This window comes from Serinus canaria, chromosome 1 (assembly GCF_022539315.1).
Source record: "Serinus canaria isolate serCan28SL12 chromosome 1, serCan2020, whole genome shotgun sequence".
In the NCBI taxonomy this organism is placed as follows: Eukaryota; Metazoa; Chordata; class Aves; order Passeriformes; family Fringillidae; genus Serinus; species Serinus canaria.
In genome coordinates, this window is record NC_066313.1 from 84,869,348 (window position 1) to 85,157,705 (window position 288,358).

The window sequence follows — 288,358 nt, forward strand, 5'->3', positions numbered from 1 at the left end:
GAACTTGAAAAGGAAAATAAAAAATAAAAATCCTTCCCTCACACCCACCAAACTGAAGTCCTGGAGCAACATATTATTAACTTTTCCATGTGAAAAGTTAAAAAAATTGGGTCACGGTGTAAGAGTCCTGTTGGACAAAGGCAAATATCCCAATCTGAGAAATCAAATGTCATTACATTTTATGTACTGTGTCAGTACATTTTATTAGTTTGGCTTTTGTTTGTTTGTTTGTGGTTTTTTTATCTCTACTAGTTGGCCTACCAGGGACAAAATTACATCAGTGTAAAAGTTTGCTCATTTTCCCCTCCTTTGAGATCTGAATAATGCCAATGATCAGGCACTACCTAAATGTGATCAGTTGACTATGAACAGAGATCTTCAGTCATAGTTACCTTCTAAACTTTAGTTTGAAATAGATCACTTGAAAGAATCAAACAAATCCAATGCTTTAGCATTACAGAACACTGTGTCCTTCACAAGCCACACACTTGGACATGAATGCACATGAGGAACAGGAAGGCTCCTCTCCCAAGTGCCTCTAGCATGTGAATTCTTGTATGTATGAAAATCCAATTCAGTCAAGCATGTCAGCATGTTTGTAAGACCGCTTCATTTCATCAAAGCATTTAAGAATGTGCTTAAATTTAAATATGTACTTAGCTGAATCGTTCTGCTGAGTGGGGATTGATGGCTGAATTGAGGCATTAAGCATTAATGAGGGAGCTGGGAACACAAAATAATATGTAAATTGGGATGTGTCCTGTCATGACTAGAATAAACTGATTCAAACAATGCAATCATTGCATGACTAAGGTCTCTTGAAAGATGTGAAACCATTAGAAATACTTAAGACCTGGTGACTTGAGATGGGACACAATCACTGACAATCACTCAGTCCTTCTTCACTCATCTCAGATCACCTGGTTTTGGAGTGTCTGGTGGAGAGGATGGGTAAAAATCTCTTCCACACAGTACCTGAAACACTTAACTGACTGTTGCCCCATCGCTAATTCCAGGTGCTGCCCAGGACAGTGTCACCTACTGATCTTCTTTCAACTAAGATGAACGATGACTTCTTTGGCTGCTTTTGGTCCAGCCACAACTGGTATCAGGGTCTGTCTGAGCAGCTCTGTCCCTCATGTCTGGAGAGGCTCTGGTGTGGGTCCTGCTGGTCCCCCTTCGTGCTCCTGGACGGGGCAGTGCCTCTCGGAAGGTGACTGTGGAGCTGAGCACTGTGCTTTCCACTGTGCGCTGACTCCTGCTCTTTGTACTTCTTGCTCTTTAGTCCAGCTTAGGGCAGCCAAACAGTTTATACAGTGACTCATGAAGATGGAGATATGGATAAAAGCCTATCTGTCCAGAAGAGGCTGAGGTAATGCTTGCAGGAGAAAGCAACTGCTTCATTTCTGCTTGACAGAAGATGCAGCGCTTGCTCCTCCAAGTAGAAATAGCATTTTATGATGCTTCCCTGATACATTATTTCTGTTGTTTTGTTTTGTTTTCTACATTTTGGATGCATACTGGAGTCAACTTTCTGTTTAATAGGACAATCTATTATAAACAGCTGTGCTATAAACTCTGAAACAGTGATGCTAGGTTTGCATGTTAGAGTAGTTTGAACAGAAAAAAATTCTCTACAGTAAAAGCAGTGGTGAGTCATGCAGAAAAGCCCCATCTATCTCAGAGGCTAGAAACAGCAGCTCTTACATTAGCTCCTCTGCCTGGTTTGCAGATGACATGCAAAAGACCCTTGATTGTATTTGTGTGTCAGGAATGTTTACACAATGAATCAATTAGTTCTGAAGTAAGGAATGGCATTAAGGGCAGCTTTCAAATGTATTCACGGTAAAGTCCAACTACAAAAGTTTTGAAAAGAGAGAAAAAACATCACCCTCCTCCACAAAAATAAATACAGACGTTACTGTGAAAAGAGGTGCTTTCTTTCCTTCTTCTTAATTAAAACAAAAGGTAAAAATGTTTCACTTAAATAGCTACATTAACCAATAATTTTCTTGAAAGTACTTGTTGAAAGATTCAGCATAGTGTTTGAGATAATTAAATGACAATGCAGTTAACAGCTAACTCCTCTGAAGTGGAATTTTATTGAAACAAATGCAAATCCTGCCGCAGTAGTTTTTGAGGGTAAAGCATATGTTGCAGGAGTGATGTAGTTTTATCTTCTCACCTTTTGAATATCTTAGGCCAAATGGTACATCAGAGAAACATTATATGCATGTAGTGTCAGGGGTGATATGATTAAAACTGCATACAGTTCTGCATTCCTATTATTCTTTTACAAATCTTGTTTTATCCTTCAGACTAGAAAATATAGCAGTAGATAGTGTGATTTATGCCTTGCTTATAGTTACATAACTGACATTTTCAGATAATATTTTATCTCAGATTACCAATAAATTCAAGAGAGAGAAAAACCACCCTAACAGACTTAATAAGCCTAACCACTGTAGGAACAATGAAACCTGAAGTACCAAGACCCATCTGAACTGTTCAGGACCCCTCTTTGATCAGGGAGGTGAATTAGATAACATTCAGATATCCCTGACCACCTCATTTATTCCATGATTGTTGCATGGTCTTTTCCTTAATTGCATCTGAAGCATTTGTGACTTGTCTATGCTTGGCTTTTGTCCAAATAAGTAGAACATTCATTTATGTTGCTGGCAGTAGTGTTGCTCTAGCTGCAGCAGAGTACAGACACAGCCAAGGCAAACTTTGTAAAGAGAAATCTTTCACTTGGGCCAGTTCATACAGCTAGACTAGATACACATACTGTATGCCCACACAGATTGTGCTGGACCTGAAGCTAGCAGCAAACACATAGCTGATAAAGGTTGGAAACAAATGTTCTGGTAGAATGAGAGTGTTTCTTTTTCCCAATTTAGTGAATTAGATTAGACTGATATGGTTTAGGACGACAAGATGTCTGCCATACCAATTGATATTCTCTGCTTTCATTGGAATAAATTACAAAATCAACCTTTGTGAAAAAATTGGATTTGAAATTCCCCTTTGAGGAGCTTGTGAGCTCCGGCCCCTTTGCACTGATATGAAGGAGCTCTGGGGTGATTGGACTGTGGTCAGCCGTGGGGGGCTCTGGACCGATCACCATCCTTCATTCATGGTCCTGATCTGTGATCCTGATCTTGAACTACTCCATCATTTCTGACCCTTACAAATACTTTCCTTACTGCTAAGTGCTCCTCAGATGGCTTACATAAAACGTTTCCACTTCTGCAGGCTTCTTATTTCGACTGTGTGCTGTTTGTGAAAGGGCCCTCTGGTTGATAAAGTTGGAGTTTTGCGTGAGCAAAGACTAGAGCAGACTGAGCACATATCCTAAATATCCATTTGCATTCAAAAGAGAGCTCCCATGGAACTGGGGCTGTAATCCTTTTAGGTTTGTTTTCTGTGAAAATGCAATCATGTGAGCTTTGCTAGCAGAGTACTTCTCTGTGAGAATGCCCATGTGACTTACTCATGGGAGGAAAACATTTCATTCAAATGTTGCACTTCCAAAAGGAGGTTCAGAATTTTCTATTGACTTTGTTTTGATTACTTATTCAAACTAAATGCTAGGATCCTTGAGGATAAAGCAAAGCACACCTAGGCAATATTATAGTCAGTGGGACAACAAGCTTTCACACTCAGCTTGTTAATTTAAAAAAATGGTATCAACATAAGCCAAAAGATATATGGGGCTTAAATTCATTTTTATTGATTTATTGTGGAAGATATATTCCCAACTGAAAATTTTTATGTGGATTACAATGTTCATCAATTGGATGATCTGCAGACCTACAGTTATTCTCTGAGGTATTTAATTCACGATTTTATAACAAGCACATTTCAGACTTGTACTGCAGATCTACAATTGATTCAATGTAAACTTTGCCAAAGCAAATCCTCTGGTAAGATCAAAATGTGTGAGTTAGAGATGCAGGATGTGGTTGCTGGGTTACTAAGCAGGAGTCTACCTGAAAATCACAGAGAGTGTGGAGGGCATTTCAGAGTATGGAGAAGGGCTTTGCCCTTTACTTTTGACTGACATTTCTGCTGAATGTTAAATGTGGAACCAATTTTAATAAACAGTGACTCCAGTCTGGCAACCTCATTGCTACTGCACACAGTGGTATTGCAAGCATCAGGGAGGATAGAATCACTGGGGAAAATTTAGACCAAAATTTAGTTTTAAGAGGCATTTTAGAGAATGTTCCTTGGATATTTTTCTCTCATATGCCATCCTCAGAAATCACTGAGATTTCTTATCTGTTTTAATATTTTCAATATATCCTTGGATTATTTTTAATAACATTTTTATAACTGTTTAAAATTAAAAAACCTAAATAACCTATAGTATTTAAAATTAGTTTTCCCTTTAATCTGATTCTTGACAGAAACAGTACTTAACAAGACTCTGTGATGTTTCTGCAATTTGCCAAATTTTTTTCAAATATTTATAATGTAGTTTCACCAGTGTCTTGAAAATAATCAAGAAGACAATGGATTATTCCCCTTTCAACTGTGCAACAATAAGTTAGAATCAGAAATGTTTTCCATCATTTGAAGCCTTAATGGCCACAGGGAAAAATATTTTTAAATCAAATCTTTAATGGTTTTCATAATTGAATGAGATGCTAACATATTGTAAGGAATGCACAAAGCTTTTGTTTAAGAAGATATACAATTTTGACTATGAGTGAATCTTGGAAAACAGCATGATTTAATTTGCCATTACAGTCAAGTGATCTATATGAATGATATCAGGCAATCTTATGACATACTTTTTTATGCTTTTGCTGCTGTCATCTTGTCTTTTTCCAATTTTCTTAGCTACAAAACAGATGTCAAACATTTCGTTTGTAGAAGTGACCCTGGAATTATTTTATCTCTCACACAATTTATAGGCATTAGTGTACCGAAAGATGCAGTTAGTTAAGAAATCTCTGCATAAATTGCAAAAATACAGTAAGTATTGTGTAAAGCTATGCACAGTCATTTCTTTACAAATTTTGGAAAGTACAGAACATTTTTCTAGAGTTTGCATCTTAATGGCAGGTTACTGTCACAGCTATGGCTACAGTCCGTATAGAAATGGGATGAGTATTAAAAAAACCATAAATAATATGTAAAGCCTCCCTTACTGTGGCATTACTTGCCTGTGCAATATCTGTTTTTCATAACTAAATGCTAAATGCTGTTTTCCATCCAGTTACCCTTTACCCATGTGGAAATGCATGGAAGGAGCTCCAGCCATGACCAGGCTCTCTGCTGGCACTAGAGCTGCAGGGATGCCTCTGCACCCCCTTGATTCCTTCCTCACTGGGTGGGGAGGCACAGAGGGCCAGGAGCCAGGACCAGGCACTCCAGCAGCTGAACAACTGAGGGAGCACAAAGGACCTGGCAGGTGAGTCCCTGCTTCTCTAGTGGGGCCAATATTCCCTAGTCTTTCTTCTCTGATCTTTGGCTCACTCTCATGGGTTCTTCCACTTCAGTTTTAATTGGAGGCCTTGGTAAAGGGGCATATTCACCCTGCTTTTCCTGAAGGAATCTTCCATCTCTGAAACCCTCAACCATACCTTGCCATCCAAATTAATTTTTACTCCTCTCTCTCCTATTTCATCTTGTGCCTTCCTTCATCTGCCCTCCTTCATTAACAGTTCCTGGTTAATTAAGCCGGTGGATACAAGAAAATCATATCAAGATGAAGCCTCCTTTAATGCAGGCTGCTGAAGACTGGTTGGGAATTAACAAGAACCTCCAGTAAGGGTTCTCCTGAGCAAATCCTATTAACAGCAGGCTATGATGCCAAAAACATCAAAACACTGCATTTAAACACACCAGAAGCCATTGACAAAGTTTTATAGTGTTATTCCTTGTACATCAGCTTCTTAAGTGGGTTAAAAGAGTACAAGCGATGGCCAGAGCAGTGTTGTATTTTAACAGGCAAAACACAAAGCAGCATCTACAGCTCCTACTTCAGGGGAGCAATTTAGCATAGTTTTAGAACTATATAAAAAACAAGTGGTTTCTTTTAAATGTTGTGATTAATTATTATTGAAGTGCTAACTTTTTTTGGGCCAAATTCTATTTCAAAAATGAAGTATAATCAAGAGTTACAGTGCTTAATGTTACTCTGTGCAGGTTTGATTGATTCAGTTTTCTTCTTGCTCTTGCAAAAATGAATGCAATAAGACATGACTCTTAAATTAAAGAGTGGATTATCACCTTCAGGGAGGAGTCAAAGAATTTAGGAAGAACCTCAAATAAGGGATGGATGAGCATATTAATGACAAAGGAGTTAGATTTCACTGTCTGCTAGGTTGAAATAAATTAAGACAATTTGAGCATGTGTATGACAAAATTTTTTCAGTTTCCTGAAACCAAATTTGTTAACTATTAACACATGCTAAAAACCCTTAACCCTTTGATAAAAGGTTGGGAAGTAAGATGTGTGTGTTAAACCCAAAGTAATTTTTCATTATTAGCATTATTATTAAATGTGGTATTTTGTCCTGTTTGTTTTTGTTGGGTAGGTAGTTACTCATGTTCTGCCAGTTAATCCTGTTCTTTTGCCTGTTTTAATTATAAAGCACCTAATAATGTAGTGACTGCTTCTAATAAATTAAAAATACCTGGGCAAATAGAGAGGTGGTGTTGTCTATTAGGCACAATATCCAGGTTTGGTTAAAACCAGGAAAGTCTGCTTGAGCTCTTAAAGTAGCCTCTGCAGCTTGACACAGATCTAGAAGACATGCTCTCAGCTCTAGCAGAAATGCCTGAAGCATAAAGACCTGGGAACTTCTGTTCAAGGACAGAAATAACCAGCACAGACAACATCCAATTTTTTCTGTTCAGCCCTCATAAATAATGTTCCTAATTCTACAAGTGACAGTGAAAAGCATTTTGCAGCCTTGAGAGGTTTTTACATTTTCAGCTTAGTGTGGTTTAACCACAAGCTGTGTAACTCGGAGAAGAACAACCTACTTGTGCATTTCTGCAGAAGCAATGGTCCAAATGCCTGTGAAGCAGAGAGGATACAGTGCCCAGGCTGTGGCCAGTTTCAGTGTGTGCCCCATTGGTGGTGCTGCCAGTCACCCTGCAAAGCCAATGCATTGTGGCTTTTAGTCACAGTGCTTACACTAACTTCTGATATTCTGAATCAGCTGGGACTTGCCATGGGCTTTTAATCAGGCCATTGAAGTCTCCTTCCTGTACAGCAACCCTTAGAGGCTGGGTTTAGCCAGCATTTCCAAGTAAGGTCTCAGCAAAATTTGGATTGTTTCATGCATGAGCCCATAAAGAATCAGAGTTCTTTGAGAACCCTAGTCATCATTATCTAAGTGCAACTTTATCATTCTACAGCAGAAACCTTTCTGGGGACCTCACCATGGGTGAAAACACTGAGCTGAGGAGAAAAAAGGGATCATGAGAAAATGTACTACAGTAACCCCTTATTAGTGAATGAATGCACACTCAAGCATACTTCAGCTATCTGCTTTGATATCCAAATACAATAGAGCTATAGACTAGGCTCAGAATTTGACCTTCAGTATCTTTCTGCCAGGGCATTTATTCCTCAACTGGTTTCTTTAGTCTTAGGCTGTTTTCCTGCTAAGTAGTGAAGAAGTCTGGGTAACCCCTGCAGTGCCAGAGGAGACTGGCCCTGTACAGTGATCATGGTGTAAGACTGACAAACTTGAGCCTGACATGCAGTAACATCTCCTGCCAATCCTTCTTCATCCACAGAACCCAAGCTTTACTAAGCTGCTTAATGATGGCACAATGTTTACTTCCTTCTCAATGTAGGTGTAGAAGGGATCTGAATAAAATTTATCCCTTTTTTGTCATGAAATATTATATGTTGTGAAACACAGTGGTACAGCTGAGAGCATAACAATTTGAGGACAGAACTGCCTCTGGAAAAACCTTTTCAGTTGCTCTTCTACACATTTCTGTCTGCCTTTTATATAGCTGTTTATCTTTGTAATTATAAAGTACATCTTTCTGCATGGTGGTCATAGGTCAAATATTATTTGAAGGGAATGTCTCTTGACATTTTGCTTGCTCAAAGCAAAATGGTGTTCTTGAAATGGAAAGATTTATGGCTTTTTTTTGCTCTGCTTGTCCCTTACCTATGCATATATAGACCATATCTCTATCTCAAACTGGCTGATTAAAGTAACTGGTGCAGAGGAATCCCCATCCAGGAACAGTATCTTTTGCTATATCTGTGGCTCCAGTCAATGCTTGTCTTCTGAGACCTGGAGGAAAAATACACAGTACAAGCACAAAATCAAGGAGCAGGAAGTATTTTCTTTTTTTCTTTGATAAAAAACTTTGCTGACCTACGTTCCTTTGCTACAATAATGAAAGCCCATCCACCTATAGAACATGATTCTACAGCTTTGAGTAGGGAAAAATAATTCAATAAACACAAGGCCCTGATGACTTTATGATCAATTATCAGAATTGCTCATTCCCCTTTAACAGTAGGCTTAATATGAAGATGTATTTTGTGAATCTCCATAGGACTAGGCCAGATACACAGAGTTTTAAAATAGAGAGAAGAACACTTCCCTTTTAGGTAACAATCTAAAACTCTTTTAACATTCCTGAATGGTTTATCCTTCCCGTGCTAAACAATTTTCAGAGTGTGAGTGGTTACCTTTGCTGGTACCTTTTGGTAATATGCATTGACATATGCAGGAACGCGTGGAAAAGGCTTTGTCACCACACCTTAGCATTACAGGTAGTGTGTTTTATTCAGAGCCATGAAAAAAAAAAGTAGAAAAAAGTGAGGCTTAAAGCAGAGGTCTTGCACTTGGCACAAAAGAAGCAGGCCTGTAATGTTCATAGTTTCTAGGGGAGCTCATTGCCCCTAAGATGAGGTATGCCATTATGGGAAGTTACCTGCCAAGTGAAGAGCGAAGCTGGATATCACAGTCTTCACACTTGGGACTCAGACTACTGAGTGCTTTGGAGGCAACAGGCTTGGGCTGGAGTCAGCACTGTAGGAAAACACTAGGAGGGTACTAGTCCTAGTCTGTGTGGGTGAGAAGAACTATTGCAGCCTTCTGCACTTGCTGGAATTTTCTGAGAGCTCATGACTTCTCACTCATGTGCTTGACATTGCTTTGGTCTAGACAAGAGCTGGAAAAAGCTTGTAAAATGGGGAACAGGTCACCATCTGAGTCATTTAATGGTCCCACGACCATTAAATGACATTGATTTCCAGACAGTTATCATAAATAACATTTTCTGTTAAAACACATGACAAAAACCCTATTACATTTTTGCTCTGCTTTGAAAGAAATCCCCTTTTACAATTCCTGGTCAAATCTGGCTAAAAGATTCTGGAACGGGACTTTTGTGATCAGAATTTTCTGTTGTGAATTGAAAAAAAAAGTATCTTCTTTGTCAAGAGGATTTAAAGTTGACACAATCCAAAGTAAAAACATCCATATAATCTAAAATGACCAAGAATATTTGTACAATGTAAAGTTTGATGACAAAAAACCTTCAGAAAAGTTATATTACCAGACAACAGTAATTCAAAAGTGACCACAGAATTTTTTTTCTTTTATTCTAGATGTCAGCATCTCTCATAGATAAACAAATATGTAACTTGACAGATGAATGATCCACATCCTTCATGTTCTGAAAACAGACTGTAACTAAATAAAGATTTTTTTTTTAAAGAAAAGAACAATATTTGACTAACCCTGTGAAATTTACCCCTCTGCTTCAGCCCTCACGTGCACCATCACACTTCAGGTCACTGCCCTTTTGGGGATCACATGTGCTTATTGTGATCAGTGCTCTCAGTGAAATGATCCAATTTAGCCCTCAAATGGTGCAAGCAATTGAGCTGGTGCAGAGGAGAAGGCACTAACCTCTAAGGAAGGGATGAGTGCAAGCCCTGAGCACTGTATAACATGCTAGCCCAGTGCACAATTGAGACCAGCGTTTAGTGGAATTCCCCCTCCTCCTGTATTAATTAATTAGTGATAGAGACTCTCCCAGCTGCTGGCTCCTGGTGATCAACACACCTCATTTGCTGAAAGGTGCTGGCGTGAGGGTTTGGCCCATGGTGGCTAATGCTATTCCAAGGGATTTAGCAGCTGGCACAATCCTCTTCCCAGTAGATACCGTGTTTAAGTTAAGGTGGTTGAATACAACAGACATGGGCTAAACTCCATCTCCTCCAGCCCAACAGGCTGAGAATGATCCTGAATGGTGCTTCTTTGTGAGGATGTCTGTCTACATGCTTATTCATCCATCTTGCCCAAACCACATGATCTGTAAAAGACAAAATTATTACTCACTGTGCCTCTGCAAACTCTCTTCGATCACTCTGCAGAGAACACAAAGTCCTCCAGGAACTGCAGAATTGCAGAATAGTTTAAGATGGAAAAGACCTTTAAGGTCTTCTAGTATAACCCCATCCAATGAGACAGGGCATCTTCAACTAGATCAGGTTGTCCAAAGCCCCATCCAACTTGACCTTGAATATTTCCAATGGTAGGGCTTCTGCTTCCTCTCTAAACAACCTGTTCCAATGTTTCAGCACCTTAATTGTAAAAATTTTCTTCCTTAAATCTAGTCTAAATATATCCCATTTTAGTTTAAGGTCTCGACCTCTTGTCCTACACAACAAGCCTAAAAGATTTGTCCCCATCTGTCTTGTAGGCCCTCTTGAAGTACTGAAAGGCTGTAATAAGGTCTCACTGAAGCTTTCTCTTCTCCAGGCAGCACAACCCCAACTCTCTCTTCATAGGAGAGGTGCTCCAGCCATCTGATCATTTGGTGGCCCTCCTTTGGACCTATTCCAACAGGTCCATGTCCTCCTTGTGCTGGGATCCCAGAGCTGGATGCAGGGTTCCAGGTGGGCTTTCACCAGAGCAGTGCAGAATCCCCTCCCTGGCCCTGCTGCCCACGCTGCTCTGGGTGCAGCCCAGGACATGTCTGGCTTTCTGGGCTGTGAGTGCTCATTGCCAAGTCATGTCCAGCTTTTCATCCAGCAGCACCCACAGTCCTGCTCTGCAGGGTTGCTCTCAAGCCCTTCTCCCCCCAGGCTGTGTTGGTCCCAGGGATTGCCATGACCCAGGTGTGGGACTCTCTCAGAGGAGGGGGCTGAGGGCCCTTGCTAGCCCTCTGTCCCTCTCACCTTGGTGTGTCATCTCCCAGCTTGCCACAGCCAAGCCTGGCATTATCCCACTCTCCCTTCAAGTCTGGTTTAAAGCTCTGCTGACAAGCCCTGCTAACCTATGAGCAAAGACTCCCTCCCCTTAATTATGGGGAGAAAAAATTAAGGTTTAAAGTTGGCCTCTCTTCAACATCAGACTGAATTTGACCCACAGCCACTGAACACCATTGAAAGGAAAGCTGCAAAATAATCAGTTTTGGGGCTGGAAGAAAATTTCTGGGCAATGCTTCTGAATCTTTTTGCTGAAGTACTGTCATCTTTGTTAGCTAATACTTCTTTTAGCAATGAAACCACTTTGATTTGGGTAGAACTCAGAACTTCTCTGCTTTCTTAGAAAAACAAAATTATGCTGATTTGTATCTTTTCCTTGTACAGGCTGCATTTGTTTGCACACAAGATGTGAATAATGAAGGAGTCTACAAAATTCAGCTGGCGAAATTCTATCAGAGTTTGCAAGAAACAAAACAAACACAAAAACAGCCCATCAAGTAAAAATGGCTGATAGATGCAAAAGGCAACACAGATGGAGGTAATGGAGTTTCAAAAGAGGAATTAGAGAAGATCTGAATGGAAGCTCGTAAATCTGCAGCAATTCAGCTTTGCCAAGAATTGCGGTGGGAAATCCTCATGATGGGAGACATTTCCATTCTGTACTCACTGATGAGAGCTTTGCTAGGGCAACCACAGGGAAAGCAGGAGACCCAGCCATCAGCATTCCTGAGCCCTGCCAGCCTGCAGTGCTGACTCACAAGGCAGCCTCGAGTGAGTCACTCACTCATTGCCAGATGCTTCCACCTGACCTTGTCAAGGTGCTGCAAACAAGGAAGCAAAACAGACTCACCTTTGGCAACTCTGGCAAACAAGTTTTATCATGTTGTATTCCAGCTTCCCCCACATCACCAGTAAGCAGTGTGGCCAAGGAAGAAGCTTTAGGCCAGGCCAAGCCATTTTTGGGACTGGGAGCCATTTGCCTGGTGTGGCAAATGCATAAAGGAGTTGTTTGTAACAGAGGAGGACTTGACTGTTGCAAAGGAAACATGACAACTGGTAGAATGTTCTTTCTACACAGAAAGTGGAGAACCTGGTTGGTGGAAAGCTCTTTGTACATGGACTGCAGAGAAGCCAGTGGCTCAGCAGATCCTCTGGGAAAGATCAGTGAACAAGGAGGATGCAGAGTCCCAGGGAGGGAGCCACATAAACATCTGAAATAGCCACCTACCATGCAAGCTCAGCTGAAGGGCTTAGATAGAGCCTGGTCTTGAATCTTCCAGCAAATGGGAAAAATATCACTGCTTCTAACAGTGGGCTAGTGAATCCTGGACGGCTACAAAATCTGGGGATTCTTCTGTTTTATTCCACCAGTTTCTCACCAGAGGGCATGCCACATTGCTAGTCTGGGAGGGACAGTCCTTGGTGTGACAATCTGTCTCAAGTCAATTGCTGTGACATGCTCTTTCTCTTCTGTGGCATCAGATGTGGGCAGCCTGATCTATGTTAGAAAAACGTCATCAAAAGTTTCTGAAACAATTCACTTGGGACTGAGATTCCCTGAGGGTTTTTCTCTGTAGTTCCTCTCTGTAATATCTCTTGTACCATCACCTCCAAACACAAACACTGGGCTGGACTAACATGACTTGCAAAGCCTAAAAAAAGAGCTGAGACCTGAGTGGTGCATGGTGAGACCTGCAAGCTCAGGGGAAAAGGAGCCATAATCACCCCTATCCTTGCCTAATCTTCATCTCCCCTTGCCTCCCAGCACTGGCTCTGGATCAAACTTCCCTGTTTCATGACAGGAGACAATGCCATTAATCACATTGCTGCATCCAGTATTTATACATAGAAAAATCAAGCTGTGTTTCAGGTTATTGAAAATCCCTCCTGAGTGCCAGCAGAGGGTTAGTTTTAGGCTGCAGCTGCCCAGATACCATTACTGGTAAGGACCCTTACTATCAGCTTTAGGAGGAGATTCTTGAGGGGGAGGGGGAGACATGAGAGGCAGCCCTGCAGAGCTGTAATCTGGGGTTTAGAGTTAGCCCACATCTCCTACAGAGTCATATAAAAGTGCCATTAAAGTCAGTGCAGGAACTCTCACTGCAGTAGGCAGCTTAGGCACAAACACAGACAACTGTGCTATGTCCTGAGTGTTCCTCTCCACTTTGCCCATCTTGCCCCAGGCTCTCTGAGGACTGTGAAATGCAGGAGGATTTGGGATGGGTCTCAGCTCTGTTGGGCTGACAAAGATAAACTGATGTGAGTTATATGATTCCTGTTTTCTGGTACTGTGACCCTTCTGTGACACCTGAAAGCTTCAGGAAGTGATTCATAAAAACGCATTTGCAGCAGTTTGGGTGCACTAAGGGAGCTGTAGGAAGAGGTGTCAAGAAACCATCACAGGTATGGGCAAACCCAGCTGTGTATCACCAACAGCACAGAAAAGTGTCCTGGGCTGTTGGTACTGACCCAGCAAGCCAGGCTGTGTTGTAGGAGGTGCACCAGGCTTAGATCCTCCCAGCACTCCAGCAGTCACTCAGGTAAGGGATGGACGTCCCTCTGTGTGAGGTCTCACCCTGACACCACAAATTACTCCACAGAGAGCAAGCCTTTATTCAGAGGCAGAACCTCCATGCAATAAGTGCCTCTCTTGTTTCTGCTCTGTGACTCTGTTAGAAATACTCTTACCAATTTTATTCCCTGGATAGCACAGTGAAGACTTATGTCCTTTGTGCTGCTTCCAGCTACAGCATTAGCTTTGCTAAATATATTAAGTGTTAGAATTTTTGTACTCTTTTGGTAGAAACAGAGAAAAATAATACTTATGCTGGACCTGAACAGATAGTTGTCTTTGAATAGAAACATTTCAAAGTATTAACCAAATATTTTGAAACAATATTCAAATTATGTTTTCTTTGTGAGATATTTTATTTGATGTTTGCAAAATATTTGATGTCTGTAAGCTATTGGCTTTGACTCTCAGCTCATGTTGAGCAGTAAGCAACATGCTTTTTGGCTGCAGGACTAAAGCTTTCCTCCTGACAACTGGTGACTTGCACACCATTGTCTTTCTTTCTTTGCATTTCTGCAGGTAATTTATGCTAAATTAATGAAGCATTTGCAGAATACCTTCTAATCACTAATAGAAAAACCATTATGCTATCTCAGAAGTTGCAGTTAATGAAATTATGTGGTTTTACTTGCAGTACACCTAAATGTTTTATTTGCTCCTTGAAAAGAGGTACAAGCTCTTTTTCTGAAATTCCCTCTTTCTGAAATAAACTCTTTTTCAAATTTTCTCTTTCTGAAACGATTAATGGGCATATTTTCTGTCTGTGTATATTATGTGACCAGCAGTCTTGTTAAATTCCTTGGAGCAAATCATCATTTAGTACTGCAGGTGCAAGTTCTTCTGCAGCCAGTGGGTGTAGCAAGTACCTGTCTGGGATCTGCATTTTCCCTGTTGAATCAAACTGCCCAGATCCTCAGAGGACCAAATGGGACAAGGGAAAAAACGGGAGCCATGAATTGTGGTACCACTAATAGGCTGGGATGCTGGGAGGATATAGAGACATGTGCTTTTTGGACACATAACCACTTTCCAGTGATGAGAAAATCTGGGGAAAGTGGTGACATTTGAGAGGCTGGGAAAGAGATGTAGCAACTGGAGTGGGAGAGCATGACTGTACCCACTGTCAGAGTTTCAGTGCACCAAAGCCAGGGTGCCTCACCCCATAATGACACAGCTAAATGGAAAGATTTTGTTTCTTTTGTGTCTCCACCCAGTTAGATAAAGATATGGCTAATGAAAGCCAGGTCACACCTGTCTACTGGCACCTTTTCCTCTCTCATTACGCGTGTTACCTTCGCAGATAGATTTATCTCGGCATAGAGATAAAGGGGGTTCTTTTTGTTTGTTTTCTGTTTTCTCTTTAATTTTGGAGGAAGTGTTTCATACCTGAAAGGTACAGATTACAGTTGCTTTTGCTTTCTCTAAACTTAACTTCGGTGGAAAAATGGGAGCTGCTGAATCCATTGTGTTTGAGCCACCAGAGGATAAATATGTAAATAAAAAGTTGGGGCTGCACAGATTATAGCCCTCTGACAATAGCTGATTAAAAGCCATGAAGTAAACACAAGGATATCTTAAGCAATTTCATGAAATGAAAAATATTTACGTTTCTGGCTTTAATATTTTCATATATCTTTTTATCTTTTTGCTTATTATGATTTAAAACAATTTTAATTCCCCTCAAAATACTTGTCATTCAATAATAATTATTCAATAATACTTGTTAATTCAAGAAGCACTTCACTGTCTAATATAGCTGGTTCCAGACCTGCATCTTTTATCAATACCTTCTCTGAGGAAATCCTATTTATTTCTAACAGACAACCCAAATCAGGATTAGAGTTTAACCTACAATGAATTAGGAATGCAGACATGGCTCAGCTGAGAAATCACAGGTTTCAGTTAATCGTGGAATTATCTGTCCTGAAGGAAAAACCCTCCTTGAATGTACTGCTCAGATGAGAGAATATTTTTTCAACTTCAACCCTACAGCAGAATAATAAAAGTCCCAGTGTTGAAACTACAGGTGCTTCATGCAACACTGAGTAAATTACTCCAGAGTGAGTTTGGCTGGGGAGAAGTGACAGTCTTTTATTCATTGCACAAGCACCTCAGTCAGTCTGTCTGCTCAGGTTTCTGGAAACCTCTGATCTGATTCACTATTTCCTTACTGTTTGTTTTGGGACTGGGAGTAACTATGCAAACATGACGTTGATGCAATGTTGTAGGGAGTATCTAGGCTAATCCCTGCTTTCAACTTCTCAACATGTTTGTTGGGAGCAATGAGTTGGATTCCTTACTGTCTTCTCTCCTGTGCTAAGCCCATGGAGATATAGGCACCCACAGTTTGTACACTTATTTTCTAACTAAATCACCATATGCGAGCCAGTGAAAGAGAGAACTTCTAGTGTACAGTGGAATGTTCTGACAGTTGGCATAAGGACACAGCTAGCACAAAAAACGTATTTTCACACAAAACCTTTTGGCAAATTTGCAGCTTCTAAGAAATCAGCATTGTCTTCAAAATCATCTGAGGTAGTCAGGCTAACATCTTGGTCTTGGTTTTGGTACTGATGGCTTGGTGCTTTCAGGAAAGAATTAGAATTTCCTTCCCTCCAGATTGGTTTAATGATGTCCAAAGATAAGTATTTCAAGCAGGCCCTGTCTGGTGACTCAGAGTTTAGTTGGAGGGTCAGTCTAGGGGCCAGACACACACTTCTAGAGACCTGTGCCACTTTTTAACATGCATTCCAGGCAGCATCCATCTCAACTAACAGCACCTGTGAGAAACATCTGACCTGTTTTAGAAGTCTGCCTTCTGAAGAAAGGTAGGAAAGCTGCTTCCATAGGTCAGCTGTGAAGGGATCCACTCAGCATCCTCAGATGTAGAAGCCTGCAGCCACTTTGGCCAGCAGACATCCTACCCTTTGCTGCTGAGGAAGAAGCAGGATTCAATACAACAAGTATGTTATTTACAGTAGCAGAAAGTGTAAAGGAAGAAAAGAACAGCAAAGCTTTCAGACCTGCTTTCCAGTTCCTGATTCTCCAGGGAGTGTTGTGTTGGTTTTGGAGACATTTATGAGGAAGGATTTAAAGTTTCCTTTAAGGACTTCCTTTAAGAGTTTCCAAAGGTGGGGTGGATGGTGTTTGCAAGTCTTTTTAGGAAAGAAAAGCTTGATTTGTATCTCTCTGCAGACAGTGCCACTTTCAGTAGTGAAGCAGTGGTATGGAGACCAGAAAGGTTTCCTGTTTAATCTCCCAGCCAAAATTACAAACACATGAATAGTTTTCTATAAAAACACAGCTAAAAGATTGTGCATAACCAGTGCACTTCCTGGCACTGGCTATGGAACATCAAATTATAGGTGGCCATGCTTTGATGTAAAATGCACGTGGCCTGCAGACAGGCAGGACAGGAGTCCGTGGGACTCGGGATGCATCCGAGGGGGCTGAGAGAGACAGCTATGGCTCCCTGCCATCTTTGGAAGGCTGTGCTCATTGGGGAGGGCCTCCAAGGAAGCCTTGCAAATGTCACATCTGATGTGTGAGAAAGGATCCAAGGAACTGCAGGCTGCTTGGCCTAACCATTACAACCATATCTCCTGGAAGCTGTGACTGGACACACGAGGAACAGATAACTGGGAAGAGCCAGCCTGGGCTTAGCAAGGACAGGTCCTGCCTGCCCACCCTGCCTGCCTTCTGTGCTGCAGTGGCAGACTGTGAACAAGGGGAAAGCAATGCTCATCACAAAGCTGTTAAGCTGTACTGGCCCCAGCACTGACCTCTGAGAGGGGCCACTAGCCATGTGCCAGCCCCCCGTGGAACTTTGTACCTCTGACCACAAGTCTTTAGGCTCAGCGATGCAGCCAGCTTTAATGCAGCCAGCTTTCCACCCACCATGCACTCCGCTTATTTGTTTCAGCAGTTTGGCTCCAAGGATACTATGAGAGGCTACAATGAAGGTCAAGATCAAATCAAGAGGCAGCTGGCAGGGTTTGCAACAAAGGCAATCCAAATCAGATAAAAAGAAAACCAAACCTCACTGGGGGGTGGGGGGGTTGATTCTTATTTGGGAACCCCTGTCCTTAGAGATGCTGATAACACAGCTATCCAAGGCCCTGAGCAACATGTTCTGAGACGGCCACATTCCAGTGAAGGGGTGGCCCAGATGGATGGAAGGCACCCAGACAGGTCCTTTCCAAACCGAATTATTCTATGATCTACACTGTATTCTAGTATGTGTTTCTACGTAGGTGTGCAGGAGACTTCCAGCACCATCTCTGGCCTTGTGTGGGAGGCTTAATTCAAAACAGTTGTGTCTGGCTTTCTCCAAGAGAAGAGACAACCTTCTGGAAGCTCATGTTTTTGTTTCCACTTCTGTTAGGGAGATGTCAGAATCATGAAAGTTACCGCTGTGTGCAAGACTAATTACTGCCTCTTTGAGAAAAGGAATATGGGGCTGTATTGCCTTCTTACAAGGTCAGGTGTGGAAGCTGTCTGTGCTCTCCCGCAGAGCAAGACCTGAAGAACAAAGCTGCCAGCCTACTGCTTATCATCCCTAATACACATCTCTGTTTTGTGTGTGAATTGGTATTTGCTCCATGCCTGAGCCTGCTCTAAAATTAAAGATAATAATATTTCAACATGTGCTTACCATGCAGAGATGGCTAAAGAGAATTAACAGCAAGGATAGAGCCATGGGGAACAGCTGTGAGGGGTAATATGTACTTTCTCTGTCCTCTAGACAGGAATCAGGATAACCTTTAAGGGCTCAGCCAAGAAAGATTTTTGTGACATCATCAGTGTTTAATCTAAACAACTAATGTTGATATTACCTCCAATATCATGATAGAGATAATGCCTGTGAATGGATAGGAAGGCTCCACATTGTGGGGCTACATCCGTGTACATTTTATCTCATCTCTGATGACATAAGCACTGCAATCTGGGCTCATTCTGGATCTTAGAGGTACATCTAGAAGGGTGCTTCTGACCCATTTTACAGCAAACCCATCTGCACTGAGATTCCCTCTGTGGTCAGAGGAGGGATATAGGTATTTTCAGGGAGTAATTTCTTTTGATAGCGGATCTTCACAACAGATTATACAACTTCCTGTTTCTTTTCAGCTACTGAAAAGGAAGTGTGGATGACAGGCTCAAATGCAGAAATCTTCATTGTGAACATCCAAAGTGCACATTCATCTCACCCTGATTTTAGGGTGTTAGAGTAATTGCCCTGACTAGCCTCCCACAGCACCCCCAGACCTGTATCCCGTGCCCCCTGTGGCAGGGGCTGTATGTGAGCTCAGGCCCTGGTGCCCAGCCCATGCCCCAGCTATGTTGTAGCTGTCCCTGTCCCCTCTGCCCCATCCCCTGCTGATCCAGACTCACTCCCTGGACTCCCCACATTGACTTCACACCCGACTCCTTGCCTGCTGCTACCTCTGAAGGCTTGATCCAATCACCTCAGCTCTAATGCCATTTGGTGGTGTTGTCTCGCTTAGTGGGGAGCTGATTCTCCACTACTCTCACACAGGTCTGGCACCAGCCCCCAGGGATTTCACAGCAACCCAGGGGCGTCTGAAAAGGTGTCAGACATCAATGGGCAGGCAGCTGGACTGCACCTCAGGTGTCTAAAGCCAAGGTGTCGAGACTCTTGGTACAGGCAGGAAGGATCATAAGACCATTATAATTAGTGGAGTCTGGAGAACAATTTGGCTGACCAAATGTTGGGACCAAACTCAGGAAGAAAGTAGCTTGCTAGGCTCAACCAACTGTAGGGCTTGGTCTTCCTTGTCTACCACTGGAGTTTAAGCTGTATCTCACATTCAGGCACTATAATTTAGGCAAGTTAAATCCCACCCATGGTGAGTAAAAGGAGAAGAAATAAATATTTATGATAAAAATATTAAAATTATCACTCTTTGTGTTAAAAATTCTGATTTTCATCTGAAAGGTATAGAAAGGCAAAAGCTCTGTGGATATTTAAAGTTCAGTCACTGTGTCTGTACATGCAATCACACACTCCAAGAGTATTACATACACTATCACAAAACACATCCTTTGTTTACAGTCGTATGGATTTACAAACACTCCCTGGAAGAACAGGAACGCACTCATTGTATACAATATATTTTTTGCTTCTGTAAACTGTTAATGTGGAATTATAAATAATAATTTGGGATAGATCCCATATGGTTTTCTGCATTCTGTGATTCTATCTCTCCAAGTAAAATATTGGTAAGTGTAAAATAATGATCTCTTTTTGCCCAGTCTCCTCTGCTCAGTTCTACAGTATTGTTACATCCTCCTCTGTTGCCATAGAAATGATTGATATGCCCAACCATCACATTCTTGCCATTCCTTGCCTCTACATATTATGTGTTTTGCCCTCTAAACCAGCCTCTTGGTTGGCTTTTTGATATTTTGGGTTAAGTTCTGCAGAGACAATAACAGTGAAACATACAAACAAAGGAAAGAAAAGAAAAAAGAAAACTGGCTTTGAGAAGACTGAAACTAATTCAAAAATTACCTGTATTAACACTGTGACTATCCATGATTTTATTGTAAACCTTTGACATTTGTTGTTCTTATTAACTCCTAGCTCTGGCAAGGAATGACTTTGGGAGATTCTTAGCATCTTCTCAAGCAAAACAAGTATTTGCAGTGTTTAAAGCTTCCTAGCTATGGAACGGTAAACACAAAAGAAATTTAAAGATCTGCCTTTGGGGGGGGGGGGTGCTGCTGATTTTAGGGAGAATTAATTGTGATTTTTGTAGATTTGGGTTTCCCTCTCAAGAAAGCAGAAGAAAAAAAGAACTAGTCAGGCATGATGACACGATGCAAAGAATAGCAGTCAGAATGATTAATTTAATTTTGCTTCACATGTTTCAGAACTTACTAATGTAAGCTGGCTACTTCCAGACTCAGATGTCCATTCCACAGCATTCTATGACTCTGGGAAATACCCTGGGGCTGCCTGGACTTCCTTTTCACTGACTTCCACTTCCCCCCCAGGAGTGCCTGCAGGGATATGGCACCAGACAGGCTCCCCCTTCCCTAAAACCTTTACCCCCGCCCCAGTCCTTTGCTCAGAGCCCCACGAAGGTCCCTAAACATTCCCCATACATCCTCTACGCAGGAGAGAGGGCTTTCTGTTCATCCAAGGCAATGATGGAGAGAGGGCTTTCAGTACATCCAAGGCAATGATGGAGAGAGGGCTTTCTGTACATGCAAGGCAATGACGGAGAGAGGGCTTTCTGTACATGCAAGGCAATGACGGAGAGAGGGCTTTCTGTACATCCAAGGCAATGATGGAGAGAGGGCTTTCTGTACATGCAAGGCAATGATGGAGAGAGGGCTTTCTGTACATGCAAGGCAATGATGGAGAGAGGGCTTTCTGTTCATCCAAGGCAATGATGCGTGATCCTGTTCATCTTGCAGCACGAGCGCTTTCAGCCCGGAGCAGAGGAAACCAAGGCCGGCCAGGTTTTAGGAGAGGGGGCTGCATGCCTTTGCACCCCTGCTCTTCCTGCTGAGATGCTCAGGGTTTCCTCTGCACCCCAAAGCCGGCCAGGATTTAGGAGAGGGGGCTGCATGCCTTTGCACCCCTGCTCCTCCTGCTGAGATGCTCAGCGTTTGCTCTGCGCCCCAAAGGATGGCACCGCCTGCACCAAAAAGGGCTTTCGGGGCAACTGCGGCAAAGTGAGCGATTCTAAGCTGCTGCTGCATCTCCTTCTCAATCTGCCTTTTTTTGGGACTTCACATCCTCCTGAAGCCGATTTCTGTGAAGTGCCACTAGGTGGCCCGAGATTGAACCTCTGCAGGCAACAGCTTTCAGTGGGATGTGCGTGTGTGGGGGGCAGGAATTTGGGAATTATCCTTGGGCGGTGCGCACCACCCTCATCGCTTCTGAGATTTTTAGATCTTGGTTGCAGATGCTGGAGGAGGGAAAGGGGCATCCCAGCTAACCCTCTGAAATGAGAACGAGCTCATTCTTATTTCTCACGTGAAATGAAACACAAAATTTTCTCTTGAGAATTGGAACTGGTGATAGCCTGGAGCCTAGTAGTACTCCCCGGAATACCAGCCCCGCCGCCGCCCCAAATAAAAATGTGCATTGTTTTTCTCTTTTAAACTTTTTCAAAGGCAATTGTTACCATCATCAGGGGCTTATTTTGACACAGGTTAGCTTTGAGGAGTCACCATGGATGAGACATCCTGGAGGAGAAAAGGGCTTTCTCATGCCCAGTAGATGACAAGGGTGATCCACAGGCATCAGTTTTATGCCGGTCACCCTCCCAACCTCTTTCTCAGAGGTGCCCTGAAGTAATTGATTACTTTCCATTTCTCACTTCTCTCCATACCACACCTCTGTTTTCTGCCCACTCTTGCTCACTCTCATTCCAGGGTGCTCTGTGTCCCTCTGCCTCACTGATACCTATCTGGGCATCAGACCTGCGGTTTGGCAGACACCCCCTGTGGCGGTGGAGGGACATCTCCCACCTGCCTCCCACCCGGAGCTGCCCCAGACCCCTGGGGCAGTGTGAGAGGATGCTGCGGGCAAGAGCCGGGAGGAGCAGGGAAGGTGGCATGCACGGCCCAGCACAGCCTGGAAAACCTCGCCCTGCTCCCTGGGGAGGCCAGGGCTGAGTTTGTCGTGGTGTCAACACCTCAAAGGCAAGGAGGAGGGGGAAAGAGGAGATAGAGACAGCGTTGAGCAAGAAGGTGCAAGTGGGTGCCATCAGCCGGTTGTTTGAACTATAAACAACTGCAGAGATGCTAGGAGCTGTAGCTATGCTAAACAGTTGGCCCATCCACCTCCTGTGTTGTTCCCATTCCACCTTCTCTCATCCACAGTCAATAGGGCTCTAGCCAGCAGTGCTTTCCCTGACATTTTGGATTTGACTGGAAAGCAACTCTATCCTATGACATACAGGCAGGTGAGCACAGCAACCCTGGCAAGTCAAGCATGTGGTCTCACAGACCCTGACAGCAAGTCAAATATATCCCCCCACACCCTTAAGGGCCATAAAAATTCCTCATTTAGGGCCAGAGACAGCAAAGGTGAGCAACACCAAAGTGCTCTCCCAGCTCTTTGGGGGTACAGAGTAGGAAAGTTTCATCTGGCTTCTGCACAGCAGCTACCAGAACTCTTGCCAGCCACTGACAAATTAGAGGCTTGTTTTAAAGTGTAAAAATACATTTATTCTCAACTTTGCTTTTATTGAGAGAAAAGGGATAAAAACCTAACTCATAAGCCCCACCTAAAGCCTCTTCCCCAGTGCTGGCGCTGGCACTGGCACTGGCACTGGCTCTGCCTCAGCCTCCCTCCCTCCCTCCCTTCCTTCCCACAAACATTACCTGCCTTCCCCCCAGAGGGCTCCTCCTGTCTTCCTCGTTTTTAGGGTGGAGGCTAATAAGCTCCCCAGCCCTGGTAAGTCAGTATTAATTAACCTGTAGATCCCTGCAGGCTTCCAACACCTGCTAACTGAGAGAATGCAGCCAGGCTCTCACGGTGGTGGTTTGGTGTTTTTTGGTTTTTTTTTTTTTTTTTTTTTTTTTTTTTTTTTTTTTTTTTTTTTTTTTTGTTTTTTTTTTCCACAGGGCAAGCTTTAGCACCTGGAATAAGGGAAGGTTATAAGCTCTCACTTTGCCTGGTTGGTGTACAGTGAAGTAAAAAAAAAGGGGGGAGAAATAATATTTTGTAGGGTCTGTTTTCTTCCCTTTTTTCTCTCTTCTTCTTTTTTTTTTTTTTTCCTCCCTTTTAATTTAGAACAGCAACCTCTTTTGCATGGGAGGGGCATCTGCAAGGAAGCAGCTCTGCTGCATGCCATTACCACCTTTCTGAGGCGGGGGGGAGGCACTTTTAGCTGAGTTCTGCCTCTCTGCTAATGGGCACCCCTCTCTGCTGGCTGGTGGCTGCCATCTGTGGCAAATGTTGTAGAGCGTGTAGTCAATCACTGTGGGATGCAGTTATGTGGTGCAACAGCTCTCTAGGGACTGATTTAGGGCCACTACAGTAAGGCCAGTTGGAGCTAATTGGATTTTTCTCCCCCCCCAGCCTGGGTCTCCAGATGTGACAGGGCAGCATAGCTTTATTAACCTAACTGTGTTCATCCATGCTCCCTGTTACAGAGAGAGATTTCTTTTTCTTTTTTTTTTTTTTTCTTGGTGTTGAATCATAGCATAGTGGGGGTTGTTTCCTGCCAGTTCCTGAACAAGAGCCAAGTGGCATTCCGTGCCTGCTGGAATTTTACAGCATGCACTGAGCAGAGGTGCCACCCTGCTGAATGCTGGCAATTTTTATTTCAGTGAGCACTTCTTGTTATCTCCACCAATACAGAAGTAATTTTTCAGTGGACCAGGAAAACCAGGAAAAAAAAATATTCCTGGCAACATTCTTCCATGACCCATTCAGGTGGCTAAAGCTTTTGGACACACTGGTAAATAGTCTGTACAGAAGAATGAAGATGGTGTTTTGCTGGGTCACTCCTGCAAGAGAACTGCCACCACCTAGCTCTTCCCTGCCCAGGCTCCATCTTGGTGCCAGCTTTGGTGCTCTCCGGGTCCTCCCCGCAGTCACATCACTATCCCAACTGGATGGAAACACAGAGCTGTGTCCTGTTGGTGTTTGCCCCAAGAACAGCTGAGCTGTGAGGGAGGAGAAATGAGCCCACCTGGTTGGGAAGATGTTTGATCACTGTAGAGCAGCAGCCCCAGTCCATCTGCCAGCACCACTCACCAGCCACATGTTCTTTATCACAGTGCCCTTCTGGAAGAGATGAGAAATGAAGGCCCAAGGAGGGCTTAGATCACCTGCTGGAGGTCATAATGTAACAAACCCAGCTTTTCTCACAAGTTTTGCTTGTGAGTGTTGTACCAAACTATCAAAAAAATTGCTTGTATGCTATATTTGTTTGGATAATCCTGTGCTTTAGATAATGGAAGCTTGGTCCCTTAGGCACCGTGACCCACTTCTAGGGCACAGGAATATGTTTCAGAAAACAGAAATAATGTTCTGCTGTGGCTGTTGATCCTTTACATTCTGCACTTGTTCCCTGAGGATCTCCACAAGAATAAGAGTTCCATTTCTATCTGTCTTGCAGATCTTTAAGAGAGGCTGAAGGTTCCCTAGTACTGTGCACAATGCAATACAACTCCAGAGCCAGAGTGGAGAACACCCTTCAGATCAGCATGGTAAATCTGCATTTTTCACAGTCCAGGCAAGGGTAGTGCTGACTCATTCCAATACAAGTAGCTCCAACAGGATCCTTAAAAGACTGTTTAAAAGGACACTCTATTCACCTTCAGTCATGGCAAAAACTTTAGGAAATGTGGCTCTGGAGCAAGAAAGACCACATGCAATTCCATCTGCATAAATGTCAGAGGTTTCACTCTCTTGGAGATCCTGGATATACTTGCTCATGTCTGGTCACTCCTTTATTTAACCTCTCTTAACCTCTCTTATTTTTTTTTATTAACCTCTCTTATTTTTTTTTATTTTTACCCCATCTGCCAGCAACAGGGCAAAAATTCTTTTGTATGGAGAGCAGCTGCTGCTTCCCTACCACCAACCCATCACCCACAGTGACGGATCTTTTCCATCCTAAATAATTCCATGCTATTATACAGCTCTTCTTTCACTAGCAACAGAAGGCTAGGAATAGTGGTTCTCCCCACAAACTTCCTACCTGCCCTCCCAGACAGTTTCCCTGTGAAGCATCATCCCTAACATCCTGCACTTGGCTTGCCTAAAGGCTACTGCTCTTTAACTGGAAGACAGGCTTCTGGCATTCCTGGGCAGTGAATTACAGTCATGTTGGCAGCTGCCCTCTGCCCCTGTCTATTGCAATACCTCAAGACGATGCCAGCAGGCTGCATTAGGAGGAGGGTCACCAGCAGGTCGAGGGAGGTGATTATTCCCATTCAGTTCAGCACTGGTAGACAGACATGTGAGAGGTTCTGGGTCCAGTTCTCCAGTAGAACACAGACAGGAACTTGCTGCAGCAAGTCAGTGAAGGGCCGTGAAGATGATGAAGGGATGAGATGTTGAGAGAGCTGGGATCGTTCAGCCTGATAAAGAAAAGGCTCAGGGTTTTCTCAAGGGATCTGACCCTTGTGTATGAATACTCAGTGGGGTGACTAAAGAAGATGAAGTCAGACTCCAAGTAGTGTCCAGTTAAAGGACAAGAGGCAATTGGCAGAAATGGAAATACAAGAAATACAATTTCTTCTTTCTTCAATACAACATTAACTGTCCCTTGCCCCTCCTCCACTTCTCTACTAAAAGGGTGAGCACCCAGACAGGCTGTGGAGTCTCCATCCTTGGAAATAGTCAAAATCTGACTGTATCCACTCCTAAGCAACCTGCACTAGCTGACTCTGCTCTGACCAGGTGTCAGACAGTTCTCTGAGACACCTTCCTCCCAGCCTTAACTGTTCTGTGATCCTATTTGCTGATTCTCATGTCTTGCAGTCAATCCCACTATCCTTATCCTGAACCATCTTGATGAAGTGTTGCCCTTAACCATCTTGATGAAGTGTTGTTTGGCATTCCTGGGTGAAGGAGCAAATTAGCTCTTCTGCAGCAGATACTCAGAGACACCTGAGCAGCTGTAAAATGCACAGCTGATATGGGGACTAGATGAGAAAAAAGGTCTTTCCACAAGATACTAACTCCAGGCAAGTGGATGCATCCCATCTAACTCTGGACATTTGCAGTGTCACCATTTATGGCTGAGTAGTGTACCTAGACTCCTTTGGAGTCAACACAGAGAAATTGGCATTTCTAGAGAGTGACTCATGTGACCTATTTCACATGAGATGAATCATGGCCAAGAGCTGCCCTTCTTTCTTTGCTGACTACTATGAGTGAGGAGTGAAGAGGTCAAGTTTGGACTTCTATACTGTAGATATCCTACAACATTTAGGGTGATTCCCACCACTGATACTTGTGCAGAAGTCTGTTATTGCCTAGAGTAAATTTTTACACACCATAAAATGCAGTCAAATTTGATGAATGTCTCTTTGCCTACAGAGATGACTAAACAAACAGACAACTGATAAGGACAGGCAAACCCCAGAGCACTGCAGATTAAAAGTTCATACAAGTGATCCAGGGGATGGAATCCTGGATGGAATCCTATCATTTTATTCCAAGACTGAGTATTTTAGGGGTACAGGTCAAGGGCACTTTGAGTAATGGGACTTCAGCTAGTACATTGGATCAAAGTCAAGGGCCTAATCCTAAACCTAATCCTACAGATTCCTTGTGTGGCTGGGCTCCTTAGAGGAGTCCAGGGCAGTCTATAGAACTGTTTACTTGATCAGTCCATCCTATTGTTTCTGGGATGGACAGAAGAAGGCTGTGGACAAGATGGCTTGGTAATGTCTTAGATAATTTTTTGCAATTTTTGCAGATTTCTTCACATACATCCATCAATAGGATCTTACCAGGGCAGATCTTCCCCTAATCATATTGTTGATTGAATTTTCTTAGTCATGAACTATCCTTGGCCTGCAATGACAAGCAGCAAGGAGGTAATGTGTGTCCTTGGCAGTGACAGGCCCTAGGCTGGGTCAAAGGCTTGAAGGACATGGCAAGAAGACACAACCTGTCTTGTTTTTTCTTTTGAAATATGATGAGGCAACACAGCATAAAACTGTCTTCCCTTTTTGCACTGTCTGGCACACATCTGGACAGCATCTAGACAGAAGACTGATCAGACTTGGCAGAGGTGGTTTGGCTGTGCAGCATGATGCCTCCATGCACAATAGGAAGCCAAATTGCATTAACATGCTTTGGTGGTGCTAAGGGTGCTGGGGTGCCTCAGACAGCCAGTCTAGGAGCTTGACCCTAATGCTGCACCAAGGGCTCTGGGAAAAGGCAGTACAGCTCCAGATTTCATCAGGCACGTGTCTTTGGCAAGATCCCTAGCCCCAGGATTTTTCAAGGGAAGCCACAGCTTCTAGATGGCTGCATCATTTTAGAATGTTAACATTGTAGAAAAAGAAACTGCCAAGAAAAATAACATGCAAAGTGTGAATGAAAATAGTTAATCTCAAATTAGGTACTTCAAATCCCAAATTAACTCCTGGTATAAAAGAACTTGTGGCCTCAAATTTCTCAGAACTTTGATAAAGACAATAATGTGGGGTTTTTTTTCTGAAGTGCTTAGAGATGTCAGACTGCTAAATAAGATTTAAGTGTTATTAAGTGCAGGTATTAGCTGCTGTCCTGTAAAATGCAGTATGCAAACATACTGGAAACTGCTGTAGGATGCAGGGAAAAGGTTGATATTTAAATACAATTCTACATTTGACACTGTAAAATTGCATCATCAAAAAATCATAGTATTTCTGTCTTATGTTATTTTGGTGGTGAGAGGAAAGTGACTAACTATAACAAAATTCTTGAAATACCTGGTGCTAAGGTTAGTGGCCCTTATTTAAAACTCATTAACTTCCCTCATTTTGTATTGCCTTTTCAATAGTATGAAAATACATTTTTTCTTCCAGCCTAGCCCAGTGAACAGCAAGACAGGATCTTTTTTAATTTTCTGCACAGGTGTCCATCTCGGTGGAGATGCATGGTCTCCACCTCTTCTTGCAATGGTGTGATTCCATGTAGGTCAAGGACAGTCCAGCTCCAGAGGTTTTTACCCTCAGTCTTGTCAAAATTTGTGTGCAAGAGAAAACTGTTTTGGTGAACTTACACTAATCCTCAGTGAGCTGACCTTCAGATCCCAACAGCAGTGTACAGACAGCTTTTCTTTCCTGGAGGAAATCAAGGACTTGATCAGGCAGGGAGCTGCAGGCAGGGTTTGAGTACATCTGGCAGTGTTCTGGAGAACTCTGAAAAGCCTCTTGCCAAGTACTTAGGATCTGATCTGTGGGAACGCCCTTATTCAGAAGTGCACATTTGCATGCCACCCTACCACCTGTAGTACCTGAGCTGTCTCCGGAACTGGGACTTCCTCCTGTGGTGTATGCCTCCATCTCATCATTTCTCCTCTGTATTTACAGCTAGTTCAAATAACAGGTCCAGGATGGGCTTGTGAGAGGAGGGAACAACAATGATCAAAGCAGCAGAAAAAGTTTTCAAAGTACTGTTGGGAAATCATGTGTTGTTTTTCTTTGTTTAAATTTTTCAGCTTTTTCCATTTCTTGGTTAATTGAGGCAAATCGCCGATTCACCACGGCCTAACAACATCCTTGTTTCTGATGATGACTGTGTATAGTAACAACAGCAGTCTTAAATGGGAGAAGTTGGTCATCAGAGCTTCCAGGCAGTTTCAGAAGAGCTATCCTAATTCACAGCAGTTAAATATCTGTCCCCCTGACTTCACTTTGCTACTTCAATGAGTAAATAGTTTCCAAAGCATGCATGACTGCATTGAAAATCTTAAAAACTGGCACTGCATGAAAGAGCATTGCCTGGCTACAAGGGATTCATCACACCAGCCTGAGATGTCTCCAGCACAGGCTTCAGCCTCCAAACTAACCATGACTGCTAAAATACCATTTCTCTGTGCCACTTCACTGTTTGTTTCATGATGAGAGGAACCTGAAGGTTCACCTTGGAGGTGCTCACTTCTTCAAATGGACCGGTGAAGCCCACATGTTTTATCTGGAGATAACAGCTCTCTGTAGACCCGCTATATTCAGTGTTTCTGTTATGACCAGAAGACCCTTAAAATGTCCACATTTCAAAAGTTATGACATTGATTAGGCGTTCTTCACTCACAGTTACACCAAGGAACTTTACCAAACTGCTGTATCACAGCAGCCCTGATATTTGGCTTACTTAAAACCAGATCACAGAGGGTAAGAGCCCCCTGTTAAATTAGATCTAGAGATAGACAGAAAATGCCTCTGAAAGCCAAACTGTAGCTAAAATACTTTGCTTCTATCAAAACCCAGCAATGCCCCATAACATTCAATGTTTTACTGTATTTTGATGACAACATTTTGTATAAGAAATACCACCTGGAGGATTATCTTGTGTCAATCAGCAGCCCTTTCCATTTCAGCCATTGATTATGACCAGCGGATGTCTTTTTTTTTCCCACATTATACCCTCTAAGGTGATATCAGCCTAGAGGTTTTGTACCTTCCCTTGGACCTTTCTTTGGTATTTCTATTGACCTGTCAGCAGCAGCCTCATGAGATCTTGACTTTGTTGTTGGAGGTAACCTGGGAAGTTGCCAATGCCATTTCACCATTTCACTTGTGCCACTTTGCTGTCATGGCCTTCTTGGTGGTGTCACTGCCAGGCATCAGAACTGATTCACTCTTTCTGGGGAGTGTTATTTTTCAGATGATGTAGGCTAGGCTTAGCCCAGCAAATCCTTTTTCTGGCAGTAGCAATTGACCATGGAGAGGTGTGAAGCCAGGTACAGGGCACCAGGGAAGGGAGCATACGGAACATTTTAAGTTAGCTTCACTGACAAAGCCAGAGTTTCCTGAAATTATGGCCTCTGTGGACCTCATGCTGCTTAAAATGAAAAGGAAACTTAAACCAATTAAGCCTGCGTATTAATTGAGGAAATACTTACGTGGTTCTAAATTTCCTTTAACAGCAGCGGGGTTTTAATTTTTCATTTGAAAGGATAGTTAATTCTCACCTAAGCTTTTTTTCGCCCTTTCTTTTGCATTTTCGTGCTAATTCACTCTTCATTTTAAAGTTACTTTCCAAACACAACTCTACTCATTGTAAAATATAACACAAAATGAAAATCCCTTCAACATTCAAATAAAAGTGACTTGGAAACTGAAGAAGAAAGCTTTCAAAGGGCAGACCTCTGTAGCTTTAATGTTTGTTTAAAATACATGCTCTACACTTTAATTTCAACTTCTATAATTTACCTCACTAAGTCACGATTCTCAAAGGTGTATGAATTCACAGGGAGCTTGCACAATGCATGAAGTTCAACATGGGGATACATTTTCAGAATTAAAGACGGCTGTACTCAGACCAGGAGAACTGCAGGAATTTCTGCTGTCACAGATTTCTTGCAGAAGTTCACTGTTTGTGGAAGGGCATTAACTTCATTCTGGGGACACAATGACGTCTGTACCAGCTCAGGCCCTGTTAGAAGTTAGTTATTACCAGATATGTAAACTTTTTTGGATCAGCTTGCTCTGCATCAGATGCAGACACATAGCATCATCTTTCCACTCAGCCCAAGTATAGAGAAATATTTCTGTGCTAGCTTTATGCCTTTTTTATCAAGTTTAAGCTGACTTCAGTATCTTCTCTGTTAGATGTTCTGTGACAAAATGACTCCCTCAGAATTTTTTGAACACATTTAAATTGACAGAATAAGTTCATAAAGGTTCAGTGATTTGTATCACGTCGTCATGGCATTTCTGACTCATTATATGGAACATCAAGACTATGTTCAGGGTGATGCCAAAACCAGGCCCAAGTTCTTGAAAAGTGATCCCCACTGATCTGCTCACAAGCCTGGCAGGCTTGCAGACTCAACTTGAACTCTGATAATATAGGCTGAAGGGCTCTGAAAGAATACAACTACCTCCACACTTACTGCCTTTCTGCTTTCACCACACTGTGGACACAACAGAGTTGGATAAAACAAAATAAAATCTGAAAACAGGTGTTATTTCCAACAATTATCTGTTTGATGACATGGCTCTTGTAAGGATGACACAATGACAGGAGCCAGAGAGCAGGAGGAAAAGCACAGGATACGTGCCCATGTGCTTTGTGGGGAGGGGCTGGGAGATCCTTGCACAAGCACTGCCTGTAAATGCCTGCATAGCCACAGCCACTATTGTGTTGGCAAAGCAGCTTTTCTTATTCCAGGGCACAAATGTGGCATAAGCAGGTTGTCTCTCTCCTGAAGACAGATCCCAGAAACTCTGGGTGAGCATCCCCAGGTGCCCTTTTGTGAGATAAAGCGCATCAAGACAAATGTGAGGAGAGACAATGCTCCCTGAGGAGTTCTGACTCAGATGTGGAGGAAAAGAGTTTGCTCACAGCCACTACAGATATGGCTCAGGGCCTGTATAAGAGGTGAAATAAGTGTCACACTTGGGTCATGGGAAGATAGCTACAAGCCAGCTTAGCTACAAGCAGAGATAGCCTGTGACAGCCAGTCACACTCAGTAATTGCGTGCTTTGTGTGACAGATAGCAGACCCAGAAACAGCGAGCTTGTTAAAACCCTAGAGCATGGGCAGTGTACAAAAATATACATGGGATCTTCTCAATTAGCCCAAGCATGCAACAGTGGTTTTTACACCAGGTTTTTGCGTCGTTGCCTGGTTTAAGTCTAGCTGCAGGACTGACAACTGTCCCATATGAAGTACAAGACTCTGGACTGCACTGTGAGTTTAGGCTGGGTAGATCAGTTGGGGATGTGGAGTCAGCAAAAGACTGTGGCAACATGAAATCACCCTTTCTTCTGTGCAGAAGCAGTCTCCTCACAGAGGCTATGGCTCCATGGATGCAAATCCTGTGTGGGCATGTTCAGAGTCAGATTCAAAATGCCCCAGTTAGGTGATGCAAATTTCTGAACTTCACTCTGCTGGTTTAGATTTGTTCTGGAAGCATGTCGTCCCAGCAAACTTCATACCATTTTAGCCATCAGCTTCTCACGTCCTATGACTCTAGATGGACCAGGTACCATGTTTCTTCATCACAACCCCAGCATAAACAAATGACATAAAAATTGTATTATGTTATTTTCATATGTTCATTTGTGATCTGGATTAAGTTAGAACTGCTGGGTGCTCCAGTACTGCACAAGTGTGATATTAATTACTATAGGACTAAGGTTAACTTATCCTCTTAGGCTATACTACAGTGCTATTTGAGGTAACTCTTCCCAAAATTACTTTCAGGACATGGTTTCGTGGTACCTAGATCTCTGTGCAATAACTTGAGAAATTCCCACTCTCACATAACTGCCCACCACTCATTTAAAGCAGGGTGTTAATGGGAGGTAAAGCCGAACTTGCAAAAAAAATAAAGACGGTGTATTCTTTTTTGCTAAGATCAGCCTAGCTATCAAACCACAATACAGGGAAGCCATGCCAGCACAGCTGAAAAAACAGCACAGATGTGGAGCCTGGCAGGGGATGGAGAAAGGTGGGCACCTCCAAAGTGCTGACAGTGCTGACTGTACTGTGTCTTCCCGCATGGTACCGAGCAGCTGTGGAGAGGGCTCTGACTCACTTTGCCATTCTTCCTGCACTAGCGGGACTGCTATATTTAGACAGCCCCTGTGTTTCAGGAGTCCTTTCAATCCAGTCCCCAAAATGCTAACAGACTAAGCCAGCCAGAGTGTGGGCAATGATGGCCTCAAAGAGTACAGCTGGTGGAAAGCTGCTCCTTTTTGGCCCTGTGCAACTTAAGTCACCTACATCATCATCTACATGTGCGTCCCCAAGCTTGGGTCCAGCTATGTGCCTAAGCCTTGGCTCTGTGCTGGAAGGAGGGAAACCCATCAGTGTGGGAGGTAGTGCAGTATCCTGAGGAGAGGGAAGCAGCAGGAAGTCACCAGCAGCAGTGTGTGTGCAACTGGGCAAGCAGAGCTGCAGGAACATGTCCAGCCCATATGGCATTATTAAGATGTAGCATGAGAAAACCTGGGTGTGCCGGCAGTGATCACACAGCAGCTCTCACATAGAGGTGTGACATTGGGGTGGTGGAAACAGCAGAGGAGAAGAGGAGCCGAAGCTGGAGGGAGGCTGATTGTGTGGCATCCTTTTGTAACTGATCTACTCCCAGTATGTGTTGTAATAAATAGCATGAGGAGAACAGTCTCCCAGCCTCCTTCTGCTCCATTTGCAGCAGGAGAGCTGGACTATGCAAAGCCTCACTCAGCCCCACTCACTAGCCTGTCCTCTGTTACTTATCACCCTGTGGGAACTCAGCACATCACTCCTGATGTCCAGAGCTACCGAGAGAACCCCTGGGGGGGGTCGGGGGCCTTGGAATGTTGCCAAAAGCACTTGGTGGCTTGATTTTGATCCATCTAGGGATGTGCCACCGATGTGTGAGGCGATGGAACCTGTGGGAATCACTCGGGTGTGAATGGTGAAGGGGAAACATAGTTATAGGGTAAATTACAGATTTTGGGGTTTTGGTACAGGGGGGTTATGGAGACAAGATGGAGGAAACAAGGCATATCACAAGACTCTTCTTTCTTCTTGTTGTCCATCTTCTGGTGTGGTGTTGGCACTTGGGGATTGGTCTGGGGTGAGAGTGTATCCGATGACGAGAGTGATAGGTATTGGGGATAAAAAGTAAATATGTTATACGTAGTTTTTGTTATAAAAGATGTGCCCGCTTTGGGGGAAGGTCAGAGTGCCTTTGGCTGCCGTGCTAGTCAGACCCCAGTCGGGCAGAGAAGGGACTTTGTAGATAAGATATAATAAACAATTCTGAAGACCAAAAAACCCTGGAGTCCAGACTCATCTTTTGAGGTACAGCCTGCCAGAACCATCCTGGGAGTGTGTGGGAGCAGAGACGAACAGCCGAACTCCATATCACCCTAGTTGAGCCACCCTCAGGGATTTTTTCAGCCAAGGAGAGAACGATTTCCCCACAGTATGATGGGGCACATGTCTAACACTTCATACTATAAAGGAGGTCAAAATCACTCCCATTTTCCACATAGAGAACGGGAGTGGAAGCAGGAAATGAGATGCCCCAAGGCTATGGGATGAATCAGTAGTAGAACAAAATGAAAATTCAGAACTTCCTGTCTCTTTACTCATCTCCTTGAATACTGTTGATGATTAAGCTCATAAAAAGTTAATGCAGTTGATGACCTCTGCATCTCTGGTCAGTGATTAGGGCCCTGGCATATTAAAAGTGGAAAATTATAGAACAAAGACAATTTCAAAGAACTTAAAAAAAAATAGAAGGCAAGGAATTTCTTTTGTGGCTACAACATAAATGTTGGGTTCCCATCATTCCCACAGTGTCTCTTCCAGTAAGGAAGGAAGTTTCTCTAGTTTTACCCCTATGGGTCCACTGAGAGTTGAAATTGGCTTAAACCACAGCCACAACCAAGAGGCAATGCTATGGTTACACTTCCTGCCCTCCACTTAGTTTCTGACCCCTCTGTTTCCCTTTTGTTAACACAACAGCTCAAGGAGACATGTGATGAACCAGCCCAGAGAATTGATCAATAGTAACATTAGAAGTTATTTTCCTTTTGTGGGCTAGCTTTGCTATGAGTCCTGGCTCACTAGACAGCTGTAGGAATGCTCATACCCACACAAGAGATGAGTGTCATTCAATAGGAAAAAAATGGCCAGAGAAAGAGGGGCTCAGTACCCCTCTTTCAGGGATGCTGAAACTGCAGGGGGAGCTGCAACTCCTGTGTTCCCTTCACTGCTATGAGCACTTTGAGCAGGAATGGGTGCAACTGTCTCTGAGGGTGATGGAAAGCAGCACATAGGCTCCAGCCTTCTCCTGCTTTGCTCCTCAATAGATGGAGTGGATTCAGATTTCTTGATGCTTCTACTGAAGTTTGTCATTAGAAACACTGTATGTGCTCTGTAACAATCCACAGGGGTGGTTTTTCCTTTCCTTGCATTTAGTCGTCATTATGATTTTTGATGCCTGTCTCACTCCATCTCATTTCAGGATTGCTGGTTTCACTATCAGGAAGAGTTAAAACAGACTGCTCATCTTCTTTCCAGTGGTTTTAAGTTTGGTATTTCAACCTTTGGACTTTCAAACTGGGTAAGAACACTGAGCTGGTGAAGAGCATGATGAACATGTGAACTGAGTGGTTTTGGCCGCAGCTGAAGAGGCTTCTTCCTCAAAAAAGCAAGCCTTTCATCCCTCCACTTGAGTAGGAAGGAAAAGGAAGGTGAGGCGTCGTGGTGCTTCGCTCTGGGAACTAGCAGGAAGCTCTCTTGTGGCATTTACTGCTTTATGAAAACTATTTTTTCCATAAAGTTAGAGGATGCCTTACTTTTCAAGAATTCACAGTCTTGTTGCTAGCACTTTAGCAGTCTTTAGTATAATACTAAAACACACCAAAGAACTTAACTCACTGTCATGAAACAAAAACTTAAAGCAGAGAGGGGACACTATGGTGGAGCCACATCAGAGGTCTGGTGAAATGATGTATGTTGGTGAAAATATGAATGGTGAAAATGTTTATACAGGCTCAGATCCTCATCTCTAAAATCCTGGGCTGTACTTTTCAGAGGCACAAGCAAGTTGTTACATCCTGGGCTTGGAAAACTTACAGATCAGAGTTTGGGCTTGAAAATCTTTCACCATTCAGAAATACACATCAACAGTCTCTGAGGTACTATTAACAATACAGAAGAGGATTCTGGAGTTATAATAGACATATGACACAGGAATGCCATATTCATACTCAACAACAGTGAAGAAAGGAAGGATCAGGAGTGGGTTGAAGTGAGGACCTCACTATGATGCTGCATGGGGAACCCACCATGAACATGAGATGGAAATCCGTTTACCCATATTAAAAAGGAAGGCATTAGAAGCAGAAATGATTCAATGAAGGGTAAATATGGAATGAGTTCAATTCATGGTATCACTAAAAAGACCAAAACTTGCTAGCTGGCAAAAACCAAGGAGAAAACACAGCAGAAGTCAAAAAAATTAACATAATGAAGAAAATAGGAAATGATTGGTGTCTCTTCCAAAACAAGAACCATCAGGATTTTCTTTGTTCAGTCTAGCAAAAGGTGGTCTCCACACAACCTAGCCCAGCTTTGGAACCCCTGCCAGAGGACACTGTAAGAGCCACAAGCATGTATGAAACCACAAAGTAAATAGCTAATCTAATGGAAGGAAAACATAATCAAAAAATATGAAATGCAGTGACACCAATGCTGCTAAAGAACTCCCTGAGCTGTAGAGAGTTGGTAAGATAAGCCAGGGAAGTATTACTGGATGGTTAAAGTATCCCATTGATCTTCTCTCAGCCTTTACTGCCGGCTGCATCTGGAGATGGACGCACGGACAGACGGCAATGGATCTGACCTACCAAGGCTTCCCTTACACATAAAAAGACTGAGTTAAATAAGCCATGTAATGCAAACTAGGCAAATGATAATAAATCTTTGTGGAAATCCACTTTTCAAAACCTACTGCACCTCTAGACTTGACCTTATCCCTGTGCATGCATTCAGGCAGACACATCATCGAACCCATTTGAAATTATTTGCCTTTTCCCGACTATGGGTTCCTGCACAGAGAACAGTTTCCTGGTTGAGGCTGGAGTTTCCTTTCTTTGTATCTACACTTAAAGTGAAAATGAAGTATGCCATTAAACTGTTATGGTAATTTATCCTTACACTTTCTGCTCAACAGGTTTGCTTTGTTTCAAAAGTATGTTTCTGTGATACTTATAGCTATGTATATGTAATTTTGTGGTTAAATTAGAAGAGAGAGGAAAACCCTGGTTCCCACAGGAAACATAACTCGACCTCTTGCAAGCAGGTAACATTTTTGCCATATCAGTGTGATAAAGAACTTCAATGAGAAACAAATCCTGCCAAGGTTTACACCTGTGTGCAACTGCCTGATGTGTCTTGCTCGAGTGAGGTTAATGAGATTTTTCCACGATTCAGATTCTGCTAGAGGAATCTTCTGGGCGTGAAGGGGGCCTGAGACAGCTCTGTCAGTAAACGATGTATTTACATAGGAGAGATGGATCTGGTTCTGTGGGCCAGGGTTTGGGTCTCCTTCTGTAGAAATCTCTTCACGAGACACTAATGTTTTTCCTGGGGGGCCTGGGGTCTCGGGGCAGGGGGAAATGTGACATTTTGCTGGTCATCTCACCGGGGATGGGAAGAGAAAATATCCCCACCGCACGGTGAATACCAGCCGTGACAGACCCACCCTGTCCGCGCTGCCCCGCAGAAGCGCGCTGGGGGCTGCGGGCCGGTCCTTGCCCCGGGCGCGGGCAGCGGCAGCGTGGGCTGGTCACGGCAGCCGGCGGTGGGGCGGCCGCACGGCCGTGCCGCGGACACGCGTGGGGCTCCCGCCGGCGGGGTCCAGCGTCGGGGGCGGCGGGGAAGGGCCTCCCTGGATCGCCCCCGCCCCGTGGGGCTATTGTTGGGCGGCGGGGCGGGCAGGCTGCACGGCCGGTTCTCTCCCCGCCCGCGCTCGCTGGCTCCCTCCCTCTCTTTTCTCTCTCCCCGCGAGTTTACCCAGCAGTGCTCTGGTGCGGGCGCGTTTCCGCCGGTTTTTCCTGTTGGAGAAGGGAAGGGGGAGCTGTTCTCTCTCTCTCTCCGCTCGCAGTATATTTTTTCTCCTCCTCCTTCTCCTCCTCCTCCTCCTCCTCCTCCCCAGCTATCTTTGTCTGGCTCGCAGCACCCTGCTCCAGCCCCGCGCCCCTGCCCCGCCGCCGCCGGAACGCGCAGCCTCTGCCTGCCGGTGCCCGGCGCCGTTTGATGCGAGGGCAGCGCCGCGGGAAGGGCTCGGAGACGGCGGGGGCTCCGCCGCGGCGCTGGGCGTGAGCCGCCCCCCCATGAGAGAGCGGGGCCGCGGCTGCCACTGCCGGCTCCCGGCGTGAGCGCCGCCGGCCGGGCCGAGCCGTGCCGTGCCATGCCCGGGTGCGGGGCGCATCGTGAGGCTGCCAGAGGCTGCCGGCACCGACGCCGCTCCTGCCGCCGCCGCGGCGACATGGTGTGAGCCCGCTGCCGCCGGGGACGCGCGGGCAGCCACCGACTCACCCGCTCACCCACCGACCGGCCGGCCGGGATCCTCGGGGGGATCCAGTCCCGCACTGCAGCGCGGGGAGACGGACGGACGGACGGACAAACCGCAGCACCCCTTCTCCTTCTTCCTTCCCTTCCTTCACCTCCCTTTCCCTCCTCCTCTTCCCACCATCCATCTATCTATCCATCATCCCCCCCGCCAACCCCTCCCAATGCTGAAGAGTTTCAACCCGGCGGGGCTGGAGTGAAGAAGGGAAGGGCGGAAGGGAGGAGAGGAGTGGAGCTCCGCGCAATTCACAGCTGCTCCAGGGAGGGGGGAGCGGCCTCGCTATTATTTAACAGAGAAGAAAAAATATTTAAAGGAAAAAAAAAAGAAGAGACGGGAAAATGGCGAACGATTCTCCTGCAAAAAGTCTGGTGGATATCGACCTTTCCTCCCTGCGGGTGAGTGCCGGTGCCGGGGGCCGGGGCGGGGGCCCCCCGGGGCTGGCGCGCCCCTTGCCGGGGCTGCGGGGCCGGTGGGGTGGGAGCGGCCGGGCCCGGGCCCGGTGCCGGGGCGCGGGGGGCCGCGGCCGCATGGGGGGAGCCCTCCCGCGGGGGCGGGCGGGGGGACCGCGGCCCTGGGCTGCTTTTCCTTTGTTTGCATGTATTGGCATGTGCGTGGAAAAACAGGGCGCAACAGCTGCACGCCGCCAGCAGCCGGGTTCGCTGGCTGGGCTCTGCCAGCAGCCATCGCCTGAACAAAAATGTAACCCCGCTTCTCTTCTCCCCTTTTCTCCCCCGCCCCTTCTGCCCCTTCCTCCCCCTAGGACCCCGCTGGGATTTTTGAACTGGTGGAAGTGGTTGGCAATGGCACGTACGGGCAAGTCTACAAGGTTTGTGTCAGAATTTCTTCTCCTTTTATTGTTGCCGATTTTCCAGAGGGTACCCGGTGCCTGCGCCGGGCTGAGCACACGGCTGAAGGCGAGCCACCCGCACTGGCAACCGGAACAGTGAGGGGTAGTAGAAGTGTTGCCCTTGTCATTGTTGCTGGCCTTGTCAAGTTTGTCAGCCTCTTGGCTTCTGATTTTTCAGATGGGTACAAATTACTTTCCCGAGTACCCATCCTGTAATGATGAAATACGCCTTTATAGTCCTTATTCTTCCCTGTGCTCCTTCCAGAGAAATGACCAAACCAAGTGGACACTGTCAGAGTGTGGCTCGGTTATACAAACACGTCCACAGGCTTATTCTGCTTTGCTGCTGGAAGTCCTTCTGGAAGTTGCTGCTGCTGCAGTGACTTTAGACAAAGACATTTGCCTTAATTAAAATTGTCACCCGGTTTCTTTGAGAGTGTTGAAGCTGTGGAGTTTGGGGCGAGTGCATCTGATGGGCTGTGCAGAGATGAGGGGTGCAGAATGACAATAATAAGTGACCGAAGCAGAGAAGCTTATTTTGTGGAAATCAGAATTCCCAGAATAACCTGTTTGACAAGTGTATGACTTTAAAAAATAGAAATCAGAGAGTGCCCATGTGGGTGTGAAACTAGCCTACTTTTTCCTTTTTTTCTTTTTTTACCCTTTAGTGTGCAGTCAGTGGAACAAACAAATCTTGAGCTTGCATGACTTTGCAGTGAGTGCTAGCTACCAGGATGACTAATTATTTGCACAGACTTAATACTTGGCTAAAGATTGAAGGCTCTAGCCTTAAACTATAGAAATGAAAGATGCATTTGGAGAGAGAAGGAGAGAGATGAAGATGCTTAGCTGCTTGTTGGGTTTTTTGGTTGCTTTTTTTTTGTTGTTGTTTTGTTTTTCTTTTTGCTTATAAACAAGGGAGTGTAATTGGTCTGAGTTTCCCTGATGGCAAGATACTGCTGCTTGCAGCTCCACCAGTAACTAAATAAAGCGCTTTGCTGCCTCTTCTGCAAATGAAACACATGTCAGTTTGTTTTGAGGGCGTGAACCTCAGGCTTTCTGATGGAGAATTAGTCTGCCTGTGCAGTGTATTCGTTGCTTTTTAAGACTTGAGCTGAATAGCCAGGCTGCCGCTGTTGGTATAAAGCTGGAAAAAAGAATGTGGCTCAAAGGGCCACAGGAGAGGGGGAAGATGAGTAAAAAGGTGCCCTTTGACACAACCTCAACCATTTAATTTTTTTCTGCCATTTCAAAGGACGCAATTTTTTTCTGTAATCATTTGCTCCCAGACCTTGCATCATCTGAACCCTTATTTAAAAAAAAAATAATAGGGTGTGAATGTGGGACTTGAAACTCTCCTGTTAATTATTGCAATTTAGTGCATTGTTTCTCAGTGTACTTGTTAATGCTTTTGAGTTATTGAGCAAAGTCCTCCTTAGTTTAACTGTCTTGACAACAGAAATGTTAAATTTCCTTTTCTTTAAATAAGGTAGAGCTCTCTCAGAATAGTTAGCATTAAACATGAAACTGGGCACGTTTATTGTCTTGGAAGAGTTGAACGAACACCTGATGTCTAAGGGCATCAGTGTCACTGTGATAATGGGGAGCAGCAGGCAGTCTCTTTTCTTGCTGTAGAGCCTGCTAGACAGTAATGAATTGACAGGTGTTTAAGGTGTTTTGGGTTGGCACTGCTTCTTCCTAGGTATTTGCCCACATTTGTGTACATACACTGATAATGTGGACACCTAACAAGGCTGTATGTAAACAAATAATATGAAACCAAAAAACTTCCTTGCTGCGATAGATATCTTTCTTTTTAAACTAATGAAGTTAAGTTAAAAAAAAAACCAAGCAGTTGTTGCAAAGTTGTTGCAAAAAACCCCAACTTTTCTTGGCCACATATTTTGCTAGGAGAAATGCTCCAGGGACACCCAAAGATGAGACTGTATGTGTATGTTATGAGGGCTTTCATAGGAACTGCATAACCGAGGGAAAAACGTGTTTACGCCGTGTTTGCTTGTTGCCTTCCGCTTTCCTTCTACCCAGCAACCTCTTGAAATCCCTCTTCCTGGATGGTTTTATTTCCCTTGTAAGCGGTCCGTCATCCCGAGGGGCTGGGGGTGGCGTGTCAGTTGCTTTTGAGGAGCCGAGCTGCGAGATGCAGTTTGATGTACTTCCACATTCGTGTACAGGCATCAGCGATGATGTCACCCGGGAGCGGGATTGGCTGGCTACCTGCCACTGCGGGGAGGACACGGAGGGAGCCGAGAGGCCATGACGTTATCTCTTTGTCTAGCTCATACACCCGCCGATGATGCCGAAGGTCGTTTGCCCGGCTGGGCAGTCAGCTTTCCAGCAGCGCTGGGAAGGGGACGGCGCCAACCTGTTGAAAAAGCAGAAAATAGCCCTGTTTTCCTCCTCTTTGCCTTAGCTGAGCTAGCTGGAAATAGCTCATCTATCTGGCTGGAGATATTTCTGTAGCTAGTTCTACCTTAGCTATTTATTTAGCTATATGTAGGTGTGTAGATGTTTATACATGTATGAAATGGGAGGGCAGCCCTTGGGTGTTTGGCACCTAAATGCAAGTGGAGTTACTCCCGCATTTTGTGCATTGAATGGGTTGGCTTAGGTGGAGTGTTACTGTGGGTCTGGGACCTCAGGGGTGAGGTGGTAAAAATACTAAGTTTTCTGTTACTGTGCTTGAATTGGGGTAATGGCTTTAAACTGAGAGTAGGTTTAGATTAGGTATTGGGAAGAAATCCTTTACTGTGAGGGTAGTGAAGCACAGGAACAAGTTGCCCAGAGAACTTGTGGATGCCCCATCCCTGCAAGCATTCAAGGCTGGGTTGGATTGGGTTTTGTGCAGCCTGGTCTAGTGGAAGGTGTTTCTGCCTATGACAAAGGGGTTGGAGCTAGATGATCTTTGAGATCACTTTCAACCCAAACAGTTCTGTGATTCTGAAATCTATAGAGTTTATATTATTTTCATCTTCATAACCTTGCTTACACCTCTCCTGTGTGAAGAAGCCTTTTGTGTCAAGAGCAGCTTGTTATGCAGTGTGAATTAATGGGGGGAAAAAAATAGATAAAAAAAAAGGAGGTTCCCCAGCAGAGAGGAAGGGGCCTTGGCTCGTTCATCCTGGGGCCAGGCAGAGCTCTACTGCTGCTCGGAAATCCTGGGGAATGAGAGTTGTTTTGCCTTTCGTAGTTGGTTCGAAAACGGACAACGATGGCGTGGAAGTTGCACCACTTAGGTTAGAGAGAAAGCAAAGGGTTAAACGCTGCCAAGTACGGCCGGCTGCGTTCCCTCCGAGCCGAGGCGGAAAGGACCGGCCGCAGAACCCCCTGGCTGGCTCGTTCTCACACTTTTAAGGAGTCCCAGGCCAGTGCTGGAGTTGGGAGGGAGAAATTTCCCTTGGGTAGGTCGGTATCAGCTGGCGGGAGCCGAGCGGCGTGTGCGGGCCGGCCCGGGCCGCGCCTGTGCCCGCGGCGGGCGGGGAGCCCCGGGCCGCCCCCCGCCCCTGCCCGCGCCGCTGGGCCCGCGGCGGGCTGGGCGGCGGCGCCGGGCTCGGCCCGGCTCGGCTCGGCTCGGCTCGGCCCGGCCCGGCCCGTGGGGGTTCGGCCGCGGCGGGGCTCGCGGTGCCTGCCGCTGGCGTGTGGTGCCGCTGGGATGGCGCACGGATGTGCTGCCCTCTCCTTCCCTCTTGAGTCATCCCGGTCCCGCTGCCGTGTAACTGGGACTCGCAGCCAGCTCACCGAGTGATCGGCTGCCTTAAGGGCTTTTTTTGATCTTTTACAAGTAGTGGGAGAAGCATTTTTGGCATTGCTGCGGTTAGGTTTTAGTTTTTCACATCCAGCAGTAAGCTTAATATGAAGTCTGGCTTGCACCAAATGAGAACACTCCTGCAATTTGTCTCAAGATGAGGTCTGAACTGGGTGTTTGATTCCATTCTGGTTTTTGGTATTTTGGGTTTTTTAGTACAAAAATTACCTGTGACCTAAGGGCAATTGGTTAATACTTTTGAAATTTTAAAACCTCTATCATCTGATCATTCATAGAGGTATAAAACATTGTAATTTTGCTATTGACACTGAACTATGTGAACTTGCTTAGTCACTTTCTCTTTTGTTGTGTATGTGTCTGTTTTTAAAGACATCTAACACTTTGACTATTGTGAGTGTGCTGTTACATCTCACAGACATCGTAATTCTCTTGTGGCAGCAATGACTTGGGTGGAAGGATGTATTCGTGGGAGTCCTGAGGCATGACAGGAGTGCACCAGCAAGATGAGAATTAGAGGTTGATACTCCTAATTGCCCTCAACTCAGGCTGGAGTGACTTTTTCTAAGAGTCTTGTAATAGTTAATTCATAGTGAAGGCTTCTTTTGTTGATCTATGTTGCAGCCTTCCAAAACTGCATGTAAATGATGTGTATTGTCTAACTGCTGGCTCGTAAAAGGAAGTGATGTAAGATGTGATCGTTTAAATGCTGATTTGAAAGTAAATTAAAACTTTGCTAAATGTTTTCCCACGCCAAGGACACCCTATTTTTGTCTTAATGGACTTTCTGTCTTGCAAGGTGACTGTGTTGGGGGGGTAGGAAGATAGGACAGTTCTTGGTATTCTCTAGTAACTCAGTTAAGGGTGTTTTTTCTGTTCTCTCCCCTTTGTTTCTCCCACTGCTAAAGGGACATCATTGTGGATTCAAGTGATTTTGTTAAACATGAATACAATTCCAGTCCTATCACTATAAAGACAAACTGTACTGGGGATCAGTGAGGTCACTGGCTTTCAGGAACTGGTCCTGACCAGCTCTCTTAAGTAGGGATTGCACTTCTTCCCTTACTCCTCTGATTTTTTTGTGGATTGTGTTGCAAAGTGAGACCTTGCTGTTTTAGAAATTGTCAAGGAACAGGCAGTGGCTGGAATTTTGGCATTTTTTGGGTCCTTTAGCTAGATGTGTACTCTCCTGTCCTCCCCTAAACTGGCTGAACTTTTGACCAGTTCTCCATCACCCAAATCCTTCTTAATTAAATACACAAAAGCTAGGCAGGTGGCCAGTGGGGATTACTGATATTTATTTTTATTTAAAAAAAAAAAAAGAAAGAGAATAAAAGAAAGCAATGTGCCAGTTGTGGGTAACCACATGTCCCTCTTGTTCTTCCTCCCCCAGCCCCATCTGTCTGTTTGCAAAATGTAGGGGTTTTGCAAACTGCTGGGGCAGGGACTCCTTGTTCTGAACTAATTAGAAGAGGATCCAGTGGTCTGGGACTTGGGTGTGTGCAGAGCTTTGAGGTGATGGATGTAACAAGATCCAGCCCAGAGTTTTGTGCTGACATCTAGAAATTTTTTTCAGCTTTCTGTCGGAAGATATTTCAAGTGGTGTGGATAAAATTTCAGTTGAAATCATCTGGTACTCTCTCCTTGCTTTTTGCATATGTGGTCTCTCTCCCCCTTGGCAGTGGTGGGGGTAATTTCCCTGGGCTTGTATGGGTGGATGGTTTTCCCTAACAAGGTCTCTTCTTGCAGCTGGCGTGAGGAAGGTGAACTTTATCTGTAAGGCCTGGAGTAGGGGTTTTTAGTCATTTTGGGATAGTGAAGAAAGGAGGAAACCAGGAAAGTACACCTTCCATTCCTTACTTAATTTTTATTCTCTCCTAGCAGTGTCATGTAGTTTGGTGACATGTTGTCAACTTCCAGGAACCAGAGCCTTCCTTGGCTTGATAGTGTGCAGAAATCCTTCTTTTGGTCTCTGTGATGATGGCTGGTCTGCACCTCCCACCCAAGGGAATGATGTAGAGGAATGTCCCCAAAGGCAATGCAGCATTATAAGAGGTGCTCACCCTTTGCATTTCCTTGCCTTCAGCACATACATTTTTTAGTATAAATTTTTTGGACGAGAATGCTAGCTAACTTTTCTCATGTGGTCTAGCATGTGTTTGTATATACACATTATGTTCTAGTCATCTTTTCAAGTGGTACTTGCTGTTGCAAAAGCGATTTTAGCCCGGTACGTTGTATGCCTACCCTCCTGAGATCTGTTTTCTGTGGAGGAAAGTGGTATTTTTGTTTTTTCCATTTTACATTTCTGACGGTACACTCTGGCTCCACCAGGCCTTGGATGACGTTGATATTTAAGCTCAATAGCATTAACTTGCACAATGTGAGCTTGACTGTAGTCAAAGTTACAGTAAGATCCTTATCTGCATCGTTATTTTAGGTCTCAGCCCACAGAAAGTGGTGGAAAGAATTCAGCTTGCTTGAAGGGAGAGGTGGATTTGGGAGGGGATCTCATAGCTTTGCACTAGAGTTCTCTTATCAAATACTTTATGTTTGTAACATTGAGTCCCTTATTATTTCTCTGGTTAGCACAGGCTCAAGAAAAGATACTGTTGGCTCTGAAATCAGAGAGCTATGGGAAGGAGGAGGAAAAAGCCCACCTCTTGGGAACCTTGAGGCAGCTTTGATTGTAGAGAGCTTGGGGATTTTGACATTGCACCTCAATATTATTTCTTAAGTGTATTTTCTGCTTTGGATGTGTTGTGTAACACTTTCACAGAGGCACAAAAAAATATGACACTAGTTAAAAGCTGTGAAGTACTACTGAATGGCCAGTATGCTGCTGTGAAGCTCATGATACCTCCACCTAAGCCTCATTCCTAGTCCCTTGTCATATCCTGAGCAAGGCTTGATGAATCTCCTCCAAGGTGGCCATGGGGCCCTGTAGTCCTAACTCAGGTGGTATCTATTTCAGTCTTAGAAAAAGGACAGAGCAGCTTTTTAAAAGAGGAGCAAATACTGACTAGAGACTTGATAGTATTGCTGGCAAAGCACTGCCCTGTTCTCCCAGGCTTTGCTGTCCTGCAGCAGGGTGAAATCTGCTGTTCTGAGTGTAATTAATAATTACAATTTTACCTCAGTGGTGTTGTTTTTAATTTGCTGCTGATTGGGAAATCTGTGAAAAGCACCACTAAAGAAGGATGAAATCACAGAGGCTGTGGAGTGGAGATGCTCTCCCTTTCAGAGAATTTGCACTTTTGAGGCACATAAGGATCAGATAGAGGTATGGATGGAGTAGGCTTCTCTCCACTTTACTTAGAAATCGGTGCAACTAAGTCCTATCTGTAATGTCCTGTGCAGCTCAACTGGACATAAAGGTTGTTGACAAGGTTCTTCTATGGTCTCTTGCTTGATCTTGTAGTTGCAAGTGAAGGGTGAAATCTATGGGAAGATTTGGAGTTAGGAAGAGATAGTAGGACAATTCAGAGAGAAGTAGTCTACTGAAGGCGAATTTACAGAGAAAATCAGATGAAGCAGAGTATGGCTTAAATGTAGAGAGTGAATTAGGGGACTGTTCATAGTTGTGGGCAAGAAAAAGTAGGGTGGAGTCAGGAAAGTGCTTAATATAAAAAAAAGTAAGGGACACTTTAGTAGAAACATATTAGCACATATCATTTATATTAAAATACATATAATATGAAAGAGATTAGCTTTTAGCCATGGCAGCTCACTAGTCAGCCAGGCTTTGGGCACCAAGGGAATGTTCATTGACACTGTTCTTTGTGCTGATTTCAGCATGGCCCAGGCTGAAGAGATCTCCTTTAGCCCACCTAGCTGTGATGTGACTGTGTGCCAGAATAAGGGATGTCTTTTGGGGGAGGTTGTTTCACACTCCTGGCAGAATGCATCTTTCCCACCGGGCACCTCCCCGCGTCGCTCTGGCACTCTGGCTGTCATTATCACTGTACAAGTAGAACACTGCAAGTGCCAACAGGTCTTGATTGGCCTGTCTAGCAGTGAAACAGCTAACGTGGTAAAACTCCTAACATGGATGCAGTTATACTGGTATTGTAGGGCTTATCTAGTAATGTCTCTGTCACCTCCCTTTGGAGCTGTCCCGTGGCGCATTGATAACAGCTGCTCTCCGTGCAGGGATCGCAGTGACTCATGGCTTTGTACCTGTGGCTGAAGGAGCCACATGAGCTGTAGCCACTCTCTTCCTGGAGCAAGGTAGTGCTACCCCTGGAGAAGGTCTGCTGTGGGCTGTGGTCAGGATGTGGCTGCTGGGGCTGTTGGTGGTGTGCCACGGACGTTTGTCTGCTTCCTCCTGTGCCCCTGTGTGCCTTGAGCACCCCAGTCGCTCTCTGGCTCTGGGGCTGCTGGTGAGGTCCACTTGCTTAGTGCTCTTCTCACCACCCTGGTTAAGAAAGTCCTAAAAGATCCCTCTGGGCACCGTACGTAGGTTTGCAGCTTTGGAGGCGTGGTGCTGCTCCACTCTGTACCTGGCTTTCCTTCTAGTGCCACTCTGCACATGGAAATGCAGGTCCACTCGTCCATCTGTGGCATCCCTCTGCTTCTTCTTTGACTACTTACTCTATGATGTCTTATCCCCCAAAATGGATTTTCCTTTCGGTTTGTCTATATATGGGGTTCCCCTTACTTCACCGGATATTTTAGGGCTCTGAAAGTTGTGCTGGTTTTATGTGTAAATATTTGGGTTACCATCTTCTGATGTTGTACCAATCCATGGTATGGGCTTGTTGGCTGTAGTTCCTGCACTTGGAAACTTCACCAGAGGACAGGTGAAATGGGAAAGTGTTACTTAGGAAGGTAAAAGAATGGCAGCAGCTCAAAATAATAGGTTGAATTAAATCTGTTTTTATTAACTCCCGGTGGACTACCAAGGCAATAGTTTGTTCTTGCTGGTTTACCTCGTACCTGATGCACCTTGGAACTGGCACTGTTAAAAATTACTTGAAGTCTTAAAAATACCACAATTTCAGTTAAGCTCTGGCAGTTTCAAAAGCTTCTTCCCAGGATTGAGAGAGAGTAGCTGTAGGGAATGACAGTGGGCAAGAGTTCATGATTCTAATATAAGCTCAAAACAAAATAAACTTGTCTCAAAACTTGCTCCCTAAACTTTGAGCTATCTAATGGTATTGGGTTGTTTTGTTTTCAAATGCAAAAAAGCTTAAGGTCTATGGCTCTTAATGTGTTACTGTAAAGTATTCTTTGCCCTGATTTGGTTTATGTCAGGGACCCCCAATATTGTTTTGGTTCATTATTTTTCTTTATTTTTGTGATTCCCAAAGAAAAATCAGTAGAAAACTTAAAAGGAAGTGCAGCTGTACTCATCATACAAGGCTGCTTTCAAGGGGGAACACTTGTAACTGAGTTATAAACCTCTACAGATAGGGCTGCAGAACGAAAGTCAGCATGCTGGTTAACCCTTGCTGTATTCCACTACCATGAGCTAGTGCAGTAATCAAAATAATTCTTGGGGGAACTGGTGGAGCAGAAATAATCCTGACTGGAAGTCCTAATTAAGTTTGTTTTGTGCTTCATAAAAAACTGATAGTGCTGTGTATCTCTAGTTATGTTACAGTGGCCTGATGGGTGAAAAATGCATTTTTTAGTGAGAGCTGCTTTTACACCCAGATGCTCAGTAATTTACAGCTTGCTTCTGTGGAGTGGGCCTGAATGGTACTTCTGAAGATGCTTAAGTAGGTGGGCTGCTTAATGCCCTTTTGCTGTCTTATCTGAGCTGTGTGCTCTTGGACTCAGTGGAGAGAAATAGAACATCGAATGGCCTCTGGAGATAACTACCATAGGATGAGATAAATTGCTCTTTACCTGAGTCTTTGTCTATTAGTTAAAATGGGAACTTTTGATGAATGACATTTTGATGAATGTCTCGGTTTTATGTCATCTGAATATCTAAGATTGGACAGGTTGACCCCACTCTGTACCATGCATGTAGCAGCTCTTGCAGTCCATGCTCTTTGTGGGGTATGTAGTAAGAGTGAAGATGCCTTTGTAAGTGAATGCATGAAAGTGAGTGACATGTAAAACCCCACTTGCCCATCATGGGAGGGAAACATCCATGTTCCCAAAAGCTTGTAAGTGACCTGTTTTTGCATGATCCTCTGCACTCTTATATGAAGTATGATAACTTATATGAGACAGTTTTTCTCAATCAGATTCCTCAGAAGTTTTGCAGAAATAAATCTATCTGTGTGAAAAGCAGTCAGTGCCTTGTGTCTCCTCTCTGGGTCGTTCTGTTCAGGTAGATTATACATCTACAGAGAACACATTTAATCTAGGTTACTGTTTGTCAGGTGAGAATTAGAGAGGTACTTCAGTTTTTTGATGATCTTGATAAGGGTTGTAATTAAGTGCCTGACATTCAAACTGTTTTTTCAAATGTGTGTTTCTCTGTAAGGTATCCTTTCCCATCAAACCTGTTATTTATTTATTTATTTATTTTTCCCACCTGTGGTGTTGTAATTGCTTCTTCCTGTCTGTAGGCTCAGCTAGTAGAGTTCAGTCTGGATGTGAATCTTGTGTTTAAATCTCATCCTGTTGTAAATCCAAGTGCCTTTTCTCTGATTAACATTTGGGTTTTTTGAGACAATATCCTGGATATTCCTTCAGCAGTTACAGCAGACATTCCTGAAGCACTTGAAGTTTCAGATTCCACACCATTTGTTAAACTGAACTTTTAGTTGCATGGTAATCTCCTGTATAAACACAGAAGGAAGTGGAACTCTCATGTGCTTCTCTGATACTCAGGTTGTCCACTGTGCTTTACTACAGGGTGAGGAGGTGGGAGGGAACTATGGTAGGGAACTGATGTAGTTTGCTCCCAGCCATCCAGGAAATAAGTGTCAGAGGTACAATCTAAACCTCTGAGCACAGAGTAGTTACGTGCGTTAATCAAAAGAGACTCCTGGGGTCAGTTTTTGTGCTTGCCCATGCCAAAGAGAGGGAAGACTTTGCATGCTGACCCTGTGGTATCATAAAAACTGCCCAGAGAAAGGGTCTAAATGTCTTGGGATGACTGGGTGGGTGGATCTCATAGAACAAATCTCATGGTACCCCTGCTTGTTTTACTTGTATCTGTGGGGGAATTATGTGCTGGCATGCAGTTGGTGAGGTTTCTGCTTAACTGTCTTCTGCAGAAGGGCCTGAACTGAACTGCTCACATGTAACTGTATTGTTGTCTGTAACGGAGGTGAGGAAGGTATTAGATTATTTTACCATGACTAAACAGCAGCTTTAAGACCTTTAAAATTGGTATATTGACATTTATGAGCAGATACCACATTACAGTGATAGCTTCAGGGGCCTTCTGCTGCATATGAGAGCTCTTGGTTACTTTAGAAAGCAAATAAATGAAATTTTAAAGGTACCCTAACACAGCTAAGCATGTTAAATCGAAAATGCAAGGTGATGCTGTGGCCTTAGATTATCCTGTCAACCGCTGCTATTTCAGCAGATGAAGTTAATGATGTACTGTCACAGGAGAAGGAACAAAAGGTACATCATTGAGAGCTGTGGGGGAGCCTGGGATGTGAGAGCTTGTCCTGGGGTCTCTTTGGAGTAGTCCCTGTGCTGCAGAGTTGGGATTTGGCAGAGCTGGCATGACTCCAGGCTCCCTTAACTTCTCGCCTTTGCCTGGGTTTCTGGTGTGGTCTTGTGGGGGAAGAAAGAATGTCAGCCTATTAATAGTGACAGCACAGGATTTCTCATCTTCATCTCTTAAGAATCACTGGAATGCTTTGAATAACAAATAAATGAAAAATCTCATTTTCTTTTTTTTTCTTTTTTGTTTTTAATCCGGGTGTTGTAAAAGGTGTACTTTGCTCTTCTTTTCTTTCCCCCACGTGGAAAACACTGAAATTCTCTGACCTGTCTTGTCCTTGGGGACTATGGATAACACTCTGTAGAGCTCCCCCTGTGCATTTTCACCACAAGTTAAGTTCTGGGGTGATGACAAGTGAATATGGAGAAAATGTTTCAAGTGATGTGAAAGAAATGTTACGTGCTAAATAACTTGAGTGTTAAGAGAAGGAATGGGAAAAGCTTTTCTCTTAGCCTTTTTGCAATCTTATATGGGAAGGAATGAAAATCTTTAATATTGACCTAATTTTATTTGTATTTAAGATCAAAGAGCCTTTGTGAATGAGTTGCTTGTCTTGTCTGTCGGTGGCTTTATTGTCTTGAATGGCTTGAGGCGCTAAATCAGTTCTGAGTAATGTTACCTTTCCTAAGGTTTCCTCTGAGGTAATGGAGGAGTGCTCTAGTTTCTTCTTCAGGAATAAAGATATATTTGTTATTGAGAGGACTTCCTTTGGGCTAATTGCTGAGTTTGGAGGTGCCCCCTCTGGACCAAATGTTGTGGCAGTGCATGTGCTGGGCTTTGGGAAAGGATGAGAGAAATGGGCAGTGAAACCACTGTTGTTGACACTGCTGCTTTGTTCACAGATCAGGTCCTTGGCTTTGCAGTGTCCTCATCTGCTGCTCCTCTGCACCTCTGAGCTCTTTGCTAGCAGAGTGTGTAGTCAGTGCAAGCTGGTGTTGTAAGAAAGTGTTTTCATGTTTTGTATATGCATATGCTCCGGTTGCACTGGGCTATGTGGGAAAGGGGAAGGTTTTTATTTTGTGCTCCCCATCAGAAGGATTTCCCATTGCAGAAAGGAGAAGGGAAGATTAGGCAGACAGATGGAATACCTTGGGTGGGATCTGGTTGCTTTATTCCTGCAGGGAGAGGGATGCTGCTGATTTACATGATTCAGAGCTGTGCTGAAAGTGCTGGGTCTTGGAGATACCTGGGATTGCTGGAGAATCTCTTGACCCAGTAACACCATAATGTGGATTTTAATCTTTCTGTGTAACTCAAGAGAAGATGGGAAAAAGAAATACAAACAGCATTTCAAATCTATAAAGATGGCATCAAAGTAGTTTGTAGATCCTTGTGAGTTTGGAAACAAAGCCATTAGACTTGAGTATTAAAGTGTTTTGTTACTGCTAAAGTCTGTTCACCCTGTAGGATTCCTATGCTTGGGAAAAGAGGAGATTGTTCTTAAGGGAAGAATCCCAAATCCTCTTCTTTCTTTTTTTTAAGAATTCTTTTTGTGGGTGCCATTGTCTCATCTGTTGGCTGTTGTGAAATGGCACATGTGGATGAAAACCCACTGAAGACGGTATGGGTGGTATGGTACTTTTGGGGTGGTAGTTGTGTCTGCTGAGCCTTGTCTGCTTGTGGGTCTCTGTCAGTGGTGGAGGATGCTGCTGACTTGGCAGTGCCTCTTCTCACCTCCTCTGCTCTGAGATGGTGCTCATTTGTGGGAGTGAGAGGTGCCCAATAAACAGGGAATATCACAAAGCCACTTGTGTTGCTGAAATTTATCAAGACCTGTCTTTTTGTCAAGGTTAGCTGAAAAGTTTGGGTTGTATCTTTCTTGCAAGAGCTCTTGGTTTAAAGCTCCATTAATTGTGTGTCAGTTACTGTATGTGTTATGATAATAATCAAGTGCAAAAGACTAGATTTATTTCAGTAAACATTTCACCTAGTAAAATTTAATGGCTTTTTCTTTAAAGGCCGTTCCTTTTTCTCCTGTGCAGATTGTGCACCCAGCAGCAGTACAGTGTTTCCCTGAGAAATGTGTTTATAACCTGACATTGAGATGCTGCTCTTTCCAAGACACGGACAGGGTTGTTCCAAAGATGCTCAGTCCTGAGTGTCTTTGCAAGGCAGAGATTGAGTTTGCCTCTGCTGTACTGGCTTTTGTGGGTTTCTTTTAATAGTGACTATGGACAGCTTTGAAAGATGATAAAAACAACATGCTGAAATGACTAGGGACTGAATCACAGCCGTCAGCAAAACCACCTCATTTCGGGAACGGTTCTGCGTGACGGCAGAAAGTCTTGTGAGCACCCGAGCCAAACTTCTCTTCAACAAGTATGAGATTTCATGGTTTGAATGATTTGAGGGAAATGTTCTGAACATCTTTGCTGTCTTAGGCCAACAGGAATGCACATCTTTAACAGATTATGACACCACCTGTATGCTCATGATTTAAGAGATGTAAATGTCGTTTGAGAGATAACAAAGTGTGGTGCATGATAGAAGCAAATCCCTGTGCAGAGTTGAGGTGTATATTGGTTTAGCTTAGATTACTTTTGTAAAGCTAGAAGTACTTTGACTCTCCAGGAACAGACCCTGTCTGCTGAAGTCAGAGGAACTAAGAACTGAGTGTCAGCCTGGCTCTGGAGCTTGTGGTTAGAGCTGTGTGGGCAAAGGCTGGCACATTTTTGGTTTGAGACAATGTTCACTTGTCAGACTTGTGAGAAAGAAGTATTCTTTCTAGAAAGAACACTTTTTGGAAGTGCCTCAGGTCCTTAACTTCTTGGATTTATTCTTTAATATTTTCTTGTATAATAAATTTTGTAATTTTGCTCTTTCTCTTAGTGATGGCAGGTTTCTTTCTCTTTGTGTGGTTTGTTTTGTCCTTGCTGTCTTCCTTCATATTCATCTGATGTGGGTGAATTCTTCCTGCTAGTCTCCCTTCCTCTAAATTCTATACTCGTCAACTTTTGCATTTCTTTCTCTAGACTTGTCTGAGGCTTTATATTTTTGTCTAAAAGTAACTAACAAATAGAAAGGATATGGTTAAATCCACATGACCTCCCGTATATTGGCTGTAGCTCTGTCAAGATGAATGAGGGATATTTGTTTTTTACATTTGTGTTGCTCCACATGCATTCTGTTCCTTTTTTTTTTTTTTTTTTTTTTTTTTGTGGTCTCTTTTTATCCTGGGTTTCTGAAGGAATGAAGCTTTGCCCACTTCATTTTGTCCTCAACACTTTTTCAACCTCAGGGTGGACTTTACCTGAGTTTTGATTTGGGTTATGGGTCTGAAATCCTTACAAGTTTCATGAAAAAATAGATGAGTAGGTAGATAGATGGGAGTGAGAGAGCCTGTTTTCTCTTCTCCTCCCCCTTGCTTCTCTGTTAAACCCCCTCATTATTGGTCATTGGGATAGTGTGTACCCAGGCTTCAGGTTACCCCTGCTTGCAGATCTGTCTTCTGCTCCAGTGGGGTATTTTTTTTACCCTGGTCTTTCAGAGGAGATGGCTGGTGCCATTTTCTGAATTTTGGGTGTTCCATCCCCCATCAGTCAGAGGAGCTCTGAGGGGAGGGAATGCTCTCTGCTCTCTCTCAGGGCTTTTGTCTCCACTGGGATTGAAGATGAGAGATCTGGATATGCTCACTAAAGTGCATTGAAAGTCTTTGTCTAGACAAGGCATGCTGCCCTTGACACATGCTTAGTTGGTGTGGTTTAAAGCCTCGGGTACTTAGTGTGTGCTAACCTCGGGAGGTAAATCCAGGGCTAGACAAGCCCCCTAAGGAGGTGGTGGACAAGGTGGGGATTTCTTTGCATTTATTGTGACTTCAGCTGGTGCCTGAATGCAAAACTAGTAGTAAACAGTCATAAACCCTGGATGCTTTTTCTCTTGTCAGCTCCTGTCTGAATAGGGGCTTTTTCATGACACATGCTTGTTTGCTCATGTTTCTCTTTTAAGGAAAGCAGTTAAACTAGGCAATAACCACCAGTAATTCAGTGCTCTGTTAAGCATGTAATAAACCAAGCCCCAGATCTCTCTCTGGAGCCATTAGAGACTGCCACCCTTTGTTTCTCTCTTGGTGGGGAGGAGGGAAGAAATGGGGCAAGACCGGCTTTTGGTGTGGGAAGGACAAAAGGGCGCTGAGCAGGGGAGAGGTGTGATTGTGCAGTGCTCCCAGGACAGGCACCACCATCCTGCCCCAAGAGCGCAGGGTCAAACCCCAGCCCCTGCTCTCTGCCTGTGGTGGCAAAACACTGTGAAGTCTGCTTCAAATTTGTTCAAAGAGGAGTTGCAGCCCCTTGTGATTGGTGCCAATTCGATGGGTCTCAGCTCTTCCTTCTGATGCAGGCACCTCTCCTTGACTACAAGGCTTGCTATCAAATTCTGACCTTTGTTTAATCCAAGAGCAGCCCACCTGTGGGCCAGCCAGTAGCTGATTCTATTCTGCTCTGCTTGCAGTCATTGCTAAAATACAGCCTTCTACTGAGTTATTAAGTGGACTTCGTTAGAATTTTTTTTAAAAATAAAACTAGTCCATGCAGGTGTTGGTACAGAGTAGAAACAAAGGAAAGGCTTTTACCAATGTGTGGATACATATTTAGGACACGTGTATTACAGAGTTCTGGGAACCTCTTGCTGTAAAAACTGAAATTGAAGTACCATCTCATCTCTAAACTGCCCCTGTAAGCCTAAATACAGCCTCTGAAAATCAGTTTGCTCTTTAACAAAGAGAATGGCTTCATACTCTTTCTCTATATGATCCTGCAAAAAGCATTTCCAGAGGGTACCTTTCTTATACTTATGCAGAACAAATTTTAGCAAAGCATTTCATTTTCTTCTCTCTTCAGATTTATGAAAATGAGCTCCATCATGACTTTTCAAAGTGTGGGTTTAAGCAAAAATTCTCAAGGCATTTCAGTACTGGTTCCGATGCAGCTGTTAGTTTAAGAAATCTCTTTTCAAGCTGGGGGTGGCTGTTAATTTTATTCAGGAGAGGAAAATGCAGTGTTGAGCTGAATAAACCGTAGTTTAGCTGATACTTATTTTGAGATTGGGTGTGGCAGGTAAAAAGACATTCTGTCAGAAACACGAAAGAAGAAAGACTGGTTTCAATTTTGTTACAACGATTTTTTAACAACCTTTTCCAAAATTTTCTCCTGCAAGGCAAATTACCAGCCCTGCCATCCAGAGAACACTGTCACCCCCTTGACATCCTGCTTTGACTTCTTTGTTGCAACACTTCTGCCTTTTCAAAATGTATTGCGCCGTTCACTGTAGGACATTTGATATACATGAACTTTTGTTTCTTGCTCTTCTAGGTGTAAGGAGGTGCCTAGTGGCTCTGTAACTGCTGAATGGCAGTGTAAAAGACCATAGGTGCTAGGCAATTGGTAAAGAGGAAGTGGGGGAACTGAGGGAGGAAAGCAGGTTGTCTCTGTGGGTCTGCCTTTAGCTTGGCTTGAAGCTTTCACGTGGACCGTCACCACATCCTGTCTCTGGCTCTGTGGGTTAGCCTGTGTGATTGTCCCCCTGAGACTGTGTGGGCATCATGGCCTTAAGAAATGGTCCATTTAATTTGTCTAGATGATAATAACATTTGATGGGGGAAGCTTTAAATGTGGAGTTACTGCCCTGGGAGCCTGGAGCTTAGTCACAGTTTTCCTTGCTGGTTGTGCTTCTCTTCCCCAGATGTGTTTGGCTGATCTACCCCTTGCATAGGAGCAATGCTCTCCCCTTGGGAGCTATCCACCCCTTTGTGTTGATTCAGACCTTGCTCCCCAGGAGCTGCTTTTCCTGCCCTTCCTGGGTGTGGAGTGGATGGGAGAGCAGGGACACACAGCAGGCTTATTATACTGTTTCCCAGCCTGCCAGGTTTATCAGATAAAGTGAAATTTGTTGTCTATTCAGAGTTTTTTCACCTCATGGATGAATGGAGGAGTGTGTCAGGGTGTCTATGGCCTTGTGCCATACAGCGAGCAGTGGTGGATGAAGAAACTGCTGTAGGTCTTATCTCCAGCCTTCCACATGCTGATTGCTCCCATGTCTCCAATTCAATCTTTCCCTGCTGGATAGTAATGCAGTGGTCTTTCTGGTAGCAGCAGGCAACAAATTATAAAGATCAAAACTGTCACTTGGTTATCTGCAGTTTTGCATGTACTTACATAGCCTCTTTTCCCCAGGAAAACCATAATTGCATCTATTTTTTAAGATTCACTCCTCTTTGCCCCCCTTCTCCCCCCCCCACCCCCCCACCCCCAGTCCCCCCTTGATCTCCAAGGAGGTGACAATTGTGGAAGGATTGAACCAAGTCTGGTTTTTTAGGTATTAGGAGGTACTTAGAGCAGTTTCTGCTGAGACTGCCATCTGGACAAAGATTCATTTGCTGAGGAGCTGCGGTGGTTCCAGGGGAGCACTGTTCACATGGGGTGTGTGTGGTACCAGCAGGCTGAAAACCAGTAAGGAAAGATATAGGCTGCTCTATGGTTACTTTAGGACACTGTGTTTCTTGAAGTTTTCACTGAATTAAAAAAAGCAAGTAGTCACTGCAGATGGGCTTGGTGCTGACCAAGTAATGTACTGGGTAGGCAAAGGACTCTAATCGTTGTTAATTGCTCCTTTATGGCAAATTCACTAATAATATTGGTGGTCAGGTACTTAAAAATCACTTTTTCCTTCCAGTCATCTGGTCCTGTACCTGTCCCATACAGGAATTGCTGAAAACAGCTTAGGTTCTTGGGAAGAGTTTAAAATGCAGTGTATTTCCAGCTTGACCCCTTGAAGTGTTTGGCTCTTGCCCTCGGACATGGATCTTGTTAGTCCTGCTCTGCTGAATTTAACTGGCTGTGTTTCATGCTCTCTGTGCTGGAATTGATTAAAGATTAGAGCTGTGTGGACATGCCACACATGTCCCACTCTGGGAGCATTGGACTGGTGGGGCTTCACATTTGGGCACCAGAAGGATTAAAGGGCATGCTTTGGAAAGATACCACTTCATCGTGCTGATAAGAGGCTCTTAGCACACAGGAGGGAGAGGGGGTTAATGCCCTTTTACCCAGGGTCTGTTTAAAGAAAGGCAGTAATTTAACTAAAATATACATCCACGGTTCCTTTCTGTTTAAACTGAAATTACTGAGTAAAGAAATGCATCCTGGGAACAGATGAAGCTGTATGCTGGGAAAGGAGCACATTGCTCTCAAGCTCAATTGACAGCAATACGCTTCAGGGTTTTCTGTATTAAATATTTGATAAATCTCTAGTAGACTTGAACTCTGTGTGGTTTTAATTACTTTTGATTTTTTAAGTCTGTAGGATTCTGACATCTTTTTTTTCATTGTGATCCATCATCATGAAATGAGTACTTGGGTATAATTGTTCATAGCCACATCCTGGTGATGGGCAGAGTGATCCCTGTGGAGCTGGCCATAATGCTACATTTTCAACTTTGGGAGGTCCAGAAAGCTCTGGTCTTGAAATTTGTTGCTTCAGAAATATTTGGTTAAATTTGTTGTATTATCATAAGGTTGGTTTTATTGCTATTTCCTATACTTTATTAAAAATGTATTATTAAAAGTGCAAGCATATGTATTTCCTTATAATGATCCCTTTCTTTTTCTGCTGTTGGCAGCAGTTTACTATAGGATTGTTAGCAGCCAGTGCTTCCAGGCATGGCAAGATGGGGAGCGAGGAGTGGTGTTCCTCTTATTTTTTTTTTAATGTTTTATTTTATCAGAAAATATTTAGGGTTTTTTGTTTGTTTAGTTTGGTTTTGTTTCCTTGTTTGTTTTTTTTTTTTTTTTTTTGAGCTGGAGAGAGATCAATTCTCCCTGTGCATTTTAGAGCAGGAGTCTGGATCTTCCTCTCTTGTTGAGTTATATTTGGGGCTGTTATATTTTTTGCCCATCTATGTGCTGTAAGTAATTAGGTGCCACTGGCCTCTGTGATCATTTGCCTTCTTCCCCCCACTCCCAGCTGGACACAGCCCAGACTTTTCTCCTGCCACCTGCATTGTATTCCCAACCTTTGGATAAACTTGTCTTGTCAGGGAGCCATGGGCACAGGTGATTTCTGCTGAGTAGATGCACCTGCACTGTGTCCCTGTGTAATTTTTATGAGCCAGTGCAGTGGTGTTCTCAAAACACTGAATGGAGAAAAGGGAGGTCAAAGGGAAGAGAACTCAGCAACCCAGCCTTGAGCAGTTGCTTGTAGCAGTTTCAGGCAGCCTTGCTGCTGCTTTATCACATATATGCTTGGGGCCTGCAGATTCTGGACTGCAGAGGATAAGGAAAAAAAATAAATCCACTCCAGAGAACTTGATTTACTTATTCACAGTACAGATATCTTTCCTAGCAAGAGCACAGATTTTTTTTTAAGGGAAAAATGCTGATTCCATATGAGCAATTGTGATATTTTGTTGTGAGTAATGATGAATACATTCCTTTGCAAAGCAGGACTGTTGAAAAATTCTTTCACCCAGCTAGGGGTGCAGGGTGGTGTTTGGTGGTCTTTCCCCATTTCTCCTTATTTTAACCAGGTCTGCAGCTATTTGTCTTTTGAGGGATCCTTTCTGGAGATGTTTGCTGTGAGTTAATTTTCCCCCCTCCCCAATGATATTTTCTTGGTTTCTCAGTTTTTTTTCTGCATTTTCCACCCTTCAGAATATTTAGTGCTTGAGACATTAGTCTTTCTTCAGTCTGTTTTCCATAAGGTTATAGGTATGTAAGAAATGCTGGAGACAGCTAAAAACAAAAGACCTTCCCAGACAAGAAATATAATACAAGCCACCTGAGTACCTTGCTCTTGTCTAGCTGCCTGCTAGCAACCCTCCTTTATTTCCCTCAGTCTCAGGGTCTCCATGAAGCCTCTCCCCATCAGATTTGCCAAGTGCTTGGTTGCCTGTTAATCACTGTAATAAAAAGCATGTTTAAGATCAGGTGGGTGTTGCGGGATTCTTGTCAAGACTCTGTCTCCTCAGTCTGTGCAGCTTTTTCCAGCAATGAGTGTGGATGGAGTGACTCAGACCCCCGAAGTGCAGCTGAGCCAGCAGCTTGCCTGTGGGTACAGGCTTGGCCATTTCCTTCTTACCCCCTCCTTTGCACAGAGACAGGCATCAGGCAGATCCTCATTTTTCAGGAGACATCAGGGAGGTTGTGTTATGTATGGCTGGGTAGAGGATGTTTGGTGTGTGCACAGCACTAGTGAAACTTCTGCAGAAGGGCTGCACCTCACCCAGCTCCTTAATCTGAGACCAGATGTGTTTGTTCTATTGCTATGGGCAGCCATGGAAAGCTGCTCTCAGCTTGGATGTGGGTCATAGGGTCACGGTCACATAGCTGATGAGGGCTGGTCTGTCAGGGCTCCTGTTAGCCATGGATGACCCTCTGGCTGACTGCAGGTTTGAAAGCTTGAGCTCAGGTGGGAGAGCCTGTTGGTGCTGTCTTCATCCATCACCCGCCTCGGCCAGTGCTCGTCTGCACCTTGGTGTTGCCCAATGCCGGTTCAACTCCTTGTCAATTCATCTCTGTTATACAAGTCATTTGCTGACAAAACAAAGATCTGGGTCACTGCTCTTAAAATAGATTCAGCATTAGGCAAATTGCTCAAGCAAGCTCTCCTTTCCTCTGAGAAGGCAATGTCAACTCAACCTCGTAAGGATACCCCTAAGAAGCACAGCATCCTGCCACAGAGGCCCTGTCAATTTAGCTCACTTGCCTAATACCCTTTCAAAATACAATGCCCAGCTGTTTGCTCAACATTTGACTTGTGCCTTAGGGAGTAAGGGTTTTTTTCTTTACATTGATGCAGCTATATGCATCAATATGAATTGTTTTGGGGGTTTTTGTTTGGTTTGGGTTTTTTTGGTTTTGTGGGGATTTTTTTTTTGTGGTGGTCCTTGCAAATAGTTTCTTTCTTTGTGCTTTCGTGCCTGGAAGTGTGATCGGCACATTTAACTTTCATCTGTAACAGCCATAATAAATGATAACTGCATAAGGTGATTGTTGCCTTTGCTTATAGGCAGGGTCTGGTGGTGCCACTTTCATCTTGATAACAGTCATCCTGTAATTGCTTTGGGCATGCTGTGCCAAGTTCACGTGTGGGTGCACAACTGGTCAAGGTTGAATTACTCATGAAATAAATTTTTAAGGTCACAGCCAGGCTTCTGTGGACTGTGATCCTGAGTTTATAGCACAATTTGCTGTACCACATGCCCTGCTCCCAGAATTCTGTGGGCTTCCTGGGCCTGGGCTGCAAAACATGCTGCCTGACAGTTTCTTCTGCTTGTGCAGGGGATTTCTTCCACTTTGAAGACGACTGCTGTTCCTGGGAATAGGACTGGAAAACACAGATCAGAAAAGGGGAACTGGAAAGCAGGATATTGGTTCTTCTTGCTCATCAGAGTTCACCTCTCTGTGTATGTTCACGTTAATGTGGGCATGGAAAGCATAGTAGCCTTTGGTTTGAGGAACTGTGAAGTCTAGGTTGGAATTTCCCAACTGAAGAGCAGTGGTGTGAGTGCTCACCAAATACAGGGAATGCTAACAATTCTGTAGTTTCTTAGCAAGAGCATTTGGCAAGTAGGGAGTTGGGATGCAAGCTCTTCCTTCGAGATGTGATCTCTTATCTTCTTCCCCCTACTCCAGCTGCTGTGATGTAGGAAAGTCTTGGTAGATTTGATCCTGCTCTCTTTCTGAAGTTTTAAAACTTGTGTGAATAAAGTCTGATTGGTTTGGGAAGGAAGTGATACAATGCATATGGCTTTGTGTGATACATCATCATGTGGAGTGTCTCCTCAAAAGTTCCCTGTCTGCACATCTGACAAGGCTGAAGTACTGTTCAGGTGAAGAGAGGATGGTGGGTTGGTTGTTACTGAGGGTTCTTCCACTTGGAAGGGGAGAGGTGGGGATGCTGTTACCTACTTCAGCCCCCTCCCAGCAGTGTACTTTCAGGAAAAGCAGAGTGCCTCAGTACTGCTGAGGGGTAGCAGGGCAGGGCAGGCTACCATGAAGAGTGGCTGTTGGTAGGTACCAGTTTTACCCCCAGTGACGGACTGAGGAACAGAGGGAGTCAAATACTTCTGTAGAAACTGTCCTTGATGGGAGCAGAAAGCTCCCTCCCTTATCAGGTCTGTGGGGCCCAGTGGTTTGTAAATCCAAACTGTCTTTGTTGTGTCCGCTAAGAAAAAAACATTTCTTCTTGCAGATTAGAGGAAAAATCAAGGATCACCATGGTGACTGTTAATTAGGGTTATCTACTTTCCTTGTGTTGAAATGTTACTTTGTTTCTTTTTTCCTTAATGAGGAAGCTGAAATACTAGGCAGTGATTTTTAACAGCCTGCTCCAAATGACATTGCTACTTTAGAAACTAACTTCTTTATTTTGCAGTGTTGCATTGAGGTTAATCCTGACCTGGAGCCTAGCATTTGCCTTTTCATTCTGGATTCTTCCCACTCCCAAATCACAGATCTAATCAACTTAAACAGAAATGAAAGATGGCAAACTGGGAGAAGGCTTTGTAACTGTTTTCCTGGAGAGGCTGGTGCTTGTCCTGGTGGAGCCTTTTTCAGTGGTGCTTTGGGAGCAAAAAATACTTGTTTGCCCCAAATCATTAAGTCAGGAAGATGGACTGAAGTAGGATCAAAAATTGTTTCAGGTTGTTGTCACTCTTTTTATTTCATCTGCTCTCAAGTTCTGTTGTACTGACCCCAGCACTCAAGCTGAGTGATGTTTAGCTGCTGTTATATCTTCATTTGGGAGCTGAGATCTGGGCTTGATTTTTTGCTTAAATGTTTTATTCAGAAAGGTGAGGACTGGAACAGAGAACTGTTTGCTGGCACGTGGGTGTGCTCATGAGATCAGGCCCAGAGTCATTCATGTGATAGTACTGAAGTACTGTGATGCACAGAGGGAAATTTTTCAGCAGGGTGATGCTGGGCTTCTGTACATGTCAAATTCTTACTGTATCTTTAAAAAATAGTTGGTTATCTCTCTATCTCTGTTCAGCAATTTTTTTTACAAAATTGTAGAAATGATCCCAGGAATGGTTGTGTTGTTTTTTATTTTCTTTTTTTCCAAATTCAGATGGGCTAGAAAAATAGCATAAAGCAAATAGAAGCTTGCTGGAATGGTCTTGGGGCTTGTGTTCTGTTTTTAGATATTATTCTCTTTGCTGAAAATGTTGAGCTAAATCTTAACCAGGGTTTCAATGTTGAAATCACATGAGGTGCTAATTTTGGCTCCAGAGGTAAGACAACAAAAGGAAGATAAAGAGAAGCGTGGACATAATGCAGAGATGTTGAATAAGTCTGTTAAAGCCACACACAGAATATTCCTATTCAGGCATTTCAAGCAGCTTCTAAGAGCTCTCACTACCATGTTGTTGCTTGGTCTCCTCTGTGTCATTACCATGAATTTTTCAGTGTATGAGAGAACTGTGTGTGTACTGCACATCAGAATAATATAAATCATGCATGTTAACATACAAAAGGGATAACTCTAACTGCTCTGTCAGGCTGATCGTGTCTTTATAATCAGGACTTCTAAATCAGTGTCCTCCCCTCAAAGTATGGAGCTATGACAGGTGTCCCTTGGACATTCGTCTCTGTGTGTTCATTTTTAGTTCCTGTATCAATCACTAGCTTTATGCAAGGCTTGATCAGGTTGATAAAAGACGAAAAAGGATCCATCTAACACAGCTTACAGTGAAAGTGGCACAGTAAGTTCCTCCTGCATGAACAGCAGTCCCCTGATATATCAAAGAGACCTGGTTATACAACAGGACTAATCAGGTCTGGATGCTGCCATGAATCATGGGTTGGCTTAAGTGCTGTGATACACATTTCTGCCTTAAATTATGTCAGAATCAAAACAGAAAACCAGAGCAGAAAGCCTAAATGTCGACAAGGCTTATCTTCTTTAGGTCTCTATCAGGGTTAAGGAAGAGGTTTCTTAATGTAATTATAACCTGTCTCTTCTATCCAGGCTAGCAAAAATAAACCAAGTTATACTGGAGCTTCACTACATAATGTTACACAACCATGCTTATTTAAACATAGCTATTTTTGTAATATGCATTGTCCCTTCATGGGAGTCATGGGTAAAGTGCATTGACCCACTGAAACAGCTTAATATAGAGGTACGACATTTATGGAAGTTACAGTGAACCCAGTATATTTGCACTTAGGGCAGAAAAAAGGTGGAAAATAATGAATGTGTTAAAAAAAAAAAAATCTGCCTGGTGTTAACGATATGCTTTTTCATTCTATGGAGAGCAAATGAGTTGTTGTTCCTCCCCCCCTTCTTTCTTTGTCTGTTTTCCATTTTTATTTTGCTATTTACAGTGGTGTCATTTTGGCAACTTTTGCATACAGCCTCTCAGTTTTTTTCATAGCTTACCTATTTACTCAGACTTAGTTGCATCTGTGGTTGAGAGATGAATGGGTGCTTGCAGGTGATTCATCTGACCTGTCTTAGACCCTGGCGAAAAGGTGACTAGCTGAAACTAGAAGTTAAGTGCCCTGGATTGGGACAGATGTGTTCCCTCTCTACACCTGCCTGATATCCCCAGCTCAGGTCACTTTGTGAAGAGGATGAAGAGGGTGGCCTTGGTCTATTCCTGGTAATTTCCAAACCAGGTCCACAGCTGTTAGGTGAGTTTTGGGGATAAAGTGTGCTTGGGAGGTCGTGATTCAAACCAAGGGGCTTTAGAGATACAGCATGGTGCTGGCTGTGGAGAACTCAGCTGTTTCTTAGATATGCAAATCCACCCCTTCTGATTTGGCTGGGAGAACTGGGTGTCTGTGTCTCCTCATGATGAGATTGTTTGTTTGTTTATCTGTATGGGATTTTCAACATTATGAATTCTGAGTATAATTATAATAATAGATGGCATGGTTATTTCACAAACATGTGCCCTCTGCTGTGATCAGCTACTGCGTTCAGGAGCCTATGTGCCCATCTACAGCTTCGTACCCTCTTGCCATGTCTGTATTCTGGTTGTTCCGGGTTTCCTGTCCTTGAGAGCAGCAGCAGTTTCCAAGCATTAAGAAAAAAATAACAAAGGAATGATGTGAACATTTTTGGGATTGTCCTGTGCAGAGGCAGGAGTTGGACTCAGTGGTTCTTGTGGGTCATTTCTAACTCAGGATATTCTGTTTCTGTGATTCTAACATGATGTAGGAAGGAGGAAATTGCTAATGGATTGGTAAGAAGCAGCACTCTGTTGCCTTATTTTTTTGTACAAGCTGGGATTAGCGAGGGACGCAGCCCCTGTGACGTGCAAGGTGTGTCTGTGGAGGAAAGCTGGCACCTACCTTGCAAATAATTACAGTCTAAGAGAGCTTGGAAAAGGGGTGGAGTGCAGGGAATAATTCAGTCTGTGAGGGATTTGTTGTACAATGGGGTCGGCTCCTCTTGGTTCTCATTCCATTTTCTTGTGGGGTTTTACCCCCTTGCAGGGTTCAAGTGACAGTGAGGGGATTCTGTTAGTCACATGCTTCTCTTTGGAGGGGACTCTCAATTTAGGATTCCCTAAATTTAAACCTGGATGTTTCTCCAGCATTTCTTTCAGCAGACTTGTCAGCTGGGAGAGCTCAGCCCTTCCCCACCACCATCTCTTTGGCCAGGCTGGTACAGCCCTGGCAGCAGTTGAATTTCAGTCCCTGTCCAGCTGCACAAAGTAGCTCCAGGTGGCGGAGCAGTGGGGAAGGAGGAGGAGGAGGAGGAAAAGGAGGAGGAGGGATGCTGGGCTTGGCTGTGCTGTTGAAACAAGAGCTTGTGGTTGAAGGCTGTCAGTTTGTATAAGCTGGTTTTAGGGCTTTTTAATACTGGATCAGAAGCATTCTCATCAGATCTGAATCTTTGCTGTGCAAACTCAGCTGGTTCAAATCTATTAACATTTATTTATTTATTTAGTTTAAACAGGTTAGCTTCCCGCTGATGGGGCTTTGTGCTGGTTTGGGTATCTTCCTGCAGCCAGTGGAAAGCTGGCAGGGTGTCCAAGCTTTGGCTAGTGCAAGAGTCATGTGGCTGGCTGGCTGCTGGCTTCTTGCTGGCATTTTGGGGTGGGGCTGCATCCTTGCTTGCCCCACGGGTGCCTGCTGGCTGGCACTGGCAGCTGCTGGGGAGAGTCCGGACAGTCCCCAGCTGGCACTGGTGCGCTGGCAAAGCTGTGGCAGTGTGGCGCTTCATGCTCGGCTCGCCTGGCCCAGGGACAGCCACCATGGTGTGTGCCCAGCCAAAAGAGGGTTCCAACCGCCTCTCTGAGTGTGTTGTGGGCACAGTGTGCCCAGCTGGATGCCCTGGCAAGGTGCTCCCTCTGCAGATGAGGTCCCCACCACCCTTGCTGCGGTGCGGTGTCAGCTGGAAACTGTTAGCTTGGAAGTCAGAGCACATGCAAAAACATAAAACAGATTGAGAATGTTGGGCTGGAGCTCTGACAGGAGGTCCCTCAAGTCTCACCTGTGCTTAACCATCCAGGCTTCTTTCCCCAGAGTGCAGCCCAGCCTGAGTAAATGGTTCTTAATAGTGCTGAGAAGGAACACCCCACAGCTTGTCTCCATCGAAAGGGGCCACAGGGCTAGCAGATGCTTTCAGCTTTGTCTTGAGCAGTTTCACCGGTATGCTGCTGATTCTGAGTGAACATCACATGGGGCCTGTTAAAATGACGCAAAATCTTACTTAGTTGCTAGCTTCTCCTGCCCCAAAGAGAGGTAAGAAAACCTGTGCCTTTTCTTGTCCCTCCTCCTCCCAGTCCCTGCGGGGCAGAGGATGTACTGGGCAGTGCAATACCCAGTTCATTCTTTTTGGTTTAGTGTTGTTTCTTGGTGGGAGATTAAATCAAGATGCAAACACAACATCAGAAAATAGAGTGATAGAACATTTAGTTTTACCCAGAAGCTGTAGTAAGGGTGTGCAACTTTCTTGCTAAGTTTTTCCTTGAAATTGTATTTTGGCTGTGCAGCCCTTACATTTGTTTGAACCAAGGGTGCTCCCTCCTTATGTTTACTGCTTTTTCCTTTTGCAAGTCAAACATCCCTCAGGTGTGCAGCTGAGCCAGATTGGGTGGGTGGGACTGAAGGCAAGAGGAGGACAAGCATATGCAGGAAGAGACATATTCTGGATTCCTGCTGTGGAGATGAGTAATCGCTGGTGGTTAAGGCAAAACAGGCAAGTTACAAATAGAGTCTATTCCTTACATCTCTTTTTCCCACTGGAGAGCCTTTTTGTGATGAAGGTCTAAACGCCTAAGCCCCAGGGTTGCAGAAAAAGATAAGGCTATGTTTTCTGTTAGTATTGGACAAAACTTGAGAATTACCTTACTATTTTTCTCTTCTTATTGTGAACTTTGAAAGGATGATCTATAGCTACATGCCAAATACCAGATAATCTGGGAAAGGGATTGTTACACAGGAGGTGCTGGTGTACTGTCTGGGTATGAGGATATAAACAAATCCTAGTTTGTGTTTTTAGGACTAGGTTTGACTGTATAGTACATTGGGGAAGACAAGACAGAACTGGTGCCTAGTGACATAATTGCCCAGCCTGGCAGTTGTAAAGGTTTTGTGTATGAGGCCATAAACAATGGCCTAGAATGTGATGCAATTGATTTTTTTTCCCTGCAGTGTTTCATAAACGCTGTGCAGTTTAACTCGGCTTTTAACCTTGTATGCAGTTTGGAGTGTGAGGCTTCTCTCCCGGTGTCAGATGGCTCACTCAGTGGAAAAAAAGGCAGCCACCCTACAGCTCAAATCCCATCAGTATGTGGAAACATGCCCGTTCTGCTGTCCGATTCCCAGCAAAGCGCCTGGGTGGTGGCAGCACTCCGGGGTGGTCCCTGGGAGGTCTTGCACAGCTCACAGAAAGAAGCATGAGCGCTGTAGGCTCCATACTGCCCCGAGCCTGGAGCCTCAGGCTTCAGTCTTAGATGCCTGTATTTCCTGCCTGGATTGCTATAGCATCTGTTTGGGCCTAGCAGGACTGTGTAGAACAGTGTAACTCTGCTTGCTGAGTTTTATACTGCATGTGGTACTCAGCACTTGCTGTAGAGCACTCTCAAAAGAAATCTTACAGCTAACTCACACTTGTTTTTAACCAGTTACTATTTCACTGAATATTGCATTGCATATTCATTAAAAATTCCCCATAATATAAAACACTACAGTGGGAGAGCTTTATACTTTCTCCATGTTTTTATAACGTTCCTATTTTTCTTCATGTGCAGGTGTCTCATTTACATTCCTAGAAACACAGCCTTCATGTTTCCTTTAAAGTCAAGGTTTCTGATCTGTTGTACTTAGCTTAAGGCATCCTTGGCATCGCTCAGGAACACCTTTGAGAGGGGATTGTTTCACAACACAGTACCTGCAGGTGGTGATGTCATGGCAACACGAGCAAAAGAAAAACCATTAGAAGCATTGCAGTGTGAGTTGGGTTCCTCCTGTGCAGTGTCACCCAAGGATGTGTCTTCTTGTGTGTTGAGTTTGTGTCACGGCACTTGTGCCTCTGTGTTGTGGTATGCCTCTCATACAGCCACCCCTTTGTTCAGGTTATTGTGCAGTTTCAGCTCCAGATTGCACAGATCTGAATTTAGGTAGCATTACGCTGACTTATTTATTGCGTTTCACATGGTGGATCAGTAAATACTGCTGAAAGACATGCTTGATTTGGCAGTATTAGGAGAAAAGCCAAAGCCTATCTTGTCTGTAGGTGGAGTGAATGACTACCCCTCATAAATAAGATGATTAACACCATGCACACACCAGAAAAAAACCCAACCAACCAACTAACCAAAAAAAAAAAAGGCCTTGAAATGTTCACTTTTTCCTTTAGACATCACTCTTGACTTGCTCAGGGCGATGACCCTGTGTCCTGAGTCTCAGGCGGGTGATTCAGAGGGAGTGCTGCTGACAAAACATCTGCTTGGAGTTTCTGGTTATGAGAGGAGATCCCATTTCTGCTGCTCTGTGCCTTGCCTGCTTAGCCATGTGGCAGCTGGAGACGTTGTGTGTGTCTGTATTAGTAAATGCTCTGAAAATGAATTATATGCTGGACAAACACTGGAAATGTCAACATAGTTTTTATTTCCTGGAGTAGCCCTCTTCAAACATAGGTGAAACAGAAAAGGGACTGGAGGCTCTGACAGTTTGTACAGGGAGGGCTTTGCTGGTAGGATCAGCTAAAGGTGAAAAGGTCTGACCCCTAGCTGGTTGAAATAAATGTGTTGGCTAAAGTTAATGGCTGGAGGTTTCCTTTGCTTTTTTGTTAATAAGTTCCCCCAGTGCAGCATTGGAAGTGTTCACATTTTTTTGAAGAAAAGTTTTGGGTTGCTGAATCCTCAACAAATCTTAACTAGAGATATCTCAGGAGAGTATGAATCCAAGTGCTCTGTGTGCGTGGGAAGTTGAGACATGGGATGTGTGTGCTCTGCCACTGGACCCCACATAAAACAAAACTAAAAAGAACCTCACACTGTGCAATTGTGTATTTTTGTGTTTTACACCCTTAAGTTTATACTTCTGCTTAAACTCAAGTTGTCAATGAAAGTATATAATTGCAAGTTTTGCTGAAAGATTTTGATACTGAATGCAGCTTTTAATATTGAACACCTTTGGAAACCAAATTCTGTTATTTTATCATGGAATAATTTTAAACAAGAGCAAATGCTCTGTGTCATTTTTTTTTTTTTGGTGGAGGGGATACTGTTTAAAAAAAAAAATTCTCACTGTGTTAAGTTGATTGCAGCTGTCAGGATCCTGGTATGTCACTCCTGTGCTTCCAGCCAGTGTAGCCATGATGTAGCCATTGCACTTGAATTCTTTTCATTCTGACAGCACTTGCAGTTTAGCTGTTGGGATCTGTTGGAGTGCAGAAATCCCCACGGTGGGAAGGCATGCACATGGGCTCTCTGCTGAGAAGTCATTCGATTGACACCCCCCCTCCCCCCATGGAAAAGTACAAGCATGTGCATGTACTTTTGAAAGCTATTTATTTGCCTTGCAGAGGGTCAACTGTAAAACCCTTTCTGAAAATATGCTCCTTGAAAGCCTCCTAAAGAATGGTGGGCTCAAACCAGAAAGGTCTTGTTTTACAGCCCTGCTGTCATGAAAGAAATCTAAGTGTGGAAAAAAATACAGCTTAAATACCTCAGATATTTATTTTGTCCTTGCCTTAGACAAGCCTTCTCTCCCTCCCTGGGCTGGGAGGTCAGGGCATGTGTGTGTGTGGCTGTGCTTTCAGGGGGAACCCTGCTGCACAGGCACTTGTGGGTCTGCTCTAGCCCTCTTATTGTTTTAATAACTAATCTTTCACCCATTTATAATTCAAAACATGAATAAATACACCCTTCTCTCCCCAAATTCTCAGGAATTTCTGCAGTCTCCTGATTGATTGTGTATCTCCAAGCTTGCACAAATAAGTCCTTCAGTGTTTTTCTGCCAAATGAAACCTTGAAGGCTTGTTTGACCTTGGTTTGTGCAGTGACTGTACCTTACCCACTTGTCCTGAAGACAGAAAAGAATGTTGGCATTCACAATGTGAAAATAAATGTTTGAAGATAGGTTTTGGTCTGTCACCATGAAGAAAAATCCTTCTCTTGTTTGTGTGTTAAGGGTCTGTATTGTAACCTTCACAATACTATGCTGTATAATCTGAAATCCCTTCATAGGAGGCATTTTTAATTGGAAGTTAAAACCAGAAAATAAACTAGAAGTGAAACTCCTGCACTCCTATGATTGCTTGTATTCCTTTCTTCTTCTTAAATGCAGTATGGATTTTTTTTTTCTTTTATGTTTTTGCATATTCTCACAGCAAATGGTATGTTTGCTACCCCACTAGGAAGCTCAAACCGCTGCCTAGCCCTTGCTTTCTTAGGAGGCTTTAATTTGGAAGAAAATTTGAGCATTTCTGTGGGCTGCCAAGAAAAATTGGAAGAACTTGTTTCACATTAGAGCTCCCACCTTCGTTCTTAGCTGGAAATAAATGAAAAACTTGTTTTGATGACCTGACGTCTTTGACTGAATGCCTTCCTTGTCACTGATGGATGGAGGGACAGGCTTGTAGTTCTGGGTAACAGTGGGCCAGGGAACACTGCTTCCCAGGACAGGAATGAAGGCCTAAATACCTACTTCCAATTCCATGCGTGTGCATTTGCTCCAGGAAACTTTGAGATGGAAAAAAATGTAAGGTTCAAGGCTACCTGGTTGGTAGCTTTGTTCGTACATGATCCTGTGTGTGGATCCTCTCCTTTCTCTCTATTGTTGAAAAAGTGTAAGCCCTTATTTTAGGCTATTCCCTTTCCATTAGGACCTCCTAAGAAAGTAAGGAGTGACATGTTGAATTTGGAGTGGACCAGATTTGTTTGCCTGAGGCCAAAGAAGAAACTGTGCAGTGGGCTCTAGACAAGTTATCTCTTGCAAAGAAAATGATTCTTCAAAGGGTGGTGGTGCTTATTTCCTAGAGTGGAGCTTGCATGAGACGAGGATGTCCGTACCACTGAGGTGGTATGGTGGCTCTTTGATGTCCTGAGAGAGATGTGCCTGTGGAAATGGGCTCCTACTGATGGAGATGTGACAGTGTGTCACAAAATTCTTCACCTACTACTGCAAAATTTCTCCTGGAGTTTTGCTGTGAAGACTGATGGAAACCAGAAGCATTTGGTGTTGAGTCAAAATGCTGAGATTATTATTCTCCTACTTGCTGTGCTTTTATACTTTTAAAGCCAAGGTGAGATTAGTCGCAGTCTCTAGTATGTGTCCACTTGACTTTGAGATACTTCCAGGGTTAGTGTGCCTGCTAAGACTGTTTCAGAGCATCAGGATTTTTTAAGTTCCAGAGAAGTCTATAGAAGAACAATTGTTGACATCAATTTCTGCGCTGAGAGTTCACTGGCAGTCTGTGATGCATGCAGGGACTAGATCTGGTTTTGATCTGATTAGCTTGTTTATAGCTTGAGGTGGAAGAGCTGAAAGTCACTTTGCCATCCTTTGTTTTCCCTGACTGTTGCTTTTTTTTGGAGTTTTTCTCCTCCTTGGGTAGTCTTTCCCACCCAATTTAAAAGGGACTGCTGTGTTTAGGGCAGTATTTGTAGAAAATCTAATGTTGACAGGCAGTAATATATTTAAATAACTTTCCTTGAAACCTTTTTGTCACGGTTGGACTGTCTGGCAGGCTGATTGTATTGTGCAGAGCAAGGGCATGGAGTCAGGTTTCATGTTTTGGTTAATTTGCAGGTCATTTAGAGCTCGGGGTATTGCAGGGAGAAGGCAGCAGAGCTGTGAGAAAAACATGGGATTTATCACTTACCTCAGTCTGGGTGGTTTTTTTTGTTTGTTTGGTTGGTTTTTTGTTTTTTTCTTTGTTTGTTTGTTTGTTTTTTTAATCTTGTTCAGAGGAATTAGTTTTCCTGCCTTTCCAGTTCATGCCCTAAAAATCACTGAACTTCCAGTGAGGAGGTAGACTTGAAGTCAATCTGATGGCTTCCTTGTTTATGTTGATTTGGTTTGAAGGAAAGTTTTTTAAAGTTTAAGAGGGGCAGTCTGACTAACCATTGGTGGCAGTGGTGCTTGAGCTCTTCACTGCTGGCCTTTGCTTGGTGGTGTTCCTCCTCGAAGGTGGTGTCCTGAAGGGACTGAGGCCTTGGCAATGATTCTTAAGAGGATGAAAACTTTGTGTAGGGCTACATCTGTCCTATAGTTTTTATAGCCTCTGCTCTAGCTCTGTTCTGCCAGTAGTAAGTGAGAAATGGGATTCTTGATGGTGTGAGAGGTCAAAGATGGCACCAGCTACTTTCTGTTCAGAATACAGATCATCCAGCTCTTGAGGCATGTACACCTTTAGCCACACTTCGTGTTTTTGCTTATTTTTCTTCTCACTATGGAGGGGAAAGTAAGGTACAAAAAGTAAAATAACATGTAAAATTAGAGTTGTGAGCCAGGAGAGGTTCTCTGTCCTTTCCCATGCAATATTAACCTTGTAATTGTCTTAGGGATAAGGAAGTGCTGGTAACAGTTCATGAGTCTGAAGTCTGGTCACTTTGCTTTGCTCTGGTCACTCTGTCTGGTGACAGACAAGAGGACAGAGCTGGGGCTTGCTAACCTAGACACCTGGTTAAGCTGTCACTGCTGTGGGGTGCCTGGCTGTCCCCCAGTGGAACTGCAAACAAGGGGCAATGAGTTTGGGCCCAAAAGCAGGAAGGGACTGAGGCAGGAGAAATCCCTGCTTGGTGCAGGCAGCTTCTGAGACAGTGACATCAGGGTGTCAGGGCCTGCTCAGAGCCATCCATGTTGGTACCTTACTGTGCTAGAGGCAGCTGTTAAGGAAAGGCTGACCAGTTTGATATGAATCACCCAATATGGGGGAAAAAACCCTCTTTAACTAACAGAGAGAGAAGCAACTGGTTCTGAGCTGTGTCCATGGTGTTGAACTTTTCTCAGGCACCATCAGCTTAGCCTGCTGGCACTGGGAGATAATGTCTTGCTTCCACACTGGTGGGGTGCAACCTGTTTCCCTACTGCTCCTCAGGAGTTTTCTCTACTGGTGTTACAGGCAGAACCTGGGAGAAGTTGAAGACCAGCTGTTTGCTGTGGTGGTTTGACCTTGGCTGGATACCAGGTGCCCACCAAAGTCACTTTATCATTCCCCTTCCCAGATGGACAGGGCAGAGAAAATATGACAAAAGGCTCGTGGGTCAAGATAAGGACAGGAAGAGATAACTCACCAGTTACCATCACAGGCAAAATGGATTCAGTTTAGGAAAATTAATTGAATTTATTACCAATCAAATCAGAGTAGGATACTGAGTAGTAAGACAAAAAACCACCAAATTCTAAAGCCACATTCCTGCCAGCGCTCTCTCCTTCCCAGGCTTAACTTTATTAGTAATTTTCTACCTGCTCAGTGCAGCAGTGTAGGGAGATGGACAATGGGAGCTGTCCATCATTAGTTGGACAGTTGAACTGAGTGGTCAGTTCATCATTAGTTGATTCTGCTACTGCTTCCTCCTCAGAGTGAGGGGGCAGTCCTCCACAAACTGCTCCAATGTGAGTCCTTCCCATGGCTTGCAGTTCTTCATGAACTGCTTCAGCATGAGTCCCTTCCACCGGCCCCAGTCCTGCAGGACCAAGCTGGGTCCACCACAGGGTCGCAGGTTCTGCCCTCAAACCCACTCCACCGTGGGCTCCTCACTGCACAGGTCCTCCATGCCAGGAGCCTGCTCCAGTGTGGGCTTCTCTGTAGGGTCACGGCCTCTTCTGGGCATCCATCAGCTCCAGTGTGGGGTCTGCAGGGGCTGCAGGTGGATGTCTGTTCCACCATGGACCTCCAGGGACTGCAGGGGCACAGCTGCCTCGCTATGGTCTTCAGGGGAGTCTTTCCCAGCACCTGGAGTACTTTTTCCCTTTCCTTCACTGACCTGTAAGTGTCTGGAGAGTTACTTCTCTTACACATTCCTCCTTCTTGATTCTCTGGCCACAATTACTTCCACACAACAATTTTTTCCTTTTAATGTGTTATCCTGGAGTTATTACCAACATTTCTGCTGGGCTGAGCCTTGGCCAGCAGCAGGTCTGTTTTGGAGCTGACTGGTGTTGGCTCTGTCAGACAGGGGAAGCTTCTGGCAGCTTCTCAGAGAAGAAACCCCTACAAACCTCCTGGCTATCAATACCTTGCCACCCAAACCCAATAGTTTGGCCTGTGAGTTCTCACTGGTGCCATTTGTTCTGGGGGCTTTCAACTGCATGGGTCCTGGGTCTTGGGTTAGGCCTGGGAAAAACAAATTAGCCTGTGGGTCATTTCAGGCACTTTTTGCTTGCTTCTAATTTTGTTTACTGGAAGAATACGCATTTGACTTTTTTTTTTCCCCCCACTTTAGAATAGTGATGGCCTGAGTTTCCCAGAACTAGTCCACTGAGAGGATGGGGAAAAAAAAAAAAAAAAGAAAAAAAAAAGAGGTGTTTAAGGAAATGAAGGATTCAGCAGCTTAGTGCTTGTCTACATGGGGAAGTTAGTGCGCAGTAAGCTAGGGTGTGAATTTACAGCACGCTAGCTGCTCTGCACTAACTCCCCCTGTGGATGCTGAGTGTGCACTAAGAGCGCCTGTTGGGCAGGTTAATTTAGTCTGCTGAAAGAAAGTGTGCTGAAAATTCACACTGCCACTTCCTTTGCCCTGACTTTCCCATGTAGACAAGCCCTTAGTAAGGCTAGAGTAAAAAGTCCTTGTTCAGAGGTCTGGCTTAAATTCTTTCTGCTTTGTTATTTTTTTCATTGTTCTTTCCTTTCTCTCTTCTTTCCCAGTTCTCCTTTTGTTTTTTCTCCCTTGTCTTTCCTCTTTATTTTCTCTCCTCCTTTTCTCTCTTCAGTGCAGATTAAATGTAACTGAAGCTTTGTCGTCCTGAAGAAGACTCTCTGTACACATAAAATTGGGGACAATGAGGGAATGACTTCAGAGGGAGGCCTGAAGGTGTATCATGTGCAAGTGTAAAATGCTGTTTTACCGGATGCAGAAAGGGGCATGTCCTCCAAAGCCTAAGGTGTGTTTCACTCACCTTAAACAGTATAACCAAAAGCTAGAAAAGCACAGTCATTTGGAGAAAAGTACTTCTCCTTGCTTAGAAGATGAGAAGCTATTTATACCTGAAACTGTATGTTTTGTAGACACAGCAATAGGTTTGTTTAATTTGCAACAATTAGGGGTCCCGTAAAAAGCCCCTCTTCTAACAAGTACAGACAGTAATTGTCTTACTGATTCCTGAGGTATCAGGGTAGATTAGTGTTGTGGAAATTATAGAAACAAATTAATTTTTTAATAGGTTATACTCACTGATGGTTATTACTCTCAGCACATTTCACTGCCTATTATCTCCATTTATTTCCTCTTGGGAGGTAGGAAATGTGAGAAGGAAAATTGTATGTTCTAGTACAGAATGCAGAACCGTTAGTCCTTTTGGTTTTTGAGATGGTTTAGCATATGAAATTTTGGCTATCTCATACTGATATTTTCTATCTAGATTTCTGAGAAATAGGTTGTTTTGGTGACTTAAATTATGGAAAGAAAATTTGTGTATCTTCTTCTTAATTGGGAGGGTGAGAAGGTGTGGTTACCTACATGTGTGAAAACAAACTCTTCTGCAGCTCATCTCGCTGTGCTAAAATAAGCCCAGTGAGATGGGTGAAATAGGTCAGGTACAATATTGCACCATACTGGCTCTTCACTTATCCTGGTTTGTGGTGGAGTTTCTCAGAGAGCTTTTCCAACCTGTCTGCCCCAGCCCTGATGAGGAGGGAGATACAGACTCTTCCCTCCTCCCTCTCTCCCGTGTGCATGTGCTCACACACTGTTCATATGTGTGTGGTTATGCTGGATGTAGTCCATTTCTTCCAGTGTTTCCAAATGCAAAGGAGGGCAAGGGATTAGGGGGTAAAAGAGAAGTTCTAGGGTTGTCTTTGATATAGAGATCTTGTTTTAGGGATTTGCACTCAATGAAGTATGGAAAACAGGCTGTGTTCAGAGCTTCCTTTGGTTTTATAGATCCTCCTCATCTATGCTGTCCTCATGGTCCACACTTGTAATGACTTAGACATTGTAATGACAGAGGTTGGAACCAATGTTATCATCCTCCTCTCTTCAACAGAATATGTATTTTTGTTATGTAGTTTGTTTATAAAGTACAGACATTATGGTGGTGGCTTCTGCTTGGTGTCCTGGCTCATGTGGCAGTGAGCTAGTGAAGTGGACTTGGGCCTCCTGTAGAAGAGGTCATGAGCAGTGAACACGGATATGCCACTGTGTTTTGACTTAATTCTTCTTTACCACTGTTTCTTGTCTGCTGCAGTGTATCAGCTGGTACTTTGTCAGCCTGTAAACATATATTTATTTTATAGAGAGTTTATAAAACACAGGAATAAGTTCCTGTAGTGTTTGAGAAGAATAAATAAACCCCCAATGTATATCTGCAAAGGAGCAGGAGTTGTTCTTTGTATAATAATTGTAACATATTGTTGATGGATGTCTTTTATATAAACAAGCCTGGAAAAAAAAAAAGTGATGTGGCTGGTGCTCTTGCTGCAATTTCCTTTCCAAATTAAACTGATCTGTGCCCTTTTTTCCTTGCCTGGTGTAACCTCACATAAATTGTTTTGAGCAATTTTTTTTTTTTTAATCTGTCTGGTCATTTCCTTTCTTTTCTGGCATCTGTGGTGGGAATATGTCTCTGTTTAGCTGCTCCTCCCCTCCTTTCCATTTTTGGGACACCCTTCTCCTATAAATGCTCCCAGTGCCAGCTTCCCTGGGCCGCTGCTCTGGACCATGCCAAGCAGTGAACAAAGCTGAACTTCAGCAGTCTCTTGGCTTTCCAGGCGCCTGCCTGCTTCTGAATAGCAGCTGGGGAGACTGATGAGGCACTGTTTGCCTCCTGCTTCGCTGTGCTTAGGCAGGCGAGGCTGGCTGCTGGGACTGTGCCCTTGCAGGCTTATGAAGACATTACTCACCTTCTCTTTGCCCAAGTTCGGGTTTGAGTGACTCTCTTCATAGCTAGCAGGGCACAGAGGTGGGATTGTGCCACGCCTGAAAGCTTGGGCTCTGCTGAGGTTGGGGAACCTGCACTGGAGTTCTTCCTGTGTTCTATGGGTGAGAAGACTCATTCAGAGTATTACTTTTGCCATTCGAGCATCAAACTCCTGAACACAATTAAGCAGGGCAAGAAGGAGGAGGGAGAAGGGACTCTCTACTTTCCCAGTTTTCCTCCCTGGAGCTGGGAGGTGCAGGGGACACTGTGCTGCAGCAGGGGCCATGGCAAAGCCTCATTGTGTGTGTGGCAGCTAGAGCTGCACACCGGCTGGCAGCCTGGGAGGGACTTGAAGGTGACAGAGATAAGGCTTGGATCCTAGTAACCCGACTAATAAAAGACTTATTCCAGCCTTAATAAGCTCCTTGGACAGATGGATTCTGTTGGACAGATGGATTTAATCTGGGAAAATGATTACACGGCTTTTGTACTCATTAGTATTTTTGGTCTTGGCATTTATGCGTTAATATTCTTGTGGTAGGCTGGTGCAAATATGTCGCTGTAAACCTGCACTGCTCCTGCTCCCAGCAGTGGGGCAAGATGCCTTTGTGCTTCCCTTCCTAGCCAGGTTTGTGGTGTACATGTGTGCCTTTCTGTATTTTATAGACATATGTCTCTACAGGTACATACAGGTATGTAGATATGTATAAAGACATATGTCCATGTGTCTGTAACATACATGTAGACTATTTATTCCCACAATTCTTGCCTAACTGAGTTGAAGACTTCCATTTCCATTTTGGTAGGGCTGTGCAGCCCTGTGTTCCCCGAAGGTGCAGCTCTAGGTGATTTTCTAAGCTGAAATATTCTTTTCTCAGTTTGTGCGCAGCCACGTTTTTGAAGGAGACATGGCAGCTCTTCAAGATAATGAGGGAGATCAAAGTTTAGACTTTGGGTTGTCCTCATGTCCCCAGTAGCATATTAGGCAGCAGGGTGACCAGAGAGTAACTAAACAGATTCATGGTCTTCATGCAAAAGAGGAGAGCTCTTGCAGTGGAGTGGGCGCATAGTTAGGTGATGGTTTGGGAATAATTAATGCTAGAGCAGAGGATGCTAATAAGCACCATCTCTCCCCAAGGTTTATTCAAAGCAAGAAGCTACAGAAACATAGAGTGAGAAAGAACATGCCAAACATTTTGTGATTGGACTTTATATTTTCATTGCCTTAAGTGAGAGGTACTTAATTTTAAGCACTTAATTTTCCCATTATGGATGGGTGTCATTTGCAGCTCTGGACTGGCTGGGGATTTTTGAAATAGCTGGAGCATGATGAAGTTTAAATGAAGTCAGAAACCGAAACTTACAGTGGAAACTTTCTTAATATTTAATTTATTACCTCCAGAGCTAGTGGAAAAGGGCTGGGGGCAGAGGGAAAGGTAAGAATGATATTCATGAATTGTTCCGTGAATATGTGAGTGGGTGTTTTAACGGAACAAAAAAAAACCAAATTTAATTTCATAAGATTTATGAACTTACTTTGCTATAAACAACAGAGGTGTCTGCCAAATATTTTTCTTCCTCTGCACTTCATTTTCTTATAGGTGCTTTACAAATGCTACCTGTCACGGAGGATTAGCTTGGTAGTTTCACAGGCTTTGGAGGAATGGCCATTTGTTGTGGGGACTGACAAGTTTTGCGACCTGTCCTGGAAGTCTGGGCTACCTTGCTGGTGCTGTGAGGGTGCAGGGTCAGGTGGCTCCCACCCTGTCACCTCCCTGATTCTGGGTTACCCTGCAGGATAGGCAGCTCCCTATTCCTGGGACTGCCCACAAGGAATCCTCTTTGAAATACCTTTTACTCTGTAGGCGCCTGCTCTTTGGGTTTTCATAGGGAGTGTACTAAAGTGAAAGTATTAGTGTTCAAAATGTTTCAGTGTTTTCTCAGATACAGTGTGAGCATTATCTTCTCCCATAGGTAGGCATGAATAGGTTAGCTGTTTTCTGCTTCTGCAGGGGTGTCAGAGGTCCCTCATCAAGTGCTTTCCTTGTGCTCCCTGTAAGCCACAAGGTGCACAGATGGGGCCCTGGTAGTAGCAGGTGTGTGACCCAGCAGAACCAGGTGCTCTGGAACTGAGGCACACAGTGCAGGTTGTGTTGTTGTTGTGAGGCTTCTCTGCCCCTCTAATTGTCATACTGATGTGGATTAGTATTGAAATATTTGGGTGGAAAGTGTTCGTATTTATGTTGTGATATTTTTTTTTTCTTGTGTGTGGGTCTGTGATGACTTATTCAGTCCTTATATGTCTAGAGTTCCTTGATTCTGGAAAGAAAGAACCTGAGTAAAAGACCCCAAAAATGGTGTGCTTGTGTTGCAGGGAGCTCAGTGCTGTTATGGTGAGGTCCTCAAGACCTGGTGGCTGTGAAAGGGGGGTGAGGTTGTCAAGCAAAGAGCAATTAAAGAGTTCTTCAGGGAGCAGATTATCCCAGCTGTATAATTAAAAATAGTGGTCTGCTGCTGTCATTGCTGTTTGGGTTTGCAGTTAGAAGTAGAGCCAAGAAGGGCAGCAGGTAGCTGCCCCTCCCACAGTGTGGCTGCAGGATGCAAAGGCCTGTCTGCTCAATCATTCTTCCCCCTGGTACATGCTTTCCCCTTGCTTTTCAAGCACACCCACAGGAAGCCCCACCCCAGTGAAGGGAGTGAAGCCTGTGCATGCTCTGGGGTACTTGTTCCTGCACAGCCTGCTTCAAAGCACCAGGCATCCCTGTACACAGAAAAGCCTCTCACTGTGTTCAACTAGATGTGCTTCACGGGTTTCTCTGAAAAAAGTGCTAACACAAGTCTTTAGTTACAAACAAAAAACAACAGAAGAACAACTGCTCTGAAGCAGCATCACTTATACTGGCTGGCAGTGAGTTGTAGAAATTTATTTTCCCCCAAGTTACAAAGTTTACTGTTCTTTTTTGCCTTTTTTGTTTTCCAGTTAGGTGTATCTGCACTGTTTATTTTATGATACAGCACCTCTTAGATGAATCCCTTTATTTAGGGGAATATCCCCTCAGCTTCTCTCCTTTATCTTTCTTTATGATGGCTTTGATCTGCTTTCTGACTGGTGCCATGAATCATGTGTGTGTTAATAGATCTCTGCTGAGGTCTGCTTGCTCACAGAATTCAGAAAGGGGAGCAAATGACGGGGTGTCTTGTAGATGCAGAACTGCTGTAGCCATATTATAGGTTGAAAAACAAAGAAACCCCAAATCTGCTAGCATGAGGTAATTCTTCTATGAGGAAAGGTGATTAAAAAAACAGTAGAAAAGAAAGTCTGGCATAACGATGGCCCTACAATACTTTCAAGTCCTGTCCAGCTGGGTAAAGGAGTGCAGATGGCATTGGATTTTTGATCAACCTTTTCTTTGCTTGCTTGTTATGGTTCTTCAAGGATATTTGCATGCTTTGCCTGCAGCAAACCAGAATTTGCTTTTATGGTGAGATTTGAGTGACTCAAGGGAATTTCTGCTGTAGTTTTATTTAAATTCAAAACACGCTTTGATTAATCACATGAAGAGGGCTCATGTGGTCAGTATCCTCTGTTTTGCTTGGAAAATTATTATGCTTCCCATATTCAGCTTGCAAAGAGTAGTTGCTGGTGTGTTCAGCTGCTAGTACTCAGCTGGGATGGATGATTCAGGGTTCTAGGATAAAGACCTCTGGACTCCTAACTAAATTCCTGCGCTCAGCTTTTTGGCGAAGCAACTAAGTGAGCTAGCATTCGTGATTCCCTTTTAAATTTATTTATGGTACACAAGGAAACTGAACTGTGGGGGGACAGCCAGGCACCTCCATGAGTGCTTGCAGGTGAGCCATGGGGGTAGGTGGGTGGGTGGTGTGCTGCTGGAAGTGTGTCCTTGGTGGCAGCCAGAAAGAGGGGAAGGAGTGCCTGCCCCAGAGTTTTACTATCACACAGCCATGGACACAGGTAGCTGGAGCTCTGATGCCTCTTGAATTTAGAGCAGGCGAAAAGCACGTAGGTGGATTTCAGTGAGTGAATTTGGCTGCAGAGGCAGGGATTGATGGTAGACACCTGGAATGAGGAGGACATTCAGCAAGCAATGTCTTGCCAGCCAGAGCTCTTCTGCCTTGGGTCTGAGTGTTTTGGTAACATTGATGGAAATGGAAAGTTGTCTTCCACCCCACAAAAATACCCAAAACCTGAGTTAGTATGTTGGATTTCTTTGCTCAGAAGCTGGGAATCAGTAGGTGTGCAGTTATTCTTGCAGCAGTTCCCTTTTTACAGTGTAGCCTAAAACATGGGCAGGTGGAGTGTGGTGGCACTTCATTGTAATGTCAGTTTGTAGGAAAACTGAATGGAAGCTTGTGTGGATAAAAGAATAGTCCCAGCTGGTACAAAATTTGGATCTGAGAATTGGATAACTTCAGCACATAGGAAAAGGTTTCTAGTGTAGGCTTAAGTAGAGAATGGTGGGGACTTTTCATTTTTCAGTGATTGAAAAGTACTGGTTTTTTTGACAGTATAGCTGTCACACACTTTTTTGTCTTTTAGAAATAATGATTCCTTAGGCTAATCTTGCTATGAAGCAAGATTATACGTTTGCTGTTCAACTCTGCTCTGGCCCATGCTGGCCAAATCCCAAATAATCCCCAACATTTAGTGAGATGAGAATTCCAGCTCTGGCACTGGGCAGAGTATTACAGGTCATGTGTCCATATATATTGTATGGAGTGGGAAGCTGTTCTTTTGGAGATGCCTGTTCTTAACAGGGGTGGTCTTTGTCCCCTGAACCCTATTCACGGTTCTTGGGATGGCTGTATGTTATTGCTCTCCTTGGAGATTATTTACTGTGCTTTAAGCTGTGCTGATTGCCAGGAGGTTGAGGCCGTCAGTATTATTTGGGTTGCCTTTGTAGCCTGAAAGTAAATATTTTTATCCTAGCCTGTATTCTTGGGAATTGCATGCCCATGTTAACCACTCCTTGGAAACACCTTACTGTGGAAAGCACTACTGAGAAAATGCTATAAACTTTGTTAAAGCAGGAATTTTGGTCTCTTATTCCTTCTCACTTAAATTTCTCCTCCTGATGCTTGTTCACCTTGATTGCTTGGGAACATGCCTTTTTCTGGTGTATGTAGGAGGCTGCTGGATGAAGAGTTTATCTTTAGTTTTGGATGGATGTTCTAGGGCATGGATACTGAAGAAAATACAGACGTGCTCTCAGATTTACATTCACAAATAATTCCATTGATTAGGGGCCTAAAGGGCCGGTCCTAAAGGGCAAATTATTTAAATTTATTAATTACATTTTTGTAACCCTAGATTTGAAGACTTTCCTGTTTTAATTAGATGCATAGGAGAAGCCTGTATCTAGTTTATTCTGTGTACTGAAGAACTAGAAACAGTTGGGTTTGGATTAATTAAAGCTAACAGTAATAAATTGTTTTACCCATAGCTCTCAGACTTTGGAAGAGCAGATTCGTCACTGTGATTGAAGGTGACATGAGGACTGAGTCATATGCTCAGCCCCATCCAACACTTGCATATAATAAGTTTTAATTAATTTTAAATTTGGAATAAAACCCCATCTCATGATGATCTTTATTTTTATGTGAAGAGCATGATTTGTGTTTTTATAGCAAGACTGCATTTTGAGTGATTGCTGCATGGCATTTTAAGATAGCTTTTAATGGGGAATTTTTTTCTGTAGAAGCTTTGCTTTGTGTTTTTATTAAAAAAATTACTTTTACTTGGAGGCATTAAGGAATATTAAACTGAGAGAGAATTTTCTTTGTCTTTTTTATGCAATGTTCTTGTGCCCTATCATGATTTTGAACAATGATACCTTTGGGTACATGATGAAGGTGATGACAAGTTGATGAAGTATGACAACAAAGTGAGGCTTAATTTTAGTATATTTTGTACTTGGAAAGTTCACTAAGTTCTTTTACAGTTTGATTTAAGTGCATCTGTTAGTTGCTTAACCCATGATTGAAGTGGAAGGACAAACTTCTGAGCAGGCAGAACATGTATTAATGAAAACTGAATAACAGCTTGTGATTATGGAATTGAAACTACTGGTGAGAATTTTTGTAGTGGCATGTAGTTTATATAACTAACCAAATTAAAATTTAACCATATGTGAATATCTTTCCTCTTACGGAATATGTTTACTGAAAAAAAAAAAAAGAAAACGAACCCCAAAGGAATTCAGCAATTACAGGGAGTGCATTGATTGCATTTGATCTCTAACCAGTCTTTTGCTAATAGTATTTTAAAGTATGGATTTAATTTTAATGCATACATAAATCTCTCCTATTTCCACTGGTTTGATTTGGAGTGTGAGAACAGAGCAACCGTTAATATCTGTATTTATCAATATCTCCTTCCACATCACCACCTTCTCAGGGGAGTTCAGAGCAGTGTTTCAAAAGCACTTTTCTAAGCACAGAGTTGAGCTCCTGTCTCTGAATCTGGCAGGACAGCTGGTTCTGATGGCCATGGAGGGCTGTTTCAATTTACCTGCTGCTTCTTCATAAGGAAGAAAATGTCTGAAAAGAGGAGGGGACTAGGGGTAAAAAACTTTGCTTTTTCCCTAGAGCTGTGCAACTCCTCTTAGCCAGCTTGATATTAAGTCCTGATAAAGAGAAAACAGGAACTTTCTCCTTTGCTTAGTTGCTTTATGTCAGCATTACACCTTCTCAACTGCACTTAGGGCTGTTCCTACTTTTTAAGATGCCAGCGAGCTGCCACTCTTGATGTAAAAGCCTTTTTCCAAGAACTTAAGCTTTTTCTACACAAAAATCTAAGTGTACTTGGAAAGCCTAAGAGCTTTCTGCAGCCTGTGGAATCAGGCTGCAGATCTGTACTGCCTAGGCTGCTGTCTTTAGTACTTGTCAGTGATTGAGAGAAGGATTAAAAATACATATACAGACAAAAACAGAGACTTCCCGTATTACCGACCCTTGGCAGCTGATGCTGGGGGTTTGCTCTGGGTGCTTGGTGGGTTTTTTTTTTTTTTTTTTTTTTTTTTTTTTTTTTTTTTTTTTTTTTTTTTGACTGAGGTTGCATCCAGTTCATCCATACTTAATAATCCTTATGATGTAAAGCATGTTTCCACCTTTGGCTCCAGTGGCATCCAGTGGGAAGGAGTCTGGCTGTGTGAAAAAGGACTGGTTGAACTTGCTACTCAGTAAACAGTGGTAGGAGCACCACCGTGGTGTGACTCTTCAGAGCGGAGGAGCGCTCAAGAGCCGTCTGCAGCTGGCACAGCCTCATCTTTCCTGCCATTCTTCTCCCCTCATTTTGAGATAGCAAAGTTGTACCTCAGCAGCTTGATGACCTGTGGGTTGTGTTGCATGGATTCGCAGCCCACTTCCATCTGCCGGACATAATTAATGATCCGTGTGTGTCCATCTAGTACAGTATCGGGCTAGTGTAAACAGTCATTTTGCCTTTGGAAGCACTGCTGCTCAAAAGCATGCTATCACCAAATTGGTATTTGTTTTAATCTACAAGTTGGAAAAATACGTTTTTCTGATTTATTAGGCTGTCATGAGGGCTCCCTAAGTCAGGCCTGAATCTTGCTGTCTCCTGCAATCCCAACTGGGACTCCCTTCCAAAGCTGCTATGAATCCCATTTTTGCTGAACCAGTTTCATATGTTCTGCTGTGAGAAAACACTTGAGATGAAAATTAGTCTCTTAACAGTAAATTTTGGTCTTAAGCCTAAGATTCTTTTTAGGCATGAAAGAGCTGTTATTCCTGAATTTCTGCAGTTCCTTTCATGCTTCTCAACAAAGTACAGGATGAGTTTTATGAAAAATCAAAGCAAGTTTTAGGTGGTGCTTGCCACATGGTGTTTGTTTGGTATAGTTTCTCAACTGTAGGGTTATCTGATGTAATTTTCTAATTTGACTCTCCAACCTGTATTCTAAGTGTATGGATTTCTTTTGTGCTTCAAACTGTTTTTATCTTTTGTGGAAGGAGGGAAGAAAAAAGCAAAAAAGGCACATATAAATGTTTCATGGTATATTCTCGTGTATGCATGGTATACTGTCATGTATGCTTGATATATTCTTGTGAACTCAGGTGTTCATCAGATCAGTAGGGGGGAGAGTTTTTTCTAGAATTGGTTGCCCCCAAGAAGTAGAAAATTTGAATATCCCAGGAAGACGGGAACAAAAGGATGACTCCTGCTGCATATGTCTGTCAGAAAGACCAAGGAAACTGTGAAGAAAGACTGAATTTTTTATATGTTGTTTTTGGCATCTGGTTGATGTGCAAAAAAACTTCAATTTTTATTAGGAAGAATGCTTTTGGCTATTTGCTTCCATCTTCTGAACATTTTCAGCAGCTTCAGAAACCAGCAATTTGCAGAAATAAGGTTTGGGTTATTACTTCTTTGCTCTTTGTTAGTAAAGAGTGAGAATTATGATTTTCTGTAATAAATATTTCCAGGATATAGTAATCTGCAATGAAATATGGCATGCACTGAAGGTTTCCCAAGATACGGAATACATTTTTTGTATTTTTCAGAGAGTGCGTAATCTTTTTTTTTTTTCCAGGATGGAGTTGATTAAAAAAAGGTTGTTTTTTTTTTCCACACCAGCAGTTGGTGACATAGTTTGCCGAGCATGCAGTATATAAACAGATGAAAGCTATTTTTGATGTGTCATTGTCTCAGCAAGATGGGAATTGGCAGCACCGATGAAATGACAAGTACTTGGCGCTGTCGACTTTACCACATGGCTGTCAGTCTAGCGATTAAAAAGAACTGGCAGGCTGGGATTGCTGTGGCTTTAAGCGGAGGAGCTGATTTTCTTCTGTAGAGCCTGATTCTGCACATTTTGACTCATTCTGAGGTGCTGAAATCAGGTGACTTGGCTCAAGTGAGGTAGGGGATGCTGAAGGATCCTGCAGGATTGTGTGCTCAGGAGCAGGTCTGGTGCTCTGCAGGCCCCCCTGTTGTGGCGCAGGGCTTGCTAGCACACGGACACGCAGGGATGCTCGGACACACGGACAGACCCGCACACAGGCGCACTCAGGTCGCCGCCTTGTGAGCCAGAAGGATTCGAGCCTTGGGCACAAATCCTCTGAGTCTCTGAACTCTGGGCTGGAGTTGCATTTGCTGGAGTTGCATTGCTTCTAGTTCGTGTTGGAAATGAGGATAAGTTGTTTCATACAGCTTTCTCTGGAATGGGGGTCTAAAATAACTGTCCTCTTTAAGGTACTGTGCAGGAGTGATTTCATCTTTTAAATTAGAAAGTTAGATGAACACCATTAATGAAGAGCTTGAGCTGTTGATGGATACAAGGAGGGCAGAAAACATGCCTAAATTTAGGAATTTTCTCTCCCTGTGGATGGGGGATATATATGCCCCAGCAATGCCACTTTCTGTGGTGAAGGGGTAACATTGTTGCATAAAAGGGTTTTCTTTATTTATTTTAGTGGCACAGTTTAAAGGCTAATTGGAAGGGTACTCTTGGGCTGTGCTGAAGTGCTTAAAGGGCTCCTTGTGGCTGGGTGAGCAAAGGGCCTTTGTTCCTTGTGCAGGCTCACGTGATGGCAGCCAGGGGATAAATAGCGACAAGACATGTGCACAGCCAAGCCTGACTTATCTCTGCAGCCCCCCTCCCTGCCATCTCCACCCTCCCACCCTGCTGCAGGCCCTCGGGGGATATTTTTTTTGGTTAAATATGAACCCATTTTTTTTCTCCTGTAGTTAAACTGGGGGTGAGCAGAGGAAGGGGGGGAGTGCAAAGGGCAATCTCCGTCCCGGTTGAGACGAACTTGCCAGCGACTTTCTAATGCTGTAGAAAGGGCAATTCTCCAGGCGTCTTTAGGATTTTAATGAGTGTAGCTGATGGCTTGCTTAGGGCTTTTCTTTCCTTTTATGACAGATTGCTGATACCCGTCCAGGAAACCTAAATGCAAAAGTCATTTGTGGCTGCACCGTTGTTCTCCTAGTCCATCTCCCCAGGTCCAGATGTGCTCGCTGTGGCAGCAGCCGTGGGTGGGGATGGTGGGAGCTGGCTGTTCTATCCTGGCAAGGTGCTGCACATGGTCCTGGTCACAGCCCCTCTGGTTTGCCTGTGGGCATCTTCCTCTGCCAGCAGATATGTGGGTGATGGGTGCTGGTACCCAGGTTTGAGAAGCACACTCCTACCCACCCTCCAAATGAACCATCTGTCTTTAGCGACCTTTCTAGTGGGAGTTGGGCAGTTTGGGGGGTTTTTTTAATTTTTTTTTCCTCCCTCTCAGTCAGGAAATTTTTCAGTATTGTGCCTGGTGGTTTCATGTTACAAATCCTCTCATCTGGCTTCTCATTTTTTGGGCCATTTTTCTGACCACCTTGTACTGCCTGTAGGGAAAGGGGGGGGGAACTACCCTCGGGATCTGAGGCTTGACTGCTGCCCCTGTATTTTTACCTTTTCCTGCTACTTCTGTTTTTCAGAAGGCTCAGTTTTAAGTCTCAATTGCCAGATGTTTGAAACGAGATGGCTAGGCCTATTCAACACTGAACTCACTTCATCATTTTAAACTTATCAGAAGTGTGTTAAGGGATTTAAAGTTGCATGGCCATTTCAGAAGTGCAGCAGGTATTATTTCCCTGAACTCCATCATTTCTCTTTATGCAGAGAGCTGGACCATTGCATACTTTTTACCTACATTTATCTGAAGAAAGGAAGAGGGCATGAAATACCAATCCTCAGTTGTTTAGTTCTGGTTTTGTTCCCCCCCTTTGTTTTGTGAGGGCATCAAGAAAGAAATGTGGGAGTGGGTGTGTCAGAGTTACCTGAAGCTTTTGACAATTGACAGGAACAATAAAATAAGAAGGGAAGGTGAATTCTTGCCATCAGGACTCTCAGGCTGGTGCTCCAGAGCTTACAGCAGCTTCAAAAAGCTGTGAAAATACTTTCTTTAGGTTATGCATGGGCTTTTGGGCTTTAGTTTTTGTTTTAAATTCTTTATTCAGGAGTTTAGGACCAACCTTTCTTTGTTTTAAGGGAGAAGTGAGTAGCCATCAGTGATTAGCTTTCCTGTATTGCATACTTAACCAGATACTATGTAAAGCTCTCAGGTACTGTTTTTTTATTCAAACTCAAGATCCAGCTCTCACCTACAAGTTTTCCCCACCTTTGAAATGTAGCACTATTTCAGGTTCATGTGACTGATGGCTCTGCTCCCTCAATGGAGTATTGGTGGTGTTCTGCTCAGCACATCCATTTTCTCTGGTTGCCTCGGCTTTAGGGAGGTCCTGACTTTGCAGCACTGCAGATTCTCAAAACAGGTTAGGTCTTCCACGAGTTATGAAGATAACAGGCTCTTTTCACAGCTTTTAATGCTAAAGTTTAGTCAGAACTTCTTGCAACTTAGGCTTTCAGTGCACTTGGTTCTTATGGAAAGGTTTATGTTTAGGGGAAAAAAACAGGCTACTGACCCTGGATGTTTTAGAAGAGAAGAGAAAATTATCTGTTCATTAGCATTGGCATTGCCAGCTGTTACAAGTATAATATTACATGTCATTGTCCCTTGGTGACCTGTAGCTGTTACTGGAAGTGTCGCTGTATGGTTTGTGGGAGTCTTGAAGTAGCTCCTGGTGATGATTTCTTCCCCCCACCCTCCATCTATTGCCCTTGTGGAGCTGTTGGCATTTTACCTGTGTCCAGAGTAGCCCTGGAGAGGGGACTGTTTGGGGCTGCACCCTGATGGATAGGAGTAACCTGTGGCTTTTCTTTCTCGGGCTGCCCCAAGCCAGTATTAGGGAAGCCTTAGCTTTCATTATGGGTAAATTGCATTAAATGTGCTTGTTTGATTGCTGCCCTCGTGTTCTTAGAGTGCATTTATGCCAGATAAAATACCTGGGTTTGGAGGGGTGTTGAGGACACAGGCTGAAGGAATAGTTTTTTTTTTAGTGTATGTGGCTTGGACAAGAAGTCTTTGAATCTCTCCTGTAGTTTCTAAATTAATTCCCAGGGAGTGTGGGGCCTGCAGCTCAAACTCTTAGATGTGACAAGTGTGACTACTCATGTGCCTTCAGTTTATGAGAAGGCTTAAAGAAACTTGTCTTGATGGAATGTCTTCTAAAAATCACTGACTGCTTCTTTTTCCTTTTTTTTTTTTTTTAATTGCCTTTGAAGTAACATTAAGTGTTACCATTTAATCTTTCTTACGCTGATGATGAAAAAATGCCATTGCTAGTGTGATAGCATTTCAGAGGCAGAGGGGTTTTGGAGAGTGCCTGACTAAAGGCAGCAGGTGTTTTTTTTGGTTTCCCTCCCTTCCTGCTGTGCTCTTGCTGGGGAACATGACTTTTTCCCATCTGCCACAGAGAAGGATCTTTGATCCAGGCCCTTGGGGATGAAGCTGGTGGAGATTTTGGGGGTGCCCTGCAGGGCAGCAGAAGCCCAGAAGGGTAGTTAGCTCAAAGAAGGCACGCACAGCTTGTGTCTGGTTACCAACCTGGTAGTCCCTAGGCCCTTGTCTACTGTGATGCACTGGCATCGCTGCTGGCAAGGTTGCTGATGGTCCTGTCCTATCAACACATCTCCCATTGCTCTCCCAGTCACTGCTCTGGAAAATACCAGACTTCCTCTCCTGATTTGAGCAAATGTCAGGTCTTGTTACTAATCAGTTTTTTCCTTCTTTTCCACACTAGTCTTCCTGTGAGAAGTCCCTGTGCTAGCCTTAAGAAGGGGATCAGTGCTTGAATTTTCATCCCTGTAAACACAGTACTCCCCTGTTCTGACTTACAAATCCCATTGAAACGTCTTATGCTGCTATTTGGTTTTGAAGTATTTCAGATAGGCTCTCATTGTCTGTAGCTGCATACTTGTTTATTTACTTACTTATCCGGGTGCCCTTTGGTCGTCTGGAGGGCTTCAGTCCTTTTTGGTTGCACTTTGGTAGATCTTTTAAGTGTGGTTAGCAAGCATGCTTAAGCATGGTTTAAAATTCTTATGGCTGAACAGAATTACAACATTCTTCTGCCAACATTGTGGTGGGAGCAAATGGTGTCAGAATCGTCTGAAAAAGCTTCGAAACGATAGAGAGTCTTCTGTGCCATGGATAGCTGCCTTGCCTCCCTTCAGGGACAAGGAGGCTTTGGAGATGAGATAGGACTTGATACAGGTTGATGGAGCAGAGAAAGGAGGAAGGAGCAGAGGGGCTTTGGCATCGAAGATTGATTCACTAACATTGGGTGTTAGTCGGGACAATCATCTGTATTCATCTGTGTCATCCTGGGCTTTCAGCAGGCACTTTCCATAATTGTTTCTGTAATAGTAGGCTAACCTTTCTGAGGGGAAAGATTGCCAACAGGTTTAAGAATAAAAGTCTGACTATTGTAAAGGAAAATATGTTCTTAGCACAAATGGGTAATTATCTCCCAGAGCTTGTCTTATCTATTCTCTGTTCTCAAAGGACCTGATGATACCATCTCGGTGGCATTTCCTCAGGAAAGTTTGTAGCTCAGATCCCCTACACCACCCTGGCCCTGCCCGAGCCACTGGGAAGTGGGGGTGTGAGGAGGGGGGGAGGGAAGACCATATAGACTGATGTTTTCTGAGGGAGACAGGAAGCAAAACAGGATTCATTGCCCCCTTCACCTCCTCTTTGCCCCATTGAGAGCCCCATTGAGAGCACGTTGGGCATGACAGGGTGTCAGCAGAGGTTTGTGCACACAAGGTTTGTCCCCCTTGGCACCTTTGCCTGGGCCATTGTGTTCATGTCTGCAGTGTGCTAATCTCCTGCATGTGATTGCTCTCCTTTCCGTGGCTGGCCTAAGTTACTTAACAACCAGCAGATTAACCTTAGGAAGATTTCCTCTGGTTTGAGGGGGAAGCCTGTTCTTTTCTTACTGAATGTGGTATTCGAACCTTATGTAAGGGACCAAGATGTTGACTGCAGTCCCTGGATATGCAATGCATGGCAATGTCTTGTGTTACTGGGACTTCTTTGTAGTGTAGGTCCTTTGAAGGGGGTTTGGACTTCCGTTCTCCTCCCAGTCAAGATTGGTGAGCTGGAAACTATTAAGGAAATTATGTATGCCATCTTTTCTTGCTCCAGAATAGATAATTTGTGTGTACGTGTTTGTATATGTATATGTGTGTGTGTGTGTCCACATGTATGCGTGTACAGGTAAACAATCCATTCATGGAAAAGAATCTCAGGAGATCATCCAGTCCTGTGCCCCAAGACTGGAGAGCTTTGGTCTGTTAGGCTGTTCCTCATGGCTAATTTGTGTAGCCTCTGCTCTCATGGTACTGCATCCTCAGGCAGTCTGTTTCTGCAGGTAACCATCATCCATAAGGAGGACCCTGTAGTATGTAGCACCACGCCCCCTGATTTCCAGCTGATAAATGAAAATCATCAGGAGTTTGTGTCTTATCCTCAAGAGACCTGCAGGTTTTAGTAGGAATGCTGCAACCTTCACCACATCCGTTCCTCCTTGTCAGGAATCCTTGACCCTGTCTAATGGTTTGCTGGCTGCAGGTGCTCAGCCTCCTAGCTCAGCACCACTGGTTTTGTATCTCATCTTTGTGGACGTTTGTTTTCCTTTTCTTCCCCCTCGACAAAGAAGCGATGGGAGTTTTCTGCCAGTCTGGCTCTGGCAGTGGCCACTGCTGCTGTGCCTGAGGCCGGGGGCTGGAGGTGCAGGGAGGGGAGCTGTCACAGGCCTGCTCCTGGTGGCAGTAGCTCACCCTTAGATGGGTTTTTAGCTGAATCCCCAAGTCACACCCACAGACATCTGCTCAGGTCTGGTCTGAGTGAGGCTGAACTGCTGGTGATGGGGTGAAATGTGGCTCTGAGCTGTGACTCTCAGCACTAGGGTCTGCTCAGGATAGATGGGCTTAATTTGACAGTGAGGGACTCTGGAGGAGTAGTTGCACATACATGGGTTTCCCATCCTGCTGCTTTGACACCCTGCTTTCTGCTTACATTGTCAGATGCTTTCTTACCCTTGGCTTTTGCCCATTTTTTGCCTGTTTCATCTTGCACTTAGCAGCTTCCCTGCTTTCCCTCCTTACCTCCAGACAAGGACAGGAACTAACTTCTTGCAGTTTGGCTGAAGCTGAAAACAAAACAACCTTCTCTTAAACACCCACTTGTTTTGGGTGAGCAAGGTGGTAAATCTCTACGAAGGAACATTTGCACCACTCTTGCTTTCCTCTTTTGGGATCAATACTTCTTTTTTCAGATATGGTAATTAGTGAAAGTGATCAAGTCACCCATGAACACAAGTGATCCTGTACTTTAAGAGAAGTAACTTCTGGCAAACTAGACCTTTTCATTTCCTCTGGCATCAAAAAAAGGCGACTTACTCAGCCCATAAACACCACCAACCTTTCTGTTTCCCTGGCTTTAGCTGAAAGAACGTCCTGAATAGTTCCTGCATTCATCTGGCTGCTGTGAGAGAGCCTGCTTTCGTGGAGGCATGTTTTGAAAAGGCTTAAGTTACAGTTATGTTGTCCTCAAAAAACCAGAATTTGTTTTCATAGCTGAGGACAGAATAAATGGATTTCTTTAAATGACAGTATTTTTAGTAAAATTGTGGGGAGTAGAGTAGTAATAAAATTGTCTACAGCTGAGATAACATTTTATTTTATTTCCTTATCTGTTTTTTCTCCCTGGTTGAGAGGTAGCACAAGGCATTGTCAGTGCACAAGCACAGCAGAAAGGTCCAGTGCTAATTTCTGTTCTTCAAGAAAGGAACAAGAGCTGGAGCAATTCCATTCTGTGTTGAGCTCCTGATCTTTATTAGCAGCCTGTGATCTAATCTGCTTGTTCTTCTTCTTAACATGGTTTTCTTCCTCTTCACTGTATTCCAAGCTGAACGTACATCCACCCATCCACCCATCCACCCATCCACCCATCCACCCATCCACCCATCCACCCCATACTTTTGGTAATAGTAGCTAAATACCAGGAGTCTGTCTTAGCATTTCCAAATTACTTCTCAGTTCCTTGGCACCTCACTGAATACCTGCCTGAAAAGGGGAAAAGTAGATATTTTTCTCCTCCTGACAGGGTTCATCAGAGTTCCAGTCACACAGCACAATGGTAGTTAATTGTAGAGCCATGTTGAAAGTGATGTCCTTGGCAGCAGTAAGTTTTTCTTGTTGGAATTTTGGCATGGAAGTGGCTTTTAGCAACCCAGTACTCATGAACCTACTTCCTTAATTTATAAATACTAAATTAGAAGAATTAAATGTCCTCTGATTTTAGTCTTTAAGACAATGAAAGTGAAGTAAATCATGGTTATGGATGAACTGCTATGTAAACTTGCTGCTGTAAAATACTCTGCCAAGTAGAATACTATAACAAAGTAAATCCTGTAAGCCTAAAGCCTAATTATTGATTTGATTTAGGCATATATACAAATGCTAAGAAAATACTGTAACTTTGGGTTCTAGGGTAAGTTGTAATTCAAGTTGTAAAACAGTTTCCATTATGAGCCTCAGATTGGAGACCCTTTTTATTATTTTGTTTATTTTTTCTTTCCTGTTTTGGCTGACAGTTTTCATCTGGCTTGTTCCCTCTAGAGGTTGCTTTGAGTGTTTGTGATTTTGTTCTGCCCTTGGAAATCAGGAGGGTGACGGGAATTAGTTCCCTCCATCTGACTGAATTCTATCCTTTCTTTTATAGTGGGTTATAGCAAACATTCTAAACTAGATGAGAAATTGGCATTAGGGAGAACTTGAGAGTTCTTGAGATGGAAATATTTTAGTGTTGACAAAGCAGTTTTTGGTGGAAGAGAGCCCTGAGAAACTATCTCCATCAGAACTTCACTATTTTCTCAGAACAAGGACTGTAAATAGTGTCACTAACACTATAGGTTAGAGCTGTTGCAATTCTAACAAAATCAAGTTTATGGGGAGACATAGTGTGTTTGATAAACATAGTCAAAAAGTGGTCATGGAATACTCCTTTGAGCCCTGCAAAAGGAGGAGCAAGGTTCAAGAAGTGATTTTTTTTGTGTTTGGTGTATTTTTGGGGGTGTACGTGGGTTTTTTAATACTTTTCTTGTCTGCATGGTTTCCTTTTGAATGCCACAACTGCATTTTGTTCACTTTAGAGAACATTTTACTAATCTCAAACATCCTAAGGTTTTTCCTTCCAATCTACCAAGTGGCTGGGAACTTGCAGGACCTAAGTGTTGGGCATAAGGCAGCCAAATGAAAGAGCTGAATTTGCAGCAATGTTTGTTCAGGCCAGGCATTGTCCAGCTGGGCATTTCTGCCCTAGCTGGGACAGGATTAAACTCTTGGAGTTGTTGCTGTCTGGGATAGCTGGAGTGCACATGCTTTCCTGAGCGAGGGCACCAGGTCATGAGCGCTTTGGCCTGAGCAGTTTGCCTGTGTGGGTGGCTGGATGGTGCCTGACACAGTGCTGATTTGGGCATGATTTGGGGCCACTGACTGGTACTGCACGTAAATAAGAAATAAATTGATGCTGAGCCGCACTCTCACGCTAAGCCTGTGTAAATCCATTCAGTCCCAACAGCCTGTTGTTCCAGCTTTAATTACTGTTCAGTGTGAGCTTCCCCCAGTACCCAGACCACATTGGTAGCTGGTGGAGAGGCTGCAGCCTTATCTTTTCCCTTCCTTTGCAGAGTTAGCTCTCTGGTTCCCTTGTGCTCCTAATTGAAGAATTCATGTTGAGTTCCCATTGGCCGCACATCAATTTGTGCCTCTCTGAGCCCTGGGGATGCCCCAAACTCCTCCAATCTGCCTGGAGTGCAATTCCATAGGGAAGGGCTGCTTTGGCTTCCTATGCTTCATGCTGGGTTGGATCCTCAGGACGTGGCTGGTGGGGAAGTTGTGTGAGCTGCAGGCTTCCTGCTCACCCCATGTGAGGCATGTCTGCCTCACACTGTCCCTGTGTGGTTTCTTCAACTGTTTCCCGTTGGGAGCTGGTGACATCATTTATATTTTCAGTGATGCAGAAAAACTGCCTGGCAAATCCAGCCTTGTTCATTTGTTCCTATGGACATCTTGTACCTTGAAAAATAACCTGCAGAACATCTGTGTGCAGGGGTGTGTTTACTCATGCTATAGATATCCGCTATGAAGTTTCTCCCATCTGTGCTTCTGCCTAGATGGATTAATTTAATTTATAGCTTGCTGCAGCTGCAGAAGTGGGAGTCTGTCTGTTCTACCCGCAGACCCAGGCCAGGCTCTTGCTCAACCTCTGCTCCTTTTTCTAGCATTTTCCTAAGGTTTAGGATCCTCTTTGATCCTTGGCTTGCCTAGGAAGGAGTGAACTGTGTAAACCTGAAAGTAATTGGCTGTTCTACTCAATAAAAAAGGCTCTCTGTCTTTTTTTTTTTTTCCTGCAGTAGCTTAATTTGTGCCATGATTTCCCCCTTTGCTTTGCTTTAACTGTTGGTGTTTGGGCATAGTAATATAAAACGGGTAATGCTGGGCCTATAAAATAGTTCTTTATAAATACTGCACATGTAACTTCCACATCTTCCACATCTTCTTGCTGTCGGCTTGGTCTTCTTTTAAAATGCAGGAAACCTGATAGCTTAAGATAAATGGGATAAAGCAGATTGTTGGTATCAAACCCAGCACTGGAAGGAGACAGAGAAGGGGTTCAGGGAGGAATTGCACTTCACATTTGCGTGTGATGTGAGGTCAGATATGGCATTTGTGCTGAGTGGTGCTTTGGTGACCTCTGTCATTCTGTTGAATGACTAATCAAATAGATAGTTAAATGCCTTCCAGTCCAAATTGTTAGTCCTCCTTTCTCAACAAAGAGAAGAATAACACAATTTTAGCCCACTGTGCTGTTCCCTACTGTGCTATAGTGTGGCCCTCACAGAGGGCTTTATGTGAAACTCAGCATAGGGAGAAGATAATTCGACTGTTGCTCTTTTTTCTTACTGTTCTGTTAAATTCATGATGCACTTTCCTCTAACCAATGCTCATTATAGGTAATCTTATAAACTGCCCTGCTAACATGCCTTAGTAATATTCTAATGATTCAGAGACACAAAGCACCAGGCAGAGGGTGATCTTAGGACCTGATTAATGATGTCTGCTGCTCCTAGGGGAGGAGGGTGACAAGTCCTTCCTGCTGGATGCATGGTGCAGTTTCTTTAAATAGCTGTAACTCTTGCAGCTGAGCGAGGAAGGAGGATGAGGCTGTGTGCCCACTGAAGTGTCACAGGAGGAGTGGGCCACACCTAAGTTCTTGGTGGTCCTCCATCACAGCGTTGAATGAATCATTACCTGGGGAGATGAGGATCTTTTGCTTCAGGGCAGCTCCTTAGGGGTCCCAGCTTGCTCTACAAAAATTGTCATTTGAGAGTAGGATGGAAACCTGCAGCAAATGCTGGGTGGGTTTGGGGGTACAGAAGAGGGTCCCTGTGGGTGGAGGGTGCTGCACAACCCCAGGCTGCTCCTTGTTTCTGGAAACTTCTTTCTTGGATTTGCAGAATTTTAAAATAATTTGGCATAGAGTGAGCCATCAGTTGCGAAGTGTGGGAGGAGTTGGCCTGCATTAAAGGCAGACTTTTCTCACCACCCCTGAAATACAGAGCCTTCAGAGGATCTAGTGACTTTTAATTTTAGAAACAAGAACACCTTAGATCTGAAAGTACACCAGCAGCTCCAGTTCTGAGCCAGGCAAGGTGTGGAAGTGACAGTGCTGCATTTTGTCTTGAAGGACAAAATGTCTCTGCAGAGAGGGAATTCAGACATTTATTTCCTTTTGCTTTGCTTTCAGGCATATGGATAAAGATCTGAATTTTGTTAACATCAGCAAATCTTGGATTTACAGCCTCTTGAAGACATCCACATGATGCTGTTAATATTTGTTAAACAGACCTTCTGTTACTAAAAAAGCTACTTTTTTTGGAGACTCTCTTAACCTGCTCATTCCCTTTTGCTATGCTGAAGGGAAGTGCAGGAATTAAAAATAATCCTTCCTGTAACCCCTTTCTTCCTTTCCATATTTAACGTGGAAAACATTAATACTCAGAAGCTCAAAGTCAGAGTGCATATACTCTTTGAAAAACCATACCACCTTTTCAGGAATAGCAGGGGATTTTTTGTGTGTGTTTCTTTGGTTTTTTGTTTTGTTTTGTTTGGGGGTTTTTTGGTGTTTTTTTTCTTTTTTATATATGGGATCATGAGTGAGAAATTAAAAGGTGGCAAGATGTAGTAATCAGTAGTGCCTTTTTAAATAGGCACTTCTCTTCCTTTTCATCCTGTCTGCCAAACTGCAGCGTTGTTTGCAGCATGCATTTCTGTGAAGGCTGGGAAGCCACGCCTCCCGTTAAGCTGCTCCTGGGTCCTTTGTTCCAGCCATGTTGAGGCGCTTCCTCAAAGTCAGAGGGATTGATCCCACTTTCGGGGGCCACCACAGCCCCAAAACCAAGGTGCACTCAGCTGGGACGCTGCCTTTGAGCTGCTGTAGGGGGGGTATTGCTGGTGATGCCATCATACCTCAGGGGCAGTGGGATGGGACCCGTGTCCTACTCTCCTCCCCTCCACCCTCTCCCCTCTGCTTCTCTCCAGCAAGGAGAAGTATGCTGGAGCATCCTGTCCTTTCTGGCCCCCAGCATCTGCTCCAAAAGGACACAGACCTCTAACAGGACTTACGTTCTTTTCTTCTTGCCTTGTGATGTCCCACAAGGCATCAATCACCCGTAGTTAGGCTACAGAAAGGGAACTGCAGGATGCTGGCAGTCTGGTCTCAGCCTCATGCTGGAGGAAGAGGAAATCTGACTCAGCTTCCTTGGTTTTCCCTCAGCACCCATGATTTTGTCTCTTTGCTTCTGTGGTGTCATCTGCTGTCCTCCGGATCTGGCATGGCACTGAATGTGCCTGATGCTTCTGATGGATGTGTCCAATGCTGTTTCCTGGTCTCAAATGGCCACTCAGTACAGAGAAATTCCAAATACTCTTTTAAGGCCTTAGTCCTGGTAAGATTCAGTTGTTCTTTAATATGTGATCTATTAGGAGCAGTTTTCACTCAAGAACATCAAAGCACTTTTTAACTAAACATTAATGAATTACATCTGACAACAAAACTATGGAGTTAGTATTTTTATGGATTAAAGGAAAACAACTGAAACAAAACAGAAATTTGAGTTGCATTTTCAAAATTGCACAGGAAATCTGCAGGTGAAGTGGAAATGTGTCATCTCCTTCCAGATCTCTATTCTTGACATGCATTGTCCCATCTCCCACTATCTTGTGGCGACAGACACCCCAGATTTGTATGTGTCTCTTTCAATGTGTCTCAAATTGCTCAAGACAGTAATCCCCTTCTGAGTTTACATCTTGAAGTTTCTGCTAGTTTTCATGGCAAAACTGGAAAACTAGAAATGGGGGGGGGGGTGTAGGGTGGGAGGATCAAGGTCTGGAGTTTATCCTGGGAACTCACTCTACTGGATCCTGGCAATGTGCACATCTCCATGTTGTCTTCCAACCCCAGGCCCATTGTTCATGGGACAACCTTTCTGATGCTTCTGTGTTCTTTTGTAAGCCATGTTAGAGCTACCTGCTGGGTTTAACAGGAGAAAGAGATGGTTGGCATGTTTTTCTCTTTCAGTGCAAAGGCAAGGTACAAATGTGTGCTCTTTATCTGCTGGATGCTTCACATCTGAGGTAGTGAAAGGTGTTACAAGAAAACAATTTTTTAAGGTAGCAGATTTGGCAGGATAAGGCTTGAAAAGAGTAGGAAGAAACATTTGCAAACTGATAATTAGAGGAGTGGTCACAAGGGCAGAAATGCAGATGCTGTTTGGGTTAGACTGTCACTGCATGCATGAACTGGACGAAAAATGGTAGCAATGCTAAGATCTAAATGTGTATAGAAGTTTCTCCTCAAGTAATTTTATATGTGCAGAGGTCCTCTGGTACACCTGTTAGTTTCAGAAGTAATTTGGCAGAGCTGATGGTCTGCTAGAGAGTTTTGCAAAAACATTTAATGGATATTTGTTACTTAAGTTTTAAAATTTTTCTTACTAGTACTTTTTTAAAGGCCTTAACTATCTCAGTTTTGTAGACTTGAGAAGCAAGTTTTGGATATTGCAGCAGACAACACAGAAATTTTTTTTTCTTCCTGTCTTCCAACATCAGGCCCTGTTTTTTGCCCCACTGAATTTGAGGTACCTGTATTTTCATGATGACCTTCCATTGCAGCCAAAGTGGTGGGAAGGACAAGTAGAGTCCAGTCCTGGAAGTGTCTGTGTCTAGCTGTGGTGGAGAGAATCATCATTAACTCTCATCATTACCATTAATGGCATCATTAAATGGATAAGCCTTCTTTAAATCCAGCTTTGAGGAACCAAATTATCTTACCCTTATATTGGCAATAAGTCACCAACACTCTGGAAGCACTGTTTTTGTTTTCTTCCCCATTAGGTGTGAAATTTGGTGCTCTAAAGGGAGACTCCCCTGTGCAAAAGGCACATAAGCAGGTTGTGATGGTAGATGGGATTACTAAATGCTGGCCTTTGCTCATCCTTATAATCTCTTGTGTGCACACTTTTTTCCTGGGCTTGTCTGATGTAAGGGCCTGCTGTCGTCTGTTGACTTCCTAGCAGTGACTAGGCAGGGATCTTTTGTGAGGATTAATGGTGCTGGAATAAGTCCTCCTTTTCTTCCTCCCTCCTTGCTTTTTCTTTGTTCCTTCTAGCTTTGTGGAGGGGGTGCCACCTCCTTTGGCGTGGTATATCCATGAGAAAGATTTCATCGTCCAAGTTTGGGTGTTCAAAGACAACACAGATGTTAGGAAAGAAGTTCCATTGGCTTGGAGAGTTTTGCCACCCTCCCCTCCCTCAGATGATTTTTAGATTGCTCGGAGTGAGTGTCACATGGGATCCAGTATCAGGGAATCTTGATTGAAGAAAGGAAGGCTTTGCTCATCATTCACGAGGTGATTCTAGCTGGGGGAAATGAAATCCTAACAATACTTTATTTATTAGGTGTTCTCTTCTTGAGATTCTGTCTTCTGAGATGAAGGGAGTTGTGTGGCTGGGAGTACTGAAGATCTGATGTGGAGGAAGAGATGTAAGATAAGGCTGTACTTGCACCTACATGCCATGAATTCAGCTCCCTTGCCATTGACCCATCCAGCAGTAAAAACACAGTCTCTTTTTGTTTACAGCTGTTACCTCCTATCTCCCAGAGTTCTGCCAAAGCTGTAGCTTGGCGTGGCTCCCTAGGGTAGCTGTGCCAAGCCAGACTTGCAGACCTCCATCTTGGTTCCTCTCTGGGGCTCATCTGTCCTCTCTGCTGTTTTTGACCCACTCTTTCTCTCAGGTCTCCTCCATAGGGCAGCCTGGAGAAATGTAGCCCAAAGGCCTTCTTTTTACGTGGATTTCCTTGAAGGAATCAGACTTCATTCAAGCATATCACATATCTCTCTAGTTTGTTTGCTTGGAAGGTATTGGCACAGGCTTGCCTATGATTTCTATCCTGAGACAGCTAAAATTTGTCATTAGTAAGGGTGTACTTTTTGCTAAGTGTGTGACACATTCACAGGAATCATGAAAGAAAAACAAATTAATTTCTGCCTGCAATGAACATGAAAATGAAGACTGGAGTGGTCTGCTTCAAATACCCACTAGCCAGTTTTTCTGTTAATTTTCAATTGCTTGTACTGTAGCTAAAAATGGTTCTTGAAGACTTTAATGCAGCAGTCAACTAGACTTCGTTTTTCTCGCTCGCCACCTCTTGTTGAATTTCACTCACTGATTCCAGTGCTAGCTATAAATGCAAGTGGCAAACATATTATTAGGTAGATTAAACCTCCCTTAGCTACAGACTTATTCACATAGTGGAAAAGTGTTGGGTTTCTTCTATGTTTTTCCTTTTGCTCTGGAATAGTGGCTCCTGAAATTCTCGAACTAATGAGCAGTCTAAATGGAAGCCAAGCATTATCATTTTTAAGTTTCTATAGAAGATACTTTTTAAGCTACTGAAGTGATAGTAAAACTGAAAATAAAAAGCAGAGTCATCAAAATCCATTAAAGGGAAACCAAGCACTTGCTATTTTTTTCTTCAATGGAGTGCTGATATTTGCCAGTAACTTGTGTCTGCTTACTTTCTTTGTCCCAATCATTAGTTTTCACACTGAGGAACCCATGCTCTGTGCTCCTTGCGGATATTTGGATGTTGCAGCTCCTCAGTTTTAATTCTTTGGATCTCTGATGATTCTATCTCTGATTTCTTAGCTTTGCCTCTTTCTTGGTTGCACTTAGGGTTTGTGGCAAAAGTTAGAAAAGGAAGTCCTTCTACCTTTCTGCTGGTGGAAGGTACAAGCTCCTTCCCTTCTTTCTGCCATATGGGCATCTTAAATGCTTCCAGCTTTGAATTCTCGTGTTTATTTGAACTCAAGCCCAGCATAACATCCAGTTAAGCTTTGGGGGTTTTCTTGATGTTTCAGATGGAAATTCATTGGCAGCTTTGAGCTTTGTTTTGTTTATTTTCTTTCCAGGCATCTCAGTTTGGGATGTGCTGTAGCTAGATGATGAGAAAGTGCATAAGACCCCTGAGTTTTTTACTTGTTTTATTTTTGGGTTTTTTTGTGTTTTTGGTTTTTGGTTGTTTGTTTGTTTTGTTTTTTGGTTGTTTTTTGGGTTTTTTTTTCACTAAAACAGCCTCTCAGGCCCTGATCTGGGTAGAATAAGACCTTTGGGACAGACTTGTGTACCTATGGGACTGTCCTCCTTCAGATTGAATGTACTGGGTGTCCCATGGGTGCCCTTGGGAGGGCAAGAAAGCCCCTGGGTTTCCCTTGGAAAGAGCTGGTTGTGGGAGCCTGCCTCCCTGCCACAGACAAAGTCAGGCAGAGGTGAGAGATGATGGAAAATGTGTTTTGGCATGTACATATAGGACTCTTTATGTGTTTTTTGCCTTCAGTGATAGTGGAGCAGCATTCCAGCCAGAGTTTAACAACTTTGCCAGGGCCGTGCTTTGCTGGCTGCATCCAATTCTCCTTTCCTTTGTGCCCTGTAGTTCCTGAATGTCAGTAGTTTCCCTGTGTGGTGAAGCAACCTCATCTACTGGGCTGGTGGGTGGCGTGGAATTCTGGCTTTTATCAGGGTCTTCTCACTCAGAGTAGGTGATGTGGATGGTGAAGTGGTCACTGATGCTCAGGGTCAGGTAATGGTACCATAGTCAGCCCTTGGCTTGTGTGTGTGTTTGATGGGGCTGCCCCACACTTGCATAAATATGCATCTGTCCATTTGTGTGCCCATACCTGACAGCACTTTTTGGCTAAATTTTGTCTTGTACGTGCTCTGCCTGGTGATCCATGGTTCAGTGAAATTGCTTTAAGTGTTAACTATTGCTTGTGCTGGTGTTTTGCAAAACAAGTGCTTGAACTTGTTCTGAATTCTACTTTGACAGCAGTTGCAATAGCTGTGCACTGTATAATTGAGCAATCTATTCCAGCATTCCATCTTCATGTTTTCAGTGCAGACACATGATTATAATAAACTGTAATGCTTTTTCAGTAATTAGACAAGTGGCTGCAAATTTATAAGGCGAACTTTAAAAGCATTGGAACTTTTGTAAATCCAGTTTTATTACAAATTTAAAAATAGTTACTTTGTGTTAGCTGTCCTCATAGTGGTGTAATTTGGGACAGGCACATTTGGGGTGTGTAGACCCCTCCTCAGCATCTTGGAAATCCAGTCCTGCTAGTGATACAACATTCAGACTGGTGGAAAGGACTTTGTTTTCTTTCCCTGGTGGGAGAAAGGAGTAGAAGTAGTAGGGCAGCATCACAGCTGATTTAATTTTGTTTTCAGTGCATGACACTTAATTGGAAGATTGCTTAATTCTAGGAACTGCTGTTCTGCACCACCATACCACATAATGTAATTAGGTCATGGCTGCAGTGTTTGGTCGGAGTACCTGATTAACACAACTGTTTTCCAGATTCAACTGGTGATTTGTTTAAATGATGGGTAGCTTTTCAGGCAGTGTTGCTCAAACTTTGTAGGTAGGTTTCCATATGTCCTAGGAGAGTGACTGAGCAGAACCTTAAAACAAGTGGAAGGCTTCTACTCTTAAAAAAAAAATAATTTATTTCCAGTCCCCCCCCTTCAATCCTTTTTGTAAGGTTGGAAGTGGTGGAATGAAAAGTAAAAGATTAAGTTTGGCTACAGCTTTGGCATTATGTATATCTGTGTTTTAAGGATTAAAATTTTTTAAGGTTTAAATTCTGAGTGGGATTAAGCAGTATTTGCACTTGTGACTTCTAACCAAAACCTTGCTGGAGGTTTCCAGGCTGTTCCCCATGTCTCTGAGCTGCAGTAACTGAGACGACTGGTTATTTTGCAAAGAGCCACATGCAGCAGGAGGCAGTGTGCTGGCTCCAGCTGTGCTGCAGTCCAGATGTGTCTGGGTGAATCCTTCACAGTCAGCTGCTTTTGGAGATTACCAGCGTATCAGCAGAGACATGGGATCTTTCATGACTGCCTCTTTGGAAACCACCCAGGTGGGGATGGAAACTTTGGGTGTGTAGGGCGCTCCTGAGTCAGGGCTGAATGATTGCTGGAGAAATACTTTTTTTTTTGTTTGCAAGGGGGTTGGGAATTTCCAACCGAAGTGTTTGTAGGTTCCCATTTCTGTATTTAGGGGAGATGAAGTGATGGGCCCAGAGATGATCAGCCTGCTGTAGCAGGGCTGGTCCACTGTCTGCTTCCTTTATGCTGTGCCCTGGCCCTCGGTGAGAAGTGCTCCTGCTGCCTCTTCTGTTTATATGAGCATGGGTGCCAAGATATTTGCAGGGCCAGAGGGACAATTTTGTTGCCCATGTGGGTGGAGTGTTCTTTTTTGTCTTTGCCACCTGAGAAGTGGTGCAGTATTACCTGGGGTTACCATGTGTTATGTGGGGTCGGTGGTCAGAGGCAGGGATGACACACTCTCAGAGATCCATGTGAGAACAGCAAGTTTTATTGTTTGAACCCAGTTTATAAAAGGGGTTTGAAACACCTCAGTTTAAACTGCTGATTGGTCTGCTTGTACCACTACCCAGCTCTTTGACCAGTGAAATGTCTGCAGCTTAGGATGGAACGTGAATGGGTGGAGTCTCTGTTTAGGTTTGAATCCAACCTATCCCTGCCTCATCTGAGGACTTGTTTTGAGAGTCTGATATGACCAAATTTATTTGGCAACTACAGGCTAGCTGCAACAGTGACAGTGTAATATTACAGAGATTTCATGGATAGTGATGCTGGTCTAAACTGCCTGGCTGTAACTGGCTACAAAAGTATGAGTCACGCCCCTCATCTGAATTTTGATCCTTGCTCCTCTTTTGCAGTCTTGGGCAAGAGTAAGTTGTCTTATTTGTTCCAGTTTACCAAGTGATTTACAACCAAAAGCTTGGCCTTTCTGACTAGCAATTTTTATATTACATCTAATGGCAGTTGTGGTCCAGAGCAGTGACTTGTGGTTTGCTGGAATGGCTGATGTTGGATCATGAGCTGGATAATAGTTTTGTGTGTGTTGTGCTGTCATGAAAAAAGAGATTTTTATTTTTCCTAAGGTGCAGTTGTTACTACAAATACTTAAAAAGTCTTTAGTTTCTACCCTACCTACAATTACAGAAGGTGTGTGTGTTGGGGACTAAAACCATAGAATCATAGAATTGTTTAGGTTGAAAAAGACATTGAAGATCAAGTCCAGCCATTACACCAAGCACTGCCAAGTCCACCACTAAATTAGGTCCCCAAGTGCCACATCTGCATTTCTTTTGAATACCTCCACCACTTCCCTGGGCATCCTGTTCCAATGTCTAACTGCTCTTTCTGCAAAGAAATTGTTCCTAATATCCAGTCTAAACCTCCCTTGGCACAATTCAAATCCATTTCCTTTGGTTCTGTCACTTGTTTGCTTAGGAGAAGGGGCTGATCCCCACCTTGCTACAGCCTCTTTCCAGGTGGTTGTAGAGGGCAATAAGGTCTCCCCTGAGCCTTTTTCCCCAGGCCAAACACCCCCAGCTCCCCCAGCTGGTCCTCATGGGACTTGTGCTCCAGACCCTTCGCCGGCTCTGTTACCCTTCTCTGGGCACACTCCAGCACCTCAATGTCCTTCTTGTAGTGAGGGGCCCAGAACAGAACACAGGGTTTGAGGTGTGAACCACTCTATTGCTGATATGGGCTAGGGTGCTGTTGGCTTTCTTGGCACATTCCTGTGTTTCCTGCCCCTTCTTCCAAAGATCATAAACTCCTTTCTCCAAGTTACACCCAAAGCGCTTTATTCAGCCAGGCCAGCCTTTTTCCCTGCCAGCTTGTCTTGCATCACATGGGGATAGGCTGCTCCTGTGCTTTTAAAATTTCCTTCTTCTAGAATGTCCAACCTTCCTGGACCCCTTTGCCCCTCAGGGCCACCTTGCAATGGACTTTGTCACCCATTTTCTCAGACAGGCCAAAGTGGCAGTTCTGCTGCCCTCCTTCTTACTTGTTCAAGAGCTGAAAACTCATTACCATTTTATGATTACTTTGCTCACGAGTCCTCCAACCATCACATCACCCTCCAGTCCTTCTCTGGAGGGTGATGTGAACACAGTAGGACTGCTGTTCACAAGCAGAAGTCCTACTAGGGCAGCTTCCCTAGGTGCCCACTTTTGACCAGCTGCACCAGGAAGTTACGATCTTCCACACTCTCCAAGACCCACCCAGGTCTATTTCTTCTCTGCTGTGTTGTATTTTCAGCAGAAGTCTGCTGAATTAAAGTTCCCCATGAGAATAAGGGCCAGTGATAACGAGATGACTTCCAGCTGCTTGTAGAATATTTCATCTGTCTCTTCATCCTGGTTGGGTGGTCTGTAACAGACTCCTACCAGGATATCTGCCTAGGCCTTCCCTCTGATTCTTATCCATAAACACTCCACTCTGTCATCACCATCATTAAACTCTAGGCAGTCAAAACACTCCCTAACACACAGGGCTACCCCACCACCTCTCCTTCCTTGCCTGTCTCTTCTGAACAGTTTATAGCCATCCATTGCAGCTCTCCAGTTGTATGAGCTATCCCATGTTTCTGTGATGGCAACTCTCTAATAGTTTTCCTGCTGTGTGACAGCTTCCAGTTACTCCTGTTTGTTGCCCGTGCTGTGTGTACCGATGTAGATGTGCTTCAGTTGGTCTGTTGATTCTGCTACCTTTTCATGGGAAAAAGCCCTGATTTTTGTGGGACCATTCTCAGATACTTTTGTGGTTTCCAAAACGCCAGTAACCCATTCCGTCTTTGCTGTCATATGAACCTCCATCTGCAGCCTTCACTAAGACAGCAGACGGAAGGACCTTGGTAGCACACTGTCCCTCAAACATTGGCATGGTTCTCCCAGGCTTATCTCTAATGACTCTGGTTTTATCCCTTTCCACTTTCAAACCTAGTTCAAGGCTCTTTCAATGAGCCCTGTTAACTGCTGTCCAGAGTTCCTGTTCTCCCTTTGAGAAAGGTGTATCCTGTCTGTTGCCAGCAGGCCTGCTGTCATGTAGACTAACAGATGACCAAAACCCCCAATATTCTGCTGGGGACACCAGGCTTGGAGCCAGGTATCGATCTGCTGACTCTTCCTGTAGAAAGAAACCTAACAAAGCCTTTTGCACCAAAATAACTTTTGCTTAATCTGTGTTTTATTTGTACCTTGAGTTCACAGTGAGGCAGGTAAGAACCAGCTGCAGTGGCAGCAGTACTGCAGCCTTGCTTTGCAAGTTCTCCCAAGGAATTTCTTTCCCTTTTTGTTTGCCACAGCTTGGTCTGTGGAAGCCTGGAGTGTGTTGTTTAAGAGTGGTAACATGTTTTGACTAGTTTTTGTGAGGCACTTGGTGTGTTCTTGAGTACTTGGTAAAAAAATCATTATTGGAGAGCACAGAGCCTCCATTTCCTTAATGCCGTTCTTTTCCGTGGATTAACCTGTGAGCTGAATGTGTTGCATAATGGCTTTTCTGTTGTCTGGCCCTTTCACATAATAAACATGTTGGCCAGGGCTTTGGGTATGCAACTTTCATACTACCCAGGTAGCAACAGAGAGGAAATGGCATTTATTTTGGTCCTTCTTTTGCTAAATAAATAAATAAATACATACGTGACTCTGTAATTGCTGAGACTGAGAAGTTGTTGTTACTGTCTCTGGTATAGAAAGAGTTGTTAGTACAGGCTTGAATTTCTGAGTCAAACTCCTGCTGACAAAGCAGAAATAGTTTGAGGTCTGAAAATACTGCCTGAGTATTTGAAAATAGTTGTGTGGACACAAAGCTCTTTACAGATCACTCTTTGGCCACCAGCCAGTTTCTCAAGGACAAGGTGGTTTGGATTTTTTTTTTTTTTCCTTTAGAATCACAGATGTACTTGGCAGGTTATCAGAAGATAAAAATGCTGGAAATAGTCTCCTGGTGTGAGTCCTCATTTAATTAAAACATAAAACTTTAGGCCAAATGTTGCTTACAAGCAACTTGGTAGAATATTTCTGAATTTGTTCTTATGTATGGGGTTACATTACAAGGCATGGTCCCCATTCTTTTCAATAATGCTTCTTACTGTAGTCCTTCTGCAGCATACCTTGTGCTCTACAAGGTGTATTTTGGTTTCAGCAGTTTTTGCCTGGCAAATTCCGGCTGCCTAGTCCATAGTGGCAAAGAGATGTAATTAAAACTGGCGCTGATGGTGTTTGTAATGGCTAAAGGAAAGAGAATCAGATAATAGAATATCCTGAGTTGAAAGGGACCCACAAGTCTTGATGGAGTGTCTCTCCTCAGCAGGAAAAGTGAAAAGCTCAAAACCATGAAATTCCAGCCCTTTTGGTTGTGTGGGATAGCACTGGCGAAGTATTAACAGTTGGATTGGAACTTACTTTAAAAAAAACCCAAAACATATATGTGTATATAAATTAATGTGCATTTAAGAGTTCATTAACTTTCCTTCTTTAATGCTAATGCGCCGGATTTTTTTTAAGGTTGCCAATGTGAAATCTCTCACTTCAACCATATTGAATTAAGATCCATTACACAGCCTGATTTCCTTGCTCTGCTCAGCTCTATTGTTCTGCTGGGAAGGTCTACATGGAAATAGTTCCCCTTCCCCTTGCCTCTCATTAATATTAAGCTAGCAGCTTCTCCCCATGTAGTGTGTTTGTTAGCATCTTGTGATGCAGCTAGACAAAAGGTGGCACTCTTGATGGGGACTGCTGTATGAGGCAGTGTGTGTTGAGCTCCTCTGTGCAGCAGCAACCCCAAAAAGGTAGTGAAAAGTGAAATAAAAATCAGCAAAGGCAATAGTTCCCCCTTTTCCCTTCCCACTATGTTTTTTGCATTTACAGTAAGGTTTTTGCCTTCCAAAGCAATTGCCCCATCCATTTAACATTCTTAAAATAAAAGGAAAAGTTGATTTCCATTTATTTCCCCTCCTTGCTGCTCTCCAGGAGGCTGCTGGACATTTCAGTATGGTGCCTCAGGCAGCAGGACCTGAAGCAGCATAGCTGGACACTTGCTGTCTGTGACTGCTGGATGCTGCCCAGGGAGGGACACTGACCTCTCGCTGCCTGGCAATGGCTGTCACCCATTTCTTGCAGTGAGTCTCTTTTGACAGTAGATGGAATGCAGCAAGGCTGATAGGGTGTGTGTAGGGTTATTTTTCCTTCTGTCATGGTGTACGACCTCTGACAATGCCTCAGCAGACTGCAGGCTGCTTACAACAGCAGTGGTGCTTGGAGGGACAGGGACTAACTAGGCTTTGATTATTATTTTTTCTTTCCCCAAAGAAAAGTACATATTTTGTGGCACTTCTGTGTACCCAGTACCTAAATATTTAAAATTGTCGTGGACATCTCACCCTCTTTTTCTGAAGGGGTGTGCCCAGCAAAGAGGTGGTTTTTGTGCAAGTTGGTGGTGAGTGTGCACGAAGTGAAATGGGTGCAGACTTGCCTGGGTATGCAGAGGGCCTTGGTCAAAAGGTGTCACTTGCTCCTTTCAGGAAAGCTCTGCTCATCCAGGGTGATGATTAGATGTCAATATAAATTCATTTTAAAAGGAGTCAAACAAAGAGAAGCAGCCCCAGGCTTTCTTCATCCAGGCTAAATTTGATGTCACTCTGCTGATGGGATGGAGAAACTCTGCCCTTTATCTGCCATCTCTCTCAGCTGCAGAAGCACCTGCATCGTTTTAAGACCCCTGTCCACCCACCTGACCTTGGTAGGTCCCTTGGGTCCTGCTTGGTATGAGGTGGGAACCTGGTGTGGGTGGACGCCTCGGAAGTGAGGCTGGGTGGTTCTGATGCCATGTGACAAGCACAGGGCTTCTCTGGTCACTTGTGGTGGTTCCCTTCAACCTGAGTAACACACCCCCTGTTGCAGGGACTTGCTGTGGCCATGCCACCAAACTGGGCCTGACACTCCTTCAGGCAGTGCCAAGACTCCATGGAAAGCATTTTGTGGTGAAAGTGCCTGTCAAGGTGTAAGATGAGAAATCAGCAGCAGTCTGCATTAACAGACCATGTAATTTTGTATCTATAAGTACATGTTTTTATAATCTTGATCTAAATTATTTTCTTGATGTTCTCCATCTGGCTCATTTTTAATTATAGTTGCCAGAAAGAAATTATTCTACGTAAAAGAGACCATTGCAGAGCATCCAGAGAGACAAACTGGTGTTAGTAGGGGTGTGTTTAGTGACTGGTAAAGCCATTGAGGTAGGGTGAAGAACTGGTTTGAATGGGGGCCAGCTGATTTTAGCTGATGTTTCCAAAGGAAGCCAAATGTGCTCCAAGCCAACTGTGTCCATGTGGGAGGTATGCCTCTATTCTGATTTGATTACTTTCTTTTGTTTTAGTTAGTTGGGGGGTTTTTTGTGTTTTTCAGTAGTGTTTTAATGAAATCATCTAGGAAGGTTTAAAACCAGAAAAAAGTACAATGATTAATAAAGTCCTTCTCTTTTTGGACAGCTGAGGGTGCAGACTCTATTCTAAGAGAAAATGAGTGGTGGTGGTTTCAGTAAAGGTCACTAAATCTGGACGCAGAATGGTGGTGACTGGAAGAATGGGATGATGACTTCAAGGATGGCTCTTGAAGAGTGTGTCTTCCAGACTGGGGTCTCAAGCCAGTTAGCTTAAGTGTCCCTTTAGAAGAAGCATCTGGTGTGGTGCAGGAAGCTGTGGTGGTCCTCCTGCAGAGCAGCAGGGCTTGATGCAGTGCACAGCTGATGACTGGGGTGTCTGGCAGAGGGGCAGCACTCAGCACAGCATATCTTTACAAAAAGCGTGTGAAGTTTTTGTGGCCTTGTGTGAAAATGCTTGGTGGCCTTGCTGCCAGTGTTGCCAGCAGGCCCCTGTTGGTCAGCCTTTCTTGCTCGGTATTTGAGGAATGAAAAACAGGGAAATCTGTAGCCTTCACTTGGTAAGGGAATGTTCTGTGCCATTTGAGCCAGGAAATGTGCAGTCTCGAAGGGATCTCAGTTGGCTGAATGGACTCCACTTGACATGACTGGATTAACAAAGGACCATCCATAGTCTTAAACTGCACAGCTGCACTCCCCTAACCCTCTCCTTTCCCCTGGAACATCCCCTTCTCTTGCTATCTTTTTTAATCTATTGCCAGGTGAAGTGTTTCAGTGGCTGTGAACTGAAACCAGCATGAATGGCCTAGGGCAAATCTTTCAAAGCTCCTTGGGGAATCGGTGTTGTTTTCCAGGTGAATTGTCAAGAGAGCTGCCTGCCTTTGCAGTTCTCTTTCTGTCATCTCCCATCAGACCAAAACATCTCCTGCTGGTGGGTGTGAGGAGGGAGGTGGGCTGCTGGGCAGTATGCTGGGAGTCAGCAGAGATGCCTCCTGAGCTCTGCAATTGACCTGTTGTTATCCTGGGAAAGTTAGATTGTGGCTCTCTGCCATGCTTTTCCCACCATCCTTTCTCCCCCCTCCCCTTTCTTTTCTTCCTATTTAGGCAATGAGCTGTTTGGGAGAAGGAAATGCCTCTGATAATGTATATCCAGCATCTTTCACAGTGGGAAAGCTACCACAAAACCAGGAATCAAAGTAAAAAATCAGTCAATAGAACTCTCTTTTTTTCTTCCTAGTGGGAAACATCTTTTCACTCTGTACCCAGAAGAACAAAACCGATAATAACTGTGTATCTTTCTGTGCATTATTTCACAGAATGCAGTACTATGCATGAGTAAATTGTCATTATTATTTCTTCAGTAGGCAGCTAGTGAGCCTGTGGATATCAAAAGCAGGATAGAGAGTATGTTATTTTCTGTTTTGCTTTCCAGGCATTTGATGTCAAGATTTAGACAGAAGGAAAACACAAGAGCTCTGTCCTGTCTTTGACTTTAACAGTGACAGTCTTTAACAGCACTGGTTGATTTGGGTTTAGAAATCATCTAACAGGATGACTTCTTCTCGTGTATTTCTGCAGTGATTTTCCCTGTTTTTGCACTCAGTTTTTTTTTTTTTTTTTTTTTGTTCGATTTTATTCTAGAATTATTTTTCATGCCAGATAAACATTAGCCTTTTTGTTTAGAAATTCATCTCCTTTGCTGGAGCATATAATTATTAGAATGCTGTATCACTAGGAATAGCATAATTTTGGCTACAAATGCAGTTAGGTAGACTTTTTGCCTAAGACCACTTTATTATTTGTTTGTTATTTAAGTTTTTGGTTTTGACAAGGAAGGTTATTTTCACTTTGTGCCATTCTGTCTTTCTGCCTGTCAAAAATATGTTCTGTTTCCTCCACAAGCACAACACCCAATGCTTTTCACAGGGTAGACCTGATCTTTTCAGGGGGTGGAAAAAATGCCATGTAGAGTCCAAGTTTTCACAATGCAAAGTTGATCAGTCTACAACTTTCTATGTTGCCAAGTGACAGAAAGAGCTGATGGTAAACATGCCTTGAAATAATAAGTTATCATTTATTGCACTGGGGTGTGCAACCCAATAGCAATATTGCTTCATGGCCTGTTGCCTCAGGCTGGTAGGAGTTAAGAGTCAACTGAATGAGAAGTGAAATGGAAAAGTTAAGTTTGCCATGAGGGCATTGTACAGCACTCACTACTAAGAGGTGGTACTGTGGTATTTTCACTTGATGGCGTGTCTCAATCTGCTGCTTCTGTGTGCAGTGTGGCAACTGAAATTGGATTAGTAGTTCGTTTGTTTTTTTCAAATCAATTCCTCTTCTTTCTGCAGCTGTCAGCATAAAATACTGGGAGCTGGGAGAAGTTTACCAAAGACTTAATTGTGTACAGTGCACAGGATAATCCAAACTTGCAAGTAATGAGTCACAAATGGTGCATTCCTTCCTTAATGTGTGATGTTGCCCCACATGCTGCTTGCATGCCATTTAGTTGGGGAGCAAGCTTCCAGGAGCAGTCTCCCAGAGGCACATTAATACACAGGTCTGAAACTGTGTTAGTAGGAGAATACATTCCTGTGACATAAATATCTTGGGTAAATTGGGGGGGGGTGTGGGGAAAAGAGGTAAATTATCTGATGGAATTTCTTTTGCACTTAATTTGCATAGTTCTTTGATAACAATAGGGCACAAGAGAAAAAGAGCACCATGAAAAGCAGCACATAACACCACTTGCCTTTGAACCTTTCTAAACTGAAAATTTTACAGTAATAACGTGTGCAAAGGAAGAAAGAGGCAAGAAGTAGGTGTATTAACTGACTTGGAGGGTGTGGGAAGACTTGAAATTTATTATGTTCTACAGATCTTGGCAGTCTACCATGGATTCCCCTTGCCCCTCTGCTTTCCAACATGCATAAAGCCCACTGAGATGAGAAATAAACACCATATTGCTATCAGACATGACTAGGAATGTGCTTAAGTGGTGGATTCAGTTTATGATCCAGTTAAATGCTGCAGTATTGCTGTGCTGATGAGAAGAACTACAGCTCTATGTATATGAACTTTCAGTCATCTGCATGAGAAGAAAGAGGACAAGATTTATTTGGCAGTCCCAATTCCATTGACTTGCTCATCCCAACAGGCCATTTAAAAATGCAGTGGTACGAGTAGCACTCTTAAAAATATTCTTAGGCTGCTTCCTTGGAAGGATAAACCAAGTGCTTTAATATGAATAGAACCATGAAATGAGGGAGAGAAAAATGGGGAGAATGTGTAAGAAACAAGAAGTAGTTCAGAAATTTTGGTGAATAAAATCTTAATGTGGTCTAAATGAAGGGAATATGTTGGCAGGCTCATTTCCATGGGGACAAGCTGACAGTGCTGACGTTTTCTTGTGGTTCCCATGCTGAAACCCAGTAAGAGGCAAACTCTCACTCTTAGGATGACAGAGCCTTTTCTACCTGTTGCTGTGCCACTGTTTGAAGAAACCTCTGCAGTTTCCTCAGTCCATTGGCTCTGGAGACAGTCACCTTGTGCTTAGCAAGGTCCTTCCAGGTTGCTGTTGTCTTCATTGCTCATTTCATATCCACACAGCATTGTGGCTGTGGGACAGTATCTTGTGATCTTCAGCCTCTGATATTTGGCACCTAGCAATATTTTAAGAACCTGCTGGTTTCAGTTAGCATGGGTTGCATTTTTCAATATTGCAGAGCTTTTCAGATATCTACAAGGTAATTACTAACAATTTGCCTGGAGAAACAAAGCTGCAAGAAGCTCTGCCTTGCCATGGGGATGGGGATGCCTGGATGCCCTGAGGGGCCATGTGTCCACACTGCACTAAAGCAGAGGCCTCGTTCTGCATGAAAAATGTTATCCTAGTGGAGAGGTGTTGCTGAGATGTGGTGTGGATGGAGCCTTGATGGTTACTGCATTTGTAAAGTGCCCTGTGAGCAGAATCTGAATGAATTTTAATACCAGGAGATTGAGTTCAGAGGGTTTCTCCCATCTCTGATTTCTGCAGTTCTTTCTTCACATTCAACCACATTGCAATTTTATTATTACTCTTTAACACTGACAAATTTTTCCAAAGCAAAAGCTGGCCGTGAAAATCTGACGATTGGTTTCCAAAATGGGAATGCTTAGCCATTTCATGTTGCAAGCAAAATTATACCAGCATGTTAATAGTTTGACAGGTCTGTTCTTGAGCAGAGCTGTTAAGCAAATAAACAAACAAACAAATACTCTGCTCATGCTTATATGCTGTGCTTGTGGTGTTCGTTTTTTCCCGCCCTCTGAAAATATTTTTAATGAAAAGAATGTGGCTTCAAATGTCTTTTTTACCTCTCTCATATAAATTAATGTCATGCAGGCCGTCCCTCCTCCTCCCCATATGTTGCAGATTTTTAGAGTATGAGTGCTCCATACATTACGAAAAGGGTATTTGGAGTAATTTTAAACAATATTCTGAAGTGGCCAGGGTTTAAATTTGGTCTGGGATACTGAGCAGACCACACTTCCCACACTCTGCAGTTCCCTGGCTTTCAGTCCCTTAGGAGGGTTATGTAGAAGCTTTTCCTCTCCCAGAAGAAGCAGAGTGAAACATGAGCAGTAGCTGTGTTCTGCTGTAGCTGGCCCCAGATTTCATAGGGACACTCGTGGAGGCACCAGCAGGATCCCGTAAAGCTGCAGGGGAAATGTGGTAGGGCTGGTGCACATTAGTCATCCTGAGTGGGCCAGTCTCACAGGGAGGAACATTGACTTCAGAAAAGCTGTGAAGTCAAGCACTGGGAAATTTTAGGTGTCTCTCTGGAAATAGCAAGCCCACCAGTAGTTAGTAGATTTAAAAAGACAAACAGAGTAAAAATTCCATGAAAATGGCATGCTGTCCTGCTACTTTGCTCTTCTGCATGCCACATTTTTTGCTTGAGTATATTCTGCCACCATTTTAGCACCTTCACTTTGCTGCAGAGTGAATGGGGAACTGTATTTCACTGCTTTTTTAAAAAAGTTTCTCTCTTCAAACCTCCTTAGTGTTGTGAGGGTTTTTTCTTCAGAGATGTCTTTGTTTCTCTGTTATCTTTAGCATATTCTTTTTGTACCTAAAACTGTACTTCCCATGTCCTTGGGCTTTCAAATTCCTTTGACAAAGCTGTGGAAAATGGGGGCAGAATAGGCTGAGAGTAGGCATTTTTCCACCTCAGTATAAGCCATTTTCCCCTCTTTCCTTGTGGGATGGTAAGTCTTGAGGAGGAGGCCACAGGCTTTTGTCATTAGGCAGACGTCCAGGGTGGGAAATTGGAGTTGGAAATCTCCTGGGCTTGCTGAAAGACTTTGGTTCAAGAAGTAGAAAGGTCAAGGTGAGGTCAGTGTTGGCTACTGCACACGTTAGGACCCCTAACTTTGTTTCAAAATCAAAACCAGCTTGAGACCAAGCTGTAAAAAGAAGTGCCTGTGGTAAAGGCAGTTTACAGAGCAAGCAAAAGCCCGAGCTCAGTAATGTATTTATAGAAAGCACGTAGATTGGTTAGTAAGGGGGAGAGTGAAGCATAAGAAGAGTTGTGGAAGAAAGCTTAGGCAGTGAATTCTGCAGCATTTCATCCTTTGGAATGTACCAGCAATGCCTGGCCATTACCTCCATGGAGGGCATCCTAAGGTGTGAAAGGGTCAGGGTTTCTCTAAAGAGACTTGTGGTTTGGGGTGCTTCAGTTCTGGGGTGCCAGTCTCAAAAGACCCTGTAAAGAGGTTGATTTTAGTCCAGGCAGAAAATACGTTATTTATGTCCATCATATAGGTTTCTGCCTAGGAAATTCAGAAGTTGGTGCAGGGAGAAATAAAGGAACTGTGACTTCAGTTATATGTTCGGTTGTGTTCTTATCATTATTTGTGATAAAAGTGAAGACATTTAATGGGCATACCTGTTGCTAGAGAGCTTGACTGATGCAGATAAGAACATTTGGAGATGGTGCCTGGGAAAGTGGTTGGGAGCCTGGGCTGTTTGACTGGTTTAGGATGGACTGCTGGGTGTTACACTGCTGAGTGTTAAGTGGAGAGCTGGAAAATACCAATATTGGGACCATTTCTAAGTGCTTGTGGAGGGAAAAAAGTACACAACAGCTAATTGATGTCTCTACCTCATGTAAACATAAACTGGAGAGAAAAAGGCTTTTGTTAGAAGTCAGCTGAGGCAAGTTACAGCCCACCAGGGCTGGAGGAGCCTGCCGTGCCGCCTGCCTCCCAGCCCTGTGATCTGCATCCTGCTGGCTCCAGCTCTGTTTTCACTGCAGAACAAACCCGTTTAATTTCCTGGACTGCAATCCCCTGCCCCACCCCACAGTTTGCTTTTTCTGTGTTAACTTTCTGCCATTTTAGTGATCTCAATCAGCTTATCATATGATACAATGAGTGCCAGAAGGAGCTCAGTGCTCCTGGGAGAAATATGTGACAGGAGGCTGGAAGGAGGCAGAGGAAGGAAGGGTAGGAGCTCCCGGCTGCAGGAGCTGGGATCTATTAACTCAGCTCCAGCTGTACTGAGAAACTGTACCCGTACCGTGGTGTAGCTGAAGGGAGATGACGTCTTGTTCTTGTCTAGCCATTGTGAGACAAGCAAAGAGAGCTCTTGCAGCAGGTCTGATGCATCCCTTGCAGAAACCCCACTTTTTTCACTTGGAAAGACCAAACCAGTGAGAAATGTCCTAAGCCCTGTTCATGGGCTAGTCACGCTTACTAGGTAAAGCATGTAATATATCGCCTAGGTACTAGGTATGGTTCATACAGATAAAACATGCAACATGTGGAATTTATTCTGGCATGCTAATAAACTGTAATTACTGACAATGCTAAAGTAAACAGAAGGGAAGCGGTGAATATAACCTGTTTGTACTTGATAATCATCATTTTAATGTGGAGAAAAAGAAAAGGGTACTAAAATTTGAAGAGGAACACTTTTAAATTGTTATTGTTGTTTTAGGCATCTAGAGTATTTGTGGTATTTCCTAGGAAGTATCAGAAGGGTCCAGCATTGCTGGGGAAAACCCAGTGACTGGAACTCTTGTCCAAGTGTTTTGCCCTGTGTAAGCTGAAGGGATGGGTGAGATGCTGGTGCTGACTGTTCTCTCTCTCTCCCTTGCTCAGGGTCGCCATGTCAAAACAGGTCAGCTGGCAGCCATCAAAGTCATGGACGTTACTGAGGTGAGTAGAAGAACCTTCTGCTTCATTAGCAACATGTGAAATTTAATCACGAGATGGTATGAGGCTTACATCATATTTCTGTTGAAAGGCATGGTCCTTGCATGTGAATGTCTGCTCTCTGCTTGCAGGACCTGACCTCTCCAGTCCATCTGCCTGAGATTTCTGTGTGCCTGCGTGCTGGGGCATTTGGCCTCCAAAAATTGCATTGTCCAGTCCCAGGGCACATTGGGTGCATGTAGCATTCTCTTTTCAGAAATCTCTTAGAAGAGGGGGGAAAAGTTCAGATTGCTTGCTTCCCACTTGTTTTCTCTGAAAAGTATCATCTTGCTTTTACCAAAAAAGAAGGTGAGGTGTCTGCTTGGTGTAGAGGACAGTGTTCTCCCTGGTACATCTGCAGCCTACAAAGGGCATATGTTTATTCAAAGGAATGAGTCCCTTGTAGTTCCAAGAAGCCTAAAAGCAGAAACATCTGCAGGAATGATGAGCAGATTGCTAACAGAATTCAGCAATGTAAAGTAGTTATAGTAACTGACCCATGGGGATTTACTGTGGAACTTCAGATGGGAAAGAGGGGAAATTAACCCAAAGAAATAAAAAATATATGCCTATATTTGAATCCTTGGGCATCTTGCAGTTTATGCTGTTCAGAAAGTAATCAATTTAAATTAAGTTTTCGAAACAGATGAAGAAAAGCATGGGCTTCTCCCTGTTACTCTGTTTGTGGTATGTAGAGTTCATTCACAAATTAACAGCTTCAAATTTAAAATTGGATGAGATACTCCCATGTGATATCTGCAAAGCTTAACTGATACTGCTCTTCTGGAGAGAGGTTGTGCCTTTTCAAACTGTTATATTCTTCTGAGCTCCTCAGTCTTACACAGGGGGGAATAATTATGTGTATACTGTACAGAGCAGGGAGTCTTTGGCCAGGATGGTTATAGCAAGCAGAACTTCTGCGAGGATATTGCTGCAGAATATTTTATAGCTTAGTGTGGATATGGGTGCAGCAAGTAAAAATGGCCTTGGACACAAGGTCCTAGATGAGTGGTGGGGTGTAATGGGCAAACAGGCAGGAGAGGAGGAAAACAAGAGACAGGGTTAGGTCAACTGATAAGGGCTTCAGTCTTATCTCTGAATCTCTAGTGATGGATGGGCAGTGTGACTGTTGCTCTCTAAATTCAGCTGTTGTGTCTGCCAACAGCTAGATATTCCTTTTTTGTCAGATGGCTTGATAAAGATCAATTTTCAGCTGAAGATTTTCAAAGGCTGCCTTCATGAGGAGGCAATGCTTTTTTTGCTGCAGTTAACAAGCAGAGAAACCAAAGAGGAATGAAGGTACATTGACATGCAGTGAATGTTCTTTGCACAGCAAATGTTTTCATCTGTGCAGCAGTTTTACACAGAGGGCAGCTTGCTGGACTGTGCATGACAATGGCTTCTTCCATAATACTAAGACTGGCTCTATTGCACACCCTCTGTTTTTAATAGCATGTATTAATCACAAACAGTTGTAATAGAGAGGTTGCACAGAAAAAAGAAAACAGTTGAAAAATGCTGTCTTTAGCATATCTTTCGTATGGCTAAGTTCATATTGCAGGAGTAAGTTTTGAAACTTACTGTAATTTTTGTCTGGTTTTGAAAAGCAAGTTGTATATTGGCACTGTCTTTTAGCTCATAAGTGCAATGCTTTTTTAGGGATGAAGAGAAGTCAGAGGGAGGAGTTTGGAGATGTTAGCTAGCCCCATGCAGCTTAAAAGCATTGTCATTCCTACCAGTGGAGCTCATGTGTTTTTGCTTCAAAGAAAAGAGCTCACAGAGACTAAAAATGTGTAAATTCTTCCAAGTTGTACTAACTCAGCTCCACCTTTTAACACCAGGCATGGGTGATACTGTTGCATGTTCCATTTTCTCAGTGGCAGCTGTGGCTGCAGGATGTTCTTGTCCAGCCTTGTTGCTGATTCCTTGCCTGTTTCCCAACACTTGTTCTGGTATGGCTGCCTTGGGGTCGGGTGGTGACCTGGATCATTGAACAGGCTCTGGTTCTAGTTTTAAAATACCCTTACTCCTCTCCTTCCCCTGGTTGGTTCATTGATTGAGTTCAGCACATGATGTTGCAGACTCTGGTGTGGTTGCCTTGAAGAAGGTGGCACGAGACTGGAAAAGATCCACTGCTGGCCATCAGGGAGAAGGGGCAGTAGCTCAAATTGATATGTCTGCCAGAGACAGCTATATCCTCAAGCCACAGCCTCAGTTCCTCAATTGCTTGTTTCATGAACACCTCCTTTGCTGGCAAACAATGCGGGTCCATCCTGGTCCTAGCTCACCACACCTTATGGGGACAATGGGTGGAGAGAACATGGGGACAGAGAGGGCAGTGACTTCCACCCTTAGCACTGTTCCAAGAGAAATGCTGAGGGAACCACAGCCACAAATTCACCTTCTCCGCCTGCTTTAAGAGCTACAGTTAGATGAACTGCTAATGGTAATACCATATCCATGCCCATGGAGAAAGAGGCTTGAGTGGAAACTTTCACAAAACTGAAATTGTGGTTTTCTGATGAGTGGTTGCTTGAAGCTGTAGGTGATTTGTGCCTATGTGCATGTTTTATTGGCAGTGTTATGCCTTTCTGCCTAAATTCAAGTGGTGCCATAGGGGATATCTGATTATTCTGACTAGCCTGAACTGAGAACAGACACAAGACTTCTTTCTTCTGGGATACCTCTGATCCAGTGCTTGTTTTGCCAAATGCTTAACAAATTAGAAAACCTAATGTATTGGCATGCTCTGTGGGCACACCCCAGATTTGCAGTTTTCAAGGCCATGATTCTGCAATTCACACATTGCTCAGGATCAGTGAAGTTATGTCAGTTCTGGGCTGTAAAGCTTTGATCATCCACACAGGAGGGATGTCAAAGTCAGAGTGAAAGCTTTCCTTAAAATGTTTTGGTTGGCGTGAAGAAAATGAGGTATTATAACCTCTGACTCCAGGCATTGGAAGAAACATTACAACTCTGGAGTGCACATGGCACTGTGGAAATGCTCTTCATCCTTCTCATCTTTTCTTGTGGTTTTCTCTTTAGATTTTAATTTTGAAAAGAAGGGTGGCAAGGATGAGAGAAGAGGAGGTGGGCTGAAGCCTATCAGCTTGATCTTTGCATAAATTATGGCTAGTTAGTTCTGCTGCCTGAAACGTTGGGGGATGTCGATGTGCATAAAACTTCCCTGCCTCTTCTACTTTCCTCCTTTCTAAACAAATAAGGAAAATATTTAGAAGACTATCTTTACTGGTCTTTAGATCTACAGAACTAAAGCAAGCACTAATGGAGCTGTAAGACCTAAAGATCTATAGGTATCACTGCAGAGTGATGCACAGGTAGGCCTTCTTTTCACTTCCGAAGGGCAAAGCTGCAGTGCATGTAGGCTGAAAAAAAATTCACTGGAGCATAGAGCAAATAAAAGCAAAAACCCCACCGGTTTTCATTGATGGCAAGCTATTCTTATTCCTTGTTTCAGTGAGCCCAAGGACCATAAAAGGGGAACAGTGCAAGCTGTCGGCATATGCACGCTTTAAAAATTGTTTTACACAATCTGCATATGTAGGATGAATCTCACGCTGCATGCTTGTTCTGAGGGAGGCATTATATGTAGTCTGTCATTAATCTTTCTATTGTAAGGTCTCAGTTCCTTTTATGACATTGGTTTGGAGAAGGTGGTGTTCAGTCCATGTTGATCCCTTCCGCTCACTGACCATACTGTTAGGTTTCCATGATTGTAAGATTGCCATGACTCGTAAGATTCAGCAGTCCCTGTTTACTTAGAATAATCTGTTTTCTTGTGAAGCAAATAGCACATAAAACCTTAGCAAAGCTTACTTGGCAAATCTGCCTGCATCCAAGCTGTTAACTTGCATTACACCCTAAAGCCCCACTCTGCTTTAACTGCTTTGGAGCCTTTCCTTGCAGCTGCATGGTTGTTTGCAGGGTCGCTCCTGTGTTCCGCTTCCAGCGATGCTTTTCTCTTTGAAAAGTTTAGTAACTGATTTTGAGGGAAAAACACAATTGCTTCTCTTCTGTTTGTTATAACCCCTGACGCTGCTGCTTCTTCCTCCTACCTCTTCCCACACACACTCTTGGCATCCCTTGGGAAAGTTTTCCGCATGCCTTTTTTAATAGCAGCATTTCTCAGCTCTTGTGCCCAGTGTTTCATGACTTGTCCAATCTAGTCTGTGTAAAATTATGCTAAGTAAACAACTGGATACTGTATCCTGCTGATTTATGAAAGAAGTTGGATTGCTTTTAGAGCTTGCCTGTCTTGCTCTTTCTGTGTGTCCTCTGCAGAAAAATTAACAACCTCAGACCAAAGCCTCCAGGCCTGCAGAGAAACATGGCATGACTCCCATACCTAGACAGGAAAGGTTCCCTGAGTTACTCATTGCCATCTCCCTTACTCTGCTGACTGCTTATTTCTGTTACAATAGGAAAGTCACTTGGATTGTTGTGAGTCTCTATCTTACGGCCTACATGGCCAGAAGATAAACTACATAAACTACAATCCTGTGGATAATTTGTCCATTTTCCATAAGACATCTCACAGCAGTCTGCAAAAAGACTGATGTTAAATAAAGAGGTGGGTTCTCACATAAAATGACAAGCAGACAAAATGAGGGGAAAAAATGACATAATAAGCCAAACCAAAGGTTTGCCATATCATGTTCTTGTTTTCCCCATGAAAACTCAATGATGATCCATGGACTTTGATCTATTTGAAGAGGAAAAAAATAAAAAAAGTTGATGGCTCACTCTGGAAGATTGGAAAATGCAGATCCTTGTGGCCCAGTGCAACAGAACTGGGTCAAGTCAGCCTTGGCTTGGAAAAGCTGAATAGGGGCCATCCTTTTAGTGTAACTGTAGAGATATGAATGCAGTGCTTTACCTGGCCTTATCTGGCTTAGTGCAGCTGCCTGATAAAGTACTTATGTACCAGTTCCATGGCTGTACTTACTGTGAAGTTAGCCAAAGCAAACCTGAAGTCACTAGAGTTTCCGAAAGTCTTTGGCCTTCCAGTGTTTCATAGGAGTCACTTCTTCTTAATGTGAATTGGGGAGAATTGATAAGGGACCTAAAAATCCAGATTGTTCCATGGAGAGTACTGGCACTATGCTTATTTGTCCCTGAAATGAAAGATTGCTTGCTGCTAGTCTGTACAGCATTTTGCAGTCTTTGGTTAAACAGTTACCTGACAAAATAAAGAATTGTTCTGTGGAAAAGAAAAAAAAAAGGAAAGCTATTTGCAATCTTGACAGCCCTGATGTCCAGTTCTCCTGAAGCTGATTAACCTCTGATCTCTTCTAGGGATTAGGTTAAGAAAAAAAAATTACTGAGAATTATGTATTACTATTCAGAGGAAAACAGAGCTGGACAGAGTGGTCCCTTGAGCCGTAACATCTGGTTTTGGAGGAGGTCAAAAAGAGCTTCAGTAGTCTTGCAGCCAGTAGGGCAGCCTTTGTTGAACTGAAGAGCATTTGTATAATTGACTGTTTTCTTCTTTAATTGAGATCCCTCAACTACCTCTGCTTCATGCCCTTGCCCAGCTGCTTGGCACAGTTTTTCCCCCTGCTCTTCCACAGACCTGATGCCAGGAGGTTCAGTCCTGGGTGCTGATGTCTGTGTGGGACTGGGCTCTGCTGCAGCTCCATGCTGCTTTTTTTCCTGCAAGACTCCTGTTTGGGTCAGCCAGAGGTGGTCCTGTCCATCTTCAGGGTGAGGGCAGGGCATAGAGCCTTGCAGGGGTGCCAGACATGTCACAACACCCCTGCCCTTGGGTGGCTGGGAAATTTCTTGGATTGCCAGCTCATAGTTCTAACAGAGTAGATTGATATTTGACTCTGAAAAGCCTTTTGTCCTTACAAGGAGGAGTGACTTTATCTCCCAGCAAGGCAGACACATCTAACACCTGGTTTAAGTCAGAGCTTCAATTTCTGGACTCAATCCAAGAAATTTCCTGGAGCAGTGCTGGCACCAGTTTGGATAAAGGGCAAACTTCCACTCTCTTCATCTGATTATTCAGGGGTTAGCAAGACTGTCAGGCTGGAGAAGCTTATTTGAAAAGGGAAGGATGTCTGGTTTGATGCAGTTGCAAGGGAGCTTCACAGGTGGTTTGAGATCAGGGGAAAAAGCTGTGGCTTTTAGCAAGCAGCTTGGGAAATTACACTGCTGGAGAGAGCTGATGTTGAGCACTAAGGCTCTGCATTACTGTGTCTGTGTGAAGAGCAACTTTGCACTGATACTGTCTGAGGGAAGAATTAACATAGGAGAGAGAAGAAAATGGATGTAAAAAATTCATACATGCTTGTTTCTCTATGCTTATTTCAACCTATGTTTTCTCCTTATGCAAGATTTCCACCTGAGAGGAATACTTTGCATGCACAGCCTATCTCAGTTGTCCTTGTGGGCATACCTCTCTGTGTATTTTAACAAGCTTGTTCTGGAACCCTGACTGTTTCAAGGCTGAAAGAAGCAGCTATCTCCCTTTTGCCATGGAGATCCTCGAGGGCACCATTGCAGCACCTCTCAACAGTGATAGAGCTTTAGCTGTAAAGGCTCCATGGTGCTCATTTAGTGGGATTCCTGGTGCTTGGCTTTTTCAGCTGAGGCCAGGCAGTGGCTTCATGCTCCAAGGTGATTGTGGAACACAGTGTGAATAAAGTGTAAAGGAAGCAGTGTTGCCTCTGCCTTCTCCTCATCTGTGTGCTTATGTCTGATGTGCAGGGTTCTTGTCCTGTCTAGCAGAAAATGTTTTACCAGTGCTCTGTAAATTGAAATGTAGTTTAGATGATACAACCTGAAGTTATGGTTTCATAAAGGGAACTTTGCTGTAGTTTGGAGTATAAAAGAATCTCCTTTGTTGCAGGGAGATGACTTTAAAATTTTGCCTACCTGGCTTTAAGAGAACCAGATAGCACTCTGCTATTGCACAGCAGAGGATGCTCAAGATATGCTCCTCAGCTGTGGCACCGAGATCTGTTATTGCTCATCAGTGTGAGAGAGCACATGTTTAATACTGGAGCATAATGGAAATGGCTGCAGCTGACTTCTATTGGCAGAAGGGTAGGATTGCATATTAAGAAGATTTCTCTGCAAGTCTTGAGCTCTTTGGACAAGTCTGGACTTGTTAAAAAATTTCTTTGGTCTGCTGGTGCAGCTGCAGTGACACCCTGAGAAAAAAAGAGTAAGTCATCTAGGTGAACTCGTTGACTGTTGCCATCCCTGGGCACTGTTACCTGTCCAGGTGGGCAATACTTATGCATTTAAGCTCTCCTACTGTGCCTATTTTTCTTCAGTCATTAGGCTTGATCCCTGAAATCATCTGAAGTCCTGTGGTTAGCAGTGACAAAGAGGTCACTAATGACACGTGGTTTCATGTGTATACAAATGACTGCTGGCATCAGTCTGTGTCCTGGACTCTAAGTCTTCACCAGTGTTAGTATTAATGTGGGTAGCATGCAGTTAAATATCTCAGTTGAGATATTTTACCTACATGTCATACCTGCTCTAACATGAATTTGAGAAATAAAAACCTGTGCAAATTCTAGTGATGGGCATTTCTTCTGAGCTGAGAGGAGCGTTTGTGCAGGTGGCCTCGGTGCAGGTGATTTGCTGCTGCCTTCCCCAGTGCTGAGCTCTCAGCTGTCTAATGAGTTTTGAGTTCTTATGGGAAACAAATGTTTTGTGTGCAGATAATAGCAAAAGTACGGGGCTGCATTTTTTATCAATTCTATCAGACACAGCACAGCTCAATTTACCCCCAGTGAGTCAGACATACTGTCTACTCAAGGATAACAAGGCAACCCTGTCAATACAGTGTTAGAGCATGTGTGCTCTTGTCAGTTTGGGCAGAGTGAAACCAATAAGGATTGTGACAGAGCATTGTGCTTTCATTTTAGCAGGTTTCTAGGCTGATCTCGGGTCTGCTGAGTATTCTTCCTGTCTGCGTAGGCAACCAAAAGATCCCAGGTCCAGTATAAGCTGCTATCTTTCAGAGATAACACTTTAAAATCTGGCTTGGGCATTGGGATCAAAGTCAGGGGAATTAATTCTCTGTTTATATTAAAGGGGATATATCTGCTTGAAATGTAATCTCTCTTGACTGTGTTTAATTGTATTTTTATAAACGGCACCTGCCTGTGGGCTCCTCCTGTTTTTGCTGCAGCACTCTGTATTTTTATCTTGACTTCTTAAGGAAATGAGGCTTCTTGGTGATACTTACTGAGCATGTCCTGCCTTCTTTTACACCAAATAGCATTTGGATCTGCTGGTCGACTTCAGCCAAGTTTAATGAGGAGGAGAAATTCCAGAGATACAAAGTCCTAACAAGTTATGTGAAAACTGGCAGGCTGCTTGGAGAAGGGAGGGGCTGACATTTATAGTCTCTGCTTTGAAAATGGTAGGCAGACCTTAGCCACCTTTCATGATCAGTCAGCTGGCCACTGTTTTGCAGTAAATCATGAGGAGAAAGTAGATAATTTTTATTTAAGGAAAAAGTTCTGTGCAGTGTAGCACATGAAAATTACTTTCAAGCATTTTTAAATCTCCTCTGGTTCTTTCTTTAGTTTATGAGTCCACAAATCTAGTACTGTACATTCGAGATTATCCCATGTGATCTCTCTCTCCCCTCCTTTCTTAACATGCCTATGTGTATATATAAAGATAAAATAGCAGTGTTATTCTCCAACATTTAATGAGTCAAAAATGTTTTTTCTAAGTCCCTCAACAGTGCTTCTTTTGCAAGGCACAGTTTGAATGATTTTGTATGGAATTGTTGCCTAAAATAGAGTCTTAAAGCCCAGCTCCTGAATCTAGAGATTATGGTAGCAAGTGCTAATGCTCGAGGACCTGGGAATTCATTGTACTCTAAGCTGGTTTGTAACCACAATAAACACTGCCCTAGTGCCTAAAGTGTTCTGCTTCCCCTGTGCCCAATCTCTTAAATATGCAGTGGAAAGCACACAGCTGAGCTAGTGTTGAAAGAGCCTTGAAGATGCTGTGCAAACTAGTTCAGTTGATCAGTGTGAGAGAAGATTCTGTTTGTCTTCGGAGCCCCTAAGTGTCTCAAATCCTTTCCAACAAGGCTCATGTGTACATTCCTCTAGATAGAAAGTAGTTTCTCTGTCAGAAAACATTAGCTAAAGTGTGGAGAACACTTTAGAGAGAAGTGCAAAGGTGTTGTCATTAAATTGCAAAGATTGGTGCTTCATAATAAGCACACGGTTTAATCTTGCTCTCTTTTATTAAGACCCTGCTTCAAGCACAATTAGGGTGATGGGAATCTGACCACAGAGGCATTTTTTAAACTTTTGTTGTGATGTTTACCTGTTGATTTTTTTTTTTTTTTAATGTCAGGCTTTATTTCTTGAACACTTCATCAGTGTTTCATTCTGAAAGATGAATCTCTGAGGAATGAACAAGCTAACTATCAAAAGTACTACTGTTCCTGTGTGGACAGCAAGCACGTGGGTGTTGTGTTTTGCCTCACATTCACCAGGTGAAATGGTAGTTTTGTACTTGGCACATCACTGGTGCAAAAGATGGAGGTGGCAGTTCCAATAGCCTGCTGTCTTTTGCACCTCATTCTGTAAGATGATGGGTGCCTCCAGAAGTGTCCCTCTCTCTGCCTGGTGGAGGGGCCAGTTCCAGAAGTGAGCTCAGCTTTTGTGTGTTGGTGTATGAGGTGTTTCTGCAGTGTTTCTCTTCAGCAGGAATATTTTCCACTGTAGCACCCTCTTTCTGAACCGAGTTTTAGTGTTTGATTCTTGATGTGGTAAGAGCTAAGTGGAAATCCTAGTGTAAATGCAGCAGCCCACAGACCTTTGGCCAGCTCTTACTGTCCTGGCTAAGCACCATGGCTCTGCCTGCAAGAGTAAGAAAGGAGAGCATCCATGATCCCTGAAAATAATTTTCTCATGTGGAATATTTTACTGAATGGAAATGTAATCGGGCAGAGAGACCAGAGGCAGCAGGGAGAGAGAGCATCCTGGTGACTGCTTGGCTCCCCCTGTGCTAACCTGTCCTGGCTGGGGCTGCAGGACAGGCAGCCCTGAGTCACTGCTGTGGAAACACTGATGCAAAGGCACCATTATTACAGAAGGTTTTAGTTGTCTCTTGCATATTTTACCTCAGCTCCCTTTTCACTAGCATTTATTGCAGTTGCCTCCCTTTGAGCCTGTGGGGCAAAATGATTTTTATAAATTAGTTTGTTGATTTTCATTCTGAATTTGTCTTTCTGCTTTTGCTACACTTCTTTGCAGCAATTTTTAAAATGTGCAGCTTTGCATCGATTATAAAATAATAGAGTTGCACTTTTTTATAGATCAGGGGGGGCTGCATAATCAAACAAGTCTGCACTCAAATTTGAGTCCCTGAGGGGAGATACCTGTCAGAATTGCTGCTGCTCCCCAATTCTAATTAAAAAGTTTGGGAAATGTACCTAGCCCAGTCTTGATTTCCAACACAAATTTAAAGAGTTGACACTGATCGTGTAAAAGTGGATGGATCAGCATGTAAATGCAAACTCATCCTCTGTGCCTACAAATATGAACAAAGTATGTGTAAACTCAGGAAAGGATTTCTCCCAGTGGCAGGAAAAAAAGGAGGAATAGTTGCATTTTCTATTTGTAAATGTTCAGCTAGCATCCTGTTGTGCTAACAGTGCTTCCTCCTGACATAGGTGTCTGTGCTCTCCCCATTTCTAGGTACTTCTCCCTAAAAATAAGGTTTTACAATATAACAAAAACAATTGGATGTCTGAATGCTATTGCAGGGACAGCCCTTCCTCTCTTCCCTTCCCTTCCAAGTTCCCCTTAAACCAGAATCTATCAGGTCCCATCCTGTGCTTCACTGGAAATATATATATATATATATATATATATATAAGTAAAAATTATACAGATTAGCTTTCTACTGTTTTTGCCCTTGCTAAAGCTGGCCAGGGGGTGGGTGAGAGGGGCCAGGCAGGACAGGGAGTGGAAGTGACAGCTTCTGGGAGCTGGCCTGCAGTCAGCATCTCCACAGGGCTGCAGTTGTGAGGCTGGATGAGGAACCCGGAGCCATCACTTTGCCGTGCAAATCCAGGAGGAAAGCCACCTGCAACGCCTTCCCAGCATCTTGGCTGCATCTTTCTCAGCACCTACAGTAACTGCTGAGGGACTGTTTGTAGTGCTTCAGCCTGCAGATTTAGGATTAAAGAATGGAGTGTAAAGGTCTTCTGCAGGGATTCCCCTACCCTCTGATTCTTTCCACTGTAACAGGCTATTTTTAGTCTGCTTGCTTGCCTTAGAAATTACTTCACTTTCTGCTTTGGATGATTTCCATAACATTCATTGTGATTCTGAATTCCAGTGTTCAGGATAATAGCAGAGCAAACAATCACTGTGTGGCAAGCTCAGTTGCAATGGTGGAGCTGGAAAACCTGTGCTGAGGATGTGTGATGCCAGCTGCCTCTGACCTGGTGACCTGTGGGAGGCTGGCTTAGCTGAACTGCATTGTGGATCATGCCCCATGTTTGCAGGCAAAGAGCCTCTTTAACCCTGAATTTAATGGTGCTTTGGTTAGTGAATGGAGAAGGAAAACAATCCTTCAGTGGACTAATCCAGGTAGCCAAAGTAGATCTACCTCTGAAAGACATCTGTTTGCTTTAAGTCAAGTCCAGAGTCAAATGCCCAGCCTGCCCTTGCTGTGTGTGCTTGGATGGTACCATTGCTAATTTGCTGAATGTCACTCATTCTTCCTCCACACAGTCGTTGGATATGAATTAAATCAGCATGATTTAAAATTTCTTTGTCAATAAAGTGCTCTTAAGCTATATAAGTGTTAGAGCAGGCCTTGCTGTGGGAAACGGTGCTCATCTTAACATTGTTGCATATGATGCATCTAATCATTTGCCACTCTGACATATAAAAAATATCATGGAATGAAAGAATCACCAAGATTGGAAGAGACCAACAAGGTCATCCAGTCCAGCTGCTCACCTGGCACTGTCACTGTAACCCCTAAGCCACTAACCCACATCACCCAGCACCAGATCCACACACCTCCAGGTGATGCCTGACCGCCTGAACAGTGAAATTTTCTTTTTAATATCTAATCTGAATCTCCCCTCTGTCAGCTTAAGGCAATTTCTCTGGTCCTCTCACTGAAGGCACAGCAGAAGGGATCGGCCCCCACCTCACCACATCTCCTTTCAGGCTGTTAGGGAGCCATGAGGTCCCCCCAGCCTCCTTGTCCCCCTCCCTCAGCTGTGTCTCATAGGACATGATTTCTAGACCCTTCACAAGCCTTGTTGCCCTTCTCTGGACACACTTCAGCACCTCAGTGTCCTTTTTATATATTTTATATAGCTAGTTGTGTAATAAGTGAATTTCATAGAGCTGGTTGATGAAGCAGGAGAATGCAGTTCAGTGGGTTTGGGCAGCCTGTTGCTGTTTCCTAGGAAAGGCATGCACACTAAAAATCCTTGAGGCAGTGCTGCATCCAGAGGGGGATGAAGACTGACTGGCAGCTAATAGGAAATTTTCTTAGGTAAAAATGAAGATGTTTCTTCTATTGGTTTTCTCTGCAGCTTGATAATGTATGGGATGAATATATATACTTGTGGAAATTCATATATTCAGGAGCTGTATATTCAGAAGTTGAGCCTAATTCTTCAGGTCAATAGAGATAAAAAAGTTGGAATTTCAGTGTTTGAGATTGGGGGAAAATAGACATTTAGTATCAAGCCTATATTCTTATGAATTTTCCTCCCTTTTTTTTTTTTTTTTTTTTTTGGTGAGTCTTGATTAAGAGCCACTCTGGATAGATTGGTTCCTGTTTGGATTAGAGGTCTAATCCATGATTGTTTACAAAAATACCCATATTCATCAGCCTTTGGAGGACAAATGGCTACTCAGGGCATGGATAAACAGTCACAAGCCCTCTGCTTAGTGTGGTTCCATGAGCTGTTCTGTGCTCCTGTGGCATGGCAGATGAGCAGGGATATCTTGTGCAGGTGTTTTTCTGCATTTCCCTCCTGATTGCACTCAAAGCAAATAGATGTGTGACTGCTCTGCTTTTGGCCATCACTAGAGGGCTTCAGAGGGAGAAACCTGCTTGCCTCCTACCTGATGTCAGGAGCCAAATGTTTCTTCTGAAACCTGATACACAGCATTGTAACAGAGATGTTCTAGTTATGCTAGTTGGAATCTGTTGGTATTGGTTCAGCAGTTTTTTTGCATCTTTGGTTCAGGGAGCTTCTTCCATAATTTTTTCCTTTTTAATCTTCTCTTTTAATTATCTTTACAAGATGAATGGTAAAACAGGTGTGGGGGGTGAGTAGGGCTGGTGGGCAGCTGACACCCCTTGAGGGGTTTTGCAGAGCCCTGCACTTCCCTGAAGGGATGTGTCTGCAATGTGCAGGTTGTTGGTGTGCCATGGGCATGTGCCCACTCTCCAGGCCAGCACTGTGGAGAGGTGGCCAAAACTGGGCCATGACTGTGGCATGGATGTGCACTGTGTGATTCCTCAGGAAGAGCGTCTGCTCAGGGACGAGAGGCGTGAGGGAATAAGGGATGCATTGTATGAAAGAGACAACACAACCTTTAGCTGGGTGTCTTGCTTTGAAGAGGCTTGCCAGCAAGTTGGAGAGCTGCCCTTAGACAAGCCCACTTTCAGTCAGGAAGTTTTATAGGTCATGCAAACCAGCAATGTCCTTTTCTTTCCATCGTGCCCTGCCTTTATATGCAGCAGCACACACGCACTGCCCTCATCCTTCGTGCTTTGGATCAGTGGCTCAGCCTTAGCCCAGGAAGAGTTGTGAGTGCCTCCAGTTTCTGTGTGGTGTGGGAACACAGAAGCACATAATGGCTGTGATTCAAAGACAAATGCTAGCTCTTTGCTACTGATCACTTTGGCAGAAAGCCCCAGATGCTCAGAGACTACAGATGGAGCTGTTTTGGGGAGAGTTTTTTTGTTAAATGAAATAAAAAGGCACCCAAAACCTTTGAATTTTCTATTAATATTATTGCCAGTGGTGGTAGTACTAATATTATATTTTTCTGTCTTTATAATAGCCTCCCTATTCTTCCTTTCCTTATTCTGCCCCCCCGAACTTCACTTTTCAATTCATGCCATCCAGAGCACAGCTAAAAGCTTTTTGTAGGTGTGCATCATTTTTTAGTAAACCAGCAAAGACAAGCTTAACCAATTTAACCATCAGTTTCTGTGAGACTTTCCTTTTTGAGTGAACTTTGGGATTTCTACATGTGCCTTTTGAAGGGACTCGGCTGCAGGAAACTGCAGGAGAGGAGCCTTCAGCCATGACAGGCTTTGTTCAGATACCTTAGTCTGGCAGAAGCTGACCTCTGCAACACATGGTCTTTCACTTAGCTGCCTTTCTCCAGCTATTGGAGAGGTCTGATTTGCTGTGTGTGGGATTTCTGCTGCTTCCATGCTGCTTGGTAATGTTTCCAAACCAACCAGCAGATCCTTGCCTTGGTCGTGGAGCTGGAGCTGGCAGGGTTGTTGCAGCTGTCCCTTTGTGCGTGACTTCATTGTCACACAGCTCTGCTCTGAGCAAATCCGGTGCCTTCAACCTCACCCTCCTGAATTTTAAAGCTCTGCAAACGATCTAGGTTTCGTCTTTTGGATGTAAATGCCTTCCCTGTCTCCCCCATGCATTTTGGCTGGGCTAATTGCTCTTAGTTTGGTTTCAAATCAAGTGTGATTAAGGGAAGATTTCTTCAGACTGCCACTTAATCATGTTACCAGACTAGCATAGTAAAAAGTTGTAATATCTATTGGGATGAATACCCTGAGCACAAAATTACAGGCCCTTTCCTGCTCATGAGTCATCTTCCCCTGAGACTCTGTAGTGATAGCATTGCTTTTATTTTAACAGAAAAATCCCTGAGAAGGCGACCAGTTATTTATCTGAACAAGAGAGACCATGATTCTTGAGTTTTGATGGATTTTTTTTTTAACTCCATATTTTTGTATATATCCTTAAGGAAGGCACTGCTTTGGGTGTAGTTCCCATGCAGATGCTGGATGGGCAGGCTGGGGCCATGCTTGGCACAGGGGATGGGGTGGCTGCTGCAGGCTGGAGAAACCAAACCCATGCTTTTTCTGAGGGAGATCAGATTATATTATGTATTGGGGGATTTCAGTAAAACATGTTATGCCTGCTTTTATTTTACAGTCAGGTTGCTGAGTTTCACTTTATACAGGCGCTTGGTGCTACAGGAGTGGATTGTGCCTGTCTGAACTGCCTGGTTGAGACAGACAGACAGAGACAGACACACACACACACACACACACACACACAGCCTTTCTATGTCACTTTCCTCTCTGAACATGTGTGGTGCCCAGTGAGTAGAATAACCAAAGTGAGCCCCTGACCACAAGCCTAGGAAGTGGTGTTGCCCAGGGAGGGTTGCAGCAGCTTGGTTGAGGTGATGGATGTGCTTCCATCTCTCAAGGACTATTGCAGGGCTTTTTCTTTCTGGGTGAGAAGGCCTGGTCTCTCCAGTTTCTCTTGCAGGCTTTGTGGTTGATGTAGGGCCTGCCACAGGACAGTTCTAGACTGAGTAAAACTCATTTTCTTCTCTTCAGCACCTGAGAGTTGGTGCCTGACTCCCTCGTGCCTGCTTGGACTTCTTGCTGCCTGCTGTGCATGCACACCTGCAGTTTTGAGCAGCTGTCTGATCATTCAGTGTTTTGGTCCCTGCAGGTCGCCGCTGCTAGTTGTGGTGCAGTTGTGATATACAAGGCAAGGTTGGCAGGTTAGGGACTGGCAGGAGCCCCTGCTTTTTTGCCCCCCTGAATGGGGGCAGCAGGGCAAAGAGCATCTGAGTCTCACTGGAAGCTGGTGTTGAGGTTGGGAAGGGGACTTCTGTCCCCAAACTCCTGCCCCTGCTCTCAGCATTTCACCTCAAGAGTGAGAGACGTGCTGGGATCTGAGCTGTTTGTTTTTAAACTGGAAAGTGAGATGCCATAGCAGCTCTGATTTTTGGAGCGAAATACGTTTTAGTAAATGCTTGCCTGTTCACAGCTCAGCAGCAAAAACAAACATGTACTGTAGCATTAGGACTGTTTTATATTTTTTCCAGTCCTATTTCCTTGGCTGTTAATCAAGGTCTCTTTGTCACCTTCCCAGCTAAGGGTAAATGCATCTGGGGTATAACATTTGCAAGCGATTTTGCTTTTATGTATCCTGATGGAGGCAGAAGGGCTTTTCTTCTCAGACAGGTAAATAATTAGCTGGCCATCCACAGCTTCCTTGCTCAGAGAGCAGGAGTAAGGGAGAGAGGGGACTGTGACACCCCATTTAATAGACATGAGCATATTGTGGGTCTGTTCATTGTTAATTCACTCCTGCAGCACTGCTCAGCTGTGAGATTTCCAGGCGTGCTTGGCAGCACCGACAACAAAAACATCTGGTCCAAGAATATAGCTCCCTTCTGCTGGCAGCTGCATGGAAGTGATTTTGTACATGGTAGCGTAGCGCCAAATGCACTTAACTTGTACGCTAAAGTGCACAGCCTTTATAGAGCTTTGGCAGTGCAGGGTGATTTTAAATGCTGTGCATAAGTCAGCGTTAATCTACCAAAGAAAATCAAAACCTCAGCAACCAATTTTATAAAGAACTCGCTTATCACACATGCCCAGACGTGGCTGTACCTTTGTACCTGTCTAACAGCTGTTCCTGTCTGAACACAAAGGAAAAGCCTTGTGGTTGCAGTCCTGGTTGTCATCTGTCCTCTGGGAGCATTTGGCACAGACATGAAGGGAAATTTGCCCCTCTCAGACATCCCTGAATTCCACTCATCAGCAGCTGCATTTGTTACTGATAGGGGTTGTCTGTCTCCTCTCTTGTTTTAGAAAGGACCTGGCAATTGCTGAAGAAAAAATGTTAACTGTGAATCAAATAGTTTGTGTGTCTGCTGGTAAATTGTAATTTGAGTGATTGGATCTGATAATTACAGACATCATCATCTTGTCAGTCAGTTGTAAATCATTTGGTAATGGATTTCCCATTTTGAAAATAGATGTTTTTTTGAGCAGTAGTGTATTTTAGAGGTAAAATATAATATCCATATTCCTTCTTGCTTTGAAAACCCTGGGGTTATAAACATGGATCTCATTCACATGAACAAGCAAACTGGAGAGATCTGATTCAAGAAACCTGCTCTCAGCATACATATTTCTAGTTATTTATTTTCTGTATATTCCTGCAGAGTAGCTGTACATGGTGGTGTTTTTTCACCCTTAAAGCTGCTGTTATATTGTAGGTTCTGGGAATGAGGAAGGGCTGGGAGGAGCAGAAATCCCAGATCTAGTCTGATATCCATCATGGGCCTGGGTTTACCCTTTTCAGAAGGAGCCTATTCCTTCCTAAGAAGTAGCAGGTGGTTTAAGGGCTTGAACAAGTTTCAGTAGGTCTGTGCAGGTCTGATGGTGTCGCAGCTGCTGACCTGATACTAGTTTTCTGCTCTGTCACCATTATGAGGAGCAGTTCTCACCAAAACAGAGAGGGAAGAGAAGGTGGAGATGGTGACAAAGGCAGTAGGAGTGAAAGCTCCTCCCAGCTTTTTAAGCAGTCCTTGCTTGCAATGTTGGTGTAAGAAACCAAAGGCATTTTCTGGAATATTTTGAAAATTGATTTTGGCAAACCTGTAGGACTTGGTCCAGTCTCCTCCCATGGTATAGGCAGTGATTTACTCAGCCTGTCTCTCAAACACACGGCAGTGGGCTGGTGTCACAGCTGTTTTTGCAATCCCTCCTGTCCCTCATCAGGTGAGAGGAGTGGGTTCTCAGTGGGTCCTTTGAACCTCTTGGATCCTCCCTGCTGGCACCTGGCATTTTGGATTTGCAGTCCTTTCTCTGCGTAAGGCAGGGGGAAGCTGTGAATTACTGACAGAGCCTGAGCTCTGACTAATATTGGACCAGAGGAGCTAAAGTGTTTAACCTTTAGGCAAAGATTACCTGAAATTAAAACTTGTAAGGACTTGTGCTCTCACACTGTCATTCAGTTGTGTTTGTAAGACACATGTACAGATCGGATGATTTCTTTTATTCCTGGGCAATTTACATATTTTGGCTGCTGCACAAAAGAAACCTTGTGTTGAATAAGTCAGATCATGATCTCACACCAATCCTTGCTTACAAGAAGATTTTTGGAAGCTGTAGCATAGTGCAGAATTTTGAATTTTCCTTTTGTGGGTGTGAAACAGAGCATAGGTTACTGGCTGCACTAAAAATGGGCATTAGACAAAGGTACACCACTTTAGAAAAGAAGCGTTATTAAATCTGTTTCTTCATAGTAGCAGGCTCAGTGAAGTGTATGTCACTTTACAGAAGTGAATTGATGGCCTGCAAAGAAAATGCAGTAATTTCATGTTTGGGCCTTTACTTAGTACTTATTTTCTGACAAAATACGAGGCTTTGTTAGTGTTGCAGACTGTTTTAAATGTTTGGAAGGAAAAATTGCTGCATTCGCAGCATTTTAATGAGGACAGTTCCCTTAATTAAAGCCTTAGAAAACTTAGGGAATGTGGACAGCTGAGGGATTAGCAATATGTTACAAAGTTCTTCTTCCACCTCCTAGTTGATTTGGGGTCAGAAGACCAAGACCATAATAAAACTTGCAGTCTTCCAGCAGTTGTTTGCTTGTCTTAACCATTGATGCTACCAGTGACCAAAGCCCGGATTCATTTTGTCTGATTTTAGGCACGCAGTGGTTGTGCTGAAGCCTGGAGTGTAAGTGACCTGGGGTTTGCAATTTGACATGGAGGAAAGGGGTCTGTGAGGGACAGTTCTGTCCACCTGAGGTGATATTTGTCCTTTAGAGGGGTAAAGGTCTCTGGTGGGACTGTGTCTCCTGGAGTATAAGGTACTTGGTGCAATGCTACCAGCTGCCTGCTGCTGGCAACTGTGGTGGTACTTGTTTGTGCTGCTCTGTATGTTTGTGTTTTGGTGGGTTTGATTTGTTTTGTGGGTTTTGTTTGTTTTGGTTTGTGTAAATTTTGTTTGTTTGTTTTTATTTATTTTTAAATTTTTATATCTTAATGTACAATTGTTTTTGCCAGTCTGCCCCCTCTGCTTTGCAAATCCGTCTGTTTTGCTTTTGGCCTAAATAATATAATGTACTGAGCAGTGCCAGGCCCTTCAGGAAAGAAATGGTGGCCTGTGATAGAGCTGCTGAATTTCTCTGGAAAACTACTTCTTCAGCCCCATCTCATTTTGATAAAAGATCCTATGTGAAACAGCCCTGAGGAAAGCCCAAGTGGGATTACTTTTCTGTCCTGTCATTTGTTCTGTTCCTGATTGGGTGTGCATGGTTATATCTTTTGTGTTTGTATCCCAGACTGTTGGGATATTTTATTTGTCTTGTAGCATTTTGGTTTCCTTCAATATGTGAAGTGAAAGAGGGGTTGTAATAAAATTCCTCTTCCCTGTTCCTCAACAAGACTTGTTGGTCAGTGTGGGTGTGAGGCTGTATATTGAACAAATCTGTCCTTTAAGAAAATTTGTGTCTGTGGAACTATAGGTTTTCACTGTGTATGTACTAGAAGACCATTAGTGTTATGCCAGAACTGCTATTTTTAATGTATTTTACTTTCTCAGCTTACATTTCTGCTAATACAATGTCTGTGTGGCATTTGGTGCATAGGAAATCTGCTTTCAGTCATTTCAACCTTTTGTTTCCTTTCTTCTCTCAGATGTTCCCCTTCTGCCTCCCTCTAAGTTTAAAGCTTAGTCTCAAGCCAGAACTTCAGTTTCTTGTTGAATCTCTACAGCTGCATGAAACCTGCAGCCTTTTACATCTCCCAGGTCCAAACTGCAGCCTGGCAGCATCTGGACTGCAGGTGTGGGAAGGGTCTCATGTGTTGATCCCTTTGGGATGGAGATCTGCCCTCCAGGTGGGAGTGGTGGAGCTTCATACTGCCCAGGGCAGAGCAGGGACCAGGCAGTGGGCAAATGCCTTCCTTGGCTCTGTCACCCCTGAGATGTTACTTTCCTTGGCATCAAATGCATGCTGAGATTGGAAGTAGAAAAGCCATGAAACGTTTTGGCATAGTGCATTAGCCTGCATCTACATCTCCTCTAATTATCTGAGCATGGAGCTTTGCATAAAGAATATTTCTTTATTTCACACACAGGCTTAATTTTAATATCTGCTAGGAAAGGCTTGTTCCAATTACAAGAAACCTGAGACTGGATGTAGAAATTATATAGCAACAGGTATTTTTAGTGTAAATAGTAGTGATGAAAGTAGGGGACTAGTCCTTCCCTCTTTTATGAGAGCTCTGAAGATGTCAATATAAGCTAGCTTGTTGTGTAACTTGTAAGTAATTTTGGCTAGATGAGGATGGACAATTGAATTGTATAGCTGGGACAAACACGATCAGGAAACTCTTTTAAGTAATCATGACTAGGATCAAGGAATTAGCCTTGGAAATCGTTCAAGCGATTTGCCCTTAGGAGGTTTCTCTTTTGGTTGTCTCTGGAAAAGTCTGTGGCATCCCAAGATTTTACTGAGGGAGGTCAGCAGTGGTGGGGTTTCTGTGCCTTCAGAGCAGCTCATTCAGTGACCAGTGAAGGCCCCGGAGGCACATCAGGCAAGAAAGAAAATATTGTTGTCGCAGTGACTGGCAGAGGAGGTGGTTTAGGGGGGAGACAACAGACAAGTATTGTCTTCACGTGGCTTTTGGCTCCTTCCTGCCTGCACGTGATTCCATCTCCTGCGCCTGCACAATGCTGCTACACAGGCTCCTTGGGGAGTGCTGGGACCCTTCTTAGGAGCTAGTCCTTCCTCATGCCTCTTTGTCCAGCTAATTTAACTGTTCCTTTATGGCTGCAGCCTCAGTGATGGCACTGTTGTGAGCAACTTGGCTCGTTTGCTTTCTTGTTTCAAACAGTGCCTTTAGCATGCAGTAGAGAGGGTGTTGTGCCAAGACGAGACAAAGCAGCTTCTGTTTTGTGTGTTTGGTGGAAGTGTTTCTCACCTGCTTGATGAAATGTTGCCACTGAAGGTAACTGAATGTGATCATAAGGACAGCACTGTTCTGCCAGCCAGTCCTTGCAAAAGTGAGGGTTTTTTGACCCTTGAGAAAGCTTCCCAGCCATTCTGCAATGCCTGAGCGGCGTTGTTGCTTTGCTGTTCCTGGCAGCGTGGCTCTGTGCCCGCAGCAGCAGCAGCTCCCAGGCTGGTGGGCAGCTCCCAGTGACAGGATGCCTGGTTTCCAGAAAGCTCACAAATGGTAAAGCCCATGAACGCCTTTCTCTACAGGCTGTCATGTGGGTGAGGGGCAGAGGCTGAAGCACCCTCCCAACAGCGATGGGGGATGCTCAGCACCCGTGCCACTGTTTGCTGGATGGCTTGTGCTCCCTCAGTGTCACTGTGTGTGGGGCATGATGGATGCCTTTCTTAAGGGGGTACAGTCTGAAGGCCTTGGAAAAATCTGTGTTTGGGAAGGACCTGAAGGACAATGCAGAAAAATTAACTTGCTGATGCCAAGGTGGGAAGAGTATGTGTGTAAGGTGTTTGTGAAAAAGAGACCTTGCACGTGAAGTGAAACAGGCACAGAGGATGCTGGGAGTGAGAAAGTAACACAGGAGAGAGACAGATGGGAAATAAACTTACATGAGGTCTTTAGCTTGAGGGTGACAAAGCTCAGAGGCTTGTAAAAAGTTTTCGAGAAGAATGGGGTGTAATAAGAAATTTAAGATTTAGGAGGGATTGTATAAGGACTTGTTAAATATTTATTGCACCTCTTGATTAAAGTCTTTTATTTAAAACAGTTTGGACTTGGACTTTCCCTCCCAAAAAGCCTGCATTTGATATTTTTTCTTAGCAGCTATTTTATGTCATATTCCCAATTCCAACACTTGTTTGTGGGGTTGGAGAGGATCATGTTTTTCCACGTTGCACTCTCTGCACTGCAAGCTGCTCTGCTTTATACAAACTTCCTACCTTGGCAGTCACTGGCAGGGACTTACCCACTCGGAGTATCGTTTCTCTTGTGGTTTAGTTCCTCCTGAAATTACAGCCTCCTTCCCGGCTTGGAGGCAGCGCCACAGCTCCCACTTCAAGTACTGTGCTGTGTGCAATACTGCCCCAGCTTTCCTCGCCAAAACATCTCCCTGGTGTGTGAGAACTTTATTAACAAGTGTATATATTATGGATTCCTGCAGCAGGAAAGGTCACCTATTGTGCTAGGCTCTATTCAGACTTTTCTCTGTCCTGGACAGATTGTGCTCCAAATGGATGCTGGCCATGTCTGGAGTGCAAAGAGGAGGGAGGTTGTGACACTCAAACAGAATGGTGGTTTGCAAAAGTTGGTGTTGTGATTTGATTTGTCCAGGAAGATTTTTGTTTGTGGTTTTGGTGTCTTCTAGGATATTTTGGGTTTTTTTTTTTTTTTTTTTTTTTTTTTTTTTTTTTTTTTAATGCGAGTGGAAGGCAGAAGTGAAACATGAGAGGAAGCAGAAAGGAAAATAAACTGGGTTTCTTTTGGACCTCTCCTGTTTTTTTTCAATTAGTGTGTCAGGGGCAGATGGTAAAAGAAAGGGAAAGTTGTTATCATTTTGATGCCTGTGAAGGCAGACTGGTTTCCTCTCTGCTGCTCTGGGAGTCCATGGGTTAGCAGTGCCTTTTCACTCCCAGTGCTGGGCTGAGGCTGCTGCCTGCTGCTCTACACAGATCCCAACTCTCCTGTGATCTCAAGATTCCAAAATTTCACAAGCTGCCACTGGAGCCCATGATCCTTAGGAACTCTGCTTACTCTGAAACCCCAGACAGAGTATTGCCAGCTGCCATTCTCCAGGCAGGGCAGGGTATAGGCAGGCAGAGCTTTGTGAGCAGTACTGGGAAAGCAAAGGAGTGGAGATTTGAAGGCTTCCCTCACTCCATCCTGTTTTGATAAGTAAACTTGCTCTCTCCTTTATAACAGAACGTTGTCTTGCTTTAATCTTGCTGGACTGTGTTTTCTCATTCATATTTCCCTTCATCATAATACTAGAGTAAATAAAACCTTTGGAAATAATCCCGAGTTTCTCCTCCTTGGGCTGGCAGAATAAGTTTCCAGAATAAGTTTACTAAGAGCAGTAGTCAGACAGATCTTCCAGGTGAGGGAGTTTGAATGGAAAGTCACCACTTACATGCCTTGAGACATGTCTTTGCTCTACCTTTGGGAGGTTTGGGGGGTTTTTCATTTTAAAATACAGCTCCTGAAATATTTTCATTGTGCTGTAGAGCTTGGGAAACAGTGTTATTTCCCCATTACTCCTCCAAGTGTGTTTCTCAGAGACAATTTCTCTTAGGAGTCTCATACCAGTTTTAGTGCTGGAACAGGTCAGGACTGTTGTGCTTGGTCTCCTTAGGCATCTAAGCAATGATGTTTAGGGACAGACTTGAAGTGACTTTTCCTTTGGTTATGTCCTCCCTGATTCTGACACTTCTAGAGCCTAGTTCTTTTCTTTTCCATCCCTTTAGAAATGTCCAGCAAAGTGTTTCTGAATTCTTTGTCTTCTAAAAATTTGTGTAAATATGCAGTGTTTTCTTTCCATAATGTTGCAGGGGGTGGAGTGCTACCTTTGGAAAACAGCTGATAATCTTCCTTACATGGATCTGCACTAGTAGCATTTTTTTGACTGCGAGTTTCTCCAGTGACAACCACGGTCAAATACTTAAATCTTCAGCTATTTAAATTATCACAATTTTGTAAATGCTGAAGTAATAAAAACAAGTCATTGATTTGCCATCTGCATGCACAAAAACCCATGGTGATTTTTAGTGTGCAGTGATGGATGGAAGAACAAGGAATGTTGAGCTTTGTGGTGGAGCAGTAAGCAAGCTGATCAGGTGCTGCTGAGAGGTAACACACCTGGGTTTATTTTCAGTGTGCTGATTCAAATAGAAATTATCTGAATATACATAGGTGGATTTCTGTGTGGGAGTCATATGCAGGTTTTAATCTTACAGGCAAGATTATTTTGGTAAAAGAGTGTTGCAGTTAGAAACCCCTAGGGATCCTGGCACGTCCATTGAGTCTCTGAAGGGAAACACATGAAAAGGGAGAGGAAAGCTGCTCCAAGCTTGATTTAACCACGTGAGTCTTGCAAAAGTATAGCTTACTGCAAAAATTACTGGTAATCAGACGTGCTGTCACAAACAGACAGGGGATGTATAAGTATAAAACACTTCCACCAGCTCCATCAGAGGGAAGACAAAGAGGGTTTCAATGGAAGTTTGTATTCACAGATAATGGCTTAAAGTGGTAATTGATGCCAGCTGCATAAAATGACTAGTAAGGGCTCACCAGCTGCCTCTCTCCTTCAAGAAAAAAGGATGTACTTTTGTATTACTTCATGAGAATGACAGCCTCTTGCCTCAATCTGTTTTAATTTTCTGCTTTTGTGATACCCTTGCCTCTGCAAATGGAGGGATTGTCAGTGGTGGTGTTGCAGTGCATGTGTTGTCTGGAGAAGGTGACACACCTTCCATCTCTGAGGCTGGCTCACATGTCCAAATCCCAGAAGGGCTGCCAAAGCATCTTGGTCTCCTCAGGAGGATCCCTGCTGCAGGCTGCAGCATACCCTCCCCGAGGCACCTGTGTCCATAAGGGGATCTGTGTGGAAAGGGCCTTATCCGGTGAGATTTTTGAGTGGGACTCATCTCACCATGATGCAAGACATCTGCAAGTTTGGTGTCTGGATCTTGGTTAATGACCTCACCCTCCTTTTGTAGTTAGTGGGGAGAAGTAAACACCGGCAGGGTGCGCATTGTTTGGTCTCTTTCAGATGTCCACATTGGGATGAAATGACCTGTAACCTGGAAAAAAAAATGCTCCTGAATCTGGAACAGAACAATTTTGATCTTGCCAACTTTTTTGTTTTTAGTTTCCTTTTTTTGAAGTTTTCTACCAATTGCTGTACCCCACTGGTGCTTCAGCTTTTTCTGTGCTGATTAATCCTCATAATAGATCCTGTTCCCAATGAGTTTTCAGGACTCATTGCCAGGGGGTTATCGATCCACACTAACTAAGTGGATTCCTCCAAAATCTGACAAAAATTACTGAATCCGTTTATTATTGTAAACTGCATTTTGTACTGTATTGAACTGTAGGCAAGGAGCTATTTGTGAGTTGGACAAGTGCTCAAAGGCAGCTGAAATACAAATGTAGGACCATTGTTAGCTGTAGTTCAGGGAGATACTTGGGGAGATATTGCTGCAGGGAGATTCTGCTGCAGGCCTTTGAGCAGGTGCTGTGACACAGACTCAGTGGAGAGCTGAAAGAGCAGTCACTGTCTACAGTCTGCTGGCTCTGTGTGTGCCTTTTTTGTTGTTTGTTCTTCAGGATTTTTTATTTTAGGGGGGAGGGATTTTTATTATTTCATTTTTCAGAAATAGATCCTGTTTTAAGTATTGTCATTTTGGCTGCTGTTACAATAAATAAACACAAACAACCTTTAGGACATCCTGCCCATTGTATTGCAAAAGCTATTGTGTGCATGTGCTGAGGGTAGGAAGTAATTTTTATCTAAAAAGTCAGTTCAAAATAGCAGATTAATCCAATTATACATATTAACCTATCAGCAATTAAGTCCCAAAGCATCAAGTTTAACAATGCTCCTGTTTAATTTCTTTTTGCCTAAATGCACAGTTCAGAGGTTTGGTGTAATATAAGCCCGTCTTCCTCCTCTCTTTTTGTTCTTTTTGTGTATAGTCTGAATAAATACAAAATCATTCAACAGCAAGGACCACAGAAGCAGCTGAGGAAGCACCAAGTTAGCTTTTGGCTCAAAAAGCTTTTCTGATAACGCTCTCTCCCAGGGCTGCTGTTCACTAGGAACTTTGATTTACAAGGTTTTCTTACTATTTTGCTCAGTCTTCCAGAAATAACCCAGTATTTTACTTCAAAGACACATCTCAAGAAGATATAAGAATAGTTTATCCCTGGTGCATTTTGGGAATTCTGTCATAATAATTTACAAGTAAGCGTTGCACCCCACTGTTAGAGTATTTTAAATGCTTGTAGCATGTACTAATGGTTGTAGTTGGCTTTGTAGCAGAGAGTGGTGTCTGTTGTTCAAGCCATGTGTATGGGAGCGCATAAGGAGTTAACACAGAGCTAGTATTAACATCTGCATGTGTCATGAATAGGATATTTGATTGCTAGCGTGGTACAAATTGCGAGGAAGTTTAAGGCTTAAAATTTTATCATATAATCAGCTTTGACATCACCGAATAATTAGAGTATGTGCTACCGTTCCCATCAGCCAGCAGCCCTAGGGAGAAGTTTTGGCTTCTTCCTGGAATCAATTTAAGGTAGATGTTTTTCTGCTTGGATATAAAATTGTGGAGCAAAAAGGAATCTGCCTTTTAATTTGTTGCCTTGATAGGTGCTTGAAGAAGACTCCTGCTGTCTAGGTGTGGGAAGGGAGAGTTGGGGGTGGGTTGGTGTCCGCTCCTTCTTTTGTATCTGCTGGCTGCCTGCTCACACACCACCTCAAAGCATGTGGATCCTTCCATTCAACATGTCCTACTGTCACTTCAAAAGCAGGTTGTGGGTCTTTTAAGGAGTGGTTTCATTATGTTACCCATTTCAGCTCTTTGGAGGGATGACCTCCCTTCACCTGAGCTGCTCTTTTCTTGGACCTTGCTGAAGCCGGGGGGGAGCCAGGGGAAATCCTTCCTATGCCTTTGTGTCTCAGCATCCTGTTTACTGCCTGGGCTCCTGGCCCATTCTTCCTGATGCACTTGCTCTTCCTCCACAGAGGCAGATGGAGGAGGAAAAGGAAGCTTGTGCACGAGGCAAATGCCTTTTTCTTGCAAGAAGGGGAATTCCTGATCTCCACCTCTGTTTTCCTGTACCAGTCCAATGCTGGCACCAAGATGGGAACCTGCTTTGGTAGCTGGTTTCACAAAGCCACTGTCTGACATTTAAATAGAACTGGTTGAAATTTCCAAAATTAAAGGAGAAAAATGAGCATGATGGAAATAATACTCCTGTCATAAATTCCCAGCCTGCTAGCTATGGATTTGCTTAAGGTGCTACAAGCATTGGGTTTTTGAAACAGATTATGTCATGTTCCATCCCTGGGTCAAATCCATTGCATCTTTTATTTGTTTCTTTGCTGAAAACTTGGGAAAGACTTGTTTTAGACCTTAGTCTCAATAGACAGGATTTTGATGGCATGAACATCAGAGGAGTTTACTGAACATGATGCTGGTGTAAATTGAAGTTCAGAAAAAATCTACTTGTGTGAAAGTGAGGAATAAATCAATAATGTATGTGGTATATTAAACATATGTTTTGTTTTTCTTTTTTTTTTTCAAAGGATGAAGAAGAAGAAATCAAACTGGAGATTAATATGCTAAAGAAATATTCTCATCATAGAAATATTGCAACTTATTATGGTGCTTTCATTAAGAAAAGTCCTCCAGGACATGATGACCAACTGTGGGTAAGCAGATGTTTTTCAAACATGTTCCTAAGTCTTTCCCTATTGGATATAGATTGATGATGAGAGAAATGCTGCTTTATGGAAAGACAAACTAAAGGAGTTTGGTGCGTGTCTGAACTGCTAGATAAGTGAATCACAGAGGATAATCACACATCCTTAAGGGGATGTCTGAACCAAGATTTGCTATAAGCAGTGGATTTGTTCTTTAAGTAGCCTTTTTTCCCCTGTTTTCCAGATGGATAGTAACATGTTTCATAGGAACAAGACAGCTGAGCAGTAAGAATTTGTGGCTGTAAAAAGAAAGCTGCATTTGAGATTGTACCTGTTGTGTTTTTCATCCCACCTCATCTACACCCTCTAGAGGACTGAAGTTTGGGGTTGAAATGGCAGGCTGTGCATTCTTCCATAAATACATGGAAGTTAAAGGATAAGAAGTGTTGCAGTGATGTGATAAGTTTGATTCCTTCAGCATTGGATGTGCTCTTACTGCTAATGCATTTTGCATAGCTGAGCAAATCCAGATTCCCAGCATTAAATTACAGTGATTAAATCAGTCCTTGAAGATGTGGTAACTAATGTGAGACATATTCCATATATGTCTGACACACATTGAAGACATTTGGTTGAATCCATTTTCCCGGCAGAGATGTAAAATACATTCTCTGCTTCACAAGAGCTTCCCAAATTAATGCTGTAACCTGATTATTTTGCTTTGCTTTACAGCTGAGATCTGTGTTTAATGTTGGTTGTACACTGATATTTGTTTTGCAGCTTGTTATGGAGTTTTGTGGAGCTGGCTCTATCACAGACCTTGTGAAGAACACAAAAGGGAATACCCTGAAAGAAGACTGGATAGCATATATCTCCAGAGAGATTCTGCGGGTAAGGAAAACAGCCTGCCCCACACAGAAACAGTCTGACAGAGATGCAGCCTTGCTTGAGGTTCTGCAAGAAGCTGTTTCTGATCAATCCCATTAGCCATGTCATCACTTGGAGAGTGCGTAGGAGCAGATAGATGTCTGCTCCACATCATTTAACTTGGTGTGAGTTGTACTGTATTGTAGCAGAAGCCTTGCAGAAAATTGCAATTTTTAGTCATGAGAAGCCAATAGAGGAGCCAGTGACCTTGCCTACTGCAGAAGCTGTGAAACTGTGTCCCTGAGACCTGGGGCTGAAACAGTGTTGTAGCATGGTAGGGTACAGAATGGGCTTTCTAAATGTGCTTGCAGCTGCCTTTTTCTTTCCTAATCAAGTCCATGGAGGGAGAGCTATTGGCTCAGGCCAGCAGTCAGGACTTCTGTGCTGTGATGTGCTCTCATCTTGTGTTGTCCCTGCAGTCTGTCTAGAGGAGGCAGCTCTGTCACGTGTGGCTGTGCCCTGTGCCGTGCTTGCAGGCGGTGCTACAGAAGTTTTTCAGGAAGAGGTCTGCAGCTTACCAGTTGTTCTAAAATTGCAACTTAAGCTAATTACTCTTAATATTTAATTTCCAGTTGGTACAGTTTAAGTGCTTTTTGAATTGGCATTTGTTTTGCTTCACTAAGTAAATCTGGGAAGGTTTTCCTCGTGCTTCTTTGTAAAACAAATTGCCTCCTACCCATACCACTACACAGTGTTTGTTCAATTGCTTAATCATAAATGAAGTTCTGAAGGGCTTTATGTTAAAGGAAATGAGCACTGGCTCTTGCATAAATCAATGCTGCTGTTGTCTGCGTTACACATTTGCTCTGCCTTGGCAAGTTTTAAGATGAGGACGGAGGGAGACACATAGTTCTGGTCTCTTGCTCTAATTTCAAATGCTAGAAGACAGTCCAGCTGCTGGTGTTTAACTGGCACATTTTAAGTTGTTTACAAAGGAGAAGTTGTATTTCAAAACAAATGGTTAGCATGCTTTAATATGAGGAAAGCTGATTTTTTTAGGAGTATCTTACCTTGATTTGAGAGACATGTAGGCTCAGAGGTATTCTATGCTATTATGTTGCATTCATCCTAGGTCCTCCTTAGATAAAGCAGTCAAACACTTGCTGAGAAGAGGAAAAAATATTTACCTCAGAAAAGAGGAAAACTTATTTTCTCATTCCAATGAGAGATTTGCAAAAGGAGTGTTAATTACTGACCATCAGAAGCTGGAATATCTGGAAAAAAAGAATGCTAAACTCCCATTGCAATGAGATTTTTAAAACCGTTATTCAACACAGAGTTTGTCAGAGGTGGAGGAGAGAGGTGGTGTAACACAAACTTAAAAGGAGCCAAAGTGCCAAAGATTGGTGTAGGTGGAGGCAGAGGTGAAGGTCAACCCAGTGAATCCTTGTGTGGTTGGAAAGGTCAGGGGACTGCAGGAAAGTGGAGATGTGCCCCTTTGTGCTCCCAGGCCTTTGCAACTCCAAATGTGTTTTTTCAGTAGGGTTAAATGGTACTCTGGAGAGAACAGATGAGTATGTCTCTGGCTGAGTTGGAGTAGCAGAAGGCTTTAAAAAATATCCTGTGTGAAGCTGTGGAAAAGCCTTAGTTCTTGTGAAAAAGAAGACCACACTTAGCATTAGCAGTCAGTGAAGGGTCTCAGGGACATCAGCCGTTCTACTTGATTTGCTCGTGACCTGTGGAAGGGAAGCTGTAGATAGTGTTTTTTGTCACACTCATTAACTGTTTTAAAAAAAAGGAAAACAGTCCAATGGTTATGTAGGAAAACTGGTAAATGATCAGTTAATGAAGAACATGTGTTAAGAAATACTTCTGTACGGCAACCACTACTCTCTTAACCTCTTGCAGCTGTAAAGGTTCTATTCCTTTATTTTTCACAAAACATTAAAAGACTGTGAGGGCAACACGAACAGGCAAGATGATCCCACTGGAGACTACAATTTTCCGAGCAGAAAACTGAGGAGAACCCAAAATACAGGCAGTTGCTAAGAGGGTTGCCTGTTGTTCTCCCAGTTACATTAGAGAGTAAAATGCAACATATGTCTTTCTCAGCCCTCCTTCCACATGGCTAATGCTTTGGGGCATGTATCCAGGTGCTGTCTCAACAAAAAGCACCGTATGCCAGGAGGTTTTGTTTCCTTTGGAAAGTATAACGCTTATGCTGGTTTTTTTTACCCTGTTCATTTTTTTTCCCGAGGTACAATTATCTGGCTTCATGTTTATGGAGGCTAGAGAAGAGAACTGCACTTTTGCAGTAGAAGATGTCTTTGTCATCTGTCCTCCCTTGCCCTCAAACATGACTGCCAGTCCATCACCCCCCACCTCCTTCTCTGGGTGCATATATACGTGTGGATGCTGCCTCCTTTCTCCTTCCACTTCCTTCCCAGCTGAATTCTGTGTGACCCTGTGCACGTCAGAAGTCAGTGGCATACACTGACAATGATGTCATTTAGAATGTAATTACTTGGAGGATTTGTGGGAGCTGAACTTCCTTCACAGGACAGCTGGGAGGGTTCTGCACAGTGCAGATGTTGGGCTGTATTTAGGTACTGTGTGAGCCTGATCTTAGCCTGTGTCTCTGCTCCATCACCAAAAGCTGTGTGGGTGGTGTGCTGCAGGTCCCACTGCAAGAGGGTCCAGTTGCAAGAGGTCAAGGCACAGTGCTGTGACCTTTGGGGCTGCTGGTTATGGGCAGTCTGTTGCTCAGCCAAGAGCCTAACTCTGAACATTCTCTCCTTCCTCTCTCCTCTTTATTGCAGGGGTTGGCACATCTTCATGCCCATCATGTGATTCACAGGGATATCAAAGGGCAAAATGTGTTATTAACAGAGAATGCAGAAGTGAAACTTGGTAAGTAGGCACACATGTCCACTTCCTCATTTGTTCAGCCTTTGGTTTTATGATGTTCCCAAATTAGTTCATCCTTTAAGAGCCCTGCAACACATTTTATAGCATGAGTACTCTGTCAGTGGTTCCATGTGGATTGACAGCCTGTATGTATTTCCTCCTGCTTGGATAGGATAGAGCACAGGTTTTTGTTGAATTTGTTTAAAAGATGTTGGTTTTCATGCCAGAATCAGTGCAGGGATCCTTTTGTTTCCCCTGCTGAGCTGTGTGTAACTTGAGTCTGTTCTGATTCACTTTATTCTGGACTCGGGAAGTGACAGGAGTCTCCCTTGTATTTAGCTTTAATTAAAATAGCACTTGCTGTTCAGGTTCTGGACACAAAAATATGATCTGGAGAGCACTCTCAAGGGAGCTGTGGCATTGAATTCAAAACAGTTCCAGCTCTGGCATGCCTGCTGAAAATCGTGCTCATCCCTGGCCTCTTCTCTCCTGCCAAGTGGACATACTCTTTTTTTATTTCCTCTCTAATTTGTCTCTTTCAGTTAGTGCACATGTCAGCCTTCTGTGTTTGTATCACGCTACACTCGCCACCTTTTTTTCGTTAAATATAGAGCCGTGCTGAAGCCCTCCCACCCAGCCCACATCCCTTCTGGTTTGCATTACACCTTCCTGCAGCATGAGCCTTGGGAAGTTGTCCCAGCTGCTGGAGGAGGAAGCGCTTGGGAGAGCTTTCCTTCATTTGGTCCAAAATGGAGCACAGTAGCATCCAAACCATTGGCTCCACTGAGCTTGTCTACACCAGTTCCTCAGTGTCACTCAGATGGTGGGGGCAGTGAGGCTGACAGCCCTCTTAGGGCAGATGCAGTTACTGGTATACAAAGACATATAGCACTGTGGTCATGAGCAGGGCAAAATGAAAGGCAGAAAACACCTTTGTAATGCAATTGCTTTGTAATGAAATGGGCATCTCTTTCCCAGCCTGTGTGCCTGTGTGCCCAAAGTTAGCACTTCCTGAATAATTCTCATCTTTTGCTCTCATTGATGTTTCTGCTCTGTGCATTAAAGCAGAGAGCAGCTTGCTGAACAACAGGTTATTTTTGTGTCTAATTTTAGAGCAGAAAAAGCGGTGAGGTGAAAGGGATGCGTTTATGCATGGCATTTTTCCATAGCATGAGAGGTACCTTTGGGAAGTGGCTGGTTTTTGTGTAGGCAAAGGTGCTTGGCTTCACCATCTAAATAGCCCTTTCTCAGCCTCCCAGGCAGTACTTCTGCAGCTGAGCTCTCCCTCCTGTCCAGGCACACCAGTGAGGGGTACAGGAGAGGTGATTTTGTGCTGCTGTGTCCCTTGACACTTGTGCCCAAGCACATTGTGTGTGAACCATGTGGACTCACTTGCCTCAGGATTAATCATCTTATTTCTCTTCAGCATGGTCCTCCCACGTGGGCCATCTACAGGGCTTTATTTTCAAATCACTTTGCAAAAGTAATCATTGCGTGGTTTCCCCCCCTTACTTCATTTTACTCTTTTCCCACCCACAGTGGATTTTGGTGTGAGCGCTCAGCTGGACAGGACAGTTGGCAGGAGAAACACTTTCATTGGGACTCCGTACTGGATGGCTCCAGAAGTTATTGCCTGTGATGAGAATCCAGATGCTACGTATGATTACAGAGTAAGAGTCCTCTTCAAAGAAAAAACCCAAAACATACACTTGCAATATAAATGTCCATGGACTATGGCAGTTTTTGAGACTTCTTATGCTTTGTAGGAGTAATAACTGTTTTGTGTAGTTGTATTCTTATTACCAAAGTGCAAGGTAAGGATACTGTCAAATTGTGACCTTTCTGCTGCTTGCATTATTGTAGTTTTGAGTTGTCAGTACAAGACTTCAGGGTGCTGTAGGTGCTTAGAGAAGGCAAAAGGGAGTTTACCTGGAAATGCTTGTGTTCTCCATTTGCATAATGGTCGTACTTTAAATTGTTAAACTATGTCCCAGTTATTGTGGTAACCCAGAACAATACATTTTAGATGTTGCTTTAAATAGAACCACCGTCTGGAGAGCCACTGAAGTACAGAAGGAACTCTTAAAACTACTTCTGATTTCAGGATACATATACATGATTTTTTGGATAGAAATTCATCCATCACAACATTTCTTAACAAAGATCATTCTTTACGTAACTTGCTGCAAACCAAGGATTTAATTACTGCAAAACCATAATTGGCTTGATGGTATTTGCACTGCCCTTAAGAATATTATGTGTATGTATTTAAAGATAAATATATCTAGTGAAAGCATACTGTAATCTTGAAAATTCCTCTTAGCTGACTTTAATGAGAGCACCAGGAAAGAAACCTTTCTTGGTTTTTAAGAAACCTTTCCTTGGACTAATGTATTGTTCCATCTTTAACCAAGGGCAACAAGGATATCAAAAAGCCAGAGATTAAGGCCTTACAGTGAATTTATAGATCTGAATATCAATTATATCACTTTGCTGAGACTGATAGTGTTTGCTATCAGTATATTTGTGTGTGTCTAAATCTTTGTAAAACACCCAGATCATTTGACATTTTGACCAAGATTGATCAGATTGATCCTATTTCTCTTGATTCAATTCCTTTTTACATTCAGCATCTCATTGTACCTAAGCTAATGTTTTATATCTTTCCAGATAGAGTTGTTATTATTAGTAAGGAAGGTTTGCTATTAAATGATTTAATTAAGCAGGAAAACCCCCTGCAATATTTGTTAATGCAGTAGTGATGTGAAAAAGAAGTCCTGTTTCCTCTGAAAACATCTGGTTGTTGTTCCTGGTGGAGCCTGTAGGATGGTTGTTCACAAAAAATTATTGTTTGAAAGGTTCTCTTAAGATCATGGGGATGTGCACTTTAGCTTAGATGGCTGCATTTGACTTAGAGAAGAGTGCCTTGCTGGGTCTGAAAATATGATCTTTAGAAATGCTTCTTTGCTTGTAGTGCATGAAGAGCTTATTTGCTCATTAAAGTAATTTTAAAAAAATCACAGTTATGACCAGAAATGAAGACTGCTTTGCTCAAGAGCAGCTCTCTTTCACGGCAGTCTCCTCCAATATTTTGCCCATTAAGCTGTGTCACTCTGTGAAGTTGGTTCCTTGCCAGGACTCCTCTGTCTCTTCCCTGTGTTTGATCTTCCTGGCTCTTGTTTTGTCTCTCCTGAGTCAGAGGTGCTGGCCAGAGGTGGTATCTTGAAAGGCTGCCACTGAAGGGCTCTTTTTCTGTAGTGTTTTAAGCAGAGCTGAGGTGTTAGGGGAGGAATGTTGGCTTTGGCTGTAAGTAATGCCTGTGGTAAAGACAGAGGTGTAAATTTTGGGAGTCTGTGGTAAAGACAGAGGTGTAAGTTTTGGGAACCTCTGCCTTTTCAGTGGTGTTAGTGACTAATTCACCTCTCCTTTCAGTGGGCCTGTATTTTCCTTCTGTTCTTGCCTGTTTGTTTACGTACCTGAAGAACACTTTCTTGCAGTTTTCCGCAAGTCTGGCCACTTTAAATTTGAGCTGCTCTTTTGCTTTTATAACTGCATCTCTGCACGCCCTGGGATTGCCCTTGTTCAGTTCTTTGTGGACAAGGGAATATTGAAAATTCTGTTGTTTCATAGGCTTGGATTTCTGGCAAATGTATTTCCCATTGTCATAATGTGAATGTATTTTTATGTGCTGTTGGAAAGGGTTGTTTGCTCCCTCGGCAAGAACACGTGTGTGTGTTTCTGCATATACATACATATTATGTGAAAAGTAGGATTTCATGATACAGTTATAAGATGAAAGAGGCTTATATTATTTAAATAGCCGTGGTATTTGGTTTCAGCCTCACCTACAGGGCCTCTCTAAATAGTGCTCTCTTAGTGTGTGAATGGGTGAATCCACCTACTAACATATGGTGTGTCTGTTTTTCTGCAGAGTGACCTCTGGTCATGCGGCATTACGGCCATAGAGATGGCAGAAGGAGCTCCCCGTAAGTGATCCCTGTGCTTCTCCAGTGGGCTCGTTTTAAGGCTGAAACGTATACTTGGGTGATGCTGGTTGTAATCTAAGCCTAGTTTTGAGGTTTCTGAAAATATCCCCATGTTATTTCTGTTCTCTTTGGTTTTGCCTGCTCTATAAATATGAAATCCCATAAATAGCAATGCTTTTGATAAAGATAGGGTTGTGTTTAAACACTACAGTGCAGACTGCAGTAATTTAATTTCTATAGCAGGAATATTTGGAAGCTAATCGAGTGTCTGACTTCCTTCCTATTGGTAGTATATTGTGTTTTGGAGTTGTGTCCCACTTTGTCTGTGGACTGGCCTGGAATACTTAAAGCTCAGCTGGGGAGAGGGTCAGTGGGGCCTTGAGGAAACAGATCTTAATGAAAAAAGCATTTGTAGCAGCTATTTCTGTCTGGATAATGCAACATTGCTTCTCCTTTTGTTTCCACTCATCAGTGGGTGGTGTTAATCTTCCTTAGCACTGACATGGCTTAAACTGTAAATCCTTCTTCAGGACAAAGCACTGAACTTAGGTATTCTCAAGCAGGGATCATTATCAGTTAGTTTGGATTTGAGAGGAAAACCTGGAAACCAAAAATGCCCAATTTTTTAATAGGCTTTTTTTCCTTTCACATAGTTCTTTCAGAATATAAAGGCAAACAGCAGATGTGTGAGGAGGACAGAAAACTTTGAAAAGAAAAAAAGTTAGGCATGGTGTTTTGACTTTTAATGATATTTTTTATGAAAGTCCTTATTGATCTTGCAAAAATACTTACTCTCACACTCAGCTGGAGCTCTGTATTTAAAAAATAAGAGCCTAAGGTACCTAAAAGCAAGTTAATTTTTTTTGCTCATAAAAATCCACCACCACAACACAGCCCAGCTTGAAATGTCTTGAAAATAATCTTCTTGAAATAAAGTATTGATATTTCCCAGGTAAAAATTTGTCATTTCTCTATAGCTGCTGCCTAATTTTCTTGTTGTTCTTACTGACTTTAATGCAAGACTTAAAAGTCAAATCACGATGGTCATGTGTTAATTCATGTTTTAGGAGGCCTGATAGTTTGGGGTTATTTTCTTTTTCCTTCCTAATTGCATGTTTGCATGAATGTCCAAGTGAGAGCTGCTCCCAGGACTCTTCAGCCAGCACCTTTTTGCCATGCTTTATTGCTCAGTGCATTGGGTTGCCTGTATGGCTTTGTAAGCCTAATGGACAATGATATTTTTTTCATTTCTAAACTTAACGGAGCTTGGCCCTTCTTTGTGTAAAAGCACAAGAGTAGCATTTAAGAAGTTAGCAAAGATCCTCTGTAGGTGCTGAACAGCTCTTGTCCTCTGGTACATGGACTCTACCTCCTCCTCCAGTGGCAGTTGAAGAGTCCATCTCTATGGACTCTTTGGTGGTCTGCAGGGATCCATAGGCATCCAAGGGGCTTCTTTGCCAAAACTGATGCTCCTTATTTTTGATCCAATATTCTCTTCCCATCAGTCTGTTTCTCCTAAATTTCTGTTGTGTGGTAAAAGTCACCTTATCCTGCAGTGATCACTCAGGCTGAGACTGAGGGTGTAAGAGATCAAACATAAGAAGATGGTTAGAATGTTGCTCCTAGAGACCTTTCTTGGGCTGCCTCTCTCCCTGCTCCCTTGTTTCCCTGTGTTGGCTCTGCCATACTGCTTTGCTGTGGAACAGGAGGAAAAGCTGTCCAGCATTGATCCTGGATGTCCACTAAATGTCCACTGAAATAAACAAGACTTCTTTGGACAAAAGTTATGGGTTTGCATTTCAATTCTGCAGGCAATCCTTTGAGTGATACAGACCCTCCCATGCTTCACAGCTGTCATGCCTTGAAGTACAAAAATGTCCAGGTCTGGAGAGTAAAAATGAGGCACCCTCAATAATGGGAGAGAAGGGCAGGTAGAGGGAAGATTGTATGAACAGTAACTCTCATTGTTCCCTTCCACCATCATCATCTCCCAGTATTTTATTAACCGGAAAGTTAGTCAGATGACTTGGGGCTGGAGGAGGGCCATGCTCAGATGTTCCCTTCTTGGTCAGTTCTGGAGGTTGATCCTTGCTTTGACCTCTTTCTCTTTTTGGGCTGCCATTGGCACATTGAGCTGTGGAATTGTCATTTTGGGATAATTCCATTTAGCTGTGTTGCTGTCTGCACCTGCGGCATGGATGTTTGGGATGGTGGGAGTGGTTGTGGAAGCTGAAGTCATGGCACTGACAGAGAACAGCTAAACCAGTGTCTCTATGTCTCTGTTTGGTTTTGTTTTCTTCTCTTCAGCACTTTGTGACATGCACCCCATGAGGGCACTCTTTCTGATACCCAGGAACCCTCCCCCACGGTTAAAATCCAAGAAATGGTATGTACTAATTATATCTTGCTTTATGTAGCGTGAAGTTTTCTCATATCTCATACAGTTTTGTTACCCCTTCCACAGAACTGTAAAGCAATTTAAGCTAGCAAAATGTCTTGTTATCTTTTGTGCCTCTGGATCTAAGGATGAAATTAAATGCATGCATTGTTTAGTTCTCTTTGTCCCAGAGAAATTCCATCTCAAATTGTGCGAAAATAAATACCAAAGTTTTTGGTTTTTCTTTTTCAGTAGAGTAGCATCTGTATTAAGGTGACAAATGGATTTATGTTTTAAAATATAAACTCCTGTAGCACTCTTAATATGCAGTGTGTTTTCTCAGATGTATCATAATACAGAAACAGAGCAGTCTATGGTGTTCTAGTTGTTAAATAGAAAGGAGCTATTAAAACTAATGAAGGCTTTTACTATAATTATTGTAAACGGTTGGAATTGAGTGCCTGCTTCTTGCCAACTGAGAAGAATCCATTAGTATCAGAGGATTTCCTCCCAGTTACTGGTTACAACTGGCACGTATGAAACAAAAATATTCCGTAGGAAGAGTTTTCTTATCGATGGAATGTGATCATGGGATGCTGTGATCCTGTCAAAATAATGAAGGGTATTCTGTGTATTCAATATCAATATAGTATAAACATGGCTTGCTTGCTGGGCTTGGTCTTTACCTGGATTGACTTATTTATGCACTTGTATACTGTCAAGGCATTGCTCTCTCTTACTTGCTTTCTGCATATATTAAGGGAATAGAGATGCATATGTGCCATTTGCATTAGCCATTCATTGACCTTTTAATGTGAAATAATAACATTCAAGGTGTGAAGAATAAAAATTCTGAACATCCAAGTTATGTTGGATTCAGCCTTTTTTTATTACAGTAGGGAAGTGAACTGATGGATTGAAATAATTCGTTTTCCTCTTCAGCATGTAGTGAAGATGTCTGCTCTCTGAGCACTGGAGCAGGTTGAGGGCATGTACCAGTTAAAAAGCAGCTCTGGTCCAAGGCAGTGTTGCTGTCACTCGGCTGTTTTGATAGAGTGCTCAGTTGCAGGTTTATGAGAAGATAGGCCAAGTGATGACAAAGTTGTAGCATTGTCATAGAATGGCTTGGGTTGGGACCTTAAAGATCATCTAGTTCCAAACCCTGCCATGGACAGGGATGCCATTCACTAGTTCAGGTAGCTGAGAAACCCATCCAACCTGGCATTGCAGGCTTCCAGGGATGGGTTATCCACAACTTCTCTGGGCAACCTGTTCAGTGCGTCATTGCAGTTTTTGAGTATTTCCACTATTGGACTTTGACTGGTGGCTTGTTTAGTGACTTATTTCTGGAGAGACCCCTTTCAAGAGTTCAAATGAAGTGCAAATTTTGGAAAGGTGGTGCTGCAGCTTAGCTAACTCTCATACCCTGTCAGTTTATGTTGTGTGCAGGGGGATTTAGTTTAGTTCATGCCCTTAAATTATGTCAGAGACTCAAAGTACTTGTGTTGAACAGACAAACACTGACCAGCACACACCTCTAGTTCTGTAAATTTTTTTGTGTGTGAGTCTTAAAGTAAAAACTAAAATAATCTTAAATTCTGTCAGATCTAACTCTGTGAGCCCAGGTGTATGCAAAAGCAGTGTGGTGCTGCTTATGTCAGGAGAATGGCAGACACAGTTCTCCTGACTTTGGATATGGCGGTCTGTACCATGGGTAGGTGGAGGTACACCAGAGCTGTCCTGCCTCCTCCAAGCAGGCTGGATTCTCTCCAGCTCTGATCCAGAAGCAGCTAGGCTGGGTTTACATGATTTGCCTCACTCATAGATCCTGACTTTCAGAGCAGTTATCCCTCTGAAAGAGGGCTCATTACAGTGAGGCTGTGCCTGAGTGCTCCAAGAGTGTTCATGTCACCCTGTGTCCCTCCAGCCCTGTGTCACTCCAGCCCAGTGCTCAGCTGGAACACACTCAGATCTGTTTAGGAGACACACTTGCAGGCAGCACTTCTACTGTTCTCTAGGACATGATGCTCTTGGAGGAAATGAATTTGAGGAAGGACAGGAAAAATCTTTCAGCTGAGTTTAACATCTCATCTTTTGGGGTTTTTTTTCCTTCCTGCTTTCTCAGGTCGAAAAAGTTTTTCAGCTTTATAGAAGGTTGTCTAGTGAAGAATTACATGCAGCGACCTTCTACAGAACAGCTGTTGAAACATCCCTTTATACGTGACCAGCCAAATGAAAGGCAAGTCCGAATCCAGCTTAAGGACCATATAGACAGGACCAGGAAGAAGAGAGGAGAGAAAGGTATGCAGCTTCTAAAAATCAAGTCTTTGCCACTTGTCAAAAATGCATATTTCTGTCCTGCTTTGCATTCTAAATACCCACCCCAAGAGAAGCTCCTATAGCCCAAATCCTTTAAAAGTTCTTTTTCAATTCATAGTTTGACTATCTGAAGGCTCTGTTGTGTACTGTCCTTTACAGAGAAAGTATAAATTTCAAGTGCTGTATTTTCTGATAGATAATTTTGCTCACTTGCTGGCCACTGGCTCTTCAATACAAGCATTAACCAGTATTTAGGAGGATATTGGCATATATGCCTTTCCCTTCTTTAGTTTGTGGTAGATTCATTTCCTGGAATGATGCCATGAATCAGACACACAGGAAATAACCCATCACAAGAGCTGTGATGCAAATGTTTTGAGCAGCCTTTTCTCCTCATTCAGGTGGTGCTGAAGTTCTCCAGGTGTCTTGTCTTACATGTAAAAACTGGTGTTGTTCAGGGAGTTTGCTGGAAGTCTTCTCCAAAGCACTGTGCCACTGGGAAGATGAGCTTATATATATAGAATGAGTTCTAGGGGCTGTGATGGATCTTCTCACTGAAGGGGACTGGAGCTGGTTTACTGAGGTGCTACTGCAACTCCCCACTGCCCTAAAATTAAAATACTATCCAAGCCTTTGTTTCTTTCCTGTTAGATGAGACGGAGTATGAATATAGTGGAAGTGAGGAAGAAGAGGAGGAAGTGCCTGAACAAGAAGGAGAGCCAAGGTAATAATTGCCTTTGGGATGGCTTTGGGCAGTCCATGTCGAGTAAGTCTAAAGGTCTGTGATTATAAATCAGCATGCTAAATTTCTGTCTCTTATTAAGTGAATGCACAAACCACTCAAAGAGTTTGAATACCTATGCTGTGACTGTTAAAAGTTTGAAAGCTCCCCTTCCTCTGACTTAGAGCAAACAAGCTCTGGGTGGAGATCTATGGCAAATATATTTGATCAGGGTCTCCACAGTGTTAGCATTTGTCCTTACTTTGCTTGGCCTCATTTCACGCCTTCCACTGAGAGCGTGTATTTGACGTACATCCAGTGTCTTTGCTCCAAAAGAAACGAGATTAAACTTTTACCATCATGATATATTTTATTAATGTTCCCCTGCTTTGGCAAAGGTATTTAATGGCCCATCAGGCTTTATCATACAGAAGGCTTTAACTTCCTCTTGTTGCAGTTCCATTGTCAATGTGCCTGGAGAATCAACCCTCCGACGTGATTTCCTGAGACTGCAGCAGGAAAACAAGGAAAGGTCCGAGGCCCTTCGGAGGCAGCAGCTGCTGCAGGAGCAGCAGCTCCGTGAGCAGGAGGAGTACAAGAGGCAGCTGCTGGCAGAGAGGCAGAAACGCATCGAGCAGCAGAAGGAGCAGAGGAGGCGGCTAGAAGAGGTAGAAACAGGAGACTGGAGTTTGGGGGGGAAGAAGCCCCTCTCCCCCTCTTGTTCCCCATTCCTGCTGCCATTTGAAAAGAATTCCTTGTAGCCCCCAGGATATCTCAGGAAAGAAAACATCATGTCAAAATCCACCTGTAAATGCAGAGCAAAGCACTTAAATCCATGCTTGGGTACTTGAATATAAGACGTCTTCCAAAGCATTTGAATATCCAGCAGCTCCTATGAAGACAACAGGAGCCAGAGCTGGGTTGTTTGAAGGTGTTTTTTGTGGAAGAGGCTCATTCTTGGTCTTTGTCTAGGCTTAAGTAGACAGAAGAGGAGACATAAATTATTCCCAGGTGGATTTTTCTCTCAAGAGTACTGTTTTGGGGGCTGTAACATTTTTCAGATTTCCCTTTAAAGCTTTTTCAAACATCTGTGTTTGGCACTCATTCATGGTAGATGGAAGCCCGTTTTTTAATGTATTATTCTCTCATGCGCAGTAGCTTAGTGACTAAAAGCCACATAGATCATAAAATAATAGAATATTTGGATTGGAAGGGGCCTTTAAAGGTAGATCTATAAATATGTTTTGTAAATCAGTGTTAAAATTATAATTCATCAGGAATTACAAATATGTAAATCATACTTTTGTGATACAGTAAGTATGCAATTTCTGTACAGTACTGGAAGATAAAAGAAAGTGAATGTATGTGGACAATATTTTTGTCATACTTTTCACCTCCTAAGATCTTGTGTGCATTTATATATATATATATGTAGTTGGAATATGCAACATAAGCTTCAGAAGTAGGAGGATTTCAAAACAACTCTTCAGGCCAGAGCTGGGTATGACACAGAGTTGAAGTGAAACCAATGCTCTGGCTCTTCAGGAAGTGCAGGGTCAAATTCCAGTTGTCCTTAAATGACCTCTTGCTTGAGTCTGTTTCAACCTTTCACTTAGCAGTGATGGAAAAACTACACCCAGTCTGGTTTTCCAAATCCTGGTAACGTTTAATGAGGATGCAACCAGGACCAAATGTTGATTTGCATCCCGTGACCTGTTTGCATAACAAGTAATACAAAGTTCCAAATACCTTTCCAGGTCACATTATGCTCCTTATCCCTCTTTTCCAAAGTGCAAACGAGTTTAGTGCTGCTATAAGGAGGGATTGGTAGCTAGGATTCAGCGACACATGAATCCATAAGGAGGGATGAGGGGAAGGCATATAAACCCCATTTCTCTTTTGTTTCTTCCCCACCCTTCAGAGAATGCCAAGATAAACCTCATAGCACTTCCAACTGTTTTTAGACTGTTTGGGGGGGAGTAAGTAATAAAAAGGGTATTAGAAAAATACGAAAATAAAAGATTGATGTTGTCAAAGGTGGGCAAAAGTTGAGCTACTGCTTAACCACTCAAATTTTTCTTAGTATGGGAGTCAATGATTTCTTTTAAAAGCCCCTTTAATCTCTAAGGTTCTGCAGGCAGTATTTTTTTGTTGAGGAAGAGGATTACAATTAAATTATCTAGGTCATTTAACTTTAGTAATCAGTGCAACTCTTAAAATCTGGATTTTCTTTTTAAAATAAAGGAGCTGCTGCTGCTAGTAGTGGAAACAAAGCAATGCACCATTTTCTCTGTGTGGGCTGAACTTTTTGGGCATGTTGCAGTTATAACAGAATGAGCAAGTAGAAAGAAAAGGCAGTTACCTGAAAGTTATGTTTAATAAATCCTGCTTTTAAAAATCCAAAATAAAACTGACAGCTTCCACAACCGCAAGACAGCATGTAATGTAGATTGTATTACTGAATAAGGTTGCCTGGTAAAAAATGTAAAATTTGTAAGATCAAAGCTTTTTACCTTGTATGGGTCTGTAACCTCTGCCTGGTTCCTTGGAGGCATAAATAGGAATGAATTATAAAATAGGTAAGTTAAAAAAGTTTCCTTTTGCAGGTCATGGTGTAGGCATATTGTTCATAAAGTGCATTAAAAAAAAGACTCACATTTAGCTTTCAAAAAAATCCCACTTAGTTAATTGGATCTTGTGTTGGAAATATGTATGATCCCAAGTGGTTTTTTACAAAACAGCAGCCAAAACAAGCTCTTTCAGATGGGGGAAGGGTAGTAGACACAAATTTAGATAAACATCAGTGTTGTGACACAATTGAAGGCCAAAATATTGAAATGTTGTCACTTTGTCCTTAACTCACCCCCCCTGTTTTGATGAAGCCAGTAAACAATGAGGAGCTTGATAATGGGAGTCAAGATGAATGTCAGGCATTGAAGCTCAGGGCATTCATAAATGAGTAGATATTTTTACCAGACTTGCTGTCTTGTAATTTTTGCTTTTGTAAAGTATGTATGCATATACCTATTTTATATTCTTTGGTAGAATTTTATGCATTAGATAATCTTCCTGAACAAGCTGCATATACTTCCCCCCCTCCCCACTTCCTAAATTAAAATTGAGGGCTTGTTCTTACAATGCTGGCACAGAGCCTAGACAGTTTTGACCGAGACTGTAACAGGAACGGTGTTTAGGACATCTGCCAAAAACTCTAATTCTCAGCAGTATTAGAGAAAAGATTACTTTTTAAAAGGCATGTAGGTGACTTCTAAAAGTTGTTGTTGCAGGAACCTTTTAGTTTGTGTCCTACTGAGGAGGTGAAAATGACATGTGGTCAAACTACAGAAAATTACATGAGAATTTTGTGTCTGGGATTTTGTCCCACCTCCAACTCTCGTTTAAAATCTGTATAAAGACTTTCAACTATGTAGATGTTTAGATAGTTTAAGCAAGAAATCTGACCTGTTCCTGGCTGTTTTAATGGGATTCTGTGATTCTATTCAGCAACATGGAGACAGCTGCTGAGAATGAGGAAGGCATTTCAATTTGTACTTTGTAAAACTGAGTCTGTCTCAGGAAGCTAAGAATTGGCTGTGCTGGAATCCCATTCTCTGTGGATCTCTGCAGTTCAGGATAACTTCATTAAATGGTGTCTCTGTCCCTGGTTATGAGAACCTAAGAAGGATGTTTTTGAAGTGGTAGGTTATAGCTACACTGGCAAGTAGAACAGTCCTGTAGAAGCAGATTGTGGAGCACAATAATTAAAGTGCTGAGGACCTGAAGACTTCATGTGTTTAAAGACAGGAGGAATTCCTTTGGACTGGCTGAGGTCTAGACTCTGTGCCTGCTTGTGGTTGGAGTGCATCAGCCTTTTTAATTTCATCCAAAAGGTGTGGTTGGCACTCCAAGACATCTTCAGAATACGAAACAAAACTGGATAAGTGGAGATGTTTGGATGATTCACTTCAAAAGAGCACTCCTGATCTGAACCAAGATGCTAATGTAGGTGTACCTGCAGGCAATTTTTGCCAGGGCTTTATTTCTTTTACAGAAGGGGAGCTTATTCTTATCTACTTAATTTGAATTGCTTGCATCTTGGATTGATTCTGAGTAAGAAGTTCTACTTCTGGTTTATCTCTAGTGTGGACAAAGCAAAAATCTCTTTATTAATCTTGCCGATTCTCTTTCTAAGCTGATACGAGGCTGCCTAATTCTTTGTGAAAGAAATAATTAATATAGGTACCATCAATCTTCTTCTGAATATGAGACATAGTAATAATATTTTAGGAATTTAAAATTAAAGGATCTGTATCTATCTTGAGCATTTCACTGTAGGAAGAAGGGCCTGAATTTGTTGGTATAGACGAACTGCATGTGTAGTTGCATTGCCCCCTCCTGGTAAATTGTGCTCTACTGCGTGGACTTCCAGTTTGGAGATGTCAGATTCCATTATGAGATCATTATTATTGCACCCTAAAACCACATAAGGAGCCAGGGTATTGACACTGTATTTTCTTAGTGGGTTTTTAAAATGTTGTTTGCATAGTAAATGCCCATTTTGTGAAATGCAGTAATTTGAGGCAGTATGGGCTCTGTCAAAATTCTGTTTTGGCATGTCTGACATTTCTTTGAAGAGTTCTTGCCTTACTTTATGGCTAACAATTTGCTTCTTGGAAGTAAGCTTTTCATCTGACATGTGCAAGAAAGTTGGTAATACCATACCAACATTAGAAGATCTGGATATGCATCCACAAGTTCGGGAATCTAGATCTATACCTGCTGTTTGTTTCTTGGCCAGCAGTGTTTTATGTCAGGCCTTTTTTATAGTGCATGACCAAAAATTACAGTAACTGACAATCACACAAACTAAATTCAGAAGGCAAATTTTTATATGTAGAAAGATGACATGGATTTTAACTAATGGTTTTCCCTTTCCCATTCCTGTCCTGTGGGCAGGCCTAAGGCACACAGTGATCAGGTTTTGGTGTCCTCATGGAAGAGTTGCTAGAGCCAGTCAGGAAGGCAACCTTGTGCCAACAGATGGATGCAAGAAAATCAGTATAGGGCTGGCTCTGAAGCCAGGCTGGGTCAGCTCAACTTGCTACAAACCACCTTTGGCATTGCTTTGACAAGATGTGCACTAGGACCCAAGGGATGGTTGTCACTGTAGGTTTCCTCTCCTTGGGCGTGCTAAAAGTAAATTTTGCTTCATCAATGACCACTGGTTTGATGCTGAGGTTTCAAAGGCCACATGCAAAGGAAGTGAAACCTTTATTTTACATTTAGGGCTGGGAATAAGGGGATCATGCAGTGTGTTTGTGCAGGCTCCTGCAGTGCTGGGTACCTCCTGTCCCACTCATCTGGCAGGAGGCTGAGACAGTGTCTGATGGGAAGGTGGAAGTGATGCTGAGAATCCTGATCTTCCTGCCTACTTTGGCACATAGACAGTAGCACATTTGTGAGATTTGTCTTAAATCCATTTTTTCCCCCTATTCCTTTTCTGGGTAATAAATATCTGCTGATGTGCTGAGTTAGATATCTGGATCAAGGTATCATTTAAAATCTCACCTTTTGACAATTGATTTTGTTTATTTTGTGCTGCCATGGGAAACTGGCTCTCTTAATCAGTTTGTAGCTCATTTTTCCTCATATTGAGTTCAGTTATTTATAATTATTGCTGAATACTTCTGAATTAATTCAAGAAGCTATGAATTTGCCTGTCTTCCTTGTAGTGAGAATGATGCCATCCTAAGATCTGCAATATATCCACTTAACAATGTCAACACAATATTGTTTGAGTTGATAAATGTGCATATTATATTAACCAGTCAGCAGTGTGCTGTCTCTTGCATCCTCAAGGCAGCAGAATTATTGTACTTCACGTCTTCGTTTTCTTAAACAAAAGCCTGTCAGACTTGATTAGCCAAGAAGGACCTGAATATATTGACTTAAATGTAGAAATTGCTTGACACTGAGGCATATATTCAGAAATAAAAGTGTCTACTTAATCCTTTTACAGTGCTTAAGAAATGAAGGAGGGGAAGCAGTGAAACCTATGAAATGCACCGCGTGCCGTAGCTGCCTTGCAGCGCTTTTGCTATTTTTATATCTACATTCATTGAAGAGAGTTGGCTTAAGCACGAGTGAAAAGGCTGGCAAATGGATTTAGTTAGAAGAGATGCAAGAGCAAGGAAACTGTGTTTCTGAGAAGATACAGAAAGAAAGTGTGGGGGATAAAAGAGTTTGTCTTGTGGCACAGGCAGGTGGTAGTGAGCTCAGGATGATGCTATGGGCTGGGCAAGAGGGCATGATAGTTACAGCGTGGGTTTGTTTCAACAGTGGTCTCCAGGAAAGTCACATGTTCCCCCAAACTGCAGTTAATGAAAGAGAATTGGAAAGCAGCTGTATTATTTAAGTGCTACTAATTGGCATGGATGGTTTGGGTAGGAAGGACCTTTAAAAACCATCCTACTCTAACTTCCCAGCCATAGGCAGGGGACACCTTTAAGTGCTCAAAGCCCCATCCAGCCTAGCCTTGACCACTGCCAGGGATGGGACATCCACAATTTGTCTTGGCAGAAAAGCTCAGAAAACCCAAGAACCATCTTCCCCTCCCCCCCAGTATTTCTTCTCCACTGTCATGTCAGAATAGATTCCAGAAGATGGAAAGTCTGTTGATATTTCAGTTCCTTCATAGTAATGCAGGAAAATGTTCCAAGCAGAGAAGGCTCATCCCACAAAGTAACACGTCAAGTGTAGATTGGCCTTTGCTTTTTCAGTTGAGCACAGCTATGAAACTCATACCAGTAACTGGATTTGTGAAGCCAAAGTAAAACTTAAGTGTGAGTGCTCTTTCGTGCTGGACTATTTGAAGTGCCTTAAGGTAGGCAAGTCTGTGGCAGCTTTGCTTCAACAGAAATTTTGGATAGTATTAACCTTAACATAAATGTGATACGGAATAACCAACGTAGGTTTTCATTTTTGTTCTTGGGATTAAATTTGTGCATTCTATTTTTTGGTTTAAATTTCTTCCATATTTTTTTAGTATGTTATGGAAACCTATAAAGAAAGTAAATGTAGTGATATTCCCAGTTGATGGTTGAACAGGAGACAGCTGGGTCTTTTGACACTTAGGCAGTTGTGGGAGGCTGCCTGGGATTTCGAGGTAGGTGGAGTAACTGGATGCTTATGCTGAAGTGCAGGAAGAATCGGTCACGACTACATGGGCATTTAAAATGTCTTCTCTGAAGTCATATATGGTGCTCCATAGACATAAATGAGTCAGTTCATGCTTTCTAGAGCTGTTTTCCAGGATTTTTTTTAAACTTGAGCAGACCTAATCAGCACCCGTTTGTATTTGGGTCATGTGTGGAAGCTTATCTGTCTAAGTGTAAATCTTACTTAGCTGCTTTTCCTCTTTTACATATAGGTGCATTTGATGTTTTGGGAGGAGCTGAGGTGCTGTTGGCCAGTCTTCCTTCTCTCTTAGGCAAAGTTTTAGGCAGTGCATTAAAATGAGCTTGGTTGTTGGGCCAACACTACAGAACTCTTAGCAGACCAACTGTTTTAAGAGACATGCTACTTACAGAAAGTTCAGATAGTTGGCCTTTGAGTTAGCTGATTTAGTAGGGCTGATCAATCCCTTTTGGCAACAAGTAGATTGTTGATGTAAAGAAAGTTGTCATCTCTGAGTTCAACAGTTGTTTGAGGATTGGGGTTTGTGTTAGCCTTTCTTGAAGAGAGGAGTGAGTTTCCACACCTCGACTGTCATCAGGAATATGGTACATGACATTGTCTGTGTGCATGAAGAAACCAGAGAGTATAAGTGAGGCTGCTTCTAGGGATAGATGTGTGCTGGGTATGAGTTTAGTTTCCTGGTGGAACACTTGCATAAACTGTTTTGTCACTCAGTTGCAGAGCTTGCTAGTCCTGGTAAATCCCGCTCTTCACCATAGAAAACAACCCCACCTCTTTCTTTGATAACAACAAAACTAAAACTCTGTGGTTTCTTTTCCCTTTTTGTAGCAACAAAGAAGAGAAAGGGAAGCTCGAAGGCAACAAGAGCGTGAGCAAAGGCGGAGAGAACAGGAGGAAAAAAGACGTCTGGAAGAAATGGAGAGGAGGCGTAAGGAGGAAGAAGAGAGAAGAAGAGCAGAGGAGGAAAAGAGGAGGGTAGAAAGGGAGCAGGTGAGTCCATGATACAGATATATGTGCAATAGGTTTGTTTCTTCTAAGTTCTAATTTAATTTTTAAAAAAATAGTAAGCCTAAATCAGCTTAGAGGCAATGTAACACTAACTCTTTCATCTTTGTTGTTTTTGACAGCAAGTGCACTAACATAGGATTGTAGGGCTTTATGGAAAATTCTGGCAGCCTCAATATTCTCTCAAAAAAAGAAGTCTTGTTGCAGTACTCATTCTAAATTCAGATCATGCCCCTGGGCTGGACTAAAATCACCAGAATTGGCAAAATCATGACTGGGGCTGAAAACCGTTTCTAGGCTTGTCTTGCTGGATCAGTGGTTCTTGCAGGACATGCCCCTGATCAAAAGGCCTCCCAAAAGAAGGACAGCTCTGTTGCGTGTCAGCTTCTGGCACACAGAATTGGTCATTGGCATGAACTTTGGATACTCTGAATTTGAGATGGAATCTTTGAGCTGCACAGGATTTTCCATCCTAAAACTTCAATATGCAATTTCCCTCTCTTACTCTGTTTAAAATCAGTAGCGTATGCCCATTCAGGCAACAAGTATATCTTAATTTATGCCAGTGTGCCCTTAATACATTGAAAGTACAACTGAGAAACTAGTTAAACTGTGAAATTCAGCTGCTATATTTATGCATGAAATCTGCATGTTTTAAAATCCTTTAATAACTTCAATCAGGGTGATAATCAGAGCAATACTTACTGTGCATGTACTGCAAAATACTGATTGCAAATAAAGGGCCAAAACTTCTGTCCTAGAGGCTGATTGATTGTAAATTTCCCATTAACTTCAGGAATGCTGGGTTTGGCCTGACATACCTTAATTTTTTCTTACATAAATTCACTGTGTTGAGATCATTGATGATTGTGTTACTGGGAAATTTTATTGTGTTTGTGTATGTTTCAAAGATTCTTGAGTCAAAAGGAGAGAAGACTAACCAATGGGAATAAATATATGGAAAATCTCTAATTACAGCATAGCAATTTGCTTTTGGGCAGACACCGGGTATTCCCCCAGCTGCTTTTTAAACTGTTGAAATGCTAATTACGCACAGTGCCAGTAATGACAAATGGTTAATTGGTGTGGCCAAGCTGAGCCACTCTGAATTTTTATTCTTTTTTTTTTTAAGAAGAAAAGACACGTTCCCTCTTAGAATTTTTGTTAACTCAAACTGTGGCTCAGCCAATGTGCGTAACAACAGTATGGTGTATCTCATCAGTCTGTCACAAGACTTTCTATAACTCCCATCACTGTATCACTGATCCATTAATTTCTCTATGCATACACTGTAAATGTGTGCGTGTGCTTGTGTGTGTGCGCATGCACATGTTACATACTTCCATTAATTGCATGATAGGATGTTACCAGCTTGGGTTTGGTGCTTCAGGGTTTGAGTTCTTCTAGGGGGTAGGTGAAGCGAGGGTAAATGTCTTGACCTGTTGAGGCTGCAGGTGAAGAGGTGGCTAGATGGCAAGAGCAAGCGAGTTTGGTCTGATTTCTGTTTCCTGGTGGATGTTTGTTTGTGTCATAACCATCGCATAATTCAGCAAGGCTGGCAGTGTTTGCTCAGGAGAGGCTTCTGGTGAGGGTAGCAGGGGAGACTTGGCAGGGCAGGTCCCAACTGCACTTGGCAGAGCCCGTTTGGGGGAGCTTGCTCCAGCTCTGCCTACACTATGCCTGGCTCTAGCTGTTGCTAACAGTTCATCGCACCAGTGCAACACACTAATGTTTAATACAACTTGCATGTGACTTTGTATTGGCTGTGTTGAGTCAGACTTGCTGTGTTTTAACTTACCAAAACCTTCAAGTGCATTTTGCTGCTTCTTGAAACCACTTCCAAAATACATAAATGAGCACTGGCCTGTGCCGGCAACATTTGCAGGAGTGCACATTTCAGAACAGAAGGGGCCAAAATGTAATGCTCAGGAGGCAGGGCTTCCTAAATTGTTCTGCAGGCACTAATCTATCCTGAAGTGAGTTTCTCATTAAAGCTGAACTGGGGAAGTAGCGTGTGGTGTTCCACCCAGGGGGTTCTGATGCATTCCTTTTGAATAAATTTATTGCTGGGTAATTTCTATGTGACAGGAGTATATCAGGCGACAGCTAGAAGAGGAGCAGCGGCACTTGGAAATTCTACAGCAGCAGCTGCTCCAGGAGCAGGCCATGTTACTGGTAAAGCACTGTATCTGTTTTGTTCAGTAGCTATAGGATCCATTTATCCAGCCAGTCCTAGGCTTCCCTCAGTCGGGCACAGCTGCACTGACAGTATGACAACAAAGGAGCTTGATTAAAAGGCCATTTATGCTAGTGTTGTGGGCTGACAGGCACATATGAGAAGTGCTGTATGGTCACACTGCTTTCTGGGCAATAAGAGGAGGCTTTATGTTAAAGTGGAACAGTTCTGGTGTGGCGGTCGAGTTTCTGAACAGACCTTGGCATTCAGTGAAGAACTAGAGTGCTTGTGTTGCAGATCAAAAGCACACATGATATGTAAATCCACCCCAGGATACAATGGCCTAGTGTTGGTCTAAATCATTGTTTTATGAATTTAACACTGGATTTAGTATAAACAGCTTTTTTTCCCTTTAATAAAAATCAGTTTTGTCATAACTCTCCAATCATGTCAAGCTTAGCAGTACACTCATGACTTTCCCAACATAAGACACAAGTCATATATATGGGTCTAACTTAGCTCTTGGTTACACATTAACAATGAAATAAACAAACAAACAAAACAGCAACCAGAAAGGTGCATTTTTAATGGGATTGGTAGGGACACATCCACCTTACAGTCAGTGTCAAGTGTTGAATTCCTCACCCGTTCTCTCAAAGGAATACAGATGGCGAGAGATGGAGGAGCACCGGCAGGCAGAGCGACTCCAGCGGCAGTTGCAGCAGGAGCAAGCCTACCTCCTGTCCCTGCAGCACGACCACAGGCGGCAGCAGCAGCAACAGCAGCAGCAACAGCAGCAGCAGCAGCAAGAAAGAAATAAACAAAGCTATCATACCCCTGAGCCAAAATCCCACTATGAGCCTGCTGAAAGAGCACGTGAGGTAAGTCCTGCAAGTGAACTGGAGTCTGCTAACTGCTTCTCTTCCTGCTGCCATCAGCATGACTACAGTTCTGCTACAGCATAGTTGGAGGCCAGAGCACCACTCATAAGGAGCAGAATATTTTAAACTATTGGTTACTGGTTTTCAAGCCCTAGGGCAATTTCTGAATACTTCTGCTGCAATCACTGGAGTTCAGACTTTTTGAGGTGTACAAGTTGGAAAGAAGGTCTGGAAGGCTGCAGACTAAGGGGGCCTGGTTTTGGAAGTATCATGTCAGGAAGTTGTATCTGTGCTTCATCAGACATGTTTTCTTACGAAGTGTTGGTCCAGTGGTCCATGTCTCTGGCAAGTACTGGTGATTTGAAATTGACATGCAGTTGGAAAGCACAAACCTATGATGGATGTTAACACTCAGCACATGTGTACACATTTGATGTTTTAACTTACACTTTTCAAAATTTCCTTCTCATGAACACAAACCTGAATTTTATTAGTTTAATTTTTGAAACGTTAAGCATTTCTTTTCTGTCCCACTCTTTTGAAACTCTATGGTGCTGCCTTCTTGGACTTCAGGCACTTACAAGTTGATCTGAAGTGCTATGTCTTTCAGTGAGTCTTCACTGGTCCATGAGTAACATTGGTAAGCAAGTGAACACCTCTTTGATGTATATTTGGCTTTCTTTCAGTGATCTTATTCTTGTGTTTCCCTTGAGCACCATACTGCCCACAAACCACCAGACTGGGCAATGTTGGTCAAAGCTCTTAATGGCATTCATCAGCTGCATGTGGGAACTAGGTAAATACATTTTGGAACAAGAATAGAAAATATATTTAGGCCTGCCTAACATGATAAAATAGCTTTCAGTTCAGCTTCATCCAGCAGTGCCTATTTGTCTTTGAAGTACTATTGTTTGGGCTTGGTGGACACAAACTCGTTTTATTCTAGATGCTGTTGTCCAAGTTCTTAATAAACCATATTTGTCCTATCTCATCCATTCTGCTTGATGGTTGAAGTATCTGATGTGTCTTTCTTACTTGGAAGAAGTTCAGACTTGTCTGGTATGAGATGGTGCAGACATGGAACCGGCCCTCTTGTCCTTGTTGCATGCTCTTGGCCCACCTCAGTGAAAGCCTAGCCATTCTAGCATTTCTGTCCAGCCTGGATGCTGGCTGGGATTTGGAGGGATGCAGAATCGTATCTGCTTCATTTTCCTTTCAGAGCTGAAAAGGAGAGAGAAAGATTCAAGTGTTCCATTCTTTAGGAGAACCATGGACTCAGTTGTTTTTCCTGTTGTAGTCTTTCTTTTGTGATTGCTCTAGTTCAAAAGACAGAAAAATTGGTTAGTAGTCAGATCTTCCCAGAGATCATTGTGTAATAGGCTTTTTAAAAAGTGTGATAGAAGTATAGCCATAAGGTCTTGATACCTGGCAGTGGAAATGCCACCATTTAATCCTAGCAGCAGGCATTAACTCTGACATCATTCTTTACATAAAACAGTGAATTGGAGTGAGTGTTCTGTGCCTCAAACTTTCAGCCATACTGCTCTCCAGGAAAAGTGTCCACCTACAGAGATGCTGACATTGGGATGTGGTAAGGTGAAGTGGACTGACCTTCCTGACTGGCAAAATTTATTGGTGATTAGTTTTTTTTCCTCATTGCAGTAGCAATGAGTATAGTATACAAGGAAAAGGAATTCTAAGATTGGCTTTGGGAAACATCAGGGAGCTTAGAACTTAATATCACTTCCAGGTCCAGACAGTCAGATGACTGGAACAGGACCTGTTTCTCTCCAGGAATGCACTCTATCTCCTTGCCACTTCTTGTCTGGTTTTGAGGACATGTCGCTCGTGCAGTTTATGTGCTTTGTAGAAGAAACTTCCTATCATCTACAGCTAGAGATGTGAAAACCTGTTGCTTCAGACAGAAAGACTTGAGGCTTTTCCTTATTCTATTCATAACAAGGAGTCTGGCCTGTTTTTTAGACTTTCAAGAATGCATCTATGAAGTTGAACACAGGGTGAAAATGATTGCATGGTGAAGATGCTTGCCTCCATTATTGTTGTACTCTTCCCAAGACATGGTGTGTTTTGTGTAGACCTTAACAGAGGCTTGTCTGCTTGTCCCTATAGGCAACCTTGGTACTATCCTCAAATTTTGGAATGCAGAGGCAGATTGGGTTTGTAGAGGAGCCCACCTGAGGCGAGGAGTCTGGAAACTTGCCTGTCTTCTGGAAGCCAGTCTCTCCAGACCATCACTCCCAGGGAGCATTAGGAAATCTTTCCAATACTGGTTTGGTGCTCTGGGCACAAGGGTTAAAGCAAATTAAATGATCCCAAGCTTCCAGTTTGATCTTCAGTGCTTTGATAAAATACTGGGAGTTTAGCATTCCTCAGAGGCAGCTTACCTGGGACATGCTGCCTTGGTTCTAGCAACAGACTTTCTTAGGAAATAAAAGGCTGTTTCCTTTCTGCCTATAGCCTCCCTCCATCTCTTGTCCTTCATACCTCTCACTTTGTTGTCGGTGTTGTGGCCTTGAAAGAGGTGACGTTTCTGCATGGGGACCTTGCTTGATGGTCTTTTGAGGACTGAGCACATTCTGATTTAGTCTTCCCCTCAGCAAGGTCTTGAGGTTAACATAAGATCAGTTCTACACCTTCCTGAGAACAGAACTGTGCTGAGAGTATTTAATAAGAGAGATAAGTTCTATACTTTTGTGCGTAAAGCTGAAGAGACTCAGTATTACCTGGTAGAGAAACATCTCCTGTCTCTTCTTCTGTTGCTGAAGAGAGAAGCACAGGAAAGCAGATAATCCAAAACCATTGTTTGCATAAGGTGGGCGTACTTTTATATTGTAAAGTTGTTTCTGTTTAGGTATATCCTTTTTATTATCTGTGAGGAAAGTACTGATGGAAAATTAATCTAGGCAGAAAGAAGGCCCATTATGGTCTTTCATCATATTGTCTCATATGTTGCTGCCTCCTGTATCTCGTCTCTTCCTAGTATGGGTTATCCATATTGGCCTACTTGGAGCTTTGGGATAGTTCACTCAGTGAACTAACAGTGCTGGCAAAAGTGGTAGGGAAAAAATCCTGCCAAACCCCAAATGTATTTGCTTTCTTTGTGGTAAAGAAAAGGTGGTACTCCCCTTTGTATTTCTACTGTAATTGGTTTTACTGACTCAAGGCTTAACCTCCATTTATTTTGGCTTAGGTGGAGGAGAGATTTAGAAAAACTAATCAGGGCTCCCCTGAAGCACAGTCTAAACAGATGGGTAAAGTGTTGGAGCCACCAGTGCCTTCAAGATCAGAGTCCTTTTCCAATGGAAACTCAGAACCTGCTCAGCCTGCCCTGCAGAGGCCAATGGAGCCCCAGGTAAGTGCCCAGGAAAATCTTGATGAGCCTGCAGGGAATGCAGAAGTCCTAACATTTCCTTCAGATTTGCAGATCTTTGCACTTAAAAAGCTTTTTGTAAAGGGTAGTACTATTACACAAACCAGCTTATTCTGTAGATTTACTCTTTGTCTATTTTTGCTGATTTTATTGATAAACTGATGGATTTGTGGGTTGGGTGTGGTTTTTTGGTTTGGGATTTTTTTCATGTTAGAACTAGACTAGAGCTGTTGTATCCCATTGTTATCTCTGCAGCAGTGACACAGTGGGTTAAATGCTGGTGGCAGTTGCAGAGCATTTTGCAATTCAGAATTTGCTCTGTGCAAGGTTCTTACTACTAAAAAGGATGCTCAGGAAAAAAGTGCACTTGCTTGATTTTTAAAATTCTTGCAGAAAAAAGCTAACTAACCAAGTGGGTTTTAGCCGTGTGAGCACTGTTTCAAAGAGTTTGCAAAACATGTCTAAGAAAAGCAAGTTTGTTGTCAGTAGGTCTGCAGTTGCTAAATAAAGCTCTGTACCACCCCTGGAAAATCAAGAAGAGGTTGAAACCGCTGAGCTGCATGGTAGCCATTGTTCTGTTGTTTTCTAAGCAAGAGGCTCCAGATCTTGACACCTGATCTCATAGGAGTTATGGCATGAATTGAAATAGTAACCTTTGTCTAAAAGTTAGACATAGCCCATGAAATCTGAGCAGTTTAGGTATGCTAAATTAAACTGTAGTGTTCTGCATTTAGTTCCTCTGTTTCCATGCAGAATTTTCATAAAGTCTGTTGATGACAGTGCAAGCTAAAACCATCCCTGATTGTGACTAGGTATTGCCACTCTTTTGGACATCAGGAGAATTTGAACAGACGGTAGAGTGGGAGAAATTAGGACAGAACTTCATCTCTTGCTCATTATTTCCTGGCTTTTATTCAAACCTCTATGACTATTTCAAAATATTGGACTTGTATCTTCATACTCTGTGCCAGTTACTTTAAAAGTCTGTGTCTTTCACTCTTATTAAGGATAATCAGGCTGTTCAACAGCTGTGTGTATTAAAATTGAGGAAATAATAATAACATAAAAACAAATAGAGCCAGCCTACTGAAACCGGGATTGAAAGCAAAGTTTAGCTTAATCATTAGGAGTGAAAACAGAATGTTCCTCAGTTGTGACTTTTCTTCCTCCTTAGTTTCAGAGATTAACTCTGAAACACAGGCTTATGCACAAAGAGGAAGTAGGCTGAAGGGAATATGGATTTCACTGGAAACCCTAATGGAGTTTTAACTCCTTAGTCACTGTTATGCCTTCTTAGTATGTGTAATTGAATATGTGTGCATGTAAATGTGTGTGTGTGTACTTTGTGTATAAATATGTATATATGTACAGTATATGGTACATATATGGTGTAAGTATAATATGCATTGTACATATGTATACTATATACAATATATATTATGTTTTTTATATATATTGCAATAACTGTAAAGGAATAAAGGCTTTGTGTTAAGGTCTTTCTCCAAAAGTTTCAAGCTGTATCGAGTCCCTGAATTTGTTAGGAAACGTAAATGTCCATTGGTTTACCCAATTTACAGCATTCTTTAATTTTGTACATTGCTCCAATTGGATGTCCACTTCAAATTTCCCAGCCCACCATGAGACATGGCCAAAGCCCACTGAAGACCAGGGAACAGAAGGTGACTTCTGTCTTGAGTGGCCTTTGAACTCAGGCTCATGGTGCAGATACTGGGTCCCCTTTCTCCCTGGGCAGCAGTGTAGGTGTGTGTGGAGAGTGCATCACACAGAAATTGCATATGTGCTGTATTTTCAGTCTGTTACGTTCCTTGGGCGCTTGCCTTGCTTTTAAGTGCATCGATTCCACCCCCACGCTTACCTAATGCCATAACCAATTTGTCTCTGCCTGCCCCACCTGCCTTTATTCTGTGTTAATTGGAAAGCCGGTTATACTGAGCGCATTGAATGTTTTATGTTTTGTTTTCTTGTAAGGTACAGTGGTCCCATCTGGCATCTCTCAAGAACAATGTTTCCCCTGTCTCGCGATCCCATTCCTTCAGTGACCCTTCTCCCAAATTTGCTCATCACCATCTTCGTTCCCAGGACCCATATCCACCTTCACGCAGTGAAGTGCTTAATCAGAGTTCTGACTCTAAGTCGGAGGTACCCGACCCCACCCAAAAGGCTTGGGCTAGATCAGACAGTGACGAGGTGCCTCCAAGGGTAAGGAGTAGAAGGACAGATGTCTGCTATTTTTTTTTTATTATTAATTACAGTTTTCTTAAGGATGTGATACCCTGGGCACTGGGAAGACCATGCCCTTGTGCCAGCACTGATAACAGTATTTTGTAAGGCAGATCATAATGTAGGTATTCAGTCAATGGGCTAATGATAATCAACCTGAAGTACAATATTGAAGCTTCATATGAAGTTGGTAATTATTTATAGAATGCAGCTATTTCAGAGAAACAATTTATTATGCAAAGTTAACAAATAAATTACCATATTCAGGAAAGAATTCAAAATATCCCTGAGGTTATTGCTCAGAGTTAATATTCCTCTTCATCGGTTTGTAACCCAAACTATGAATCATACACTTATTTAAAATTGAGATGGATCTGAACAAAAAGGAAACATTCAATATATTTCCTCCTCCTCTGCCCCTTCCATCCCCCCTCCCATCCACTGGGATTTGCTTCTTCTGAGTATATTCTTGCTCCCCCCCACCAGTCTTTGCCTTCTGCTGATCCATTCCCGGGCATTTGTTTGGTTCCCTTGAGCTTATTCTCCTAATTCTCATGCTGTTTCAGCAAATTGCTTTGTGCCTCCCCTGCTTCAGTCAAAATGCCATATTCTTTTCAAATGTCTCCGTAGCTGGGAGGGTAGCGGGGCGTGTACGTGTTCGTGTGATAACCATTAAACGCTATTCAATGTTAAGACTAAACATCGAGCTCTATTCAAATTCTGAGCAGCATCACAGCTAAGGCTTTTGGCTTTGTGGGTGTTTGTTTACTGCTTTTGGTCATTGATGCTAGCTTGTACTTAGAACATGTTGTTAAGATCTTAAGAATATGTTCTGTGGCAGGAGAAGTTTTATCTTCCTGTCCTGTCTGTCCTCTTCGTGGGTTTAACACAACCTTTTTTCTCCCAAGGTACCTGTGAGAACAACATCCCGATCACCAGTCCTGTCCCGCCGTGATTCCCCCCTGCAGGGCAGTGGGCAGCAAAATAACCAAGCAGGTCAAAGGAATTCCACGAGGTTTGTAAGCCTATGTGTCCTTGCTTTTCTTGAATTGGAAGGAAGAGGCATATGGGAAGCCAGGCATTTCCAGACAGCTTTTGGCAATGACTGTAGGACATGAAAGGAAGATGGTGTTGGATCCCTTTTCAGTAATGATTAATTTCTCTTGATATGGCGCACGTGTCAACAAATGCTGACAAAATTTCTTCTTTCATCTTCTCATTTGAGTTGCCTACCCTGTAATTTTTGCAATAATTTCAAATATCCTTTTGGAACAAATGTGGCTGTTTATGAATATCTTGCCTTTTGGTGCAACAGGTCAGCTTGGGTATACTGTGGGGATTATTGGCAGCAGGAAGGCTTGTAACATCTAAAGTGAAGAGAGCTCAAATTTTCTGGCCTCTCAGCCAGAACCACATTTTAAGAAGGGGGAAAAAGCCTCCCTGGGCTGTGACACAGAGCACCCAAGGTCAGGAAGGGGGAGGAGAGAGCTGACTCCTGAGCTCAACAGAGCAACATGGGCAGGTCACCATGGAATTAGATCACTGGATAGGGGTGAGGGTATTCTGGTGTTCTTTTTTGTTTGTGTTTAGTGCCTAGGACACTTCTGACCCAATTTTAAACCTCCTGCATGCAGGCTGAGAGAATTGTCTACTTTAGGTGATATACATAAGAGTGGCAGGTAGATAATTCCAAATAAAAGGAGTAGCTTATACCCACCTAAATTTTTTTTGACCATCATAAATACGGTAATAGTTATTTTAAAGGGTTGTGAAGCATTACTGATGCCCTGATCTCAGCATTAAAGTGTTCTTTCAGCTGAGTTATTAAAAAAACACTGAAAGAGAGTGATGTTTCAGTTTAGAGCTGGGAATCTGGGACTGAAGTGTGTGTGACAAAGAGTTTCTTTCCTCCCTTGATACAGCAATATAGAGCCTCGTCTGCTGTGGGAAAGGGTGGAGAAGCTTGTACCAAGGCCAGGCAGTGGCAGTTCTTCTGGCTCAAGCAACTCTGGCTCACAACCTGGCTCCCACCCTGGCTCTCAGAGCGGGTCTGGAGAGCGGTTCAGGATGAGATGTAAGTCCTTCTCCTACGCTCTGTAACATTGTGTTTCTAATTTTATTAAGCTGTGAAGTACTCAGTAATTACAGATGATAACTCTCACAGGGAACAATCTTTGAGCATGCAGTGTCAGAGATGGGTTGGCTTCCTGTACCCTCTTGGCCATATGTCCTTGCTTGGGAAAGGCAGCAGGCACAGAAATCATTGTCGAACTGTTTGTTTCATTGTTTTTGAATTCACATCCAGCCAGGCACTCTGCACTTTCCTATGTGCAAACAGCCTGGTCTCCATGCCCTCACAGCTCTCTTCCTTCCTCATGTGTGCAAGGGCCCATTTTGATACTTGTTGCCTGTCACCTTGGTGGATGTTGACAATGTGCAGACTGCCATGGATGGGTCTCAGCTGGGCTACTTTGGATTGAAGATGGAGGTTTTCCAGCTTGTGGCCTTCCAGGCTCTTTGATTTACAATTGTTGTGACCAATTTGGCTTTGACCAGATGTAGGTCAGTTGCACCTATACAAATCACAGTTTATGGTGGTTTTTGTATAGTCCTTCAGGGACAATGTAGTAGTGAACCAGTGAAACTTAGGTCTTGTGTTCAGACACCTCTAATAGTCACTTCCCATGTCTTCCTCACTCCAGAGTGAAGTAAGAAAACGTATTTTAGCTCCCTGCTTAATCTGCTTTGTTCTGTGTTCCTTTTGGGGTCTTGGCACATGCAGCATCGTCCAAATCAGAGGGTTCGCCATCACAGCGCCATGAAAGTGCACCTAAAAAGCCTGAAGAGAAAAAGGAAGTCTTCAGACCTATCAAGCCTGCTGTAAGTTGCACCCACCTCCCCTATCCTCCTTCTCTTTTAGGTAGATTCACAAAAAGTACACTGAGAGCTTCATTCATCCCATTGGATGAACATCAGCTGGAGTTTATGTTGATCAGCTGGGTCTAGCAGCATGTTTTGGGCTGTGCAATTGCCTGTGCACATCAGTACTGCAAACATTAGATTTTGCACTGCTTCTGGGATTGATTTCTGCTCTTTGGTCTTCTTCTTTCCTAATCCATGCCTTTCTCTCTTTCAATCTTGTGCTTCCTTCCTGGGGCTGGACCAATGATCGTGCATTTGACCTGAATGTGCCAATGCTGGGCTGAATGGTGCAGGGAGAAGTGGTAAGACCTTACATTTTTCCTACTTTCTGTGAAAGATTTCTGGCATTTTCTACGTCTGGCTGCTATTACAATTGATTACAGCTCTGTGTCCAGTTGTATCTTGGGAAACTCAACAGGTTTTCACAGTATTTCTATCTTTCCTTGAAACTTTCTTCAGTAGCCATATCTCTTATGATACTGAAGTTAGTCATAAATCAGGATAGTTGGGTTTCAGAGTATGCACATTTTTCTATGATATGGCAAGACCCCCTTAGGTTGACTCTTCTGTTGCTTGAATTTATGAGAAAGTGAGTTTTGGTAACTGTTAGGAATGAGTAAGTCAAAGGAAACAGTACTGCTGGGGGAGTGGAAGCACGGAAGTGAACAAACTCGGGCACTAATCCTGGGGGTTTGTTTTGCAAACTTTTCTTCTCTCTTACTTGCAACATCAGTTTTAACATTTTTTTCTTCCCTCTCCCGACAGGATTTAACTGCATTGGCGAAGGAGTTGCGAGCAGTAGAGGATGTGCGACCTCCACATAAAGTAACGGATTACTCATCCTCAAGTGAGGAGTCAGGGACAACAGATGAGGAAGATGATGATATGGAACAAGAAGGAGCAGATGAATCTACTTCTGGACCAGATGATGTCCGAGCAGTGTTAGTCTCTCTAACAGTGTTTTGCATCTGTTTTGCCTTATAGGGGATTGAAGGAAAAGGACGTTTTAGCATTTTGGCTTGTATGTTGATTTTTTCAGCTTGCTACGATCCATGAGCAAGACATAGCAGCCTCATATGTTCCTATATTCAAACACTAAGGATAGTCTTCTCAATGTCCTTTCCCTCTTCTCCCTTCATTTGTTACAAAACAAGAAACTGTTTAACAATATCTTGCCTTTTTTTTTAATGGAGAGGCTTTTCTAGGCAGTTTGCGTAAATATTCCACTCTGGCCACGATACAAATTAATTCTGAGTATGCTTTGATGCAGGGCAGTGACAGCCAGGGCACTAGTGCTGTTATCTCACTCCAGTTATTTCTTGTCTAACAAATAGGTCAACGTTGAACTTGAGCAATGGTGAAACAGAGTCAGTAAAAACCATGATTGTCCATGATGATGTGGAGAGTGAACCTGCCTTGACTCCTTCTAAGGAGGGCACCTTAATTGTTCGACAGGTATTGCTTTTCCTTCCCTGTGCAGTGCTGCACCCTTTCTGTGCTCATTAACCCACTCGCTCATTCACCCATGCTGTTTCTACATTATATTTGTTGTTCGTATTATCAAGACGCAGCTGTAGAGAATTTCAGATGAGCAAGGTGTTTGATGCATGCAAAGAGGAGAGTAGCCCTTCACCCCTTGCTTCTGTTTTGCATGCTTTCCAGTGACACTCATGGCAGCACCATGCAGAATATCTCAGTCTGTGGGAGAGAAGGGTAGAAAAGCTGCAAGTGTGTGGAGCAAGTACCTGGAGCAAAAACTTAGTTTAGTTTTAGCACAGAACCAAATATGTGTCTCAGGTGTGAGGCTGGGAGGGAGCTGGGGTGGGAGCACTCAAGGTTTTTTAAAACTGTTTTGAACTTGTAGTTTAGGGCATACAGACCACCCAGATAACATACACACACATGTACATGCAATTCACACAACCGTTGGTGTGGGGGAGAAGGAAAATAGGTGGTGAGGCAGAGAATGTGGACAAAGTAGAGTGCTGTGTTGTTGCCTTTGATTCTGAAAATATTGTGTTCTTGTGCCTCTGAAACATAATGGTTCCCTGTTTTTAAATGAGCTTGTGTGTTAATGAGCGTGCTAGCTTATAGGAGTTTCCTCAGTAATCGCATTTCTGAGTTTCACAACTGAATGCCAATTTCTTAATTGAGTCCTCATTTGAAAATTAAGATTTCATGGTTATTGTTTTAAATAGTTAGCTGAAGGGATTCTCCAGAAAGTCCAAACTGCTATCTGTATAGGGTCTAAGTTAGATTTAAACAAAACAATAGGGAAAAAAATCGTCACCCCACCCCCCAAAAATGTGCTTGTCCCTGTTGTGGTGTTGGACTTAGCAGTGCAGTTGCTGTTCTCTTAATTGGTGGAACTGGCTGTGCAAGTCAACCACATGAACCAAGCATTTGCCTGCTGGTGGGAATTTCATGAATTCTAGTAGCTCTGCCCACTTTCCCTTTCCATGCAGGCATCAAAGCACAGATTATAAGCTTTTTTTAAAAAATAAAAAAATTTTAAAAAAGTGAATAGGTAGGAAGTGAGGGAGAGAAGGAGAGAGGTTGTTAGGGATATAGACTTTTAAGCAGCACTTGAGCAAGACAAGTGTGCCTGTTTTTTCTACAGAGTACAGTTGACAAAAAGCGTGCCAGCCATCATGAGAGCAATGGCTTTGCCGGTCGCATTCACCTCTTGCCAGATCTCTTACAGCAAAGCCATTCCTCCTCCACTTCCTCCACCTCCTCCTCCCCATCCTCCAGCCAGCCGACACCCACCATGTCCCCACAGACACCCCAGGACAAGCTAACTACTAATGAGGTATGTCTTACACCACAGCTGGCTGCTTTCGTAGGGTTATAGCAGCATTGCCTAGTAGCTAGTTTGCAAAGGAACTCCAGCCAATCTCCCCTGCTTTTTTTTTCTGTCACCTTTGTTCCCACCTCCCAAATAACACATTTCAGTTCTGTGTAAGAAGCCCTTAACTCTAGAGCAGTCCCACGCCAAACTTGCCAGTTTACTATTTTTGCTTCTTTTTAGTGAGTCATTAATTGCATGGCGTTCATTTTAAACTAAACTTGACTACTGCATTTTCAAGCCAATACTCTTTTAAATTGTGTTTTATTCCGGGAGCAGGCTAATTGCAAGCAGTGTACCTCTTCAGAATTAGCAGTTAATTTTGGCTTTGTCAGTAAAGGCTGGACTAGTTTCTCCACACATATGAGGAGCTGCTTGTTGAAACTCACCCAATGGGAGAGGAAGTGACCGTGGAGGGATTTTGCTCACTAAGGCTTGCCATGTGGGCTGGGTGAACAAATCAGTTGTTGCCTGGGAGGGTTGTAAAAGCCTGAGGTATTGTTATTTTGGAATAATGAATGGGGGAAAATATCTGAGGTTTTTTCCAAGTATGTGTGAACTCTGAGAAGCAGCTGTGTAAAAATGACTGTTATCCACCAGCGCTGATTATATCCAGGTGGAGAAGGCTTTACCATGGGGGAAGCTCCCTCTTGCTGTCCTGGGCTGATTCCAAGATGGTGCCTTCCTTTACCGAGTGCAGATGGGAAAGCCTGGTCATTCCTGTGTGTTAACCCCTCACAGCAGAGGAGTTAACACGTGTACACATGAACAAAGGGCTGTTTGCCCCTTACCAACCCCAGCAGTGAGCGGGGAGCCTTGTACAGTGTCTCCACTCCTGGCTGGGTGGCCAGCCTGGCTTACAAGGAGAGCCGCTGAAGCAGGGAGTAGTACAGGGCAAGCAAAACTTGGTGAAAAGAGCCTGCTGCTTCTCAGGGTAGAGTCCTGCCATGGAGGTGTGCGAGTGTTGTGATGAGGAGAGGTTGCAGTGAGCTGGGTAGGTTTATGGCAATGCACATGCTTAGCACATAATCGAAAATGCTTCTTAACCACATTGCAGGTGGGCAGGAGGGAGAGTTTCCTCCTGGAAATTCATTTAGCTTTATACATAATTTCCAGCTGTGCTTCATTGTTCTTTGATCTTTCTAAAAGCGCACTCTTGTAGGTTATAGAGATCAGTAGATTGATCCAGAGATACGCTTGCTCATTACTTTGGTCTAATCAATACGTAATCGGGGTTCAGTTAACTCAGCTTGGGAAGTGGGGGCTGTGGCAGTGCCTGGTGGAAGGAGCCTTTTGGTGTTGGGCTGTTCAAGGCAGGGATAAACTCCAAAGACCCATTGCTGGTTTTTTTTCTGTAGAGGCTTAGGAAGATCAGAGGTTGAATATTAGTTGATGCTGAAGAAGTGTCTTGTAACAACATTTGCATAAAACTGAGCAAAAACCCAGTACTGCTTGGTAAACTTACCACATGCACACTCTTTATATATACGCACACTTTTTTTTTTCCACTTGTCCCATTCTGCTTCAGTATGATATGTTGTCACTGTAATACTAAACTGGCAAGGGATTTTAAGTTGTTCCATTTCCACTTTTAACAGTTCATTGTTTCACTTGTCTTCTTTCTTCATGTTTTTTTCATGTTTAGACCTCATAACTCAACAAGCACCAGTGATTTTATCCACTACATATTCATAGTGTCATGTCACTGTTTGCTACACCTTCCACACTAATGAGCCCCTTTGTTCAATACAGGTTTAATATGTTGCTTTGTCAAATAAAGGTGGAAGAATCTGCTGCAGCTTTCTGGCAAGAGGCTCAGGTTAAACAAAATAGGGAGAATGAACAGTAGCAAACATTGAAATGTAGTCCATCATAGAAGTGAATGCTTGATCCCAGATGGTTCTGATTTTGTTGCACAAGCCAAAAGATCAAACTTCATAATTTAATTAAGTCCCTCAGTTCAGGAGATGCTTCATAAATTCAAAAATTGCAGGTAGTGGGCAGCTTGCAGATAAAATAGTATACATACATTTAAGCAGATTTTCAAAAAGAGAGACATTCCCTCGCTTTGTGCCTGATTGTAGTGGTCTGTACTAAAAAGCTTTGCTAGCAGCTGAGGTTCAAGGATGACAATTCAGCTAATTGCATTTTGCTGTAACATGTGCAATGTGCATATGTATCTAGCTCAGGTGTGGTGCCTGCAGTGCATTGTGTATCTATAAAGGAAGTATAAAAGCTTGGGGAGGCTCTGTAGCATAATTCCATAGTGACTTTAAAATGTTGGTGTTTGTTATCCATGCTTTTTATTGTCATTAATATTAATAAAGTTGAAATTTACATTGCAGACTCAGTCCGCTAGTAACACACTCCAGAAACACAAATCTTCCTCCTCCTTTACACCTTTTATAGACCCCAGATTACTACAGATTTCTCCATCTAGTGGGACAACTGTGACTTCTGTGGGTAAGTAAAGTAGCTGAAGGTGACAATTAAAAAAGGGTTCAGTGACTTCAGTGGCTCTTTAAAGTACTTAAGAATGTTACCATCATGCTTTTTATTTGTTTTGCAATGGATTGCATAATCTATTTTCTTTTTCCATTTACATTTCTTACAAAAATTAGGACTCTCTCAATCTTCTCAGTTACTGATTTGGTTTGTATGATATAAAACTATGTCCAGAATCCAGCACTGGAAGGGTATTACATGCACATTCTTTTTTTTTTCTTTCAGTAGGATTTTCTAGTGAAGCAATGAGATCAGAGGCAATAAGGCAAGACCCCACACGGAAAGGATCAGTTGTCAATGTGAACCCCACAAATACGCGGCCACAGAGCGACACCCCAGAGATTCGCAAATACAAGAAGAGATTCAATTCTGAGATCCTCTGTGCGGCCTTATGGGGTAATGCCAACGTGTTCTTGCCTTGCCATTCCTGAAATGTAATGTGCTTTCAGCCTTTGATAATGTATCTCCAAAACTGTAGCTGTTTCTCTGCATTTATTCAGGGCTTGTTTACACTTTTTTTGGTTGCAAGACATGGTTATTATTGTGCTTTTTACAGTATGTTGCCTCTGCTTTGTTATTTCCCACTGGTACGTGTATGCTTCTGATGGCACAGTTTAGACTGAGAATCACAGAATCATTGAGGTTGGAAAAGACCTCTGGGAACATCAAGTCCAGCCTTTGACTTAACACCTCTAGATCAGCTAGACCATGGCACTATGTGCCACATCCAGTCATATCATGAGCTCTTGCAGGGATGATGGCTCTTATCACCTCTGTGGGCAGCCTGTTCCAATGCTTAACCATACTTTCAGTGAAAAAGTTCTTCTTGGTATCCAGCCTGAGCTTGCCCTGTCATAGCTTGAGGCTGTGTCCTCTTTTCCTGTCACAGGTTGTCTGGAAAAGGCTTCATGCAGTTCATCAGTGTGTCCTTTTCAGCCCTTTCTAAACCCTGCCAGTGCATCTCTTGCAGCTTTTGGGAGCTTGTAGTAGTTGATAGTGTGTACACCTGGTACACACAGGGCATTATTTTAAAAAATAATAATCTTCTTGAGGCTTTTGCTAATGTATTGTTGCAGGGCTTGATTAAGGTGTGTTGTGTGAGATGACTTGTTGCCTCAGTCATAAGTTTATGTAGGAAGTAAGACGGAAAAGAAAAGGATAGAGGAACATTTCCCATTCTGAGACTTAGCTTTGTTAAGAGTGATTACTGCAGAGAGAAGCTGGGTATGAGATGTCACCTGACCAAGTCTGTCTGGTCTTCTTGACAGTAGGGATAATTTGTGTTGGTGTCAGACAGTCAGGATCCCACACTTCATCAGGCTTTGAGCAGTGCCTGTTGCCTGCTACAGTGAAGAATCTCTGCTGCAACCCCTAGTGAAGGCTTTCCTGAGTTGTTTGTTTCCTGGCCAGAATCTGTGAATTAATTTTTTCATTATCCAAATGTTAATAGTTGTGTACGTTACATACATACTTACCTAGTATCCCTAAACTTGGCAGATTATAAATGCACATGCAGGTCATTAAAAAAACTTAAGAAGAAGAGAATTGGCCATTGCCCTAAGGTATATAATTATTGTAAAGGTAACACAGTCCCGTCTCTTTTTTACTTTTTTTATAGCTCTTTCAAAGGCTTTAATTCTCTTTTGGGGTTATTTCCAGCATTTCCTGTTTCTCAGAACAGCACTTTTGTCCCAATCTTCTTTCCTGCAAAGCTGTGTCAGTGAAATAGCTCTCCCAACACCTTGTCTTCCTATCTGCTGTTTTCTTTATTTCCAGAATTTACTGGTAAGAATTTTTGCCCCAGCACTATTTCTGCTTGAATTCCTGTGTAACATTCTCTGATAAAGTTAAGACTTGTGCAAATGTAAACTTTCAGGCTGTGAGAGGCCAAAGGCAGAGAGAAATCATATGGTGTCAGTAAAGATGACTCATAACTTCTCTGATCTGCCTTGTTTTGCCAGTAGCAATTCATGTTAATGGTTGTATATTTCTTTGATCTATATATCTGTCTGTTAGGGTGGCTTAAAGAATAGGTGTAAAATCCTAGAGGTGTTTTACAGCTGTAACGCAGCCCTTCATTGGACATTTAGAGCCAAACTGATGGTGATACAGGTTGGTACACATGCTTACTTCTTGATAATGTTTAACTTCCTTCACCCTTAAGAAAATTAAACCATTTCATGATGATGCTTTCTATTCAAAAAGAGAGGGACTTGCTTTGCTGTGCTTTGCCTTTGCCAGTGGTAATGCCAGTAGTATCTGGCAAGCTGCTAATTGCATTAGGTCTCTGATGCTGTTTCTTCTAGCTCTGAGTGGTGAAAGTCAAAGTTAATTACATGGATGCAGTAACACAGATTCTTACACCCAGCCTCCACAGACAGCCTGTACTTTTTCAGGAAGGGTTTCCATTTGTTTGAAAAAACCAGAGCTGCTTAATTGTAGGGTGGCAGTAGAAGAGCTCTGCTGTCTGTGAGTGAGGAGGGTGTCTGCACTGTAAAATACAAGCCCTGCTTGCCACCAGTGTAATACCTCATTAGTTTCATCTAAAGTGCACATAGCTGAGGGAAGGGGCACAGGTGTGCATGAGAGCTCAAAGCAGGAACAACTGCACCAGAAAGGCAGAGGCAGGAGAGGTGAGGGTGGAGGCAGGAGCAACAGAGTCCTGATGTACAAAGAAGGGAGGGGACCCTGAGGGAGCAGTTTGCATGTGGCTTGCTTTGAATTGTGCCCACCCTGGAAAAGGTGCAGAAATGCATGTTGAAGCTTACAGCTTTAGTCAGTGGGTACTGGAGCTGCAGGAGGTCGACCAGCTGCTGGACACTTCCTTGGCTGGTTTGGTGCTGCTTCAGCCTGTGCTAAGCACTGACTTGTGTGTGGCTCACTCTCTCTGCTTCCTTCTGCCACTTCCCAATCTGAGGATTGTCCCAGTAAGAGAATGTGAAATGGCCATTGCCCGTGGGGACTGTGGGGTGGGATCCAGTGGGTGCAAGCCATGTGGGAGATGCAGAGGTGAGAGGTGGGCAGCACAGGGATGAAGGAAGTGTCAGTAGCTGAAGGAGAGCCTGGAGGGTAACAGGCCTCCCAGGAGAAGTATTAGAACAGCAATTCTAAGCAAAGATGCTGTGGGACTGCTGGGACCTCTGAAGTTTTCTTACTGAAAAGGGTAGGGAGAGGATAATGGAGAGATGCATTTCTAAACTCACTGTGGGCTACATCTGTTTTTCTCATCCACCCAGAGGCTTTTAAGAGCCAGCACCAGCAGCTCAGCCCCCTCCCCATTGTTAGTGCTTCCCCCTAGCACCCTCTCCCCTCTCAGAGATACCTTGTGCCCCCTGGGTCAGGCTTAATGTGCCCTCCTTTTTGCAAGCCTCTCCCATGCCTGCTGTCCAGGGGGGTGTTTAGGTGAGCAATAATGCACTTTTTCAGTACTCTGAGGAGGCACATCACTGCTGTAGGTGCACTGAGACACACACACCCCCCTGGGCCCTGAGCCCACCTGCTCTGTCAGAAAAGAGCCCATTGGCACCAGTGTAGTTGTATTTGGGGGTTAATTGTCTGACTAGGGATTAAGACTGTTAAGCAGTGTAACTATGATCATCTTGTGTGAGTTTTGCTTTTCTTACTTCATTATTTTATTGTGCTATAGTATGGCAAGTTGTGTATTGGGATTGCAACATGGAAGTCTAATAAAGTGAGTCATACATTTGATGTGATTTCTATTTCCTGTAGTGTACTTGAACTGAAAGAAAGAATAAATTTGTGAGCTTCTGGACTTAAACACTATTGCAAATAAATAGTTATGAAATCTAAGAGTATAATATATTAATAGATATTTTAAACTTAGTCCCATATGTATCTATTATGTAAAAAAATGTAATTGATTCTAAATACTAAGGCTTTATAGACTCTTGGAGTGTTCCAGTGGGCCTTTGGAACTTTGTGTAGAGAAACTGGCCTACTGACTTTTCTCATCTGTATTTGCTTGATCTTTAGGAGAAGCCTGTGGAAACACAAGATTACTGTAGTTCCTCTAGCTTTAACATTCAGATGGAAAAGATTGTTGTGAAGCTGGGAACAAACCTGGTGCCTTCCCTTTTCTGGAAGGGCTACCACACAACCTGTTTCTCCCAGTGGGAACTGTTTTTATTGCCATGTCCTTGTCAAGAGCATCCTGCTACCCCCCCCCAACAATGGCTAACACATCTTTGGAATGCATAGGCTTGCATTCCACTTTGTGCTTCATCCCTCCCTCCAACATTAGCATGCCTTTTTTTGTGGGGGAACTGGTGCTCTAGAAAGCTCTCTGTGGTCTACCCGTTCTCTTGGACACTGTTTGGTGTCAGTAGTCACTGTGGGCAGGTAGTGTAGAGAGCCTCTGCATCAGGAGATCTTATAGACTACAGGCAATGGAGACCCAAGCAGCAGTGGTTAGACCTGCTTGAAACAAGACAGTTGCTGTATCAATCATCAGTTCCTCAGAATATGTGAGAAAAAGTGCTTACTAACTTGGATCTCTGGTTTTGTTTTTTCTAGGAGTGAACTTGTTGGTGGGCACTGAAAGTGGTCTGATGCTGCTAGACAGAAGTGGGCAGGGGAAGGTTTATCCACTCATCAATCGAAGACGATTCCAGCAAATGGATGTACTTGAAGGGCTGAATGTCTTGGTGACAATTTCTGGTAAGCTTAACTGTTGAATGTCATATTTTACCTCCATGTGACATGGTATGGCAGAGAGATTTTCTGGCAGCCTGTGCTTTGAGGGGGAAGTCCTGACTCAAGTCAGTGGGTTTCCCATCATTTCATCTCTGAGTCTACAGTTTATTTCTGCAAGTTTTCCACACAACACCCATGCCTGCTTGCTCCCTGTCCTTCTTTCTGTGGGGTGACCTTTAAAAATGCTGCATGAGTTTGTGGGAAATGCCTGACTCTGTTTGTTTCCTTGTTCAGTATTTGAGAGCTGGAAGTTAATGTTTTGTGAAGTTTGGGGAAAATTGCATTCTTTCCCTCTGTTATGATTGCTTTCTACCTGGCCTCTTTCTAACTAAAACACTATTTGCTCCTTGGGTTTAAGGATGTTTTTCTTGTGTGCTAAAATCTGTAGTATGGGGAAAGCTCTTGGAAAATAGGGAAGTAAGAGTGATGGTGCAGTAAAAGTGTGAGAGTGAGTAGTACAGTGTGTACATGGTGTGGAAATAACCAGAGTGAGAAGGCAGATTGGTGCCTGGTCTCTCACTGGGTGCAAGTTGGGAATGGCAAAGCAATGGGAGATGAAGGGTGGTGGTGATACTCGTGTTTGTTTTGTGTGTGCTGATGAAAAATGTGTTTTATGAAGCTTGAGGTTCCAGACTCTTTGGCTCCAGAAAGTTCTGGCATAAGTTTAACCTGCTGTTGAACAATTTGATGTGGTGCATAGTTGGTCTTTCTTCACGGGTGTTGTTCAGCCAATTACCTTTTGTTTTGTTTGGTTTGGGAAATCAGTCTTTGCTATGCTGTGCGTGTGTGACAGGGAGGGGATGTTACATGAGGTTTCTCACATTGTTCAGACACACCTAAATTTTTTCAAGGCTCTGGAACCTCTCAGAGTTGTGCTGGAGGAGCTCTCTGGCTCTCCCACCACTTGCTCAAAAGGACACACATTAGACAATTTAGTGGAATTTAGTGCATTGGTGATGTGTTACCACAGATCCAAAGAACCATGCCCATGCTGCTGTCATCAACACGGGGTTTGTATCTGTCTGGAACAACTGAATTTTGTTGGCTCATCACTTGCTACATGCTCAGATACAGCTATGCTGTGAAATCTATAAAAAGAGAAAAGATGAATCAAGCAGCCTTTAAAAATACACAACCTGCTGTGTGTCCTTTTGATGTCTAATGCAGTATTTTAAAATATAAGCTGTTTGAAAGGCACTATTTGATAGAGTTTATTCTATAGCAGACCTTGTCAACAAAAATATTGTATAATCCAACTTGTGTAAAATCTGTTGGTTTGAAACATATCCTACAGAAATCACAAGTGTCTGTGATTCAGTCTTGTGTATAATTGTTTCAAGTTTATTTATTTCTGCATCAGTCACAATTGGAGTACCCTGACACATCCGTTTTCTTTGTTTCCTTCAAAACTATTGCTTCCTCTGTGGAGGCACGCTACATTAACCCTTAAGAAATCAGCTGCTCTTTGGTTGTTCTATGCCTTTGTGTCTGTGCCATCTCCTGTGTTTTGTGGGAGGTTACTGGAGTATGAGGCAGAAGAGGCATCCTTGCCCTGTGAAAGGCAGGGCTGGGGGAGCATGGTCAGTGAAACCATAATGCTGTTATGCCCAAACTTCCCCTTATTTCCTGCTTTTGTCTTCTGTGCTGCACATCTCAGTTCTTTACCCACATGCTGGACTTCCCTAAGTATCTTTTTATTTGTGATGCATTGCTTCACCTCTCCAGGCAAAATTGGAATGCTGGAGTTGAGGGTATATTTCTGCAAATGGTGTGTTTTGGCAGATTAGGGATGGAACTGTCTCTGAGCTTTGTCCTAGCACTGCTACAGCTTTGCTGGAAGCATTGTTCAGCTCACTGTGGTGCACTCAGCCGTATGTTCCCCTGAGTTTTTTGGGAAGTCACGTGCTGATGGTGGTAGGGTTTGAAAGGTGTCACCATTTTGTGCGAAAAAGTCACAGTGTGTTAGGATTTTGAGAGGATTGTCACCTAAACTTGTTTTTGATAGACAATAGAGTCTGAAAACATGAAATCAGTTCTTGACCTAATTTATATTTGAAATGCAGAACTTTCTGACAACAAAGCTTTTGATACTGAGATACTAAGCCTGCTAGAAACTGTACGAGAGAGCCTTGCAGGTAAAGCAGGAGTAGTTGATTGGTGCTGCAGTTCATGCTGTTGAGGGGCAAAAACAGTTTCATCTGCTCAGGTGATACAGTGCAGAGTCATAAAAATGCTGAAGGAGAGAGCAGCAACGTGCATGCAGAACACGCTCCAGTTGTGGCTCCGTGAGGGTTTTGCCAGCCCAGCTGGCTGATGGTGGCACCAGGAAGGTAGGAAGAGATGACAGAGTGGAAGAACTGGTTGGAATCTGCCTGCTTAATAATTAAAAACCACAGTGACAATAAAAACAAAAAACTCAGTATAAGAAAAAGGACTTTGCATTTTAAACTATGTCTGTGGGAGAATCCAAGCTGGGTGTTCTCACAGAATTTGCTGTCTGATTAGTTCATTTGATGGCTGGAGCAGAGTTTTCCTTCTTATTTCATGATCATAAAGATTAGATCCCTGCAAAAAATAAAGAAATATCAGAATTTTGAGGGCTGTTTAAACTGACTTGTAGAGCTTTACAAGGAGAAGGCTCTAATCTCCCCCACTCCAAATGTGAACATTAAGAGCAGCATAACTTGTTGAAATAAATGCATAGCAATGTTTATATAACTAACCAGTTCTGCTCTTTTCATGTCAGGCTGCAGAAAGGCAGAGGAATTTCCTGTCTTGTGACTTTTCCTTGTGGTCTAGACACCAGAACACAATGGGAACACACTTGAGATATTTCTCAGTTGTTTTGAAAAATATTTCTGGTTGGAGAGAAATACCCTGGTGCATATCATGTGAATCAAAAGGGAAAAAGTAGCCGCATGCTGGGAAATTCCCATGTGTACTATTTGTCCTGAGTCTTAAAGTTTGACTAAGCTACTGGGGAACCTACAGACATGGAAATATCTGAGGCAGAATTTGTCTCCTTGTGGGTAGAGACTCAGCATGGTTTTGAAAGCATTTGGTATATTGTAGAGACCCTGAGCCCCTCTCAGCTCTTTCTTGCCCAGAACTGCAGTGGCTTCTGATCTGAACTATGTTTCCTATTTTTCTCAGTTTTTAAAAGAGCCCTTGTGGCTATCATTTGCAGTGTTTTCATGAAAGGACATTTTCTTGGTTATATGTGGGACTTTTGGAAATACTATTTCTTGCACTAGTCCTCCAGATCTTGAGAAAGCTACCAGAGTGGTAGGGCTTTACCCCTTTATGAAACATAGCTTTCTAAATGTTAAGTCAGGAAGTAAGTCATGGTACTCATTTACTGCCAAATCTGTAGTCCCATTTGTAATGGATATAAACAAAAGATAGTGCAGTGTTACTTCAAATTTCATTGCATGGCATCAGAACAGAAGGGCTTTTAAAATTAGTAGCAGATCCAGTATTTACAATTACCTCTCCAATTCCACTTTAAGCTTAGTGAACAGATTTTTTACTTTGAAATTGCCTCCTCTTTTCCTCCTGTCCTTTCCCATCCAAGAAATCATAAAAATATCTTTTAGACTGTGTGTCTTTTTAATGCAATGGCTTGTGGTGCTGGAGTCCATGGAGAAGCGTGTTTGCAAGCTGTGCTTCCCCACACTGCTGCCCCAGCCCCTGTGGTTGCTTTTCCTGACAAGCCTCTGTCTGTTAGGGGATCCATTGCTGTCAGGGCAGGGGGTCTGTGCCTGCTCCACCTCCCAAGTGTGGAGCTGGCTGTGCATAGCAGGATGGTCTCTGTGCTCAGGCTTCTTGTCCTGCTGCAGCCAGTATCCCCTGAGCAGCCACCTGTGAACTAATCTGTCAGTAGGTATCCTGTGAAATGGCAAATTAAAGACATTTAGCTGAACTCTGGATCTGGATCTGGCTGGCAGCCTGCCAGCTGTGTCATCTTGATAAGGTAGTGGCTTTTGACAGCACAGACCAGTACAGTGTTGCTTGGCCAGCCCAGCAGTGACTGCAGTACAGGTCACCTGTCTCCCTCTCACCTCCAGTGGCTGAGAAACACTGGAAAGACACATGGTTCCTCATTGTGGCTGGTGCAGCAGAGCATGGAGCTACTCTGCTGACAAGTAGGGTCCCTGAGGGCATCTGCTGTTGCCCTTTCTTTCCAAGAGGCCTCATGGAGCCTTGTTAAATGGCTACTGGTCAAAGCAGGGATGATCTCCCTTCCTCAGCCACAGCTTAATCTGTAAAACTGTAATGGTTCCAAGCAGCAAAGCAGCTGGAGAAAGAAGGTTGCAAGCTTTGAGTATGTGCATTTAGGGCCAACTTCTCACTAGCTCAATAAATGCTTTGTAGGCCATTAATTGTTAAAGAATCAATGGTAAAGTTTATCATGAACCTTGCTTTGCATTCTAAGAGGCCTTCTTGTATTGAGAATTAAAGGTCTGAGCTGTGTTTTGAGGATGTGGCAGATGTGGTGTCAACTGAAGATAGGGCAGCCTGGGCAGGTGGCTTCTTTCACCTGTGGAGAAGAAAGACCTCTCAGTTTCTTTGTGCAGCCTCGTAAGTATTGCACCCTTGCAGCTCAAGGGAAGGGCTGCTGACAAAGCAGTCATCAGCTTTCAGCAAGCAGATAAAGTTTCAGGTCTCACATTCCATCCTACAGTTTTGTGTCTAAAAGAGCCATTCTGACTCAGTTTTTTATATATATATATATATATATATATTTAATCTCAGTGCATGACTCTTTGGTGCTTTTGTTGTAGGAGTTACATGTTCTAGTGGAAGTTGTCTTAGTCCTAAGAACCAGACAGCTGAAGAACTGTTCCCTTGAGTTTGTCATTTATGCTTGTGTGGTATTACCATGTGTATCTGTCATTGATTAATAGGAAAGCACATATCTGGGTGGAGTCTGGAGTGAAGCTGTTGTGGATGAAAAACTGAGGGAGATTTCTGTGGTTGCAGCATTTTCTCCTTCATTGTTGGTTTGCTTTGCAGAGCTTTCTGTTTGCCCAGATAGGGCTTTTTGCAAGTATCTTCCTGTGGAGATAAACCTTTTTTTTTTTTTTTTCATTTTGTGTCCAGGTAAGAAGAACAAGTTGCGAGTTTACTATTTGTCGTGGTTAAGAAATAAAATCCTTCACAATGATCCTGAGGTAGAAAAGAAACAGGGCTGGACAACGGTGGGCGACTTGGAAGGCTGTGTGCACTATAAAGTTGGTGAGTAGCAAATGCAGTAATCAAATAGTTGGGATAAAGGATGGCTGAGAAAGGGAACTGCAGTGCATGTAGCTGTTGGGTTTATGGTTTGGTTGGTTTTATTTCTAGCTGTTTTATCTGTTTCTCAGGGTGAACTTGTTGGCAAAGCACCAAAATGACAAGTTACAGGGTTAAATCGAAGATGAGAGGGGGTTTTGTGGTGGGATGATGGGTTGGGAACTGGAGAGTGTGCAAATCCCATCTATCTCCTTCCTGTAATGGATGCAGCTTCCAGAAGGGTGCTGCTATGGGCAGTGAGGGCTGGTAACATTTCACCACCTCTTTAGGTAATAGAGGGATTCTCGTCTCCAGCAACTGTTTCCTTTACTAGCAAGTTTCCCATATCTTTTACCCTGATGAATTTACGTGCTGGAATAGAGTGATAAAGTCTCTCTTTATTGTAAATTTTAGAGACTGGGAGGAAAAAAAAAAACCAAAAAAAAAAGAAAGTGGGAGGAGAAAGAAAGCCCAGGTAGATGAGCTTTAGAGAAGAATTTGGGCACAGAAGCATACCTGTAACTTCAGGGTGATTCACTGATTCCTCTTAGCTCTTGAAATTCCCCAATGCCATCTCGGATGTGCTGTAGTACAGTTACAGAATCAAATATATTTTCACCAGGCAGGTGCCCTTTGAGTGGTTTTAAGTCGTTTAAATGGATTTGGGTGTAGAAACTTCCACCAAAGCTGGTGAAAGGACATGTAGCATTTACTGCCACTGGAGTATATTCAGTGAGCCTGCTGCCCTGCAGGTGGGAATATGAACCAAGAGCTCTTTCTGCTGCTTCAGTTTCACGGCGCATCCTAATGGGCACTGGATGTTGCCTCTGATTTGATTTTCTCCCAGGAGCCAGCTCAGTTCCTTTCCAGCTGTGTCAGTCAGTGTGGAGCAGCAGCAATCAAACTGTTCTCAGTCTCCTCCTGTCATGCGTGTGCTCTTGGAAAAACCTGCTAATGGGGCGTAATCAATAACAATGGCAGTAAGTGACTGCTGAACCAGGAGCTTGACCCCGAAAACAATTAATAATGCACTCCTCTGGTATCATACCCCAGGGTGTCAGCAGCATAATGAAGTGGCCTGTTAACAATACATCAGCAGCTATTGAAAGGAGGCTTTCCAGCAGGGAAGCGTCTGAGACAAAGAGCATTCTCTTCCTGATGAAGAGGGGTTTGTTAGCCTGGGCTGCAGCCTGGCACTGAACTTCCCTCTGAACCACAGAAATACAGTGGATTTTTTCAGGTAGTGCAAGGCCTCTTTGACAGCTGCGCTTCAGTTCCCAAGGAGGAGAGCTCTGCCAGTCGCTGGGCTTGCGGTCTGGACGCTGTCACCGAGGCAGCTGGCACTGATCACTTCCTTGTCTCTTTGATGCAACAGGGGTCTCCGATGTCAGGGTGAAGTGGTGTTTATGGATTTCAGTTGCTTCAGGCAACTTTTGGCTCCTCTAAATGAGAAATTGCTCTTTTGAAACTTAAGATTTGGGTGAATTCCCAGATAGCACCCAGAGCAAATAAGAATTATCAAATGTCCCCTTTCACAGATGAGGTGGTTTTGTTCTACACCCCCCTCTTCCCCGTGAAAAAATTCCAGGAAGTCTTGTAAGCTAGAAAAGCTAAGACCGAACAAAAGCTCTGTTTTTAGTCAATACAGCTGTGGAGGTAGAGCTAGCTTTTTTGTCTGTTGAAGAAGTGTCAAGTCCCTTAACACTTACAGCTCAGTCTTGCTTTCCTGCAGAGTTCAAAGAGCAACTAGTAGCGTGGATCACTAGTATAATGACACTTTATTTCTCATCAATTATGTGAATTTTTTTTCTTTTTCTCAAATGAGTTATGTTAGAATTTAGGGACAAAGAGAAGTGCTCCACTATTAAGCTTGCCTTTTGCTCTTGAAATTGAGTTATGTTGTAATTTTCATTTCTTCCTCCTTTCCTCTGGGTAATTTTTCCATCAGCTCAAACTAGCCCTGTTGTGAATGGAACTGCCAGTAATGGACACTTCCACAGCCACAGCCTTCCTTTTTTGGAATGTTCCTGAAAACTGCTTTTCTTGTCTTCATGACTAAGCACTGTCCAATATGAGAAAAAATAAGTGGAAATAAGTAGTGACTAGTTAATTCTAAAGATGGTAACATGGACACTTGCTATTAAGAGTAATGACTTATGTAGCATAAATGTATCAAAGACCTTAACTACACAGAAGTACCAATCCTAAAGTGCAATCCTACTAAACTCTCAATATTACAGTATTTCTTCATGCTTGCATTACTTGTCTTCTTTCTTGTAACTGGAATGACTTTGGAATTTTGCTGAATTCTTTTTTGTTTTCTTTAATTTCAGTAAAATATGAAAGAATCAAGTTCTTGGTAATTGCATTGAAGAGTTCTGTGGAAGTCTATGCATGGGCACCAAAGCCATACCATAAATTTATGGCCTTTAAGGTAACAGTATATTTCAGCCATAGGTCAGATTTTCTCATAACCACTTGCAGTTATCCTAAAAATGTTCTGACATTGTGTCATGGCTATATTCCAAGTTCTTTGATAAATTTCCACAAACTTTGTTACATTTTAATTTAGGACGTTTTTTTTTAATTCTAAGAGTCAATACATTAAAAGGTCTAAATTGAAACTGAGCATAAACTAATAATGACACAACATCCCAAGTTTTTGTTTGCTCTCTCTATTAATAAAACACGGGACAGAGAGAAGTGGACTGAGTCTAAGCTTCTTTGTCTGAGCAGAGCAAGTAATGAAGTGATATTCAGCAATGCTATGGGACTGTTTTTGAATATTGCTAGAATGAAATTAGCTGGCTTGGTATAATTGCCAGGCTGGTTTACAGAGAGTTACTGTGGGTTGTGCAGATCAAAGTACTACAGGAGTGCCAAATTACCCTGAACTTTGGGGAGAACAATTCTTATTAAAAAAGCAAATGGACCAAGTAAACCCTGTAGAAAATAGCTTAGGTGATTGAAATGCAGCAGTTTGCAGAGTCCATGAGAGACATGTCAGCCTAATGGGTCTGGTGTCTAGGAACCAGAGGGATGTGGAGGAATAAACCCACAATATGTGCATGTGAGCATATTTTTATAAACCCCATTGTTGTTCTAAGCAGTAAAGTAAATCTCACTGGTGGTTGTCTCACAGTCATTTGGAGAATTGGTACATAAGCCATTGCTGGTGGATCTAACTGTAGAAGAGGGTCAGAGACTAAAAGTGATCTATGGCTCCTGCGCTGGCTTTCATGCTGTGGATGTGGATTCGGGATCGGTCTATGATATTTACCTACCAACACATGTAAGAGCTGCTGTTGTGTCTGGCTTTTTCTCTTTCTTTCTGGTGGGTCACCCCCCCCACCACCACCTCCACCCCCTTCCTTTCCCCAAATGGCCAATGTGTCAGGCTGTCCCTGGAGATCACTGCCAGATGTTTGCAGGGATATATTGGGTGCAGGGGTCTGAGCAGATATGGCTACATGTGCTGTGTCTCACAGTTTGTGAGAGTTTGTGTCTCACAGTCAGTCCTCACCTCATAGTCTGTATGTCTCTATGGTTTGGAGTTGCCCACTCAGATCTGATGAGGACCAGCATGACTGTTTCAGGGGTGGCAGCTAAATGCCTGAGTACCCTGCAAATGTCCAGCAGCACAAATGACATGACAGCCCAAGGGGTGGTTTCTTGCCAACCAAGAAAGGGTTGGCAAAGACCAGGTGACCTTAGTTACCAAGGTTTCCTGTTGTTCATTGTACACCGAGGTGTCAGATGGGCCACCCCAAGCACTATTCCACACAGTGCAGAGATTTGAGGTCTGCATCTGCTCTGCTTGCCCCAGGCTCCCTTTCTAAATATGGAAAGAAATGGGGACCCCTACAGAGAAATTAATCTTTCCTCAGTTTAGATGTCTGCCTTAAGAGGATTTCTGCTCCAAGGGTTTACAGGTCTTGGTCACTGTGGTGTCTAGCTTGAGGGCAGCAGATACAGCACTTGTAAAGTGAGTAAATTTGGGACTCGATGATCTTTAGAGTCTCTTCCATCCCAAACCATCCTATGATTCTGTGAATCCCTGATGTGTCAGCCAAAACCAAAATCCCCCATCCCCTTCTTCTAGCACAGGCTCTGCAGCATTAAAAGGTTTCCCCTTCTGTCTCTGTAGATCCAGAGTAGTATCCAACCTCACGCAATCATCATCCTCCCAAACACGGATGGGATGGAGCTGCTGGTCTGCTACGAGGATGAAGGAGTTTATGTCAACACATATGGAAGGATAACCAAGGATGTGGTTCTGCAGTGGGGAGAAATGCCAACTTCAGTTGGTAAGTGCCTCTGGTGAGCCATGTGCTCTTAGGGAGTGTGAGTCTGTGTGCACGTGGACAGAAGGGGGGAACATCAAGTGTGCTGCTTCTGCATCTGAAGTCAGTGCTGTATTATTTCTGGAAAACAGCTGTGCAAAGTGAAGAGTAATCATATGGATCTGCTTTGTGCTGAATTTTATGTGAATAAAACCCAAGCAATCAAGTTGAGGAGTTCATGATTCAGAAATTCACCATGACCTCTGTAGGTCCTCTGTAACTCTATAGAAATTCACCATGACCTGCTGCAGAATTTTTGCTAGGCAGCCACAGAGTTGTGGAAACCTTTCAGTATTAAGGCATGCAAAGAAGCAGATGAGTAAAACACTATGGGTAAGTCTATGTAGATAACAATGGTGTACCTCGTTTGATGTCTTTAATTCACCCTCAGATTGCTCATCTCTCCTAGCACCATTCTCCCTCATCTCTCCAGCTCAAAATAAGGTTGAGAGTGAGAACAGTGAGTGTAGTACACAAGTACACACCAGAATCCCTCCTGCCTGTGCTGCTGTAATTCAGTGCAGAGCAAAGCATGGGCTGTAGGCACACCCTCCTTTTGTTGGGCAAGCACATGGCATTTTATGGGCTGTGGGATGGCTGCACATATTGGGAGATGATGGCTGATAGCTGTTTGAGCAACAGGAGCAACAGCAGGGGGAAATTGAAAGGAGTTAGATGCACAGCATGTTCCCTCCTGTGCTGATTAACTCTTGACTAGATCTAAAAGCAAGCAGAATATATCAGCTGGCAACTTCCAGAGCCTTTGGAGACTTGAATGCTTGTGAAGTAGTAAATGGCACTGAGGCCACCAACACCATCTGAACATCTCATCTGGCAATTTTTAGTAACTATTGGGCCCAGTTAGCACTAGTGGAATATTTAAAAAGGAATAATCTTCCGTGGGGATGGTATATGCACTGTTGGTGTGCATTATACTGTAGTAGATAATTTGATTTAATTTCACTGAAAACTAATATGAATATGTTACATAAAAAGAAAATACTGTAATATTAAATATTTTTTAATTTTGCTGGCTAGGAAGTCCTTTTTATTCTTCTGTTAAGTATGCATGTAAATCAGAGGCAACAACTAAGTCTTCATTAGGTTCCCTTATGTTATTTTTGACAGGATTCCTAAGACTGTCCATCAAATTACTTTGTGAATATACCTTTTTATAATGCTGGTGACTTTACTTTTTATTTAATTTGCTTACTGCTATCAAAACCAGATTTTTTTTCCCTCATGCTACTACTAATCTGTGTTACCAGGGACACTCAAAGGAAAAATGTCTGATTTGTTGTTTTATTTGTGCACAAAGGGATGCAGTATGTCAAATAATAATATTTCTACTTTGAGAGCTTAATGTGAACCTCTTGTGAGATACACAGAATGATTTTCAGTTGACTTTCTCAAGGAGATCAGTTTTTCAATTATTACTCCTATTAAGAGAGGTTAGGTAATTTTTTTCTAGTTTTACCTTTCCTTCTCATTCTTTGTTTTTGCTGACAAACTCCATCAGGGAGGGAAAATAACACATAAAACATAGAGCTGGTGCTTGGGACACACTGTAGTGGATGGGCTTAGTCTATTTAAACCTTGGCTTCTGCTTTCTCCTAGTTAACACCTAATTAATATGTCTCTTTGTCCCAGACTTGGAAGAAAAGGCCTGTGTAAAAACTCAGTGTTCCTTCCATTTAATTAAAGGGTATAAAGTTTCCTTTGTTATGAATGCTCAAGGAAGAAGTATATAACATAGAAAAGGCGCAAAAGAAATTAAAATTTAAAAAAGGTATTTTTTAGGCATCTTGAATGTTCTGAGGACAGAAATAGGCCTCTGAACATGTGTGTAGCTACCATAATGCTCACGCAGGCAATTTTTAACTAGAGCATGTCAGGATATTCCATTCTTTTCCCATTTCTCCTGTTGCTCTCTGCCTGTCCTAATGTGCTGTTTTCTTTCCAAAGCATACATCCGATCTAACCAGATCATGGGCTGGGGAGAAAAAGCTATCGAAATACGGTCGGTGGAAACTGGACACTTGGATGGTGTGTTCATGCACAAAAGGGCACAAAGACTCAAATTCTTATGTGAACGCAACGACAAGGTACAGTCCCTCCCACCAAGGCTTTTGCTAAGATGATAAACGTGTCCTTCAGTTGGGTACTTAGGTTGGGGTGACCCTGAGCAGCAGCCAAACACCCGGCCGGCCTCAAGCTATCTCCCCTTACCCATGGAAGGGAAAGGGAATTGTCAGAAGGCAAAAAGAATGATGGATCGAGATACAGACAGTTTAATAAGACAGCTTTTACATGCAAGCCAGGCAAAATAAAGAGTTAATACATAGTCTCCCTTGGGCAGGTGGATGTCCAGATGTTTTCCACACACAATGCTTGCTTGAGAAGGCAGATGTCATCACCACAGTGTCCTTCCTTTCCCTGAGCTTTTATTGGTGTACATGGTGCTGTATGTTATGGGACATCCATTTGGTCAGTTTGGGTCAGCTGTCCCAGCACTGTCCCCTTCCAACCTTTTGCCCATCCCAGCCCACTGGCCTTTTAGGGGTGAGGGAGCTGGAGAGAAAGCCTTGATAGTGTGCCAGTGTTGTTCAGCAGTAGCCAAAACAAAGATGTGTTAGCGACACTGTTTAACACAGGTGCAGAGCCCTGCACCCCCCAGGCCACTATGAGGAGCATCAGCTCCATCCCCGCCAGCCCAGACCAGCAGTGCAATTGCACTGCAAATACTGGAAGATTGAAGGCACATTGGAACCACTGCTGTCCTACCTGTTGAATTTGCCAATCTCTTTTCTTTGCAGGTTTTCTTTGCCTCCGTGCGGTCAGGTGGAAGCAGTCAAGTCTATTTCATGACCCTTGGCAGGACTTCACTTCTGAGCTGGTAGAAGCAGTGGGATTTGGAGAGGAATTGCTGACATCCAGAGTCTGAGATCTTCATAACTTGGAATTATTTTCAACTGGAGTACAGACCTGCACGAGTGCAGCACTCTGTGTAAATGTGTGTGCAGGCATCACTGGTGTTAGGTTTCTTTATGTTTTTCAACTGAGGCTGCGAGGCAGCTGGTGCTGTAAAGATATTGCCATCAGGTGCTACAATGTCTTTGAGATTTGGGATCACGCTAGAAAGCTACAGGTCTTCTTTTCCCTTCAGCTCCAGTGTTCCTAGGATTTGAAGGACTCTGTTTGTTGGTGTTAAAACAGAGGAGGGGGGGTAAAAAGGAAGAAAAACAAACCAGGCTTACCATGACCATGCTGTTTGTTGAGTGGACAGGAGGCAGGCAAGAGAAGGTGAGAAGTGGTGTAGAGAGTCAGACTGGCTGAAACAGAGGGCAGATCTAGTCTAGTAATGTTAACAATGTATTTAATTGACATTTCTTTTTTGTAATGTGACAATATGTGGACAAAGAGGAAGGTGCAGGTTTTAAGAAGTTAATATTTATAAAATGTGAAAGACACAGTGACTAGGATAACTTCTTTTTGGGGACAGGGAGGGTGGGAAGGGGCTTGGGGTGGAATTCTTAGAGTTTTTTTGTTTCTGCAGTTTTATTTTGGCCTGGCCAATAACTTACGTCATTTTCTGTGTACCAGGTGTTGCCTGAAACATGTGCAGGTGATTAAAAAAAAAAAAAAAAGGAAAAAAAATTTCATTTTCTATAATGATTCTGTGTTAGGCCAGAACTTGGTTATGTCACAGTATTAGCACTGCCTCAGTTAAAGGTTTAATTTTTGTTTAAACCTAGAAGTGCAACAACAGTTTTACCACAGTCTGCACTCGCAGAACTAAAAAAAAAAAAAAAAAAAAAAGAAAAAAAAAAAGACAAATAAAATCCAAACTACATATGTTTATTTTTTTGTGCCTACCTCATTGTTTTTAATGCATAAAATAAAAGAGGTGGTTTAGTTTATACGTTTTTAGAAGAAAACCATTAATGTCTAATTTAATCTTAATACCAAAACTACCAGATTGAAAGGTTTCTGACTGTTATTGCATAGCAAGTTTCAGCAGGAGGAGCGAGTAGTCCATTGGGGCAATAGTCGTAGCGGTATGGCAGTGAGACACTGATTAATGTAATCTGCTTACAAAATTTGGTAAAGCAAGCATTTTCTTAAACCAGTTTCATCCTTAATAGAAGTATGAATTTAGCCTAAACCAGAGGTTTGACTCTTCTAACACATGGGCTTAGTAACAGGCAGGTAAAAGTAACTAGGCTAGTTCTATAAATTGTTAAATGTTGTAGGAAACATTTTGGGGCGGTGATGTTTTTCTTTTTTAAGAATGCAATGCACTAAAACTCTTTTAAGAATGTAGTTAATACTGCTTATTCATAAAAACAACGTATACCTGTGTTTAGATGTAAGATCCCAGCTCTGGCTTTTTTCCTTTCTTTTTTTTTTTTTTCTTTTTTTTAAGTCAGTTTTATTTTATGAATAAGTTTTGACATTTTTAATAAATGTCTTGAGAGTAATAATTTGTTTAGTGGCTACATGTTCATTACTTGAGAAATCTTGAGTGTATAATAATCTGTTGGTGTTGTAATAATGCACAGTGTCACGATTCAGCCCTTTTCCTTTTTGTTTTCTTTTTTTTTCCCCTTTATTCCTTTGGTGGGGTACTTTGCTGACAGCTGCCTTAAGCTGTTCATTCAGTGAACAGGCTCTCAGTGTTTCATGGGCTTTGTCTTCTGCTGTGGTTAACTTTCCTTCATGGCATGACAGGTAGGGCTTTTTAAACACGTGTTCTTCAATTCAGTCAAGCTGATGGCTCGAGTGACTGGTCACACAATCAATTAAGAGCCAGGAGCACCAAGTGTGCAAAGCTCAGACTCAACAGACCCTTCTTTTGGTGTCAAATGTGACTGCTGTAAATCCTTCAACCCCGATCCGCGCTGCTGCTGAAGACTCTCCTTTGAGCGTCGCAGACGGCTGCAAAGCGAGCGGTAAATGCGTACCTCCAGCGCATGCGTGTGCACACAGCAACCCCCACTCCCCCACCCCCCAAAAAGAATCAAAACTCAAGAAAGCCTTACATTTGCTGGCGGAGGAATACCTAGAACTATTTTTTTTTAATTGTATGACTTTTGGATAGTGTTGAAGGTGAAGGATGTGTTCTTTTCAGGCCCAGTGTGGTCAGCCAGAAGAACGATCAACCTTTTGTACTATAATGAACTAAAGGGGACTCGGAAACACAACGTGATGGTAGACATGGGTGTGATCACAGAGCTGCCCTGTAGTGTAGTTTGCCGAAGCTGATTCGATCGAATGTCAGTCTGCGTGATTTAAATCTTCCAGTGCTATGTGGTCAAAATTAATCTAGTCCTTGAAAGCTGATGCTGTTCACCTAGAGGAAGATGCTCCAGTGCTATAGGGATGCCCAGGTCATGGATATGTGCTGTTGAAGTTTTGAGGCTCCGGGGGAGGGTGGAAATCTCCTTCCTTCAGAGGGGTCTGCCCATCTGGCAGCTTCTGCCTCCACAGAAGTGCCAACGTGGCAAGGTAAAAACAGTATTACAAAACCACTTCGTATACCAACATCGAACTCTTCAAACAGTGCTTTTGTAAGCAAAGAAGAAAAGAAAAGCTCCTAGGTTTAGTTTTAAGCTTTAATAAGTAATAATTTTCTGTATCTTTAAGTCAAAGTAACCCTAACTTGTATGACTGCAGTGTTTTTATTTTTTATCTTATGCACATGTTATGTTGGAGAAAATGTTTACAAAAATGGTTTTGTTACACTAATGTGCATCACATATTTATGGTTTATTTGAAAGTGATTTTTGTGGGTTTTTTAGTTTTTCATAGTAGTAGTAGTACACTTTTTGTGATTTATAACCCCAAACTCTGCTGATTATAAAGATGCTAAACAATAATACAAAATGACAAACTGCATTAAAATTACTAATCGTAGAGCTGCAAAGCAGACTGGTGACAAGTAAAACACTCAGCCTTTTTTTTGCAGTACTATCTAACTTGTCTTCTGTGTATTATGGAAATTACTGTTTTCCCCCGTTTTTCCTTAAATAAAGTCAAATTGACACCTATTGTATGTGAAAAGTACTTTGAATATCTACTGGCTGCAGAAATCAAGCTGCATGTTGCCTATCTGCATGTTACCATAAGAACAAAAGACTTATTGTCAAATCTCATAATTTTAGAGAGTTTGACAATAAATGTGGGCTTTTGAGGGCTTTTTTTGTTGATTTTTTTTTTTTTTTGTTTTGTTGTTTTTTTTTTTTTTTTTCTTAAAGCCCAATCTCCTGGTGCAGTTGCTCTATTGAGAATTGCAATTTTTGCTTTTACAGAGAAAGGAGAGTGAAAATCTTAGAAATGTGAGTGTGGGCCCGGAAAGAAGTTGCACAAGGAGAGCTTGGGTGCATTGTGAACGTGCCCTCCTGCCACGCTGCCTTCAGGCATGTGGTTTTTGTAAGCTGGCATTGCTGGATTGTCAGGAGTGCAATGAACAGCAGTCCTGAGCTGGACTCTTGCACAGCATAAAAGCCTGGCTCCAAAAAAGCCAGGCTTCTCCTAAGCCACAAATACTGAGGAGGTTTGATGCCAAGTTGCTGGTTTTGCCCCCAGGGTTTCCCTTGGGCTTTGCCTGTGTTTTTCCACCGGAGGCTGTGTCTGTTTTCTGAAGTGGAGATAAGCAGTAGACGTTTCCTTCCAACTAGGCTGGTCTCTGTGAGGAGGAGGAGGAGGAGGAAGTCTGTGGTCCCAGACTTCTGCCTTTCCTTTCATGTGCAGAAGGCACATGGGATGTGGTGTAATTTGAAAAATGTTTCAGGTTTTCATTTGCTTCCTATAGACAAAGGTATCTGAAATCCATAAGTCTCACAGCTTTTCCACTTCTGCAAGGATAGATACTGACTGAGCTTAAAAAACTCAGGACCAGCCAACTGCTGGTCAGGTTCCTGCTGGCTTCCCTCTGGCTGCTGTTTTTCCTCAATCATCCTTGACCCAGTTTCTGAACATGCTTAGGTGCAGTTGGGTGAGCACTGTGAGCTGGTTGTGAAGATAGATGTGAGCTGATGCTTGTTCCAGTGTGCAGTAAATGGCTGAAAGCAGCAACTCCAGATGTGAGTTTTGGAGCAGGTGCTGGCAGAGGCACTGGAGAACAGGGAAAATCTTTGTGCTTCTCTGAAGAAAGGCACAATTATGGTGACTTACAGTAAGAAGGAAATTAAAAAAGATAAGAGCGTTGGAAATCATGTAGCAGATCTCACTTCTCTATGGAACTTATATAGATAGCACAAGTGAGAGAGACACAAATTTTTACTTTGTAGGGAGGGAGGGATGTCCATGGGGCAGAAGAGGAGAAACAGTGCAGCAAAGGATGCACATGTGAATCTTTAATAACTGAATTAGTCAAACCAGAGAAAGAAATCATCAAATGTCAAAGTTGAAACAAATTTTTTACAAAGCTTTTAAAAATGCAGATTAAATATTAGTAAAGTGCAGAACAGAAGATTGAAGCAACAAAAATCTAAATTAAAGAAGCTAACAAGAGCCAGCCCTTTTCAGCAAGTTGCTCTGCTAAAAGTCTTGTGCTAGAGCAATAGGATTGCATAGAACTGGATATGAAGGTGGGAAAGTCCTGTTTTGTGGGCTGCTACCTTTTGTGGAGAGACCTTGTTAATTCTTCCACTTGTATTCATGTTGTGGTCTGGGATGAGGACTGTAATACTGCTGAAAAGACACTGAAGTTGCAGGAACTTTAAGTGCAGGAAAAGAGCTGATGGCAGAGAGGGGACTCGGCACTGTGCCTTCAACACAGGACTCCATGGTCTCAAAATGTTCCCTGGCAACAAATACAGTAGTAGTAATGGGACTGCATTTCCACCTTAGGGTCTTAACTTGGGAGCTCCAGCATCTCAGCCCAAAGCTGTTTCACTCTTCTAAAATCACTAAAGAAATTCTACTGAATTGTGCCACTTTGCCTAAGCAGTATTCAAGGAACACTTGTCAGGGCCAGCCTGGGTCACTTGCTGCTGGCTGTTACTTTGCCAGGGAATCCCAACCAGTCCAGCAGGGAAACAATGTTGGGAACTTAACTGTGAGAAGACTTCTTTTGTCCATGAGGAATATGCTTTATGGCTGGGGTTCTAGTTGCACATCAAGAGTGTCCATTGCCTGCTGGACTATATCGGGGTGTGTAAAGAGATGCAGGTTCAAAGAGCTGTGTGTGCTCAGCAGCTGTAATAATGTTCAGTTGTAGCTGTCTTCCAGGATGTCTTCCACAAATTCACTGCTGAGCTCCAGCACCCAGCTTTGGCCTATTTCCAACCCATTAAAAACAGGAAAGGTGGTAACAACTGTCTTCTTTTGACTTTTTTTTTTTAAGTTTGTTTTTTTTTTAACACACTGCTGTGTTGGTGCTGCTTGGGGAGGTGTGAAAATGCAGGGACAGGCCAAAACTAGCACAGCCACTATAGCCACTTGGACTGCTGTGAAGGTTGCTGGTTGGGGGAATTAAAGATGAACATTAGGTAATAATTGTAGTCACTTAATTTTTCACTCCATGATTGTGTGGCTCCATGCAGCATATGCTCCCAAAGGGTAAAAACTCTGCCCCAGAAATACTGATAATCTTACTCTCCTTATCTCACTGATATATCCCAGTCTTGATCTAAACAATAATAAACTTGGGAGAGAAGGAGGGAGGAAGGTGTTTTATTGTTTAAGAAAATATATCACTGACTCAATCAAAATATGCCCTTTCCAGCTGAGGAAATGACAGGGTACTTTCTTTGTTAAATTCTAGTAGGAAATTCGCTTTAATGTTTCATTCTCAGGCTCTTTTGATTCTGTGGCATAAAAATGTGGCATGGGAAAATCAGATTAATTTGTTTGAATTGCTGCATGTAACACAGATTTTACTTGCCCTCTGCGTGAAATTTATGTTGCACAATCTTGTGTTTATCATTCAGCTTAATTTGTCCATTAAAAGGCATTACCATACTTCCATTTTATTTTAATATTTGCATCTCCCAAGCAATCTTGCCCAGGCCATGTTACCCATGGAAAAAAATCCATTTCTGTCTCTGAAACAGCTGTTGGAGTGAAGGGATTGTAAATACTGCTTCATTGACTCTTGTCACAGGGAGGTTACAGACAAATTCTGTCAGTATAGTTAGCAAGCCTCTAGTCTTACAAACAGGCAGAGGTGAAAGAGTAAATTATGTGTTTGGCAGCTTTTAGTGAGTCAGAGGAATAGTTAGAAAATGGGTTTTTAGTTTAAGATTCTTCAAGGCAACCATTAAATCACCTTGGCCTCTTTGTGTATGGGTGTCTCCCTGGTGTTTGGTGAAGGAAATAGAGTGTGGCCCACACGGTCACATTTCTGGGCCAGATGCTGACTAACCTTTTGGCAATTGAGACAGGAAAGCATTTAGCAAGGTGAGATCTGTGAGAGAGCAAAGAACACATTTTCTGCTTTATTGTAATGATTTTACCAAATTTTCTACCACCACTTAAGGATACATGTGCATGTAGCATGGCATAGAGCATGCCTACTTGGAACAGGGAGAAATCCTGGCTTTTGGCAATGCTGTGTCTCCTAACTGGTGGTGCCACCAGGCAGAAGTGAACCTGGGTGCTCCTGGGAGAGCCTTGTCAAGAGCCTTCTCAGCTTTATCTTCAAACATAACATAGACACAATCTAACCTCTCTTCTCCCAAGCACTTAGTTGTGTCCTAACGTCCACCTAATGCCAAACCTGATGGCAGATTTCCTGCCGTGATGATCCCACCATGGTGCAGCCTACACAGAACAAAGCCAGACTGGTGACCACATACAAAAGCTCTGCCTTAAGAACAGACTCTCTAGGCTTCATTAACTGCTAGACCTACCACAAAACCTTCTGGAAAATTCACATGGAAATTTTCTTGGTGTTATGGTAATGAAATTAGCTGAAAGATAAGAAAAGAGCACGTACTGGCATAGAATGTTAAAATGCAAAATATGTAATTATAGACTCACAGTTGTAATGACTCTAATGGATATCAGAGACAAGTATAAGAGGAGAATAAATTATTTCAGGGCATAAAGAATCAGTTATGGGTAATTAAGCTGCAATTATCATTACTGTGCTGCTGTGATAGGTTTTTTTAAACTAATTTTTCTAAAATGGAAAAATGCAAGTTAAGCATGAATTCATCTATTATTTGCCATTCAGATAAAAACATTTTTCTAGTGCTTTTCAGAATGTGCCAGTGGGACAGATCTCAGTTTTACATTAGTGAGAACACCAGGGATTTTTAAGAAGTGATTTATTTCACGTCACACAGCTGTTCAGTGGCATCATTTAAACTCATGTTCAGTGAGGTGCAGAAACTCTTTCCTGCTGCCAATCATGGAAGCCAGCAATCAGGTTCCAACAGAGTTCTTGACATGTTTAAGATCAAGGGACTTGGTAAGTCTAAAATCCAGGGCTCCAATTCAGAGCAAGGATATCACAGCTTAGAGTGGCCAGCATTGTTCTTGGTTCAGTCTGCAGTGCAGAGATGGCTGAACCTAGAAATCAGCTCCTAAAAATGAGCTGATATGGTCTCAGTTGAGACCAGTGCTCATTGGTGTCACCTTACTTTAAAAGGGCCCTTGTAAAACATGTCAGGTGAGTATGTGCTCTGTGAGCAGGTGTGGTGTGGGAGGGATCAGTAGTTCTGCTCATGAGATCAGACCTGAGATGGCAGCTCTGTTACAAACAATGAGCCAGGAAGGCAGTGGGACACCTTCTCTTCATCTTCAGCACTGAAGACTTTGCAGCTGAGGAGAAGCTCCTTACTGGTCCCAATGTACAAATTCAGGTGTTAGAAGTGACAACCCAAAATGTGGATAGAAGACAACTTTGCCTGTATTGCATTGTAACCTGCACAAAGGAGCAAAAAAATGAATTCCATGTTTGCTCCTCGCACCATCTCTCTATGGATGACCCAAGGTGGGAATATTTGCTGAAGAATTACCTTTGAGTTCCTAAAGCCTTCATGTCCTTTGGTATTCTGGCTGGCTTCCAGCTGCTGCAGCAGAAATGCTGGGGTTCCCTGGGAGGTGGGGTTGTCTCAGATACTGTGGACTTCTGGAAGAGAACTGCACGCTTGGGTTTAGGTACCCACATCCCATCAGGGGTTTTTTTTTGCATGATTTCTGTGACACTAAACTCCTCAGTGCAGGGCTCGTCCACTGCTGCATATGCTTTTAAAATAGGGATTTTTAAAAAATGATGAAAATTTGGAATATGCCAGGGCCTAATATTCCTAACTTAATCGAGACACCTCTTTCTACTGCTCAGCAGACTAATCTTGAAGAGGCACATTCACTCTACAACAAATGGTCCTCATAAGAGTATTCAAGACTTCCTTTATCGTCATTAATTAGCTGGAAGTCTTATGTATGCCTTGATAGCATCTGTAGTCCTTCTTAGAAATTACATCAATTTAGTATGGTTCAAAAATACTAATGAACTTCTCTACACTCCTATTGAGGTAGAAGTAAAAACATTTTTTAAATTTTCCTAACTTGAAATAAAGAACAAAAGGTTAGATTTATTTTTTGCTTTACAGAAGAGAATTTTAAAAGCATTTTGTTTCAGAAAATTAAAAGGAAGACATTGCAGTATTTGGCCAGAAATAATTTCTCATTTTCTAATAATTGTAATATTTTGCTTTCTGTAATAACCACTAGGATATCATGACGCTAACTGTAATTTAAATTCTTAAGGTATTTTCATGCTGCTAAATTCATTATTCCTATACTGTACATTTTGAATGGACAACTTCTCTCACAGCTCAACTCACAAAGTTTGTCTCCAAGGGCAATGTGTTGTATCAGGTTACATTTACATTTTTTGTAGGGTTGGTATATGTATAAAACCCCACATGCTGGATGAAAGTGCTTTTAAAAATTTTATGCCATTGATTAAATATTGCAGGGTTTATCAAACAAAATATTGTGTCTTGGTCAAGCTGACCTCCTCTTGCCTTCCAAACCAGAGTATCTATTTCACAAGAGTAGCTTTTTTTTTCCCCCTGAGAAGTATCAGCTAAATAGCAAATGAATTTTCTCATTAAAAAGGAAAGGCTAGGATGGAAAAGGCACAGCCTGTTGTGGTTTTTATATATGAAGCACTGAAGTGGAGTTCCATCCAGATTGCCAAAGTTTTGCTCCTGGGGAGAAGCCCCTCATTGTCAGGCCATGGCAGCCATAGATCTCAGCTGCAGACTTGTGGACAAACAAGTGCCAGTCATCCATATTTTGGGCAGGTGCCTCAGAGTGTTGATTTTTGTTACAGTAACTGAGACTTGGGGCAGAATGGGGAAAGCATTAATAACTCAAAGCATCAACAACCCAAGCTCTTCCTCAGGTGCACTAAACACAAATGGTGAGAAGTCCTTGGGGTTCAGCTGTCACTGAGGGACAAGGGAACTTGTGGCAGATAATTTAATTAGAGAGGAGATATAAGCTGGTTTATTTGTAGGGAAAAAAACAAGTAGAACAAAAAGAGGTTTAGGCTGAAAATGAGGAAAAAGGGTTGTAGTGCTATGCTGTAAAATCAGTACCTACAATGGGTCCCTGATCTCTGGTTATATGTTTTTTATGCTTGTCTTTGGAAGAGCATTTATTCACTGCTTTTAAACACGTCTTCTTCCTAAAGGTGCATGCCTTGATCTTTATTTTCTGAAAACAGTATAAAAGAGGTCTTCCCACAAATTCCATTTGGAGGCTTTTAAATAGCAGTTAATTGCATCACTGATGGCGTGGGAGGTGGGCATAACCGCTCATGCCACAGCATGGGGGCAAAAGGAGCTCACATGCAAAAGGTCCCTTGTCTTCCTGTGGCACATGCACGCGTGTCTAGGAATGAAACAGGGCTTTATTCAGCTGTCATTGGTCACACTGTCACAGACAACATCTCACAATTTGGGTTCTTTAGTGAAATCAGTCCAATGTATTGGTGCCCTGGGATCAGTTTGCAGCTCAGATTCACTGCAGCAGTGAACAAAATGAAGCTGTTATCCTCTTTTTGCTTTACTTCGGTAAACAGAACAAACCCTTTTAGCTTCAGTTTTGTTTCTAGTCATAAAGACCACGGTGTTCCCATTCCTGTAACTGAGATGGCTTAAAGGGCTCTTACATCTTCTTCCTATTCCTTTGTGATAACAGCTCTGGGGAAAGAAAATGTGGTTTCCTAGTAGCTGCGAGATGCTTGAATGATGAGGCCAAATATACAAGAACTCTCTGGAGACCCCTGGAAGAAGGAGTAGCTATGCCAGTGACTGCATGCCAGCAGAGCTGGGGTCGGATGCTGCTCACCAGCTGGAGGTCACAGGGTCTGGGTAGACTGGTGGGGCTCTGCACCTGGTGCTGCACTTTGGGGCTTGCCAAGCTGGGGGAAACTTATCAGCAGATCCCACGGCTGGGTGAGACTTCTTGTGTAGGATCTTCTCACACCTGGCTGCATCTGCAGCAGGAGATGCAGCTTTCTTCCCCTTGCCAGCAAAGCCTTGAGGCCCTGCAGGACTCGTTAACTTCTCAGAAGTTGGAGAGGCTTGTATTTTTGTGGCTTCTGTAAATTCAGACTTATTTGAAGAAGTGTTAATGTTTCTGTTCCCTTCTGCTTTTATCAGCTCCTTCATTCCCCTGCTATTGTTCTTCCTTCTTTCCTTCCTTCCTTAACTGGCTATCACACTTCTTTTGCCAGAAAGCAGTGTTTGTTTTGCAAAGTAATGGGTTGAAGCAACACACTGGAGGTTCTTTTAGTGGATGCAGCTATTGCTGCTTCTAGCAAAGACACAGCTGTGTGGTACTGGGATTGTATTTCTGCACTGCATTGTGTAACTGTGCACATATTTTAGTACAAACTGTCCCAAGGTGGGCAGACACTCCAGCTTTCAATCAACAGCTTCAGGCTGCCTTCAAAGGAGTATTTTCACAAAGGGGTGAGTCTGCAAAATATTTCACTCTTGTCTGTGGAAGTTTTGATGTTCTATAGATTCAGTAACAGGCTGCAAGATCTGCAGTGAGATTGGAGGGAATCTGCAAAAGACTGGATACCAGAAAATGGAAATATTGTGTTTGATTTTATGAGGATTGTTGAGTTTTACATTGTGGTCACTCTCCCAAATCCAGGTCCAAGACCTACCCAAGAGGCTGAATGTTTACATGCAGCATTGTCTTAGCAATTGCCTTGCAAATTGCAGAAAATGTAAGTGCTGCAGAAACAAGAGGACCTCTCCTAGCAAACTGCAGCTGGGACATTTGCTCAGCCTCAGAAGCATAGATGTGATGATTAGAGACGTGGTTAAATGGTGGACTTGGCAGTGTTAGGTTTATTGTAGGACCCAATGACCTTAAGGGTCTTTGTCTGCCTAAATGATTCCATGATTCTAAGAGGTTTTGAGCAGGCAGAATCTAAATCTTGTTTCTAAATTTATCATCTGTTTGTAAAATGTATCAGCAAATGCTATACTTTCACATTCACAACTGAACTTGGTTTCAAGTTAACTGTGGTAACTCTGAGGGTTGAATAATGAATTTTGTAATATCCACCTTCACTACTTTGGGAATTGTTGTCTGTATTGACATTTCTCACACACCAAATGCAGAGGCCTAGAAATTCCTTTTTGGATTTGAAATATGGTGCAATTAAGCAAGCTCATTTTCTAAGTTTAATCTCACCCTAGGAATCATTCTTGTGCATATGTGGCCATCAGAAAAGTGCATGCAGTTTCTTTCCTGTAAGATCTGGGCTGAGTTCATATCTCAGTGTTTGCTGGCACACAGGATAGCTTCTTGTGGGAGTTATGTGCAATGGCAGTAGATTGGGAGATGCTCAAAAACCTGAAGCTTGCAGAGGCAGTGGCAGTTAATATATTTTGGAAGCTGTCATGGTCAGAGATAAAAAACTAAAGCGTGTCCTTTTTGGGTGAGTAACATTGATGCTATGCATGTAAATGCTTCTAATTGTGGTGCCAAAAAACTGGTTCTTGCAATATCTTGACAACTCTGTATGGGACAAACATTTCACTTTTTTTTTTTTTTTTTCTTGTTTGGATAAGCATGTGAAGATAACCTGATTCAATCTATAATCTAAAGAGGTTCACATCTCAGGTGAAGAAGGCTTCATTGCTATTTTACAGTAAGAGGCTGTTAATCTCACCTTGGAAAGTTTTAATGATGACTCTATCCATTCTCAGATTCATTAGATTTTAACATATAAGCCTACTATAAAAAGGCCTCCAGGAAACCCAAAATTGCACCCATCTACAGTTAAAAAGCAGTTTGATCAATTGTAGCACTTGGAACTTCTGCTGTGGTTTCCCTAAAGTAGGAAGACTTTTCCTGGAAGGACCTTCTGTGTCACTGCCATTCTGCTGCTTTGATGATTATTTCAGGCAAACTCCTAGTAATGGACAGAAAGTAATAATCCTTTTGCAGTAGAAATATGGCACGTTTTTAATGTACCATCTTAGTTGATTGGTGGAATCATCTCCTTGCTACATGTTTTTAAGATGTATTGGGGCAGGAAGTTTCAAGAGCTGGTAACCATGAAAATTCATTTGTGGCACCTTGATATTTTTCTCTTCATACTTGTCTGAAACTGGTGGACCAACACTACCTGCAGAAGCTGGTAGGGAACAGCCTCTAAAAGAGACATTGGGTAAGAGTGGAGACACCCTCTCAACTTCTGCTTTAGATTCTTCTTTCTGTCCCTTAAAAAAAAAAAAGCCAAAACCTCCAAAGGCTTTGGCTAAGTGCTATCACTTAGATGTCTTAGGAACACATTTCAATGTCTTCATCTGTTAAGGGATTAAAATTCTTATTTTGCTACACTTTAAAGTTTCAGCCTCCTTCATCTGAGTATGATTTGAGTGGCAGATCCCTCCATCTTGGAAAGGCATTTTGTCTAATTTTGCTCAAGAGAGCAGGAGATCTTGTAACATTTTGACTTAATGTGCTGCTTGCAGCCTACTACGGCACCCAAACACTGGCAAGCCCTTTGTGCACTCAGCAGAATGCATCAGTATTGGATTTCTTCAAGGTTTGAAATGATTTGTAGTCCATTTTGCTGTCATTTACCAAAGGGGTCCCTTTGAGGTACAATGATCTTATGTTTTGTTCTCTGCTAAGTCTCTGATCTCCAGATCTAGGAACTGGCAGTCTGCTATTTCTTGAGTACTGCAGAACTGCAAGTGTATAATTTCACAAGTTAATCTTCAAACAGTGCAAGTGTAAATGTCAGTAGCTTTTCACACAGATACACTGCACTTTTTATATTGCTTTACTTATTACAGATTTATATTGCTTTTTTATTGCAAAAGAAATTATATTAAGCTTACTTATGATCTTTAAAAGGTACTACAGGGAACTCAAAATGCTGTGGAAATAGACTTTGCTTAGAGACCTAGACTCTTCCTCATTGAGAAAATATGTCTGAATTCTTTGAGAACTGGACTTGGGCAAACAGGTCTGGCCATACTTGACTGAGTTACTCCCACTGTCACCTTTGGCTTGTGCAGTGCTGAAAAGCGTAGTACTGGTACAGGGACAGCTTTTTCAGTGCCCAGATCTGAGGCTGTTCAGGCCAAATGTCTCAGTTTGGATCTTCTCAACCTTGTTGGATAATGTTGTATGAGTAAATCGATATGTGAGGGGGAAAACAAGTCCATTCAAGTCTGTGGTGGTGTATTGGGACTTAAACTGATGGGCTGAAACTTATTTTACCACTGTTGGAAACTAATTTTAAGATCTGATGCATTTGAGGCATATATAAAGAAAGTATGCATCCTTGAAGTGAACAATATGTGATATGCGAAAGAAGAGGAGGGAACAAGCAGCTAAAAAAGGTAAAGTTAGCAGTGTAAGTGTCATTTGGCACAGACAGATGGATACCAGCTGTCTTTTTGGTAGATACTAAGATATGCTGTATGAACTGAGAAAGAAGAATGTGCTTTAACTGAACACGGCCAACCCTCTAGAATAAAAAAAGATGAAAACTAGATTTCTATTTTTTTAATCAATAGGGCCGTATTCTGTGTAAAGTATGTTTTTCTTTAATATTTAAATGGGAAGACATTTCAAGCTGTTTCAGTCTCTAGTGCTGCTGAAAAAACCTCTGGATTCTTGATAAAATGAATATTTATTATGTATCACAGATGGAAAAGAGAGCTGTTGTTTTTGGAGCCAGGAAAAAAATTAGTTTGGAAGCATGCCATGATGTGGAACAAATTCCTCATCATATCTCCTCATTAGGAGAAAATGATGCAGGTAATATTAGTTGCAATAGATGTCCTGCAAATGTCATAATTAGTAATTTGAGCTAGGATTTCCAAACTCCTATATCCTCGGGACTGCAGAAAAAATTGAAAATATACATCAACAGGCCACATTAAACTTTAAGACATGAGTGATTATAATGGCCATTTGGCTTGGTTTCTTGCAGGAAGGATTTCCAGGAGTGAATTCTAAATGTTCTCGGGGGCTCTCCTCTTATCTCGCTCTGCAGCATTGCTGACTTGCTCTAGTTGAAAACTGGATCATTTCAGCCAGGGTGAGCTTTTAGTTGTCAAACAACCAGCAACCATATCAAAATCAATTTTGTAATGAGGAAGCAAGTTGAAGCCCTTGATGTGTGGCAATCCTTCCGGAACAGGGCAGGTGACGCGCAATCTTGGACAACCCCCAGGGACAGCAGATCAATGAATACTTGCAAGGAGATGTTGCCTAAGTAACCACAGTCATGGGGTCCTATTTCACAAGCGTGTTTTCCTATTACTTGAGTAGTAGTGGGATGCTCTTGGTACAGTGAACTCATGGCTACCTCTCTCACCTAGAAAACCTAAGGCCTAAAACTTCATGAGCCAGAGTGCAAAGCATGAGGTTTGGTGTGGGCTGAATTGGAGGTGCAAGGGCTGAACTCTTTTCAAACATGATGTTGCCATCTACACTTTCAGCTGCACACTTGTGAGGAGTGTGTGTACAGTACGTTCTGTTCTGCAATCAGTGTCCAGAGATTCTGTTTCCCTATCTCCCACGTGAGCACAGATTGCCAATAAGTGCTGAGTGTTCTCCTCAGCAGTCAAGTATTGCTCCCATAAGTTTTCAGGAAACTCGTGCATGTTCCACGCAGTGCCCTACAAAGCACAGGACAGCCTGGGCCCACTGGTATTATTCCTGCAACTCCATGTTCCTGCAAACAGGTCCTGTTGGATTCCCTGTAACAGATTATAGGGTCTTAAGAAGACCTGGAAGTGCTTTCCACTACTTTGTTTATTAGGGAGATTTTTCCCATATATTTATGTGTTCCTTTTTCTCCTGATGTCCAAAAGGTCCAGAACACCTTATGTTCTTGTCTTACAAAGCCTTTTGCTAGCAAAAGAGATAGCTATTTCCTGGGTTAACTGCAGCTTGTACATAGGTGTATCTATGCATGCATTTTCAGGGCAGAAAAGTAGAGATCCTTATGATCCTTGCTGAACACAGGTGAGAAACATCTCCATATCACAGGAGCTGCTGGCTGCAATGTGGACAGCCTTCATGGATGAACCAGGTTCAGGCCTGAAAGGCTTCTCTACAGTGGTGCAAAGGTGGAGAGAGAATGATGGAGTAAAACTCCTCACGGGAACAACAGCCTCTTCTGCATTTGTACCACTTTGTGCCTTGTCTGTCTCCTGCACTCCTGGCCTGTTTCCTCATGACCTACCTTTTATAGAGGCCCTATCAATCGGTAATTTACCTCTGTACAAAATCCCCACTGAAATATGTGATCTGGTTATAGAAGCCTGGGCATGACTTACAAGGGCATGGGGAGAACACAGGTCTGCAGAGAGGTGAAGGCTGGGGATTAGAGCAGTTTAAGAGATGGACAAGAACATGTATCAGAGGCACATCAGAAGTTGGCTCAGGGTGCAGATGAATTTGCATCCACTTGCTGCAGGTGAACTTGTTTATATCTAGAAAGGTTTGTTTCTGAAAGGGGCTTGATAATGCACATAAATACTACAGGGTTTGCAAACTCTGCATTTTGTTTTTTGAACATGGAACAGATGGACCCAAAGCCACATGACCTTACCCATGGCAGATCCTAAATGAGGCATGAGGTGTACTGAAAGCCTCTTCAGTTCATTATTCCTCCTATGCACCAGCTTCTGATGGAAAGCCCTCTTATATAAACATCCAATTCGGCACATAAACAGAATCCTCTCCTCAAGGTGGTATTTCTTCATCTTCTCAGAAAGTACAGGCTTAAGGCAGAGCTCTGCCAGGCACTTTTCTTCATTACAGCATTACAAGGTTTTGAAAGGGTCAGTTAAATAGAGTGTTAAAACTGATGGCTGCATATATTGCTAAGAAAACACTGAGAATCTCCCTTTGGCAGGTTGCAGTGCCAGCAAGTTTTAGACCTTTCCTCTGTTCCACAAAGCCTTCAGAAATAAGAGTGATTTTGTGAGGATATATTAGAATAATCACACTCTTCTTTTATAGTAGTTATTTGAAAAAATGAAGAACTAAATTTACCTCAAGGCAAAGAGACAAGTGGGTTTAGCAAGGTCTGGAGGGTGCCATCCTAGTTCTGATGGTTCTATGAATGCTGAGCTGCAGGGGCTCTGCCAGATACTGTCAGCCCCTAATATCATCAGCAAACTCAAATGACTCAGCACTGCTGCTACTGAAATTTTTAATGATGCCCTACTATATAAAGTAAGTACTTAGTATAGCCCTTGGGCTCTCCCTACACGTGTAAACATCACTGAAATACTATTAGCTGTGTTAGTAATACGTAAACTTTTTCTGGCTGGAGTTTTGTTGTAAAACAGCTTTGAGTTATCACAAACATTAAGCAGTTTACATGGAGGAGTTTTGGCCAGATTACTGTGGTGTCCCTACAGAGCACAGCCAGCATCCTGTAGCTGTTCCACTTTGCATGGGGCACTGGAAAAACAGATTGCAGAGCAGGAACAGAAATCCTGCAGGGCTTTCTTGTCTACACTTCTTCTGGGGACTTTTGCAATTTGAATACCACTCTTTCCTCTCAGCATGTGGCAGCCCCAAAATTTCTCTATGTATGGATGCATATATGTCTCTAATATATTTTTTCTTTCTATTTGTCTCAATCTATGTATGAAGAAAGTTTTCAAGGAGTATGTGCCTTCTTACTGATCTGTTATCTCCAGTATTTCACTTAGATATTTAAAAATTCAGCGAAAGGTCCTGTGACTTTTGCATGGGATGAGTAATTTCAAGCCTCTCATCTCAGGCCAGTATCATGAACACATCATGAAACAGGCAGCAGCTCTGAACCACTGGGTGCCGTGTCCTTGCTGTGCAGAGCTGCCACTGGCAAATTCAAGGCACCCAGCCTTGGTTAAGGTTCCAAACACTGCTGCCATATCATTATGATATGAAATGGTTAAATTTAGTTCCCCTTTTTTTTTGTCTTTTGTTCCCATAGCTATGGTATCAAGCCAAGAGCTATATCCATTATTCATGTACCCTGCTGAAACCCTTCTCCCTGGGAAGTCTATCCACAAAACGTGTGCATTAATCAAAACAGTAACTTGTAAAGGTCCTGGGATCTTTCAGCTTTCTGTGGAGACAAGGGGAATGGCTCAGCACTTATGAAATGGCCTTTAAGTGCAGGGCTCTACAGTTCTCCAGTGAAATAAATGCCTCTGAGATAACAGGTCTTAGAAACTACAGCCAGAAGGACCAGCAGGAGTCTGGGTTTTATTCAGAAGGAAGGTCTCAATCCAGAATGTTTTCAAGGGAAACCCACCCACCAGTTTCTTGCAAACTTTCATTAAAGTTGCCCAAATTTTCCTGCAAATGGTAAAGCCTTCCAATCAACTAAGTCTGAATGAAAACTCTTCCAGCTTGTAATTAAGGAAAATTTGCATAGCAAAGCACTGCTATTGTTAAAATATCTTCTTTTTCTTTTCAAAATGTGATTGATAGAAATGATTTAAACAAATAACATTCAATACTGTTTTGTGTAAAACCCTCACAAAGTCTTTAAAAACAGTTGCTGAAATGATGAGTTCCCTTTCAACCTGGTACAGAACATTAGGTGCTGGAGAAGGGCATAGGTAAGGACATTTGAGGGCTGAAATCCTCCCAAGAACAGTTTTGTTACCCCATGTGTATTTGTACTCTTGTTACGTAGTCAGCTGTTGTAACAGAACACTCCAAGCTTGGCTGATGGTAACTCTTTTATTAAAACAAATGTGTTCATTAACCTGAATAATGATACAAAATCTGACCTTCTTCAGTGCTTCACGGTGTGTGTCCACCAACTGAACAGATAAAAGATCAAAAGATAGACTGGGCCTACCTACTCTTTATTGCAAGTCTTTCAGCATCACTTGGTTGCTTTTCTATTTCTTTTTTAGAACAATGGTGTTGTTGGGATTAGTTCTATTTCTTCTGAACTAATCTGATTTCTCCTAATTCCTGCTGTTGCATACACTTGTTCTTCTCCTGCCTCTTCATTTAGAAGCAGTATATGTTGCATCTAATCATTTGCTATTCATTTATTTGTAAACCCCTCTTCTGTTATTTCACAGATCCAGAGCAAGTCTTGCTCAACTATTTCTTAAGCAACTCTTGATACCAGTCAGAATTGCTGGTCATTGTGACACTACACACAGGACAAGAACACAGAGAGTATGCCAAGTATGACTGCAAATTTGTTGTCTCTGTTTCTATACCATACCCACTTTCATGTGTTGTCTCCTACCCCAGCCCCATCCAAATCCTGTGATAATGAATTACACATTAATGTAGTGGAGTAGAGAACAAATACCTTGGGTCATCGGATCTGCTACATGTATTTTATATGACTGCTTCTTAAAACAAGTGTGTGAAATATACTTGTGTGTCAGAAGGACAGTAAATCTAAGACAAATGGAAGATTTACTGCCAGCATTACATAAATGACTTCATCTTCTTGGTGATACAAATACTTGATTCAGGAACATGTAATAAAAAAGTAATGTTTAATATTACCCTCCTGGTACACCTACAATAATGTATGATCCGTACCAGCTCAATTTTTCCTTTATCACAGACCATAGTTTGTCACTGTTTTTCGTAGCTATGAAGTTACTTTTTACCTACTAAATTTAAGTTCAATGTACAAAAAGGCAATTATGAACAAAAATCTTTTTCATCTGTTTTTCTCTTTGCCTCTCAATTCCCTGTTTGCTGGGTTGGCTGCTTAAGAAATTTTCTTTTGTCCATGTCGTTCTGGCTCATGTAACTCTATATGATTTCATGATCCTCAACTGGACACAGTTCCTCCTCTGTCTGGTGATGCTGTGGGCTTTTTGTAATGACTGCTGTGTTTTTAAATCCCTCAACACTTCTCACATGAAAGACCACAGTGCACATTATTTTTTTTTCATATATAAAAAAGGTTGATCATGATTGTAAGCAAACACTGTGATTTTGGAACTCGTGGAAAAGAAAAAGCTAGTCAGCAGTCTTAGGTTTGTTTTTTTCCTAGCATGTCCCTAGTGCCCTTACTGACTCACTGCTTATGGTCTGAGAAGACACCAAAGCTGTGGGAAATGTCTGCTTGCTGTTCTCCTTGGCATTGCTGGCTCCCAGCTAGCCCTACCTCCCAGCCCTGGTGAGGCGAGTGACTGTGGGTGCCGCAGCCTTGCCTGGAGCCCTGCACTGAGGCATGGTAGATGCTGTGTGCTGTAGGCTTGCTCCATCCCAGCAGAGGGGATGGCTGGTAGCATGGGAAAGAAGCAGGAACCTCAAAGTAGCAAGTTGGGGGTTGGTCTTTTCTCCCAGGTAACAAGTGACAGCATGAGAGGAAATTACCTCAGGTTGTAGCAGGGAAGGTTTAGATTAGATATTATGAAAAATCTCTTCACTGAAAGGATGGACAAGCTTTGGAATATGCTGCCCAGGGAAGTGGTGAAATCACCATCCCTGGAAGGATTTAAAAGGCATGTGGATGTGGCACTTGGGGATGTGGTTTAGTGATGCTGGTGCTGTGTTGATGGTTGGACTTGATAATTTTAGAGGTTTTTTCCAAACTGAATGGTTCTGTGGATGGCCCAGATGAGAAAGATATAGGGGCAGCAATGTTGAGGCCCTGCTATGGTCCTTTTGGCATGATTTTTCCATTCCCAGTGCCCCTGGAGCACTAGGCTCTTTTACTCTCTGATCCCTAACCCGAACCATATCCCTGATCAACATTCAGTGTCTCTATGCACCGTTTTATCCATAAGAGAAGGAAGAGCAGTAAGAGATAATTTTTCACTTTTATTGTCATTTGAGAGATACACTAGTATGCATTGATGTTTAGACTGTCACTATTTAGTAGTTTAGATTATCCTCCTCAGTTCAATTTATAGGGAGAGCAATATCATTTTACTGCTTTCAACAAACTCAGCTTTGCAACAGTACTCCATCACCGCTTTTCCACATAGCATCATATATCAAGTAGGTTGTGCTCAGGGATGCTTTTCTACTTTAAATAAAATACAGCAAACCCCACTTTTTCATAAATAATTTCTTTATTTCACCAATCTATGGCTGTGTGCCTGTGCCCAGATACTCTGGGCCTCTCCAGACGTTGCTTTGTCCCTTGTACCCTGCTGATTTCTACACTGAGGGTCTCCTCCTCCCTGACCCTTCCAGCTCTTGAGAGTATAATTATTTTTCAAGTGTGCCTGCTTTCTATTGTAGTGAAAGGGTCTTTGGAAATCCCAGGAACCTGTAGTGGTGAGACAATCTGTAACCCAGCCGTGGCTGCTCTGGCCAACACTTCCTCATGACAAAGCGGATCCCTTGGCACATCGCCTTCTGTTTCTCCCACTTTATCATATACAACTGGGGTATGTCAGCACTTATTCCTCTGGCTAAGCATGCAAATTCCTGTATTCTTGGAGTCTGTTGTGCATTGTGCTAATCTCTCTGTTTAGTTTTTCTCTTTCTGTCCCAGTTATTTGGTGATTCTCAGAGTTGAAGAGTTCCATTTCTTTCCTTTCCTATTCTCTGCTCCTCAAGACCCCATCTTGGAACTGTGCACAAGGGTATTATAAATTATTAAAACCAGGTTTGCTCATATCAATAAGCCAAGACCATGTGTTGGTGCAATAGTTGTGGTTTACTTTGCATCTGCTTGCCAGTCAGCTTTCAACATTCAGTATTTCTTAATACCTTGTCACCTTATTCTTATGTGAACCAGAGAAATTTACTTCAGTTTTTAATTGCATGAGGTTTGCTTAGCCAAATTGGATAACAGAATAAATAATGAAGTCCAAGGATTGCAGTTCCTGGATGCCAAACATTATCAGCCACAGAGCCACTATAACAGGGTATGTTCCTCCAGGACAAGCAGCAAAATCTGGGAGCTGCTACAGGAAGCTGGCACATTAACTGCCCCTTGTAGAAATGGTGTAATCCCCATTCCACGATGTCTGAATTTCCATTTCCCCTTCCATTGACTAGGGATAATGGACAGACACACCTTGCTTGTGGAGGCCTTTTGAAAGTTTCTGTTGCAAGGAACTTCCAGAAGACTAGATATTTCTTGATATTTTGATTATTTTATTGGCAGGTCGAAGGGCAGCAAATTCTACCCAACTGTGGCAAGGAACCGCATGCAGCCCTGGAGTGGGAAATATCTATCTAGTGAGATGAGCAATGAGTGAGACGTATGGGGAATAGTCTGGTCTTCAAGTTAGGAATTTCACAGCTATACTCCAGCATCTCGAGCTGTATCAATGAATCATCAGCAGAGCGAAACCACAGAATGACACCAGCTTCCCTAAGAGATTTTCTCTATATATATAGCTGCTAGACTTGCACATTTCTGTTTATAAATACTCAGTGATAGCTAACCGCAAAACGATGTGGCCTTCTCAGCAGACATCTACTAAAAAAAATATGAAATTCTTGCTCTATCTTTCCTTTCTTCCTGAGTTATTCTAAATCAAACTTTTGCACCTCCAGATAAACAACTGAAACTTGAGGAACAACTGAAACTTGAGCAGTCCTCCCACTGCTGCATGTGATCAAGATATTTTCTGGATAAAAAGACAGCCAGGGCAGAACCCTTCTGAAGAAAGCTGTTGAAAATTGTTGATCCTTCTTAGATGTATCTGAGGATATTAGTCTATCTGGGAATTGTAGTACCTCACTTCATTGCCCTCTTCTAAAAGGCCAAAATTGCCACAATTCATAATGCTTTTCTTACTCCTTCTCATGAGCCTGGAAACAATAATTTGCTACTAGCTGTTACTTCTTTATACCCCATTGCAAGAGAGCCTTAATGCAGGCTGCCACACTAAAATGGATGTTATAAAAAAAAGGGGAATCAGCACATTTGTGATTCACCAGGGATCTGGGAAATCTCAGAAGATTTATGTTGTCCATGAACAGTTTGATAAACCACAAAATGTGAAGATTGCAATTATTTAGCTGCTGACTATGCTGCAGGGCACCTTTTGTTACCCACAAAATTTTTTACTTGAGGTAGTGTGAAATAGTCATGCGAAGACATGAGTGTATGCAAGCTACCATTCGTCAGAAAAGAGGAAAATTAGTCATATACTTAGCAGTCATTTCCCCTTTTTTTGGGAAATCCAAACACATATTTTCTCTCTGTCTGTGCCTCTGTTTCTCTTATCCTCACTCTACGGAAGGAAAGAAAGTTGGGTCTAAAACGTTATTTGGTTTTGACACAAATCTGATTGGGCAATGAGAGGCAAATTTCCGCTGTGCGTTGAGCTCAACCCTATATAAGGTCCTCACCAGGAATTTTCAGTCTGATAGCTTCTTTTTGTGTGATTCTTCTGGCTGAAAGACTACAGAAACACAGGTAAGTGAATCTGACTGAAATTTGTGAATGAAAACCTTCCCTTATCTCTCAAAGGGCCTATAGAGATTGTTAGTTACTAACCAAAGGGACCAGAAAGCTCTGAACAGAATAACCAAGTATTTTTGTCAGGCAAAGAATCTGAAGAGAGAGAAGCTCACCTGCTACAGGGTATCGATTTGAACCCTGGGGCTTGTTAATGCCTCGAGACATTAACTAGGTGCCCTGGGGCTTGTTAATGCCTCGAGGCATTAACTAGGTATAGCCTCTCTCAGCTATACCTGAACTAGGTGCCTCTAGCACCTGGTTCAGGTATAGCTGAGAGAGGCTAGAGCTCCATACCAATTCCCTGGAAACCCAGGTAGACCCAAGAGTAGGGGAGATGACCTATGGTTACGAAAGACTATTATTGAGCAAGAGGTTGGTTTTGTGGTGTTGTACAGATGACAATAATCTGAAAATAGCTTATTGTAGTCAAACTATCAGATGTCAGGTAAGTATAACTACTAGAACAGGAAGAAATTTGGATTAAAACCATGGAAGTATGAGCATGAAGATGCCCAAACGTGTATACCTATGAATATAGCTTTGTTATACTGGTAGAAATATTTATTTTGGTTTTGATTTGAAATAGCTGTACAGTCATTTAATATTCATCACAGTTTTAAGGTAATGTTAAATGCATGCAATTTCCATTTCTGTATATAAAATGGAAATAGTATAATGTATCATTGGAATATGTGTACTGTATTTCTCATAAATTCACTACACAGAGCATAAACTGGTGCTTCCATCCAGCATGTTATATGTATTTTTGCCCATGACGCACACCAAGGTAAAGCATAATTAATCAATTGAGTAGCTGAGCTGAGGCCTCGTGGCAAAGCAGAAGCATTCAGTGATGTACACAGACACTGCCATGTCCATGTCAGATCCATACAGATGACACTTGATGAATGACTGACAGAGGAGAATTTTGTTTTCCTTTAGTAGCCACTCTGTCTGATTTTCAGAACAGACTGTTCAGGGTTTTCCTTTTCTTTTAGAACAGATGGTAATAGTGTCCATGCTGAAAACTTGTGCACCACCAGCAAGATGGGTATACATGCCATGGGAGTCAATGTTTTTTGTCCCAACAGAAATATTTGTTGGAGACAAGAAAGCTTGCTCTGCTTGTAGCGGGAAGTTTTCCTGCAGCCTGATTCATACTAGCTGGCCTACTTTGCCCCTGTGTTCACCCAAGCTACTACACTACAGCTCACTCAAAGCAGCTGACCTGTGCCTCAGTCACATCTTACTGCAAAATAAGCAGAGCTGAATTTTTCCACCCATAGCTGTTGCTCTGAAAAGCTGTGGGGACAGCAGCATCTTGTGGTATGCTGTTTTCATCTTCGGGAGCGAAAGGGAAGGGCCAAAAGTGATATGGGTGTGCCAAGGTTCTTGTTCCACAGTTCAACCCCCATAAACTAGGGATGGAGACACCTTTCTGCTCACTGAGGATGGACCAAAGCTCTCCAGGTCTAGAGTGAGAAAAATAGCAGTTAATTCTTTAGATAATGTTGAGTATTTTGATTATATAATCTGTCTTGTAATAAACTTCCTTGTAGATTTCAAAACATTTTCCTTCCACCCTCTTCTTCTGATTTCTTGTGGAAAAAAATGCATGGGCTCTTCTTTGTCCTGGTGACCTGCACAGCAGGTGCCTCTGCTTTCAGACTCCAGCAAGTCAAAAACACAGGTAAGCGTACATTTGTCTTTTTCCTTCTGTTTCCCTCACCATTCTTTTAAATGTTCCTCTCTGACAGTAATGCCAAAATATCTCTGATTTGTATAGAAAACTGCCCAGACCACACAGTGTTTTTCAAACACTACTATGAACTGCATGGAGAACCTGTGGTTCTGAAATGCCCTTCCCCCAGATACAAACATTTGGATTTCTCTGCCTTGACCCCTAATATCACATGGTATAAAAATGATTCAAACACCATGATATCAGGAAGAGATGAAGATTCAAGAATCTGGGCAAAAGGAAATGCACTCTGGTTTTTACCAGCAATGCTAGAAGACTCAGGAGTATATATCTGCACAAGAAGGTAAGTATTTAAAAGAAAATCTAGTTCACTAACAAATGACTATGTCTAAATGCGTTACCTTGACTGTAAACTCCAATTATATTCAGAGCATTTCTGGATAAGATAATTTCCTTGCTGACCTTATTAGAGAGAAAAAAAGGGGAAGTCAAGACCCTTAGAGTGCATTGTGTGTCTCCTATAGTTACCACTACTGAAATCTGGAAAAATGGTGTCACAGGGTTGCCACTTTGGCTACAATGTCATAGGAGAATATTGTATAGAGCATTTTTCTAGTTACCTCTGAGCCAGTCAGTGCTATGACAAGTGGGACATGCTGCAGGCAGCGAGTTTGCTGAGGACAAATACCATTGTTGCACCTCAGATTGCCTTATGAAGCATATATAAGGCATTGCAGTTCTGCAGTGGCTTTCCTCTTGCCACTTCCATATCCCTGGTCTTCACTTTTCTTCTGAGTCATGTTTTAAACCAGTATTTGATTGACTTGTTATTGTTGGAAGAATTTTCATGAGACCCAGTCTGTATTTACTAGACTAGTACGAGACTTGTGGTGTTGAAGTGACTTAAGACTTTAGACATGGCACTTTTCAGCCCTGTTGGTCATTTTATTTTCTGAATGTTTTCAATCTCTCAGCACACTGTACCATGTCATAAGAGGTGCCAGGGTCTGGATTTGTTGAGGAAGGCAAAAAATTCCATCACCCTTAGAACCTGAACTTCTGAAGATGTTCCAGGTCCCTGTCCCCTGCCATATCCTGCTGCCAGCCAGCCTCTCAGTATACCTCTGGCACTTGGCTCTGGGGTTTATACTGGAGAATATATCTCTACATCCCTGGAGCTGCTTGTGGACAGCATGGTATCCTTGCTTGAACACCATACCTTGTGAGGGATGGGTGTCAGTAGCAGAAGAGATGGAGAAGCTGAGAAATCATGCTCAGCATGTCAGGTTGGCCGTCTCAGCTGCAATTTCAGTTGTGGACCAGAAGAGAAGACACTGACAGTGAAGCCCAAACAGCAAAAGGTTGCAAATACTGTTCTAGAGCAGAGTAGTTGCCTGAGATGTTCAAGAGTGCTTTTAAATCCTCTTTTTGGACTATTCTGCTCACTTTGTCAGTATATAACACTGTAGGAGTGTTACTGAGGGATCTAGCAAAATGCTGTGAAATGTGTTTGAAAAATACATGCAAGAGCCAAATAAGTGATTTCATTGCTAACATTACTACAGGATTAATAAAGCGCAAGCAAATTACCTTTCCTTTACAAATTATCCTGCAGGGAAGCCAGCAGATCTTTTTATCAACTCTGTAAAATGAAGGTCGCAGCAAACTATCACAGATGTCTGCTTCTGTGTTCTGTGGAGCAAATATTTTGGATTTGGGCATCTGGCCTGTATATGACAGAAGGCCACAGTGCCCTGGCAAAGTGTCAGTCTGTCTGCTTGCAGCCCACAGCTGCCCTCCTGGAGATGACAGCCCAGCCTCCCTGGTTTCACTAGCCCCTTCAAGGATCATGCACCACCCTGAGTAAAGGCATCTCTGAAGCAGGCTTCCAGAGGTTGTAAAGAGTGGAATTTAAGCATCTGTTTCTCCCAGTCTGGTCCTCCTTGGGACTGGAAGTGATTGTCACTTGGGGCCAGAAAGAAAAGTTGAATATTGCAAACCTTTCAAAGCCAGAATGCCTTATTTGCTACAGAAAATTACATGTACTTGCAGAAATGTCTATGGTTGTGCAATAGTAACTGCAGATGTATTGTAATACATGCTTTAAGCTTTTTATTTAATCATTAGGGTTTTCACAGTCAAAACCTCTTCCAAGGAAATGGGGGAGGGTTCATGACACACCTGCTACTGTTCAGGTTAACATGTTCCTCTTCCTCACACAGTTAAAATCATGCTGCAGCCTAAAGGTGCACAGGAAACTTGTACTAAATAGAAAAGACTGAAGGTCTGAGGCAGACGTGTCAGCAACATGTTTTGGTTGTGCCAAAAGAACAGTACCAGTGATATTCCAGCATCCAGCCTGGTGTGATCTCAGTCTTGGCCTCTGTTAAGGAGGGAAATGGAGCCAGGAGGAAACCAAGGGTGTCATTTGAGTTCTCTTGGCGGCTCACCTCTCCCTGCTCTGTCACCAGGAACTCCTCCTACTGTGCCGAGGTCTCCATCCACCTCACAGTTGTGGAGAAAACAGCTGCTTGGGAGATTGCGTATCCCCAGATCCTCTTCACTTTCACTGCTGGAAAGATTGTTTGTCCTGACCTGTGGGATTTTACACCAAACAGGACAAGCCTGGAGCTCAAGTGGTACAAGGTAGAACATGTACTTCCTCTTTGTGCATAGCCTCATCCCAGCTTGGCACCTAAATATCCACTTTATGTTTCTCCTGAACATCATGTTGCTTAAGTCACTAGCATAGTGTAATATACTGGGAATTCTGGGGCAGATGTGTACATTTTAAGAAAAGTTTTCTGGGGCACATTCAGCACAGGGTGAAGTGTTTCATATGTTCCATGCTCTCACAGGCAGTGCAACTGTTTATAAGGCTAGATTATTTACCCAACTCCACCGTGTGCCACCTGGTATCAGGCCCTTCTCTTAGGCAACATGCTTCTTTTCATGCCCCCTGTAGTGAATCCCATGAAGTAGGACCTCCCAGAGATACTGCCTCCATGTTCAGGTGGGGTAGCTTTCATTAATCAACTGGAATACACCATTTGGAAATACTGGATGAATTACATAATGCTTGGAGTGTTCTCTTGCCTAACTGCCTAGTTTGCTGCTTTTCAAGTGGACAAGCCTGGTTTTGCCTCTAAGATCAAACACAACATCCTTGGCTGTTCAATTTCACACTGGAGAGCAGGGGATTCTTCTTCCATTTCTCTAATACCTCAGTTTAGCTTTTATTTACACTCCCACTATGATCACACTCTCTGCCTTGTGCAGCTGTAGCCTTACCATAGGATGCAATATACAGGCTGACTTGCAGTGCCTAGGTTATGATCTGTACTATACCAGCAAAATGTTGCTGCTCAGGACTCCCTTCAGAAGTGGGAACATAACCCACTTTATCTAAGAGAGAGGCTGCCCCCCTCAATATGACTCTTGTTAGAAATGTAAGAAAGAGCTATCCTGCTTTCATGAGGGAGGAACATAATTTCTCCTAGCAGATCTCCAGACCGTGTATGAACAGACCCTTAGGGATACAGAGCACGAATTTCTAATAGTTTATAGGGTAAGTAACACTTAGGTATTTGTCTTCAAAGAACACCTTAGAATATTACTCTTCTGTGGTCATGTATGGGAAGTATGGATACATACACATGGATAGGTATGGATAACACTGTGAAAACATCCATGGGTACTAAAATCTTGTGTGATTGCTCTTAAGATGACTCAAGGAAGAGCTTATTATTTGTTTTCCATCTTAAAATGTGCACTATGGAAGAGCCATGCACACACATTATAGATAGATTAAAATAGCAATTCTTCACACTTCACACATATAGTGCCACAAGGCATTTTAGAGATGGATACACATTTAAAGAACTTGTGCTTTGGTGGGAAAGCAGAACTGCTCAGATTTCCCAGTGACAAGTGAACATCTAATAACAGAGAGACAGAGATAATCTGTCTCTCTCAATAGATAATTAGGGCGTAGCCATCTGAGTCATAACACCAGTCACTGTCCTTTCTCCAGGATGCTCAGCCTTTGGAAGAGGACAATGAAAGATTCATCATTCTGAACGGTTCAGCGTCTCTGATCATGACATCTGTGCTACCAACAGATGCAGGGTATTACACCTGCAAGATGTCATTTCCATTTGAAGGTGTGGAGTATGAAATCACCAGGACAATTCAACTGGAGACTGTTGGTAAGTATAGTATCAGGTGACCAGAGGCATGGAGCACCTCTTCTACAAGGAAAGGCTGAGAGAATGGAGTTTATTCAGCCTGGAAAAGAGAAGGCTTTGGTGTGACTGAATTGTGGCCTACCAGTACCTGAAGGCAATTTATAAGAAAAATGGAAAGGTGCTTCTTACCAGAGCGTGACGTGACAGGACAAGGGCTAATGGCTTCAAACTGAAAGAGGGAGGTTGAGATTAGCTATTAGGAGGAAGATTTAACTGTGAGGGTAGTGGGACACCAGCACAGGTTGCCCAGAGAAGTTGTGGATGCCCCTACCCCCCACCCTGGAAATGTTCAAGGCCAGACTGGACGGGGATTTGAACAACCTGGTCTAGTGAAAAGTGTCCATGCCCATGGCAGGAGGGTTGGAACTAGTGGTCCTAGGAAACTTTTAGGAAAGGTTTTAGGGACATTTAAGGTTCCTTCCAACCTAAAAGTTGTTCTGTGATTCAATGATTGACATATTAAACCATTACAGGACATAAGAAAACCTCTTCTTTTCTAACGAGCCTCTTGAGAGGAGCTCATGCTCAGCCTTTCAGCCGTGCCAAGGGCTTGCCCTGGCCCTGAAGGGGCTCCCACAGCACCCCTGGCAAGGCGGGGGTCTCTCCTGCAAGTAGCCGGGTTTGTTAAATGGAATAATTGATGTCTTGGGGGCAGGAGGGGGCTTGTCACTGCCGAGGCCTTCGGGGGAGGCCGGAGATCAGCCATTTGGCGGCGGCCCACCGCGGGGAAGGGCCGCCGTGCCACAGCGCGGGATCAGGCCGCCGTGCCACAACCCGGGGACAGGCCGCCGTGCCACAACCCGGGGACAGGCCGCAGTGTCACAGGGCGGGGACGGCGGCGGGGGCCGGGCGCTGCTGCGCGGAGCGGCCGGCAGGGGGCGCCCGTGCCGCACAGGCCTGACGCCGTCCCTGAGGCCCGGGGGACCCTGCCCGTGCCCACGGCCACGGCGCTCCGGCTTGGAGCGGCCGTATCGCTGCTTGCCAGCGGCTTTGGCAATCAAATCCTTTACTGGGAGACGACAGATGCTGGGTGAAGTGGCATGTTTCTGCTTCTGGGGCCATACCCGCATTTTCTCTTGTCTTAGCACTGACTGTTCTCTTTTTCTGCCAAGAACAAGAGAAGAGAATTACCCCAATAATTGTGTATCCAGCTCAAAAGACAACATCAGCTGCTCTTGGTAAGGCCCAACATCATATCTGGAAACGTTTATTCAGAGAAAAACTACAGCAGGTTCTCTTATGGTGTAATTTGTTGGCATAAATTGTTGTAAGTTTTTGATCTCAGTTATATTAGTTGAGGGTTAGTGCTGGAGTATTCTTTGCTTTTTAACATCTACAACCAGATGCTGTCTTCCGGGTATATAAATGTACTTCCGTATAATATAGATACACATCAGTCTGAAATCTCTTTCTCCCTGAGTTATAGTAGTTACAGTGATTAAAAAGTTTCAGAAATTTTGCAAAATCACTTTATCCCTGGAGGTCCAACCTTCAGCTGCATGTCCTCACCCGCAGGATCTATGAGTGAAGCTGTGCTGCTGGTTAGTGCAGCTGCTCCGGAGGGGTAAATCACACGGCGCCCTTTGGGCTGCACCATGTCAGAAAGGGCAAGGCCACAGGGACACAGCCTTGCCTCTGGGGAAGGTGTTAAGTGCAAGAGTTGGTCAGTGTTGCAATAGGGAAATTATTTGGTTAGCAGCAGGAAGGACTGCCACACCATAGGGTCTTGCTGCCAAGGATCAAAAGCAATCTGGAGATTAACTTCAGTTTTGAAAATAGTGGTTCTTGATATGTGTGGGATCTCCCACTGGAGTTGTTAGTTTTCACCAAAAGAAAGAGTAGTTCTTCATATGTGTCTAGATTATTTTTCAATCTTTTCCTTTTTTTTTTTTTTTTTGACAGGCTCCAAGATGACTCTCCCGTGCAAAGTGTTTGTTGGGCTGAGCAGCCATTTCCAAACTGATGTGGAATGGCTAGCAAATGACACCAGTGTTGACCTGGTTTATAAACAAAGCAGAGTTACAGAGGGGGAACGACAGTAAGTCTGGCTGACAGTGCTTCCTTGTGCTTATTGTTCTAACCTGCAATGCTACAGGGGCTCTCGGTGCAGCTGAATGCCAGGTAATGAAATGGGAAATGGACAGATCTGAGGTGAAGGTGAGAGCTGAGGAAAAGAATGGGCAGGCAAGCAAATAAAACCCCAAGCCCAACCCAGTCAGTGAAATAAAAGCTTTATCTCTCCTTTTTGTGACATGATATTTTGCATATGAGCCAACTTTACAAACTTTAAGCACATTTTCATGACCAGCTGAGCTGTTGTAAGGGCTGACTGCAGTGGAAAGCAAGGACACTTGATCCTTCCCAGTGCTTCTCTTACTTCTCTCCTTACCCCATGCCAGCAAAGTGGCAACATTCTCTCCCTGACATTCATGAGGTTCTCAGAATACACTAAGACAACAGAAAATTATCTAGTGGTTTGATGGTTTTTGTTTTGTTTTCTAAATAGCACTGTTCTTTTCCACATTAGTGAGTTAAACTGACTCACACAGACACCCGCTGAGTGCTAGAACAGATGCTAGGGTAGCACTGAAGGGAATACTGGTGGGAGGGAGAAACAGGATGTTCCTCTTGCCCTGATTCATTGTGTCTCCCTGTCTTGAGGAGCCGTCTTTCAGCTGCCTCATAGCTGCATACCTCAAGGCTTTTCCCACTAGGAAAGGGGAGGATACCTGCTTTCTGTACTTGTGATGTATTACCTGAGTAACTCACTACATCCAGGCACACCTCTAGAGGTGTGGTTTTGTAAATGTCAGCTAAACTTTCTCACTGAAATCTCTTCACTGAGAACCAAATGTTTTGTTTCTTGTTTCATGAAGCTCAGAGTGTCCAAAAAGATCATTCCCCTTGCCTTGTGGCTCTGCCTGTACTGGTGGACAGAGCCCAGAAGGTTCCTTGGCTCTGGGATGCCATTGCCTCTGCTGTTACTTGCTAAATTGGTCACACCCTGGCTAGCACCTTCCCAAAGGGTTTCTGGCTATTGATTAGGGTTTAGCATGGGCAAGGGGCCATTTCCATCAGAGTTTGGGCATGTGGCATCCATATTTTGAGGGACAAGAATGTTTAACTGTTATGGATGTGAGATGGTTTTGGCAATTTGTGGCTACCAGTGCCAGATAACAGCCTGGCTATAGTGCAGCCAGAGGTAACATAGGAACTCAGCTATATGCCCAAGCCTTTAGGTGTTTTCCCATTCCCCACAGCATGACTGTTTATATGGATAACTGAAAATGCATTGGACCTGTGGCCTGGAACCATAAAAATGTGCTGCAGCTATAGTCTCTGCAGGCTTTAGAATAGAGCAGCACTTTCTTACTTGGACTTTAAAAATTATTTTTGTTATGCCTATCGCTATCATTATTGCTGTTATATATTATCATGCAATTGCACAAGGACACTGACAGTGACAGATGAGGTTCCTGCAGGACCCACAGTGTGTGAGACACTCCAGTTCTGCTGGAAGCCCACATCATGGCAGCATGACAAAACAGCTCAAATGCCATTGGGAAAACAAATTCCCCGCAGAAATCTTTGGCAAAGAGCTCCTGGGAGGAGTGCCCAGGGAATTCCATTTCTGCCATGCAATGCAGGCTCATAATGTAAACTGCTCTGGTAATGGCTAAAAGGTATCAAGGGACAATGTTTGACTCCAGCTAAAAAACCACTTTCAAATGGTGGGGCTCCTAAAATAATCATGTTGAAATTAGCTGGAAACTTCTTGGACAGTTTCTTGTATTGAACTATTGGCTTTGAGCGCATGATAGACAGGAATGGTGGTTCAGCTTTCTCAGAGAATATTTGCAGGGTTATGTTCTCCATATGTCCTCTGCTGATTGTAAGAATTAACCTTAGGTGGCCAGAGAGAAGGAATTAGATCCTTGCACAATGCTAATGTATCAAAGATACACAGAATTCCACTTGTCTTTTTCCCCTCCCTTTTCTTTATTTTTGCGAGACAAATCCAGGTATTTTTTCCCCCTCTGGATTCCCAAAGCTGCAAGATAGGTACTGCCCACTGGGACTCAAGTAGCACAGCTGGGCTGAAGACAATAGGCATCCTTGAATGCTGAGGGGCTGGTTCAGAAATGAAGTAAAATCCAATGCATTTTCTTGCGATGTGCTGTTAGAATAAACATATCAAATAGAGAAAAACCATCTTATTAAATAATTAACATTAAATCTTTCTTATTCTTCCAGAGAAATTGTAGAAAATGGTGAAAACTTCATTGAAGTACCACTTATTTTTGATTCTGTTGAAGAAGTGGACTTTTACACAGACTTTACCTGTCTGGCCCAGAACAGATATGGATACCAAGAACTGCCAACAAGGGTCAAGCAGGAAGGTAGTTATTTTTACTGCTTATTTTTTATAATAATAATTTTTATTATTATTATAATAATGCTAAATTAGCATCTGATCTGTTTATACTGTAAGAGCTAGTGTTGGGATAAGTTACTGCCTGGGGAAAATCCGGTTGCCTCAAAGACCTGTAGTCTTTGATATAGCCTGTTTACAAAATGTACCTTCTGTAGGTCATTTACTGACATTTTAGGCAGGGATAAAGATCTGACTGTGCTGGTATATCTCTTTATTGGACAAGATGCCATTTTAGATACACTTTGTGAAATAAGTGTTCCACTGAGACTACTGGCAAACTCTCTTTGCAGCAGAGCCAAATCTCCTCCAGTTCCTCAACAAGTAGGGAAAATAAAAAGACAATAACAGAATAAATGATTAGAGTGTTACTTTTCCTCATGCACAGACTGCTGCCAAAATAGCAAGAAATGTAAATTATGATGGGTGTTGTTACTTTGGCTCCTAGTGATGGGAAGAGAAGACCTAAACTCAGCGCAATTAATGTTGCAGTGTGAAAAACCATTGGCCAAGAGCCAGCTTTATAAACAATGTGAAGCAACGCTCATTGTTTCTTTGCATGACGTTGGTGAATCACCAAAGCTTGCTCACGCTTAGAAAGGCACATGAACTCTTTCAGACTTCATTATCAGTTATGACTCACTCCAGCACCCTATGATCAGGCATTTGTACTCATTTTGCTGGATCTTGTCTTCCATGAGCTACACCAGGAGGCAATATGCATTGGAATAATCCAGAATGGTCTGGACAGACGCTTGCCTTGGAAATTAGCCAGATTTAGGAAGAAGTTCTGAGTCTTTGGTCGATTGTTACTAATTTATAAGCTGCTCTGTAGGAAAAAATTATTCACACAACTTGAGGGCGGACTAATTTTTAAGTATTCATTCCCCACAAGGTGCTTGGATTTCCTGCTTGGAATGTCTCTGCTTTAAACAAACCAAGATGGAAAGCACACAGCTGCTCCTGATCAGGGGTTCAGAAAATTGGGTGTATGCAAAAGATTGAACTTTAAATTCTCACTCTCTGTTGTTTTCCAATCCTTCCTCCTATCTTCATGAACATATTTCCCAGAGTGCTCAATCAATAGATCTCTTCCTTTCAAAGGTGATAAGCCCTGCTGGAAGGTTAACTTGCAGACATCCTTTTTAATTGTCATTTCTTCTCTTCCAACTTGAGCTTAGAGAACTATGTTCCTGGGAGTTCACAGTTTTTTCCTGGTTTTCTAATATTTAATTTGTTTACTTTTCCAGCTGTTGGTCTGTCCTGGTACATTGCAATGATTCCTGTTGCTCTGGCCTGTTTGATCGTGGGAGGGATATGCATGCACAAGTGCTGGAAGAGTAGAGCTGATAAAGGATATACAATACCAAAGGTTTAAAATCCGCTTGGGTTCTCCAACTACAGAACAAAAAATCACCCTGGCTATCTTTCACATCAGACACAGCGAGCATTTCAGACCTGATATACTGCATTCCCAACAGACAATAATAACAGCTCTTTCCCACTTTTCCCAGTCTTCTATGATCTGATGAAGTTAAGAATATAAGTTTGCATTTTTATGCTGCTTAGATGCAGGAAATCTGGTTCTATGATTTTGTAACTAGAGTGCAATCTGTAGAATTTTGGAACACGAAATCGTGCTCTGGATATGGGAAGGGTGGGGAAAGGGGGGTGGTGTCACACTTTGTAATTCCAACAGGTGTACTGTTTTTTAAAAAAAAAAAGGAAAAGAAACCCCTAAAATCTAAAAAGGGAAGGAAGCTTGCTACAGAAGGATTATTTGATGCTAGAGGGAAAAAGCAATTTTCCTATGCAACCAGACTAAATTTGTTTCACTTGAGTCTAAAAAGAGCCATTTATTTTCCCTTTTCAGAGCCAAATGCAGTTGTCATGGCAACTGAATATCTCTGAACTTCTCCACAGAAAAACTAAATTTGTTCACCATTTGGATTACACATTGCTTAAATAGACTGTCTCAGAATATCCCTCCCCCAGAGATAACTCCATCTGTATAAAAGATAACTGTACACAGAAGAATTCAGTTCTATTTTATCTACCAATATGTTGTAGCTACAGATTCATAAGCAGCTGTAAAACGTTGACATCTTTGCCAAGAAAAGAATGGGAGGAATGTTTAAGTGTTTTGAGAGTGATTTGGCTAATAAAAAGTTTTATTCCTGGAAGTGACTGGACAGATTGCCAGTGATAATGAAGAGTCTCACACTTTTGTTCCTCCGGCCATTTTGTGACCAGTCTGGTGTAGCTTCAGATTGTGTCCTTTAAATTGCAGTATGCAAATTGGTTACATGGGGTGCAAAACACTGCCTGTTAGGTTAACCTAGCCGGATTCTAGTCTTGACATAAATCATAAGGGAGTAATAAATAATCAGTGACCATGCTGTACTTTGAGGGTCAGAATGAGTAAAATTATTTGGTTACTTCCTCTCTTCCTCTTCAAAGAGATACCACTCATGACAGCTGAGAAATCATTACATGATATATAATGTGTATTATCTTCATCTGTATAGGAGGGAAGAGAACCTGCGTCAAGGCCTAGATTAGTACAGATCCATAACTACACCAACGCCTCTCCCTCTACCAATACTAAAATAATACCAACATCTCTCACAGGCACCAAAGATAAAGCTTTTTGTTCATGTAAATCATCCCAGAGGATTTTCAAACTCTATAGGAAAAAAAAAAATTCAGGAAAGACTTTGACTCCAAAAATCACATTTTAACACTCTAGAGAAGTAAATGGCTCACATCCATATGGGACAGACCATGACCTTACTCCTTTCCACCACCACTTCTAGTTGGCTCTGAGTTTGGCACAATAAATATCTGGATGGATTTTGAAGAGTAGGATGTGGCTTGAGTTAAGAAATCTTCACTCTGTTAGTGAGAACATTCATATGAGATTCCAACCACAGCCTCCCATTAAACACTCTAAATGCTTGTTGTGAAGATACAGGCAGAGAGATTAGAGTTCTGATGCAGTTTAGGTCAAGGGCATCCAGAGAACACCACAGGACTCACTGTTTCCAAGTGCAGAATATTGAAGATGATAAGGACCACAAGTGTTTCATGGGCAGATGGGAAAAAGGTGGATGCAAGTGTGGAGAAGAGTCAGTCCCCTTGGATATCTGTTCTTTGAAGGGAAAAAGCTATAGAAGAAACCAATGTTGGAGGGAACATTGAAAATGTTTTAGGAGCATCAGGAATGCTCATTATTTTCAAGCAATTGCTAGTCTGTACCTAGAGAACAAATTAGGTTTGTCAATAAGTGTAATGTTTAAACATGTGATTTCCTGTCCATCTGTATCCTCCAAGAGTGGTGTGATCACATACCTGGCTGTAGGTGCAGGGCTGGATTTCATTAAGTACTGGAAAAAACCCAGAACTTTTGGTATACCGAGCACTGATGCCATAAGAAAGTTAAATACCTCAGATCCTTCTTCAAAACCAGAGGAGGAGAAAAAATATAAATATAAGGTAAAAATTAGGTATTTAGAGAATTGCTGTTACATGCTGTTACATACTCAGGGGCATCTTGAATACAAAAGAAAAGTAAAGAAACAAAGGCTTATCTTTTATGAAGTGATATTTGCTTCTCTGACTACTAGTATAATATTCTGAAGGCTTTCCTCATAAGTAGATGTCATCAGGTGAACTACACAGTGTAAATATTTTACAGATAGATTTTAACAAGTGACCTACATAATGTAAATACTTGACACTGATTTGCATCATTATACACAAGGGCAACATGGTTTATCTAGGTTTTGAAAATGTTATGGTGGAAAAATGGTTAACAAATAAACCAAAATCCTGGTGTGTGAGTTGAGTGGGAAGAGAGATGTGAGATATGAGATGTCTCTTTGAGGTGGCAGCTAAAACCCGAAACCTGGAAAGAAGTACAGTATTAGGGAACATCAAGGATTCAAGGCTCTGCACAACAGTGTTTTTCTTTGGAAAAATTAGGGATGTAATGAGGCACGCCTACAGAGAGGGAAAGACTGGTGTACCATGGTCTTGGCATGAATTAGCATTCAGTACAGAGGCTTGTTGTGCAAAAGTTATTTTCAAGAAACATTAATTAAATTAACAACTATTTTCTAGTTTTCAGTGTATGTGATCTTGATGTCATTTATCCATCTAAATAGGCAGCATAACTGATGTTTGACCCTAGTAGCACCTGAACCAAACCTAAACATAATGTGAAGAGTACCAAATAATTTCATCTGCTGGCTCCCAAACAAAACTATTAAATTAATTTAGGAGCAAGTGAAAACAAGGGCTGACCTGCACATAGAGTTGATCTTCACTAATCAAGACAAGAAAGTTACATTTTTAATTCTAGTAGCTGGGGAGGGAAGGCATGCATACAGGAGGATGAGGACGTTCTTGTTGAAATATCATTGCCAGAAATAGGGTTTTAGGTATAAAGAGCTAATTAAAGTGTTTGTGATTATTCTGCCTATTCAAGTCTGTAAAGCAACAGGTCCAGCAGGGCAAAAAAAAAAAAAAAAAGGTTAAAAAAATAGTTCTTACATTTTGGAGCTGAGAACTTCCTATCCATAACCTTGCAGTGGCTAAGTATAGCCTAGGGTGGGGTACCTCTCATCCAGCCTTCCTCTAAAGGAATAGAGGTAATCCAAGATAGCCAGTGATGTTTCCTCTCTACTCAGTGGAGAAAGATTTCTCTCGTGCCTAAAATAAATGGGATGAGTTGCATCTCAGAGGTGTCTGTCTTTTTCCACCAGTTTAAGACAAAGTGAGATGAATCCATTCTGCATGGATTCATGGATAAAGGAATGACTGGTTGTAGATCACTGGATTTGGTGTTATAAGAGAGGTTACAAAAAGAATCAGTCTGAAGCCCAGAGACACCTTGTCATGTAGTCAAAGCTGCTGGGCTTTCCTGGGGAATGACTTCAATGGTCACAGCTCTGTGCAGAGCAAGCACAGGCTTGCACTAAATGAAAATACTGTAAGAGATTGGGAGGCAAAGGTACATATTGTGGAATCACACATAAGAGGGAGGCTGAAAATATCTAGCTGGTGCCTTGGAAAAACATTTGTGGCTCACAGATTGTGTGGTCATGAAGTGCCAGAGCTATTACAGGAAGAAAAGAAAAAGCTGTCCTGTGTGCATGGCTGAAGTACAGAGAGCCCTGTTGAGACCAGGAGGGAGTCTGGTGAGTGCAGGTGAACTGGGGCCTGTCACCCTTTCCAGAGCACTCAGCCAGCTCAGCTCCCATGGCAGACAGTGTCTGCCTGCTCCTTCCTGGCTCTGCTGAGCTACAGCAGAAAACTGGAAAAGACAGTTATATAGGAAAGGAAATATCTTAAACTAGCTTGCTTGTCATTGATAAGAAAACCACTTATATACATATATGTATAGATAGATTCTGCTTTAGTGTGCTCATTGCACTGGAAACTACAGTCTTTATCACTCTATGCCTTACCTAGTATACACAATGTAAAGAGCTTAATAAAGCAACTGAAATATAACTCCAGTCAGTTTTCAAGAAGAGCATATTATATTCCTGAAATTCTTCAGCCAGGCACTAATAATAATAATAATAGCAACAGTGAGGAAACTTCTGAAAACTCATGCAGAACCAAGCTCACTTGTTAGAGCTTGGGAAATTCATCAATTTCTGAATCTTTAACTGCAAAGTGTAGTTTGGCTCTTATAGTTGTGTGTCCCTTCTACCTGTTTTAAGTTTTTGCCCCAATCTAAATTGTCCCAGAACCTGACAATGACTTCAGGTGTAAACTGCAAGCTCCTTTGTAACATGTTGAAAAGGTCAGTATCTCAGTCCTGATAAGAAGTGAAGGTTCTCTCTCACTGTTTTTACTAGTTTGTCATCTTTTGAGTTGTGACCCAGGAACTTCAATTATATGTACATTAATTTCATAGAAATGCACATCTTGATTCCTTTGTGGCTAATGAGGTATTGCCAGTGTTTCTGTCTCATGAGGCTTAAATGGTGCTATTCATTTAAAGCTGTAGAGGTCCTGTTCTGCCTTGGTTATAAAGGTTTTATTTATCCATCTGCTAAGCTATGGGATAAATGAATCATAATGTTTGCTTGCTTTGGCTCCCAAATGTCCTTTGTCATAAGTGCTGAGGGGGCTAGGCTATGACTGGAAGTAGTTGATACTGTTTGTTTACTTGCAAAAACGACTCTCAAGTGACTTGTGGCTTTCAAGTTGGAGACACTGCTGAACAAAGTAATTAAGGGGTGTGATTACATGTATCCTCAGTATGTTACTACCACTATTTTTGCTTTGACTGGGCCTTACCATGGCTGATCTTCAAGAAGTTAAGAACGCTCCAGAGGAGAGTGTGGGCAAGACACAGTGGTTTCTTTGGTCTCACCGTTGTTACTCTGGTAGCCTCAAAGATCATCTAGTTCCAATCCCCCTGCCATGGGCAGGGACACTTTCCACTAGATTACTCAAAGCCCCATCCAACCTGGCTTTGAACACTTTCAGGGATGGGGCACCTGCAGCTTCTCTGGGCAGCCTATTACAGTGCCTCACAACCCTCACAGCAACAAATTTCTCCCTACTACCTAATCTAACCCCACACTCTTTCTGTTTAAAGCCATTCTCCTTTGTCCTATCACTACATGGTCTTGTAAACAGTCTCTCTCCAGCTTTCTTACAGGTCCCCTTCTTGTGAGTAGACAAAACCTATCAGCTCAGGGAAGAAAGAAGTGCCCTGCCTTTGATCACAGTTGATAGGTTGTTTTTCAGATGAATCTAAGCCAGTAAAATGTAGGAAGAAGCAAGGTAGAGAAAGAACTGAGATTCATTTCTCCACCTCAGAGTGGCAGAACTCTCTGACTGATTGCTTTTTAATAGGAAAGAACATATAAGATGATGATGATAATGATTACTACTATCTTGTTGATGATGGTTATTACTACCACCATATTGAGTGGTACCATTTAGGAAAGATGGATTGCATAGGAGAACATAAACATGGGTGGAAGAGTGTGGGGGAATGGAGAACTTGTGCGAATAAGCAATACGAGCTTATCTTCTGCCTGGAAAGGCAGTGACAGGCCATGAAACTGCCCATGAGTTCATCCAAAGGGAGAGTAAAAAAGTAAGGTCATGTAATTATTTCCACTAATGAAGGAGACTGGCATAACAAGACTGGAATAAGAAATGCTTAACCAAAATTTAGATGCCTCTAGTCACTGCAGCAGTGAGGCCCTGAAAGAGCATCACAGCAGGAGTCATGGTAGGAAAAGAAATTACTTCAAATCTAGAGCTGGGTACAGCTATGAATAGGATTTGATGTGTGTGGCCGCAGGGGGTCTTCCTGCAAGGCTGAATCATGTCCTCTGGCTTTGTGTTCTCTACCTCCATTGGAAAAGGCTGGAATGCTGAAGATAAAAAATGTCATCTAAGAGTTTAATTACTGTGTTATTATTATTTCCTCAGTTAAATCTGCCTTGCTCATATTTACTAGACCTTACTAGTTTGCAAGGGCTGGAAGATCAAAAGAATTAAACACTAAATACAATTGCTGGATATGTCTTTGTAGACACATCCAAAAGTTCTAGTCTTTTAAAATCTGACAGGAGATGCCAGTTGCCCATGGAAAACAGCCCTTAATGGGAGTTTGCTTTAATGGTGGAGTGATCCAGTCTCTGAACAAAACCATGATGTAAGAGATAATTCAACTCTTCATATGGCCCAAGAGCCTCTGTTATGCACAGAGGAGGAGAAGAAGGAAGTCCTTAAATGCTACTATGTTGTTTTCCACTCATTCTCTTAAATATTATTTTCTGTTTGTTTATTTTATTTTACTGTTTAATGTCTGCTTCCATGGCATTCACTTTTGGCCATGCAGTGGGAACCAAGATGGAGCAATGCCACGCCAGTGAGGGTCCCAGGAGCTTCCTGGCTCAGGCCAGCAGATCTCACAGACTGCAAGTAAGCAGCAGAAGTGATGTCTCTGCTGTGAATGTCAGGTCACTGGAGCCAGGGAGAAAAGACTGCAGTAATGATACATGGCAGTGGCATCCAACTTCCATCCCTCATCCCTTTAAGAGTGCTTTTGTACATAGAAACCAGCTGTTGAACCATGACTCCTGGAGGCCTGTTAGAAATATTATATAGTTTATGGGATTAAATGTCAGGATTTATGCCCGTTCCTGCACAATGGTTTTTTAAAACCTTCATTATAAAAGCAGAATATTGATTTACCCAAATGCAATCCCCTAATCTCTCTTAAATCAGTAACTCAAGTTTTTCATTGTCTACCCAGTATGGGACACAGTGATTGTGCAGAGGCAGTTTGAGACTGTATATGCCAGTCACCAACTTTGTCTTTTATATTTAGTGCTTGTGATATTTAGCATTTGCTTTCATTCTGTTTCTTTTTGATTAAGAAAACTAATTAAATCCTCCTTTTACAATGACTTTTAAAAGTGGATAGTGACTTAAATCTTATTATTCTTGAAAACAAATTATTATGATGCAATACTTTGAGGAGGTCTGAGCATGTCACAGCTTGTTTGCACAAGCAGAAGTTAATTTTCTGAGAATATCCTTGTTCTTAGATTTCTCTAGGTTCAGTTTAAGCATTTCCTTTTTTTCCATCTCTCTTCCATTTATTATGTTTGTAGTATATATTTGAGCAAAGTGAGTGCAAGAGGGCCAACTGTACAATGGACCCCATCAGGATGGTGGAGTGAGAGGGAAAGATACAACTCTCAGTGCAGCTCGCCTGTGAGCAGTAGTCTTTCTGCTTGCTCTCTTCCTCAGGGCACCTTGCCTGCCCTCCAGACCCTGTCTCAGTTATACCAGTGGTGCATCTCTACCTCTGTGGCACTGAACCCAATTTCAGGATATTTTCTTTGGCCAGCAAAGTCCCAGGTGATGTCCAGCTGAGTGATTCAGGCCTGGTTGTTCTTCTTCCTGTGTGAGTGTTTAGGTGCAGCTGCTTTGAGTTTAGTTCCTGGCATGTTTTCCTTGGAGCTGGACCAGTTCAGATTAGCTCATGAGATGGGAGCCTTGGGTTCCTTGCTATATATAACTTAAAACTGGACATATAATTTTTTTTTTGACACCAGCAGAAATATGTCACCAGCCCATGGATGCTCGTGGTCTCATGCTGTCATTCAGCCTTTCCATGTGAGCTGAGTAAAGTTCTAATATATAACCTCAGAGTTCAAAAAGTATTTGTATATTACAATAAAATAATGTGAGCCAAGGCATTTGTAATGGATTAATTTTAAATGCAGATGTTGATAAAAATATTTTTTCAATCTCCTACATTTCTCATGTCACTAAAACACTGCAAGAGTGATGACTATGGATTCATGTAAGACAGCTAAATTTAGATCAGGAAAATAAATGCCCGACTCCTAATGACACACAGTACTTTGGTAAGTAGTGACTAACATGGCTGCAGCTTTTATCACTTGGTCTGAGCTTGTGCTTTTAGGACAACTAGTTAATGTGTGTGTCGCCTCGTTCACTGGGGTCCCAGGATGAGGGAAGAGACGAGAAAGTTGACTCCATGTTTCAGAAGGCTTGATTTATTATTATATGATAGATAATATATTAAAACTATACTAAAAGAGTAGTGGAAAGGATTTCACTACAAGGCTAAGCTAAGAATAGCAAAGGAATGTGAAAACAAAGGTCTTCTGCCAGACCGAGACCGGCCGGACAGGTGAACTGTGATTGGCTCTTAATTGGAAACATCCTGAGGAGGCCAATCAGAGACCTCCCCTGTTGCATTCCACAGCAGCAGATAAGAATTGTTTACAGTTTGTTCCTGAGGCCTCTCAGTTTCTTCAGGAGGGGAGAAATCCTAAGGAAAGGATTTTTCATAAACCATGTCGGTGACATGTGTGTATATTTTGTTTGAAGAAAGGGGCAATTTTGAAGTTAGCACAATTAATTTTTGTGATTTGTTTGCTCACCTGTTGACCTCTTGCATTCAAAAGTCATTGACTTTGCCTACATTTTTATTCATGGGCATAGCAAAATTAGACTAAACCAAACAGAAGAGCTTGGCATGCCATGGATATTTTAGCTTGGCATGCCGTTAGCCTGAGGGACATATGCATCACTCTGAAGTATTATAGACTTTTGCAACTTATTATTAAATCGCTTAACATATTCTTGAAAATAAAATTACAATGAACTTGAGCTATTTGTTGCTCTCTCACAAGCCCCAGAGAGCATTTCAGAGCACCACAAAAGCTCAGGTCTCCTGTATCCACTGCCTGGAACTTGTGGCTCTCCATAGTTTAAAGGCAGGGTCTCAAATGCTGTTTTTCAAAGCTATGTTTGCTCTATGGGCCCTGTGCTCCTATACCTCAGAGTGAATACACACACAAGCAGGATGGAAGGAAAGAAACAAGGTGTCCAACAGTTCTCCTAATTTTGATGAAACCTAGATGAAATTTATGAAAATTTTTTGAGTGTTTTTGTCAGCAGTATGACTCTGATTATACTGTTGCAGAAGAAGAAAGAAAAACCCCTTAAGAAAGCATTCTTAAGGTATTCTAAACTATTGCTTATCTGCAATGTCTTTGAGTTTATCAGGGACATTAACAATCATTAATAACTCAGTAAGACATGTGGCTAGTCTTGTTTGACCAGTAAATTCAAAGATTCTTTGGTGCAACATTTGTAATAAATAATTTAATGATCCAGCTGGTTGTCAAAAGATGGAATAATCACCCCAGTGTGGTTTAAGTGACTTTTTATTATTCTACAGGAGCTTTGTGGCAGAGCTAAGGATGAAATCTTATTCTTAAAGGAAGCATTCATATCCTTAAAAAAAAAATTCTTCTCTTTTCCTCCAAACCCTGCTCCATCCCTTACTAGCTTCCAGCTTTTACAGTAAATAAGAAAGGAATCCTCCCATGAACAACCTTCTATATGGCACAGGCCTGATTATTTTCCATGGTTTGGGGCATCCTGTGCTCTCCAAGGTGGAAAAAAAATATAAAGTATCTTGTATGTCAAAGGGATGGAGGATGTGAGTTAGAGCAATAGTACTGTAGTATATGACATGTTTGTTGTGAGTGGACACAGAAAAATACAGCAATTCAAAACTAGGGATTATGATGTTATTTCTACTGTTTGTCTCTTGAGTGACTACTTCTTCCACTGATCCTGACCCTTCAACCACTTGCCTTGGTCCACTTCTGACTGCATCGAGTCTCAGCCTCCACCCTGATATTTTTGGCATCTCTCCTTCCTGTCTTTGGGCACACTGTCTTTTGCAATTTGGCTATGGGAAGATAGAATGGGAAACTGTGTCATATGTTCTTACTCAGTAACTCTGTACTGCTTTCCTGGCTCCAGTTGTGAAGGAAAGCTTTTCCACAAACATCTGCCAGCTGATGACTGCTTAAACTGGAAATTAGCTCCTTGGTTCCCATAGGGTACTTGTCCTTTCATGTCTGGGAGCAAACCTACACTTTTCTGGAAAGACATAAGCTAATGCTGAAGGCCATTGGACTCTTGAGCTGTTTCTTTTTCAGAAACTTTTAAGCACTTTGTATCTTAACTTGCATCCTTCCACACAGCGCATACAGCATGTCTCTGCACAAAGAGGAGAGATTGTGTTCTGCTTTGAAATATGTTTTCTCATGCACCTCTCAAGACAGAGATCATCTGCCCTTCTCCATTCTGACTTGAACTAGGCCAACCAGACCTACAGACTGAAGCACCATAATTTTCTTTAAATGTGAACATTGTCTTCCCTGATCTTGCAGCATGTCTAGATTCTGCACATCCTGCACCTTGGTCTATAGATCCAAGAATAATGACAATAACTCCACCTCCTAATTTCTAGCATTTATAACCCTCTAGGTCTAATTCAACATGGCCTGAAAATTTCCCAAGTTTCTACAGTTGGATGCTGATAGGTGCAGAGAAGCATGTTACAGAAAGATGTGCTGTTAAAGCTGTGCCAATTGTCTGCTGACTTCTACAGAGACACATCTGGCACTGAGGTCAGCCTGAAAATCTGGGCTTTGACACAGACATAGGTCCCCTGGGAAAGGGAAAGACCAGATCTAAGGTGTCATTTTAGGGTGAGAAAGCTGAAGGTCCGTCCCAGAAAAGTGGTGCAGTGTGACAGGCTGCTCCTGCCTGAAACAGCCAGGGGAAAGGAAAGGGTGTGAGTGTCTGCTCCAGTGACTGGCACAGTTTGCTGCTTTTGATGAATGGCAATTGTAGGAGAAAGATTGATCCCAGCAAGCAGGGAGTGCAGCTCCCCAGCCTTGCCTGTCTCCTTTTCCCTAGCCCATTTTTGTCTATTTCCCGGAATGCATTGAGGCAGAGAGGCTCTGCCTCTAAAAGTGGGAGGATTTGGGAAGGATGAAGAAGGGTTAGCCTTTCTTATGTCTCCTTCTGCAGTCCTTCACATGCAGAAATAAACCAGTTGCACCTAGTTCTGTCTGCTAGTATTTTGTGTTTTATGAATTCAGAGACCTATTTATTTATAGCCATGGCTGTTGATCCTTCTGTACAATTCCTTTTGTATTTGAAACTCTTAGAGAGCACCTTATGCAAATCTGTTGGTCCTTGCTTACTGTAAGAACTTCCTTTGCACTGAGACTGATGGTTTTGGCAGTTCTGACTGCAGCTGCTGGCTCTTACATATTCCTTTTTATTCCACAGCAAAGCCTCAGATTTTCTTCCAAATGGGTAGTAGGCTAATTGCATTCTTTTGGATCAAAGATTTTTCTGGTCTCATGCAACTTGTGGTACAGATTTACTTACGTTACTCCTGATAATAATAACACCATATTAGAGAAAATGGAAGAAATGTTAGCTAATTTCCTGCTAAAAGGTTGTGTCAGAGAGATAAACATGTTCCACATGAGAAAAGTCTTTCAACATAAGCATAAATAAAGTCTATAGTAGTTAATATCCCCTTTAAAACAAAGATTTGATGTTTCATTACTTCAAATAAAATATATTTTCTCTGAATTTATTATAATATATATATTATGCATGCTATAAATACACAACAAATATTCTGAAGTTTCCTATAATCCTTTATGTAATTTCTTTTTCACAATATAGTGTGAGATATTTTATTGCAATCTGGCCAGTTAATATCATAAGCATGCTGATTTATAAGGGTATGGGAGAGGCACATGAGAGGTTTTTGGCTGCACAGTTTGATTGTATATGATTCTTCTGAAGTCCAGAAAAAGATGGTAGACAGGCTACTTTGATGCTTTCAGGTAAAAAGTTGTATGTAATCAGTCTTGTGGTGAACAGAGTTAAGGATTTGTCAGAACTGGAGACCTGAACTATTCAAATATCCCTTGGGAAAGAAAGAGAGGAGGACATGGGTGATTCAGCAAGTTCTGGGAAAGTGTTAGTGGCAACTTCTAATTGCCAAGGCAGATGAAGTTAATAGATAAGTGACAGTAATTGTATCTCTTTGAAATTTAATTCAGACAGAAGTCACATAGTAATGTGGATTACAGGAGACTACAAAACAATAGTGTTCCAAATAAAGGAAGGAAGTGCTGAATCAAATTAAAGCAGAGATGTAGGAGGATATCTTTAGAAGACATTTCAAAGAGTAACTATGCAACAAGACATCAAGGAGACAAAAAGCTGATTAAAAACAAGGTGCATTTGCCAAGAGCAAAACATGCCTTTTCAGTTCTGTTTCCTCTTTTGCAGGATAACAGCTTAAAGAGGGGGCAGTAGTTTAGTATCTCAGATTTAGTAAGGGTTCTGAGGAATGCCATAAGTAAGCTTGGAAAACATGATGGAGATGATAGGAATGTAAAGGCTGATGGTCAGACGGTAAATTCGCTCATGGAGGAGTCAGCAATGGTTTTCTGTGAAAAGAGGGATATTTCAAGGCAATGTTGCAAATTTAATTCCTGTAACTGGCTTGACTTAACCAAATCCAGTAATTTAGGTTAACAATGTGATGGACTAAGGAATAGATTAATTAATTTATACTTCAAATTGTATTAGAAAAGGGTGGAAGCACTAGAGACAAACCACAAAGGTCAAAGTGGGTTTGGTATATTGGGGTGATGGTATGTGACTAAAAATCCAAGAAAGAAAATACCAGGAAAAAAATTAGTGTTGATTAGGGAACTGATTAGGCAATAGCAGCTCTGCCAGGCATATGGAAAACAAAATCACCCAGAAATGGAGTTGGCAAATAATGCAAAGCAGTTGCAACAAAGCCAATTTGCATTGTATATAGTAACAGGGTTCTTGTTCATATAAAATGAGAGGTACTTATTCAACTGTATCCTTATTGGGAAGACCTTATCTGGCACTGAAGAGTCATTGAGTTTCAAAATCACATTTTGAGAAAGATGCACATAAACTGGAGACAATCCAGAATAGATATCCAGGAAGAAGATTTTTGGAAAATATTATTTATTTGGAACAAATTTAAACAACTGAGTTTGTTTATATAAGAAAAGACTAAGGGATTATTGTTCAAATGATAGCAGATTTCCAAAATGGCAAGAAGGTAGCAAGCAGTAGTTTTCTATGCTAACTGGATTGATACAAGGATTAATCATTAAGCATAGATTAAGTTTTGCATGGGAAAATGAACATTTGGAAACTCTACAGCAAGTTTTTCTAGTCTAAGGGCAGAAGTAGACTATGATGGGGTTAATTGTGGACTGTTTTGGCGGGGATGGAGTTAATTTTCTTCATAGCAGCTAGTAAGGGGCTGTGCTTTGAATTTGTGAGCACAACAGTACTGTGAATACAGGGATGTTTTAGCTATTGCTTACACAGCATCAAGGCCTTTTCTGCCTCTCATCACACCCCAAGAAGGGGGAGGCTGGAGATACACAAGGAGCTGGGAGGGGACACAGCCAAAACAACTGATTCCTGCTGACCAGAGAGATATCCCATACCACATGGCATCATACTCAACATATAAAAGCTGGTGAAAGAAGAAGAAAGTGGTGGACATGTTTGGGATGATGGCGTTTGTCTTCCCAAGTCACCACTACCTGTGAAGTAGCCTGGTTTTCCTGCAGATTGCTGGACACGTCTCTGCCAGTGGAAGTGGGGAATGAATTTCTTGCTCTGCTTTGCTAGCATGTTTTACATGTTTAACTGTCTTTATCTCAGCCCACAGATTTTTTCACTTTGACTCTTCCAGTTTTCTTCTGCATCCCAATGGGGCTGGGGAATTAAGTGAGTGGCTGTGTGGGGCTGAGTTGCCAGGTGGTATTTAAACCACGACAAGGGCACTGAGAAATCTCTATGAGTATGTTAAATATCCATCTGAATATTGCAGATGTACCAGCTGAACTTCATGAAAAAAGCACAGATAAGATGCCCGTGTGACATCCTTTCTAGCTACATCCCAGCTTTTACCTTCAAGGTCCTGTGCAAAGGTTTATGGAGTCACTGCTCCTTCATGCAAGCAGAAATGTACACATGCATCAGTTTAATGTATCAGGCTTCTCTCTGTAGTTCAAACAGCTTTATTAGAGTTTTATGGACTACTTCAGAGTCAGCCTTTTCTTTGTGTGCACTGAAGCAGAGAAAATTTTGTTTGTTTTTTTCCCCCTAGTAATCCAGCAGACCTTTTCCTGGAGCAGGCTGGAAACATTCCTTAATCAGAAAAATTTAAGTGAGCAAAAACCAGACTCAATCTGCAAGTGAGAGCTGAGTCCCTTCCAGCAGACCAAAATTTCCCCTTGCTTCTCTTGAGGAAGAGATGTAGTTTAACTTCTTGACAGAAATACAAAGTCTGCTTTTCATTCTCTGAGGCTGAGTTTCATTGTTGAATGTTTGAGCTCAGTATGCCATAAAATCTGAGAGGTTTTCTCTGAAAGCCTCAAGTGACATTTATGAATAGCAGGATGCAAAATTCACCTTAACACCTCTTCCTCACGCTGCCTTTCTAAATCTGTGGACACAAATACACATTTTGCATAAACATACATTTTAATTTTAGCTCAGATCCACAGATCAAATAACAATATAGCTCTATAACTTACTTTGTGATTTTGCATTTCCAAAAGAACCTAAGCACATTTATTCTGCTTCTTTCTTTCTTTCTCTTTCTTTCTTTCTCTTCTTTCTTTCTTTCTTTCTTCTTTCTTTCTTTCTTTCTTTCTTTCTTTCTCTCTTTCTCTCTTCTCTCTCTCTCTCTCTTTCTTTCTTTTTCTCTCTTTGTCTTTCCCTCTCTCTCTTTGTCTTTGCTTCTGACCTACGTTATTTGTTTTAACCAGGGAAACACTGCAGTTTCTTTACTCACTGTTTGATTTCTGGGTGATTTACAAGCAGCTATTTTGGCTGCAGGACTTTGGACGTCAGCAGCTAGTTAACAACAGGTCGGGTTATTCACATTGACACCCATATTGATCATGCAGCCTGTAAAAGTTGCTCAAGGCTTTTCTATTGAATCAGGGTTCTGATTGTCCTCTGGTAGTTTTGTAACCAGTCTCAAATAAGGACATTTGCATTTTCAGTAGCAGGTACTGTAAAACACGGATGCACCTTGGAAGAAATTAAAAAGGAAATAAAAATGTCTTCCAAAAAGTAGATCTGAAATTTGTGGTTCAGAACTATGAGGTCATAGCCACTGTGCAGCTTTCTAATGGTTATTCACCATAAAAATATAATTGCTAGTCAGATTGTTACCAAATAAAATTAATTGTAAAGCAAATTCCTTCAACAAAATTACTCCCCTCACTTTTTTTTCTTCCACATATGGTTGGTCTATGGGATTTTTACATGCCAAAGTTGAAGATCAGGTGGAAGCAACTCAAGTTATATTCTAGGGATAAAATCAATTATAATATGATAAAGAAGAAGATATTTTCCTTGCCTTGCCTGCATGCTTCCAAGAGGGTCAAGTGATGGAGGTTGGCCTGCGGTTTTAAAGCTGCAGATGGTACAAACTGTGAACTCCTGCCTGCACGTGGCAATTGGCCCATTGGACTGGGAGGCTGCAAGAAGCCTCTGCAAGGCTGCAAGGAGATGGACCCTCCACAAAGAGCAAAACAAAACCCACTCCCATTCCACACACATTTTACCTGCAGATCCTTAATGAACATACCATAACTGTGCCAGCTGAGAGTAAGTGGCTTGGCACCCAGCCAAAATTGGCAACCATCCATGTTGTGTTACTCTGGGCTGAAATTCCTGTAAGGATTAGTCAAAGGCTGGCTGATATTTGCAGTTATTGGCAAATGTGTTGTGATGCTGTCCTCACCAGCAGCCATGGAAAAAACAAGGTCTGAGAGCACAGAGCAGCTTTTGATTCAGCAATGCAGATGGCAGTGAAGTGTCCTGGGGAAGATCCTAGAGTTTTCATCAAGTTTTCTCTTCAAAAAATAGAACTGTGACATAAGATATCACTCAGAGAGATTGTTCAGTAATAATTTGGCTAAAAACTAAGTGTTAGGCCTGAGATTAATTGGATCTTTCTTCATTTTGTACAGCTTGCCTGTATACCTAATTACACACAGCTGTCCTTTCAGTTCATACCTAGTCTGCCAGTTGCTGGTGACCAAAATGTGCCTATCATTCAAGCACATATCCTTTTCCAGCACATCTCAGAAGGCTCTTGGGATGCTGCTTTGAAGAAGCTACATGATTTTTGAAGGTGCTGAGACAGGGACATACCACCCTGACAGCTTTGGTAGTACTACCTAATTAAGTACCTGAGAGAGCAAACTGTGCTAGATATGGTCAGGCAGGCAGAACAAACAAAAGCAAAACAGAATTTAGTGTCCATATGCTTAGTTCTATGATTTAGGTTTAGATAGTCCTGGAAGGAGCAAGGAGTTGTACTCAGTGATCCTTATGGTTTCCTGGCAACTTGAGACAGCCTATGATTCTGAAAGTTTAGATTCAAAGCTGTGATTCTGGAACTAGGCAATGCCTGGAGAAAAGGCAGACAGGTTGGCAGCAGCGTGATCAGAGTATAGGTACTCATATTTCTTTGATTAACCCTTAGCATTTTTTTTTCTTAGTACTGTCCTAGCTTCATTGCTGCTCCTCTTCGGATTAAGGGCTCAGTGGGTATATGAGCTCAGTGGATAACTTGAACACAAAAGTGAAATGGCCTTATAAGAATTAGGTCAGGAAAACATTCAGTGTAAGGAGTGAGAGCTGCAGCTTTCTGAAAATTAATGGAAACTTTTTCAGCAAAAACCATGCACACCTTTGCAGCTGAGATTGAGATTCCCAAAGGCAGTTGTGGATCATTATTGTGGGCTGCATTTTGCACAAAATGCAATACATCAGTAATTGCAGTCAAGCAGTCTAGCTTGGTAGTTACTCATTATTTCTGCTGTATTAGTATCCCAAGCAGGATCAGGGCTGTCTTCTGTACTTCATATTCTGTACTTCAGAATATGAAGCAAAAGAGAAACTGATTTGCCTTTATACAGATATGCATATATCTGTGTCTCTTCAAACTTATTTAAAACTCCATTTTTTTCTCCAGTTTTGCATCAGTATCACTCTGTAAGTAACCAGTCCTCTCCAATAAGTTAAGTCAGAAGCAGATCAGGTCTGTAAGCAGAAGCTGTATACAACACATGCTTCACTGGGATACATAGCACTTTCCTGTGCAAAGAGAAGATGTGCAGTGAGACTGGCTTTCAAAAGTGAAGTAAAAGCAAGTAACACTTTGGGGGAGAGGGTGTGAGATTTTTCTATAAAGCATTTGGTTGTGACATGGGACAGCTCTTCCTTTAAATGACTGTTTCTAAGAGAGATAAGGGAGCCTTGCAGAAGCCTTTTCCAGTTAATCCATTTGCCCGAAACTCTTGCACAAAGGGCTCAGAACAAACAGGACTCATACTGGAAACAGCATGCTGATGCACTTCTTGCATAGTAAGGGTTTAAAGGTTTGTTTCGATAATTAGCACACACAGTTTGCTACCAGAGAGCACAGCTTGCTCCCAGTCACTGGCATGACACAGGAGTAGATGCTGCAATGAACCTGAATGGAGCATGTGGTTTAAAGGGATGAGTGATACTTGGAGCATACAGTGGGATACAGTCCTCTTCTCACTCAGATTAAGGGCAGGGCTTCCACAAATGTCAAAGCTCCTGTCCTGCATGCACAGTGAGAATTGCCCTGTTGGCACATTTTGAGTATGAGTGAGATATGTGACAATATGATTGCAGAAAAGCAAGATTTCACTTGACTTCTACTCCTATAAACATGGGCTTGGAAGCTTCCCACTTTTTCTTACCAGTCCTTGAAATTTTTAATTGTTAAGTTCCTCCTACATGAAGACTGAAGATAAGCAAGAGAATAAAAGCTTTTTTCCTTGAGGAGAGGTGATTACTGCTCCAAGTGGCTTTACTTGGCATAACATGGGCTTATGTACTGCCAACCAGAGCTTTGGTTTTGTTGTGGCTCATTTAAGGTCCCAGTAATCCCAATAACACTGGAAGAAGTGGTTTTCTCTTTTGTATGTCACTGTCAAATGAAATAATTTATAAAACACAGAGGGGGCTTTTTGATTTTCACTGCTTTTTGATTTTTGCTCTGCAAAAGACAGAAGCAGCTGGTCTCAGTGCTTAAGCAGTTAGGATACTTTTTGGCTATGTGTGTAATGCAATGAGTAAATTGCTGTACTTGGGCTCCAAGTTCTTCTGACTGCAAGTACTTTAAAAATAAAAAATAAACAGGAATTTACTTAATCAGATAACCTCATAAAACAAGATAGAAAGTTTTTCTTTGCTGAGAACAGAGTTTTCTTGATTAAAACTTTAGCTACTGGAAAATGCTGAATTATTAAAACCTAAGCTTATCTTAAAAATTAATTCCTTTTGGCTAAAGTAATTTCTGTGAAGAATCTGTTTTTATGGGACATGAGAGAGCCAGGCTGAATTCTTTATCACAAAGTGAGTGAATCATAGGGTGGATCTTTCTCACCCTTGCAATTTTGGCTTTTCTTCAGAAACTAGGATGTTATTTAGGTTTCTGGTGAAAAACTTAGAAAGAATTGTTCTTCAAACCAATGTGCTAAGAAAAGAAATATCCATTGCTTTGATCTCTTCACCAAAAGGATTTTTTTGTTTCCTCATAAATCCTTTAGCTTTTGGAGTGAGATTCCACAGGCTTTTAAAACTAATTTACATAATACTCTTGTAGTTACACCTCCCATTCATATCCAAATTCAAGATACTGTTGGAGCAAGTGGCTTGCCACAGGTCTTTTTGGATTTCCTCTCAATCTGTACTGATAAGAAGAAAGAATAATATTTTCATAACTTGCTTGGCCTCCTCATTCATAGACTGCAGTATTTTGATCATCACCGGCATAGACCAGGAACAGCTTCAGAGTGGCACTGTGAAAAGCTGGAGCTTTTGCAACATCAAACCCAGTTCATTTAAATGAGTCAGCTGCAGGACAAATGCAATTCACATGAGAAAGCATCAGTCCTTCTCCTCTTCCTCCTCTTCCTCTTCCTCCTTCTTCTCCTTCCCAATCTACAAGGGAGAGAAGGGAGCAATATCTGTGAAAAGAACTAATATCTCAGAGAACTGTCTGATAAAATAAGAGGTTTATATTTAATGTAGAAAAATAGAAATTTTGTGAAAAACCAGCTGTACTGGAAAGACAGTAATCACTGTCCAAATAGCTGGCTCTTCATTAGCTATGTTCTCACATGATATCACTGTGACTAGTTCTCTGAAAGCAACAGCTCAGTGATGAGCAGCAGTCTGTCAGATGGGCACTTTGGTGTTGTAAGGAAAGAAATGGAGAATGGTCCAGACTCAGTGTAGGTTTAGGTGCATAGAACAAGTGGCTGCACCAAAGCAAGCACATCAGTGCCTTGGAAAGAGCACAGAATCCTAGTCCTCCAACCACTAACAAAATACTGCACAGAGGAGAGTGTCACAGATGATTGGTGGTGTGGGATGGCTTTCCCAAAAGGCTCTTCAGCTTGGAAACGCTAAGAGGATCCTCTGAGTCACAAATGGTGATGGAGAAAGTGAGCAAGAGAAGAGGTGTTCATGCTTTCTCACATAATCAGAGTGAAGGCTGCCCAGCTATTACTGAGGGGAAGATGAAGAAAAAGCAGCAGTGTTCCTTTTTAATCATAGTGTGTGTCTAGTGTTGAATGATTAATGTGCAAGTCATTTCCATGGGATGTGAGGGCAAGAAAGATAAGAAGTTCAAATAGAGACTAGAGAGAGCTATGAAGGGAAAGTTAATTTGTAGCTACTGAATAGGGACATGACCTTTTGCTGACAGGATGCCTGAAATTTTATTACTGGAAAACAGGAGAGTATAACAAACACAGACAAACCCTCATTAGCCTTGTTCAACTGCTGTTTTTACAAGTACCTGCAGCTGGCCATAGTGTGAGACAAGAGATTGTTTCAAGGATTGTTTTCAAGGGTTGTATGGCCTCTAAATTTGCCTTATATGTCTGTTCTTCTGCCACATTGCCTCTAACAAGTGGCAAATTTTAAATGCTTTTATTTTGTGTTACTATGTTGACCAAATGTAGGGAATGTATTTTCTTTTCCAGTGGTTTCTGGAAAAAAAAATTAATATAAACTGATACAGCATCAGCATGAGATCAGATAATGCTCTATTTGTACATGTGGACAATAAGAGAAGTGGGAAGGCAGTGCAGTGGAGGTAAATATGAAAAGGTTTCAAATGGACATGAGTTATTAATGACATAAGCCTGTGCCTAAACCAGGCTCTAACTGAGTTATTTAGTGGAAAAATTAGAGAATGGGGTTTAGACAACACAGCTTCCTGGTCATCAAAACATAATGTTCTAACACCTTCTGGGGCTCCTTGGGGATGCTGCTTACTTAGTTTCCTGTTTGGACTCCCTAAAGGATACAAGTAGTAAATGATGAATCATAATGAAGGGATTATCATCCAGACAGTGCTTTCTCTTCTTTTTTGGCTCCTCCCGAAACACAGCAATAATTTTTAGGAGCCACAAAAGTGGGATATCATGCTGCCCATGTGCTTCAATAGCTAATTGCACAAGTTTGTGCACAGGAGATTTTAATGAAAAGACTTTTGTCATGAATTTGGCCACTGATTTATTCTAAAGGACGTGCCACAGATCACTGTTATTTGCTAGAAGTTATACCTTTCATGCAAGAAAGAAACAATGAAGGAAAGATGTGGATCCTGCTCTGCTTGTGACAAACCAATCTTTGGATTAGGTAATGTTACTCAGACATTTGACATTTTTGTGTTTTTAAGCTGACAGGATGTTCTCTGGATCTTGGCTAGGAGCTAAACCAGAGGGGGGGGGTTTAATGGGGTTTTTGTACATCCGGCCAGTGAAAACCAAATGACATGACTCAACTCATCTTTCTAAGATGGTGGAAGACAGTAGATTTCTCTTCCACACCACAAATTTAGGATGAGATCTGCAAGGTGTAAATATAGATACACAGTTGAATTTATATTCTCCAGTGATTTCTCATCACTGAAGGCATTATAACAGGAATATACAGCTAGTTGGGTTAAATTAGTTTTGTTACCTGTGAATGGGGAAAGGCAGATTAACAATAGTTCACCATACTGAGGTATGAAAAACTGATAAATACAAGAACAGTGAGAATTATACCAGATATACCCGTGATATCTTCTGGAGTAAAACTGTCTTCTCCTGGTAATGACAGCTGCTGACCAGGTCCTTTGCTTAGATCATTGCTCCAACACATGGAAGCTGTTAATGAGGTTTTTGTAATTCCGGCCAGTGAAAACCAAATGACATGACTCAACTCATCTTTCCAAAATTAGAAGCAGCGCCCTAGTGAGCAAAGGATGCAGGAGATTTACAACTTTTCAGAGATGCTGGATAGGCCCATGCAAGGGTGTTGCACAAATCATGTAATTGGAAAAATCTAACATTAACTGCAGCATTTTAAATCCCAGGTTGTGTACCACATAGTCCATTTCTGCAGATCTGCATGGCTCACACATAGGTCACCTCCTGTTAGCTCAGATTTACTCTCTGTTTTCCTTTTATTATATACTTCTTACTATGTTTAAATTGTCAATATAGCATAACCTTGCAGCTGTGCTACTTAAATGCACAGAACAATCCCCTGATATTGCCAACATGACTTCAATCTCACAAGCAATTAAAACTTTCTATCCTGGTGCTCAGTCTCCATCAAGTTATTCAGTCTAGGGGTGAAAGTGTGAACTACTTCATACAGGATAATAATCACAGTTTGGCCAACTACTTGAACTCTTAATTAACTAACATTTTCAGCTTCTAGACTCAAGGGAGGCTTGTGCCTTTTAATTCTGAGTTTCTACATATTTATACTGCGAATTTGAATAAAGGAAGAGTATCAGAGTATCACTTCAGCCCTCAAAGTGAGGTTTATTTTGCATAGAAAACAAGGGATGAGGGGTCCTTACCATGTACTGAGGTGCCTCCCCAAAGAGGTTGTTAGCATGGCTGAGGTCTGTAGCTGGAGCTAGTTCTAGGGTACTGAGACCTCAGCACTAGAGGCAAGTTAAACTATGGGTGTCTTCATAAAACCAGTGTGTAATGATAACGGGAAGCAGGGGGAAGACAAACATGGTTAGAATGGAGGTTTAAAATAATTTCCAGAAATTGTGGTTTTCCCTGAAAGAATCAGCCCACATTGCTCAGAAGACTTCAAATGCTTAGGGCTACAATGTGCTCTCAGTTGCCATGTTACACAAAATAATTTCTGTTTCAACAAAACTTTTTTTTTCCTGTGGCTTATGTGGTCTCTTTTCTGTAATATGATTACCTTATAGAATGATGCATTACAAAAGCTATTTGCAGGAGGGAAAACATCCCATCCCCTTGGGAATAGGCAGCACAGATTGATGGTAGTGTCTGAGCCACCTCATGGGGTTACTGTTTCCATTTCCTTTTTCAGTTGGAAGGGACATAAAATTTCTTTATCTCTTGAAACTCCAAATGTTCTGTAAAATCTCCCACTTGTGTTGCTTTTTTGACCTACTTGGTTAACCAAAATTCACCATCCTGTGTGTTGTCTCTATCTCAAGGAGAGGTTGATGATGGACTTAGATATCTTTGATGCACTTCTTGTTTTGCAAATAAAGTCTTATTTCCTCACCACAGAGTGCTTTGTGTAGGAAACTGTTTTTACTCACAGCTCCAAATACTCTTTATGTGAATTTTATTTGATAGTTTATGAGATTTATTCTTGAACTATAGGTTAATTGTGACTGTGCATTCTTGTTTTACTTTAATTATATGCTGCATATCTGCTATATAACTTCTTAACAAGCTTCAGTTTGATGGTTGCTGTGTTTGAATAGCTTGCAGAAAAGCAGAGCTACAAACTGCTTACTGCTGGTTATTATTTTGACCCAGCTGGCTCACAGAAAATTGTTTCAAAACGGGAAAGCATCTTTTGCAAGGCTGTGGAGTGAGACTGCTATACAATCCTGTGTTATGGAACAACAGGAACAAAAGCACAAGTGATCATCTAGCAGTATTTTGTTTAGAAAAAATCAGAAAAGTAGAATGCCTGCAGAACTGAAACTGTTGCTGGAATCACCAGCAATTGGCTGCAAAACAAAGAAAAGGCAGAACAAACCAGTATGAAAAATCTTGCTTTACCCAGTATGACCCAGTATTCCAAGAGCTACAGATGTTTCCTGCAAGTGATGCAAAAGGTATTGATTGCAGGAGCTAATGGCTTCAGGCAGCAGTGTTGACCTGACTTACTATTTTCTGTTTTTATAGAACTGACACTGGCAGGGAGATAGAGAAGGGATACTTACTGTATCTGTTTGTCTAAGAAAATCTGTACAGTGTCCTGAAGACATAAATTCCTCCTAAGTGGACTGACCTTTCCACACAGGCATTGTCGCTACCTTGTTACCTGTAGAGCTTTTGTGATTCCTTCTGGATAGTTTGAGCTCAACTTATTGTATGCCTTGTTGCTTATGGGACTATTTCTATATAGTGTGAAGCATATAACCAGAGAACTGAAAGCCGTCATTGTCCTGCAAAGCTCTGCTAAGGGCTCTGCTAAAGCTCTCTGCTCCAACTCTGTCTTCTCATGAAGGACACAAAACTGTGGGACAGCAGAAAGTGAGTAAAAAATACAACAGCTACAAAAAGGGTCAAGGTTGAGTTCCAGAGTTCTCTTTTCAATTGGGCTTCCAGGTGGGCAGCTGACAGGCATCAGAGACATTCTGACCTTCAGGACAGTCAGCAGGCATGGATTTGAAAGCATGGGGTGTTAACAGAACATGGGATGGTCCTGATGGAACTGAAGCCAGAATGGATGAGAGCTCTTATGGATTCCTTAAGGACCAAGCTCTCCTCACCATATGGACTAGAAATTTATTTTTATGTGTGGTTCATACACTGCAGAACCAGGACTGTGAAAGAGGATGAAAGAGCTCCAAGGATGAATAATCAGAGAACTTTAAGCACATGCTGTCCAACAGGAAATATCCAATCTGCACAAGGTCTGGGGAAGAGAGAGACTAAAACCATGAGGTTTTAGCTAGAGAAATAGAAAAACATGTTCAAAGGTCAAATATGAAAGGGCAAAAGAAGCTGAATATAGCATTTAAGCAGTCCTTCACCCTCTTCTTCAGTGGGGGCTTCTGTGAGCAAAACCCACATCCCATGTCCAGGCTCTGGAGAATCAATGGCAAGCCAGAGCAGCAAGGGCTTCTTTTTGCTGAATGATGTTTTCAGAAGGAAAACCATGAATGTTTGGATAAAATCAGAATAGATCAGATAAAGCACTAAGTGCACTTAAGATAGGAAAGCAGAGAAATTATATGGAATGTTCTTCTAATTTTAAATAGTGTTTCAACAGAGTTTTGTGAGTTCTTCAGTTCACTTGGATTCACAGAAGATACACACTCTGCAAATCTTGAAGTGACTGCATGTTTTGCACTTCCACTCCTTGAGATTACTCTGAGATAACTGAATGTCAGAATGCTGCCTGTTTGTCCATGCTCTCTCCCTCTCTCCCCTGTGTAATCAAAGGGAGTCTAGTCATCACTTTGAGTTATTTTTAACATTTAGCAAGAAAACTCTTAAGTTGAAACATGGTGTCACAGGAAATGGAATAACTGGGTGCTGTGGTTTAACCCTAGTCAGTAACTGAGTGCCAAGCAGCCAATCACTCGCTCTTCCACTCCACCCTCAGTGGGATGTGGAGGAGAATCGGAAAAAAAACCCCTTGTGGTATACCAGCATTTAATAATTGAAAAAAAAAGACAATCATGATGATGAAGATAGCAGTGCTGCAGAGGAGAGATATACTACTACTTGTACTACTAATATAATAATACTACTAACATAAATCTAATACTTTTAATGATGATAAAAACAATAGTACTGAAAAGGGGAGAGGAATAAACCTCAAGATGCACAAGTGATGCACAATACAATTATTCATTGCTTGCTGACCAATGTCCAGCCCATTCCTAAGCAGCTGTCAGCCCCTCCAAGCGAACTCCCCCCAGTTTATGTACTGGAAATGATGTTCTGTGGAAGGGAAATCCCTTTGGCCAGTTTGGGGCAGCTCTCCTGGCCATGGGCCCCTTCCAACTTTTGATCCACCTGCTCTCTGGTGGAGCAAGAGACACTGAAAAGTCCTTGACTCAGGGTAAGCTCAGCAACAACTGAGACATCAGGGACTTACCAGTGCTGTTCTCACACTGAATCAAACCACAGCACTCTGCCAGCTAGTAAGAAGATTAACTCTATTCCAGCCAAAACCAGGACAATGGAGCAGATATTTTTTTTAAAGTTCTTAAAATTTAACTCAGGGTTAAAATTGAACCAAGGGTTCATGGGTTGAGATAAGGACTGGGGGACATTGCTCATCAAAAACTATCACAGGCAAAATAGGCTCAACTTAGAGATATGAAATTAATATATTACTAACAAAATCAAAGAAGGATAATGAGAAGTGAAATAAGCCCTTAAAAACACCTTTCCCCTCTGCTCCCTCCTTCCAGCTCTACTTCCTACCCCAGCAGAACAAGGAGACATGGAATGGGTGTTATGGTCAGTTCATCATCTGAGGCTTCTCCTGCTGCTCAGGGAGAGGAGTCGTTCTCCTGCTGCACCATGGGGTCCCTTCCACAGGAGACAGTTCTCCATGAACTTCTCAGATGGTGCTCCATCTCATGAGCAACAGTTCTCTGCAAACTGCTGCAATGTGAGTGTGGTGTTGTGAGGTCACCAGAATGAGGTGAGAGATGAGAATTTGACTCCATGTTCTCAGAAGGCTGATTTATTATTATCATATCATATAATATTATATACTAAAACTATACTAAAGGAAGAGAAATGATACATCAGAAGGCTAAACAAGAATGATCATGAAAGCTATGACTGACTCCTCAGAGTCTGACACAGCTGATGGTGATTGGTCATTAGTTAAAAACAATTCACATGTTTGGATAAACAATCTCCAGACCACATTCCAGAGGAGTAAAACATGGAGAAGCTGAGGCTTCTCAACTTCCCAGGAGAAGAAATCCTGGTGAAGGGATTTTTCAGAAAATATCACAGTGACATGTGAGTTCATCCCATGGGCAACACTCCTCCCAAAACTGCTGAGGCATAGTCAGTCTTCCATGGGGTGCAGTCCTTCAAGGACAGGCTCCAGCCTGGGAGCAAGGGCCCCTCTCTCCACCAGGATTCCCACAGGATCACATCTTCCTACAGGCATCCACCTGCTCCTCATGGACACCTCCTCCACGGGCTGCAGGTGGATCTCTGCATCCCCCGTGCAGGGGCACAGCTGCTTCACCATGGTCTCACCACAGCCTGCAGAGGAATCTTGGCTCTGGTACCTGGGGCACCTCCTCCTTCTCCACTGACCTTGGTGTCTGCAGGGCTGTTCTCCTCACATGTTCTCACTCCACTCTTCTCTAGTCCCAATTAAAACTGCATCACAATGTTTGTTTTGATTTTTTCTTAAATATGTTATCACAAAGGCATTACCACCATTTCTAACTGGCCCAGCCTTGGCCAGCAGCATGTCCAACTTTGCTAGGGACTGGCTCTGCTGGACATGGTGGAAGCTCCCAGCAGCTTCTCACAGAAGCCACCTCTGTGTGCACCCCCACCCCCAAAACCAGGCCATGTAAACCAAACACATTCCACCCCTAGCCAGTCTAAGTATGGTCAGTTTGGTCAGGATTGGGCACAGCAGAGTTTTTTACTCAGCTTTGTAAGGTGTGTATACACATATAACTGCTAGGAGGTGCAAATATTCTCCTCAGTTAGAGGCAGAAATTCTCAGGAAGCCTGCTTCCCTCACAGGGCTGAAGCAGGTTATAGGGAAGAGTGAGCTGATGCAGACTGGGAAGAAGCATCAGCCTGGGAGTGCCACTCATCTGGCAGCTTGGGGACACCTCCAGGGCCCCTGCATTAGGGCAGAGATGCACAGTGTGAGAAGACAAGGAGCCCTGAGTCACTTTTCCAATTCTGAAGAGAATGTAAGAGAACTAAAAAATTACCTGCAAAGGATGTAATTATTGTGAGAATTAGGAAAATATTTAGGCACGCTGGCATTTTTTTTGGCAGCTAGAGAATTGCTCTCAAGTTGAATGCTATTGTTCTAATCTAAAAATATGCAGAACTTGACAATGGAGGAAGATAGTTTGGCAGCTTCTTCTCCTCTTCCCAGCCACACACAGAAGATAAAACAGGAATCTTCAGCACATCCCTTCATTGTTATATATTTTTCCAATTGCCTGGAAATGAGGGAGAGAAATGTGAAGAGGTAAAGCCAACACTATCTCCAGAAACAGCAAAACAACTTTAGCTGCTCATAATTTGATACACATAATTTGATACAGTGAAAGTGACAGTTTCCAACTTCTAATGGACTTATAGGTATTTCTAAGTTATGCATGAGTTTATAACCTGTAAGGCATGAACGAGAGAGGAAAAGTATTAGGTGGGAAGGAAAAGGTTATATAAAGGTTGGAATGATGGCAATCATTTCGGGCACAGGTTTCAAGATTTAGCCAAAACTAGTTGAATACTGGCAATGTCACAGCATGATTTAAATAGTGCTTATTATGGCCTGGACAAAATCCCTCCCTGTTGAACAGCTGCATTTTATATTATACAAAAATTATCTAATTTCTTTGACAAAAATATTGTCTAATGTGATTTTATGTAATTCTGGAATGAAATTCTAGATTAAAATGACTGCCTAGTTTCTGTTTTAATTATGGAACCTTATGCTCACTGGTAAACAAAGGAAGAGCTTTTGAATCCTTTTGAACAGACCTTTGCTGTCCTCCTGAGTTCAGACTGAATGATGCCATAATTCACTGCATTTTCTTGTAAAATTAAGGTAAGAAATTTGAAGACAGCTCAGCTGTTTATTCAGTACTGACCTGCTCAAAATGAACAATGAATCTGATCTGTAAGACTTCACAAAGCATTTCACCTAGTGAAAACAGTCTATTATTTTTAGTAAAGATATTGTGAAGTGAGCACTTATACAAAAATACTAGCCTGGTTAGCACTGTGTATGAGAAAAATGCCTCAACAAGCTGTCTTCAACAGAAAGTACAACCAAGCATCAAAGAATCACAACTCTGTTGTTAAATCGGGTAAACTGGTGTTGATATTTAAGACAGTGATTTAAAGGCATATATCCTGCTTACTAAATCAGGAAAATTTCCATCACTAATTGGGTCAGCTAACCACAAAGGCACATGCCTCACTTCCTCTTCAAGCATGTCCTATGGTGGCTTCTCAGAAAGTTGCAGCTTTATGGCAATACTTTGAAACACTTCAGAAACATCATCAATGTTCCTTTTGCAGTTACCACTTTCCTTCTTTTCTGTTTTTTTCTACTTTACCCCCTTTTATTTTATAATTGTAAAATAAAATTCCACTTTTTCATCTTTAACATGTTCAGCTATTTTTAATGAAATTTTGAATGTTTTGGGGTTTTTTTCATATAATGACACCTTTTTCTGTAACTTCTTTAAACAATTTTTTGATTTTATCAATTCTTATTTCTCTGTTTTATATTGCTTCTCTGATAAAACCAGGCACACATGGCAATTTCTCCACTTATATCCTCAATTATTTACAAGTTCAAAATACTTATTTTCTCTTCTTTTTTTCTTCCTCAGGTTTGCCTTCCCATTCTTCTCTGTTTTGTTTAATCTTGATTTCATCCATATGGAAATTAGGAACTTTGAACCTAAAAAACCACGAAATATCAGTGTTGTTAGCTCAAGTATGAAATGTATTTGAGAAATAGGGTGAGATGATGTCAGATGTTAAATGTCAAATTGCTGCTTTTATACAAAATGGAAAATTACCCAATATGGTTTTCAAGAGAGTTTTGAGGTTTAGCAAACTAGTTCTGAAGATTTCAGCCTTAATGAGCATGCTCCATTGCTTTGTGACTCTTAGTGCTGAGAGACAGAACAAGTCTGCAGAGCAATAGGACTCTCCAGTCTAAGAAGAAATTTGGACATCTTGTATTTACTACATGACAATCAAGCTGAAAACTACTACTTAGGGAAGTAAACATGGTCTCTCCTCAGATAATAGTGCTAATCCAACAGCTGGAAAGTGGGCAGTGGGAATTAATCTCCCTGAGTGCACAGGGGCCTACACGTGGGCCAGAGGGAAAGGAGTGAAAGAAAGAAGGACATGATGAATCTCAAAGAAGAAGTTGAGGGGTGTGCCTGTGGAGTAGGAGATCTGAGGCAGACTGAATATGGAGCCTGAGACTGAGAAGAGAACTAACTCCAGTTAAAGTTGGATTAGGAGCAAGCCATTCTTATTCTGGTAAGCAGTTTGAAGGAACAACAACAACAAAAAAAAAGGTGGGTAGTACAGAGAGCCTGATAAAGAGAATGAATTTTTGAGACAGGTGAAGATTGACTAGCCAGGGAGACTGGTATTAGCCACTTTTGTAGGTAGACAGAAACAACATGGAGAGAATTTGACAAAAGACAAGTAAACAGGGATTGGAAGACAAATAAATGTGTGTAGGAACTAGTGAAGAGCAAACTGAACTGGTGAGAATACAGTGAGGGTGTGGTGAAGGTATTGTTTGAAGGAGGAAGTGAGTGAATATATTTGGAATGATAGTCACTGGGGAGGAAGGAGCTCATGGACAGCTGTACTGTGGGAGCATCCCAAAACAGGGAGACTAGAGACACCTGCTTTGGAGCAGGAGTGAATGAGACTGCACATGAAAGAAGACTATGATTGGGGTTAGAAGTCAAAGAAAACAGAGACTATGATAATAAACTCCATCTCCCAAGACTGAGAAAGTAGATGAAAAGGGTCAGATAAATGTAATGTAGATAGATGTAACATAATGCATACAGATAAAAATATTAGCCTATATATAGGCTAATAGACACAACTCTGAATGTAGAACTGGCACTTACAATTCAATAAAGAAATTGTGATATAATGTGCTGAATACATCTTTATAGCTACTGACAACACTGATAAAAAAAAAAAAAAGGAAGGGCACACCATAAACCTGCAAGTAGATCTTACCCATCTCATATATCTTAACATCAAGAAATTTAATATCAACTAAACAATAAAAATTGCGAAAGGCCAAGCAAAGATGAGATACATGAAATTCACAGAGTACAAGTAGCTTCCATCTCTTCAGAATGGGGGATGCTTGAGAAATATGACTTTAGGAATGAAAAGTAGCATCTGCCCATGGTCCCAGCTGCTAGTCTGCACATGGGTTACATTCATATTGCATGTATGGGCCCAGAGTTGAGCATAGCTGTGAACTAAGTTGTATCTATTGTAGACAACCAGGAAATTAGCATCCTGTTTGACTCAGCTTGACAAATACTATAAAATATCTGAAAATGTTAAATTGAAAAAAAAAGGGATAATGTTAAAGCACTTCTTTAACAAAAATCAGATTTGCAACATGTGCAAGTGTTAATGACACTTTTACTGTTTATGACCATGACAGTTCTTCCTTTACTGAGTGTTACAGGGAGAGGCAGGAAGCCTTGCAAACCGCAGAGGACCAAGCACTGTGTGCTGGCACCTTTTGACAAACTTTCCAGTCTGAACTGCCTTAGTGCTGCACTGATTGCTACTCTGTCCTGTATTTGATGTGACAGATATGATTGCCTTTGTGTAATCCTCTGAAATCTTCCCCAAACAGTAGCTCCTTCACAGCAGCCAACAATGCCACCATACAAGGCTGCCTTGCTTGCACTGTTTCTTTTCCCTTCTCTGCTGTGGCTTTCCTAATGATTAGATCTCTGAGGTTAACAGTTGGGACAGATAGCAAAAGTCATGGGGAGGTCCAGGGAGGAACCTACCAAGCACAGAATCTTCTGGAAGGCCAGGAGACCTCCTCTGACTGGGACACAGCCTGCTAATCATTCTCCTTCCTTTCCCCACCGGATGCATTTGAATGTTGGATAAACAACTTCACCTAGTCGGCACAAAAGTATGTCAGATTTATGTTTTCAGCAAACTGAAACATGTCCTTGAAAAGCTGCTCTTGAACAGGGCAAAAAAGGCTTTGAGAAACTTCTGCTAAGTAAAAGAACAAGGGAAAACACAAGCTTTGTAACTTGTTGAATCTGTGCACGTAGCTTTCTGAAAGTTAAGTGAAAATGGAGGTTCTGTTCTACAATAAGAGCTGTGTTGGAGACAGCTTATTTAAAGTACAGATTTGGCTTCTTTCCTTTAGCTCTGTTCTTTCCCTTACAGTTCTTTTTATCCTTTGCCTTGTTTGTTCCTCCACCCAAGTATACCATCATCCTACAACTGTTCCCTGCAATGCTTCTGAGCAAGACAGCAACAATGCACAGACAAAGGCTGGGGAAATAAAGAGAGCATCTACAGTTGAATCATGTGAACAAAATTTACTGTTTCCAGTTTGCCTGCATGTAATGTGAAATTCCACCCTTGGTGTGCCCTTGTTTAAGAAAAAAACCCCAACAATGCACTGTGGTCTGACTCCTCTTCCGCTTCAGGTGGAAGCTCAGGAAACTGAAATCAGGAGGATGTGAAGTTCAGTCATCACCTGTGGCATAAGAGAGGCCATAAGGAGGCTGGGAGCATCCAGAGCTCAGAATGCTGCTGCTCCTGTTTGCTCCAAGGTTGGAAGAGATGCTTCCTTGCAAGGTATCACCTTCCCAGTTCTGCAAAGAGCGGCCACTCTTTTACCTGGAAAGGCCACTCTGGATGTGTGGATGGAACTGGTCATTACATTAAGTCAAACTTTTTAATATATTTTTAAAAGGCCTTGAAAAAGCACAGCTGCTTTTTCCACTTGAATTAATTTTCAAACTCCATGCTGAGTACTCATGAGAAGCCCATAGTACCAATTTAATAGTTTACAGTACTCAGCTCAAACTACAGTAATCAGCTCAAACTACAAGTGTGACTCCAGTTAAGTGCTAGACCCTGGGCCAGGTTTTTGTCTCTTCTTACATCATACTCTGGTCAAGCTAACAGCCTCTCAGTTTAGTACTAGGGGATGCCCCAGAGGAGGAATCTTTGATGTGACCAGCGTGTTATCTTAAACTGATTATATTGCTCAATCTTACAGGCATCAACCTTTGCTATTTCAGTGTGCTTACTTTGAGCAGGAAAAACATCAAGGCTGCTGTGAACAGTGGTGAATGAGGTGGGTCTGAATTCATTACATTGAATTCATTCCATTCATTATTGCAAAAAGCAAAATCAGCAAAAGTTGATATAATAAAATCAGCAAAAGTGGATTTCATAAAAACAGTAAAAGAAAGCAATTCTATAGCATGAAAGAAAGCAGCTAGTTGACTGGAGGTTGTGGGGTTACTGTCACAAGATTCTTTTGCAAAAGGATAGACAAGAAGCCCCCCAAAAATCCACATCAATTATGATCTCTTTTTGATTGCTTTGAATCCTATAAATAAGGTCAGGACTCCTCAAACAATATTTGCTCCCACCTGGTCCTTCTGATTATTTAACAACTTTTTGATACTTCATGTAGACAAATAAAAAAAATCCAGAGAGTTCAGCTGAAATGAATGAAAATGGAAAGAGTGACACATTTCTCTCTCCACAGCTACACTGGTAAAACAGAGGTTAACCTCTGAGTCAAAGCTGTGGCTGCTGTTCAGGCTACTCCACCCCCTCACCACAGCAGCATGATGAACATTGAATGATGGATTTGAATAAGAATTCCAGTTCAAATGTTTGTCACAAACATGTTCTCTAAACTCTTGATTGCTCTTTTGCAGGAAAACATGAAGAAACCTTTTTCTACTTGCAAGCAAGATTTACCATGCTTTGTAATAATATTTCACTTCACTTTTTTAAATTTTGCTTTTAGATGTGGTCTCAGAAATCTGACTCACCCTCCTTTCTTCCTACTAATACAAACTCTCTTCTTGCCATTCATTCAGCATGATAACACCAAAATTTTGAGATGGCTGTCTCTGACTGTCTGTGTAGGTCCTGCTCAACTTTTTCTCTTCTTTATGTAAGTCTGGCTGGTCTGATAAGCTTTGAAGGTCTAAGACAAAGGTTGAGATAGTAATACTTCCTATAAAATTAAAATTATCAAAATATAGGAGGTATTTCTCAGAACAGGGGATTTGGAACACATTGCATTGTCTCTCTTGGGAGACTATAGCTAGAGTCCTCATTTATTGTTGTTACTAAGGCTGTCCTCACATATAAATATCTTGGTAATATAATTTAATATTAAATGTATTCCATGCCCTTTAGGGCAAAAGTGTACATCACAGATGTTTGTGCCCTGCTTTGCATAATGGGACAAGACCTGACTGGGATGCAATATTATAAAAAGGATGATTCTAAGTGTAGGGGGATACAGTATGGGTAAATGAAGGTGGTATAGAAGGTAATCTTATCCCCCAATGAGTTGCAGCTGGACCAATTACTAAACATTAGAAGCAGGCCTGATCTTAACAGGCCACACCTATAGCCAATAAGAACAAGTGGTATAAAAGAGTGGATTGGTGGGCTCTGGAGTCAGATGACTGCTGCAAGGATCAGGGATAGTCAGTGCTTGGAGGAGCTGTTTGTGAGAAGCATCGAGGAGGTGTGAAGCTCTGGTGATAGGAAATCCTTGCACTATAATGATAAACTTATGCTATTTAAGACAATAATAAGCAATACATATAATGGTTAAGCTCAGTTAAGAAGACAAGAGACACTAGAATCAGAAAGGTGTAAAATTAAGGGATTCCAGCACTTGAATTTCTGTTGCTTTCTACAGTATTAATTTAAGCTCTGCACTTTGCAGCAGAAAGGTCTGGGTGCTTCAGAGGAAGCTGCTTTTTTGGTAGGATGCTGGGAGGCAGGAAGATTTCAGCCTTCCTGTACTGTCACCCTCTGTTTTGCCTTGACATCTCAAGAAAGAAAGGCTTTAGCTTCTGTGGAGATGAGTCAAATTATTTAAATGATTTTCACCTATTTTCACTATGAAATATTTGAATTCAGGCTGCATATGGGAGGTATGTTCACTTTTGTTTCTAAAACTTGTACAATATTGGAACGTGGTATTTTACTTAGCACATGAAGTAACTTGATACACTGGAAAGAGGCGAAGAAAATAGTTGAATATAAAACATATTCTGAAGTATAATCTTAATCCTCTAAGTTGACCAGCATTAAACATTACACTGATTAGCTTTTTTAATGCCTGATAAGACATGGCCTAGACTCCATAGTCTTTGAGAAGACATAGCTTTGCATAGTTCTCCTGGCTTGCAGAACAAGGCTGATTTCAGCCAGGCCCACCTGTTGGTGATGCCTGAACCAAAGCAGTTTTTGCCCAGTGAGAGTGGGGTATCCCTCACCCTCCACAGCTTGCACATTTTGCCTTTGTGCCCTCTTCTCTCTCCTCCACTTCACTGCACAGCAGAATGGAAGTTCTGACCATTGAGACTCCTGAGTGCAGCCCCCACAAAGACAACCCAGCAAACACACCAACAAAGAAAGGTTAGTGAGAGCTCCAAGACATCCCCGATAAACTCAGTCCAAACTTCCTTGATGGGGAGCAGTCAGCAGGACAAATAATCCCTGATGGGTGTAGGACAAAGAAACTGACCTTCCATGAAAATAGGAGTCAGTAACAACTGTTGTAGGAATGAATGTCCTACACACGGATACCTGTGCTATAAAGGTATAAAAAGTAACTTGCTGCCTACCCAAAATGAACTTCTCTGCAAGTCTTGTTCTGCATTTGATTTCCCAGACTGGGGATGCACATAGACAATCTTTGAAGTAAAACTTCTGTCTTGTCAATTAGAACCCCTCTTCAGAGTGGTTTAGTGACCATCATACTGGTAGCACCTTGCATGATATATTTACAGGCATGCACACAGGTAAAGGTTTGAGAGTATGTACTTGTTTCACTCATTGGAATTCTCCAATAGCTTCTAATATAACTATATTTGCTTTACTCTTGTAATATATATACTTGTTTTCATAGTAATTTTGTAGTGACTTCTAGCATATATTTATATTTGTTTTTACTACTATTAGTAAAAGTTTTGTGGTGATTTGTAACAAAGAAATTCACAGAATCCCTGACTTCTGCGTGCTGGTGTACTGCCAAATCCTGAGACTGTCACAGTCACTATCTTTACACACCCATGAGGCAGGAATTGCTGCAATGCCCATAAAATCTATAGAAAACATAGAGGATAAAGAGGACATGGAAATCCAGAGTACAAAAACATTCAAATTAAAAGAATTTCAAAATGAACTTCATGTATTTCGGAATGTAGCAGCTTACTTTGCCAATTGCAGCTGTATTTACTATGAGTGGAGACCTAACTGATTACCAAAATCCAGGCAAATATTATCCATACCAAATAACTCAATAAACAGAGCACCAGTATTTTACTGTACCTTTTATATCAAAAGTCAGTTGCTAACACAATTAATCAAGGATCACGGAAAAAACATGACTAGCTGGACAAAAGCATACACACAAAGTTCTTTAGTTCCATAGCAAGACAGTCCCTGAGTGACTGCCAACAGGAAAAATTAAGAAATTTTAATGAAAGTGAGCAGAAAAGTTCCTGAGGCTCTTGAAAATAACAGCATTGAAGTTTGACTGTTCTTTATTTTTTTTCTTTTTCTTTTTCTTGCCTGCCCCTGTCTGTCCTTCCCCCCCACCCCCCCGCAGTCTGCAAAAGCCAATTTATAGCTGTGGTCCAGTAATGTTTTATAGCAATGAAAACACACATAGTGAATGTCTCCAAAGGAGAAAACATAATGTTCGTGGCAGCTGGGATTGCTTAACAGCACTGCCACTGTCAGCATTTGCCAACTCATTTTTAAAGGTTGCACTCACAGAAAACCAGCTCATGAATTGCTTCTGTATTCCACATTACTGTTTGCTTTCCTTTCTCTGAGGAGAATTGCCAGGTCTTCAGGCAATGGAAAGTTTCCTAGGAGAATAAAAAATGTTCTCACAAGTTCTTCTGGAAGCAACAACAAATTACTATCTCAAAACATAATGCAACATACAAGGGAAATCGTTTTCCTTCTCTTCTGTAACATGACCCAATAAAAGGAATTATCATAAAACAAATAATTAAAATAAATAGAATAGAGATCCTGTGGACTCTTCAGGAAAGTCTGAGGTCTGGGTTCATCTTCCCCCACATAGGGATTCAGAGTACAGATACATTTCTATGGCTGTGATAATTTTGAAGCAGACAGAGAAGAGCAGTTCAGAGAACTGCTCCCCACCATTCTTGCTGGCCACAGATGGATTGTCTGATGAGATGAACTCTAAGTGCTTAAGTCAGGCTTTGTGAAAGTCTGAGAGACCTGGGAGCTGAGCGGTCTGAAGAGCTTGCCCTGAAAGGAAGGTTATAAGAAGGAATGTGACATGTGCATCTAGGAAATTGGAAAAAGGAAGATCTTAGGATAAGTGTGGCAGGGGGCACTCTTGACAAAAAGAAAGCTGGAGACTGTTTTATTTCCTCCTGAGGGCTGTAAGACAAGAATAGGATGTAGGAGAAGCTGTTGTGCTGAAAGGAGTTGGTCTCCTTTGGGTAAGACAAGAGAATTGTAAATTACTCTTAAGAAGTTTGAACTAATGTTAGTGTTTGAAGGATATGTAAGGAAAAGGGAAGAAGCAAAACCATCTGGGAATGTTATGTGTTGTGAATGCTGCTGCAGCCTACTGGGAAAACAGTTGTTTCTGATCAATGTCTTACCATCAATTACCAGGATGCCACAGGTAAGGTTTTTTGGTTTAACTGAAGGAATGGAAATTAAAATCTGCCTCAGAGGCTTTAAATATTTCCATTTTAAAGGCTGATCAATCTTAATTAGGCCTAACATAGTGGCACTGAGAAAAAACTATGTAATGACACAACCACAGCAGTTTTCTGTTTAAAGTGATTTGATTTTGCTCATCTTCTTCCACATGTACTGCTAATTAGGTAACTGCAAACCAATTTCTACTTCTTATTTCTGATCAGACTCTTTATGTTGTCCATCCTGTTTTTCTTTGGCTCCTATTTTTGCAACTTAGGTTTATGGTAGGTTTGGTACAGAGTGGTTGCAAAGACAAATTGCTGTGCCAAGAAATGTATTTTAGACTTTACAACATATAGTCAGAGAATCATTGAATGATTTGAGTTGGAAGGCACCTGAAAGATCAGGTACTAAAGAATAGTTGATAGGTGTTATTAATAGAGAAATAAAAAAACCTAGGAAGCATAACATTACTGAGTGAATGAGCATGTTGTTATTCCAGCTGTGTTCAGCATTCTGAATTATTTAGGCTTTTCCTAAGACTTTCTTGCAATTAGTTTAACGTCAGAGCCCTATTTAGCTTGTGCACGAAGCTTCTGATGACTAATCAATTAAAAATGACTAACAATGGCAATGCTATTTATTTGTTACAGCACTTTAGCAAAAACAAGGCATCTGCAAGTGCACAGTGGCAGTGCCAGCACAAACTCCGAAACACGTATCCAAAAAAAAATTGACTTCTTAAAAAATATTAATCAAACTATTATGCCCAGTCTCTGGAAATATTTGAGGCAGCACTTAGCACAGTGATTCATGTTCAGCCTTAGAAAGAGAGCATATTACTCTCCAGAGGCAAAGAGTTTATGCTCCAGTCATGGGAAATCAATTGCTACAGATAATTAATTATTTTATCACAAGCATTATCTTCCAAACAGCTGCTACTTTGATTTTCTTGCCTTTTAGCTGAAAGGAATGTGAAAGCTTAGGCAAAAGTAGCTTTGAATCTAGTTTCCTTTGTCTCATACAGTTCTGAGCTTTTGCAGTGGTAGAAGAAATCAGCAGTACAGTAATTTCTACATGCTTCTAAGGCAACAAACCCTTCCTAGAGTGAAATCACCAACACACCCTAGTGTCTGCTGAGATAAGAGTTTTATTTTTCAAAGCTCAGTCTACTGCAAGTTACTGCTTTTAAAGATTCTTTCTGTTCCAGCTACCATGTCTCAGGACCTGCTGTAGTTGTGGTTGTCCTTTTTGTGCTCTTCTAACAATTTACAGATGAACAGTCTTGTATGACTTTCCTTGGGCTGTTTTGTTACTCCAGTTACTTGTTGCTTTTGTTCATGTAATGACAGGACAAGGGGGAATGGATTCAAACTGGAAGAAAGTATGTTTAGATTAGATATTAGGAAAAAATACTTTAAAAAATTACAAAAAATTCTTTACTGTTGCCAAGGGAATCTGAGGATGTTCCATCCCTTGAAGTACTCAAGGCCAGGCTGGATGGAGCTGTGGGGAACCTGGTCTAGTGGAAAGTGTCCCTACCCATGGCATTGATGTTGGAACTACATGAGCTTTAAGATCCCTTTCAATCCAAACCATTGATACATTCAGCCATGATTCTATGAATTTTAGTGGTACTCTAGGAAGACACTGGATAATCTGATGAGAGACAGCCCTTGTACAGTTTGTCCAGAGTTTATTGTGTGCTGTACCTTTCTGGCTGGTGAGAAGGCTAAATCTTGAAGTCCTCTGCTCACAGTTTTGGGTTTCTTTTCTGCACATTGGCCCTTAACGATACAATATTTAAGAGCACACATGGTACAAACTAATGAGCAAATTGCAAAAGCAGAAGTTAGAGAGATGCTCCATGATAACAGCAGACAGACTTAGACTTGGTTGTTAACAGATGAGGACATTTTAAACTCACCATATGTGTGTGTATATATATACTTATACATGAGGGATAAGCCACAGCATTCATCTTACGGACCTCACTGCAAATTAATTACAGCCTGTTTAGTTGCACTTCTGCTGACTCCAAGAGCTCTAACCCACAAAACAGGATAAGATCTTGAGGTGGATGTGTTGGGCAGAGATATGAAGTTGTGAAACTTGATTTTCATTTCAATGACTCAACTACTGGTTAATGAAGGCATTACTTGCTTTGGCTCTGATGAGTTTTGTTAGTGCCAAAAACTGTCTCCACCTCAAGGAAGTTTTAAGGAGAATCTTGCAGCCATTCCAGGATCTGCCTTGAGAACAACTTTGGTTCAAACCAGAACTATTCAGGTAATGTCAGTAATACAAAGATGGCTGATTTACTGAAGCAGTAATGTAGTAAAACTTTGGGCCTATTTAGCCACAGTGGAAATAAACAAAGCTATAGAGCTTCTGTGGGCTGAAGGCAAAAATGAAAATTTCTCCACAATTTTCTCAGAAGTCATGAAAAAGGGTCACAGAATGGATAGAAGAGAAGCATTCTGCAAAGAAATCCACAGTGAGTTTGGGTGGCGCAGGAGGAGAAAGGAGCTCCTAGCATGCATTCCTGGTTAGGTGTGGCAGTGACAGTCACATAACTGCCAAGACCTCCTCTGCAACTGCTTAAGCAGCAGTTGCACTTGCAAAGATGTGAAAAAGTGATTATGATGTGGAACCGGTGGAAGATTTTCTAGCTTTTTTAAAAAAGAAAAATTAAACCTTGATTTTTTTTATTTTAAACCAGATTCCAATTGCAAAAACTGTCTCTTGAGAGAACTGGTATGTTCATGCTTTTCACTTACTTCAAATGTCAATGTGAGATCTATTGCTCTATCCAGTATGAATTTGCTGTAAGTGCAGATGGATGCACCTGATCAAATATGAACTCTCTCTCTCTTTCGTGTGGAAATGCTAAACAAACAGATCTCAATACATGAGAATCTGTTTTAGGTTACTGCCACGTGTCCAAAAATAGGTCTGATGTGTCTTTGGAGGAGTAATGCTAAAAGCATTGTTATGAGTTCACTCCTTATGCTTCTGGTGCTACCTTGTCCTCTCTAAGAAGAGAGAGCTTTGTACAAGAGGGCATTAATGGATGGGATTTACTGGGATAAAGTGTGCCAGTTTTGATTTGGACTTTAAACTTGGATAATAAGCAAATCAACCACCCCCAGATTTAAGATTTTTGGGAATAAGGATCTTGGTAGCCACGACTTCTGTTGTGGTAAAGTAGGTGTGTTCAGACTAGAGGAGACTCAGAACTGGTTAGTGTTTCCAATGATTTGTAACTTTTGGTGATGCAGCAAGTTGTAGCAAGATTTAACTAAGTAGAAATAGTCTTTCTGACATAAATTTGTGTTTCTTGCTGGCTTTCCACATTAACCTATATTAAACTAGAAGTCAAAAGAGCCCCATGGAGAACTTTGGTGGAATTACCAAACAGTCCTTGAATTAACTCCTGTGACACAGTCACTGCTTACAACATCAGTGATTGATGTGTTGGGAGAGGAGCTGCACCTTTCAGGGCCAACTGGAGCATCTTACTGTGTTGTTCTGAAGTTCACCCTGGACATTTTCTCCTGAATATTGAATGACACAAACCTCTGTCTGGCCTCTTGGTGCTGACTGATTTCTCAGCAATGAAGTCTTGATAGAAGCACAGGCATTGAGACTTCAGACGCCTCCAGCTGGATGCAATGACACATTTTTCCCCAATTAGATGTGAACATGTACACATGTTCAGTACACAGTACACTCAGACAACTGATGGAGCAATTGAGGCAACAGGTTGAGTTGTAAAACTACTGAGGAAAACAGCTCTAGAGTGGAAGAAAATCAGAAATTAGCAAAATTACTGCTTTCTGACTGGAATCTTACTAATGTTTCACGATTGATTCATTCACATAATTCTTAAAAAAGTCTAGGAAAGGTCTTCTGTGAAAAATGCATACTTTGCTCCTGAATCACAATTTGGCAGTACGGATTGTTACAGGCGTTCTTTCAGAAGTGTACTTTCAGTTCATAGTGATTAGTTTCTCTAAAATGAGTGCCAGAGAGTGCTTTGGGGAGTTACTTTAAAAGTGTGGTCATGACACATATCAGAATATGGATATAGTGATGTGTGCCACATTCTACAAATAACCATTTTATCTAGTATTTATCAAATATTCCAGACACCCGCTATATAAGTTGTTACACTTCCTTGAGACTGATGGGTTTCTGGCATGCTCCCTGTTCTCTTGCTCCTGATCATTGCTGGCTACTGGGAGACTCCTCTTTTTCTGACTCCCCTGGGTCACCAACTTTCAAACTTTGTGCAGCTTAATTTGAAGCATTGCTGTTATCCTCTAGTTAGATATTGTGAAGAAACATATTGGGCTGATAAACACTTAGAAAAATCTTTGTTTTTAAATTTCTGTGGCCTATGAAGTTTCCCTGGTAGAGCCAGTCACCTTAACATCAAAACCAGTGAAGGCAAAAGCAGATTAAAAAGTATTTTGTGCAGCTAAAATTGAGTTTGCAAAGGCTTAAAAACACACGGTAATAGGAATAGAAGTTTACTCTTTTAGCTCATAAAGAGCTTTCTCCCCATTTACATTTCACAGCTTTCCTCCCTGAGAGCTCCATTACTCAAGCTGGCCCTTCCTCCTGATACTGCAAACATGGAAGAAGCAGTATGAGAATCCTTTCTTTCCTCAAATTAGTGTTGAAACCAAGAGGGAAGAAAGCTAACCCTTCTACTACAAAAAAGTCCAAGCTTTCCACTTGGAAAAGGGTAATAGTTCTGTGAATCTGGATCACAGCTCTTGTTTACCATTTAAGAAGTTAAAACATGCCTTCCCACATTTTTTCAAACTCATAATCAAGTGGAAAGTCCTTTCACACTCATTTGGAAATTGTTCAAACTTCAGCTTGAAGCTTCTTGTTACATTACATTTTTATTATTCCCATTAAAATGTATGTTTACTTCAACTAGAATGTAAATAAAGTTAATGAATGTGGATCTTGAACAAAAGCAGATATGGGGATAAGGAATCACTGAATGCCCTACAGTCATGTCTTTGAGGAGTGAATAAAAATAAGCTTATGGGAACCAAAATGTGGGAGATGAAGGCAAGCACAGGGGGAAAAGGTTCTGAAAACTATGGACAAGGAAACAATTCCAGGGAAACTTCACCCTGGAAAATTCAATTTCTGCTTGAATAAGTTTAGCTTTATCACCAGACTAAACAGTGAGAACTGTATAGAGTTTCTACACAAACCTGAAAGAAGAATCTATTGTTTGAACCAAAAAAGCGATATCCTGGCACAGTGGAAGGGATAGCTGATCAAACCAGAAAAAACGTAAACACTTAGAGTCATAGAATCAAAGAATGGTTTGGCTTGGAAGGAACCTTAAAGGTTATCTGTTTCCAAGTTCAGCTTACATGGTGAAGTGCAAATAGAGGTCTGCTCTAAAAAGAGAAGGTGAGCAACTTCAGGGGATGGAGCACAGGAATGGTGGCAGCAGAAACTCACATTGCCTGTTTCGGTGAATACCAGACAGACGTGACAGTGCCTGGACTCACTTCATGAGTGGAGTGATGGATTGCCAGGGACTGGTTTCTCCTGGGTGACAGTTTCCTAGAGCAGGCATGATTAAGTCTGGCATGCCCTGGGTGCAAAGGGGTGAACAGCTACAACCTGTTTCTTTGAATGCATGAAATGTCTCCACTTCCACCAGGCTGCCGAGTCAGTTCTGCTCTGCAGCAAAGCCGGGCGCTGATCTGGCCACAGAACTCTCATGCGTTCTTTCCAAGGTCAGCCCAGCCAAGGCTTGCCATAAGCCCCGAGGGCAGCCTGAGCGAGAACTGCGCTGAAGTCTGCTCGCCAGCCCAGGGCATCACAGCCTGAAGGGGAGCTAAACCCAGGAGTGACGGTCAAAGGAAGCCGGCTGATGCCCGAGAAAACGGGCTTAGCCAAGCTGCGGGGAGATGCCTCGCAGGAGGTCATAGAGGAGGCCGCCGTGACGACCGGCTCGCCCTGGGCCAGCTGCTGCACGCCCTCGGGACTCGGCGGGGCTCCGCAGGGCTGGCCGCTTCCCCGCTGCCATTCACCGCTCCCGACCCTTTCCGCCAAGCCCGGCCAGGCCAGTCCGGAGGCGGCCCATGGGCGGTCTGGGGCCGGTCCGGAGGCGGTCTATGGGCGGTCTGGGGCCGGTCCGGAGGCGGTCTATGGGCGGTCTGGGGCCGGTCCGGAGGCGGTGGCTGTGGCTCCCAGGCGAGGTGGGGAGCGCTGCCCCCGCCCCGCTAGTGGAGCGGGCAGGGGCAGCGGGCGGAGAGCGCAGGGAGGTGAGCGCAGGGCGGTGGTCTCTGTGGGAACCGTGCCTCGCTCAGTCCCTGGGCTGGGCTCGGCTCGACTTCCAGTGCCGCCTGCGTGGCGGGGAGGAGAGGGGAGGGCGGCTGGGTGGGCTGAGGGGTGCAGGCTGGGGCCGGCCGGGCTTTTCCTTCCCCGCGTGTCTCCTGCCGCGCCGGGGCCCGTTTGCCTTCCTTGGCTGCCTGGGGAGCGGGGCTGGGGGCATCCCCCGGGCTGCCGCCCCTAGGGCTGTGGGGGTGCCCTGCCCAGGTGAGGTGCAGTGCTGACGGCTTCCAGAAAACCAGCGCCGAGCCCCTGGGTTTGTTGCTTTCAGCTGTGTTTTGAGGCCGGGTATGTTTCTGCGGAGTGTGCTGGCGCAGTCTCCCAGTCTTTGTGGCTGCTGGTTTTTGGTTTTTATGGTCTCAAATAGCTTCCGTGGAATTTTTTATTTTGCTTTCGTGTCTGCTTCCTCGTTGTGTATCGCATTGTACAAGCTCAGGTAGGAAGTACGATGGACAAATGAAGGCTGTAGGAGTGCTAACGCTGCCACATTTTTCAAAGTACTTGTAACAGGAAGCGGGATAATGCTTGCCGTAAATCCTCTTGACCTGTTAAAACACTACAAAAACTATTTCTGTATTTATTTATTGCATAACGATGATCAGACCGGGGCTCTTTATTAACTGCTTGTGTGACAAGAGCAAGATTTTGGGTGAAAGAGATGCCTGTGTCCTACCCAGGAAGGAGCTGCTGCTCTGATAGTCCCAGACCTGTGCTGGTCACAGCCTTGACGGTGCTTGGCAGCAGCCTGGGGAGCTACAGCTTGGTAGGAGAGATCCATGAAAAGTTACCAAGCTGAATCAAGGCTCTCGTGTGCTTCCAGCAGCAGCTCTTAGGTTTATAGGATTTTCTTCAGGGACTCGAGAAGGCTGCAGGATGTGTTTGCTTTTCTTTTTCAGAAACGCAGCACTGTGCACTTAATTGACTTGGACCATTTGTACATGTTTAGATACTTAAACAACGGGCTAAAAGGTTTTGCACAAAAGTATTTTAGAATGCAGAATCCTTAATTCAGATATTTTAATTCACATATTTTATGAGAAATGAGACACCTATTACTTATTTTTTGGTATTACTGGGTTCCACTCTCCTCCTGAGATTAAGACTTAATTTTTTTTAATACTTTACATCACTGTTTTTTGATAAATATTATTTTGTCTGCATGAGCTGATCAGGTTCTTTTAAATGCCTCCTAACAGTACATTGAGAATGATACTGGAAACTTAATAACTTAATTTGAATTTAAATAAAAAATGGATCACATTAAAATTCTTATTGCTTCATATTGACAGGTATCAGGAGTTAAAATGACATAAAAAAGTATTCAAAGTATGGACTGTGAAATGAACTTCCACTTGATACTGAAAGAAGGTACTGTAATTTATTTGAATATTGATAAGTCTGCCCTTTTCTCTGGGGCTTGGATACACTCTTGTCTCCAGTTTGATGTGGAACGGAATGAATAGGTGTCACTTCACTGTTGTAGAGTCAACCAGTGGGGGCCAGTTATTTACAGCTACAGATACTGTTTTTGTTTGCTTCCTGCTGTTCTTTGGTAAAAGTTGGGGCCGTTACTTGAAGAAATACACTTTCTGCTTGAGAACAGTTTATAGGTTTAGAACAGTTAATACTGTCTGAAAGTCGAACTGGAATTTAGCTTGCAAAGACCTAAGTATTGCAGGCTTCTTTGCATTTTGATGTAGCTTCACCAGAATGCCTTGGATAATGGGCTTGTCTTATAGATACAACTTTTCTGCAGTTCTGCAGTTTGCAAGATTGTCTGGAAAGGAGACACAAGGACAAAAGTTTGTGGTCACTGAGTCCATGTCAGAATACCCTTATTATAATGCTAGATTATTATCTTGCCCTAAATTTAAGTATTTGTTTCCTTTTAGTCGTTGAACCTGTCTTACAAAGTTGCTTGACAGATGTGTAACCTTGTGTTGTTTTTGACAGAAACTTCTTTTCCTGAAGATACTTGCTAGAATTCTTGGTCAGTCTCTACTGCAAGTTGTGTTGCTCTTTTAAGTCATCACTCTGATGTACAGGGACATGCTCCTGCTTTTACATTTGGGATATCTGTAGAAAATTTAGTTTTGTATGTGTATGCTGTTGTCCAAATGACATGTTTTGTAAAATGTTTTTTCCCTTTCTCTGCTTTTTATAGGTAAACTGAAACTCCAAAAATTATGACCCGCTCATTGGCAAGATACAGGAAAAGCACTTACAAGGCAACTAAATAAGCACTGTGGGATGAGGATTTAGTCACATAAAGTGTCCAAAAGAGCTATTTACCTGGAGACTGTTATGTTAAATTATTGAGCTCTGCACTGTGTGACCCTCACTAATACCCAGAACTTCTGCATATGAAATGCTTCAAAAGAAAGAACTCCTGTGGCTTATTTGCGACTGAAGTGAATTACATTGGATATAAAAGTAAGTCATGGCTTTCTTTTTCATGGAATAACTTATCTGCTTCCTTATCTTGCCATTTGTAGCTGGGTAGAAGGGAAATATTAACTAGGACATGTGCAATAAATGTTTTGCAATGGACTTGTACATGTGAGACCAGCTTGCTTTAGAGTGAGAGGCAGCAGCATGCAAAACAATCAAAAGCTGAGGAAAGCCAAGGCCACTGAATGCAGACCTTAGCCTACAATGACTGCCAGAAGGGGAAGGATTTACTTGTTTTCCACCTGGTTGAGAAAGCTTGGGGAGATCTCTGATGACACCTTACTAAAAAAATGCTGGTGCATCTGAGAGGGAAGCAGGACTTGATTAAGGTTCAGAGTTTCACAGAAGCCACTTGTGGGCTATGAGGGCAGTGGTTGTGTGTTCAGTCCTGTCTTTGTTGGAGAAAACTGAAAAAAAAGACCTGAGGTGTGAATTGAAACTACAATTCTTGGACAATTTTTTTTGTGTCTGACCGCAGCAGTTCACATTAGCTGTGGTTTCTACATTTGGCTTTAGATGCCAGTTTTAAGTGACAGACAATGGAGTTACTGTATACTTGTCCTTCTGCAAAGAACTGCAAGTTATTGCTCTTAAAAGCTTCTTCACCTGTATAAGAACAGTCCAAAGAAGGAAACCCTGTACATCTCTGTGACTCCTGAAAGCATTTGGAAAGAAGAGTAGATTAATCAAGCTTGTTTTTAAATTATGCATTATAGCTTAAATCACTATGCTAGTATAATTTTTCTTTGCTTGAGGGTTTTGTGGTATATTTTTTGTTTGTTTGTTTAACTATGCTGGTAAAAGACTATTACACTTATGCAAGAGTTATTCCATTGGGATAGTTCTAGTTCCAGGAAAAGTTCTAGTAGAAAGCTGAAAACTGAGCAGCTGTTTGTGAAGGCCAAGAGTTGCTGTAGTTGAAATCTTCAGTGACTGGGGCTAAATTACCAAATCCATGTTTTCCCTCCCCACGATGACTAATGCTTCTTCTGATTTTTTTTTTTTCTTAAGGAGTAGTGCAGGGTGCAGAGGGCAGTGCAGCTTGAACAGTCTTACCACACCAATTGAAAAAACTTCTGGTTTGCAGCAAAATATGACATCAATATTTTTGCTCATTGGTCATCTCATTGTACTGATACCTCTCTTCAGTGCTGGTAGGTTAAATGCTTTGTTGGAATTACTATTTTAAAAAAGAAAATCTGCATGAGATGTGTGTATTTAGTAGGAAAGAGTTACTGAGAACAAGTAATGAGTTTGGGGTTTGTTTTTGCTTTAGCATATTGACAATAGCTGAATGCCTCTGCTAGGTTCAAATTCCATGGGGGATGTCATAGACAAATGGAGATAAATTTTTTTAAAATGTAGGCACAGAAATTTACGGCTCTGAGGCTTTGATTAGCCTCTGCATGTTTCTTATGAAGGAATCCCAAAGTGATTGGCTTCCTTGACTTAAGGTTAACTATAGAGTGCCTTCTTCATGAGACATTCTGTGTGTCTAGTCCTGAAAGCACTAAGGCTGAGTTTTCTTTACAATTAAGTCAGTAATATTTTTAACAATAGGTCCGGTATTTCAGTAAAGTTTAGAACTATAAAAGTTAATTATGCTTGTTATGCTACTCTTGGCATAAGCAGTCTAATGCTAATGTGTCTGAATTAGGTTAAACTATATGGAGACCTACTTGAAGTCTTTAAATGGGAAGGCAGTGATATTTGAAAGATTAGTTATTTTAAAATTGAATAGATTAACTTTGTATTTGTACAGCCATTCAGCAAGATTTGTAAAATCAGTTCTACCTGATGTTTTGCAGTTTCATAAAAATTCAGTGTTGGACATAAAATCACAGAATGCTTTGGATTGGAAGGGTCCTTAAAGATTATCAGTCACTGGTCCAACACCCCTGCCATAAGCAGGGACACCTTTTACTAGACCAGGTTGCTCAAAGTCCCATTCAGCCTGGCCTTGAACATTTCCAGGGATGGGGCATCCGCAGCTTCTCTGGAAAAATGTATGCAAAAGCTTGAAGGTTTTACAATCTGCTTTATAGCCAAAGGGTCATCTCTGTTTGTGCTACAGTAGTATTCTCCAGTAAGTTTTTGTTTGCCTATTTGTCTCTTGATAACTTTTTGCGATATCTGTCATTTTTTTCTCTGATTTTTTTGGCTGGTGTTGAAAGAAATGCTTCCTAAACTGCATGATTTTGTCCTGTCAACTCATTACACAGGCATAATTATAAAAACGATGTTTACATTGGCTTTTTTCTGTGATGTTCTGAATAATGGGCCTCCTGGTTAAAGGTGAAAATGTAGGAAGGAAATAATACATGATGGTCACACGACTTCTTTATCTAAATCCTTTCTCTCTCCATTTTTTTTCCCTGATTTTTTTTTTTTTTTTTTTTTGGCCCCTCAGTCCTACTGGCAGAATACTGTCAGGAGCTGAGCACTGCTGCTGTTTGCTCTGTGCTTTACATAGATAGGATTTACTCTAAGACTCTGGAAATTCTGCAAAAGTACTAGCATGGTTAAATAACAAGGACATGGCAGGTAAGTTGAGAAGCTTGAAGTAGCCTGATGAATCCCATGGATCTTCTTACACTCTGGTTTGCAATGAGGCTGTTTGACTTGCACGTGCTTGTTGCTGGCTACTTTAACATGATGTTTTAATGGTAAATTGTTACAGAAAGTTTTTCTGTGTAATTATACCGTAATTCTGTGTAACTTGGAATGGGTGTTATACTTTTTAAACATAAAAGTATAGAAATTAAAAGCATTGATCTTTTTTCCCTTTTTTTCTTTTTTCTTTTTTCTTTTTTTTTTAACAGAAGGGTGTGTTATTTGTGATTACTTTGTGCTTGTTGGAGAGCCTATAGCTATTAATTGCCCAATAATTACATTGCCAGTGCTTCACTCTGATTACAATTTGACATGGTATAAAAATGGTAGTGCTACAGCAGTGACCACAGAGAGAGATGCCAGGATCCACCAGCGAGAGGGCTTGCTTTGGTTTATTCCTGCTATGCTGGAAGATTCTGGACTTTATGAATGCAATATAAGGTAAGAAGGGAAACAAGTGGATTGCTGGTGCTTGCAAGGGAAACTTGAGTGTACAAAACTTCTTGTTTTAGATAAAGCACTTGGATCAGTTGAAAGCGCTGTTTACACCATGCCTTTAGTTTCTGCATGCTGCCTGTGTTTCTTTGCTATTCCATGCATTTGGTACTGCAGAAGTGGTTCATACAGAAGACTGTTTATCTTAAAGCATGACAATACTAAAAATGGTCTGTGGGGCTGGTTGGTTGTTTTGTTTGTTTTGGATGAAGTGTAATGTCACAGGAAAATGCCTTAACCTCTTTGGCTCTTTCTGTGTTCAAATTGCTGTTTGATACTGACAGATCAGAAGAACACTGGTTTTTTTGTAGGACAAGGCTAAGAGGAGTAAACAGTGCATTTTATCACCACAGACTTTCTGGGGAGTTTAGTAACTTTTTGGAAGTCTTACTAGAAATCCACAAGTTAAAAAGCTAAAAACAGTTTTATGATTTATTTTAAAATATTGCCATTACTGGTCAAAAAATGAGACTACATTAAAAGAGCAAAGCAGTGTGTTAGACAGGTTTAGAGACTGAAAATAATGTGTCTCTACTACTACTCAAATGATCTGAGTGCACAGAAAACTGAAAAAGGAATAGATTCTTTGAAAAGTATCTATGTCTAGCTTTTTTAGTACTTTAAAGCTCTGGCTAGATCAATCTAGCCAAGCACTGGACTTCACTACTTAGGTTGTCAAATCTTTTTTACAATAGTTGAAATTCACTGTGTGCTGAACAGGAAATTAAATTTAGGAATACAGATATAAAATGTTCTTTTCTCATAATGTTGCCACAACACGCTGAGAATAGCCAGTACAGACTTTTCAGGTGGCCCTAAATTTGATTTAGTAGCATGTAGTTATGTGTACTGGTGTGCATAGAGTTGTGTTGGAGGGGTTTGGGTTGTGAATGATCAGCAAAATCTTCCAATGTCCTAGGTACATTCCTTCACTGGAGTTTACCATGAAACCAAAATTGGAAGTCAAAAGACATGTAATCCATTCAAAGCTACCCAGCTGCATAATTTTAATTTAGCCTTTCCTGATATGGTTTTAGTTATTTGTGTTCCTGTGGGCATCTCACATCCTTGGCTTGCATAATATCAGCAGAACAAGAAACTTGCTAAGGTTCAGTCGTATTCACTGTAAGCAACATTTTGTGCATCAGACACTTAAGCCTTAACTGCAGCTCTGAGAAGTCCTGACATCCCCTCTCATGTGTCCAGAGCAAATTCCATTTCTGCTCAGAGCATGAACTCAGGGCTTATTCCCATCTCTTCACATGAAACAGAGGCTGAGAGGCTAAGAATGGTGTTTACAAACTGAGGGAATATAGCAGGGGTGTTCTAGAGGAAAGACTGGTAGAGATGCTGAAGTCTGTCTTCCTTACTTGCTAGAAATAACGCACTGTTAATTACATGACTTGTTTGCTGTTCTAATTACAGGAGCCTTAACCAATCTAACAAAAAAACTATAAACTTAACAGTTTTTAAGAATGACAATGGATTGTGTTTTAATGGAAAAATGAAGTTTGAACAAAAAGTGACGAGCACAAATACTGGAAAGATTATATGCCCTGATCTAGAACAATTTAAAAATGAAGACAATTATCAGCCTGAAGTAAATTGGTATAAGGTACTGAGCATATGTATTTCAGATATACAAATTGCAAAATGTATTATTTAAAATGTCTTATGAAGTAACTGAAAAGCAGCTTTTGGAAGGGAAGGTTTATTTTCTCTACAGTTTGAGTACAGCGTGAGTGTCAATAAGATTTGTACAATTCTGGTTTATCCTTTGATTATTTTATGTAGATAATAGGTTTTTAAACTTGTATGTTTCTGTAAATAGAAGGCTTTGCATAATTATTTAAGTTTCTCAGAATATTAGGCATTGTTGACCACACTGTAGTATTCTTATGCTGCTTACTTTGGTTCTATGAAAATGCTCTGTAGACTGTGCAAGCTTGAAAACATGTATTTTATCTATTTTAGGGTAAAAAATCTATACAGTTCAACTCCTAATTCTGATGCTGGTATTAAAGCAGCTACATGGGGCTATACATGTTAAATAACCTATGTGCAGCACCTATACATGTTTTGAGGTGAAGAGATTTTCCACTGCTTTTGGGTTGAGGAAGAGAAGGAAGCTTTTTCCCCAGAATTTGCATTGCCACAGAAATGGGGATACACCCAAACAGCAGGAGGCACTGCTGCAGCAGCTCTTTCATCATAGCGAAGTAGGGGTGGAGGCATGTGTTCTCATAAACTCTGGTGCATGTGTAATAACTTCTGCTACACCTGAGATAGAAAACTGTCAAGCTGTTAATGTAGGCTGTGAACTAAAGCACAGTGTTTGAAAACTTAAAGGGTTGGCTGCAGTGATTTTTTTTAAAAGTGCAAATGAGCAAGATGTTATCAGACTTTGTTAGACTGTAGTAATGCTTGGAAAAGAACCCACATCATGACTTTCAAAGAACTCAATGTTTGCCAAATATTTTAATCTTCAGTAGAGTACAGTAACTGATTTGTCAGATTGTTTTAGTTCCCTTTAAGTCACAGGTACCTTTGTGTTTAGGACTGTAAACCTGGATTTCTTGAAGACAAGCGACTTCTTTTGGCAGTGGGTGAAAATGCTGTCTTGATTCGCAATGTAACTGTGCAAGACAGAGGAAACTACACGTGCCATATGGTGTACACATATATGGGAAAACAATTTAATGTTTCAAGAACCATAAGCCTAGAGGTTAAAGGTGAGTGTGTGAGGTTATTCTCTTTTTTGCTCTGCTGTAAACATAAGATATTTGGCACACTACTTTTCAGCTCTGTGAAATTAGAGTTGTAAGTCTTCTTTAATTTATTCCTGAACATAAAATTGAAAGGCAGTGTGGCATGTTGCTACCCTTGAGCATTGCTTTTGAGGAAGAATTGTCATGGGGAAATGAGTAATGCAGGGTCAGGAATGAGAATTAGAAGAAAGCAGTAGTTCCTGGGGTGGAGGCATTGCTTTTGCCAAAACAAATAGTGCACCATTAAAGTAAATAAACTTAAAAATAGAAGATTTCTTTTTTTCTGAAACTATCTCAGCAAATTACTTGCTTGAAGCCCTGTCGGTGAACTTGCTTCTTCGTTGATGGGAAAGGAGATGTGATAAGCTGTATAAATAATAAAAAGTTAATAAATCTTCCTCTGGAAGGGATTGGCTTACTGTTGGCACTTGGTTGTGCTTTTCTGCTGTCTCACTCTGCCAGTAGTGTAATTTATTGCACTTACCATTGTGATTATGTCTTTGTGGGCAATGTTGCTGGTTACCTGACTAGTAACATGATATAAGTCCTATCAGAATAGTTGTCTGGAGGCAGCAGGTCCATCTTTTTAGGTTAAACCAAAATTTTGACTTTATATAGGAGATATAAGAACAGTGGGTTGTTGGCAACCAGTCTGTACATGGTGCAGAATGATATGATTCCAGCCCAGTTTAAGTATGTGGTTTTTTAAACTTTTAGTTAAAGAAATATTTATCTTATCTAGGAAGTCGTTGATACAATCCTTTTTCTCTTCTTTATCCATCTCTGAAGAAGTTAACTGTGTTTTCTGGTTTTGTCTCTGTTTCTTGGTTTTGTGCTACTTTCATGTCTGCTATCAGTAAATTTGAGATTTTTTTAAAGCATTTTAAAGCTTTTTTTTTTTGTTTTTGTTTACTTGGAAGCTAAAAGAGAATAACTTGGAGAAAGTAGAACAAATATCTTATGAGACATTTCTGTTGTAAATTTGAAACTTGTAGTTAGTATCACAGTAAAATATTACCAAACAATAAAATCAAACCCACTGAAAAACTAAAACTATTGTCAGTTGAACTGAGTTGTGGATCTTTTCCTGCCTGAAGATTTTATTTTCCTTTGTTTTGGTTAGAAAAACCACTGCAGATGCAACCAGAGTTTATTTATCCAAGAAACAATACAATTGAAGTAGAACTTGGTAAGTAGTGACTATTTAAGAGATCATTAACTTTAATGAAACAAATAAGCTCCTGGTCTTTTTGAAAAGATATGTGAACAGTTCCACAGAGTTCAGCAAGACTGGGAGATAAGTATGTGGATTGAGAATATCTGGAAGACAGATGATAGATAATAGAACATGATTCCCACAAATAATTTATGGGGTGAAGTAACTGTGCCTAAGATTGGAGTCTCTTGATCAGCAGTGTTGTGCAAGATGCATTTATTTGTTTATTTATTTTCTGTTATTTCCATCTGTCCTTTTTACCATTTCTCAGTGTTTGTGTCTTGATGTATCCTCAGTATCTCTGAAAGTATGGTTTATGTACATGTAGCATGTTAGGATTGCTAGGAGTTGACCTGCTCAGTAGCTCTTTCCTTTCTGTATGTTTCCTGTCTCCCTTCCCTCTGCACAACCTGGATTTTATTCCTTGTTTTAGGGTAATACAGGTTTTGGATACTGATCTT

The 288,358-nt window shown here is 42.4% G+C and overlaps 3 protein-coding genes across 17 annotated transcripts in view; all 3 read left to right on the forward strand.

The window, feature by feature from the left end:
• Window positions 1-38,731: 38,731 nt before the first annotated feature.
• MAP4K4 (mitogen-activated protein kinase kinase kinase kinase 4) lies at window positions 38,732-201,303 on the forward strand. Of its 9 annotated transcripts, none has more exons than XM_050980991.1 (32): window positions 38,732-38,926; window positions 39,292-39,357; window positions 117,243-117,299; window positions 144,672-144,797; window positions 145,569-145,679; window positions 148,475-148,565; window positions 150,102-150,232; window positions 152,494-152,548; window positions 154,856-154,934; window positions 157,051-157,226; window positions 157,896-157,968; window positions 158,423-158,633; window positions 165,991-166,152; window positions 168,256-168,342; window positions 169,003-169,224; window positions 172,436-172,597; window positions 174,605-174,835; window positions 175,765-175,871; window positions 176,779-176,930; window positions 177,639-177,736; window positions 178,544-178,719; window positions 179,113-179,233; window positions 180,399-180,590; window positions 182,972-183,089; window positions 183,357-183,527; window positions 187,665-187,808; window positions 192,948-193,082; window positions 195,452-195,552; window positions 196,261-196,410; window positions 197,266-197,425; window positions 199,427-199,566; window positions 200,278-201,303. In XM_050980991.1, exons 1-32 carry the CDS (start codon window positions 38,870-38,872, stop codon window positions 200,359-200,361), a joined length of 4,146 nt encoding a protein of 1,381 aa, XP_050836948.1. In that variant the 5' UTR covers window positions 38,732-38,869; the 3' UTR covers window positions 200,362-201,303. The 9 variants fall into 9 exon arrangements, with proteins under 9 accessions (XP_050836948.1, XP_050836955.1, XP_050836962.1 ...); XM_050980998.1 differs by having other exon boundaries at window positions 183,360-183,527; XM_050981005.1 differs by having other exon boundaries at window positions 174,611-174,835.
• Window positions 201,304-211,221: 9,918 nt separating this feature from the next.
• Window positions 211,222-238,155, forward strand: LOC103812645 (interleukin-1 receptor type 2). Of its 4 annotated transcripts, none has more exons than XM_050979652.1 (9): window positions 211,222-211,404; window positions 224,909-225,039; window positions 225,136-225,394; window positions 227,523-227,697; window positions 229,085-229,259; window positions 230,384-230,476; window positions 231,201-231,336; window positions 233,553-233,698; window positions 234,981-238,155. In XM_050979652.1, exons 2-9 carry the CDS (start codon window positions 224,961-224,963, stop codon window positions 235,106-235,108), a joined length of 1,191 nt encoding a protein of 396 aa, XP_050835609.1. In that variant the 5' UTR covers window positions 211,222-211,404; window positions 224,909-224,960; the 3' UTR covers window positions 235,109-238,155. The 4 variants fall into 4 exon arrangements, with proteins under 4 accessions (XP_050835609.1, XP_030090472.2, XP_018764455.2 ...); XM_030234612.2 differs by lacking the exon at window positions 211,222-211,404 and adding an exon at window positions 223,080-223,304; XM_018908909.3 differs by lacking the exon at window positions 211,222-211,404 and adding an exon at window positions 223,083-223,304 and having other exon boundaries at window positions 230,411-230,476.
• Window positions 238,156-278,143: 39,988 nt separating this feature from the next.
• LOC103812363 (interleukin-1 receptor type 1-like) overlaps window positions 278,144-288,358 on the forward strand; it is a 21,014-nt gene continuing 10,799 nt past the window's right edge. For 2 of the 4 annotated variants that reach the window (XM_030234474.2, XM_009085419.4), the window contains exons 1-8: window positions 278,144-278,287; window positions 279,644-279,722; window positions 280,519-280,787; window positions 281,817-281,959; window positions 283,628-283,859; window positions 285,339-285,528; window positions 286,471-286,645; window positions 287,805-287,870. In XM_030234474.2, the coding sequence (XP_030090334.2) occupies window positions 281,899-281,959; window positions 283,628-283,859; window positions 285,339-285,528; window positions 286,471-286,645; window positions 287,805-287,870 (724 nt within the window). In that variant the 5' untranslated portion in view covers window positions 278,144-278,287; window positions 279,644-279,722; window positions 280,519-280,787; window positions 281,817-281,898. Of the gene's footprint in view, window positions 278,288-278,346; window positions 278,643-279,643; window positions 279,723-280,518; window positions 280,788-281,816; window positions 281,960-283,215; window positions 283,350-283,627; window positions 283,860-285,338; window positions 285,529-286,470; window positions 286,646-287,804; window positions 287,871-288,358 lie in introns of those variants that run through there. The other 2 variants (XM_018908906.3, XM_050977840.1) reach the window with 2 other exon arrangements.

Excerpts from the sequence above, each read along its gene's own strand:
- MAP4K4 (XM_050980991.1), top strand. The coding sequence starts at position 38,870 with ATGGCGAACGATTCTCCTGCAAAAAGTCTGGTGGATATCGACCTTTCC. Across the intron at positions 195,553-196,260 it reads ATAAATTTATGGCCTTTAAG|TCATTTGGAGAATTGGTACA; the intron begins GTAACAGTATAT and ends GTTGTCTCACAG. Across the intron at positions 197,426-199,426 it reads AGAAATGCCAACTTCAGTTG|CATACATCCGATCTAACCAG; the intron begins GTAAGTGCCTCT and ends TTCTTTCCAAAG.
- LOC103812645 (XM_050979652.1), top strand. The coding sequence starts at position 224,961 with ATGCATGGGCTCTTCTTTGTCCTGGTGACCTGCACAGCAGGTGCCTCT. Across the intron at positions 227,698-229,084 it reads TGGAGCTCAAGTGGTACAAG|GATGCTCAGCCTTTGGAAGA; the intron begins GTAGAACATGTA and ends TCCTTTCTCCAG. Across the intron at positions 230,477-231,200 it reads GACAACATCAGCTGCTCTTG|GCTCCAAGATGACTCTCCCG; the intron begins GTAAGGCCCAAC and ends TTTTTTTGACAG.